The sequence below is a fragment of the Sceloporus occidentalis genome, unplaced genomic scaffold (assembly GCF_023333645.1).
Source record: "Sceloporus occidentalis isolate IW3139 unplaced genomic scaffold, rSceOcc1.0.p SCAF_1, whole genome shotgun sequence".
Taxonomy (NCBI): Eukaryota; Metazoa; Chordata; class Lepidosauria; order Squamata; family Phrynosomatidae; genus Sceloporus; species Sceloporus occidentalis.
In genome coordinates this window covers 264153542-264405066 of record NW_028316981.1, presented here as the reverse complement: position 1 = coordinate 264405066, position 251525 = coordinate 264153542, and the positions used below count along the sequence as shown (strand labels likewise).

The window sequence follows — 251525 nt, the reverse complement described above, 5'->3', positions numbered from 1 at the left end:
ATGTTGGGGTTGGGTGCAACTATATAGTGTTTGCAGCAGTCACAGTTGACTTCACAAATTCACTGAAAGCGTGAAGTGTAGCACTGTATGTACAGGGCTTATTGTCCCATTACATAGAGATTGTATCATCTGTTCTTATCCTTGAAATGATTGCCAAGACCAGTAAGAACAGAAATGACAGCCATTATCAGGTTGTTTTGGTGGATGGTACAAAACTTCCTTTAAACTCCCATCCATCCTGGTAAAATGAAGCTTGAATACTGAAACTGGCTTTCCAGACAAGTTCTGAATGCATGTTGTGTTTTCAGCTACTGTTACTTTTTTAGTTTTTAAAAAGCTGTACGAGGATCCAGCTTTTTTTTATTCTCCAGGTTTCTGAGTGGAGGAAAGTATCCAGATTCTTGGGATGGCAGGTGAAGCAGTCCACCATGTATGGGTTTATCCCCATGTGCCAACCCAACAAGGCAGGAGTCAAAGTTCTTTTTAGTACAACTTCTCATTCTGGTTTCTAGAAAACTGGAGGGGGAAATGGCAGCTTGTTCAATATGTGCAGCATACTATGTGAAAGTCACACAGTAGGTTAAATGCATCCAGTGTTCAAAGAAAAAGCCGTTTTTATATGTGCCTTCAGACACAGCCCATGTGTGTGTTTGTGTATAACAGTCCTTTTTTCCTCTTCTATGTGGTGTTTACAGATCCATAAACATATGCACATACATAATAGCCAAAGTATGGTCCATGCTCCCTTTCAAAGCATACAGGGCTAGCAGTGCATACAAAGTGTACAATGACCAAGTTAATTTGTTTTTTCACAAACTTACTGCCTACTTGTATTTTAAGTACAGTATAACAAGATCTGGAAGGTGGTCATGCAGGAGGTGATATTTATGTAATGGATCTCACTGCTTTAAAAAGTTGTCTGCTCCATTACATGTTGCTATATGTGGACTCAGATGTGCATTGTAAGGATAAAACTTATAGAATGTGGCCCCTTTCCCCCTTTTACTGGGTGCATGCTACAAGATAGCAATCCTAGAACGGATTTGCACTTACATGTGCATTTCACCTGTTCTCTCTTAGAACTGTCCCCCTTCTGATAGTTTGGCTTTCTTCTGAAAGATGTTATCTTTCATGTACTCTGAATTTTTTTTAATTGCCTCATGTTACTGTACATTTTTGTATGTATCTCACAAATTGAGACCTCTGTGTGAGCAATGAGATATTATTCCTTATTTTCCATTTCAAAGGCTGGTTTCATTTAAATGCATTTAAAAATCTGTTCTGCACATACTTAAAATAATTGTGTGAGTATACTTTGGGAATTACGCCTGATTCCTTCTAGTGCATTGCTATCTATGAAACGTTTACAGTGTGTTATCTTTTTAGAGTAATGTTTAAAGTGTTTTTTCCATTTAAATGTTTTTCTTTGCCATACTAAATTCTCAGATGATAGTTTTCAAGGATTTAACCACCCTATAATTGTTATATTTCTTAATCTTGTTTGCTGTAGAAATACAGATATTTACACCTTTTTGCATCTCTTTGATTGAAGCAACAATCTGGCATCTTTTAAAAGTTAGTCATGGCAGTTTGTAGAAAATTACTGTAAAAATCTAAAATGGTCACATATTTAAAAATGGAAGTTGGTATGGATCATTGAAAGCCATTGAAGGCTTTTAATTTAGAAAGGCTGAAAGAAGAGGTAGCTTTGAGACTAAATTTATATTGGGTCTATTGAGAGGTTTTAGTTCTTTTCATGCCAAGAAGATATCCAAAATAATTATGACATTTAAATACTATATGAATATGGAAAGGAATTATATCATTGTGTTCAGTACCTTAGAGAAAGTACAAGGTACAATAACATAAAAAGCAGTAGCACTCCCAAGTTGTACAATATTTACCTTGGAAAAAAGGACATGTGTGTGTCGTACATGTATACAGATATTATGCAAATTTGTGGTTTTCCTTAATTTGTAAAGAAATAAAGCCTATTTTCTTATACTTTGAAAAAAATATGGTATGTATAACCAGCACTGACTGAAGAGCATGTGTATTGCAAACACTGTTGCATTTCTTTTATTTTGTGAAATAAAAAAAATTAAATCTTTTAAATACAAATGTGCATGTCTTTCTTATGCCTTTATTTTTTTTCTATTTTATTTTTATTTTCCCTTTTGAAACATAAAATCTCGATTCAACAAATTGTTATCAGGATTACATACTTCATGTAGTACTTAGCCCTTCAGTAACATTTTTCCCAATTACTTCCATCTTCCCATGTCCCGCCCTTAAGATTATTGTTCCCTTATTGTCTGTTTATATCAATAAATCTGTTACCTTTCTTTTAAGTCCATCTGAAATTTCGTACACCATTAAATGTGCTAAGCTCAATTAACCATATTTCCAGTACATTCAGTCTACTAGTGAACCTCTTCTTTATAACCATCTGTTACAAAATAACAGTATTGAATACCAATCTCTTTCTACTCTGTCACTGTCCTTTTGTCTCACATATGCTGTGATTTTATCCATCTCTATTATGTCCATTAATTTTTGTAACCACATGTTTAAATCTGGTATGTCATTTTTCCTCCAATATTGAGCAATTAGTAGTCTTGTCGTTGTTATCAAATAAAGTAATATTTGTCAGTATTTTCTTTCAATTTCTTGTGATATTTTGTTTAGCATATTTAGTAAATATATTTTTCGGTTGTTATGTGTATTTGTTTCCAATAAATTTTCAGTTTGGGGCAGCGCCACCATACATGAAACCATGTACCTCTTACCGCTTGGCATTTCCAGCATAGATTTGATTTCTTCTCAATCTTTCTTATGCCTTTATAATTTCCCCTGATTTTGTGAAACACAAATGTATTTAAGATGGTTTTAGGTGAGTGAGATTTTTTTTTAAAAAGGTTAGCTGTTTCAGTCAAGGTAACAGACTAAATCCAGAAAGACTTTATTAGCTGAGGTATTTTACCCATTTACATAAAATGTTCTTAAGTTTCAAGCCTAGAAGATCTTTTGCCTGTAACACACACTTATCGTGATTTATTCTAGAACTTATTTATTTATTTATTTATTTTATATCCACCTTTCTCCCAAGATGGGGTTGAAAGCAGTTTAAGAATACTTTTTAAAAGATTAAGTTAAAGCATTAGTTCACAAAAGTTAAAAAAAAATTAAATAACAATTTTATTTTTTAAAACATGATTAAAAACAGTTTAAAATGTATTTAGAATGTTATTTCTAGTCATTAAGTACACAGTTTAGATTGTTTAGTGTGGCTGTGTTTACTAACAGTTCTTGTGGTTAGAACTGAAAGACACCCATCCACCAGATTGAAGGATTTTAATGTTGTTGTTAACTGCAGTCAAGTCGGCCTGGCGATCCTGCTCAGCACTCTTCTCCAGCACCACATCTCCAATGAACTGTTTTTCTTTTTATCTGCTTTCTTCACTGTCTAGCCCTCACATCTGGACATAGTGATGGGTAATATGATGGCTTGGGTGAGTCTAACTGTATATCTTTACTCTTTAAGATATTGTCTAATTCTTTCATCTCGGCCTTTCCCACTCCAAGTCTTCTTTTGCCTTGGCGCAGTCTACATTCTGATCAATGTTTGATCCAAGGTACATGAAATCTTTTAGCTATTTCAATTTCCTCATTGTCTATGTTGAATTTATGTAGTTTCTCCATGGTCATTATTTTTTGTTCCTTTATGATCAGCAGCAAACCTGCCTTTATCATCTTTGACCTTCCTTAGTAATTGTTCCAAGTCTATTTTCTGCTAGTAATATGATGTCATCCACATCTTAGAGTGTTGATGTTCCTTCCTCCTATCTCCACTCCTCCTCCTTTTAAGTCTAAGCCTGCTCTTCGTTTGATGTTTTCTGTGTACTTTCATGGTTTATCCTTTTAAAAAAAATTATTCCATTGCCATTTTGTTCTTGGCTTTGGTATGGAAAGTAGAGTGCATTGGACCATCAGGGGACAAAAAGTAGTGAAGAAACAAAATTGTATTTAGGCAAGGAGGCAAATCAGCTCAGGTTTATGGAGTCTGATCTTTTCAGTGGACAGAATAGCCACTGTACAACCAATTTTACTAAGCAATAATAGCAGTACTGGGCTTCCTGACAACATTTGCTGACTAATGCAGTCAAACAAATGGCGTCCTACTTCTCAAGTTGAGTTGCATAGTAACCAAGGCTGAATATGTTTGATTGGTATCTGAAAAAGAAAATCCTACAAATGCTTACTCCTGGTAGTAAAACAATGACCAGCAATTTAGTGCTTTCTGTGACATCTAAAATAGGCTGTTGGGGGTGATTACTTCTAACATAGGGCTGGACCAAGAGAAGCTGCTTGGCTGTACTTCCGTTGTTGATATCCATAGGTTGACAGGTTAGGTAGCAATGCCTGCTGCCATACTGCAGAAATAATGCAGTTTGACACCGCTTTAGCTGTCATGGTTCCATCCTATGGGATCCTGGGATTTGTACTTTGTTGTGGCATCAGAGCTCTCTGATAGTGAAGGCTAAATATCTCACAAAACTACAAATCCTAGAATTTCATAGCATTGAGCCATACCATTTAAAGTGGTGTCGAACTGCATTAATTCTGTACTGTAAATGCAGCCTTCGAGTAGATCAATAGGGTCTAAACTATGGATGTATGTTCTGACAGATTCCAGACTTCAGATTTCACCTTACGTCAGACACTCACTGTCACAGGAATAAAGGAAAAGGATTCTGCCTATTGTAATTTTTCTGCTATGCTGGGGGTGGGGTGGATTTGTTTTCTGCACATTCTTCCTTTCAAGGATATCCTTGTTATCATGAGACTGAGGGAGAAAGAAGGAGACTTGAAATCCTGTGTGGCCCTCATGTGAACCACACAGGAAGAAGAAAAGGCACTTTTTATAGCCTGTCCACCTCCCAAGATCTGATAGCTGACTGTGTTTAATTATCAGTATAAAATTCAAACCAGCATACTTCTGTCTAAAAGGAAAAATAAATAATTAAACCAGGATTTCTTTTTCTTTCTCAAGTGCTCCCACCTGGGGGAGATGGTTAGCCAACCTTACTTCCATCTAGTAAACAAACCTTTCAAAAAGAGCATTGCCTATTCAGTGTTGTAGCATCAAGAGTAGATGAGGTATTTAAAAACTGGAGGACTGGTTAGAAAACTTAAAGCATGAAATGCAAACACAGCTATGCTAGTAAATCAGAGATGTAAACAGATATGCTTTCTGCAGCAAGAACCTCCTTTGGCTGTCTTAAATCTCCAGACTTCTTCTTCTCTTTCCTGTGTGTTTGTGGTTTTCAAATGCTACTCAAATATCTGATTAGTGTGCTCTATAGTTAAGCTACTTGGCTTTCTTAAGCTTGCCCTGTGATTCCTCCAGAGTTCTTCATGTTTGAATCAAGCTGTGCATTCCTTAACATAACATAAAACAAAAGGGAAGCAATACTGGAGCAGTTTTTTTAAATCCACATTGTTATTGAATGTGACCAGGAGATCAGCTACAAATTGTTAACATCTGAATTTCAGCACTCCTCAGCTTAAAACAAAATCATTCAGTAGCAATATGGAAGTTCAACATTTTTCTTCTCCCAGAGCTAGTTGTGTATTCAAGTGCCATGGGCTGGCAATACCACTTCTATTCTAAATCTGCAGCTTCCCCCTTTTTCTCTTTAAGGAAGGATGTTACTGGGTACGGTAGTGACACTTCCAAAACAAATTAGAAACTGTTTTTAGGTCACAATAATGATTTCACCTCAAATGACAGCCTTAGGCCTGTGCAGTGCAGTGGGAAGCTCAAGACATCCTCACACTATTCCTAGGATACTACTTCCACCCAAGACTTTTACTGGATCAACATCCACTACTTCTGTATAGAACTGTTCTAGGTGCTGGGATCCAGTTCACTAGAACTCTGATAATATATGTACTGTTCTAAGAAGTTGTTGTTGTTGTTGTTTACCTTTAAGCCATTTATAACATATTACTGCAGTTTTATGAGGCACCAGAGCGCTCTGACAGAGAAGGCTAAATGTCTCACAAAGCTACAGTTCCCATTGACCAGTGGTGTCAAACTGGATAATTTTGGCCGTGTGGATGCAGCCTAAATCAAATGGTTAATCCATCTGCAAGATAGGCTTATACAAACTAGCCCATTCCGAGGAATTTTTTTTAGAGTACATAAATTTAGTGGTGCTCTACTTATTCTGAAAAGCGACCTCTCATCAGTTCCTTAATGTTGACATTAAGAATCAACATGGCCTGAAGTATAGTGGACACAGAGGGTAAAATAAGGGTGCCTTACCCTTCTTCCTAATGAAGAAGATAAAAGAAGCAAGGTTGGGGTTCTCTTCACAAAAGGAAGGAGAGAGGCCTCCTTTGGGCCATCAATGGGCACAGTTAGGCCCATAGACCATAGGTTCCCCTTCCATGTCCATGGCCCATGGGAAGAGGTAAGAAGTTGTGGTCATGATAGTGGTGTTGATGATGATGAATCTTATTTAAAAGCTCTAGACAGCCAAAAAATTGAAACATCCTCAAAGTTGCTCAGGTCTGTGCCCTGTATCTCTTTCCTCCCTTTCCCAGATAGAATTTTATCTTCACAATAACTCTGAAGGGAGATGAGGCTGAGAAACAGTAATTAAATCAGAGTTTTTGTGGTTGAGTGGAGTTTTGAACTCACTCCTACCTCAACATTCTCATCCTCTGCAGTATTGGCATCTGCTGCATGTATGAAATTGTGTGTGTGTGTGTGTGTGTACATGCACACCCTCAAGTCCCCTGTCAATTTATGACACCCAATGAATTTCATAGGGTTATCGTAGACAAAGAATACTGAGGTGGTTTGCCATTTCCTTCTTCTGAAATACATCCTACATCACCTGGTATTTGTGGTGGCCTGCCACCCAAATACTAACCAGGGATCACCCTGCTTGGCTTCCAAGATCATAAGGGATTCAGTGCCTTTAGGGTATTTAGGCTCCAATATGTATGAAATTACTAAATGGCTAATTGAACCTGTAAGTAAAATAGACACACTAAGTGCATTCTTTCCTGAATTATGATCAGTTAGAGAATTATTCTCCACTTCTGAAGAATCTCTCTAGTCTTGCTAGACAGAAAGAGTTTCAGAAACAGTTTGTAGAAAGCTGAATGCTTTCTGTATGCTTTATAAAAGCTGTGGAATTGAAATAGACTAAATCATTTTCACGTTGTCTATATGTACTGCATGAAGTTTGAAGTCAAAGATCCTGCTATATGATTATGCATATTTTGCTTGATTCACATTAGAAGGAATGCTCTTTCCTCCTTTCTTTCTTTGCTGATATTATCTTTAATTGCACTCTGAAATATAAAACAATGTTACTTCATCTAACCATATACTTTTGTATGCCTTTATATATCCGGATGTATATATTAACTCTTGGAGTTTCTGTATCGGATTTCGCATAGCTATTTTACTCCTCCACATGGTAAATGTTACTGTTCCACATTTGGCTACATTGTGGATTTAAACCTAACAAACCGAATAAATGATTGGATATGCTTTTAAAAGCTGTTATTTAAATATCTGCACATTTGGAAAATAATATTTTGTGCTGCCCTAGAAAAGCAATAAAATGGTAGCTGCATGGTAGTTTGTTTCAGGTGAATGACACTTTTCATACTCCTTGCATATCCTTTGACATTTCACAGATGAATACTCGGAGATGTTTGGCCAAGTAACATCAAAGTGTAGTCAAGATTGCAAAATATATTAATGAGAAAGGCCACACAAACTAGGAGAGGCTACAGCAGTTTGCTTTTGCCTAAGACTACCGGCAGTGGCAAGATTCTGCCCTCCTCTCCTCTTTTTCTTTCCTGCTGATTTAATTGAATGCAACCCACTTTTGTATGCTGAACTCCCTTTATAGTATTTGAAGTAAGCTGAGGATGAAGAGGGAAAGTGGGAGAGGAGGAGGAGAGAGAAATTGGGACATTTTAGAAGCAGCTGAAAAAGTGGGATGGCAGATGATTAAGCAGAACTGCCCATGCCAAATCAGGACAGATGGAAGGTATGCCCTTGATCAATATTCAGCAAACGTTTCTGAAATGTATGTTCATATTCTCTTCCAAAGAGCAAAGGGTTTGAACTAATTCTTACTTCCAACACTGGCCAACCCATTGTTGATGGGATGTTGCACAGAACAGGAGTCTAATAACATCCTTCTACTCATATTCCCAGGCAACTAGTATACAGCAACAACTGTTCCTTATTATGGTCCAGCAAAATCAAATTCATAACCTATAAAATAAATTAAGAGCACAAGAAATGACTTGTCAGATCATACAGACAGAGCTTATTTCAGACATTTTCCCCTAGTGCAGAAGGTAACTTTGTCCTAAGCACCTCAGACAAAAACTTGAACTAGCATACAGAAACAGATTGTTTCTGGCACTGAAGGTGATGCATAAGCTTCCCAGTATTCCTTATTTTTGGCCATGTTGTTTAGGGCTACTGGTAACTGCAGTCCAACAACATCTGGAACGTTACATGATTCCTACTCTGGCCTGGATTCAATCTGAAGTCCTAACTAGAGTAGACTCATGAAATTAATGGGATTTGCATAAGTATTCACTTACCATTCAACAGTTGATACACTGAGCTTACTGTAGTCAGAGCTAGCAATTCAGCTGATAGCATTATCCTCCATGGATTTATCTATTTTCTTTTAGTGCTGCAAGTTTGTGATGTTTGGGTCTGCAAACAATCAATTGAGTTTGATTGGGAACTCTTCATCTACATTAGTCAAAGCTGGATTTTTCAGTTTGTAACAACAATAAAACCAAAGAGAACCAAGAAAAGCCAACCTGGATACATCTCAGGAATTTTTCAACTTTTATGCCATTCTTTTCATTATCCAAAGGTTTTTCATTTCAAAAAAGGAACTGGTGATACTATAAAAAATAAGTAATGAAACAAGTAATATAACGAGTTACTTCCTCAACACCGTAAGATGCAACAGCAATGGGTTACTTTTCATACACAATAATGAGTAAAGAGAATAAATTGCTTTTGCACAGCAACTTCCCAAGTTCTGTTTTTGGCATATCCACCACCACCCCTGCAGATGTTTGTTTGCCAGGTATCTCACATCTCTAACACATGCTGAGTAAAACAATGGCTATGAGAGTATAGCTCTGTATCTTTTTCATAGGAGGCTATTCTGATTAATTCAGTAAGGTTGCTTCTACACTAGGGCAGTGTTTCTTAAACTATCTGATATATGGGACTAGCAGATTTGTTTCCCTCAGTGTATCGGGTTGGTACCATAACTATGCCCATTGGCTACATTTTTCTTTCTTTCTTTTTGGAAACTCTCCAGGAACAGGCAGCAGATGGCTCAGGGACTGGTATTGATCTGGAGCATCACTTTGAGTGGCACTGCACTATATCCCTTTTATACATTTCAGACATCATTATACATTTCAGACATAAATATCTGGAAATCAAATCAAAATGGAGGTTCCACATAGCACTTAATAAGGTCCCATATTATACAAAAAAACCCAAAACCCAACCCATTCCTAATGTCCCAGATTCTTCTATAACTTTTAATCAAAAGTAAGTCTCACCCATCAGAAGTCCTTTATAATGCTTCCTATGTGAATTTTCTGCCTGTATTGTTTTATGCTGATTATGGATAAAGAATTAGTAATGAATAACCTACTGTTTCATCCTTACATAGTTTATCTTCATTGTCCTAGTTTCTCTATAGAGAGAAAGAGAAGTCTGTGTGTGTGTGTGTTTTAATTATGTTTTAATTATTCACTTGTCATTGTTGGTTCTGATTTATTCAGTGGGGGCTTTCCATTGCCTTTCTATTAGGCTGAGAGAGTGTGACTTGCCACATATCATACAGTGGATTTCCATAGCTTAGTGGATATGCAAACACTGTGCTCCTGGTGTCTTAATTTAACAGTAAAACCACTACACCATACTGTCTCATGTGATAAAAGGCTTGTCATACATTTTCTAAAAAAGTGGTTTGGGAGTATCTGCACACCACAAATTTCTCTTTAGTCTTTGTTAGACTGCAAAAGATATGACATCGATGGAAGTGTACAAATGAACATGAGTTAAGCTATAAGTTGTTGTTTAACTGAAAATAATTGTGTGAGAGTTATAGAAGCCTGGCCTTACTAGGTTTCACACACCTTCACATCACAATTGGCACTATTGTGATCTTAGCAGAGACATCAAGGACAGCATGAGAGGAGAGATGGAAAGCTGGGAGTGATGGAAGAATTTTGTGGAGGACTTGTGGCAAGGTGTGGGTATGGTTTTTTTATGCAGCTAAACTGCCAGATATGAAATTAGGTGGCTAAAGAGGGGGTGGAGGAGAGTCCAGACCACTAAAGGCAAAAAAAAAATGTGTTTTATGCTACTGCAAATTTAAAACAACCAATCTTGGTTGCTGATCCCTTTCCACCCAGTGACCATAGGAGCAGCAACCAAGCAGCTGGCTGAGCAGTGATTGAGAAGTCTCCCACCAGTGCCAGCCTTGTGGCAAAAGCCACTGCGAGCAAGAGGCCTTTCAGTTGCTGCTCAACCAGCTGCTTGGCTGCTGTTCCCAAGGTGACCAGGTGCAAATGGCCAAGCTGTTCCCTGCTGAATAAGAACTCCCATGATGGTGTGTGTATCACAGGTTTACAGAGGCCACATGCTCTAGACTATAAACTAGTGAGGGCAGGGAAAGAGAGATATTTTAAAGAGGAGCTGTTCCAAGGCTTAGGATTCGTTCCAAGAAACAGCCCCAGATACTCTTCCCCATCCTTCCCCAGAAATATGTCTTCTTTCTCTATCTCTTCTCTGAATAAACATAGCTTCTTCCTTTATCTCTTCTCTCAACTCATCTGATGAAAGAAAGTGCAATTCCAACCTGCCAGCCAAGTCCTGACAAAGCTTAAGCAGGGTTCAAATGTGAAAGCTCCTTTTTGCTTCCACTTCTTCTCTACCACCATGTGCTCTAATTCCTTGCTCCAGTCATGCTGGTGGATGGGATGGCATGTACTGTAATTGATAAATGTAATTTTCCCAAGCACTGCCATAATTCTTGCTGTGTGTTGTGCAAAATGGCAGGGATTCAAATATCAAAAAATACTACTGTTTGACATCTGATATCAAGTTTGTTTTTTTGCTGACAGAACCAGAACTGCTCCTTGTGAACTTGTAGCTCAGAGTGCAGGGGCATAACTAGGGGGGAATGAGGCCATTGACCTCCCAAATATGAATTCTGCCCTTCCAATGAAGTTTTCCCTCAATCTTTCCCCCTTCCCTACTGTCATTCCCTTCTCCTTTTGACCATCCTTTAAGAACCCAAGCCCTTCCTCCATTCCATCTGACTTGGTCCAGGCCTCGGAGGTAGACAAGAACTGCTGGACCTGATCCCCTTCCCCACCACCTCTCCCTTCTCCTTTTGTGTCGTGTCTTTTTAGATTGTAAGCCTGCGGGCAGGGTCTAACTAAAAGGTTGTATGTACAGCGCTGTGTACATTTACAGCGCTTTATAAATAAAGGTTAATAATAATAATAATAATAATAATAATAATAATAATAATCTCCAAATGTCTAAGCATTGCAGAGAGTGAGACGTTCAAAATCATTCACCCCTAGAACTTTTCTATGTGCTGGGTTCTCATTCCCTTGTTATCTTTACTTGCTCCCTTTTCTTCGGACGCCTAAACTGTATTTCTAAATGCTTCACTGAATTTTTACATTACCATAATGATAGAAATATAATGAAGGAATATTTCATGGAGTTGGTCAGAATTTTTATTTCAAGGCAGTGTCCTCATTTGTCCCCTACAGCTACCCCTTGACTAGTATTATCAGAGCCCAAACAATAACTACAGTTGACCCAACCTCCTACTAAGACAGCACAAATGACAATTCCCACAATTCTAGGCATCTCGGCTGTTACACTTAGATGAGTGTAACTTGGAAACAGAGATGTAAACTTCCAAACAGAATGGCTTTGCTATTATCCCTTTAAATAATGTGTGTGAAAAAAGAACGAGAAAGCAGTTGGAACTTGTAGAATAACTTATTCTGAAAATTTAGGAGCGGGTAGTCTCTTTGCTAGCATATTACTATAAGATGAACAGGTTCTAATCAAGTATTTCAAAACCACAGGACTGTTACATACATAACGGACTGGTGGAATGTTTGGGAACTAATGTCTTCTATCCACATGGCCCTTGTGTTGCTCACTGGAGGTAGTGGTGTTTAAAATTTGTTTGTTGGAACAAAAGAACCACATCCTTGTTCTGTACTTTTGAAGAATGTGGGGTCTGAAACACAAATCTTATAATTGTGAAAGATGCGGGAATGACTTTGTCAGCTGTGCGGCTCTGAGATATCATTTTCAAGCCAAACATCTTGGGAAGGTTTACACTAAAACTTGTAGGAAGGATATTGTATCAGAGAGTTCTTCACATCATGTAAAGGTAAGAGATGGAATGTGTTGGTTCCTCCTTCTTTGTTTAAAACCAGACTCATCATCATCTCCTCCTCCTCCTCCTCCTCCTCCTCCTTGTTTCACAGTCTACTAGGTGTAACCAACTGGATTTGGGGACTGTTTGTGATTCTGATTCTATCCAAGAATCTAGGAGGTAGCACTGGTTATTGTGGGACATTTCAAGCATTTGTGATTCTGATATCACAAAATATGGCAATTCCATTCGTATGTTTTGTCATTCGGTTTAGAATTGCTCCCAGAGCAGTTTTCTTCCCATATCAGTAGTAGCCAGTGGTAGCAATAGTAGCGGTCATAATTGTTTTGAATGAAATATAGCCTATTAATGAAGTATAATATTTTATTTATTTAATAATATGTCTACTGTTAACTGGGGTCATCCATTGAACCTCAATGGTGGAAGTCTCAGGACAGATTAATGCCTGTTTGCACAGTACATTGTTAAACCAGGGAATTCATTTCCATAAGATGGAGTGGTGGCCACCCCAGTCTGAATGACTTTAAAGTGGGGTTAGATAAATTTATTAAGTATAAGGCTATCAAGGCCTACTAGTCATGGAGGCTACATATTATGGCTAGTATCAAACACCGTTTGGCTCTCAACACTAATTGCTAGAATGCTTGATCAGGAAGATACTATTACACTTATGCACTGCTTTTTGGCTTCCTATATGCATGACAGATACCCTGGAAACAGAATGCTAGTATTTAAAATCCAGCACAGCACAGCATTTATGTTTCCATGCACCCCATTCCCCATCACCACCACCACCTCAGTTCTTCTGTCCTCACACATCTTGCATTTCCAACAGACTCATTGTGAAATGACACAGATGGGAAATCTAAGGAGTTCCTGCACTGTGAGGAAAACAAAATTTGGGGCCATGGAAGTATCTACATCATGTAGAATGTGCTCCAGGCAATTTGGAACAGTCCATGCTAGAGAAAACCATGAGAAACAAGAGCATCACTTCACTATCAGTAAAAGAGGTAACATTTCTTTCTTTTTTTAATTAAAATTTTAATTTTATTATAAAAAAATTAACATTCTCACATCTAATAAAAACTTTCACACATTCATCCCAATTGTATCTACAGTATTCTTACACTATATACCATAAACCCATACATACTTACCATAAACACTTACAATTCATCCTACATACTGTTTTCAACTGTTTAGTATAATCTTCGATTAATTTAGGGTGGTAATTTCTTTTACACCCAGCTTTGATATAATTTGGCTATTTCTTCTTATTTTTTAAGCTAAGAATTTCTTCCTTCCTTCATCCTTAACTAAAAAAAATAACTTAAATAAAATGACAAATTAACACTTTCCCCCTTACTCATTGTTTTTTTCTCCTTTTAACTTCTATCTATTATTTTATTTCTCCAATACTTTGTTAATGAGGCCTAATCCTGCTCTATTTTAGTATTATCTTCATCATTTAATCTTCATGAAAATCACAATCTCTCATCTCCAGTAATTTTTCTAACCATTCTTCCTCTGTCGATATTTGACATGACTTCCATTTTTGTCTATACAACAGCCTAGCTGAGGTTACCATATAGAATATCACTTTCCAATATTTCTTTTCAACTTCTTTATTTAATATAGATGTTATATTTAACAGGTACATTCCTAGTCTTATTAAAAAAGATCCCTTAGATTTTCATAATTGCCACATGGATCATTTTCTAATATCTTCTGGCTTTTTTTTTTACAATTCCACCACATGTAGAAATAAGATCCATCTTTTTCTTTACACTTCCAACAATTTGTATTTAAATTTGTATACATTCTTGTCAATTTGACTGCAGCTAAGTGCCATCTATGAAACATCTTATAATAATTTTCTTTTAAATTTTGACAAAAGGTAAACTTATTTGTTTTATACCATGATTTCTCCCAAATATCTATATCTATAGTTTCCTGTATACACTGACTCCATTTTATCATTGTTTATTTCACAGTTTCCTATTCGAAGTCTTTTTTTTAATAATGTTGCATAGAACTTTGGAATTGTTTTCCTCTCTTTTCCAAAACTTTTCTCATCCAATTCATTATCTTCTTCTATTTAAAGACAGGAGGCTGTCTTTAAATCTATTTTTGATCTTTCTAGTGACCATTGTATTTCAATCCTTCCTTCTCCAGTTCTTCTCTAGATTTTATTCTATCCCCATCCCTTTCTCTTATTTGAATCAGTTGTTTATAAATCCATCGTTGTCCTATTTCTTTCTGCCCTCCATACAATGATTCTTGCGGAGATAACCATTGAGGTAGCTTCTGGTAGAAGAGTTGTTACTCCTTTCTATGAGTCTGACCTTTTCCCTCTCAAAATGGTGTTAAATACTGTAGTTTCTTTAAAGGCTTAATTAATTCATTTTCTAATTTTTTTAATAATAAATTGCCAATAAACTGTCAGGGCCTGGGTTTTTCCCTTTCTTCATTCTTTTAATACTTTCTGATATTTCTAATGTTGTTACTGGTCCATTTAATATTTCCCATTGTATTTCTGCCAGCTTATCTATGTCTAGTTCCATTAAATATGCCCTTATTTTTTCTTGATGTTCTTCATTTTTATTACTTTTTAAATATAAATTCTTATAATACCCACCAAATATTTTTAAGGGCTATTGATCTTTATATGTTTTCCTTTTGTATGTAATTTCGGTTATTAATCTTTTCTCTTTTTCTTTCTTTATTTTTCGGGCTAACCATTTCCCTGATTTATTTGCCTCTTCAAAAAATCTTTGTTTACAAAATATTAATTTGTCCTCTGTCTTTTTAGTCTCTGAGTTTAGCTCTTCTTGTAATAATCCAATTTCCGATTTTATCTTTTTATTAGCCAGATTATCTTTTCTTTTTTCTTATTTTTCTTTAATGTCTTTCATGATCTTCTGTATTTTGTTCTCTAATATTTGTTTCCTTTCTGATCCTATTTTTATAAACAGTCCTCTTACCACCATCTTACTTGTATCCCATATCATATTCATTTTCATCATCCCATTGTCATTTTCTTTAAAGAAAAAAAAATTAAGTGCCTAAAAGAGGTAGCATTTCTACTTTAAATACAATGAAGTCCTCATCTATTCCACTTGCCAGGTTTGTCAGAAGCCAGGCAGAATGGATGCAAAAAGAATATTGTGAATGTTGACAGAATTGGTTTGTTGCTAATTACTCACATTAAAGTGCAACGCTGATAGCAGAAGTTCCCATAGAGGCATTCTTTATTCCATAGGCTGACAGAAGGGAATGGCTGAGAAGTACTTGTTATGGCCTGCCACAGCTACCTCAGCACCTACCATCTGAGATGATTGACTAAATCTGGTTAATGGCCAAGGGCCAGTCTTGGTGAATAGGAAGACACTGTCCCTCTCCCAATGACATCTAGCTCTACATAGCCACATCCCAGCTACATGGAAGCATTCTCAGGGAGAAAATTTTCCATTCATGGGAGTAAATACAGAATTACCACTCCATAGTTTTAAGTATACATAATTGAATACCAATCCACCCATGCCATAGCATTTTCAGTTTCTATGTATGGTCATGGAAGTTGGACTGTAAAGAAAACTGACAGGAAGACAAGCAACTCGTTTGAAATGTGGTGCTGGAGCAGACTTCTGAGGATACTGCCAAAACGACAAATAAATTTCAAATAAATATAGAGCCAATCAAGTCTGAACTATCTATAGAAGCCAAAACGACTAAGGTCTAAAATACTGCAGAAATAATCCAGTTTGAGACCACTTTAACTACCCTAGCTTAATTACGGGAACTGTAGTTTTGTGAGACAGTTAGCCTTCGCTGTCAGAGAGCTCTGCTGCCACAATAAACTACAGTTCCCAGGGTTCCCTAACACTGAGTCAGGACAGTTAAAGTGGCCTCAAATTGGATTATTTCTGCAATGTGTTTTGGACCTAAATTGAGGTTATCAGCCTTTGGATAGATCATGAGATGACATGACTCACTGAAGAAAAGACAATAATGCTTAGTGAGGTCTGGAGACAAGGGTTTGAATGCCTGCTCAGCCATGAAAACCCACTGGGTGACCTTGGGCAAGTCACACTCTCTCAGCCTCAGAAGAACACAATGACAAACCTTTTCTGAAGAAATCTTGCCAAGAAAACCCTGCAATAGGTTTGCCTTAGGGTTGCCATAAGGTAGAAGGCAGAAGGAAAAGAAGAAGATCCCATTCCAGATTAATAGACTCATTCAAGGAAGCCCTGAATCTGTAAGACCTGAACAGGGCTGTTGATGATAGGGCAACATCATAGAGTCACTGTAAGTCGAAGCTGACTTGACAGCAGTTAACAACAAAACTTCTTTCCACCCATTTGGACCCTTCTTTTGACTATAAAGATGTTGTTCTGAACTATGGATTCAATTATTTATTTGTTTTTTAAAAGATATATTCCACCTTATTGTAGTGAGCTCCAGGTGTAAACCTCTTTTCTTTCCTGCCTTAAGCACTTTATTCTATAAGGTAGCCCAGGCTGAGAGATAATGATTGACCCAAGGTCTCACATCAGGCCTCATGCCATCAATGTCATTATTTCTGAGAAGAAGACTCACAAGTTGAAGCTTATATTAAGGAAGACCAAAAGTTTTCTTATTTTGAAACTTTATCTAAGAAGACACAGATACCATAAGAAGCAATGAAGACCTGCATATATTTTTTTAAAAGATAACAATTTGGAGGCCTAAGTTTTTTTTTGTTTTTTAAAAAAAGAAATACACACAAAATGGGCATGAAACCTGTGAATTCTTCCAATAGAGGTATTAACAATTAACAAAGCATATGTGTTCCTGAGTATCACCTCTTTAGCAGAAAATTTAGTACCAGGAGCAGAAGTAATATGGAAAGAATGGGGATAGGTTCCTATATTACAAAAAAGAAGAATAGTTCAACATATTTAAGCAGACTTTTCCCACAAAAAAATTAACAATATGAAATGTGGAATGAAACAACCAGGTCATGTCAACCTGCCATAAGTAAAAGGAAACATTTTGAGTGTTCTAGAGATCAGTTGACACTTTCCCCCAGATGTATTCAGGGATACCTTTTCCTTTCACCAGTCTCTACTTATAATTTCTGTTTTGGTGGCTAAAACAGATCTATGCGACTATGCCCATATGTTTATGCTTTTTAAAATCATTCAGGGGGAGTTGGTGATGCCACAGGCTTATATGTTTTACCCCTTTTCTCTGTTTTGCTGTTCATACAGTCTCAGTAAGGGATTCTGGCTATTATTTGCCTTATCTGTTGTAGACAGGCATAAAACTACAGTAGAATCTCATTGTTTCCCAGCGGAAGTTTTATTACATTGTTTACTGCAGACATACTGCAGCAAGTCATGAAATACTGTGTTTTTCCAGTGCACCCTGGATGGGGAAGAAATGGAGGCTGGAGAAGCATAAAAATAATTTGTAAAAAGGGAATTCACTGTTAGAGGCTTTGTTAACTGAAGGATGTGTATACATTCTTTTCAGGAAAAAAAATGTAATTTGGCCTGGTTTTATTTTTAATAGCGCAAATGTCCATCGGATTTAAACCTGACAGCCTCCTAGAATATAAAACACCAAAGGAGGTCAAGAATTTTATGGAAGCAAAACTCCAACCCATCCGGGGCCCTGCAAGATTAGCCTGTGAATCAGAGGTTGAAGGAATTATTGCTTCAATCAAAGATGTATTTCCATTGCCAATAACTTACATCACTAAGGTACTGGTGATTCCATGCCCTATTTGAAAATGATCACCACAGTATGGCCTATTCCACCGGAGGAAGAATGTTGGCATTCCACATGTAATTTCTTTTCCATACCTGTGTGTGTGTGTGTGTGTGTGTGTGTGTGTGTGTGTGTATGCATTAAATGCTCATTAGTTCCCTGTGCTGAGGAGATTCTGTTTTATGAGCACTCAAAGTGCAATATTTTATTTGGGGAAAAAATCAACTCTTTCTCTGAAAGAGAATACATACAGAGCATACAGAGATACACCATGTTGTTGGTGGAAATCCAAATGGAGTCCCTCCACCAGTGTAAATGTAATGACTTACGAATTGATAGCATATCTGATTTTAATTCATATTGCTCAAATATGCATCATAGAGCTTAGGAATAGCTTTTTCTCAATGAAATGCTGTACTTTCTTCCTTCTTTATCTGTCTCTGTTAGTCTCCAGTGTCTGAGGGTCAAACTAGATGATAAGTTTAGTATCTTTTAAGAAGAGATGCTCCTCAAGTCATGAAAAGTATTTATTCGTCATAGGATGTGACCTTCTTCACTTACATATCTTGTGTTGAAAATGTCATTTCATAATTGATCATTGGAAGATAAACACAGGTTCAATTTGCACATCTAATTACTGAAACATTTGTATCTGCGTAAACCCCATTATAACTGGAAGATTTTTTTTCTTAATCACTGAATGACTCTCATTGAAGATTCTAAGTATCTTTGTAGGAAACAATGTCAAAAGCAAAGTAAGTAACAGACTTGCATCCCTGTATTATTTTGTTTTGTTGCATAGATCATAAGTAGGTTTACATGAGGGCTTTGGGCCTCCAGATGTTGCTGAACTGCTGCCCCAGTCATGCGTGATCATTGGATACACTGTCTAGAATTGATAGGACTTGAAATCTAGCAAAATCTGATTTCTGTAAAGAACCTTGCTCCAAATTTTATTGGCTAATTGCTTTGTTCTGAGGTGACATAGGGACAGCAGACTTTGGGGAACAATAGTAGAAAAATGGGTTGAGAAGCATGAGGATGGTCCAATATGCTTGCCACAGGCATTCAGAAAGTCCAGCATAAGGCCTGTGATATAGCTTACAACGAGGTGGGTAACTTTTGGCTTCCACTCTTGCCGGAGTCACAGCCAATATAACCAATACAGGTGTAGGAATGTGATGGTGAACCTGTGGCACGTGTGCCCTTTCTGGCAGCCAAAGTCATCTATGATGGGCACGTGGCCAAGGACAAAACCCCAGCGCAGTAGAGAGGGAGACCTGAGAATGCAACTCCTTTGTGTGTGTGTGGAAGCAGTGTACTCTGGGTAATGTAGTGAGTGGTAGAGATCCTCACTCCCATTTCACAATGTGCTTTGGCTAATGTACAGTTGGTCTCAAGCCCTTCCAGGGTGGCAGGGGTTTGGGGAATGGAGTGCTCCCTTCCTCTGGCCCTTGCTGTCCTGGAAAGGCTTGGGGAAAGCATCTCTCAAGCCATTCCAGGGTGATAAGGGTTTTGAGTTTAACATTCATGAATAACCAAAACTGCAAATGTCAAACCCACGAATGTGGAGGGCTGACTGTAGTAGAGAACACATTGTGAAATGAGAGTGAGGATCGCTACCACTGACTATATTACCTAGAGTGCACCACATCCACATGCACACAAAAAGGAGCTGTAAGGTGAAACTATCATGGGGTTTTCTTGGCAAGTTTTGTCAGAGGGGGGTTTGCTATTGCTAGCCTGAAGCTGAGAGAGTGTGCCTTCAGTCCCCCTGGAAGCCCCCCCTATTAAGTCCCCCTAGCACTGGGTGACACTTGCAGGAACACCACTAAGTTTGGGCACTTGGTCTTTAAAAGGTTCGCCATCACTGATGTAGGGAGTTGAACTCCAATAGTTTCTGCATCCTGCATCAACAGTGTGGTGTAGTGATTTGAGCATTGGATTATGACTCTGGAGATCAGGGTTCAAATCCACATTCAGCCAAGGAAACCCACTAGGTCACTTTGGCAAGTCACACTCCCTCAGCTCCAGAGAAAGGCAAAAGCAAACCTCATCTGAACAAATCTTGCAAGGAAAACAGTGTCATAGAGTCACCATGAGTCAGAAATGATTTGAAGGCTCACAACATACAACTTGCTTGGTGTTTTCTCTTCTCCAGTGAGCCAAGATTTGGGGAAATGGGGAAGAGAAATCATGCTGAAGCTTTCTTCAGAACAGAGCTAGGCTCAGAATTATCCTTCTCTGAGGGTCCTGGTTTGGGTGCCTCCAGATTCAGGCTTGAAATGAAGGACAAGGGATGAAGGTGAAGCAGATTTAATTTATTCTTCCCATTCCACATTTGACTCCTGGCTGACATTTATGGGGACACCATGGCATTAGTGAGCCTTGAATAACTGGCATGGCTTGCTTTTACTGGAGTTATCTAGGCCAATCTGTTCCACATCTGTTGTATTGTAATGTATACATCTGCTATCTGCTTGTAGTCCAAAGTGATACAGATTTTATGGGTTTATCTGTAAGCAATTAATGTTTGGATGGTTCTGCTGTGCTGTATGGCACTGGGAATAGGGTAAGTAACCAGGTAACTGCCATCTTTTTTGTATTATTCTATGTAATAGGGTGGCTCATACATAAAAGGAACAGACATACAAAAGTGGTCTGATGTGGACATAGTTATTTTTAGCAATGCCTTTAAGGATTTAGAAGACTGCCAAAAGAATATTACAGAGATACTAGAAGAGTTAGGAAGAAGATTGATGAAATCTTCATGGACCAACAGGTTTGTATTCACACTTCTATTCAGTACTCTGGGCTTTTACCTCTATTTCCTCCTGATATTGCACTTCTCTTGGTAAAAAATGCCATGCCACTAATTATACTTTTTTAATTCTTCCTTTTTGTAGGCTAATTTTTCAGAAAGGGACATCATTTTCCTTAAGATTCTATTTTAAGTGTTTTAAAGATCACCACGATCATTTACTTGATGTTATGCTTTGTTATGACATACTTTGGTTTGCAGTATCTCCAGGTAAGAGATACTATTATTTTGAAGGCAGTCCCACCCCTTTCCCATCCCCAACCCATATTCCTGAATTATTAAATCTATGTAATTTATATAGAAACAATATTCCATTGTCTCACAATCTGTTGGACTGGGTTTTACTAAAAATGTGAAGATAATGTAGGTCAAGATGGTTTCGTTTGTCTTACCTCTTGCTTTGTGTTAACAGGTTTAAAAGAAAGCTTCTATCGCCGGCTCTACCTCTGCAGTGACAATGATAAAATTCAGTTATACACAATGGCTCTGTTGAAATACCAAGTTGAATTTGTCAAGGCATGCACAAAAAGGTTGAAGGACCTCATATGTTTAATAAAGCACTGGTTCAAATCCTCCTTTGCAAAACCGACAGACGAAAATAAGTAGGTTGCTAGTATCTTCACAACTAGTTTTTCCCCTTCAGAGCACCAGATCTTTATGTTTTCCCAAGGGACAATGGCAAATAATATAATATGGAGATTTAGGTATCTTTTCTAAGTCCATCCAACTATAAGCTTGGAAATGTTACTTCAGGGCCTATTGATCCCAGAATCATCTAGCCAAGATGACCACTAGATGTGGGACTCTGAGGACGTTATCAGACAAGGGAAATTGGAAGTATAATCCAATGGCAATGTGAACGCAATCATGGGGTTTAACGTTATTGTGTGATAACCAACAACTCGCAAATTCGGGCAATGGGAAGTAAGTCCAAGCGCAATCATGGGATTTCACGTTATTCCGTGATAGACTACCACACGCAAATTCAGGCAATGGCATGCTATTTTCAGGCAATGGGAAGTCAGTTCGAACACAATTCGAATTCACATACATTCTCTGAACTAGCGAATTCACATGAATGCGTTCTGGCCCCACTTTATTTTCATTTGAAATTAAGAGAAATTCCTCCCGTGTGATAAACTCCTGAGAGCTGTAATACAAAAAAATTATATTCCCAAATTTTCTATGCAGTCACTCAGCTTGTAAAAATGCAGAGTATGGTGGGTTACAAACCGCCAAAAAATACGTATGGAATACGTATTAGGGTTAGGAAGGGGCGGTGCTTCCGCACCCCCCTAACCCTAGTACGTATTCCATACGTACAACATGGCGGCGCCCCTTCCACATGGGGGCCGCCATGTTTACGTATCGGACGCTGTGCGTCCGCACGTGTCGCGTCTATGACGTCGTGAGTCTGCCCCTGGCGCCTCGCGATGTCATAGAGGCGCCACTTAAAGAAGCTCCATTTTGGAGCTTCTTTTTCGGTCCGTGCGGGAGCCGCGCGGTGTGGCTGCTGCGGCTCCCGCACAGAGCAAACAGCGGCGGCGGCAGACTGCCTCAAAGCGGCGGTTTATAACCCGCCTATGAATAACTGTTGGAAAGCAATACGTATTATGTCTACATTGGTATATTCGTGGCTACTACTGGAAATCTCCCCATGGCTAAAAAATAAAATGGGAAACCACGATAGCTTACAAATAGATAGGAAACCACAACTGAATTTTACTGCTGGTCTTCAACATGGATTTGATTTAAAGATTTGGTTCTAACCATTCCTTATGGCAGCTCATTCTATGAAACTAAACCTGGTGTATGCTTGTGTTTAGATTTCGTAGGCTCCCTTCTTCGTATGCTGTCGAGCTCATCACAATCTATGTATGGGAACTGGCTGGAAAACCCATCTTTTTCAGTTTTGTACAGGGGATGAGAGCTGTATTGAAGCTTTTGGTTCAGTATCAAGATATATGTATCGTATGGCACAAGCATTACAAACCAAATTTTACAGTTTTCCAAAAGGTGTTTTTGAAGCGAACCAGGTGAGTAAGTTTCAGAATTCTCATAGGATAGTCTCTGTTACAGAGCTGTACCATCAGGGCTATTGCTTGTTTACTAGTAGAATTATTAAATTAAGAGTATGCTAACTGTTTTATATGGGCACAGGCCTTTGTGGGGGAAGCATTTTGTAGATTTTGGCCATAGTGAAATAGATCTCAAGTTCTGAGTTCTGGAGAAACTGGACTGGATCATGAATGCAGTTGGAGAGAAAGGAATTGTTTCAAGAAGACAATAATTATTCCGAAGCTCTCTCCTTAGCTAGTAGTCCCATAATTCCTTAATGAAGAACCTAACCATTCTTTTGTATTTTTTTTTTTTGTATTTTTAATTTTGTATTTACTGACTTTGTGCACAGGTCCTGTGTGGCCTTTGGGACCCACAATGACCCTCCCAAAGGCCCTGGCATGCCTGCCCCCCCCTCCCAAAAAAAACAAAAAACAAAAAAACAAAAAAAAAAACCTAAAGAAAAGAATTCCAAAATGTGTGAAGGGTTGTTTTTTGGGAGTCTCCACATCCTCCTGCTGCATACTTGTGGAAGAAGAAACAGTTTATATTCCTGGATAACAGCATACAAATACTGGCAGAGACGTATACTGTGACACCATACTTACTGGGCATTTTATGGTACCCCCCTTGTATCACAGTTTCCCACTCCACCCTGGTCTCTCTCTCCAAGCCTGTAGTTCCAAATTACATGGATTCATCTGTTCAACATATCCTCTTAATCCACACATGCACAGCTATCTTCTTTCTTCCTAAATTGGTTATTTTGAGGAACTAGGAAGATGTTTCAGGAGTGGACATTGCAGTAGCAAACCTTGCAAAATGTCAGGCACAGAAGCCAAGGCAGCAGCACCATATGACAGAATGATGGCCATCCAGGAATGGAGGCAGTTCCTTCATCTCCACTTTCTCTCTGGTGTAAAAGTGCAGCTCTGGGGATGGACTGAAAGGTTTAGCCTTGTTTCCTGAAAGGAAAAGCCTGAAGATGACCATAAGGTCAAAAATAATGTAGAGCCATGCTGAAGGAAAGTATCCTCAAGTTTAGAAGCTGCAGTTATTAAGCCCTTAGGAATTTTATGGAGAAGCAGATGAAGCATTTTCAAAATATTCTACCTTTACCATCAACTAACTGGAACTCTTCACTAGTAACAATAAAAATCTGAAATGTAGAGGAAAGGTTCAGTATGAATAGTTCTCACTTGAAGTTTGCTTGGTAATTTTCCATTATGAATTAATGATAGCTGTTCAGTGCTTGGTTGACACATATCCAGTATGCTCCTGTGATCTGCTATATGCTATTGCTGGGTGGACTTTCAAGAATTATTCCAAATGGTTAAGTGAATGTTTGCTTCAAAGTTAGACTGCTCAGCTTGAATGCTTACATCTAGACTAGCATGTTAAACAAACCACCAACTTCATTGCACTAATGCCTCCATCCTTGAACCCTAAAGGGGACACGTAACCCCTACATTCTCCAGCCATATGCTTAGTTTGGGATAACTTTGGGGTATGTTCCACTTCTGCCTGCACACTGAGGGTATGCAGGAGCAGCCTCCACCCCTGATCTAAAGCTATTCCTTCTTTCTCAGATGCACAAGGGCAGTTCAAATGTATCCAGAAGGACAGAGTTGTGCTCAAACTGTGCCTGCACAGCAGCTGGTTGCTTTTGTGCAATTGGCACCAGGGGCTACAGGATACTTCCCCCACACACAATACCCCTCAAATGTGTGTGTGTGTGTGTGTGTGTGTGTGTGTGTGTGCAAGAGAAGGTTTACAGCAGTATATGCTATTATGAAGAATCTAGCAGATAGCTACATCCTAGAACTTGCTTCTCTTTTCTCTCCCACAGGCCATTTATCCTGGATCCAGTTAACCCCACTTATAATGTGTGTGAGAACAGCAATGCCTGGGATGAAGTTGCTTATGTGGCCAGACAGAGCCTCCTTAAGCCACTCTTTAATGGCATGCAAGCAAAGGAACCATGGCTTTTTACAAATAACTGGTGAAACCAAGCCAAGCCCTGTTTGTGTTAGTAAGATTGTCTAATTTCAAGGTAAATCAGTGGTAGCATCCCCAATGGCAACATCCCCTATATTAAAGGCGTTTCTGCACTACACATTTATAGCAGTATGATTCCACTTTAACTGTTGTGGCCGGATCATATGAAATCCTGGGTTTGGAGTCTGGTGAAGCATTAGAACAGTGGTTCCCAAACTTTGGTTCTCCAGGTGATTTGGACTTCAGCTCCCAGAATTCCTGACTATTGGCCAAGATGGCTAGGGCATCTGTGAGTTTAACAACTTTATCACACTAGCCTACTGTCCCTCCATAATTGGGCTGGTTTAAGAATGAAAGCGTTCCATTACGAAGGGAACAGTTTGACATCATTTCTTGTCACACTTTTCCCCCACAATAGTGCTTTTGTGATCCATGGTTGCATGGTCTGTTTTCTACACTGCCAAACACTGCCTTGTGGGAGGAAGAGATGAGGAAGAGTTATCATGGCTGCTAACCACCTCCCACAACTGGCTGTTGTGTGAATATGCACACAGCATCTGGCTTCAGGAAACTGTTGACGGCCGTAATCACTATGAGGGGGAGGGTGGGAGAGGAGCAGAATCACGACTGGCTGAGAAGCAGAACTTCAGTGGAAAGGGCCTATTACATGAAAGCAGTAATAGAATAGCAGCGAGAATGAGAGCCTATTGATGGGTTTTGCCTGTGTGAATGAAAATGTGCACTATAGTAATGAGTGGAATGCAAGGCATCAGCAGGACAGGCATGATATTGTGTGATAAGTACTGGACAAAGATGCTTTTATCCTATTAAAATTTTGTTTTTATAGCTGGTGTGATAAATCCTGAAGTCCAAAACACCCGGAGGGCCAAGTTTTGGGAACCACTGCATTAGAACTTGCTGGCTGAGAATATAAAAACCCCTCCCTGAAGTGCAAATCCTACGTTTCCATAGGATGGAACCATGGACAAAATCGAATGATAGTGTTATAATTATGTAGTGTGAACGGGCCCTGAATGAAAAGGGTGGGGCAAATAGCCTAGTACTTTCCATGGCATAAATCTAGGGTTGTGCTGGAGCCTAGAGAAGGCACGCTTGTAGACTACAGCTCCCGGAATTTGCCTTGTAACTGGGGAATTTGGGGAGCTGTGGTCCAAACAGTAACCACTTTGATAGAAGTTTACTAACACAAAGTTCCTACCCCAACTTTTTCCCATCTGTGGGGAGAGCCCCCTGGAACAAAACCCCAACACTTTGTAGTGTTCCCTTTCTACTTACAGAATTTCATCTGATTTCTTTTGAGGCTTTTCTTTTTCTTTTGGGCTGCTTCAGTCTACAGTTCTTCTGGCTCCTGGTTAATTAGGGTTAGCAGTGTAAATCTTTCTTTCTTTTTTTACTTTATCTTTAAATTCCATAGGAATGTTCTACTGGTTGCATTTTGCTACAATTATTGATTTAGTGTTCTTCAGTTTTACTAGTTTTTGATATTAGAAGTTCATGGTCTTTGCTACAATTTGCACCTGATCTTGTTTTTGCAGAGAGAATGGAACTTCTCTATCTTCCATTTCCATTTATGCAGTCTATTTGATTTGTATAATGGCCACCAGGCAACTTCTATATACAGTGGTACCTCGGGATACGAAATACCCAGGTTACGAAATTTTCAGGATACGAAAAAAACCCATAGGAAATTATTGTTCCGGGTTAAGAAAGTTTTTTCGGGTTACGAAAAAACTTTTGGTGCTTTTCTGCGCGATTTCACACGGAATCGCGGCTTTTCCCCATTAGCGCCTATGGGAATTCGGCTTGCGAAAGCCTTTCGGGTTACGAAATTGACAGCGGAACGAATTAATTTCGTAACCCGAGGCACCACTGTATAGAGTCACTTCCTTGGTTGCCAGAAGAATGTGTTTCCAATGAACAAATTGTTCTGCTTTCCCCCAGTAACTTATTACAGTGTGCCCGTGTTATATGCAGGTGTGACATATGCAGCTTTCAGCATACACTGAAAGCCACATTGTAAAAGCCTCTCGCGCACTCCAGAAGAAGTAATGGGCATGCACCGCCGTGCTGCACACATGCTGCCGCACCACAGCACGCCACAGGCACAAATCCCATTACTTCTAATGGGGCTTGAACACACGTGGATTTCCCCTTACACGGGGGGGGGGGGGATCTGGAACAGGGGAGGGCCCACTGTACATAACTTCCAACCTGGGAGTTTCATCTTGTGGCACTATCTCTTTTTTCATTTTGGATTGTCTCATCAAGGGGCTTTTAAGGTAAAAGGCTTCAGGATTGGTTTATCTTAGCCTTCTCCTGTATTAGCTATGATGCCACTGCCATTGTCGTTGAGAGATCCTATGCCATTGTCTCATTTGGTGACCCTATGAATGAGAAGTCTCCAAGACATCCTAATATTAACAGCCTCTTATGATTTTGCAGACTCTGGACTGTGACTTCCTTGGTTGAGGCAATCCATCTATAATGTGGTCTTCCGCTTTTCATACTTCTTTCCACTTTCCTGAGCATTATTGTCTTTTCTAATGAGTCATGTCACGTCAAGACTGTGCCTGTATGAGTCAATTTTTATTTTTGGTCATTGTGGAGGTCACAGTTCTCTACAAACTTTGTGCAGTGACCAAATTATCTCCTAGAACCTCCCCTATGAACAGGTGTAGATCTCCTTTATCAGTTTATTGGGGCACAGCATGGGAGCAGCAGAGAAGCATCCATCTTTGTTCTTAATGCTTGAGGCCTAGCAATGATATCATCCTCCAAGGACTTCTGGAAGACCTTTGGGAGGTCCCAGAGGATGATATGTCACTGTGCATCCAGATATAGGAACATAGCTGGACACTTCTCTGCCTATCCACTGGCCAGTGAATTGGTGTTTTTGGGGAGTGGGCTAAACAGTGGAGCTAGGAGGATATGAAAACAGAGTTGTCAAAAGTAGTTTTCTTTTATTAAGCTCTTTTTGAAAGCATTTTAAAGGAAACCAATAGTGAAGCTTTTTTTAAAAAAATGTGCTTTGCATTACTTGTCAGGAAATAATGAAAGCTACTTTACCTTTATAGAACATCAGAACTGATATAATAATTTATATATGTCACAATTGATATTGTCAGCCTTTCTTTGATGACACTTTGTTGGTCAAACATTTCTAGATAGAAGGCAGTGCCAAGTTTTCAAGGAGTGGGAGGATGAAGGTGATACCAGCTGTGCTGGCAGATATAACTACTTCATTCAACATTTCTCTACTGAACAGCAATATACGAACCCTAGCCTTTCCCATGTTCAGCCCTCTTATTTAAAAAAGTGATAATTTGTTTCCCTGTCAGGTAGGGAATTAGATGTTCACCTAGCTTCGTATCAGTAGTATCACTGGTGTGTGTGTGTGTGTGCAGGCTGCACTGGGTGACACCACCAAAAGGGGGGTGATACCTGGTTGACTCCCCACCCCCCACAGGAGCTGCTCTGCTTTCTGTAGGAGCTCCTTAGAGCCACACGGGTGCTCCTTGGGGCTGTGTGGGTGCTCTTCAGGGCCACACAGATGTCGCTTGGGGCTGCGGTTGCTGCTCTGTCCACCACAGGAGCTTCTCTGGGCTGTGCAGGTGCTGTCCAGGGCTACATGAATGCCTCTGCTGCCTGCACAGGTGCTCCTGTGCACTCCTCCATCTTGGAAACCATGCTGGAAGTCTCGGCACTGGAAGTCTCTCCTCCTGCACCTGGTGTCACCCGGTGCGGGAATGCCACTGCTTCGTATATCTTTATTTAAGCAAGAAAAACATCTATGCAAGTTAACAATCCCCCCAAGAAGAATATCATCTTGATCATTTCCCAAATGTGAAGGGTTTTGCTCCAAGGATTTCACAAAAACATAGCCAAATCTTGGTTTGAAAGCACATTGCTACCCTTATTTGCTACTTTGAATAATGATGAAAACTACACACAGACAGCTTCAGGGAATTTTCACTTTTGTCCTCTGAAATGAACGGACTAAATTACAATAAATAATTCTGCCAATTTTATTTTGATTATACAATAACAGTTGCCTTAGCTATTCAACAATTGCATTTGTTCTTAAAGAAGACATAATCCTAAACTATAATTATTATTTTTAAAAATTCTAAAACCTCTCTTGGTCACATACAATTTCACATTGTATAATGGCAGCTTTGGATATTCCTGATGCAGTGAAAGAGGGCTAATGGGAGGGTCATGCTTCCTCTGTACCCTTGCTATGAATTTGCATATGATGCTAGGCGTCCCTATGCCGCTGCTGATCAACAGCTTAGTTTGAGACTTTGCATGTTACACTGCATGTTGAAGGTCAACAGTTGCTTCTTGCTGCTCTCTTCAATCAAAGCTTAGCCCATTACAGCCTGGTCAAGCCACCTTGCCCTAGTGATAGCCACTTAGGGCTAAATTCATATGATCATCATTTGAGGAGGCAGCACTATGATCACTGTACAGCTGACTGAGTGCTAAACTCAAAATTTCTTTTTTTTCTTTGTAGAACCGCAGCTCTTGTCCAGCTTTCCTGGTTTCTTCCAGCTCTCGAAGTGCCACTTGTAGCTCTTGTGAAATAATGCCTGGAGTTTCTTGTTCCCTCATAAGCCAGTCCAGAGCCATGTGACTTCTCATCCTTTCATCCAAATTATACTGAGAGTAGTAGGAAATCACCTCCTGTTACCCGCCCACCCCAATATCAAGTGTTAGTAACAAATATGTCATTGTCTTCTTAAAATCGAACACATTGCAAAATAATGGATTAAGTCTGGAATTTTTGCCAGATGATGTCAATATTTCAGAACACATACCAGCAGTATGTTTGACATAGTGGAAACATCATAAACTGGAGTAGAAAATAATTAATATAAATTGGCCTGCGGATTTCATGACCAATGGGCAACAGATGCCTTGGGTAGGGGGAGGTTTTTGTGTAGCCTCTACAACCACCCCACAGATCACAGAGGCTCTTACCATATTTTTGAAAATACAGAGAACTGCAGTTCCAAAAATCACAATTCTTGGGTAAAACAAGGTACATCCATTGTACCTTGTTCCCACTCATACTACCATTAACAAAACCAGATGTAATATTTCAGTCACTTCCAATTTCATCAGAATCTAGAAGAGTCCAGGAACTCTATTGTTATGCAGGTTAGGACTTCTCCATTCTTTGACAGAGATAAGCCGCACTACTCTTCCATGCCACAAAAATTATGCATCCTCTGGCTTGAAACATGCAATACTTTGATACCCTGAAACTCCTCCTCCTGCTGCCAGCTATTACTATTTATGTTCATTTCTACAGCCATCAACCCTAGATCTTCTATTACATACTTTTGTTTGTTTTAAATTAGCTATATTCTTGTGAAAGGTGCCATGGCAGCTTAAAACCCCCAAGCAGACTGGATATTCTGGGATTGTAGTCCTCCAAAACAAATTTTCCAAGCTCTGGGCAAATTGTATAATATCAATCTCATTTTCTGTTTCTGTTTTTTTTTTTAAAGGGCAAAGTGATATATTTCAGAATTAATAGAAAAGTGATATGAGCTTAACATCCAAAGCAGTGCATTAATTATGTAAATTTGTATGAATGGTTTTCCTTGCAATTTTCTATTGATATGTTGTATTGTCTATATATATATTGTATTATTTATACAAAATTTGTATAGATAATACAAATTATCTACTGTCCTGTGATAATTCATTTGCAATTATCTATTGATATTGTGACCAGCATCTTCCAAATTCCTGCATCATCAACATTAAGTCTATCCCCTTCCCTAAAGCAGCACACTGTACAAAGTGTTCCTGAAATCCTGGTCACTGGATCACAGCTGGTCACAGCTATTTCCTAGTTATGGGGAGCATTAAAAACAGGCAAGTAGAGAGATTCATCAGGGTCCTGCTAAAGGTCTTGTCTCAGTGTGCCTGGCATCCAGAAGAGCACCGCAAGTGTCATTTCCAGCACCCTGGTCTCCAGCAGCTTGGAAATTTTGGTCAGTACACTGCCAGGCTGCAAAGGTAGGTTTTGGAGATCATGTTTGATTCTTCATTACTGTAAATAAGAATCCCCAGCATTTACCAGATCACAAGGCCTTCCCTCCATACCAACTGCATGGCCTGGGAGGGATAGAACAGCACACATCATTTCCCTGGACTTAATTCCCTCACCTCCCTGCCATCCCCTTTTCCTTGTGCTTAATGCCATTTTAGACTGCAACCCTGAGGGCAGGGAATTGTCAAATTAACTATTTGTAAACCACTCTGGAAATCTTATGGGGCATAGGACATGATATAAATGCTAGAAATGAATAAATATTATTATTATTACGATTGCTTAACTGCTGAATAGGATGTCAGCCATTATACTCCATGCAATCATACACCATCACTGAAGGGCAATTTGCAGATATCCTTTATAAGCAGCTGTCTCAGGTTTCTTCCACATGACACAATTATAGTACTTTAATACCATATGCCTTAGCTCCATCCTTGGGAATCCTGGGATTTGTAATTTCATGAGCTTTTTAGAAATCTTTGCCAGAGTGCTATAGTGCTGCTTCAGACTACAAATCCCAGAATCCTATATGATGCATCCAAGGCATTTTCAATATCATTTATTAAAAAATGCTGCAATCCTATACTCAGCATAAATTTGTATACACTTACCTACCTAGCAAATTGCTAAGAAACCCTGTTAGTGAATTGCAAAGATGTGTGACAGGACACCAGCAAGAGTGCCTGATTGGGACCGATGCAATGCACATTGATCCTGTTGTGCATCAGTTGCATTGTGTATTGGTCCTGTTGCCCATCAGTTTCTTTGCCAGCTGTGCTATATAGTTACATAACAGCATCCCTCTACTGGATATGGATGTTGCACATCTTCACAATTCTAATTCCTGCATGTGTAAATTCACTTAACAATTACCAACTCTCATACAGGATTCCAGCCAAAGTTGTTTTAAAATCTCATTGATTTAACGAGAAATAGTTATGCTTAAACATTTCCCACGAATGGAATTTAAAAATGTCTAGCTTTGAGTGGACTATGCCTATTGAAAATGACAAATATGTCAAGCAGAGTTGCAGCAGGTAGCTTTGCCTAGTTTACATTGCCTTGTAGAAATATACATCCTCCTTTGACTTTTCTAGGCTGTAACACAATAAAATATGCAAAGGTCAAAAGGTGGAATACCTTTGCATTCTTACAGGCACTGTAAGTGAAGGTTGGTAATAACTGTTGCAGTATTACCTAATGGTTATAGTTTTACAGGGATACTTACTTGTCGAGAGCACTTAGTTTCACGTAGGGCTTTGAGGCTTCCATTCCAGTGCAGTAGTTGAAAGACTATCATCAATTCCTAAAGAATAACAACATAAATAGCTGCAGATCAAACTACTTTAAAACAAACCCTCATTTTGACAATAACAGAAAAAGTAAGGTTTCGTTATGGAGAATGAGCATTGGATCCCATGGTGTATTGCATCATGGAAAGCATCATATCAAGGTTGTTGTTACCTATTATGCTAGAACAGTTACATGAAATCCAAGGATGTTCTTTCATTTGCACAAGAGCTAATGTAGGTGTACAGCTGTTAATTTTATATTTTTTGGAATTCTGGCATAATAATTATAAGATTTTCATTGATCAGTTGTTATAGACTACTTAGTTTTTCATTGACTATAGTCAAAATCCTGGACTGGGCATTTAGTTAAGGAAATATAACTAATTAATATTGTCTAGCCTGGCCTAACCTGAATCCGCTCCCTCCCAGTCCATCTTAGGAGCCAACAACTGGCTTGGGTAAAGGAAAGTCTGTTCAGTTGGAAATTGGGGCACAAGGAAGAAGATGTTCGCTTGCCCCCAATAAGGCTGTGATAAAGACTTGCAAAAATGGTCCTGCTTCTGATTGTCTTCTTTGTTTGCTGGCAGGATTGTGGTGGAAATGCCATCCTACATGTGCCCAGAAAACTAACAGAACAGATCTCCTTTACCCAATGTGGCTAATAGCTGTTAAGGTGAGCTGTAGGATTAATGGATACAGAGCAGTTATGGATCCCTAACTCTGATTTATGAATCTGTAAGTGCAAAACTGAATGTCCTTAATTTTAAAATAATACTTGTCATCTTGACATCAAACTCAAAATCAACCTGTTCTTCAGTATTGTGGGATGAGACCAAGAAATTTTTACTGCTTGAGGACACGATTGTATCCTTCTCACCTTCCATATACAGAAGCCAAACAAACAGGCTGTTGAATTTTATTTTGGCTCTGGTGTCAGGACACCATCCTCCACTACAACGGAAGGCAGCAAGGAGGTATAAGGGGTATAGAGCAAATGTTATGACACATGTAACTCTGGCCTCCAATGCCTTCATGGCATGCAGGATCTGGTGTTTACAGTGGCTATCTCACTGCCTAATGGGAGGGCCAGTCCTGGATACATGTACTGTATGCTTTCAGCTGATATTATGAACAATGACACTTTGCAAAGAAAGTAATTTGGAAGCAATCATTTCAGTGAGAAATTAGATACTGGCTTCATAGTCAGCAGGATACAATAGTGTTTCTGTGCATATGGCCAACTGTCTAAAATAGGCCTCAGGTCAGAGCTTTAGAAGTTTGTTCCAGGGGCCTGAATTGAATTGGTAGTCCAAAGTAGAAGAAATCCATCGAACTGTTGGCTGAAAGGGAAGTCAACACTTACATAAATATGAATTTAGATTTTGGACTACAGGAATCCTCTAGCCATACTGGCTGGAAGATAATAGCAGTGATAGTCCAAAAAAAGCAATATTTCCAAACTCTGCCTTAAAAAAATGGAAATGCATCCAGTGTTCAAGCTTGTGATCATTTTGTCATCTATCCCCAAAAGGAACAATCTTAGGTATTCTATGCTTTTAACAACTGGCAAATGTTCATGATCTGCCTTTCATCACGCACAGGAAAAACAGTCATTAAATGCAAAGACAGTATAACTTTATTTATAAAGAAAGTATTTTCCCTAGACAGATTTTAAAATATGAGTTGGATCAGTTGTTTTGGAATCAAACAGTATCAGTTTGAACCACATAATTTTTCCAGTCCACGTTAAAATCACTGTAGCGATAAATAAAAGGCAACTTCTTTCCAACTGGAATCTAATCTGGAAAACGGTGTTCAAAGGGGAAATGTCAAGCCCCAATCTTTAAAAAATGATGGGAAAAAGTATCCATATGTGTGTACATGCAACCACAAGTCTTATTTAGTTACTTTTAAAGTTCATTTTACATTTCAGATGCTGCTTTCTGTCTTAGCCAATTTGTATACTATAAATGTTTATGGTCAAAAAAATGATGGCACATTAAAAAATAGAAAGAAATACAAAAATTCTAATGCAATGCTTTTAGTAGGATGAAAACTGCACTGAATACAATGAAACAGAGGAGATTATCGCACTGTGTTCTGAGAACGTTCCTATCATCACGTTATGAGAACGTTCCTGGAACAGATATTACTGCATTAGTAAACTAGAACGTGATCAGAACGTGATCAGAACTGCATTTTACCGCACAGCGATTCCTGAAACCGTTCCGAGAACATATTCCACCAAGGCCGCCTCCGTCTCCTGATTGGCTGAAAGAATGACAGGCAGGGAGGCAGGGAAGCAGGCAGGCGAGCGACTGCAGTGAGGGAAGGGGTGTGTGTGTGAGAGAGAGGGGGGAAAGGAGGAGGGAGGGAAGGGAGGGAAGAAGGAGGGATCGGGAGGAAGGCAGGGAGAAAGAGAAATGGGGAGAGATGAGCCTTGCAAGTTACATCCCAAACCTCCTTTGCAAGGCTGGGAAGAAGGAGGAGCTCCATGCAGGTCTCTTCAAGCCGAAGAAAAGCAAGTTGCCAGGGAGGGGACCGGGCCAAGGGCAGAGCCCCGGCAGCCATAGCAGCTCTTTAAACCGGTTAGAAAAGAAGAGTCCTCTGCTGTCATCCCAATTCCCCATTTTGGCTGCTTGTCAGCCTTTTGCCTCCTGTGTGTGTGCGCATGTAATGTGTGCCTTCATAGAATCATAGAATCATAGAGTTGGAAGAGACCACAAGGGCCATCCAGTCCAACCCCATTCTGCCATGCAGGAAATCACAATCAAAGCATCCCCAACAGATGGCCATCCAGCCTCTGCTTAAAGACCTCCAAGGAAGGAGACTCCACTACACTCTGAGGAAAGAGTGTGTTCCACTGTCGAACAGCCGTTACTCTCAGGAAGTTCCTCCTAATATTGAAGTGGGATCTCTTTTCCTGGAGCTTGCATCCATTGCTCCGGGTCCTAGTCTCTGGAGCAGCAGAAAACAAGCTTGCTCCCTCATCAATGTGACATCCCTTCAAATATTTAAACAGGGCTATCATATCACCTCTTAATCTTCTCTTCTCCAGGCTAAACATCCCCAGCTCCCTAAGTCGTTCCTTGTAGGGCATGGTTTCCAAACCTTTCACCATTTTAGTCGCCCTCCTTTGGACACGCTCCTTTTTGAATTGTGGTGCCCAGAACTGGACACAATATTCCAGGTGGGGCCTGTGAGCTTCCCTCCCCGCTTTAATTCTTGTCTGGCTCTTTGCTATGGAATTCTGGGAGTTGTTTGCTTGCTTTTGTGTGTTGCTCCAAACAGAGGAGCTTTTGTGGGTTCCTTCCTGGAGGGAAGGAGGAGAAGGTCCTGGGCATCCCTGCCATCCTTGCCTCCTGCAGGCTGCCAGCACAGGAGCCCCGCTGGACATGACACTAGAGGCCCCCCGCAGAAGCAGCCAGACCCTCTCCCTCTTGCTCTCTGCTCTGGCCCCCCTGTTTTCCTCTCTCTTTCTCTCTCTTTCCCTTCTTTCCTCTTCTCTCACTTGTCCCAACTTTCCTCCCTTCCCTCCCTCCTTCTTTCCCCCCTCACACACACACACCTTCCCTCACTGCAGTCGCTCGCCTGCCTGCCTCCCTCCCTGCCTGTCATTCTTTCAGCCAATCAGGAGACGGAGGAATGAGAGAACAGATTTGAGAACAGATAAGAATATCGCACACACCTCTGTTGGAACGTTCTCATCACGTTTCAGCTCTCTGGGAACACATTCATATCTGTACCCTCCTGGAACACATTTGGAACACATTTAAACGTTCTGAGAACCCGATTGGAACACATACGTGCGGTATACTCAAATGCGTTCCGTTCTCATCACGTGATGAGAACGGTCTCAGAACGCAGTGCGATAATCTCCAGAGTAAACATGCATGGAAGTCTATCAGAAGGCTTTACAATACTAGCTGATATGGGCATAAATAAACTAAATCAATCACATGTGTAGCAATACCTGAAATTCCAGCATGGTTTTCCCCAAGTTTGTTTCCAGCATGTAATGATAGGCTCCAATACTTGTACTTGGGTCATCAGCATCATTTAAAGTACCCTTTAACAGAATGAGAAGTTTTCTCAATTATATAAGCATATTTTATATTTTCAAAATGTCCACTATTTTCTATCTTCATATTACACATTTTCTTGTGCAGAAGCAATGACAAAATGATTTGATGTCCAACATTGTCATTGCAACCTGGGAAGTGGGGCATTGCTATCTACAAAAGTATCACCACTTGTCTTTGTTTTTTGAACTGGATATAATATCTAGGCACAATTAGAACTGCACTTAGTTTTATACTTTGGATATCACTAAGTTTAACTTTCTAACACCAAATGTGCAGTTTCTGAAAAATTCATATCTCCCTTCACTCATGCTGGAAGAAGGTTTTTTTTGTTTTTTAGCAATAGCGCAATGAGCAGCTAACAAGTGTGGTCTTGGCTGGTACAACCCAGCTGTGGTAGGTCTGGCTTCCAGTCATGCTGGAAGCAGCAAATTTTAACTACTGTTTCCATCAAATGAGAAACCGTGGTTGGTGTCTCTGAATAAGACATGTACTGCTAGCTCACTTGCTGAATTTATATCCCATCTTTTGGCTGGAATGCCCCAAAGTAATGAATTGCAATGAATAAATAGGAAATTCTGCATCAAAGCAAAGTAAGACTAGTACTGCTGCAGCAGAAACAGGCCCATTGATTCTGTATATGTATGTTGTGCATGTGTTTCTCCCTTTGCCCCCCTTTGAGGATGAAATTAAATATAAAGTTACTTTTATAATGGTGTTTATATGGAGCTTACCATATGTCAATTCTACAGCAAGATTAGGATAGGGGTCAAGGGTCAAGGAGAAACTGAGATCTTGTCCATCCTTCGGGAGACATGTCTCACATTTTAGGGCCTCTATCTTAAGTTACTGGTGTATTTAATATTGCATATTATCCTCCAGTGGATCAATATGTCCACACTTGCATGCAAAAGGGATACATTTCTTATTTAAGGCTTTATATACAACAACATTGCTGGGTATAAACACACACACATACACACACACAGAGGAGAACAATCTGTTAGTCAAATGCTTGCAATCCCTTTTATATTTCTTAATGCTCTGAAGAAACTATGCTGAACTGAACAGGACAGTGTACGCACAAGACAGTTCCTTTCATGGAACTGTCAGCAAATTTATAGCTTTTGAAATGTAGGAACATTAACACACTGCTGTTGAAATATTTATGCTGGCTTTTAAATATCCCTAAGGACGTTAGCCCAGAACTATGCAATTTTAAGCTTTTGCCTTAGAAAATTTCCATAAAAAATGATGAATTCCATCAAATGAACCTTCTTTTCAAAAATCACCTCTAAATAAATCATGGCTCATTTCCCCAAAACTTACATGCGGTGTTGTCCCACAGAAGGGCATGAGACTCATAAAGATGGTTGAAAAGAAAGGCTTTCTTTCATCCACAGACCAGATATATACACCAGGCCTTCCCCTCTGCTCTTATACACCTAAATTATAAGCACTCTTTCCCACATCCCTGTAAAATCTCATAACCCAGACTTTCAATGGAAGAGGAACAATTTCAAATTATCCCTCTCACCAGAGCCATTTCAAATCTTCTTTTCTCTTATCTGCAATGCCTTCTGCAGAGATGGGAGAATTTCATTAAATCTTCTAGGGGCTGGAATACACATCTCTAGCTGAGCAAGCATTTTATAAGGATAAGAACTTACACATTTTGCTGACTTCTTCACTGGACTAGCAACATCCTTTTACTGAATTAGAATTTGCAACCAGTGACTGCAAAATACTGAATCTGAGCAATGTTAGAAGCCAGGACACACATGCAGTAAGGTTATAAAAGCATCTAATCCACTTGGATATGGTTACAGCTTATGGTACTGGGAAAATCACACCAAGCATTCACTTTGGCACAGGTTTGGGGGGATGTAATGCAGTGGTGCTAGAATTTGTGACTTTCAGCCTAGGGAATTCTGTAACATATGCCCAGATACTACATGGCTTTACATAAATGTGAACTGGGTAAAGTGTGTAGATTAGTTATATATAAGGATTAATTGCTCCTAACTAATATTAGAGAGAATTTTCAGGTAGAACGGTGTCTTCCAAACATATATTGTTCATATATAGACTTAAAAAAACACAAACCTAAAAACCTAGGTTGACACTGGCTGGAATCCTGTTGGTTAAGACCAACTGGAGTAGATTCACTTCATTGCTGAATGGTGAGTCAATATGTAGGTAACTGATCCATTAGGATTTAGACCATAGCTTACAAAAATTTTTGGGAGTTTCTTAAGAGTTTTTAATATATACATTTTATTTTTAATTTTATTTTTAATTTTTTTGAAATATATGGGTTGGCCTTAAAGAAACACAACACATCTATTCAAAGATAGCTTCTTCCACAATTATATCATTTCACTGTGAGTTGTATTGTACATACTTTGTCAAATACATTTATTTCAGATACTAAGGCGGGATACAGACGGGCAGGGGAAGACGTCTTGGAGGTGTATTCTGCTGAATACGGAGCCTCCAGACCGCCCGCCCCGGGGGCGTGGCTCAGGAGATGGGGCTTCCACATTGGGGGCAGTGAAGACACCTCACCTGGGGCCGTTTCTGACCCGCAGTTTCCATACCGCCGCCTCGGAGGACGCTGCAAAGAGAGAGGCAGCTTCCTCACGGGCGGCCAAAAACGGGGCTTTTTTTTTCCTTTGCCGGCTGGCGGATGCGCAGCTGCAGCGCTAAGCAGTGGCGGCAGAAAGCCTATGGGCACATTTAAAGTGCCCAAGCCCCTTTAAAACTTTTTCCCCCGCTCTGCCCAAGAACAATGGTGGTCTCCTGCCAGCTGGTGATCAGCTGGTGTTGGCATCCTTGTCCACTTGCACTTTGCCAGTGTCACCAGCATCATAGATGCCTCCTCTCCTTTGGTCCCCGCGCTCCTGCTGAATCTGCAATGCATAGCCACAGCTGTCGCCGCTGCCACCGCTGTCCCCCTGCCATCCCCCATCACCTCCCTTGTACATATGTAAATATTTACAGTTTTAGTGGTTTTTATTGTTAGGTGAAAATGGCACAGGAATGTGTGTAGGGGCTCACTTTAAAGTCCAAACTTTCCAAGCAGCGCATGCGTACATGTTGCTCTAGGGTTAGGGTTAGGGTTAGGGTTAGGGTTAGGGTTAGGGTTAGGGTTAGGGTTACGAGTCTTAAAATGCGCTGCAGCTGTGCTGCAGCTTCCACACCTGCATGGCAGCTGACGCTGCAATTAAAGCCTGACTGCAAACTGCGCATGTTCCAGGACCCTGACTCATTATGCAACGCAGCAGACACGGAGCTTTTAAATGGGCAACTTAAATTAGCGGCGTAGCAATTCTGGCGTACCGGTGCAGCAGCTTACAGACGGAGCTGCGCAGCTGCGCATCAAACGGAAAAGAAGCGGAGAAAAGCAGCACCTTTTTAATGCCGCTTCTTCCCGCTTGGGGCGTGCGGGCGGCGTGTTCATGGCGGCATTCAGGTAAGGCCCGTCTGAAGGCTCTACCTTCATGACGTCATGAATACACCCCTTTTTGCCCGTCTGTATCCCGCCTCAAATTCAGTTTTAACACAAAATAGAACAGTTAAGGGTCTTGAAAATAAAGCCAGACTGAGATATTGCATGTACACATTTTAAATGCAGTACAGTCCGTCCTCGCCTTACGCGGGGGATCTGTTCCGGATCCCGCCGCGTAAGGTGAATTCCGCCTATGCTCGAGCCCCATTGGAAACAACGGGGCTCGTGCACGGCGGCGCTTATGGAGCGGGTGCGCTGTATATTAATTCTGACTTTTACAGACTTTCCCCAAATGTCATAATATGGATGATGAGCAAAAAAGATATTATTTTCCAGTTCTCTAGGGCCTTCTCTACACAAGTGAATAGCCCTCCCCCTCCTGGCATTTTGGTGTTGTCTTCTTTGGAGGATGCACAGCTCAAACCCCAGTCCTGGTGTGGGCTGTCCAGATGACATCCAGGGTTAAAAGGGAGTAAAATAATTTATCTGTTGCTCCAGATCTTTTAGGAAGATCCACTCCTCCATCCCCACACCATGTTTGCTGCTTCATTGGACCACCTGGCATATCCACCACTGCTGTGGGTCGCTTGCTTCTGAAGTCAAAACAAGGTACCCAGGATGTGACTGTTGCTAGATGCCTTGTTCTGACCTCAGAAGTGAGGGAGGTGGATGCACTGGGTGGCCCAGTGGGATGTCCATGCAGACAGCTCCTGTAGTGTGGAATGGAGGGCCAGATAATGGGGGAGAAACAAGGCAGCTGTGGGGCCAGGTTACTCTGGGCTGCCCATAGAGTATCCTGGTCAGTACAGACAAGGCCTAGGTTGGATTTACATGGGTTTTAGGTATATAAGTAATCTCATAAGTAGTAACTGTATATGTGTTGTTTATTCAAGCTATACAGAATGTATATAGGATCTTGCTTGTATGTAAGTCCAGCCATTTTCATAATGGAATACAGTAGCTAATGACATGGTGCAATACTGCTACCCCCCCCCCCCCAAACTTGCAGCTAACTTCAGTTGCAGATGTTAGCAGTCTGTTTCAGTTTCTGTTATTCAGTGACAAGAGCTCCTGCCAACTGATTTCCTTGCCAGAGGCAATAACGCAGAAAAGAATAAAGGAATGATACAGGAAAGTGAACTGAAGGAGTAGGATTCTTTGCAGTGTTGGGATAGCCTTGGGGCCATTACTGGTTTTCCATATATTTTATAATTCATTTCAAGAATGTCTGTTTTCCCTGTGGAAAATGGTAGGATGAAACTGGGCTTTTCTGATCATTTATCTTAATGACATTATTCTTAACTGATGTCCTAAAGTTTGTTGGGGAGAAGATGGTGAGTACATTTCCCCCTTGTTATTGGACCAGTGTCCTATTGATGGATGAGAATTTGTTTCCAGGTTCGTGTTGAGCGCTATAAAATGAGATACCTTTACACTGATACTCCGAGAACAGGAAAGGCAGGCGTAGGGGTAATCTGGAAATCTAGGATTTGTAGTTTAGGTAATTTAGAATTCTCAGCCAGAGAGCTGTTAGGCCTGACTAAATTAGAAATTCCACAGAAGGACACTGTAGCAGGTGAAGTGGAATATTAGCACTACACGTGTAGTGTGATACTGTCAGCAGATGTGCCCTGGCATGCTGCTTGATCCTCATTTTCTGATGATCCTTCTGTCTATGACCTTTCAAATGTTTTGGACTTCAGTGCCCAAAAGCTCCAGCCAGCATGGCCAATGGTAAGGGATTATGGGAACTGTACAGTGTGCCTGCGCCAAGTGTGGGCTTGCCATCCGCAGGCTTGCCATCCGTGGATTTGAGCTTCCATGGAGGGCAAGCCCCGCCTTTTACAATGGGTGTGCATGCGTGCAGCGGTGCACACAGGAGCATGTACCCATTGAAAAGAACAGGACTGGATGTTCTGCATTTATTACTATCCATGGGGGCATCTGGAATGGATCCCCCACGGAGACAAGGGCCCACTGTAGTCCAAAATATCTCTCAAGCCAGACATTTTCCACCCCTGCTCTTCAGAGTATGACTGGACATCTAGGTCTAATCAAATTGTGCCCAACATGTCTCTCTTACTGAATTCCATGGCTGGAATTCACTAAGACAGTTACAAATGTGTAAACTAGTGCTATGCATTCATGACTGGTTTGTATTCACAATCTCTATGTATTCACTAGTTTAGGGACTACGAAAGTTCCCCAGTCCTCACTTAATGGACAGCAACCACTGCACACAATGGGGATCTGTTCCCCTGCTGGTCAGGAATAAGCTGACTGTTGTTTCCACATCCACACCCATGAGTGATTTCTAATGTGTGGGAGAATTGTGACAGGGCCTCTGCTTCTGAGCGTGGCATGTTTACAGGAGGGGATGGAAATGTCAGTGAACTTCTTCCTGATTGACAAGGGAACAGATCCCTGTTGCTCACAAGGGGCTGTGGTGTGTTAAGGAAGACTGGGATCAGAATCAGGCTGGGAGATACTAGGTAGCTATGTAACCAATTTGGTTACACATTCGTAATTGCCTTTGTGAATTCCAGCCCTTGCCTTGGGTCTGCTTCTTTGCTTTCTATTTTGGAGCAAGGATTTTGCTGGCACCACGTGGCTTCCATGATGGTGGGGTGGTGAATTTAGTGCAAAGTTTAGATGATATATCAAAGGGCTGAGTCTTATCTCCAAAATAAGTTCAGCATCTTGGACAGGTTCTTTAAAGTTTTGATTACAGAGTGAACTCATTTGCCACCAGACATACCAGTCACTAGTTGCCACTCCTAGATGGGGTTAATGAGATATGGAGTCCAACAACATCTGGAGGGCATAGGTTCCCACCCTTGCAGCAGTTAGCTTTGACCTCAAGTTTAACCTTGACCTCAGCATCTGCATAGTTGGTTCCACATGCAAAGGGTCTGAGGTCAGAAGGGACACATTAATCATAGTAGCAAAGGCTGATCAATGGGGACACTGTTATATGGACTCTTACATGAATCCCTTCCTTCCTGCTATTAGTACTGCCACAGAAACAGCTGCTGACAACAGATGCACAACTATGATGGCACTTACACTTGTTGAAGAAACCGCTTCCTGAACACTCTCCATAATAAATTCCTTTGTGATCCTGCGACAAGGCAACTCATTGAAAAGAGAATTGATCAGAGCCACTTTGGCTGCATCTCGTCTTGCTTCTGCCCTGCTCAGGCAGCACTGAAATAGAAAGAAATGTTTGTTTTCCCTCCTTGTAGGATGAATTTGTCTTAGTTGGTAGAGACAAAAACCCACCAAAAAGTGACACCTTTATTGGCCAACAGAAATGCACAATATACTTGTTTCAAGCTTTCGAATCTCCACTGGCTTCCTCATCAGGCATGATGTTACATACCAAACAGGAGAAAAATTGGAGATGTTAGTAAGATGACTGCATTTTGTTGTTTTTATCCTTAGTTAAGATGGTATGAGGAGGGTAAATATTGCCGGCTGGCTCCTCCTCCTTGATAAGAGTTGGGTTGGTAAGAGACAGGCATTAAAAAAATAGTGACCTTTTTGTTAAAACAAGTATATCTTATTAACTAGAATACTTGCATCACCATTGCTTAGATGTGAATCCCCTCATTTGCAAAGTGGACAAATTAATGTTCTGTGGACAACCATATCTCTTTTATAAGATGTTCTCATGGAGTCATGACTTCATCAGCACCCACTAACATTTGGAACTACCCACTAATCCTAAATTATCATGTCAATAAAATAAATGCCACGTTTGTAAATACAATGCATATATAAATATATAATCACATTTTGGTGCCCCTTTAAATTATGCACCTGAGATAAGATTCCCACTCAACCTAATCTAATCCAAGCCCCTTTTATAACTTCTTCGAGATGCCTGCATCAGCCAAAAACCTTTTATTAGTGTCAACCTTATCAAATTACAAGAAAAAATTCAGACTTGCATGTTTTTGATAATAAGCATTAGAATAGAAACCAATCCAAATAATGTGGTTCTAAACCATCTTCCTGGTGACTAAAAGGAAGTATTTATTTTAAGTAAGACCAGCAAAGCCACAGATCAAAGAGGCTGCATACATTTAAAAGCAAATGGCAAATCTTTGCAGACCAAGAGACTTACACATCAAGAACTCTTTGCACTTACTTAAAATAACTGAACACATAAATGCTTAAACAAATTTAGAATTAAAAATTAATTCCTTGACACCTAACTTTCTCTGGATATGTTTTAAAATTAACCCACATACTCAGTCATATAAACCTGAGACCAGTACTAAAATGAACTGGTCCCTGAACAGTTTAGTTAAAACCCTCAACAAGATCCCTTTGCATACAAATCAAATACCTAGGGCACTTAGGGATACACTGCCCCAGGGTGCTACAAAATTGTCAGGTGGTCCTTTTCATATCCATAGCTTCTCTGACACCCTGCATTGGTACAACTTTAGAAAAAATAATCTAAAATAGAAATGGGTTCACATGGGCCATTGGGGAGAAATGGAAGGGAAAACCAAGACATGAAATTCTTGGAAAGAGAAACAGAGTATAGAAGACCACAGAGGTGAACCGAGTCTGTGTGCATTCTGGAAGTAGATTTGGCAGTAGATATTACTTTCTTAAATACACATACTTTGGGTAAACAAGAACTGTAACCATCAACATTCTGACTTTGAATAAGCATTCTGAATGCTTATTTTTCCTCTCCTTTCTCTGAGAAACAAAGTTCTCTGATTTAAAGTAGTTCCAGGCAAAGGAAAAGAGAGAAATTGGGATAGAAGGGAGGAGGAGAAGGGAGCAGTGAGTGGGCCCACAGAAATAACGATAGTTAAAAATTTGTTTCTTCTAACCTGAGAGGAAAAGACTGGTTCCATGGGACCTTTTGCTATACTCTGTGGAATTTTTGAACTGCATAGGTGTCAACTGTCCTGATTCTGATTAATCCTCTGTCATTCCATTTTTTAGCTGCTTATTTTTTTTTAAATCAGAACAGAATACAAAACTTGAGAAGTTATAATGTAACCATAACTCAGGAGACATAATATAAAAGCATCAGATTGATGCTATTATGGAGCAGGAAAGGTAAAGGTTCATGACTACAATGTATGTCTTGGAGCAGATGGGTCATATTGGGAAATAACATCAATCCATAAGTTTAAATGTTGAGATGGTGGCAAAGGAGGATGTTCTAAAGAATTAACAAAAGACAAAGGGGCATTTCTTCTTGAATAGCAATAGCAATAGCATGTACATTTCTATACCACTTATCAGTGCACTTAGGCACTCCCTAAAGTAGTTTATAATGTGTAAGCCAACTGGCCCCAACCAGCTTCTTCTTGAAAGAAGTATGACATGAAATAAAGTAAAAAGAAAGGCTATCCTATCCGATAGCGTTTCCATTAGTAGCGTGATCCAGACACTTTACCCCCAGTTATCCATGAGCAGACAGACAGTCTTCCAGTTCTGTGCTATCTCCAAACAAGGAATGGCAAGAATATATGTTTATGCTTTGAGTTCTTATTGTTACCAATAAATATGGACAAAAATAATAACCTAGGGCCAGGGTGTAAGACTCTGGTTTGTGATATCTAAGACAACTGAAAATACAGAGAGGCAAAATTGATAGATCTTGTCACAATGTAACCATATGTGTAAAAATGCACCCATACAATCACAAACCAAGCAGAACCGATGAACACATACAAAAGCTGAGGTGTAGCAAATGCATTTTCTTGTAACTTCCCTTAAAATGTCACAGAATTCTTTTGTGCAGAATTGAGTCTACAGACTTTTGGCTCCAGCTGACTGACACCTCCCTCCAGCCATATTTGCCACTGAATTCAGCATTACACTTGAAGATTGTTAGATGTTTTCATTGAAATCCAACACCTCTTGAGATGGCCTCTGATCACACAAAAGGGCTTCCTCTCCCTTTGCTCCCATCTGGAGCAAATGGAGGAGGGCATAGCAGCCACTGGGGAATGGAGATTTTTCTTTTCTTTTCAAGACAGAGATGCCTGTTCCCCTGGTGGACAGAGACATTTGGAGCAAGTCCATTTAGCTGAAATACAGATACGCATTGAGATCAATAGGATTTTAGTTAATTTAACCACCTCAAGCCCCAAGTACTTCAGCGAGTTTTGTTTTATGACTAAATCTGGATCCAATCCTCTTTGTAGTGCTATTAAATAATATATATTCTGATAAATACTGTTTTAAGTCATAGGGAAGATAAATGGATAGACTTAGGGGTTTCTTTGTAGTTGTCTACATTTTCATGTTATCTCACGGGGCCAGAAAGGAGACTCTCCATGCATCCTAAGCTACTTTTTCCTCAATTTTTTTCTTGTAATAATTCCATTTCTGGACTTTATGAATAATAATTGTTCTGAGTACAAAGCAATTTATTCTAGGCACAAAGCAGAGGTATGTCAGAGTTTAGAAAAGTGTTTGTTTTTTTAATTGGACTATAGCCTAACACCTGGAAGTCCCAAGGAATTATTGTAGCCATACAGCCTAAATACTTTAAAGGCACCAGATCCCATCTGATCTTGGAAACTAAGCAGGGTCAGCTCTGATTAGTGCCTGGATGGGAGATCACCAACAAACACCAGGTGCTATAGACTATTTACCTTATCGCACACACTTTTTAAAAAGTTCTGGGCATGGGTAGGGATTGCTGCACGCGACCAAGAAAAAATGGATTTTACTGCACACTGAAGTGTCCTCAAAATGGCCCCATTCCATCACTCATCAAGTCATTCCCATTCAGTGCTGACACGTGCCATTTTGCTTCGCCAGAACTTTTCCGTCAGAAGCAAAGGACACGCCTCAGTACTGAATGGAAACAGCCTGGTGCCTGGCGATGGAATGGGGCTGTTTTGAGGACACTTTGGTGTGTGGTAAAATCCGTTTTTTTCTTGGTCGCGTGCAACCCCAGAACGTTTAAAAAAATGTGTGCTATAAGGTCCTACATTTCAGAGGCCGGAACTGGCAAAACCATATCTGAGTATTCCTTGCCTAAGAAAACCTTATGAAATTCATGGGATCACCATAAGTTGACAGATAACCTGAAGGCAAATGCACATTATGGTTGTCATAATGTTTTCAAGCTCTGAGGTGCACTTTGCTAAGTCACATTTGGGGACAGTGCACACTTTGTTGGTCTCCTGGAAGAGCTGTTGATGACAAACCAACAGTTCTAATTTCTGCAGATGTTGCTGTGCTTCTATTCTGATTCTTGGTCCAATAGTTTCTCCAGATGTAATTTGTGCTACAACTTAACTTCAGGGACCTCTTTCTCTGCCCATGTGCCACTAAATAGAGCATACCCAACACGAATCTCTATTTGGCAGGGGCAATTCCTGTTAATAGTTTGTTGTTCCACTTTTTCAACTACTCTTAAAATGTCCTGGTTTCTCTCTACTCCTCCCACTTTCCCCTGTTGTCCTCAGCTTACTTCAGTTGCTATCAAGTGAGCTGAAAGTACAAAAGGAGTTCATACTCAATTAACTGAGCAGGGGGCAAGAAAACAGATGGTGGATTCTTGCCCTTCCTAATAGAGTCAGGTAAAAAACCAAATAACTGCCACCTCTCCTGTCCTGGTTTTCATCTGTGGAGTTTATCAGACAAGGGAAATTGGAAGTATAATCCAATGGCAATCTGAAAGTAATCATGGAGTTTAACGTTATTGCATGATAGACTACCACACACAATTTCAGGTAATGGGAAGTCAGTCTGAATGCAATCATGGGGTTTCACGTTATTGCGTGATAGACTACCACATGCAATTTCGGGCAATGGCAAGCTATTTTCGGGCAATGGGAAGTCAGTTTGAATGCAATTTGAATTCATGTAAATTCACTGAACTAGCGAATTCACGTGAATGTGTTCTGGTCCCACTTTCTTTTCACTCGAAATTAAGAGAAATTCCTCCCGTGTGATAAACTCCTGTGAAATGCTGGATGGTATAATAGACCCAAATGTTGTCTGGGGAGGAAGGGTTTTCTCCAGAATGCTTTCCAGTGTTTGCTACTGCTTTTAATAATGCACTGCTTAAAATTAAGCACTGCTACTGAAAAAAGCATATATAGATGAAGATCCTTTTTGTTGGTATAACTATGCTTGCAGAAGATGGCAACAGTGGTGTGGCAGCAAAGGAAGAGGTCCCATGGAATCTGCTAATGACAGGCAGGATCAATAAGAGCAGGTTTGAGACTTGGAGAAAATATTGGGGGGGTATCCCCCACAACTGTTCTCTAGCAATAAATGTATGTAATGGGAGGGGTGGGGGGTCACTAGTGGGTGATTGTGGGTGTGTAAGCAGCTCTAGGCTGGGATGGTGGCACTACTGACTTCAACTTATGATGACCCTGTGAATGAGAGACCCCTCTCTGCAACAGCCATGCTAGGTCTTGCAGAATCAGGTCTGTGGTTTCCTAGATAGAATCCACCCATCTGGAATGCAGTTGTTCTCTTTTCCTACTGCCTTCTACCCTACCTAGCATTTTTTCCTAGTGAGTCATGTCTTCTCATAGTATAGTCAAAGTACAACAATTTCAGTTTAGTCATCATGGCTTCTAGAGAGACTTCTAGGACTCATTTATTTGTCTTTTTAGCAGTCCACGGTATCCACAAAACTCTTGTCCAATACCACATTTCAAATGAGTTGATTTTCTTCCTGTCAGCTTTCTTCACTATCCAGCTTTCACAACCAAACATAGAAATGGGAAATACAATCCCACAGATAATCCTAACTTTATATTTCTTTACACTTCAGGATTTCATCTAGTTCTTTCATAGCTGCCCTTGCAAGTCCTAGGACCTTATTTCACCGACAAAAAACCCAACTGTTCCCCAACAGGATACAGTTGGGGTGCGAGTTGTTACTGGGAATTATCACACCTAATTCGCCACCAATTCTGCTGGCCAATTGCAGCCCAGCCGCATCCTGGGTCCCGGGTGCACTTCGGAGGCCGCTTTTCAAAGTCAGAAGCTTTCTGACTTTGAAAAGCAGCCTCTGAAGTGCACCTGGAACCTGGGATGCAACCAGGCTGCAATCGCCCAGTGGAATCGACTGTGAATTACATGCAATAATTCCCGGTAGCAACCCGCACCCCGACTGTAACCTGTTACGGAGGAGTCAGGTTTTATGTCAGTGCGATAAGATTTCTTGACTGCAGTCTCCATTCTGATTAATGACTGAATCAAGGCATGGAAAATATTGAACTATTGCAATGTCTTCATCATCTGCTTTACATTTATCATCTGCGGTTATTATGTTTGTTTTGTTCATGTTCAACTGTAGACCTGCCTTTACATTTTTGTCTTGACTTTCTTCAGGAATGTCTTTCAAAGACTTGGAGAAGTCTTTGCTATTTTTCTGGTAGTAGTGTGGTATCATCTGCTGGTCTTAAATTGTTGATGTTCCTTCCTCCAATTTTCATGCCTCCTTCCTCCAAGTCTAATCCTGCTTTACATATGATACATTCAGTGTACATCTTAAACAGATAAAATGAGAAACTACAGCCTTGTCTGATCTTTTTGCCAACTGAAAACCATTCAGTTTCTCCTTATTCTGTCCTGACAGTAGCCTCTGGCCCTGAGTATAGTTTACACATTTGGACAATCAAATGTTGTGGCACATCCATTTCTTTAAGAGCGATCCATAGTTTTTCATGATTTTCCAGTCCTTTCCTATAATGTATAAAAGTACAGGCTGATTTTCTTATGAAATTCTTTGGTGCTCTCCACTTCCAACATATGTTTACAATGTGATCTCTAGTTCCTCTTCCTTTCATTTCATCTTTTGAACCCAGGTTGGACATCTGGCATTTATCACTCCCAATATGATAAAAATCTTTGTTGTAAAATTTAGAGCATCACTTGTGCTTGCATGGGAAATGAATGTATTGGTCCTGTGATTACTGCAATCCCTTTCCCTTTCTTGGGGATTGGAATGTATATTGTGTGTTTGCAATTTGTGGGCCATTCTTTTGTTTTCCATATTTGTTGACAGATCTTATTTAGTACGAGAGTAGATTCGGTCTCTGTAGCTTGAAGTATCTCTATTGGTAGGTCATCTGTTCCTAGTAATTTCTCCCAAGTGCTCTGAGTGTAGCTTTCATTTCACTAGATAAAATTGTAGGTCTATCTTCGAATGGTTCTTCCTTGAATTAATCTGTCATCCTTTAATCTCTTTTATATAGTTCTCCTGTGTATTTTTGTTGACTTTTTATTTCTGCTTGGTCATGTAATGTTTTCCGCTGCTGGTTGTAGAACATCTCCACTTTTGGCTTAAATTTCCCTTTGATTTCTCGGATCCTATAGAAGAGGTTTCATGTTGTTCCTTTTTGTTGTCATCTTCTGTTTCTCTCCACTGAGAAACCCTTGTTCCTGTACATTAGTTGCTAAACAATTGTATTCAGGTTTCTGACCCTAATTCTGTCACCTTTTACTTTTGCTTCTTGTCTGCCAACTGCTTTAAAAGTTTCAGCTGTCTTCCATTGATACTTCTTTTTCTTTTTGGCTGCTGATAGTGTCTTTTTGCATTACTCCCTCATAATGTCCCTGGTTTCAGTCCAGGTCAATTAGGTTTAACAGTGGAATTCTTTTTTTTTTTAACCTTATCTTTAAATTCTATGGGGATGTTCTTCCAGTTGTATTTTGGTTCTATGGTTGCTTTTGTGTTCTTTAGTTTTACTCTAATGTTTGATATTAGCAGTTCACAGTCTGAGCCACAAACTCCTTCTGGTCTGTTTTTGGAGAGAGAATGGAGCTTCTCCATCTTCTGTTTCTAATTATATAGTCTATTTGATTTCTAAATTGGCCATCAGGTATCCTCTTTGGCTACTTAAAGAATATTTTTTGCAACGAACACTGTTGACCTCACAACATTGCATCAATTGCTCTTCTGGTTCATTTTTTGATCCCAGGCCAAATTTGCCTGCAATCTTTGATTTTGCTCTGTTTCAACATTTCACAGATGAAAACTGGGGTGCATGTGGCCAAGTTACACCAGCAATGGTCAAGATGGCAAATTGAAGGAGAACAGACAAAATAGGAAATGTTGCAGTGGTTTGCTTCTGCTTGAGCATTACGCAGCAACATTCTTCATATTGATTTTTGCTCATTATCCTAAAATCAGTGAGACTTCTCTAGGGCTAGTTTGAAGACACATTAAATTCTTGCCCAGGGATCCCAGTTCTGCTTTTGAAATTATCTTTGGCAATCTACACAGTGAGAAGGCCAAGATCTCAGTTTACAGCAATATGTTCCTCACAAAACCACTAAAGAAGTTCAAAGAGAAAAGAGGAAATCCTCTGATGTTCAGCAGGTACTAAAGGGATTAATCAGGAATAAATCACTGGTAGCTGCATCAGCTGAAGAGAAGAGAAAGACTTAAGTCCAGCTATTTTACCCTCCAACATTTCACAGATGAAAACCAGGGATGTGTGTGGCCTAGCAATATCTGAATGTGGTCAAGATGCTAAAGGTTTTAGTGGCTGCTGGAACAACTCCTGAAGAGTCTGGGTTCCTTTCCTGACTCTCCTAACAGCAGTTTTGAGCCCTTGGCAGACTTAATTTAAATATTTTGTATATCAATATCACTTTCACTGAAATTCACTGGTTTTACAATGGATGTCAAAAACAGTGGATAAATAATGATACTTTGTTTGTCTCTGTTCTTTTATTTTTTAAGAACTGCGCCAGCAGTTTTTTCAAACACATAACAACAAAGAACAAAAATGAGCTCCAAACCTAACATAGGTTTTGTGCAATGACTCTGTCAGGCTCTTTTAGAGTGTATCATATTAGTTTGGCACCTCCCTAATAGCCATAAAGGCTCCTTCTTCTGTATCCATTGTTTTATGCAATCTTTAGAATTGTTTGCTAGAGAGATCTGTTCCATTCTACAGAAATACAACACTACAGCTCTCTATAAAAGAATACTAGGTACTTCACCAAACTGAAAAAACCAGGATTTCTTAGGATGGAGCCCTGGCACCTAAAGAGGTATCAAATTCCTACAGCACTAAATGGGCGATAACACCCTTTGGGGCGGCCTGTAGGTGCACCTTTCCCTGCCGGATCGGGGCCTCAGCGGCCAGAGCGGCAGCCGCTGAGGCCCCGATCCGCCGCTTTCTGGGCTGCGGGGAAGCGGCAAAAGGCCCCTTCCCCGCAGCCTGGAAAGGGGTGTCCTTGGGGCTTCAAGCCCCAAGGACACCCCGCGGCGGCGGGGAGAAGGAGAAAGGGGCCGTTTGGCCCCTTTCTCCTTTGGTCTGCTGGGCGCAGCCGTCTGAAGGCTGCGCCCAGCAGACCAAACCAGGAAGGAGCTCCGAAACGGAGCTCCTTCCGGGGTCGCGGAAAGGGCGCCCTAGGCGCCCTGCCGCAACCCCAATACGTCACAACCACGCCGCCTCATTTGGAGGCGGCGCGGCCGTGATGTATCGATGACGGCGGCCGTGCAGAACGGCCACCGCCATTTTGTGCGCACGCAGCGTGCACTAGGGTTAGGGCGGTGCGGAAGCACCGCCCCGCCTTAACCCTAGTACGCGCTCTGCGCGTACTTTTAAGCCCATCTGTAACGGGCCATAGATTCAGTAGTCTCATATTCTCATCTTATCCCTTGCAAGTATAAACACATATCATTGCCAGCTATTTCAACATGTCCCAGATCTGAAGCTGGACAAGACACTACTTTTTCACTCCATCTTTATTGGGAGGAGGAAATACCCTTGTTCATCTGCCTGGTGCTAAGGCAAGGGTAGGAATTATGTGGCCCACTATCTGTTACTAGAATGTAACTCCCAGTACTCCTCACAGGCTGATTGGCTTTGCAGTTCAATAATGAAGGGAGCATGATTCCCTTCCCTAGCTGAAACAAACAAATAAACATCAAGACTTTAGAGCAGCAGAAGGTTTAGGAGCTATTAGTAGTTCTTAGGGTGCATCTACACTATAGAAATACTGTGGTTTAATATTACAATAAGTTATGTGACACCATCCTATGGAATTCTGGGATTGGTAGTTTTACAAGGACTTTAGCCATCTCTGCCAAAGAGAAGATGCCTTACAAAACTACAAAACCCAGGATTCTGTAGGAAGGAGCCATGGCAGTTAAAGTGGTGTCAAACTGCATTATTTCTACAGTGCAGATGTATACTCGGTCACTTTCAATAGAATTAGCAAAGATTTCTGGTTTCCAGTTGTTTAACAACAGCAGCAATTAAAATGCTCCACTCTCGCCTCACAGATGAGGTTGCTGAAGAAAAATACTGGGCAGTGGGACTGCATTTTCATTATTCATCTTATTTACACCCCACCTTTCTCCCAACATGAACCACAAAGTGGCTCACTGAAGAGTTTAGAAGAAAGTATAGTTATCACAAAGATAGCAGAAAAGATGCTGGTGTAGCCATCTCTAGGGAAGAATTCATTGCTTGGGAGCAGCTACCAAGAAAGCCCCCTCCTTCATATAGGTCACAAGCACAGCTATAGCATTTTGATACCACTTTAACAGCCATTGCTCCACCTTACAGAATCTTGGGATTTAGCATTTTATGAGGTATCGCCTGCCCTTCATGTGCACAGATTCAATAATAATAATAATAATAATAATAATAATAATAATAATAATATCATCCACGGATTGAACCACCTGTTGCTTGAAAATTTTCCAAAAAATAAAAATCCCTAATGCAAACTTTGATATTGCCATTTCATATAAGGGACAACATTTTACTACACCACTGAATTTAATGGGACGTGAGCATCGAGGTATTTAGATATCTATAAAGGGAGGGGGGGTCTTAGAACCAAACCACCACAAAGGCCCACTGCATTTGGAATTGTCTGCCAGAGATCTCTAGTGCCTCCCCAAAACTACATATCCCAGGATTCTGAAGGATGCAGTTGTGGCAGTTAAAGCTGACTCTAAATGCTATAACTGTGTAGTGTAAAACTTTGATTTGTGTCCCCAAACGAACCAGTAGCAAGTGAAGGAAGTGAGTTTATATTTTCTTACAGGTTTTTCTGTGAAAGAGCACTGTGAACTTGTTTCTAGCACTGTTCACCACTTTCTGATGGAACAGCCTGGCCCTTTCTTCTTTGGTGCAACATCTGCCAATGCTTTCCACTCTGCTCTAGATATATTCTGCATCACATTATATGTTGTCTTCACATTTAAGTGCAATGCAGATAGATTTCCTTGTACTATGTATCTGAAAGAGGGCTCCAAACCAAAAAATGGGGCAGTATAGGCTAATAATTTCATATAATATATGCCATTTCCAAATCCTTTTGCTGGAATGAAACTGAAGAATATGTGGTCTGAGTGTTGTGATTTAACTACCTTATTTATTTTAATCCTTGCAGAAGTTTAAGTATGGATCTTGGAGATTAAAGGGAAGGGCATGCAAAATATCACTGGATGGAAACAGAAGGCAGAGACCTGGGGGATGGGGAAGGGGACAACGGCATCTCTCCTAATAGCCAAGGATGTGGTTTCAGGAAGTTACCTAAGGCTACAATGAAGGAGATGAAAACCATATGCTCATATACTTAGGTGATGATTCTCCATGCCCAGTGAATTAAAGATCTCTGTAAATCACAATAAGCCTGAGTAATGAAATTAAGCTCTTGCCAGAGCAGAAAGAAATAATGGCTGTCTATATTGGAAACCCTATTAAATCTCTTGGAGGTTTGTATACTTTGAAAAAAAAAGATTTAAAAGTCTCCCTCTCTGCTGTTATAAACAAACCTTGAGAATATCCAATGGGGATGTATTCACTCAAGGCAAGTATAACACTTTGAAATCACATTCACTGCCATGGAATGATTCTTATGGAATCATGGGATTTGTAGTTTGGGGAGGGAGCTGGAAATCTCTGTTAGAGAACTCTAGTGCTTTAGTTCAGGGAAGTGAGCTAGATAATTCCAAGTCTCTGAATCAAACCACAGACTCCAGGATTCCTAAAGATGAACTGATATTGAAGTGACATAACTGCAGTGTGGATACACCTATGCTTAGATAACCAAAGTAAAAAAGTGCAGGTGGATGTGCTGAGGATGCATAGAGAAAAACAACAGTGCAGAGATAGCTGATCTTTACACGCCTGTAGTTATTAATGTATTATATTTAGCTTTTGTAAAATCTGAATACCCCATATACATTGTGGCTCTATGTTTATTAGTCCATAGTTGAATGTACATGTGTTCATGCAAGAATTACTGTTCCTCCCATTATAAAGTACTAATTCCCATGGGTTAAATCCAATTTCTAGTTCAAACTTGAATAGATCTGCAGTCCTTAATTAATTTCTAAATGGTGAGTTGACATTTATCTAAATCTCACTTATTTACTGGATCTACTCTAGATGTTGTTGCTGTGTGCCTTCAAGTTGTTTCCAACTTATGGTGACCTTAAGGTGAACCTATCACAGGTTTTCTTAGCAAGGTTCCTTCAGAGAAGGTTTGCCCTTTCCTTCCTCAGCCTCTCAGGCTGAGAGAATGTGACTTGACCAAGGTCACCCAATAGGCTTCCACGGCCAAGCAAGGCTTCAAACCCTGGTCTCCAGAGTAATAGACTAATGCTCAAACAAGTAAGGCATGCTGGCTCCCATCTATTCTAGATAGGACAAGCAACTGGATTTAAACCCATATATCCATTATGATCTGGTCGAAACCTTATATTGTAAACCACATAATGTACACAATGTAAATCACTTTGTTATTAAGAAAGCAAAATCAAATCATAGTTATTTTTCTGTATTTGACCTGTAAGGTTTCCAAGTATTGCCGGCAGAAGTATAAGTAGGTAGATGTACTAAAAATAACAGAAAAAGATTACCCCATTAAATTATTCTTGCCAAAATAACATTAATTTCACTGTATTCCAATAAAATATACATCATCTTGGCCTTCTCCCTGCTATAGTAGTACTGTTGTTTCCAGACATTTCCCTATGTTTTAAGCACGCAAGGTTCTAATAAACTCTAATCATTCTGTTTTATTTTATGTTATGTTTACTGTTGGCCCAATCTTATCCTTGTTTCTTACGATGTAAAAAGAACTAATGCTACAGGACTTTCCAATTTTCTAAGCTGTAACATGAACTCCTGAATCTTCTATCCATTTTTCTCTTAACTCATCTAAAGAAGGAGCTCAGCTTTCTCTTAGGATTTACTTTATCAAAAGAAAAAAACACCTTCTAAAATGTGAAACAGTCTATTATGGTTGTGGCTGGCATCTCAGAAAAAGAAATTCAAGCTCCAAATGAAATTTCCCTGTGAGTGAGCTACATAATTAAAAATAATGTTAATTATTTTTATCCCACCTTTTCCCCCAGCAGAGGATTCAAAGTGGCTTACAAGTCAAAACAAAGTAGAGCTAAAAAGCTATTAGTACAAAAGTTTAAACAATAATTAGCTTATAATGCTGTTTAAAATACAAGTTAAAAACAGTTTAAAAAGATATTTAAAGCATATTACAGCTGCCCCTCCATATCCATGGATTCTTTATCCATGGATTCAAGCATCCACAGCTTGAAACTATTCCAAAAAGATAAAAATTCCAAATAGCAAACTTTGATTTTGCTATTTTACATAAGGGATATTATTTCAATATATCATTGTATTTTATGTCCATATTGCAAGCTTGCCCAACTCTTGAGGTCCTCGTGTGTGTATGTGTATTTGTGTGTGCATGTGCATGCCCTCAGATCATCTGTTGACTTATGGCAACCTGATGAATTTCATAGGGTTTTCTTAGGCATGCAAAACTCAGAGGCAGTTTTGCCTGTTCCTTCCTCTGAAATATAGCCTACAGCACCTGGTATTTTTGGTGGTCTCCCATCCAAGTACTAAATCAGGACTGACCCTGCTTAGCCTCCAAGATTAGACATGATCTGGTGCCTTTACGGTATTAAGACCCCTTTTCTTGAGGTCCTTAGAGAAGGGCTTTCTCACAGCCCCACCAATGTAACTGTCCTGTTTAGTAAAAACATGTGATAGGGCCTTCTTGGTGGCTGCTCCTGGGCTGGGCAGAAAGTTAGGCTGACCTCATCTGTAGTCTCTAGTCTCCTTTTGCTGGCTGGGAAAAACAATTAAAAAATTTAATAGGCATTTGGAAATTAACTGGGTGGGCAGAAATGTTTTTAATGAGATTAATGTGCGGGCTTTTAAAATTTTTTATTTTTACAACTTTTAAATGATTTTATACTGTTGAAAATTGTGGATATTATAACATGATAGGTAATTTAATTGTTTTTTAAACTTTTGCATCATCAGATTTTAAAATTATTTTTGTGCTTTTTAAACCTTCGTTGTAAGCTGCCTTGGACCTATCAGGAGAAAGGTGAGATGAAAGTAAATGAACAAATGGAGGAATGAATAAATGGGTTTCCTCATATACCTGTGTACTATTTCCTGTTAAAAAATGGAAAAGGGGGATTATTTCACTTGTCTTGAATTCCAGAAAATAGTGCCTTCTGGAGGACAGGAAGCCTTATAAAAAGAGGCTGGTATCCGGTTAGATCAGATCAGTTTTTTTTTGTGTGTGCCTTCAAGTCATTTCTAATTTATGGCAACCCTAAACTGAATTAAACATAGGATTTTCTGGGGCTGAGAATGTGTGACTCACCCAGACTCACACAGTGGGTTTACATGGCCAAGCGGTGAATTGACCCTTGGTCTCTAGAGTCATAGTCCAACACTCAAACCACTACACTATACTTTGCATAATCATAAACTAATATTGTCATATAAAAGTGAATCACGATGTTGCACAACCCTCATATTCTCAGGATGGGAGCAAAGATGTAGCTATGTCTCTGACACCATTGTACAATTGGAACCAGCAGTATGACCGCTGTACAACATGACCTAATGTACAACTTGTCCCGATGTGCATTGGAACACATTGAATATTGGGACATGTTGAGCAATGGGACTACCTCAGTGCACAATGGGACAGCTTAGAATAATAGAATCATAGAGATGGAAGAGATTACAAAGGCCATCCTGTTCAAACCCCTTCCATGCAGGAAGACACAATCAAAGCACTCCTGACAGATAGTCATCCAGCCTCTGCTTAAAAAACCCCAAAGAAGGAGATTCCACCACCCTTCAAGGCAGTACATTCCACTTGCAAACAGCTTTTGTGTGGGTTGTGTGCCTTCAACTCATATCTGACTTATGGGCCTGTTACAGACTGCCAAAATAAAGCTGCTTCGAGTCTCTTTGGAGGTATGCTGTTTAAACGATGCATGCATCCTAAGAATCCGGAAGCTGCACCAAAGCTGCACTCCAGTGCTTAGGAATGGAGTGTGGCTTTGGCGCGACCTCTGGACTCTTAGGACCCATGCATCATTTAAATAGCATAGCTCCAAAGAGACCCGAAGCAGCTTTATTTTGGCAATCTGTAACAGGCCATAGTGACTCTAAGGTGAACCTATCATGGGGTTTTCTTGGCAAGATTTGTTCAGGGGAGGTTTGCCACTACCTTCCCCTGAGACTGAGAGAATGTGACTTGTGTAAAGCCACCCAATGTGTTTCATGGCTGAGCTGGGAATTGAACCCTGGTCAGCTCTTACCATCATGAAGTTCTTTCCAATGTTTGGGTGGAATCTCTTCTCCTGTAGTTTGTATATGTTGCTCCATGTCCTAGACTCCGGAGCAGCAGAAAGCAAGCTTGTTGCTTCTTCTATATGGTATCCTTTCAAGTATTTAAACTCAGCTATCATTTCACTTTTTAACCTTCTGTTCCCTAGGCATCATGGTATTTCACTAGCATGATTGTGTATCATGACAAAAACTCCATCATCATGAACATAAATAAATAATAATAAATAAATTTTTTATTTTTATACCGCCCTTCCATAGATCAGGGCGGTTCACAGCAGATATCAATAAAACAATTAAGAATACATAAAAATACCCCTCTCTCACTGACCCCTCCCCCCTGGTAAAAAGCCACCACAGCGGCAAGATAGTCCTCCGCAGTTCTGGGGAGCTTCTTCCCAGGTGACATGGGGGGGGGGCAGCGGCAGAAGTAGTCCTCCACCAGCTCTCAGGCAGTCCCCGATGTTGCTGGGTCTGCCTGATGGCTCCCTCTGAGGCCAAGATGACAGTTGAAGAGGGAGGGGCCTCTTCCTTCAGGCAGACCTTGATGTTGCTGGGTCTGCCTGATGGCTCCCTCTGAGGCCGAGATGACAGTTGAAGAGGGAGGGGCCTCTTCCTTCAGGCAGTCCAAGATGTTGCTGGGTCTGCCTGATGGCTCCCTCTGAGGCCAAGATGACAGTTGAAGAGGGAGGGGCCTCTTCCTTCAGGCAGACCTTGATGTTGCTGGGTCTGCCTGATGGCTCCCTCTGAGGCCGAGATGACAGTTGAAGAGGGAGGGGCCTCTTCCTTCAGGCAGACCTTGATGTTGCTGGGTCTGCCTGATGGCTCCCTCTGAGGCCGAGATGACAGTTGAAGAGGGAGGGGCCTCTTCCTTCAGGCAGTCCCCGATGTTGCTGGGTCTGCCTGATGGCTCCCTCTGAGGCCGAGATGACAGTTGAGGAGGGAGGGGCCTCTTCCTTCAGGCAGTCCAAGATGTTGCTGGGTCTGCCTGATGGCTCCCTCTGAGGCCGAGATGACAGTTGAAGAGGGAGGGGCCTCTTCCTTCAGGCAGTCCAAGATGTTGCTGGGTCTGCCTGATGGCTCCCTCTGAGGCCAAGGTGACAGTTGAGGAGGGAGGGGCCTCTTCCTTCAGGCAGTCCAAGATGTTGCTGGGTCTGCCTGATGGCTCCCTCTGAGGCCGAGATGACAGTTGAAGAGGGAGGGGCCTCTTCCTTCAGGCAGACCTTGATGTTGCTGGGTCTGCCTGATGGCTCCCTCTGAGGCCGAGATGACAGTTGAAGAGGGAGGGGCCTCTTCCTTCAGGCAGACCTTGATGTTGCTGGGTCTGCCTGATGGCTCCCTCTGAGGCCGAGATGACAGTTGAAGAGGGAGGGGCCTCTTCCTTCAGGCAGTCCAAGATGTTGCTGGGTCTGCCTGATGGCTCCCTCTGAGGCCGAGATGACAGTTGAAGAGGGAGGGGCCTCTTCCTTCAGGCAGACCTTGATGTTGCTGGGTCTGCCTGATGGCTCCCTCTGAGGCCGAGATGACAGTTGAAGAGGGAGGGGCCTCTTCCTTCAGGCAGTCCAAGATGTTGCTGGTCTGCCTGATGGCTCCCTCTGAGGCCGAGATGACAGTTGAAGAGGGAGGGGCCTCTTCCTTCAGGCAGTCCAAGATGTTGCTGGGTCTGCCTGATGGCTCCCTCTGAGGCCGAGATGACAGTTGAAGAGGGAGGGGCCTCTTCCTTCAGGCAGACCTTGATGTTGCTGGGTCTGCCTGATGGCTCCCTCTGAGGCCGAGATGACAGTTGAAGAGGGAGGGGCCTCTTCCTTCAGGCAGACCTTGATGTTGCTGGGTCTGCCTGATGGCTCCCTCTGAGGCCGAGATGACAGTTGAAGAGGGAGGGGCCTCTTCCTTCAGGCAGACCTTGATGTTGCTGGGTCTGCCTGATGGCTCCCTCTGAGGCCGAGATGACAGTTGAAGAGGGAGGGGCCTCTTCCTTCAGGCAGTCCAAGATGTTGCTGGGTCTGCCTGATGGCTCCCTCTGAGGCCGAGATGACAGTTGAAGAGGGAGGGGCCTCTTCCTTCAGGCAGACCTTGATGTTGCTGGGTCTGCCTGATGGCTCCCTCTGAGGCCGAGATGACAGTTGAAGAGGGAGGGGCCTCTTCCTTCAGGCAGTCCAAGATGTTGCTGGGTCTGCCTGATGGCTCCCTCTGAGGCCGAGATGACAGTTGAAGAGGGAGGGGCCTCTTCCTTCAGGCAGACCTTGATGTTGCTGGGTCTGCCTGATGGCTCCCTCTGAGGCCGAGATGACAGTTGAAGAGGGAGGGGCCTCTTCCTTCAGGCAGACCTTGATGTTGCTGGGTCTGCCTGATGGCTCCCTCTGAGGCCGAGATGACAGTTGAAGAGGGAGGGGCCTCTTCCTTCAGGCAGACCTTGATGTTGCTGGGTCTGCCTGATGGCTCCCTCATACACATACACATTGCAGCCTCTGATGCAGGATCTCACTATCTGTTTAAAACCTTGCAATTTTCTTTATTTCACACACTGACAATAGGAGCTCAGTAATTAGGGGGCCAATCAGGTAATTAGTAGATGGGAGGTTTCAGTCATGGGCTTCATCCTGGTAAGAAAAAAAATCCCCACAGGAATGGACTGATAATGTCTCTTCTGTGTATTCAGAGAGACAAGGGGGTGGTGGGTGCCTACTGAGAAGCTATGTTGTGGACTTGCATACAACTCACCTACATTATTGTTTGTCAAAACGTTACTTGTGCTTTTCAGGATTATGAAACAGCAATATGTAAAAGAAAAATTCATAACAAAGTTACTTTGACTATTAGCAGCACAAAGTGAGAGGATTGCAACTTGAAAGGCAAAACATGCACATGTTTACACAGAAGTAAGTGCTGATGTGTGTCAAATGGGATCTCTCCCTGCTTTCTAAATTCCAGGGTGGTCAGGATAAAAGTCAAGAGTAGAAAATCCACTCCCACTTCCTACAAATACTGAGAGTCAGATTCAGGAGCTAAAAGCCTCTGACACCAAAGACATTTGTATACATTTTCTGATTAATGACGTTTAAAGTTTAAAGGAAGCAAAACCCAATGCTCTTAAGGAAAAGGCATGAGATACAAGATGGCTCTGCAAATGGAAATCCCATTTAAATGATAATGAAAGGAAAAGAATTCTCAGCACAACGACCACTACTCAGTTTCCTGTCCATAGCTGCAAAGTTATTCTGTTATTCCTTACTTTTCTTCCTTGATGTCTTTTCACAATTAAGAAAACAAACAAACAAAAAGAGAACTGCGAAAGGGAAGGGTTTATTAATTGATTGATTTGCAAGCATTTATATACTGCTTTTCAATTTTAAATTTAATAAACAATAAAGTAGTAGTTAAATCAAAGGATAAAACAATAGAAACAGTAAAACCAATAAAAGCATTCATTAAAAAACAAAGGTAACTAACAGAATTAACAGGAAAATGAACAGAAAATGCTTGGCTAAACAGACATGTATTTTAGTCGGTGGTGGAACACCCACCTAATTTCAATCATAATTCAAGTAGGCCAGATCTACTAAAACTTATGCTACAACTTCTTTCATACAATTAGTCTCAAAGGTGCTACAAGATCCCTTTGCTGAATGATAATGATTTGACACAGGTGAATTTCCAAGTCTTTTTAGAACACGTGGGATTTGGGTTTTCATTTGTTTCAATTTTGGTTTAATTTATTAGTCTTTTAGGAATACAGTATGCTAAATTACCGGGAAATGTTTTACAAATATGTTCTGGATAATTTAAAGAACAATTAAATCTTTTCTTAGGGTATAGTTGATAAACTCCAACATAGTGGGAACTTCTCTTCTCCAAGCCACAAACATATGAATACAATCCCAAGACTGAGCCAAAACCAGATGTTTCTCTGACATCTTACACAGGTGCCTACAAATTCTGATAGAATGTAAGAAACTTTATCTTTATGATAGTATTGGCTGAGTTTTGGTTTAGACATTTTTCCTCCTGCTTAATCCCTCAAATACTGCAACCAGTCCTTAAAAGATGTATACATTCATTTGTTGTTAATTAGAGATATATTAAACCTATTCATTATATTTAAATATATACTCGATCACTGACATTCCTATTGGTAAGAAAAGCAAAAACATATGCTCAAGTTATGAGTGGGTTGACATCAGAGTTCAACCAAAGGGGAGCCAGAAATTTATCAGATAGGCCTCAAGTTGCCCTCTTTTACTGTAACTGGGAAGCAAAATACCATTTCATTGTTAGCTGTAATCATTAGGTCTTGATACAAATGGCATCAGAGGAATACTGGAATCATATAGATACGCAGATGCATTGAGCCATACTTCATGGCTGATTGATACACACACACGGTATTGCAATATTCAGAGTCCAAACAACAAGAGCAAACAAAAAGAAATAAAAGAAACACAGAGGAAAAGAAATAACAAATAAATCCCTTACATGTTTGCAACTTTAAAAAGTACTCCTAATGTAGACAACATCAGAGTGTCAGCCTAATTTAACTACAAATACTTTGAGCCCTTAGCATCAGCTGGGGTTTGGCTCCAGGACGCCTCCCCCATGGATACCAAAATCTGTGGGTGCTCAAGTCCCATTAAATTCAATAAAATAATAAAATGGTGTCCCTAGTATAACATAGCAAAAATTGAGGTTTGTTTGCTTTTTGAATTTATATTCTTTTGCAATTTTTTCTAGCCATGAATGGATCCATGGATAAAAAAAATTGTGGATATGGAGGCTGACTGTATACAAAACCAAAATCATATTCATGTGTAAACCATAAAAAAGCACTTGAATGCAAGTCTCTGAAATGTATGTGCTAAAAAACACAGTAGTGGCAAATACATTTAAGGTTGTAATGCTGCAGCCTATCAGGTATCCTCCAATGGAAGGTAAGATGTTGAAGAGATGGAGCAGCAGCTCTTCCCTAGAAAGATGGCTGCCGGGTCACAGGGCATGGCCCTGAGTCATAAGGCCTGGTTTCTCTTCTCTGTTGCTCAGGGTGATAACAGGAAATTTCAGGGCAAGAGCAACTGTCTTGAAAGGAAAATGTTTTTTCTCTTTATTTGTCCAGTATGCCCCTGATACGGCAAAGCACTTTGGACCAGCCACTGTAGAAGCATAGAAGCATAGAATAATAGAGTTGGAATAGACCACGAGGGCCATCCAGCCATGAATGACTCTGACCTAAAGGCTCTCTAGGGGTCCACCTAACCACCACATCCCCCTTTTCAATCCACATCTGGTACCAGAACCAAGTGGCCTGGTTATTCTGAAGACTTATGCATGTGTAACTTCTCCTGTGAAAGTAGTTAATGTACATGTTCATTTTTACTTTAAGGTCATAGCAATGCACATGTGGTGCCATTTCTCAAGCAGATGTGCACACTTGATTGATGGATGTCCACCTTTCCCTGCTTACGTTGGCAATCACACTCCCTCAGCCTCAGAGGAAGGGAAAGACAAACTCCTTTTGAACAAATCTTTTAAAAAAACACCTGTGATAGTGACCTAGGGTTGCCATAAGTCAGGACCTCCGAACTGGGACAAATGTAGGACAAACGTAGGACAAAATTTTCAAATGGAGGACACATTTTTTAAAAATGGAGGACACGCAAAAATGATGTTTTTTTTATGATTCTTAGGCATGATAAAAATGGAGGACATTTGGCATTATTCCTAGACAGATGGCAGAAATGTGCTTCCCTTTCTGGTCAAAACCAGAAGAGGAGGAAGAGTGGAAGAAGCAGAGGAGGAGGAAGAGGAGAAGAAGAAAAGGAGGAAGAAGAGGAGGAGGAAGAGGGGGAAAGGAGGAGGAGGAAGAAGAGGAAGTAGAGAGGAAGAAAAAGGGGAGGAAGAGGGGAAGGATGAGGTGGAAAAGAAGAGGAGGAGGAAGAAGAAGAAGGGGAAGTGGAGGAGGAGCAGAGGAGGAAGAAGAGGAGGAGGAGAGGAGACAGAAGAAGAGGAGGAGGAGAAAGAAGAGGAGCAAGCTGCAAGGCAGGGAAAAAAGGGTCTCCCTTCGAGGAGAGACCCTTCCTCCCTGCCCTGAAGCCTGCCTGGCCGGCGGGGCAAGCCCCAAGGCAGGGAGAGAAGGGTGTCCCTTGGAGGAGAGACCCTTCTCTCCCTGCTCTGAAGCCTGCAGGCGCGCCTCCAGGGCAAGGGCTTGAATGCCGCCCAGGCCTCAGTAGGGGCCAGCGGCAGCGCGCGCGCCTGCCCCACTTCCTTCCCCGCGCGCGCGCGCTGAGGGAAGTGGGGCAGGCGCGCGCGCTGCCGCTGGCTCCTACTGAGGCCTGGGTGGCATTCAAGCCCTCGCCCTGGAGGCGAGGAAGAGGAGGAAGGCGGAGCTGGAGGAGGAGGTGGGTTGGCGCTGCAGCAGTTGCATTAGCGGCAGCGGCAATGGCCGGAGCGGGCCCCCAAACAGGGGACCAGGCACGGGTGGGGGCCCAAACCGGACCGTGACCGGGAGGGGCCCCCCAAAAGCGTGCTGGTCACCGGGGGGGGGGGGGCGGGTTATGGCAACCCTATAGTGACCCCACTATATGGTTGCCATAAGTAGGAAACAACTTGAAGGCATAAAACAACAAGTAGTTATTTGATTGCATATAACAAAAAGATTGCATAGCAAACTTCACATATAACTCCACATGCACAGGTTTATGTTACACAAGGCTAGTGTAGAATCTTGCTATATAGAAAGGGGTGGTCAGCACAGGCAAATATGGAATTCTTTGAATGCAGTACTATAAGATTGCTCTTGGATACATCTACAGTCAGCCCTCCATATCAGAGGCCTAGCCATCTGTGGATTGAAATATCTGCAGATGGACCCACCCCATTATCCTCAATGGCAGTGCATGCACATGGCAGTGCTGATGTGGTCATGTGCACATCACATGTCCATAGAGAATAAAGGGACTCGCAGTCTTGCAATATTTGGTATCTACTGGGGTGGTGGTGGTTGTCCAGAATGGAACCCCGACGTATATGGAGGACTGACTGTAATTCTATGAAGTGTCATGCTTGGGAGCTAGAAAAACTGATCAAATATTCTTAAAGCTTTCTTTTTATTAAGTTTAATTGACCATAACAATTTGTTGTTTTCAGTGGACTCCTTTCTTGATTTGTTTGACTTTTCAAGTGATGCAGAGGACACCCTCTTCATCTCTTTCTATGAACAGACCTAGGAGACCATAAGTCAAGGGAGACTAGCTTATAATATATCAAAGAAGAGCTATTCAAGTGATGTACACAAACACATTTTATAATCCTTAGTACAATTAATATTAATATAATTGTTTTAAACTGCATAGTGCTTCTTTATGATCACTATGTCTTTCTAGAATACTTTCTTCTTTTAAATTTTTTCCCTTTCCTTTGTCCATAATTATTTGTTCCCTCACTGGTTTTTCTCACTTACCCCTTATTTAAATGATAACCTTTGTTATTTTACATGTTTTGGATTACAGTTTCCATGATCTCTCACCAATAGCCATGCTGGCTTCAGGGAACTAGGCCAAAGGATTTCCCATCATTGTTTCAATCAAACAGAATGAATTAGCAGCAAGAATGCATAATAGGAATTGTGATGTTATTAAGTTTTTCTCTGAAAACATTTGGGTTTATTTGGGCCCTGTCCAGCTGGGCCATTTTGTACGTACTCTGTATGTACTAGGGTTGCCTGGGGGCGTCTCTTTTAGATGCCCACAACCCTAGTACATATGGAGTACATACAAAATGGTGGCACCCTGTTCACACGGGCACCGCCATTTTGACGTAACGGCCGCGTCACGTCAAAACGGCATGGCATGGCCGTTATGTTTTGGTGTCCTTTCTGCAGCACCAGAAGGAGCTCCATTTCGGAGCTCCTTCGGCCGCGTGTATCGCTGGCACGGCCTTTAAACAGCCACGCCAGCGATACAAAGAGAAAGGGGCCAAGTGGCCCCTTTCTCACTTCCCCTGCTGCTGTTGGGGTGTCCTTGGGGCATGAAGCCCCAAGGACACCCCTTTCTAGGCCACTGAGGATTCTACACTAGGCTTGTGGCAGCTGAGGCCCCAATCCGTCGGGGAAAGGGGCGGGTGCAGGCCGCCCCGAAGGGTCAGTCTGTATCCCGCCTTAGATACATTACAGTCGGCTCTTCCCCTCTGCAAGCTTGCCACCCACAGACTGGAGCATCCGTGGATGGCCTTGCTCCATTCTCCCCAATGGAGGTGCATGCACAGAGCTGCACCAACATGGTTGCATGCTCATCGCACTGCCATTGAGTAGAGTGGGACTTGAGATCCCATGAAATTTGCTATCCAAAGGGGTGTCCGACACAGGACTCCCATGGATACAAGAGGCCGAGTGTAATTTCTTATGTATTCCATCCCACTGTAAGGTCTGCTGCATCCCACATGGCTTTGGAGGGCTTCCAGAAAAGATTGGGAATGGAGGTAGTTGTGGGGGAAGAAGAAAGAATGAGGAAATTTCTCTTCCATGGCTGTCACTAAATTTATCTTAGGATATAAGCCACCAGGTTTACCAAACAAAATTATTTGTTCTACTTGTACATGGGAAGCATGTGTGTTTATCATCTAACATATCAGCAGCTCTTCCCTTGGTAGCTCTGCTAATCATTTCCAGTAACGTTTCTTCTCTCATTGGAAATTTCTCATTGCTCTTAGCCTCATCTGTTCCCTCTTAATATTCTCCTGAAGGGATCAATCTACGGAAACCTTCAGGGCATCCATCTGAAGAGAAGATAGGGGTTTATCCTATCAAATGTCTCCAATATGCTTTCAGAGGCACAACTAGAGGTATGTTGGTGCTGAAGGGCAGGTATTGATAACTGAAGCTAAACATAATGGATATGCCACGTACCCTAAGAGCATTAAAAGTGCATCATCAATTCCTTTGTAGTGCATCAGGGAGACATTTGATTATGTGACAAGAAAAAATAGGAATGAGTATTGATACATTTGCAACTATTGGCAAAGCAGAGTGAAATACTATACAGTGATGACAGTATACAAGGTAGTAACATATTTTTTATAGAAAATAACACAGCAAATTTACCACAGCACATTTCCACTGTGTCTTTCTCATATTTTATTTTAAGAAGTGAGACAGAGAGGACTAATGTTGGCTGCCCTAGCATTACTTCATTCCAAACATTTCAAAGCTATCTTGTAAGTAAGTTCTACCTAATCTGAATCAAGGCTGTTCGTTGCCCTTCTGAGGCTTTCCTAATAACATATTTTAAAAGCCTTAAAATATGAATAAAAGCAAATGTAAGGGAATCACGATTTTAAAAGGAGCTTCCCTGTTAAAGAGATTTTTGTTTTTTTACTTTCAGCCTTCAGGACCCTTAAGCACATCCCCTGAAGCCTCCCAAAGGCCCAAGATCCTCCCGAGATTTGTTTATTTTTAAAATTCAGGTTGATTTTGGGGTATATTTTAAGCCAGCCCACAGCCCTATAACCGCTGGCAAGTGTGGCAGTTTGCTTTCTTCAACTGCTTAGAAACTCCCCAAAGTCTCCAGACCACCCCAAATTATTTTTAAATATTTTGAGCAGATTTTTCTTTGCCGGTTTGCCTGAAAACTGTCCCAAAGCCCTCCAAAGCACATACGAATGCACTAGTTTGCTTTCCTCAATCTCTCAGAGACCCACCTTTCCCTCATATTTGGCAAAATGGGCCAAAATGCACCCAAAATGTTCCAATGCAGGCCATAAGGCATGCATGGGGGAGGGGGGACCCCATAGTTGTCCTTGCTGGCTGTGAAATACAACACGATTATCTGGTTCTTACCCAAAGCACAAATGTGTTGAGAGGTTGCAGTGTTTATCACTGTAAATTTCAAGATATTTTTAAAAATGCAAACAACATTTCTGTTGACCTGGAGTATTTTCTGGGAGCTTTTGACACCAGTTGGAACCTTTTCTTCCCTACCTCAAGGGTTCACCCTCAAGTGTGTTTCTTTTTAATTCCATGACATATTAGAAAAAAACAAACATCTTGTCTCTTTGTTTTTTCTCCTTTAAATTTTTAAGAGTTACAGTGCACCAGTTCATCAATGAAATGATACATTTGCACTATAGCTCTAAGAGTTAAAATAAATAAATAAATCAGAGAGGGCCCTTCAAACTATAGACCACCTCAGCAAAACAATAGTCTGGTTCATATATATGGGACAGGAGGGGGACTCTTCCAATATATACATATATGTAAATATATATATGTATATATAGAGAAAGAGAAAGAGGGAGGGAGGGAGGGAGAGGGAAGGGCTGTACATACGGGTAACTCAACGCCGCCCCTTTGTGCCTTTGATGGAGGCCCCAGCAACCACACGCCATGGCCTCTGGAAGGAGCAAAAAGAAGCCCCCAAAAGGGGCTTCTTCTTGCGTCCTAGATCATAAGCACCATGGCGCAGCATCATAGTGTCCCTTCCACACAGTGCCGTTTGGGCACTGCACCCAGCGTGTGTCATCATAGCACACACTGCATGGATATGCCATAATGGCAGCTGGGTGGCGCTGTAAGGGCTTCGAGCTTAGTTTTTACTGCGCATACAGGCCAGACAAAGAGAGAGAGAGGAAGAGTCCTCCTTCCATATATTTATGATAGATAGATAGATAGATAGATAGATAGATAGATAGATAGGAAGAGTCCTCCTTCCATCCCCCAAAATAATGAAACAAGTAAATGAAGAGGTGATAAAAAGTAGCAAAGCCGATGCATCACACAATGCCCAATACATCACAAGAACTTATACTTATAGTCTGAAACACTGGATTCACAATCTGCCTTCTGTGGATGGAGAACTCATGAAAGGTGTGTCTGCCTGGCCCTGATTGTGTTGTCTCTCCATCCTCCCTCAGTACAACAGGCCATCCCATTTAACAGAGCCCCTGAATCTATTGTGCAGCATCCTTTAAAATGGACATATAAGTGAGAAGCTGCACGATAGGTTATTACCAAGTTGGATCCAGCATGAGCTTCTGGTAGGAGAATTCTCATTCATCATGTAAAAAGAAATGGTGCAAAGAAGGAGACAATATTCATACATTCCTCCTTCCTTTCTGCTGCAATCCCCTCATAAACTTTGAAAATCTGCTCTGGAGCTTTGGAGGGCTCTCTAGAACAGTGGGGACAGTGGCATTGGAGAATTCACACCGGCGGGGGGTTAGTTCAAGATCATTCCTGCCCGCACTGCCAGAGGAAGCATCCTGAGTTGAACTCTTCTTAGGACCTGCTTCAACTAGTGGAATAAAAAGGACTCTAGAATGGAGATCATTGTGTTTTAGACAATACACAGTACATATAATGTCTCTGGATGTTACTTGTAAGCCATCTTGGAGGGATTTGTATCCTGTAAGGTGGAAAATGAATGGTTTAAATTGATTCACACACATATGCAAGCTACTACTGATATATGTGCCATGGCAAAGATATGCTTCCTTTTGTATAGTTGAACCTCTTTCCTGTCGACTTCATTGGCACTCCAACATTTTAGAATTATGGGAGGGGGATGGATAGCCATGGCAATCATGCTGAATTTACTGCCACAATACATCCCTTTCCATTATATTTTCTAGCATGTGTTCTTACCTGAAAGTTCCCAAAGCAGCTTCCTCCAGGAAGGGTGACATAACTCACAAAGGGAGGCCCAGGTGAATTTAGTGACTCGTATACCACGGTGCCTTCACTCGAAAATACACCTTTCTGTTTCTGTTTATTCTCCCAGAATTCCTGAAGCATTGCCACAACATTCACTGAAAAACATATTTTTAAAAAATGAAAAAAATGACAATAATTAAAACACATATTTTACAAAATGATGTTTGATGCACTAATATCAGACAGGTTGCCCATATAAGTATGTAGAGGAGGCTGCGGCCCAATATTAAAGCATTTATTGCTTTACCTTTTAAATGATATTGGTGATATTGCATAAAATAATACTTAGAAGGGAATTTTGGGGAAAACTGGGGCATAAATATTCAATTGGGCAGAAAATTATTCAATTCAATTGTGCAAAGAATACTAAATTGTTGTTGCTGATATGTGCCATGAAGTTGACTCCAACTTACGACAATCCTATCATGGGGTTTTCCTAGCAAAACTTGTTTAAAGAGGGTTGCCACTGCCTTCCTCTGAGGCTGAGAGTGTGTGACCTGCCCATGATCACCCAGTGGGTTTCCATGGTTGAATAGGGATTCTAACCCTGGTCTCCTGGAATCCTAGTTCAACACTCAAACCACTACAACATGCTAAATCTTAATACTAAATACAGTTACACAGTTGTTATTTGTTTTCTAAGCCTGAAATTTGAATTTAGAAAGTCAGTAGGTCACAGTATTAGGATTTCAGCTGTGCAGGGGGAATATATATGATGGTCTTCCTCTTCCCCCTCCTCAGTCCCTAGCAGAAACTAAGGGGCTCAACAGACTACCCGAAAAGGGTGGGCTGCAGCCATCTGTTTTAGCTCCTGGAAAAAAAGCTTCTTTTTGGTACACACGGGAGCCACCATCATTGCGCCATTAGCGCACTGTGGTGCCTCAATGATGCAAGCATCCATATGGACTAGGGGTTGGGAGCGTGTAGTTGGTGCGTGCTCCCAAACTCTAGAATTGGTGCCGCCACGCTGCTTCCTGCCCATCTGTCTCGGACCTAACAAAGCATTGCCTCCTTATTTACAGCCTGGATCTCTCTTTCCTAAGGCCCAGAGATACCATACTGCAGGTCTGTGTCAATAGAGCACTGCTAGAGAGCTATATAAAAAACTGAAATAATTCTTTCCAACCCTCCCCATGGTTACAATACGTTAGAAAATCTTCATTAATATTCTTCTCAAAGGAAGCAAAAAATAATCTTAGCAATTTTTTCCCCACTGCAAAAGCATTTTCTAAAACTACGCAGTTTTTGAAGACTTTTCATAATTTGGGATTTACTCTGCCAGAATTGATATGCAGTTGTTTACTCAGAAAACAGCATTTTCTGTACCAAATAATGTGTGTGAATTCTGCATAGAACAAGTCCCCAGTTACAGCTTTTTCCTATGCAGAAAAAACCCCTAACAGCTATATGCAAATTTTGCACCAAATAAGTTCTGAACTGCCAAGACTCCTGTTATTTCAGGATTCTTCTTGTCAGGGTGTCACAACACTTGAAAAAAAGTTTTTCAACCCTTTTGCAAATACATTTGAATATTATGCCGACCTACACTGCATTTAATGATCTCACTATGCCATTGCATCCCCTGCTGCCCTTACATATGTTGATATATTATGGGGCATATCATTAATGCTGAAAGTTGCTCAGCCAGAGTTCCTAATCACAGGAAAGCCTATATACATATGGTGGGTTCCCCACTGCTCTCAATGCGAGGGGAAGAAGTGTAGTAGAGCCCCACTTTCTCATTCATGTGATTGCTTATTGTGCAAGAGAGAAATGTCTGAATGGGGCTATAGTTATTCCTGAGTACCAAAGCCAAAGCTCACATCTCTGCAGCTCTGTTCCAAGTTTGGTGGTGGTGACATCTCATTTAGAAGGCACAGTGATTCTTCTTCTGGCTTATTGATCTCTCCTTTTCAGCAAAGCCATATGCTGTCAGATGGGATTTTCAAATGTTTCTTTGGATAATTTTACCTCATCTGTTTAAGATCCATTAATTTTTTTAGTGGCTGAAAATATGATAGCTTGCCTGTGGTAAATAACTGGTGTGATAAAAGAGGGCAACCTGTGGTGGTGAACCCAGCTTGCAAAAACACAGTTAGAGAATTAGGTTTTCAACTGTTGTCAGAAGTCAATAAATTTAAAGATTTTTTTTTCTGTTTCTCAAAAGGGGTACAATATAAGCATTTATTCTGCGCCATCCAACCAAAGTGATGATTGGCACTCAAGAAATCCAATTTTTATAGCCTAGTTATACTGAAAAGCTGCCCTCTATGTGAAGCACAGAATGTTAATGTTGGGCTAGCTTCTTATTCGGTGGTTTCTGCAGATGATCTAAGTGGAAAACATAACAACTCTGTAAAATAATATGAATAATAAAACCTGGCTTGACCTACCCTTTCAGAAGGGCATGGAGCTCCCTTGCCCCAATTAAACCAAAATGAAAATAGAAAACATATGGTTATCTCAATCGGTGATGGTAGAATTAAGCTTTGACACAAGAGTGAACAAAGGTGAAAACCCAAGCTTTTATTAAGAAAAGGGATGGGAAAAAAAGAAAAATGTTTTTTTCTAAATTAAAGTTGGATCATTCCCTTGAGACAAGCAGAATTTATTAAGTGCTTATTTAATGTGCCCTGCTACTTGCTGTTGATCTCTGAAACTTATCAAAGCAATCTAGCAGATGGAGGTATGATTGGTGACTTGTTGCTTTTATATTAACCAAAGACAATGCTTTCTTATCTGTGTTTTTCACCTTTAATTTATGAGAATACAAACATTTTAGGTTGTGGGAAAATTTCTTAGTCTGCAGTCCTCTACCCACTAATTCTTAAAAGTCCCATTGAACTAAATAGACATTTTGGTATTGTACTCTGAAAGAACTCATTCTAACAATATCTTCTCCGCTGCAAACCAGGTTTGAGATCTGATCTCCTTTAAATATTCTTAAGGAAAAACTCAAACCTTGGGATGTCAGGTCTGAAAATTAATGTTATGGTGTTAAACATTAGAAATTCACTATTTTCTTCCTTTCCACCCCAGCCCTGTTTTTCTTTTCTAAACATAGGCCTTGTACAGACCGGCACTTTGTGCTTGCCTGTGGGCAGTCGGGGTGCAGTGTCCTGACGCTGGATGCCCTGACTCTGTCTCAGGTTGTTATGATGCCGTGTGCCATTCCAGATGGCGTGCAGCATCATGCTGTGCCTTTGTCGCTACATCCAGATGATGTAGCACCAAAGGTGAGCCATACAGCAGTGCTGCCGTGGCTATGCACCATTTGAAAGGTGCAAAAAGGAGCCACTTTTTGCGGCTCCTTTTTTACGCCCTCCAGAGGCCAGACTGGGCCATGGCATGAGGTTGCCATGGTCTTGATCCAGCCAGGAAAGGGGTAGCTGCACGCCACCCCTTTGGGGTGGTCTGTATAGCCCCTTAGTGTCCTTTTGCTCCACAAATTCAGCTATTTTACTTGGCCTCCAGAAATGTCCTTCCTCTCTAGTGTCTTCATCAAGAGTTCACAATCGATTCTAGTGCCATGTGACACATTTCCTCTTATTTTAACGTTTCTTCTTCAGAGGCAGCAGGCCTTCATGCTTTACTGAATATGAGAGAGGTTGCATCTATACTGCAAAATTAATTTAGTTTGACACTGCTTTAACTGCCATGGCTCAATGGCATGGTATTTGTAGTTTTGTGTGATGTTTAGTCTTTCCTGTCAGAGATCTCTGTGCCACCACAAACTACATATCCCAGGATTCCACAGGATGAAGCCATGACAATTAAAACATTGTCAAACCGCATTAATTCTGCAGTGTAGCAGAGAGGGGGGGCAGCCTAGTTCAACACTTTCTATTACATTCTAACAACCTAGGTCAATGAAGTATATTGTTAACTTCAGCATTAATTGTGGAATCTGGAAAATTAGGTGAAATCATTGGGCGGGGGGGGGGGGGAAGGGAATTAATAACTAATGAGTAAATATATGACTTAATTCCAAGTTCTGGAAAATGTCTGTATTGGGGTTGTGTGTTTTGTTTTTGCTTTTTAAATCACCTCAAAAACCACATTCACACTACAGAATTATAGCGCTAGTATTCCACTACCATGAACAACCATAGCTCTATATAATAGACTCCTGGGACTGGAAGTTTAGGGACATTTAGAATTCTCATAGGATTCTATTGCCTTTCCAAGCTACAAGATTCAAGATTCCAGCTCCCAGGATTCCACAGGATGAAAGCATTGCAGTTAAAGTGGAATCATGGTGCTATAATTCCATAGTGTGAATGGTTCTCTTGTATTTGTATCATTGAGAATTCTAAATCCCCCTCCCTAAATTGCAGATCCTAGGATTCCACACTATGGAACCACGACAGTTATAATGGAACCATAGTGCTCTAATTCTGTAATGTGAAAGGACCTTTGATGATGCAGAGATCAATGTCAGCTTGACCATGACCAGATTACTGTATAGGTTAACAGGGTGCTGGTCTTACTATCCTCAGGTCCCAGTTCAGAAGCATGATGAGTGCTGAACCTGTCTTGAGGCTGAAGATGACAGATGTTACACCTGATATCACTCATAAAACTAGACACATCCATGGCATTATAAAGATAAGGCAACTCACACACGTGCGTGCACACACATACACATTTTCATTTGTAGAACAAATGGATTATTACAAATTTTCCCAAGATGCCAGGAAATGTTCAAATGGTTTGGGGTTGGGAGTGGGAAAATTTGATCACTGCTGACCTAGGAAGTGTATATATTGCCACTGTGAAGGGAAGTCCATGAACCCCCCCCCCCCCCACAGGGGTTGGGGGGCAGTTATCTGTCCTATGGTATTCCCTCTATGTCAGGACTGGAGAACCTGATCCTCCACATTTTGTTGTCAATATATTGTCAGTCATGTGCCAAAGGATAATGGGATTAGTAGCTCAACAAGATCCACACAGTCATAGGCAGTGGAGACTGGGAGATCCAGTGTCAGTGGGTGATGAATCTGCTCTGGGTTTTAGTCCAGATTTTAAATAAGCAATCTAAAGTTTGTGAAGTTGAAGGCTTTCATGGCTGGCATCCATAGTTTTTTTGTTGGTTTTTTGGGTATGTTGCCATGAAGAGTTTATTCCTGATGTTTCACCAACATCTGTGGCTGGCATCTTCAGAGAATGCTGACCTTGAAGAGAGTGGGTATATATGTACTGTGTGATCCTGGGTGAGGATGAGTGATTCCCATGTTAATCTGTGTATTGTTTTGTTGTTGATGGCCTCCTCAGGGTAGGAGGATATGTGTTTGCTAATTGGTGATCACTGTCTGCTGGGAAAGCCCCTGGCCCTGAGTGGTTTCTCATTTGCATTTACTGAGTCCTGGTTTGGTGTTCTTCAGAACTGGTAGACGAACTTTATTTAAGGGTTTCTTCTTTCCTGTACATATATCACACAGTACATATACATACCCACTCTCTTCCAGGCAAGCATTCTCTGAAGATTCCAGCCACAGATGCTGGTGAAACATCAGGAATAAACTCTTCTAGAACATGGCCACATAGCCCAAACCCCCCCCACAAAAAACAATCTAAAGTTTGTTGAATTGGCCAAAAGGCCTCTTTTCCTCTCATTCTGGGAGTGTTCTGTTCAGATGATGCATAGCCCAAACCCTGGTTCTGGTGTGAACAGTCTGGACAATGTCCAGCACATTCAGCACCAGAACTGGAGCATAACACACTAAATACATGTTTTAAAATATTTCCTCTTACTTCAGATCTTCTGGGAAGACCTGGAACCCTCTGTTCCCATGCCGGGGCTGCTGTCTGTATAGGCGTTCCACTAAACCACCTGATGTGTCCACTGCTATCACCAGTTGCTTGCTCTGAGGCTAGAACGAGGTGCCTAAACATGTAATTATAATTCTGATATCAGAAGTGAGTGATTGGTGACAGTGGTGGACCTGCTGGGCCACTCAGTGGGATACCCATGCAGACAGCCACCCCTATGTGGGTCAAGTAACAAGGGATGGTTGGAGCAGCTCCGAGGCCAGGATAGTCCAAGCTACCCTCAGAGTATCCTAGCCAGTACAGACAATGATTCATATGTCCAGTGTTTTGGTGTTGTGCTTCAGCATTTTAGGTAGCTCCTTTAATGTTTGGACTTAATCCCAGGGTGGATGCACCTGCCCACTAACATTGGACTTGCCATCTGCCATTGGCCATGGGTTCCTCATCTGCATTGTATATGCTCTCATGGCTAAGTCATTAATTACTTTGCTAGCACATATCACCCAGCAATAAATGGCTTTTGGAATTATAATCTAGGAGAGATTTGTAATTAGGAAAATGAATGATCAGATGGCAGGCACCATATTACAGTTGTCCAAAGGCTTTCTGCTCCATCCATTGTTTGCCTATCATTTATGGCTTTTGGCAGTCTTACCACAGGACTTTGGATACAATCACTTTTATTCTTGACTGTTCTTACACAAGTCATCTTGAAGCTATGTCAGCATATTGGTGGCTTTAAAAAACAATCTTTTTGTTGTTTTTTCCCCATTGGATTATGACACAGAGGTTTGTTTTTTTGTTCATTTGTTTAATCACAGCACAGATTACTGATTGCTGTCCCAACTAGAAAAAAAAGGCCTCAAAAATGTAAGAGAGAAGCTATTACTTTTTGTATAACAAAATTTTATAGCACCAAGAATGCATTTCTAATTTCAAATACTAAAACGTAAGAGACAGGTAAATTTACTTGGAATACTTGTAGTTAACATTGTTTATAGTGCAATACTATACACATCTACTCAGAGTAAGTCCAACTGCTTTCAATAGGGCTTATTTCCAGGTCAGTGGGTATAGAATTGCAGCCTTAGGCTGCAGTCTCATACTCACTGACCTGGAAGTAAACACCACAGAAATCAATGACACATGCTTTTGAGTAGGCATCCATAGGCTTGTGCTGCCAGTCTCATTATAGATTTAAAGGACTTAATAATATCTTACAAACAAAGGTTTATTTTTATTTTGTTTTGTTTTAAATGAAGCTATCTTAAAAGTAACGGAAATGAATTATTTACATTTCTAGTTGGCAGATTTTTATCCCAAGCAATCTTTTTATGTGTATTATTTTATTTTTCTATGTTATATTTTATATTGATGCTGGTCTTTGACCGTAATAAAGAATTTCAATATGAACCCATTTAAAAAAAAACCTACAATAAAAATAACTGGATCACTAAATCCAAGCCATTCACCATAACTGGTTTTTGAAAAATCCGCAACCCTTCACTCACAGGCCTCATTCACACTATGGAAATAAGCTGGTGTGGAACTGGTTTATTTCCATGAAGTTCACACGGTGTATTTTTTTTGGGGGGGGGGGGGTTGGAAACCTACTTAAACCAGTGCATTCATCACTGGATTTCTTAGCAGTTCTTTTTAAAAAGAACTGCAATGATCCAAATCTTCGATAGTAAGCACAAGCTATCAGATGGATTCAGATTGTGTGGGACCCCCAAGTGCAGTTCTTCCTCTTCCTCTTCCCTCCTCCTCCACTGCCCCCTTCCATCCTCCTCCTTCCTTCCTCCTACTTGTCCTCCTCTTCCCTTCACTGCTGCTGCCGCCTACCTCCTCCTCTTCCTTCTTCCTCCTCCTCCTGCAATGCTGCCGTGGCCTACCACCTCTTCCTTCTGCTTCTTCCCCCTCTGCTATTGCTTCCCCCAATGCTGCCACTGCCTCCTTATTCCTCCACCTTCTTCCTCTCCCCCCAATGCTACCTACCACCTCCTCCTTCTCTTTCTTCCTTCTTCCTCTTCCTTCTCTTCCTCTTCCCCCGCTGCCACCACTGCCACCTACCTCCTCCCCCAGCCACTGGATCCAAATGTCCTCCTTTTCCAGGATGTGTCCTCCATTTCCCTTTTGAGCATCCCTCAGAAGCTTCCTTCTCCTCTTTCTCTTCTCCACCCCCCACTCACTGTGAACGTCAAACAGGAGAGAAAGGACACAGATAGATTAAATCACCAAAATAACCCGGCTTCCACACCAGGTTATTTTGTAGTGTGAATGAGGTCACAGATTCAAAAGCAACACATGAATTCCATCTTGCCCATTTTGCATTATATGACCCTCCAACATATAAGCCACTTTTTCATTAAATCTGCCTGTATTCTGCACAGCAAATCTGAGTTTGCATCAGAATCAGACAATATTTGTAAATAACTTAGGATGCCTGCAAATGAAAGCAATCTATGAATAGCATCCACGAATGTCTGCAACTTTATATTGTCAGAGATAGGCCTCTATATCATAACTGTAGTCATCAAGTGAGGTCAGAGCCAGTCAAAGACATTTTGATGTCTGAGGTAAAATTGAAAATGGTTTCCCCCCACTCACCCATGTGAAAATATATAGTAGCCAAAGCCAGGCAAGTTATTTTTGGCACACAAAGCAGAAAACTCCATAATCAAAATGCCCCACTCCATCACTAAATCTACAGTAACTGTCAAATGACTAACCATTTATTGCCCTTTCAAAACATCCAGAATCTCTTACCTAAGGCAGCCATCTCAGTATGTCTAATGGCAGGGTTGGCCCTGAATGAGGAATTTCCCCTTAAGGAGCTAGCATATGTGAATTATATGTAGTAAGAAATACATATTGCTAATCAAATTATGTAAAATTAGTACCATTAAATGAGTCTGTGGCTGAATCCACACCAACAAAATAATCCAGATCCAGTGTGCAGTATTTTGCCTAGATTTCACCTCATTTATGCCACACCAAGGCTAGAGCTACACTAAGAAAAAATAAATAAATCCAAAGCCACAGCAATTTCAGTGTGTTGGAACACACAATGTACAACTGTTTTGACAGTGAAAATACTTCTTTTAGGTTTTAATGTGATTTTGAAAAACACGTTTTGCTCTGCAGTTTATGGGGGGGGGGCAGTTTTTCCTTGTTTTTTCACAATATGTGTCCTGCTGGATCAGTGTGGGATTTTCAGGGTGGGGTAGGTGGGGGGCAAGACAGGTTGGTGGGCACCATCCTCCATCTGACAACTGGTTTGCCATTCTTTTTTTCTCTTTCACAATGGAGCCACATGCATGTGTACACATGTGTCAATAAATCAAACCAACATAAAAATGACTAACTTGGGTTCCTTCTATGTAACATTTGGGCTTGGGTCTGGTTTTATTTTTTGAAGGATGTCTGGAGGCCATTCAACAGGCCCAAAAATATCAAACAGAGCACTCTGGAAGACAGTGGGCTCCCTGTCTCCCGAGGAACAAATCCAGCCCCTGTTCTCCTACAGACGTGGATTCAAATAGAAAGTTTGTTTCTGAGTTGCATCAAAGCCCAGAGGTTGATTTCCCTGTTTCTGAAAAGTTTTGGCCATTGAAAGCACTTGGAAATGAGGAGAGAAAGCAGAACTAGATGGGAGAAGCACACCACTCAAACATAATACAGTGGACCCCTGTTATACGCTGGTGTTTGGTTCCAAGATCCCCCGTGTATAACAAAATCCGTGTATGCTCAAGTCCCATTAAATATAATGGCAGAGCAAAACAGTGTCCCTTATAAAAAATGGAAAATCAAGGTTTGATCATTTAAATTTATCCTTTTTTGGAACATTTTCAAACCGTGTATGCTTGAATCCGTGTATAACAAATCCGTGTATAAGAAGGGCTGACTGTACTGAGAGGAAGGAGCTTGTCAGATCTTCAGGCACAGATCTTAGTTAAATGAAAGGTACAGAGTGGAAAACAAAGTGCAGGAACAAACATTTTATTTTTTTCTTTCTCCTCTTTGGGGCTGGCTGTGTTGGGAGACATTTAAAGTTCCCTCTCTTACTCATTGGGATGCAAAGGGGGGGGGGGAAGGGGATTGGATGGTGAAGCCATCTAATAAGACTGCAAGGCTAATGGTAGGATTGGCAGAAAAACAAGAAAGGCTATTGGTTGATAGGTTTATGCACACTGGAAAGGGGGAAAAGTGAATGGGAAGAAACATTCTTTTGTACCAATTTGAATTCAGCTGGGGAAAATGTGTGGTTAGCAATACAATTTGAGTCTGGACTTTTACAAGTCAGTGTGGTGTAAACAGGATGAAATCTGTTCAAAATACTGCTGATTGGAGCTGGATTACTTTGCTGGTATGGATTCAGCCTGACAATTTTTTTCTTGAAACTGAAGTAAAAAGAGAGTTTGTCTAAATTGAATAAAAGCATAAAAGAAGTGCTTTCACTTTCAAAATGGCTGTATGTTGTGTGTTTCAAGAGCACCAGAATCAAGGTGGGTTGGGATTTTTATTTTATTTTATTTTGCTAGTATGGATCCAGCTCCTCATTAAGTGTCTACCTGGAACCAGGGCAAGCCAGATGGATTTAAACTCTACACGTGACAAAAACTATAAAGTACAAATGATGTTAAATATGAGTTAAATACTTTAATAGTCACATTCTTTGATTTTTCAAACTGCAACTGATGAAGGAAACAGGGCTGTGATCATGGTACATAAGAAGAGAGAATTTAACTTTTCCCCCAAGAGTGACTACAGAGCCAATCAAAGACATTTTGCTATCTGAAGTGAAGCCAAAGTCATCCAATTTATTTTGGGACACAAAGCAGGAAGTCCCCATCTCCTGGAAGTACAAATATAATATCTGTAATGGAAACAAGCAACTGATTGTTGATCTTTTATGACATCCACACACTGCTGCTTAAGGTGGATGGCCCACTTTGCATAATGGTAAGTCAGTCATAATCATAATTCAGTGTAAGCACCTTTACATTGGCAATTGTACTTTTTAATCTGTTGCATGAGATCATACCCTTATCATGACTGTGCATGGAGACGTCTGCTGGCATAGTTAACATGCAAGGAGATGTGTTTTTAAAGGCATTGTGCAAGCCATTCCTTAGCACACTTTCACTGGCGGCCTATTGAGTGTTGTACAATGGATGAATGCATGAGCATGATGCAAATTGTGCAGTCAGTTAGGCAATGGTAGAATGAATGAATGAATGAATGAATGAATGAAAGTTTATTTCTAGATCGCTATTCCTTAGAGATCATAGCGGTTTACAAAATTTAACATCAAAACATCAAATAATGGATCTTGAAGCAGAGCAGGTTAAAGTAAACTCTTTGACTCACATGATCGTCATTGTATCCATTATTCGGGTGGCATAGTATGCCCATGGTATAGCTAAGCAAATGTAACTATGCTATAAAACCCTTCTATGGGATTTTCTCCCCAAAGGCCTCTTTTCTAACCTGCCAAAAGCTGTTCTTAGTCCCAGGAAAAAAGTTTCCCAAAATAAATAAATAAATAAATAAATAAATAAATAAATAAATAAATAAATAAATGGTTGCTTCACTTGGCATAATAGTGTTGTTGTTGTTATTTTACTATGATCCTTTCCCATAGGGAAAGAGTTACACCCCACCTCCATGTCTCCAATTAAAAATCATCCTAGATGTGTATTATTATTATTATTATTAACCTTTATTTATAAAGCGCTGTAAATTTACACAGCGCTGTACATACAATCTTTTTAATTAGACGGTTCCCTGCCCTCAGGCTTACAATCTAAAAAGACACGATACAAAAGGAGAAGGGAGTGGTGGTGGGGAAGGGGATGAGGTTAAATACTTATATGTGTTTAGTTTGCCCTTATTTTGTGTGTGTGTTAACTACCCTTGAGTTGGCCCTACCAAATGGTGACCATGTGGATGAGACCTTTCCAAGCCGCCTTGTGCTCCAGTCCTTAGGTTCTGTAGATTCGAAACCATGGCCTCCCTGACTGAGTCCAGCCATCTGGCATGCACTTTTTCTCTCTTTCTACTGACTTCTACCTTTCCTAGCACTGGCAGTATCCAGACCGGTGCAAAGCGCCAGCCTGGATACATGCTAGGGTTGCCTCGGGGCGTCCTTTCCAGATGCCCCACAACCCTAGCATGTAACCGCGGCGTTGTAATGGTGGCACCCTGTCTACATGGGTGCCGCCATTATGATGTCACGGCCACGCCGCAGCCAAATAGCGCGGTGTGGACGTGACATACTGGCGTTGCTGCAGGGCACTTGTGGTGCCCTTTCAGTGGTGCCAGAAGGAGCTCCGTTTTGGAGTTCCTTCCGCTGCGCATATCGCTGGTGCGGCCTTTAAATGGCCGCTCCAGCAATACAGAGAGAAAGGGGCCGCTTTCTCCCTTTCCCCGGCGCTGTTGGGATGTCCTTGGAGCATGAAGCCCCAAGGACACTCCTTTACAGGCCATGGGGAAGTGACATTTTGCCGCTTCCCCGAGGCCAGGAAAAGCGGCGGATCAGGGCCTCTGGGGCTGCCACTGTGGCAGCTGAGGCCCCGATCCGTCGGGGAAAGGGGCGGGTGCAGGCCTCCCCAAAGGGGCTGTCTGTATCCCACCATAATTATCTTTTCTAATGAGTCTTGCTTTCTCATGATGTGGCCAAAGTATGCCAGCCTGTTTTGTCATCTTGGCTTCCAGGGAGATTTCAGACTTGATCTGCTCAAGGACCCATTTGTTTGTCTTTTTGGCTGTCCATGGTATCCTCAGAACTTGAGAACCACATCTTAAATGAGTTAATTTTCTTCTAGTCCACTGTCTTCACTGCCCAGCACTCACATTCGTATACAGTGATGGGAAAGACGATGGCTTGGATGATTCTAGCTTCAGTACTCACTTTAGGATCTTGTCTAGTTCTTTCATAGCTGCTCTTCCCATTCCTAATCTTCTTCTGATTTCTTGACTGCAGACTCTGTTATGATCAATATTTGATCCAAGCTATGGGAAATCTTTGACTATTCACACCACACAATTATAGAAGCTTAGTAGCACTTTAACTGTCATGGCTCCTTGTACAGAAGTCTGGGATTTCTAGTTTCAGGAAGTACTTAGAATTCTCTTCACGCCCTTAAACTAGCACATTGGAGCTCTCTGGCACTGAATTTTATGTTCCTCACAAAATAACAAATCCCAGTTCTCTGTAGGATGGAGCCAAGGCAGTTAAAACAATACCAAACTGGTAGAGGTAACTGTGCAGTGTGGCTGCCTCCTGGGTTTCATTGAATTCATTGGGACTTCCTTCATCAAAAACAAGAAGTATGGGACAACTTTGGCCCCTCCTGCTCTGCTGGATTTGTGAAGAATCAAGTCACTTCTCTATTTCAAAACTATGCAGTTCTTATAAAGGGGTTCTTATAAACGACAGTAAAAACAAACAAACAAGGTAGTCCCTTGCTCAAATTGGCAGTAAAGAGACCACACAGCACCCAACGAACAGGGGAGTCTGTTATTTGAGCAGGGGATCAGTAAGATTGATAGAGACATGTCAAAGCTGAAGTTTTGCAACCTAAACCAGCAATATGGAACAGAGCCATAAGCCGGAGAATTTTTTATTGTCAGAAATGACCCATTTATAAAGAACACACGCATGGTAAGTATTTCCTGCTTAGTCAATTTTAAACTTTAAAAGGGTTTTTTTTTTTTGGCAGAAGAAAGATTGTTTTAACTAACTTGTCAGACTATTATTAAATAATCATTTGGCTGTGGAGAAAAATATACACCTTTGGAGTTTAATACATTTCATATTTTGCTTTTTTTTAAATGCAAGGCTACTAAAATTGTCTTCCATTTCCTCAATCAGTCTGTGGCACGTAATCAGTAAAACCATATCATTTAAACAAATACCATAACTTATAAGTGCACCTTCTTGCAGCTGCCTCCCATTAGTGGCTATAATTTAACACACACCTCACACTGGAGCTGTAAAGGCTGGGCACTGTTTGATGCAGCTAGATTGTTTAAATGTGTAGAAAGAGAGAAAACAATGCTTTAGACTGATTTAGTTACATTATATAACTAGGGAAAACATAATATTAATTTCCATGTTGCTTTTTATAGACTAAATTGTTTTAATAGTTAAATGGGCTTGATTTAGATTTAGGATTGTGCTACTAGATTATTGGAAGTGAACATACCTGCCTCTTCACCCACCTCACAATGCTGCATGGAAGGTTGGGAGATCCAATTGAATGGGAGGTAGAGGAGGGGAGAAGGGAGAAATCCCTGAAAATTGTGTGGAGGTACTTCATGTGAGAAGAGATATTCTGTTCTTTTAAAAAGGAATTTTTCCAACTTCTGAATATTTATTATTATTAAAGAAAAATTAAAACATGTATATCCTGCCCTATAGTAACAGATCTCAGGGTAGATTGCTAATAACATTAAAACAAGTTACAAGTGACAAAAGCAAGAAGAATAATTCACATAAAACATATTAACATCATAGTGAGTTAAAAGCAGATTTGAGAGGCTAAAAAGTTTTAAAAACTATGCACAGCAGAACTTGGGATGAATTAATGAGATCCAGAGGCCTTGATGAATAGGCAAGTTTTCATTTGGTGTCTAAATGAAATTAATGTTGTCTTCTGTTGGGCCCTCCAAGGGCAGGCATTCCACAGTTGAGGTGACGCAGTTGATAAGATTGTTTCCCATGTCCCAACACAGTGTATTGACCTTCAGTGACATAGGTGGATCTTAGAATACTTCCAAGCTGTGCACCTGCTCCTACAGGGGCAGTGGAACCCCAACCAGGACAGGCTGCTTGACCAATTCCTGGACTTGAGAACCACCAGTCCAGAAAGTCTCCACTTTACTGGGATCCAGCTTCAGTTTATTGGCCTGCATCCAGGTACTAGTCCAGCACATGCGCAGTCCCAGCTGATTCTCAGGAATGCGGAATGTCCCCAGCGTACTGACAACACCCCACTCCAAACCCCTTTATGACTTCATCCATTGGCTTCATATTGAACAGCATGGGAGAAAAATGTGGAACCTTGTGACACCTTACAGCTTAATTTTCATGGGGCTGGAATTGCCCAATACTACTCTCTGGAACCAGTCCTCTGCATAGGAGTGGAACCATTGGAGAACAGTGTTTCCTACTCTCATTGCACAGAGCCAGTCCAGGAAGATACCATGATCAATGGTAGCAAAAGCTACTGGGAGATCCAGGCAAAACAACAGGGTAACATTCCACGTGTTTTCCTCTGGATAAGGTTGACAATCAGAACAATTAAATGAGTTTCAGTGTCATAACTTGATCTGAACCATACTAAAATGGAGCCAAATAATCTGTTTCCTCCAAGAACACTGGAACTTGCATAGCCACAATATGCTCAAGCATCTTGTCCCCAAATGAGATATTTTCAATAGGGTGATAGTTCACATATACCCCTGGGTCCAGGGATGTCCTCTTCAGGAAAGGGCTCACTACAACCTTCTTCAAAGCAGCAGGCACCTCCCCTTGATGTAGGGAGGCATTTACCACCCCTGGACCCATCTAGTCAATCCATCCCTCTAGATTTTATCAGGCAGGTTGGGCAAGGATCAAGCTTACATGTGGTGGGACAAACTACTTCAAGAGTCTTGCCCACATCATCAGGCTTCATAATTGAAACTGATCCCATAAAAACTGACCAGACGGTGTACTGGAAACCTCCTAGGCTCTGTAATAGGGATGATGTCTTCTGAGTGAATGCAAGCAACTTTCTCTTTGATAGTACCTAGCAAAATCTCCCCAGCAACTAGTTATGGGTTACATAGCTGATCTATCTGGGCCTGTACCCAAAAGACCTCTCACCAGTTGACACACTCCTACTGTGTGGGAAGTTGTAATAGTAGTGGTGTAAGATTTTTGGTCTGCTTCACTGCTGCATAGTATGCACAATGAAAAGTCTTTGCTCATTTCCAATTGCATTTGCTCAGAAGAGAGATAGCTATGCTCATGCCAAGAACACCCAATTAAAATATGATTATATGCTGTGGGTAATCATATCAAAATGATTTCTGGGAACTTCATGCACTGGACTGTGGATCTATGAAGGCAGTCAGGTTAGAAGCTGGCATTTCACTCTCCCTGTGTTATAATCTGATTATATGTTGGCTGAATTAGCCAAGACATAGAAAAAGCCATTCCTCCATTGATACTGCCTCTTAAAACTGTGTGAGCCAGCAAACAAACCAAGTAGTTCCCATTACCACTTGTTAGCCCTTGGAGTTGCCCCTAAAATTTGATGCCCCTTCCTTGAAATAGTTGGGAGGAAAGCTGTAAACTATATTGTATATACAGTTAGAAGTTAATCTTCTCAAATACTGCAAGTTACTTGGGTTTAAGTCCCTTCTGGACTAAGGGGAACTGTTAGGACTTAGCAGCTCATACGAAGGTAAAGTCCATAAAAATAGAATATATTTAAGGGTGATATATTCTCCATTTGAAGGATGTTCCTATATTCTCCATCAGAAAAAAAATGTTTTTAATGGATGACCCTAACTTGTGATTCCACTGAAAATTATATTCAACCCTATTGTGTCTGACATGTGTTTTCTGGCTTATGATAGCCATCCATGCAGCCCAGAGATCTGTGGGTGGTCACAATAACTTTGTCTGAGCGGCCAGTACATACACTTTCAATCAAAAGCTTGTCAGACGATCTTCAGGAATCTGCCACAATGGATGGGGTGGAGGGAGGGAAAGTCTCTCCTACCTTTTCTAGATCAAATTCTTCCTGCTTATAAGATGCATCTGCTCTCACAAGGTTTCAGAACAAAAAGTTCAGCTTACCATGGGACTGCAATAACAGCATGGAGGTTTTCTTCTGGGTGGCCTAGGGAGCTCTGTTTGTGTTTGTTTATCTGTCTAACTCTTGATTTCTGTCAAACTGCATATGGAATCACCAGTACATAACTCTGCTCCCCCACCAGCTGCTTATTTAAAGCCATCCATTCCATAGACATTTAGAAAGAATGTACAAGGCTGGAGTTACTAACTTTCAACATAGCTACTGACAAAGAAATTAAGCAGACACTTAAAAAAAGTATATTGTACATAATGCCAAGGAGGGTAATGTAGATGAGAATTACATTTCTCTATGAAATGTTACCCAACAAAAGCAGCATAGTGCATTTTTTCTAACCTCACCAAGAAATTTGGGCTAAAATTATAATTAATTCTGTAAATGAACAATAAACAAAGAGCTTCAGAAAAAACAGGATGGAGAGATAAAACATTCCTAAGTGAATTCATTTATCATGAGAAATTCTGCAAAACGTGGGAGGTGGATTTCTGCATAATATTCAGGAATTTTGTTCTTCTGATCATAGAATCAAGAGATTATGGACTAGATTCTCATGTTTGCTTGTTTGTTTGTTTATAAATGTAAGGCAGCACAACAGTATAGTAAAATCTTGAGTTAGCATATCACAGTTGGAGCCAGGAATAACTGAAGTTTCAGTTGCATTATTTGGAAACCAAACCAACCTTAATATTGAAAAAGCTAATTGTAACAATTTTATAACTAAATTTAGGAAACTTTTAATAAAAGTATTAGTTGGGAAGCATAGACATGGTACATATCAATAGGATTCTTTTGGGATGGAGCACAAAGAGGCTATAAGCCCCAAGCAGGTGTGTGTATGTTCAAGAGAAAGAGAGAAGAAGGGTAGAGTATTATAACAAGAAAAACACATGCTCTATTTATTTGTAAGGATAATGTGAACTGTGATTTTTTTTTTAAAAAAAGTTTTAATACTTAAGTGTAAAATTATCAAACTGTCTAAATATTTTTCAGCAATTTAAAATCAAGTATATAAAACCTTTCCAGTCATCAAAGTAGTAAGTGGTAATAAAATAGTACATTTTGTGACTGCAGATCTATTAAACCAATCATAATAATAAGAAAAACAGTTTTCTGAGTTCTAATGACATATTAAAAAGATAATAGAACAGTGTCCAATAAAAGCATTATCTCAACATCACATGTGGGCACATGAGTGCACACAGATGCAAATATGTACTGAAGTTTGTAAAGCAGAATAAGTTTCTGACAGACCGTTAAAATGTTCTAAAGGTTTCTGACATGCATGTTAAGTATCATCATAGAAGTTCAGAAACTTTATTTGGTACTCACAGTCTTTAAATGCAAGTGCAGGATCTCGGTGAGGCAACACTTGGGAGATTATCTGTTGTAGAGATTCCAAGGTTCTGTCCATCTCGGTCTCTCTTTTTCCAGACTGCATCCCGCAAATGTCCACATGCCTGACTTTGTCCCATCCAGTCCTGAATTTAAGCAGTTCATTGATGAACTGGATTACTAAAGAATCTCTTTCAACATCTGCCAATCAGACATTGCTCAGATTCAAAAGACCCTCCAGGGGTTCCCCCTCCCTGGCTCACTTATCTTTGTTGGAGGCTGAGCTAATTAGCTGGAGAGGCAGGCTGACAGACTCCTTCTTACTGCTTTCTTCTGTTCAATACACCCACCTACCGGCTAGCTGGAGAAACTAATCATGTGAAAGGCATTCCCTCTTTTCATCCTGACATTGAATGAAGCTGCTGAACCAGACAAAGTTGTGGTTTTTGCTGACTTCATAAAATTCACCTACTCTGTTGAAGGGGAAAAAAGAAGATGGGAAAAATGGAAGATTAATATTGGATCTTACAGATCGCATAAGCTTTAATAGTCACAGCAACCCCCCCAATTTAAAATAAAAACAGTACACACCAATACAAATAGCTTTTGTTCTCCATCAACAGTTCTAATGTGGTGATGAATTTGACCTCATGATACAAGTACATGTGCAACACAATCTCTACTCAGAAATAAGCTCCACCAAATTCAATGGGATTTACTCTCTGATAAATGGGTATAGGATTTGCTGGGATGGGTGCGTACTCCTGATTTCTTACTGTACTTCAGCACTTCTTGATTTCTATATCTACAGGACATCTTGTTTGCCTTGGAAGTGTATCATAAAATCATCAAAGTATTATTGTTGAGAAAAGCATAGTTGTTGGTTGTTCACCCCTATTGACCAGTATTAGCTGTACATTGGTGATTCAAAAACTACTTTTAAAATATGTCTGATTCCTGCTGAAATCAGAGGACCTAGGATAAAGATACATAGTTATCTGTAGCTGTTTATTTTAATTGCATCCTAATCTGAAAATTCTTTTAGCGTATTTTTCATACAGCAGCAAAGCTAAGTCAAAGCTATAGTTTTTTTGTGGGTTTTTGGGGCTATGTGGCCACGTTCTAGAAGAGTTTATTCCTGATGTTTCACCAGCATCTGTGGCTGGCATAGTCAAAGCTATCTGTCACATTAACAAAAAGGCAGGCCCACAGACAGAATACCCTCCACGATTTCACAGACAGGGCACATGTGGCCAGCCAATACCAGAGTTATCTCAATAGTTAGTAATGAGGAGGAACACACAAGCTAAGAGAGGCTGCAGCAATTTGTTTTACCAGGATGTACTGGGAAGGGCAGGATCTGTCCCCCTCCTTTTCTTTCCCTGCTGCTGAGTTAAGTGAGTGTAGTCTACTTCTGCACTTTTAACTCAGTTTGCACAAAAAGCAGGCTGAGGACAAAGGGGGGAAAGGGGAGGAAGCAACTGAAAAATTTAGGATGACAGAGGATTAACTAACTGGGGCTGTCTCTGCCAAACAGCAACAGTTGGAGGGCATGCAATAGATATAAATATTCTCGAAAAACAAATCAATACAATATTCTTTCAAAAACCAGTTTTAAAACATGAACAGTCTTCAAAGGTAACTTTGGTTTCAGGGACTAAAGGCCATACAAAACAGTGTAGTCTTTGGTGCCCACCAGAAGCTCAAAAGGCTGTAGCCAGCCTGTCTTCCCTTGTGAAAAAGCTGAACAACTTTGTTGCCACCAAGAAAGCCATGTCTTGTATATTCATTAACCAAGCCTTCTGGGGTGGTGGAAAATGCAACAGGGACTCCACTGAGTAGATCAGATTCTGGACACTTTCATTTGTGAGGAGGTTGTCTTTCAGAAATCCCATCCACAAAATATTTAGGGCTTTGTTTGTGAGCCAGTGTGGTGTAGTGGTTTGAGCACTGGACTGTGACTCTGGTGACAACGGTTTGAATCCCATCTTGGCCATGTAAATCCACTGGGTGACCTTGGGCAAGTCATACTCTCTCAGCCTCAGAGAATGGCAATGGAAAAACCCCTCTGAAGAAGCTTGCCAAGAAAATTCTGTGATAAGGTTGCCAGAAGTAAAAAATGACTTGAAGTCACTCAACAACAACATTAAAACCAGCACCTTAAATTGAGCTTGTACACAAATTTGAAGTCAGTGCAGCTGATACAAGAGTGGTGATATGTGGTCTCTACATATGGTATCTCATAGCAGATACCAAACTAGTTTCTTCATTTTTCACTAGCTGTAACTTTTGACCATTTTTCAAGCACAGCTCCCAGTGCATTATAGTAGTTTTGTTAGGAAGCAATTAAGGCATCAACCACAGTCACCAAACCTGCCTTTTTCTGGAAAGGGTGTTGTTGGCATACCAGCTGAACCTAGGCATAGGAACTCCTGGCCACAGAAGCCACAGAGCCATCCGGGAGTAACACTGGGTCCAGAAGCATTCCCAAACTATGAACCTTTTTTCAGAGAGAGAGCTACCTCATCCAGATCAGAACATCTATTAAGAATCACCTTAGCAATTATGAAAGCATTTAAAAAATATATTGTTATTCATATTCTATATAAGCATTTATATCCTGCAGTATATCATAATATCTAAGGGCAGCACAGAAATACATGCTAATGTGGTTTATAACAATTTGGAAAACTGGACATAGTAAGAGATTATTTAAACAGTCAAAAGCTGATAAAAGAGTTCTGTCCAGCAGGAAAATTAAATATGCACTAGGAAATTGGGTTTTGTGCACTTGGAAACATACACTTAAGAAAAGAGATGGGGAAAAAAAGAAAGAAATGGAAAAAGAAAATTAAAATGACCTCTGTTACCTTTCAGTGTAATAGTCTTATATTAATAATATATTAATGGGAGTATATATGAATAATACATTAGAGAGTCAGTGTAGTGCAGTGGCCTGAGTGTTGGACTATGAATCTGGAGACCAGGGTTTTGAATCCCTATTTGACCATGGAAACCCAGTGGGTGACCTTGGGCAAGTCACACTCTTTCAGTTTCAGATGAAAGCAAAGCCAAACCCTCTCTCCATAACTTGCCAAGAAAACCCAGGGATAGGCTCATCTTAGGGTTTCCATAAGCCAGAAATGATGTGAAAGTGCACTGCAACAACAAAATAATATTCTGTGCTTACCTGATTACTCCTGTGACCATGGAAGATATGCATGTATGATGACACATTTAACTGTTTTGTCTCCAACGTTGTTGCTGTAGGTATTATCAACTATCGAGAACTTCCTGACAGTAAGGGGTGTTCGACAGTGGAACAAACTCCCTCGGAGTGTAGTGGAGTCTCCTTCCTTAGAGGTCTTTAAACAGAAGATCGGTTTTACACGGTCTTTACATGGCAGAAGGGGGTTGGACTGGATGGCCCTTGCGGTCTCTTCCAACTCTATGGTTCTATGATTCCTTTTGCACAATGACTGCAGGGTTCACTTATATATTCTAGTCAGTTTAGTTTCAATTGAGTCAATGTATTTAATCAATTTATTAAATCAATTATAGTTTGTTCCACAGGGCCATCACACTGTAGAGACAGTGGCAATGCAACTGACTAGATTACCGCACTAGCCTCTTATAGTGCTGCTATTCCACTTTTTCTGCTCTGGCTGCCTCCTCTTGCATTCTAGGGTTTGTAGTTCAATGAGGCCTAAGAGCTTTCTGGCTGAGAATTCTAAATGCCTTTCCTTAAACTGCAAATCCCAGAATGCAATGGGAGGTAGTGAGAGCAGTTAAAGGTGGAATAGTAGCAATATAAGAGTGTATGTGGCAATCTCTTGAATCAATGTTGGTACACCTGTGTCTTCCACTTTCTATGATGCACCGTAGTCACACAAATAACACATAATACTGGGCAGACTGGGAAGAAACACCTTCCTGGCACTGGTCTTTTATTGACACCCGCCCCCCAAAAAAATTCCAAGCAAAAAGAAAGAAAAGGAAGAGTTGGTCCTGCATAGCAATTGTGGTCTCTTTTCATAAAGAATGATAGGATTAGCTGATCATTCTTCTTCGGTAAATAATGTTTAGGAGCCATCTGGCAATCAGGTGGACCAGATGATCGCCATATTGAAATGACCAAAAAATACATGTACATATTCAGCCAATTATATGGAGTTTTATATTCTTATGGATGTTATGTGTGTAGAGCTACTCCAGCTAAAGGGTGATCTGAATGGTACCAGGATCCTCCTGCTTTTACAATACTACCTAATGTAAGTTTCCAGAGATAACATGAAGTGCAGTGGGGCTTATTCCTAAACAAGAATGAAGGGTACCTACATATGTCTGTTAGTACATGCATACTTTCACATTTCTGGCCAAATTTGTAGATGGTCAAGAGATATGGCTGTCAACACTGGGGCTAGCAAGAAAGGTTCTTCATAAGCTATTTTGTTTCAGTGTCAGGGGACAGGGGTTGTCAGAATACTCCTAGTATCTAACCATCTGAGGTCAGGGAAGGAAACACATCTTGAGCTAAAAGAAGAGCCCAACTAGTATTTGTATATGCCAAAATAGCAGTTTAGCAACTTGGAAGCAAGCCAGCTGTGAGAGAACTGAAGGGATTTTTGAGGGATTCAAAACCTCCTGTGCTCTTTCATCCAAACAAAACCAAAATGACCTAGTGCTGCCCTGCTTCATTCCTAGAAAAAGCAGGAAGTTGTTCAACAATATAAATGCAATAAATTTCTTGGCAGTCTACACATGGGTGCCAGAATAAAGTTTAAAGATGAAGTAGCCCAACAAAAACAGCTAGGCTTAATGTGACAAAATTGCAATTGTGTAGTTACAAACATTAATAAGGATACTAGAGATTATTTTTATTCCAGCACAGCAGTAAATCTGTATACAGTATTGTACCAAAAGCAGGGGTGCATACAAGAGATCCCTAAGTACTTTGCCCCATTGAGACTGAATTACCCCATTCTGAATACTTTGCTCTGTTTAGACTGAATTACTCCATATTCTACCCAAATATGGAGAATGTGGGTAGGAAAAAAAAGTATCTTATAGCTCCAGTATATGAGATATATTTGTTAAGACTATCAGGAACATTATTGACTTAACCTCCTTGCTTCCTGAAGTTCCTCGTAAAGTAAACATTTTTTTTTGAATCCACATATGAAATATAAATGGAGCACTACAGAGTCCATCCCTTGTGTAAACTTTATGGTGACCTTTGATGGCTTCAGATATTTCAGGAATTCTACCGTTGTTCTTTTTAGAGATATGTCATGCTACAATGCAGAGACTGAATTTTTCCCTTTTCTATCTCCAAAGCCAAAGAGGCATTTTATAATCTAAATAAAACCAAAGCGTAAGGACAAATGATTATTTATGCTCATGGCTTACAATGACTTTAAATACACTATATTTTTTGCAGCGCAACCTTATGCATGCTTCTTTGAGAGTCCCATTAAGTGCAAGGGGGCTTACTCCCAAATGAGAATGAACAGGATTGCAATAGGAATCCCTCAGATTTCACCCAAACTAAAATGAAAGTTCAAGTACCTGAACCAACACTTTCTCACATGAATCCAGCTAGCCTGATCTCCTGCTGTCTCTCTGTGCACTGTTTATCTAAATTTGGGGCACAACACTTGCACTCTGGAAGGGACAACTAAAGACTTTCACTAAATTTTTGTTCCCTTTCTGGATTTACTATTAAGTGCCTAGGCAACTCCAGTAACTACTGAATACTTGGATCTTGCCATGCTTTGCATTTGAATTCAGTCAGCTCCCATTATTTTCCCTCAAGATCTTTGTGGGAACAGCCCATGTGTTGGGATTCCAGAAAGATATGAGCTGACTAGATAATACGTATATGAAGTGTGGCAATAAGTAGCTGGGCACATTATATTGTGCCCAGTGCAACAACAGCATTTTTGGCTTCAGAAGTGGGTAAAGGAAGTTGACAATTAAAGATTTAAAATTTGGTAGTTGTTCAAATCACATAATGTAAGTTCCTACTACCCTAGAAGAATCCAGCTTGTCCTTGTGAACCATGTTACTTATCCTCAACAGGCTCACAGGTATACCTTACTACCCATACTATTTGATATTTCTAGTTCTATATATAGTTATATTCTATTCTATAATCTAGTTCTATTCTTCTAGTTCTTGGAGTCCCACCTTCAATATGTTCAATGGAAACTCAGTCTAAAAGTATCAAATATTATGTGACCTAAAAACATGGTACTCCAGGCAAGCAGTCCTGGCTACAAAGTTTTCAAGATCTTCTGTAATAGGCTACCTAGAAAATTGAGGAATGTGTATGAGCAAAATTTATTACCAGTTGCACAGACCCACTCAGAGATGGAGTGTCTGCCAGGCCTGTACAAAATCACTTTTATTACTTGTCTGTTTGGGCAAGATTTATATATGAAACTTTGGGAGTATGGAGAGAAGGAAAAAAATCAAATGCAAATTTCTGGGTTTAAATATCTGTTATTTATGTTAGATCAGCTAACCTTTATTCAGGATCAGAAAGCGGTGATAAAAAGTACTAGATCAGTGGTTGCAAAGGCGTTAAGGCAGTTTAGTTAGAAAGAAGCTAAAAGAACTAAATGGTAATAAAGTACACTAAATACTTTGGAACGTGTATAAATGAAGTTTAATAAAAGATAATGAAATGATAACCAGGCAGAAGACCAAACTAAATGTGTATAAACCTGTTACAAATTCACTGGCTTAAACTACCTGTGGGTGTTAAGAGTTTCAGACCTGCACCTTTGTTATAAAGGCCTGGTTATAATTTCATTACCTGTTATTAAACTTCACTTATACAAGTTCCAAAGTATTCAATGGACTATATTCTCTAAGAAGTGTGTACACAATTATAGCCTTACCTAGAACCAGGGGCCAATAGGAATGAACACTTCCCAGAGAGTAAACTACACTGTATATACTGAGATTTTGTTGACAGGCACAGGATTGGAATGGAAATAAGTTCTTCTAAATTCTCTATCTAGGTAAATAAATGTTGTTCTAAGTTTATCTCCTCTGGTAATTATGTTTGAGGCTCTCTCTCAAACAGTAGCATGAGAAAAAGTTTTGCTGAACTCCAGACAAGGACTTTTCTTTATATTCCAAAAGGCAAGAAAGGAATTTTCCCCTTGCTCAATGGCTCCTAGATACCACCTACTAGAAGCCAACTGGTCCAGCTGACTGGCTCCAGGGGTGGGATCCAGGCAGTGATGGGCCCAGACAAAAGGGCAGCCTAAACCCAGCCAAGCAAATATACTTACTCTTTTGCCACTTTCTCATGCTGGGCACCATGATAGATCTGGTAAGAGAGCACTGTCTCATGTTCTTAGAATTCATGGACTTGCACAGTTTATGATAAAGGGGAGGTGGTAATCTATCATCCAAGGTTTAAAAAAAATCACACTGGATACACCCAAGTTGTGGCTTATTGGGTTTGCCTTCAGTACGCTTTTGGGACCCAATCACTCTATTGTCTATTCAATATATTTAATTGAAAGTCAATATCTTTAATTGACATGTATAGATCCAAAACATATTCAGGTTACAAAAGCAAGAATGGAAGCAGAAATCCCCTTTTTTCTTTGATTTGTGTGGCACAAAGGAATTCTGTATGATGTCAGCCCCAGAAGCTAGCAGAATCCAAACTTGACTTGATATTCTGCATGTGCTCTCGCCGTTGTTTGGTGTAAACACTGGCTTCTCCTTTCTGCAGCCGCCGTCTGAGCGCAGCTTTTTGCTGTTTAGTCAGCTGACGCTTTATCTTCTGTCTGACCAGTTCCTATAAGACATTTAAAAATGAGGCATTAATCTTGTTTGTATGTCACACAACACTCAAAACATTCTGTATACAGCAGTCACACCTAATATATAAGTTTATAATTTTGCAAATTTTGATGAAGAAATGTTTTTTGGAACTAATAGACAACAATTATTTTCCTTTGACATCTCAGAATAAACTGGAAAGGGTCTGAAAAACTGGTGAGTGTATCAAACTGGTGAGTGTATCAAAAGGCAGACAGGCAAAGACAGAGTGGATTGCTTAGTAATATTCTGAGCCTTTTTAGTACTGAGACATTACTCCCCCTTGGGGTTGAGACTAGTAATGGCATACCTAACAAAGTACTGACATATAGCTCAGAAATTAATTTTACTTTACTTGACTATATACATGCACACCCCAAATCAATCTAATGAACGTTTATTGGGATGTTTTAGGCTGTCTAGGGTTATGGCTCAGATACAGACAGCTCTGCATAGATAAGACTATGATGTAAATAAGTGCTTTCTCAGGTAATCAGTTGTGGGAGACTGGCAATTTTATTTCAGTGTGCCACAGGCTGATACCATAGGTATGCCCAATGGCCGCAATGTTTGTTTCTTCCTTCTAGGAATCTCACCAGGGACCATAGCTAATGGCTCAGGGGTTGGCATAATTTAAGATATCACTGCTTTGAGTACTATGGATGTAGATCACAGTACTGGGCTTGGACCTAGCAGAGTTTGGTTCAAATCTCAAGGCACTCATGAAACTCAATGGTCATCACTAGTACTCCCTTTACTTTATAGGTACTCTTGAGAATGAAATGGAGCAGGCCCCAAGTTACACTGGTTTGAGCTCTTTGGAAAGGATGAGGTATGGAAGAAACAAGCGAATAAGTTGCTTCCAGAAATTTATGCAAAGAATATGCTTACAAAAGAGGCAAGCAATCCAGCAATGAGCTGGCCCCAAATTCAATTAAACAAGGAAATGCTGGGTCCTTGGCTAAATGGCGAGCACCAGCCTAAACCTAACTTTTATTGCCTCTCTAATACCTCAAGCTTGCCATCTCTGGGTATCCATGCACTGGAGGGGAGACTAGAGAATGGGATTTCATGGCAAACAATAGCATACATTTGAGTGGAGGATTTACTAAGCACAGGATAATGCCTTTTCTCCTTATTTTTCTATGCTGAAGTAACTCCCCCTGAAAGATATCGCTAATAGGTTTTATTTAAAAATAACAATACATCTGTGAGAAAAATACTCCAGGGCCATTATGTACAATCAGAATTTTTATTTTTGAACTGTTGCTTAAAAACAACAACCACTCTTTTTTTGTTTGTTTCTTTGCTCATTTTCTTACATAGCAAAGCCAAGTGTGTTGCAACCAATTTTCTTTCTTGGGCAAGATATTTATCCCAATTCTCCTCTTTTAATCACCCCAGCAAAGGAATTTAAAGGTTGCTTTCTAACAGGAATTTAAAGAATTCAGGAGACAAAGAAAGTCTTGTTTCCAGTTCATCCCTTTTGTGAGACGATCCCTGAACTGCACCCATCAAAACAAAGTAGGAACAGATTCCACCTCCATCTCTGCTTGTCAGGAAGAATGTGCCAGACCCTTCTGCTTTTGCTCATAATTGTAAAATTTAAGTTAGCACTGATGAAAACATCAGTTCAAGCCACTATCTTACATCTAGTTACTACATCTATTAAAATGCATTAAATGTATACACATGCACATATAGTCAGGCAAACACATAACAAGTAGCAAGCATGATTTAAGATCTTATGTTAAAAAAGCACAACATGAATCTTTAAAATGTGCATTAACTTCTCTGAACTTCTCATCAGTCCCAACTGCTCAATAAATTACATAGCCACTTGGAGGCACTCTTGTACAAATGATGCAACCAGACAGTTCAGTAAAGAAATGCAGAAATCTGAAATAAAACAACTGCAAGAATACATAATAGGACCTTTGTCCATTTGTAGGGAAATATATTTCCCTTGGTTGTACACAGTGTACAGTAAGTAAGGAAAATTGGAAGTTTGGTCACATTCCAGTGTCCACAGCAGCTATTCAAGCATCGCCACTGAAATTATCCAATAAGAACATTGCCCTGGAGCTAGATAAAATTAATTAATATTTAAAAAATAATGTTATCTTGAACAAAGAATCCCCAATGACCTTCAGAGGCAACTACAACAGTTCATTATCTTAAACCCAAAGGTTCAGGCCTTCAGAAGTTAGCCCACCTGGATTCAATTAGAAGATAAGTCATTTTTGCAAGCTTTAAAGTAATTTTAATTAAGATTTTGAAGATTGTGGATCATTTAAACTTAAGAATAAAGAAATAACAATACTCTTGAGTTTTCCACTACAGGTCTCAAAGATCCTACTTTTGTGTCACCCAATACGACCCACACTGCAGCAGCCAGTGTATTTCCAAAAGACTAATAAAAAGTCCATTAAAGGCAAAAATGCACTGCAAAAGGCCAACTGTACTTGTGAACCACTATGTGGGAGACGATCTTGGGGAACTGTGTCTTAGGCATAAAACTTACTGGAGGAATTGTTGAACGGCTCCCAGCACTATCTATTGATGTCATACTCATGGTTCTTGTTCTGTGGTCATTGATATGAAACAAAGTTCCTTCATCTCTGCAATACAGAAATTATGTTTTTACTCAAGACACTGTTAATCTATTTTTTATTAATTACCACATCCAAAACAATCCTGCTGGAAGCCTTTACCTTTGCAAATGCTAACTATGTCATGGATTAAAGTGGATAACAGGTAGAACCCACCAGGAAAACTAGCCACTCAAATCCTGCTGGAATGAAAGGGATTTGAGAGGGCCTTCTCAGGGATATTTACAATGGACCTTCTGCATTCGCTGGGATTAGGGACACAGGACTCCCATGAAAGTAGAAAAATCGCAAATAAAATAACACTTTTTAAAAAAAAACACACTGAATCCCATTGTGGGAGAAAGGCAGGATATAAATCCTTCAAATAAATAAATAAATTTACTTGAGAGAACATCTAGGAATCTCTAGGTCCTCCAGGGCAATTCTGTGGTCAAATCTGCCAGAAGTTGACCATGAAATTGCACTAGAGGACCTACAAATGCCTAGAGAAGTGTTCTCTAGGAATCTCTAAGTCCTGCAGTGTGACTTTTGACAAAAGATGACAGTAAGAGTTATGTTAGAGGCCCTAGAGATTCCGAGAGAGAACATATTAATCAAATCTGTGAATAATGAAATCTGCAAAGTCAAAGTAAACATGGAGGACCCACTGTATATAGTTGGTATATGGGATGGGATGGGAATGGCTCCGGGGGTGGGGGTGCACTGAGGGGATATTTAGGGTTTTTTGTAAAAAAAATGACTAAGATATAAAAGTACATATATGTATGGAAAGTAGATAAATCTGTTTTGTTTTGTAAAATCTCAAAAATACTAAATAAAAAAGAGGACCAACTGTAGTTTATTAGATATGAATAATACTACCCCACAGCTGTTCTTGTAATTTTAAATCTTTTACTGCTTGCAGACTTGCAGGAAGACCGACTCATAAACACTCAAAAAATGTGAAGCTGCCTGAACGGCTACTTTTTTGCCTAGCAGACTTAGGTGATTATATTTACTGAATTTGGATGAAGGAATCTCCTTTTTCAACATCTCCATTCAAGAAGCAAAGAAATACAGTGGGACCTTGGTATCCATGGGGAATCCATTCCCCCTCAAGTCTCGTTGTCCTCAATGTTGGCGTGTGCATGCGGTTGTGCCACCATTAAGGACAGCCCCCGTTGCCCCCATTGGCGGCTTGTGCACGTGGCTGTACTGTCCTTAGAGACAATAGGACAGGGGCTGTCCCTAATGGTGGCACAGCTACATGCATGTGTGGCCATTGGGGACAATGGGGCAGCTTGCCATCCAAGGATTCTTAAATCCGTGGATGCCAAGGTCCTACTGTAAATGATTTCATTAAACATGATACAGGCTGGGCAGAGTGGTAAATACCCAATTAAGCTATCCTACTAGTTCACCATGGTCTTTCCAGTGCCCAGAACTGATGAACAGTGAATAGGAACTGAAAGCAGAAATATAGACAATTTGTTATAATTTGATGGAATACATAATTTGGTTTTAATTCACAAGAAGACTGAATCAATCAGGACTGAGTTTATGCTATTAGGAAATGACCAAAAGATGTAAGCAGAATATAAGCAGCACAATTTTAATATTTCCCCATGAAGGGCATTGTGTAATAATTGTAACTTCAGTACACTATCAGTATAATGTATTCTTATAGCACTAGCTAGCCAGTCAGAATGTTAGACTACAGCAGGAAAAAGGCAGTGTGCATGTTAACATTTGAAATAAATCCAGGATTTTTAACCTGAGAAATGCGCAATTCTTTTCAAAATCCATAATACTTCAAAGGGGGGGCGGGGGGGAGGATCTTTGGGAAAGGGAAAAAGGATAAAAGCATGGGAAAGTCTTTGAATGATGAATGTTAATCTATACCTGAAAGGCCTGCATTCTTTGTTTAATGTGGACAAGTCAACTAGATCAGGGCATTCATCTTCATACTCTTTGTCAGCAGGATCTTCTCCTTGACCTGTCTGATCTTCAATTTTGGTAGATTTTTCAATTTTCTTTTTATCCTCAGAAAAATCAATTACAGAGCCTTCTGCGTTAGCCCCATCGGCAGCAGCAATAAATTGTCCTTCAATTTGTTGTAAGGCACAGCTGAACTCCTGCAGCTCTAAACTTTGTTCACTTTCATCTGTACTATCCTCTTCACTGGTTTGTACCAAAATTTCAGAGGCTTCCTGTTCTTTATCAGTCTTTTGATCTGTGCCACTACCCAAAGTTGCTCCCCCTTCAGGGCTTTGTGTGTCAAAAGTTTCATGACCCTCATCATGAGGGCAAACTGGGTAGAGAAGCTCATCATCTTCCTGCATTTCTTTGGTGTAACCACTGGCTGCAATTTCAACATCAAGAGAACATTCTCTTCTGGCAATGGAGAAAGAGGGAAAAAGGGGAAGTCAAGTGTGAATTATTTCTCTGTTCAGAGTGAGTAAACCTTTGCAAGAAAGCAATTCTTCTAAAGCAAGGGTGAACAAAGTGTGGTTTGTGAGCTGCATGAAAGGAGATTTTTTAGAACCTTTCAAGGGAACATGAATCTTGAAACAGGCTCCTGGATCTTCTAAAACAACCATTTCTTGAACTTAACTTCAGCATTAAACAAAAAGGGTCTGGATAATGACTGGAAACAGTAATTATTACATTATCTCCAATCAAAATTAATTTCTTCAGTAAAGCACCAGTTCTCAAACAAAACATGGAACTAAACATCAAGACAATCTGTGGGATGAGTACAGGCTATGGTAGCTTCTTTGATTATCATCAAGCAGGAGATGATGCAGTCTGCTTTTCTGGTTGTACCTCTTATGCAAGTAGAGCTACTCTCACTCATCTTTAGAGCCCTCGTACTTTATTGTTTCTACTAGCAGACTGGTAAATTTTTGTTTTGATTACAGAATAAGCAAAGTAAGAAGCAAACATTTTGAAACACTATCAATCTAGCAAAATTAAATGTACACACCATTGGAAATCACTTGCCAATATCTAATCTGTAACTGGTGCTAAATTTGCACTTTGTACCACTGGATCACATTTTGCATAGGAAATGTAATGTATGACATTGGCTTTCAACAGGAACAGTACACTCATGTAATGGCAGCATCTTAAAAATCATGCTACTGCAAGAATATTTTTAATTAAAAAAAATCATGCTATTGCAGTTGCAGAAATCACAGTGAAGACATTGTAAGTCTACCCATGGAGGTGTGGTTGACACTGAGCTTCAGAATGGCAAATGCCTCGCTAAAGGGTGAGGACAACACAAATGTATTAACTGGGTGGAGGAGAAATTTGAAGTGTGAAGTGTTATTCATTTCCACACACCTTACCTAATATCCTTGAACATTGGATAAAGTTCACTTTCAAAGCCAAAGCGCTTCATGAAGAAATCACGAATGCATTTCACATCTCTGTCAAAATACCTAATGAAAACCCAATAAATTCACAGATTTATATCATCCTACTAGTACAGCTTCATCAAAATGCATACATGAAATGTATATGAGTTCTTTTCTCTAAGCCATACAAAACAGTCCCAAATACATGTGCCACCTGAATCCCAGTTTGTAGGTTCTGTAACTCCCATTTAAAAACAACAACAAAAATCTTCACATCATTTTTAGGTGGACTCAGTGTATACTTCATTTTGCTACATGAATGCTACATCCTTTCTTTCTGAATGTAGTTATCTGTACAGCTAGGTTGCTAAGCAAACAGAGAAGGAACAATAACTTGCTTAACATTTTGGCCAGATTATGAGCCTCTAATATTTAGTCATTTGAAAATCACCTGGAAATGCCACCTACAGCCTCCAAAAGCCATCTTTTTATTCTCTCTCAAATGACTTCTTTGCCCTCTGTTTCTCCTTCAAAATGTAGTACATCAAAGGTATTTAGGTATATGGTGGGAGGGTTAGGTCTGTGAGAATTATAAGAGTGGAAAATTGGCCCCTGGCCACCACACATTTGCCAGGCCTTGATCTACCAATATCATAAAACAGTCACAACTTGATAATAAACAGAGGAAGTTCACATACCATTCAGCATTTGGATGAGAAGTAGACACCATTTGTGGGAAATCTATCATTGTGATTTGATCTTCGTTATCCAACATGAGATTGAACTCATTAAAATCACCATGGATCAAACCATGGTTAGCAAGTTTGACAATTAATTCCATTAATTCATTGTAGAGAGAGGCAGGATCTTCAAGCTGGTGCACTTGACATCTATACAGTAAATAAAAAGCCAGCTTTGTGAAAGCCAAATTCTAATATAAATTGAACTAAAATTTCTAATTAGGAGAAATTACTGTTTTGCGAGGACCTTCAATGAATTTGCAAACTACAGACCTGATGATTTTCAGTACAGTTGCAGACTTATGAAGGGGCATATTTACTAGTTGGCCATTTGGAAAATGAGATGTGAGATATGTGATTTTTTAAAAAAAAAAGACTATAAACAGATATGGCTAAGAAACATACAGCAGTCCGACCTTATCCCCAGTTTCTGTAGTTTGTTTCCCATGTTCAGCCATGATCCAAAAATATCATGTAGTCCCCTATGATATTTTCATACTCCACCATAATATTATGTAGTAAAGGTCCAAAATTATTACGTAGTCCCCCAAAAACATTACTAGCATAGGGTTTGGTACTATCCATGGTTTCAGGCATCCCTTGGGGATCTTGGAATGTATGCCCCAGATATGGGTGGACTACTGTATGTAAACTATATTCAAAGAAAGGGAATGGTTTACAAAAACCATTTTCAGAACAGAGGATTTTAGTTTACTAGAGTATTTTGAGGGATCCCTCCCCACAAATGATAAAACCTATCATAAGAACAATCAAACTGCTGCTCATTATTACAGTTTTGCATCTTAAATCTAACCAAACGTATTATTTATTTTATTCCAACCATGGATTCTACATCCTTTACTTTTGAACATACACAATATCTGGGCAGCTAGGAAAATGCTAGGCAAACAAAAAACAAAAAACAAAAAAAAAACAATTGCTTTCCTAACTGTTTGGTCAGAATATGTGTCCTCAATATTTTATTCCTGAACCTGAGTCTGCCTGCAAACAGTGTAAAACAGAACACAAGTGTACTTTTATCTGGTAAAAATTAGCTCTTAAAAATACAGATCTCTTCCCTTGAATCTAGTAACATAAAAGCAACATTTTAGCTTGATACAGGTATATACAATTCATAAGAAGTCAAGAAAACAAAATAATCTCTTGTTTATAACAGAGAGACAAGACTCATTTAGCAGCTCCCTCATGTCTAGGTGGTTTTTTTTGTTAAAGTTACTGATATTAACTTATTCAGGGGAACAAATGTGTGCCACCACCATGTAGAAAGATTAATATGGAAACTTGCTTTTTGTATGTGTGTGTGGGGGGATATATATGCTGACTGATTTCTTGCATTTGGCTTATTTCATTACTGGAAATATACAAGCCTGTTCTACATATTCTTTGCAAAATATGTACCCATCATAAGACATGGACATGCATCATAGGTTGCTTCCAGTGCAACACTACTGAAAGGAATCTCATACAAGAGGCATTCTGTCTTCTGCAAATCTTCTAAAACATCTCCTGTACTTACACTGTATTTGATACAATCCCAAATATAACTTGCCTGTAAACTATATTGCCTTTTCAGAACAAATCATTGCTGGTTGTCCTTTATGACTAAAAACAGTTTGAGAATATTTATTTTTTATTTTTAGCCATCAAATGAGTTCCTTCAGCCAAATTATTCTTTTATCCATTTTGCAATATCTTTTGTATGTATGATATTTTAAAAGCTTATAACAAGTGCTGAGTATCTAAAAAAGAATTTTCTTTTATTACTATTCAATTAATTCAAGTTTTGAAAGTGATTCCTTTTTGATTAAACAGCTCACTCCAGATGGCTGCTTATCATATTTATAATGCGTCCATCTTTTTTTTGCAACCACAGCTGATTTAGTCTTGATCCAGGAATAAAAATGAAGGTCAGATTGGACACTAATGCCTTTAGCTGTGCTAACACACTCAGTCAGCACTTTCTGGCAAACTTCAATGACTGCACACTGTTGTTAAAATAACTCCAGAGAATAATATTGAGCTAGTGCTAAGCATTCAACAGTCTTAACACCTCTCCAGATTTTCTCATCTTTCTTTCATTGTAATGTCAACTGTCTGTCCCAAAAAGGCCCCATAGCAGAACAACAAATGGTGTAATTCCAGGACTTGCTGTGTAAACATATAGGTTTGGACAGAACAAAAACAACAATTTTTGCAAACTGTAAGTTGCAAGGGAAAGCACTTTCATTTTAAAATATGATGCTTAGAAATTTTAGGCATTTTATAAAACAAATAAAAATAAATAAAGGTAACATCACAAAATGTTAAACTGCTGTTATAAGCAACTGTACTAAAAACAGCAAAGAGGCATAAAATGAAACTGAGTTCTGACATTATACTGAAAGTCTAATATTTGACAGTATCTTCTTGTCAGGACAAAGGGCTAACAGCCTATTAAAAAAAAGAAAAAAGAAAATTACTAGTAATATACAGTCAGTCCTGTTTTTGTGGGGGATCCGTTCTGGATCCCCAGCGAAAATGAAGACCCACCTATATTCAAGCCCCACGGGTATGAATGGGGCACGTGCCTGAAAGCCTATGCAGGGCGTGCGCTGTGAGGGCACGCCCCACTGAAAATAATGGAGACTGCCCCTCCATGAATATTCAAGACCGCGGAGCTCAAGTCCATGAGAAAGGAGGGATGACAGTAATTTACTTGCCTAATCACAAAAGCTCACCTAGGAGATGACTCCCCCCTTCCCATTTTCATCAACTGTTAGTTGTTCATGCAACATGAACAAGACTTAACAAAAATAACCATTTCTCTTAAGGAAACTAATCACATGCTTTATTGTACGCTCAGTATTTTTCAATTTCAGATGTAGTTCGATGGCATTTTACATAATCAACACAAACATAACTTAGATATCCAATTCTTTTCAAGTTAACCAGAATTAGTTAGTTATCAGCCAGTCTTCCCCAGCCAGCCACCCTTCAAATGTTTTGGATCAAAACTTATACTAGGTTCCACTTCAAGCCTGATTGCCAGGACATCTGGAGACCAGGTTGGGGGAAATTTGGTTTAAGTAAAAGGGAATATACAGAGGCAGCTTGTTTCTCAGTTCTGAAAAATATACTTTGCCATCTTCATCAATGAATTCGGTACCCAAGGATTCAACCATCCATGGCTTGAAAATATTAATGTAAGTGTGTCTCTGCACACACACACACACACTCCAAAAAGCAAACCTTGATTTTAGCATTTTATATAAGAGACAACAGTTTACTATGCCATTGTATATAACAGGACTTGAGCAGCCACGAATTTTGGTATTCATGGGGGTCCTGGACCCAAACCCCAGTGGATAACAAGGGCCAACTCCACAGAAAAGTAGGTCCCTTGTACACAGCCAGATTAATGGCTCATATAGTACAGTGCTGTCAACCGGAGCAAGCAATGATATTTAGCTCATGTAGGTTAGCTTATTCTCAACTTTGGGGCAAAACAAACCGGCAATAAGAGCTGGCTGGAGGGTGGTGTGGGGGCATGGCATCCACCCACCACATGCCCCAACTCTGCCCCCATGCTGGAGTCACACTGCCCACCCACCCAGATGGCAGGCAGTGTGGCAACGCTCCTGTGGTTCAGCATTTAGATGCCACATGCCACAGGAGAGGAGAAGAGTTGTGGTGGTGGTAAAAGGGGCACCTTTTCCCCAGCGCAAAAAGGAGCAGCTTTCTCCTGCTCCTTTTTGTGCTGGGAAAAGGCCAGATAGGGGCTACGGTATGGGCTGCTGTGGTCCCGATCTGGTGTAGTGCCACCCCTTTAGGGCCGTCTGTTTTTGGCCTTTGATACTCAAAAAATATCTCTGCTTTCTCACTGAATTCCTAGATTAAAGACATTTACACTGGTGCAGTGCAATGCACTTTTTCAAAATAATGACTTGAGTATCAGCATTGTGTATTGGCCTAAGAAGTCAAACAAGGATCAAGAAGTCTTGGGTTTGAATCCCCTCTAAGAAAAGTTTACATTTATTCTGCAATCACATATCATATTGTTTTTCATTTTCTGAATCAATAGCCAAAAATAACAGCTACTGTGATCTTTTTCTATAATCACAAATTGATCTCTGCCAGTCTGTCAGTTTACCATGAGGTAACTACACTGAATCACTTGTAAGAATACAGGCTTTTATAAATTATTTTCTCTATGCTAAGATGGCAAGTAGTCTACCAAAGCTCATGCTGCCAACTTCTTTCTTTCAGTTAGTCGCAAAGGTGCTACAAGATTTCTCTACATACTACTTACAGTGGATAGCCATTGACAAGTTCCATTACTACTGCATGTCTATTATAGTCATATGGTTTTGGAACTGGAAATTTTCTGTCATGCAAAGCCTGGTTAAAAAATAGGGGGTGGGGAAAGAAGAAGAAATATTTAGAAGATCAGCCCCACATCCATGTCCTCCTTTTTCTCATGTACTGTTAGGGCAAATTCACAGTCCAATCCATTAATATAATAACAGAGAGCTTGAATACTGAATACTACTTGTTGGCCCAAATATAATCAGTTGCTTGTAAGTAAAATGACATTAACCAAAATTCCATCCAATTGCATGAATGAGAAAAGGACATGAATTCCACTGAAGCAGACCAAAGGGATTGTAACTCAGTGGCAAACCATCTGCTTTTCATGCAATTTCTGGGGTCCACACAATCATAGCACAATGATTCCATTTTAATTGCCATGAAAATACCCTATAGAATGCTGTAGTTTAATTTTTAAATGACATTTATTTACATTCAAAAGAAATCTCAGTTACTTACAATTATATTTCAGTGTAACAAAAGCAGGAAAATAAAAATACAAAAGGAATAAAAATAACATTGATTGCAATTTGCTCTAAAAGTTGACCAAATGTCCAAATATAAGTCCTTTTCTAAATTTCATCTATACATCATTCTTTTACATGTTGCAAGCATTGATAGATTTTTCTATCCATTGGATCACAGGGGGAGGAATAATACATTTATCTTAATAGCAATCTTTTAGCAGCTAAAAGGGCATGATAAATCCACTTCCACTGGTGATTAATTTAGAAAAAGCTGGTAAATAATTCAAAATATGCACATCCCTGAATATCAAGGAACTCTCCAAAACCAAATTTACTCATATGATTACTTCCTCCCAAAATTCAACTACAATGGGATTCCAAAAGATATGCAATAGACACTGTGGCAACCACTACACTCCAAAGAGCAAATTCTGCTGTAAAAGACAGAGTCTGAGATGTATAACTATAGTTATGGCTATACACGATATACCTACATAAAATATTGTGTGTGTGTGTGTGTATATATATATATTACAGATGTTAAAACCGATGGCCACTGTTTAGTCAGAACTGGATATTCCATTTCTTCCTTCCATTTTTTTCTGTAAACATCTCATGTCATATTTATTTATAGATAACAAATTTACATATATCAATTGTTGGTTTGGATACCTGACTGGCCTCAATTAATGTCTCTAATACTAAGGGAATTTTGGATACTTCAAGCCAAATGTGAAGTGTAACAAATGTTTCAGTTGTAGATATTGTCATTTAATTGACAAGTAGTTTAAACTGCTCTTGTAAAACTAAAAAAGGCAAAAGCTCGTCATCAGCAACAAGTAAACTGATTTAACTATTATACTATCTATTTGAATAGAGGCAGTAAAAGAAAAATACAGTGGACCCTTGTTATACGCTGGGGTTTGGTTCCAAGATCTCCTGTGTATAACAAAATCCGTGTATGCTCAAGTCCCATTACATATAATGACATAGCAAAATGGTGTCCCTTATAAAAAATGGAAAATCAAGGTAAATTTATACTTTTTTGGAACATTTTCAAACCGTGTGTGCTTAAATCCGTGTATAAGAAGGGCCGACTGTATATAATAATGCAGTGTGAAACAGCCATATGTTTCCATCTTGAGGGAGAGAGAGGCAGGCTAGCTCCAACTGTCTGCCTGGAAGAAGACAAGCCCTCCCTCCGGTCCATCTGCCTTGGTCCAGGCCTCCGAGGGAGAGAAGAGCTGCTGGACCTGATTCCCTCCCTCCCTCACCATTCCCTTCTCCTTTTGTGTCGTGTCTTTTAGATTGTAAGCCTGAGGGCAGGGAACCGTCTATTATCCCCTCTGTTGTAAACCGCTCGGATTCCCAGTGATTGGGCGGTATATAAATAAATCTTATTATTATTATTATTATTATTATTATTATTATTATTATTATTATTGCAGTTCCTGGTAGGACTAGGAAAAAGCCTGTTCGTCCAGTCAGTGATGATAATACTGTGCTAGAGAGACCAATGGTCTGATCCAGTATGAAGAAGCTCCCTATGTCTATCTAAGCCAGGATCCTATTTTTAAAGCAACTAACCAGACACTTCAATAAAGTCTAAGAGGAGATCATGAAGGCAACAGCCCTTTTCCATGCCTCCCCAGAGGTTTTTTTTAAAAATATTTATTTGGACAATAATATCCAGAAGCATATTTTCTCACCCCCCCCCGCCCGCCCGGAAAAAAACCCTATGTGTTTTTATTCAAGAAGCAACACTTCCAACTATGCTTCTGTTCTCTTTTTATTGAATAGCATTGAGGCAGAATGCCTTTAAATATGGAGATTCTACTTAGCTGTCATGATAGATCAAAAGCTGCTCTAAAGCAACTTAAGAAACTAACCATTCCTATAACCTGCTGTGGCAAATTTACCAATAAACAGAATTAATTAAGCACTATCTTAATGCTTTCTATGCCTATATGCCACGGCAATATACAGTGGTCCCCCGGGTTACGAAATTAATTCGTTCCGCTGCCCTTTTCGTAACCCGGAAGACTTTCGCAAGCCGAATTGCCATAGGCGCTAATGGGGAAAAGCCGCGATTTGGTGTGAAATCGCGCCGAAAAGCACCAAAAGTTTTTTCGTAACCCGAAAAAACTTTCGTAACGCGGAACAGTTTTTTTAAATAATTTTTTTTCGTAACCCGGGAATTTCGTAAGGCGGCGCATTCGTATCCCGGGGTACCACTGTATATTTATATAAAGACATTACAATACTGATTGTTTCCTGCTAGGTCTTACCATGGATTTTATCATTTTCACCCAAACCCACTGAATTTTCAAAGGGTGGCTGCCGCTTCAGGTACAGTACAAACATTAAAAGACACCCTTGGATGCTATGAAAGCCTAGGTAGGGGCACAGGGAGGAAGTATTCAGTTAAGCAAGAGCCAATTTATTAAGGCATTATGGGCAGAATCCATCAATTTAATTTGTGAGGAAGAAGTTACAAGAAACCATTGTAGACTTTTTGCTCCTTTTAACCCAAGTCTACCTACTACAGGAACAGCATCAAAATATCAAAAAGAAACCAATACCTTCATGTAGGCAAATTCTTTCATTGCAGCAAGACGTGAGAGGTAGAGCCATGACATCTTGTGTCTGTGTTTATGGTAATCACGTTTATTTTTTAAATTCCTAAAGGATGTTCGCCCAAGCCGATGTAACTTTAATGCAAGTTGCTCCTCATCTTCATTTGCAACAATATAAATATCTTTTAAAAACAGAATTTCAGTCAAATTAGGGATATTGTAAAAACATAATTGTGGCACACCTAAATTATACTTTTGTACTACCCAGTGAAGATATTCTAGAATGCTACATATTAATATAAGCTTTTGAACAGCAGATCATTAAGGTTCATCAGACCAAGACTAGTTGGATATATGTTACTGCTAAGAACACAGATCAAATATTTAGGCCTGTTACAGACAGGCCAAAATAAAGCTGCTTCGGGTCTCTTTGGAGGTATGCTATTTAAATGATACATGGGTCCTAAGAGTTCGGAGGTCACGCCAAAGCCACACTCCATTCCTAAACACTGGAGTGCAGCTTTGGTGCAGCTTCCGGATTCTTAGGATGCATGTATCATTTAAACAGCATGCCTCCAAAGAGACCCGAAGCAGCTTTATTTTGGCAGTCTGTAACAGGCCTTAGAATCCTTTAGAGTTCACAACACTGAATGACAATTAAATCTCTAGAATAGATACTACACAAACAGAAAATCTCTGCACTGACATTTAAATCCCTCCATTAGATCGTATCACAATAAATAAATATGTTTTCTCATACCTGATTCTTTTCCAACACCCATTTGGTTTCCAACTGAACTGATAACTTGTCGAGAAGAAAGAGTTTTCAAGGCAAGGTAATCATATCCTCCATTAGTTAATCGATAACCCTGAACAGCTGAAGAATTAAAATAATCACACTGGGAAGTTAAATGTGCCTGCGTATCACTAGCAACGTTCTTTTAAATCACGAACATTACTTTAAGCAATAAGGGAGTCAATCTTTTCTAATGGCTAATTTGAATTCATAGAAACCACATAGATTTTGTACGTGGCACCACATAATATTACATGTCTGCTCTGGGCTGGACTGAAAAGGCTGAAACAAAAGAGATTTAAGGATATCTCAGACAGCAACCAAATATACCAGGTAATGGTAACTTCCTCTAGTTTTGAATGTTTGCATTAGCAAAGAATGCTATGATACAATGTTAATTATTTGTAAGCATGCATGAAAACAATTTATACTCACTTTTAGTTCGCTCATAAGCCAAGAGCCTGTGTTTTGCTAATTCTCTCAGAATTTTGTTACATCCCCCATGTTTGAGACTGGCAATGGAGGCAATCAGGCTTGGAGGGACTATTTCATGATTCTTCATACCCATTTCCACCTAAAACAGTAACATAAAGAATGAGAAATACAGTTATTCCTCCATATTCACTAGGGTTAGGGGAACAAGACCCCCATGAATATGGAAAAACCGCAAATAACAAAAACACTGTTTTCACCTGAGAGGACACCTCTCTAGGAGTCTCTAGGTCCTCCAGTGCAACTCTGTGGTCAATATCCAACATACACTGACCATAGAATGGCACTGGAGTAGCTACAATTGGTCTTTCAGTGCAACTTTTAGTTAAAGTTGACCATAGAGTTGCACTGGAGGACCTAGACAGTCCTAGAGAGAACATATTAATGAAATCTGTGAATAATCAAATCCGCAAATATCAAAGCCGCAAATATGGAGGGATGGCTGTACATACTATCTTTTCATCTGTCTTGACAAGTACAGTTTTGTAGCACATACTGTACTCACTCTTTCTGAACTGGCTAATGCTCTTGCAGTCATGTTTGTCAATCCAAACAAATCTGAAGAACCCTATCTCCTTATATCTGTGCTTTGAGATCTTCTGGGGAAGCCTTTTGTTCTGTCCTGCCACCTTCACAAGCTCATCTGATGTGAACATGGAGAGGGCCTTCTCGGTGGCTGCTCCCAGGCTCTGGACTCCCCTCAAAGGACTTTATCACACAGTGGAAAACCGAAGCTTTAAAAAGCCATTTCCCCGAGACAGTCACACAATAGCGGCGAAAAAGATTTCTTCACACATCACGCTTAGAGAGGACTTATCCTGGGAAGACCTAGGAATGCTCCTGCAACAAATCATCCATGGGATTTTCCCATGAATGATTTGTTGCTGGAGCATTCCTGGTTCTTCTTGGGATAAGTCCTCTCAAAGTGCAACATTGTGAGGAAAGCTTTACCGTGACCGCACAAATGTTCTGGGAAAATGGCTTTTTAAACTCCAGATTTCCCCCATGAGATAAAGTCCCTGGAGGAGTTAGACTGGACTCTCTTTGCCATCCTTTTATAGGCAGAGACAGATCTTTTTGTCTTAGAGTTGACTGGTTATGGGCAAAGAACCATTTTAAAATTCGAGTTAAAGCCTGAAACTTATTTATTAAACATGTTAAGACAAAATAAATCCTCAAGTTGAAAGGAAGCATGAAAAAGTTCTCCTATGTATGATCACAGCAGCAAGGTTGTCATTGGCGGAAAAATGGAAAAAGAAAGAAATACCTACTATAGATGAATGGCTACTTAAGTTTAATGGTATGGAAGAGATGGACTGATTAACAGTGTAATTAAACCAAGGTGACATTGATAAGGCAAATGAAGAGTGGTCCCCAATCCATATATACTGTAAAAAAGATGGTAATATTGGTATAAAAAGGATAGAAATGAGAGATACAGAATTGCAATTAATAAGACTTTAAAATAACAATTACAGGGTTAAAAACTAAGCATTTATTATTGCAGGATGTAATGAATTGTATTTAATTCTGTGATATGATGATAACAATAGTTGTATTTTTATGTTTTAATAAAAACTTTTATTAAAAAAAGGGCAAATGACCATTCATGTGCTGTATTGTTTACAGTTGGAATAGGTATGCTTTTAAATGCATTAATAGCGCATCTATATTTTTTAGTTTTGTATAATGTAAACTATACATCACTCTGTAAGTATATGAGCATTGGATACGACTCTGGAGAGCATTGGATACGACTCTTGGGCAAGTCAACTCTCTCAGCCTCAGAGGATGGCAATGGCAAAACCCCTCTGAACAAATCTGCCAAGAAAACCCTATGACAGGATCACTTTAGGGTCGCCATAAGTCAGAAACGACTCGAAGGCACACAACAACAACAACAACAAACAGTTGTATATTTAAAAGGCCCATTATTTTCACAGGTAGTCATGATTACATTATACCAGTTGAAGTAAATAAATGTACATTACTCCCTGTCCAGAAAAAAAAGCAGGGCAATTAGATGAGGTATGAATATTAAAAAAATTAAGTATCACCATAAGTAAAAAATGGCTCGAAGGCACACAACAACAGGAACAACAACAACAGCCCTTGGTTTAATCCGCACAAAGTTTTTAGATTAAAAAACACTGTAGAACTAATACAGTTTGACACCATTTCAACTGCTGTGCCTCCATCCTATGGAATCCAGGGATCTGTAGTTTTGGTGAGGCACCAGAACTCTTTGGCAGAGAAAGCCAAAGGCATTGCAAGAGCTACAAATCCCAGGATTCCATAGGATGGCATTACAGCAGTTAAAAGTGGTCTATTTATCCCCAGGATTTCATAGGATGGCATTACAGCCCTTATAAGTGCCCTATGTATCCCAGGATTCCATAGGATAGCATTACAGCCCTTTAAAAGTGATCTATGTATCCCAGGATTCCATAGGGTGGCATTACAGCCCTTAAAAGTGGCCTATGTATCCCAGGATTCCATAGGGTGGCATTACATCCCTTAAAAGTGGCCTATGTATCCCAGGATTCCATAGGGTGGCATTACATCCCTTAAAAGTGGCCTATGTATCCCAGGATTCCATAGGGTGGCATTACATCCCTTAAAAGTGGCCTATGTATCCCAGGATTCCATAGGGTGGCATTACATCCCTTAAAAGTGGCCTATGTATCCCAGGATTCCATAGGATGGCATTACAGGCCTTAAAAGTGGCCTATGTATCCCAGGATTCCATAGGATGGCATTACAGCCCTTAAAAGTGGCCTATGTATCCCAGGATTCCATAGGGTGGCATTACATCCCTTAAAAGTGGCCTATGTATCCCAGGATTCCATAGGGTGGCATTACATCCCTTAAAAGTGGCCTATGTATCCCAGGATTCCATAGGATGGCATTACAGGCCTTAAAAGTGGCCTATGTATCCCAGGATTCCATAGGATGGCATTACAGCCCTTAAAAGTGGCCTATGTATCCCAGGATTCCATAGGATGGCATTACTGCCCTTAAAAGTGGCCTATGTATCCCAGGATTCCATAGGATGGCATTACAGCCCTTAAAAGTGGCCTATGTATCCCAGGATTCCAAAGGATGGCATTACAGCACTCAAAGCGCGCTGAGAGAGTGGGCGTACAAAAGGCCCCTTACCGCAGTCAGGACCCTGAAATGGTCCCTGGAAAGGTATCGCAGCAAAACCACGTTCAGCTTCCCCATGGTATCGTCCAACTATTCCCCTCCTCAAGCGACGCGAATGGAAAGTTCCAAACACCGTCCAGCGTGCAATAAGAAGACGCTTCCGGGTACCTCACGCATGCGCATCCCACCGCACGCTGTCCTTCACTGCGCAAGCGCAGAAATGGCCGCGCGTAAAGGCCCTTCCGACTAGGGAGCGGTTAAGTCGCTGCTGTTGTCGTCACTTGTTGTCAGGTCCTTGCAGCTAAATAAAACCTCGTTCACTCATTTTCGTCCTGTGCTCGTGTAGTTAAGGCTTCAATTACACCTTGAAAATCAGCAGCTTTATGTTTACATTTGGTCACATCTGCCAGGAAAGGCGTTTCTTTTCCTTAGGTGTCTTTTTTGGCAGGTGGCTCTCTCTATCAGCGGCAGGACCCGTTGCCTTGGAGACAGGACGCGCGAGCGGGAAGGCGTTGCGACGTGGGTCGCCTTCGGGAGCCATGAGCCTCCGCAGCCACGAGCGCCCGGTCCCTCTCCCTCGGACGGCAGCCAAGGTACTCTTCCTGGGATGGGCTTCCAGTCAGTGGTGCCCCCAGGACGTTTGGACTTCAAGTCCCATAAGCCCCAGCCACCTTGGCCAACTGCCAGGGATTCTGGGAGATGGAGTCCAAAAGCTCTGAAGGACCAAAGTTTGAGAATCACTCCTTTTAGTAGCTTTCTTTGAAGATGGTGGTTCTTGACCGCCTCCAAGTCGACTTCGACCCACAGAAGCCCCATAAACGAAAGACCTCCTGTCCTCAAGAGCCCTGCAAGGGAAGGCTGTGGAGGGAAGCATAGCACCATAGAAGAGTTGGAAGAGACCGCAAGGGCCACCCAGTCCAACCCCATTCTGCCATGCAGGAACTCTCAGTCAAAGCATCCCTGACAGATGGCCATCCAGCCTCTGCTTAAAGGCCTCCAAGGAAGGAGACTCCACCATTCTTCAAGAGAACATGTTCCACTATCAAACAGTTCTTACTGTCAGGAAGTTCCTCCTAATGCTGAGGTGGAATCTCTTTTCCTGGAGCTTGCATCCATTGTTCCATGTTCTAATCTCTGGAGCAGCAGAAAACAAGCTTGCTCCCTCCTCAGTATGACATGCCTTCAAAGATTAAACAGGGCCATCATGTCACCCCTTAACCTTCTCTTTTCCAGGCTAAACATAGCCAGCTCCCTGAGTCGTTCCTCATAGGACATGGTTTCCAGACCCTTCACCATTTTAGTTGCTCTCCTTTGGACATGTGGCTCCAGTTTCTCAATGTCCTTTTTGAATTGTGGTGCCCAGAACTGGACACAGTGTTATTCCAGGTGGGGCCTGACCAGAGTGGCACTATTACTTCTCTTGATCTAGACACTGTACTTCATGGACAAAGTACATGTCATCTCCATATGTGTTTGGCTCTGCCTACTGTTTTAGCTAATTGTTTTAAATATCTATGTTTTAATGTTTTTAGGCATTTTAATTCTAATTGTTTAATTCCTTTTTAAGGGGGCAGGGAATATTGGACATGCACTGTTTTCATTTTAACTTGTACGCCGCTTTGATTGTCCAGACAAAAAGCGGGATATAACTAAAAAGTTTATTATTATTTATAATGTCTCATCATTTTATTGAATAGAATATCATTTTATTTCAGCCAACAGGCCATTAACAACAGAATATATATAAAACATATAAAACATTTAAAATATTAAAATGCTGAACTTGTTAACATAAAACCATGAAATAAATGTTCATGACATGCTCATAAAGTAGAGATTTATATATATACAGAAAACAGTCTCAGATATATTAGATGATACTGAACCTTGGACACAGAACCTAGGTGAATATTTATTTGGATGTACCAAATGCAGAATGCAAAAGACCAAGTAGTTCATTTACTTTAACTCATGATCTCACGTGTTTTAACAGCAGAGAAAAGAAATTTAGCCACTGTTTCCGTTTTGCTTTTCTTAGCATCATTCAACAGATTTTCCATGTACCAACTGTTTTGTCTATCCGGGAACTTGAGCAAGAGGGGAGAAATTAATCTTGACCTCTCATCTTTATAGAAAGTACAAAAGAGTAAAACATGTTCTAAAGTCTCAACAGATCCGTCTCCACAGGGGCAAACCTGTGGAGATGATAGGGGTATTTATAATGAATATCTTCACTTCAAAACATCCAACCTGTTTTATGTGTTCTGTACAATCCTATGCTTCCCTGCTCAGATGCCAGTCCCTTTGACCTGGAACCTTGTATATGTACACTCATCCCTCCATATTAGCAGCTTCGATATTTGCAGATTTGATTATTCAGGAATTTGATTAATATGTTCTCTCTAGGAATATCTAGGTCCTCCTCCAGTGCAACTCTATGTTCAACTTTAACTAAAAAAGTTGCCCTGAAAGATCTAGAGAGAATACTCTACTAGGCATTTCAGAGGGAGCCATCAGGCAGACCCAGCAACATCTTGGACTGCCTGAAGGAAGAGGCCCCTCCCTCCTCAACTGTCATCTCGGCCTCAGAGGGAGCCAGCAGGCAGACCCAGCAACATCTTGGACTGCCTGAAGGAAGAGGCCCCTCCCTCCTCAACTGTCATCTCGGCCTCAGAGAGAGCCATCAGGCAGACCAGCAACATCTTGGTCTGCCTGAAGGAAGAGGCCCCTCCCTCCTCAACTGTCATCTCGGCCTCAGAGAGAGCCATCAGGCAGACCAGCAACATCTTGGTCTGCCTGAAGGAAGAGGCCCCTCCCTCCTCAACTGTCATCTCGGCCTCAGAGGGAGCCATCAGGCAGACCCAGCAACATCTTGGACTGCCTGAAGGAAGAGGCCCCTCCCTCCTCAACTGTCATCTCGGCCTCAGAGGGAGCCAGCAGGCAGACCAGCAACATCTTGGTCTGCCTGAAGGAAGAGGCCCCTCCCTCCTCAACTGTCATCTCGGCCTCAGAGGGAGCCATCAGGCAGACCAGCAACATCAGGGACTGCCTGAAGGAAGAGGCCCCTCCCTCCTCAACTGTCATCTCGGCCTCAGAGGGAGTCATCAGGCAGACCAGCAACATCTTGGTCTGCCTGAAGGAAGAGGCCCCTCCCTCCTCAACTGTCATCTCGGCCTCAGAGGGAGCCAGCAGGCAGACCAGCAACATCTTGGACTGCCTGAAGGAAGAGGCCCCTCCCTCCTCAACTGTCATCTCGGCCTCAGAGGGAGCCATCAGGCAGACCCAGCAACATCGGGGACTGCCTGAAGGAAGAGGCCCCTCCCTCCTCAACTGTCATCTCGGCCTCAGAGGGAGTCATCAGGCAGACCAGCAACATCTTGGTCTGCCTGAAGGAAGAGGCCCCTCCCTCCTCAACTGTCATCTCGGCCTCAGAGGGAGCCAGCAGGCAGACCAGCAACATCTTGGACTGCCTGAAGGAAGAGGCCCCTCCCTCCTCAACTGTCATCTCGGCCTCAGAGGGAGCCAGCAGGCAGACCAGCAACATCTTGGACTGCCTGAAGGATGAGACTTCTCCCTCCTTTAACTGTATTTTTATTGTATTAACGATTTTACTGTACACCGCTATGATCATCGCGGAATAGCGGTCTATAAATAAAACATATTATTATTATTATTATTATTTGTAGCTCCTCCAGTGCCATTCTATGGTCAGTGTCTGTCGGACGTTGACCACAGAGTTGCACTGGAGGACCTAGAGGTTCCTAGAGAGGTGTCCTCACAGGTAAAAGTGTGGTGTTTTTGTTATTTGTGGTTTCTCCATATTCATGGGGGTCTTGTGCCCCTAACCCTAGCGAATGTGGAGGGACAAGTGTAGTTAAATATTTCCCATACAGCAATAGCAAATACATTTCAGGCACTCCTTAAGCAGTTTACAAAGTGTAAGCTAATTGTCCCCAACAAGCTGGGTACTCCTTTTAGCAACCTCAAAAGAATGCAATCCTGAGTCGAGCTTGAACCCTTGGCTGGTATTTTGGACCAATCATTGATTAGAATGGAGGTAGCAGTAAAAAAAAATCAGAAGACTAGGATCAGGAAGGGAAGCTATGAAAGAGCTAGAATAGATCCTGAAGTGCAAAGATATATAACAACACTAAAATTATCCATGCCATCCTATTTTCTATCAGTACATATGGGTGTGAGAGCTGAACAGTGAAGAAAGCCGATATAAAGAAAATCAACTCATTTGAGATGTGATGCTGGAGAAGAGTACCGTGGATGGCTACAAAGACAAACAAATGGGTCCTAGAACAAATCAAACCTGAATTCTCCATAGAAGGCAAGATGTCTAAACTGAGGCTTTTCTCCTTTGGCCACATCATGAGAAGGCTTGACTCCCTAGAAAACAATAATGCTTGGAAAAACAGAAGGCAGTAGAAAAACAGGAAGATCACATATCAAATGTATAGACCAGACCTGCACTACTTGGCAGTGGGAAGGGACCAAAATTAAAACAAGTTAACTTCTTTGGGCCACAGATACATTTTAATTAAATATTAATTAATTAATTAATTATACTAATAATAAAATATTTATTTATATCCCGCCTCTTCTGTTTTGGGGATCCCCCACCCCAGAACCTCCCTCCCTAAAGTATAAAGTTATAATAGTAAAATCATACATAAATGCATAGCAATAGCATCAAGAAAAGTTGGCAATTAACAAATGACGAATAACGAGGGAATGTAATAAAATGGGTGGATTCCTTCAGTTCTGGCCATAATCAATCGGGGAAGGCCTGCCGGAAGAGGGTCGTTTTTATTGCCTTTTTGAAGGCCTCAAGGGAGGGTAATTGGTGAATCTCTTCCGGCAGGTCGTTCCAGATTTTAGGAGCGACAGCAGAGAAAGTCCTCTGGGAAGTCATCACCAATCTGATCTTCCTTAATTGTAGGAGATAGTTACCCTATTAATATTAATTCCATCCTCCTCCTCCTCTGCCTGGCCTTGTCCTCAAGAGAAAGCCAAGCAGCAAGGAGCATTGCAAGTGTTCACCCGTCCTCATCCTCCACCCAGCCTTCTCCTATGGAGAAAGCCTAGCAGCGGAGGACCCTTTTAGGCCAAGTATTTGCCCATCTTCCTCCTCTGCCGCCTGGCCTCCTACTCAGGAGAAAGCCAGATGCTTTGCAAGCATTTGACCATCCTCTTTTTCTGCTTCTCCTCAGGAGAAGGCAAAGCAGTGGAGGAGCCTTGAAGTCGTTCCACATCCTCACGAGCCACCCAAAATCCTTTGGTGATATGTTGTGTAGGCCTGGTATAGACTTAATCAAGGAGGACCCTGAGTCTGTAGGACCTGAGCAGAGCTGTTGAGGATAGGGTTTGTGATGAAAATTTGAGAGAACTTGTGAAGAGTTGCAAATAAAGGAAGAAGAAAGAATGAGCCATGTGAGGTCACAAATTTGTGGTGGTCTAACAGAAATGTATGCAGAAATGAGGGCAGGTGATGCCCAAAATTACAATCTGTTTCAATGGTAAAACAACGATTTGGACTAACCCCAGAGCACCATAGATGAGAATTTCATGCAATAAAAAGAAAGGGGGATGAAACTTATACCCAAATGGGTTGCAGATTAGATGATTCACTAATAATAATAATAATAATAATAATAATAGGATTTATTTATATACCGCCCAATCACTGGGAATCTGAGCGATTTACAACAGAGGGGATAATAGACGGTTCCCTGCCCTCAGGCTTACAATCTAAAAGACACAACACAAAAGGAGAAGGGAATCATGAGGGAGGGAGGGGATCAGGTCCAGCAGCTCTTCTCTCCCTCGGAGGCCTGGACCAAGGCAGATGGACCGGAGGGAGGGCTCTTCTTCTTCCAGGCAGGCCTGGTGGAGCTGGCCTGCCTCTCTCTCCCTCAAGATGGAGGATGAAGGGAGGGCTTGTCTTCTTGCCTATTTGTAACGAATTTACCTCAAGAATTAGGTAAATTGGATTGAGGGGTCTAAGATAACAACCAAGGACAAGTTACAAAGTTTAATAGGCTTGGAAGTTTTGTAACGTTATTCCTCAGCAATATAGGTGGTTGGTACAGGACTGACAGCCTAAAACACTAGCTGAACGGTAGCTGAAGCAGCCAGAGTAATAGATATGTTGGCTTTAATAAGAGAAGATGGTAGAAAAATGACAAAGACAGAGGTAAAATATCAAGAAAATGAGGAAAAAAACTCCCCAAAACTGGCATCCCTCAAAAGATAGAAATAGCAATGGTAAAAATTTTAAACATTGGCAACAAGAGAAAACACCTAAAGCTGAGGTGAAAAGTTTTGGGTTGAGACAGTATGACTCTGAAGCCTATAAAAAATACAGTGGGTCTAAAGAATACTACAAACTCAATCCAAAATTTTTTAATGAATGTGGGAAATTGGGTCACCTTAGATATACAGTTGTCCCTCCATATTCGCTAGGGTTAGAGGAACAAGACCCCCGTGAATATGGAAAAACTGCAAATAACAAAAACACTGTTTTCACCTGAGAGGACACCTCTCTAGGAGTCTCTAGGTCCTCCAGTGTAACTCTGTGGTCAATGTCCAACATACACTGACCATAGAATAACCTGGCGACCCCCAAAGGGGTTGCGACCCCCAGGTTGGGAACCCATGACCTAGACAGCCCTAGAGAGAACATATTAATGAAATCCGTGAATAATCAAATCCGCAAATATCAAAGCTGCAAATATGGAGGGATGACTGTAGTTGTCCGAATGTATATAATAAAGACTCTAAATCAAATATGAAATCAGCTTATTGTGTGGAATCAGTTAAGCCAGCAATACAAGAATGTTGCCACAGATAACAGACTGAGGAGGCAGTTGCCATGGAAACGGCAGGTGGAACAGTAACTGACGCTAGAAGAGCTCCTTCTCCAAGGCCTTGCCTATTTGTAACGAATTTACCTCAAGATGCAGAGTTAATACAAATAAATAAGACATGGGTGTGGGGTTTTCGTGATTCAGGGGTTGAAGTGTGTATAGTTAAATCACACTTAGTAAAACCTCAAGATTTGTGCCTGGAGGAGAACATGATTTTAAAAGGTTTAGGGGGCCCAGCTTTTATGGCACCAGTAGGCAAGTTAGACATTTCACTCAGAGGACATAACTTGCAGTGGAAATTCACAGTTTGGGAAGATATTCCATTCCCGTGTCTAATTGGGAATGATCTGGATAGATACTTTAGATTTGCTTGTGTTGTCACCAGACAACAAGAAAAAGAAAAATCTTTAGATCAGGTCTTTCCAAAGTCTGAAGAAAACCATGGAAAAGACGCGGATGTACCATACACAGGGAGCCCGCAGGGCGCAAGGGGGTGGCACATCCCATTAAGAATAATGGGGTATGCGCCTGTGGCATGCGTGCGCCACCATGCCATGCACAAGCCCCATTACTTTCAATGGGGCTCAAGCATATGTGTTTTTTTATGTGGGGGATCAGGAAGAATCCCCCGTGTAAAAAAAGGGCGCATTGTACATTCTTACTCTGATGGACTATGCCACCAGATATCCTGAAGGAGTGGCTTTGAAAAATATAGAGACAACAACTGTGGCAAACGCTCTAATAAATATTTTCTATAGGCTAAGATTTCCTAGTGAGATTATATCAGATTTGGGGACTTCTTTTACTTCCAAGGTGATGCAGAAACTATGAGAGGTCTGTGGGGTTAAACATGTAACCACGACCGCTTATCACCCACAGAGTAATGGGCTGTTGGAAAAATTCAATGGGACATTAGTCAAAATGATTAAATCCTATACTGAAGAAAATTGGAGAGATTGGGACACCAAGTTACAACACCTATTATTTGCCTATCGTGAGGTCCCACAAGAAAACTGAGGATTCAGTCCATTTGAGTTAATGTTTGGATGTAAAGTAAAAGGACCTTTAGATCTCATTCGACACGAGTGGGAAAGTCCAGACGAAAGAGAGCCAGAAGATGTGGTGTCATATGTCCAGAGCCTGATGACATCCCTAAATCAAGTCTTACAAATTTCCAGAGAAAACTTAAAGGCAACTCAATGTCAACAAAAGACTTGGTATGATAAAAAGGCCAGAGCTAGAGTTTTCCTGCCTGGAGATGAAATTTTACTCTTGCCACCAACGAGAGGAAACAAACTTCAATATGCATGGACTGGCCCAGTTCAAGTGACAGAAAAGATCAACGACATGAACTACATAGTGGACTTGGGGAATGATATGGGGTGTAAATTTGTACATGTAAATATGTTAAAGCCCTATCACAGGAGAGAAAATCTTGTGTTATATGCTGTCAAAGAGTCAGGAAATGATGTGATTGCCATTCTCAGATGAAGACAGGAAAATGTGGGAAAAGAAAAGATACAAGAGTTTACTCTTGACAGTTCTCTTACTCCCCAGCAACAAGAGGAAATAATGCAGGTGTTAACTGAGTTTAAGAGCGTCTTTTCAGATTTACCAGGAAAAGTAAAAGGGGTAGTTCATCATAGCAATAGAGAAGCAAGTCCTGTCGCTACTTCCCCATACCGCGTAACTGGTCCCTTGGCAGACAGCATAAGTAATGAAATTGATACAATGCTCATGATGGGGATTATTGTACCATAGCAGAGTCCTTGGGCGTCTCCGGTAGTATTGGTGGAAAAACCCGACCATACTATTAGGTTTTGTGTGGATTACAGGCAGTTGAATAAAATCACCCAAACTGACACCTATCCTATGCCCAGATCCGAGTATCTAACTGAAAAGATGGGAAGGGCTCAATATATCACCACACTAGATTTGACCAAGATATATTGGCAAGTACCCATGTGTCCTAAAGATCAGGAAAAAACGGCCTTTGTTACACATAGGGGAGTATATGATTTTACAGTGTTGCCATTTGGTTTAAAGAATACACCCTCCACCTTTCAAAGGTTGATTGACAACATCTTATTGGGTTTAAAGCATTGTGTGGTAGCCTGCATTGATGACATAGGTATCTTTAGTAACTCCTGGGGTAAGCATATACAAAATCTCACTGAAATAATGGAAAGACTTAAAAAGAGTGGGGTGACCGTTAAAAGTTCTAAGTGTCACATAGGAAAAAGAGAAAGTTGATACTTAGGCTATATTGTAGGTAGCGGAACCATTAAGGCGGAAACTTCTAAAGTGAAAGCCATAGTTAATTGGTCTATTCCTACTTCAAAAAAAAAGGTGTGCTGTCATTTGTGGGACTAGCTGGTTACTACAGAAAATGTATTACTAATTTCAGCAGTATTGCCAGCCCATTGTCCGATTTACCCAAGAAGGAGAAGCCTGCTAAGGTCAGAAAGGTGTGATAGTGCATTCAGAGAATTAAAGCACCTAATGACCACGGCTCCAGTTGTGATGGCTCTGGATTACACCAAGACACTACGGATGCCTCTAATGTTGGACTTGGGGCAGTGTTGAGCCAGGAAGGAAAAGATGGTTAGATACATCCGATCCTGTATATAAGTAAAATACTCTTCCCCAGAAAAAGACACTTGGCCACAATAGAGAAGGAATGCCTGGCTATAGTGTGGGCTGTAAACAAGCTTAAGCCATACTTATGGGGGGGAAAGTTTGTGATTGGAACGGATCACTCTCCCTTGTGCTTGTTAAATCAGACTAAGGGTAATAACAGCAAGTTACTGTGATGGAGTCTAACTTTACAAGATTTTGATTACTCCATCCAATATGTAAAAGGTAAGGAAAATATAGTGACTATAGTCTCTCTAGACAATTCGAAGAGGGATGAGATAACAAAGAGAGAAAATGTCTTTAAACAGGTCAATGAAATTGTATATATAAATGTGGTGTGTGTGTGTGTGTGTGTGTGTGTGTGTGTATATATATATATATATATATATATATATATATATAATGTGTTTGAGGGTAAGTATATTTTGCGACTGGGGTTTCATTAACCCACATAGCCGTTTGGTTATATGTGTTAATGAACATGTTGAAGGGAGAAGGTGTGTGATGAATAGACCTGCCTAGCAGCCAATAAGGAAGGAGCATTTGACCAGCCAATGGGAAGCCAGCTGGGCAGAGTAGAAAAATTCTGAGAGGACAGTTAGAAGGGGGTGGGTTGGGGGAAGAGAAGCCGGAGAGAGGCTGTGTTCTGAGAGTTCCTGAGGGGACAGTTTAAAGTTGAATTTAGACAACGAAAGGGTCTGATAAGTCCAAAGTGGGATGGTGTTAGGTTTAAAGAGTCTATAGTAAGAGACTCAGAGTAAACTGGACTCTGAGATTGGAGTTTATATTAATATTTTAAGTAACAACTTGCAACTAAGTAACCAGTCAACTATAACCATTTTAAATCCAAGTCACAGTTTAATTTCTTGTTTTACAATAAACTTTTGATAGTGTTTGAACAAATACTTGGCCTGTGTTTTACAGTCAAACTACGCTACCAAACTTTAAAAAGAAAGGGGTTTGACTATCATAGTAGAGTGTGGTGGGAATTCATCACAAGGTGTCTTGGAGATGTCTTGTTCGTAGGTTACTATAGGTCGAGGTTGACTTGACAACAGTTAGCAACAAAGACACAGGAGCTAATCAAGGACTGTAGTAGTAGTGACCATGATGTGCTTTGCATGCAAAACGTCCCAGGCTCAGTTCCCAGAGCAGGAGTAGCTAACCTTTTTGAGCCGGGGGCCGGGTTGCTGTCCTTCAGACAACTGGGGGGGCCGAAGCCGGGGGGTGGAGCTTCCACCCTCTGGGGGTGGGGCCACATGCTGGGGGTGGAGCTTCCACCCTCCAGGGCGGAGCCACATGCCGGGGGCGGAGCTTCCACCAAAGTCCCATGGGAGGAGGAGGAGGCGTGTGCCGGCCCTCTCCTCCTTGGTCCCTTCCTTCGGCTGAACGGGCTCCAAGGGGCCCTTTCGGCCGAAGGGGAGGGAGGCCGAAGGGAAGGGCTTGGGCACCCGTCCCAGGCCCTTCCCTTTGGCTCTTCCCTTCAGCCGAAAGGGCTCCAAGGGGCCCTTTCGGCCGAAGGGAAGGGCTTGGGCACCTGTCCCAGGCCCTTCCCTTCGGCTCTTCCCTTCGGCCAAAAGGGCTCCAAGGGCCGTGGAGGAGCCCAGGAAGCGGCAGGCCACTTCCGCGGGCCCCTTCTTGGCCCATGCGGCCCCATGCCTCCCTCCGGAGGGAGAGACCTGAGGCTGCAAGGGCCCTGGGGGGAGCCCGCGGAGGCGGCAGGTCGCTTCCGCAGGCCCCTTCGTGTGGTCCAGGAGGAGGTGGAGGAGGCGGTGGCAGCCTTGGCGGTGGCCTTGGCAGCAGCGGTGGCAGCAGCAGGACCGGGCTGGGGCTGGTCCTGCCGCCTCCACGGGCCGGGGGTTGCCGACCCCTGTCCCAGAGTCTCCAGATGTGTGTGTACTTAAAGTTGCCTGTTGACTTATGGCAACCCCATTAATGGGTTTTCTTAAGTAGGGTATACTTAAGGAATACAATTGGTTTTGCCAGTTCCTTTCACAGAAAGGTATTTGCCAGTTCCTTCCTTTGAAAGTGTTTTACAATAAGTGTTCCACACTAGGAGTAAATAGGCATTACCTCTTTCCATTTCGTTTAGTGAGAGTATTCTACCCCCATGTCAATTCCAGCCCCCATCTATTGAAATAGAAACATTCATATAGATAAATAAATAAATAAAGTGTCCTTCCAGATGTTTTGGACTGCAACCCACAATATCCCTAGCCAGCACAGTGGATGATGGAGAATAGTGCAATGTGGAGTCCAACAGCACATTCCTCATCCCTGGTTTAGTATGCTGGGCTTTTTGGATCACTGGATTAATGTACAATGGCAGTCTTCCCTTAGTTAATATTATTGCTGGTTGTCAGCTTCATATTCAGTTTTACAGCAGCTGAGCCTGGAAATAAACCCAAGTCTACCAGTTAAATGCAGAGAAAAACCTATGCATGGTTAGAAGCAAGTACAAGAGAGTTATTCATGAGAAGACATGATAGATTAATTGCTCTACAATCAGGCTCCTGTTGACTTACAAAATAGTAAGGATTTATAAGTAGATGCAAAGCTGTAAATATAACCAGATGCTGGACCCTGCTGGAACAGTTAATTTTCTGTGAGTTGAATAGATTCAAATACTAGGGATTATGGGCCTAGACCTATGTAAGCTGTGAAATCTGGCATTAACACCAAAGATGATTTAGAACCTTGTTATTAAAAGCGACATCCAGAAATAATATAAATCAGTTTCTGTTTGTTTAAAAATATTTATTCAGCTTAATATTTAATCATATTAAAAATGGAAAGTGGTTGCAACATGCGATTGAATCTGGTTTTGTCAATTTAGGCATATTTTATTTATGATATATTTACTTCTTGATTTAACTTGCTAAGACTAAATCTTTCACTCATAAGTGGGGAATGCCAATAAATACTTAAATATGCATGGGCAATGAAAGTGTTGTATTAAAACACTATGTACAAATACATTTGCAGTGTAGCCACCAGGGTGATACTTAAGCATTTTGGCTCACGGGAAGAGACCAATAAAAACCTTTTGCCATAGCATTCCATTTACTTACCTAAAGGTCCTTATTTTGTGTGCTGGACCAACCACTGTCCATACATGTTCATTGCTTGACAAATACTAATCAGCTGTGCAGTATATATTCTGCTACAGAGTAGAGAAACTTGAGAGCCAGTGTGGTGTAATTCCCTATTCTCTGTTCCATGCAGGATTCTCTATTAAAGAAATGAAAGGTATTCCCTTTGTTTAAAGCTACTATCTAATATGGCTTCTCACCCTTATCCTCCATGAGTTGCTGTGACATGGCCAGTGTGTGGGGATGTGGAGAGACTTTCCAGCCTCCAGAAGTACTCCTTTTGTCATGTGTCATGTTTAGTTAGTCTGGCTGTGGAAAATAGAGTTCAACCTTATCTGTAGTGTTACAGATTCCCTAGTCTTGCTGTAGTGCATCCATACTTATTTATATCAAGAAGCACATTTGGCCTGAAAAATGCTAGATTAGTTCATTCTTATCTTTAGGATAGAAAAGAGAAAATAAAGAGATGATGAAATAGGCCTTAAAACAAAACAAAAAAGCCCTTCTTGCTTTCCCTGGTATCTCTCCCTCTCCCTCCGTGTGAGTGTCTGTATAGTATTTTCATGGATTGAATACTGGGATTTATCATATCAAATAACAGAGCAGAGGCTCCAGTAACACAGTCATGTTTTTGTCTACTCACCTGTGAGTCCTGCTGAGCTCAGTGGGACTTATTTTTCTCTGGTATGCTCCAGATTGCAGCTTTAAACTTTGTTGTGTTCTAGTGTGAGTTTCTCTTCCTCTGGAGTGTGTCCAGAGGAGGGCAACCAAAATGGTGAAGGGTCTGGAAACCGTGCCTTATGAGGAGAAAGTTAGGGAGCTGAGTATGTTCAGCCTGAAGAAGAGATAGGTAAGAGGTAATCTGATAGCCCTGTTTAAGTATTTGAAGGGAGGTTATATTGAGGATAGAGCAAGCTTGTTTTCTGCTGCTCATGAAAATAGGACCAAGAACAATGGATTAAAACTAGAGAAAAAAGTTTCCACTTCAACTTTAGGAAAAACTTCCTGATAGTAAGAGTTGTTTGACAATGGAGTTTACTCCCTCGGAAGCTGGTGGAGTCTTCTTCTTTGGAGGTTTTCAAACAGAGACTGGGTGGTCATCTGTTGGGGTTGCTTTGAGAGTTCCTGCATGGCAGGGGGGTTGGATTGGCTTCTGTGCTCTTTCTTTTCATATAATCTATGATTATATGATGCTATTCTAAGAGTCTGATTCCCCAGCTGTCCTTGGTTTCAGGATGCCATTAATGTGAGGCCAACGGAAAGGCTTTTGTATTTAAACTCAGATACTTATGTATTCCACTGCAGCTGTCCTGAAGGAGGAGGGGAATGATTACAGGCAAGTATTGTGTCTGTAGACTGAGCTTCGCATAGGTCCACAGATCATGGTTATCCTGGAATTATCCTGTCTATATGTAAAGTTATGGGCAAAAAGTGTGTTAGGAAGTTTAGAGAGAGCTTAGGATGTTAAACTGCTTCTTCGATCTGCTATATCTGCCTAGAACATAATAAATTGTAGGTTTTGACTGTCCTTTTGTCTTCATTTTTGATGCCCTGGGGCAGCTCTGCTGCTTCCTGCCAGGACAAGCCTCCCTGCCAGGAATGCTCCAGTTGAAGATTTGTAAACTACTGAATTAATCTTGGAAATTACATCCAGTAGGATTGCTTAAAAAAAAATCACTGATATGTTTTCTTTTTATTTGATTGCTATTTCTCTATTTACTGAACAGTTTTAAAAAATAAAAAACAAAATCCTGAAAAGTGTTTTGTTTAAACACAGCCAGACTCAGATCCTTGTGCTACCCCTTCATCCAAAGGGAGACTGTGGTGATTACAGAGTTAGTCAATAGTGCTTCTCAACCCAGATAATTATTGTGTACATACTACAGATCTAGAGTTTTTTCTTCACCCAGAGATAGGTGATTCTGATGAAACAGTTGTGGTAATGGTATTACGAAATAAATTTTGTGTAATTATAGTGGACCCTTGCTTTACGCTCCTGTCTTTGAAAAGTGGTTTCTGAGATGTGCCTGGGACCCGGGATGCAGCTGGGCTGCACTTGCCCGGTGCAATTGGTGCCAAATTATGTGCCATAATTCCCACCTGCATCCCACAACCTAGCTGCATTACGTTGCGGTGCAGTTGGGAGTTTTATCCATGCAATAAGCTCCTTTGTTTTTCTGTGCATAGTCAAATATGTAGTTTAGCATTTGATGCTCAGACTATCTGTGCCTTGTATTCGGTTTCTTTGGCAAGTCACTTGTTCTTTATGACTGGCTAAGCCCTTGCAGTAGCTATTTTGTGAGCAACCATTTCCAAATGGTAGCCATTTTGTGGTTTACCACCTATTGTTATGCATGTTGCCTCCCAAAGGTTTGGGACATCTGGGTATTTCATGAGGCACAGATGGACCTTGATTAATGAGGCTGTAATGTCTGTGTGACACTACTTCAGTTTGTAGGGAAATTTCCTTGTTTTGCATGCTCATTTTTTGATGTAGGAAATTATCATGAAAACTAAAATATCTAGTCTGCTGAACTGACTTATAAAGGTACTTGGCAAAGGAAATTTTACTCACTTTGTCATCTTTTCTATTGAGAGAAACACTGAAAAGTGCTTTGTTTTGTTTAGAATTTATTCAGTATTAATTCAGTTTTTGAAAAAACTTCCTCTAGAGGGCAACACTTCATTCCTGAAGATTCAACTAAATGATGGCATGGCATAAATAGGACTTTTATTAAAAAGAAGAAAGATTTGTTTCTAGAGGTTTTGTTGCTGAAAGATACAAAATGCTTTTTAAAAATGTTTTAAAAGACTTTGAATAACAGATATTTCAGACTTTTCAAAAATACACACTTGGAATTATTCAAATCAAAGCAGATGGTTTGTATCACTTTCTGTTTCTCTTCACCAAACATCAGGAATGGAGAGCTTGGGGAGAGGGCAGTCCCCCCCCTTTTAGGCCTGAAGAAGAAGAGCCCTCCCCTCCCTCCTTCCAACTGTCATCTTCTGGCCTTGGAGAGAGTGAAAGGACAGGCCCAATGCCATCGGGCCTGAAGAGGAAGAGCCCTCCCCTCCCTCCTTCCAACTGTCATCTTCTGGCCTTGGAGAGAGTGAAAGGACAGGTCCAACGCCATCAGGCCTGAAGAGGAAGATCCTTCCCCTCCCTCCTTCCAAAAGTCATCTTCTGGCTTAGAGGGAGCGAAAGGACAGGCCCAACGCCATCAGGCCTGAAGAGGAAGAGCCTTCCCCTCCCTCCTTCCAACTGTCATCTTCTGGCTTAGAGGGAGTGAAAGGACAGGCCCAACGCCATCGGGCCTGAAGACGAAGAGCCTTCCCCTCCCTCCTTCCAACTGTCATCTTCTGGCTTAGAGGGAGTGAAAGGACAGGCCCAACGCCATCAGGCCTGAAGACGAAGAGCCTTCCCCTCCCTCCTTCCAACTGTCATCTTCTGGCCTTGGAGAGAGTGAAAGGACAGGTCCAACGCCATCGGGCCTGAAGAGTAAGAGCCCTCCCCTCCCTCCTTCCAACTGTCATCTTCTGGTCTGGGAAGGAGTGAAAGGACAGGTCCAACGCCAACAGGCCTGAAGAGTAAGAGCCCTCCCTTCCCTCCTTCCAACTGTCAACTTCTGGCCTTGGAGAGAGTGAAAGGACAGGCCCAACGCCATCAGGCCTGAAGAGGAAGAACCTTCCCCTCCCTCCTTCCAATAGTCATCTTCTGGCTTAGAGGGAGCGAAAGGACAGGCCCAACGCCATCAGGCCTGAAGAGGAAGAGCCTTCCCCTCCCTCCTTCCAACTGTCATCTTCTGGCTTAGAGGGAGTGAAAGGACAGGCCCAACGCCATCAGGCCTGAAGAGGAAGATCCTTCCCCTCCCTCCTTCCAATAGTCATCTTCTGGCTTAGAGGGAGCGAAAGGACAGGCCCAACGCCATCAGGCCTGAAGAGGAAGATCCTTCCCCTCCCTCCTTCCAACTGTCATCTTCTGGCTTAGAGGGAGCGAAAGGACAGGCCCAACGCCATCGGGCCTGAAGAGGAAGAGCCTTCCCCTCCCTCCTTCCAACTGTCATCTTCTGGCTTAGAGGGAGCGAAAGGACAGGCCCAACGCCATCAGGCCTGAAGAGGAAGAGCCCTCCCCTCCCTCCTTCCAATTGTCATCTTCTGGCCTGGGAGGGAGTGAAAGGACAGGCCCAACGCCATCAGGCCTGAAGAGGAAGAGCCTTCCCCTCCCTCCTTCCAACTGTCATCTTCTGGCTTAGAGGGAGTGAAAGGACAGGCCCAACGCCATCAGGCCTGAAGAGGAAGATCCTTCCCCTCCCTCCTTCCAATAGTCATCTTCTGGCTTAGAGGGAGCGAAAGGACAGGCCCAACGCCATCAGGCCTGAAGAGGAAGAGCCTTCCCCTCCCTCCTTCCAACTGTCATCTTCTGGCTTAGAGGGAGTGAAAGGACAGGCCCAACGCCATCGGGCCTGAAGAGGAAGAGCCTTCCCCTCCCTCCTTCCAACTGTCATCTTCTGGCTTAGAGGGAGTGAAAGGACAGGCCCAACGCCATCAGGCCTGAAGAGGAAGAGCCTTCCCCTCCCTCCTTCCAACTGTCATCTTCTGGCTTAGAGGGAGCGAAAGGACAGGCCCAACGCCATCGGGCCTGAAGAGGAAGAGCCTTCCCCTCCCTCCTTCCAACTGTCATCTTCTGGCTTAGAGGGAGCGAAAGGACAGGCCCAACGCCATCAGGCCTGAAGAGGAAGAGCCCTCCCCTCCCTCCTTCCAATTGTCATCTTCTGGCCTGGGAGGGAGTGAAAGGACAGGCCCAACGCCATCAGGCCTGAAGAGGAAGAGCCTTCCTCTCCCTCCTTCCAACTGTCATCTTCTGGCTTAGAGGGAGTGAAAGGACAGGCCCAACGCCATCAGGCCTGAAGAGGAAGATCCTTCCCCTCCCTCCTTCCAATAGTCATCTTCTGGCTTAGAGGGAGCGAAAGGACAGGCCCAACGCCATCAGGCCTGAAGAGGAAGAGCCTTCCCCTCCCTCCTTCCAAAAGTCATCTTCTGGCTTAGAGGGAGCGAAAGGACAGGCCCAACGCCATCAGGCCTGAAGAGGAAGAGCCCTCCCCTCCCTCCTTCCAACTGTCATCTTCTGGCTTAGAGGGAGTGAAAGGACAGGCCCAACGCCATCAGGCCTGAAGAGGAAGAGCCCTCCCCTCCCTCCTTCCAAAAGTCATCTTCTGGCTTAGAGGGAGCGAAAGGACAGGCCCAACGCCATCAGGCCTGAAGAGGAAGAGCCTTCCCCTCCCTCCTTCCAACTGTCATCTTCTGGCTTAGAGGGAGTGAAAGGACAGGCCCAACGCCATCGGGCCTGAAGACGAAGAGCCTTCCCCTCCCTCCTTCCAACTGTCATCTTCTGGCTTAGAGGGAGCGAAAGGACAGGCCCAACGCCATCAGGCCTGAAGAGGAAGAGCCCTCCCCTCCCTCCTTCCAACTGTCATCTTCTGGCCTGGGAGGGAGTGAAAGGACAGGTCCAACGCCATCAGGCCTGAAGAGGAAGAGCCGGCCTTGATTAAGAAAAACAGCCCTCCCTCCAGTCTATCTGCCATGGTCCAGGCGTCAGAGGGAGAGAAGAATGCTGGACCTGATCCTCTCCCCCTCACCATTCCCTTCTCCTTTTGTGTCGTGTCTTTTTAGAGTGTAAGCCTGAGGGCAGAGAACCCTCTATTATCCCCTCTGTTGTAAGCCACCTGGATTCCCAGTGATTGGGCGGCATATAAATAAATCCTATTATTATTATTATTATTATTATTATTATTATTATTATTAGTGCTTCTAGTGATAATTTTTTGGGACGGCTCATCATATCACTATGACCTGGAGCCCAAACAACAGTCCTTGCACTGACAGCGCTTGGGTTCTCCATGGCTGAAGAAATTTAAGAGTCAAAGGTCATCAGGAAACTGTTTGGCCAGTTTTGGGGATAAGGACCATCTTCATAAGGGCCAAACAGTTAATGCAAAATACTACTCTAACTTCTTGTGCCAGTTAAAGGAGGCATTGAAGGAAAAATGGTGAGGGAAGCGGAGGAAAGGTGCTGTCTTTTTGCAGGACAATGTACCTGCTCGCAGGGTTAGCAAGATGGTAGATGTTCTGATGAATTTGAGGTTTGAGTGCATAGACCATCCATCCCACTCACCAGAAGATGGTTCATACTCCATCTCACTATTCCCTGTTTCCAAACCTTCAAAAGAATTTAAAAGAAAGGAATTTTTGAATGATTCAGAAGTGATAGCAGCAGCCAAGCAGTATTTCAGTGACCAGGCATCAGATTTTGGGGGGGAAGGGTAAAAAAAAAACTTGAGAACAGATGTGCCAAGTGCATTGAATGCCTTAGAGCAGAGGATGCCTGAAGTGGCTGACCTCTGCTCTTTTAATTGTTGGGGAAGGGGAGGGGGAGGATATGGATGCGGGGAATGCTCTGGCTGGGGAGGAGGAGGGTAACATCTGCATGAGCGGAGCTCCTATTGAGGTAGTGTGGGACAAGGGGAGGTATGGCGGTGGGAGAAGGGACTTGCGTTACAGAGGAAGGCGGGATCGATGCGTCATATCTATCCCTCCTTCCGGTCCCCCTCCCAACCAAAGGGACCTGAGGGTCACTCCAACCGTGCCACAAACCCTGTCGCTACTCCTGTGCAATGCCAGGTCAATTAACAACAAGACCCACATTATCCACGATCTGGTGGAAGATAGTAAGTGAGACCTGGCTTGCATTACCGAGACCTGGCTTGGGCCTGAAGGGGATGCTGTGTGGGCACAGGCCCTCCCTGCCGGATTCTCGGTGAAGGACCAGCCCAGGTTAGGTGGGCGGGGGGTGTGTGGCCTTGATACATAAGAACACCTTGTCTCTCACCAGGAACCACATCCGACAGACTTCCTTTATCGAGTGTATTTACCTGACCCTAAAGGCTAGGGACAGTCTAGGGATTCTGTTGGTGTACCGGCCACCCCGTGCGCTAACGGACTCCCTTAACGAGCTGACACAGCTGGTCGCGGAGCTGATGTTGGAGACACCCAGGCTGTTAGTCCTGGGTGACTTCAACATCCCCTTCGCGGCCGACTATGTTCCATCCGGTGCGGCTCGGGAATTCATGGATACCATGGCGGCCATGGGCCTGTCCCAGCTGATTGCGGGTCCAACGCATTTTGCGGGTAATACACTGGATTTGGTCTTCTGTACGGATGCGGAAAATCCGTGGGCGGAAATAACTAATGTTTCCCCCCTGTCATGGACGGATCATTTCCTCGTGGAGGCAAAAATCAAGGCCTCTACCCAGATCCCCCCCGGGGGTGGTGGGCCTATTAGGATGGTCCACCCTCGAAGGCTGATGGAACCCAAAAGGTTCCAGGAAGCCCTAGAGGGACACATGGTTGGAAGTGACGGCGACTCTGTTGATGCCCTGACTGGTATCTGGAATACCGGTCTTTCTAGGGCTATACACAGTATCGCTCCTAAGCGCCCTCTCAGGCCTGCTTCCAAACGCAAGCCTTGGTATACGGAAGATCTCCAGGCAAGGAAGTGGGACCTGCGACGGCTAGAGCACCGCTGGCGGAAACACCTACACTTAGCCGACAAGGCTCTCCTAGACCGCCGGTTGGAGGACTATGGAGAGGCGATACGAGCAGCTAAAAACTCGTTCTATGGTGCTCGTGTCGCGTCCGTGGAGTCACGTCCAGCAGAGTTGTTCAGGGTGGTCAGGGAGCTAACTCAGCTCCCTCCCACACTGAACCAGATCCTTGAACCTACTAAGGCCTGCTGTGACCAATTTAACAACTTCTTCGCGGATAAAACCTCTCGGATAAGCGAAGGTCTTAATGCCGGCATTAGAGCAGAACCTAGGGCAGAGGTATCCAGAGCCTCCGTGGACTCCATTAAACTGGATCAGTTTGAGTTGGTAAGTACCGATGATGCGGACAAGATCCTTGGAAGCGTTCGGAAGACAACCTGCTCTCTCGATCCCTGTCCCTCATGGCTAGCGGCTCAGGGGGGGCCGGCTGTAACCTTGCTGTTACACCGGATTATAAATACATCTTTGAGGGACGGGCAATTTCCATCCAGCTTAAAATTGGCCACTGTAAAACCGCTGCTAAAAAAGCCCTCCCTCGACCCCCTGTTGCATAATAATTACCGGCCAGTCTCGCTATTGCCATTTTTGGGGAAGGTGATCGAGAGGGTGGTTGCAATCCAGCTTCAATCGATCTTGGATGAAACGGATTATCTAGACCCATTTCAAACCGGCTTTCGGGCGGGTTACGGGGTTGAGACGGCCATGGTCGCCTTGGTCGATGATCTCCGCCTGGGCATCGACAGGGGAAGCGTGTCCCTGTTGGTGCTCTTGGACATCTCAGCGGCTTTCGATACCATAGACCATGGTATCCTTCTGGAGCGCCTGGTAGAGGTGGGAATCGGGGGCACTGCGCTCCAGTGGTTCCGGTCCTACCTCTCTGGGAGGTTCCAGAAGGTGCAGCTGGGAGACGTGTGCTCCGATAAGAGGGCCCTGACATCTGGGGTCCCTCAAGGAGCCATTCTGTCTCCCATGCTCTTTAACATTTACATGAAACCACTGGGAGAGATCATCCGGAGACATGGGGTGCAGGGTTATCAGTACGCTGATGACACCCAAATAGTCTTCTCTATGTCTCCGGCTGATGCAGTGACCGAGGATGGCGTCTCTCCTCTTGTGGCCTGTCTGGAGTCGGTAATGGGCTGGATGAGGGAAAACCGACTCAGTCTGAATCCAGAGAAAACGGAGGTACTTGTGATAGGTTCCCCTGGTCCAGGAATGGCGGTGGTTCCACCTGTCCTGAACGGGATCACGCTTCCTGTGAAGGACTCCGTGCACAGTCTGGGGGTACTTCTTGACTCGTCCCTTCGCCTGACTGCTCAGGTGAATGCGACGGTCAAGAGCACCTGTTATCAGCTTCGGCTTATTCGCCAGCTGCGCCCATACCTGGCCCAGAGGGACCTTGAAACGGTGGTACACGCTCTGGTAACCTCTCGATTGGATTTCTGCAATGCGCTCTACATGGGGCAACCCTTATACCATACCCGGAAGCTACAGATGGTGCAGAATATGGCAGCTAGACTGGTCACTGGTACTTCCAGGGCCAGTCATATTACACCTATACTTAAAGACCTGCATTGGCTGCCCATCCGCTTCCGGGCACAGTATAAGGTGTTGGTGATAACCTATAAAGCCCTACATGGCTTGGGCCCAGGATACCTGAAGGACCGCCTCTCTCCATACATTCCGCCCCGCACCCTCAGAACATCTGTGCAGCAACTACTGAGGGCTCCAGGGGCTAGACTAACCTCCACAACGAGGAGGTCATATACCATCTCTGCCCCGGCCCTCTGGAATACGCTGCCCATAGAGCTCTGCTCGGCCACCTCCCTGGCCCAGTTTAGGAGGGAGCTAAAAACCTTCCTATTCCGATTAGCATTCCCCGAATCAAGCTCCAGCTAGCCTTCCCCCCCTTCGACGACAATGGTAGCTGGCTGATGGGGTTTTAATTTTGATTTAATATGGCTGTATTTTAATATGTATTGTGGTGTATCTGTATTTGTATTATTAATATGTTGTTCACCGCCCTGATCATTGGAAGGGCGGTATACAAATAAAATTTTTATTTTATTATTATTTATTTTTTATTTAAGGTGAATATGTGGAATAACATGTAGATTTTATGGCTCTAAGTAATTCCATTCATGGACAGGCTCAGAACTTTTCAGCATCCCCTTTTATTTTGGTTTTACTTTGACTAGATTTTCAAAGAAATTTAACTACATGATGATGATGATGATGATGATTATTATTATTAAACTTTATTTCTAAAGTGCTGTAATTATACACAGCGCTGTACAAAGTCAGTAAAATTAAGGAATATATAAAAGCCTGCCCGAGGCGTACACTCTAAAAGTAATAACAATTAAATAGAGGAATAGATAAAATTACAATGTAGGAGAGAACAAACAAATTAAAAAACATCAGATATAAAAACAAATCACATCAAACATTATCAGACAGCCAGATGACAATCACAGATTCCCTGAGAACGCTTCCCTAAACAATATGGTTTTCAGCTCTGCCTTAAAACTGGTTAGGGAAGTGATGAACCGTGCATGCAGAGGAATAAGGTTCCAGGAATGAGGGGCAGCAAGAGAGAAGGGATGGATCCGGGACGGGGCAGAGAAAATCCTGGGTTGAGAGAGGAGACTTTGGCTACGAGAGTGGAGAGTGCGAGTAGGGATGTAGGGAGAGAGAAGATTGGTTAAATAAAGAGGGGCCAGCCCATGCAGGGCTTTAAAGGTGAGTAGCAAAAGTTTGTACCTGATGCGGAAAGGAAGAGGGAGCCAGTGAAGGGAGGACAACAGAGGGGAGACATGATCATAACGGCGAGCGAGTGAAATAATGCGTGCAGCTGAATGCTGAACAGAAATTAATGGGTGGAGGTGAGAGAGAGGAAGCCCTGCCAGGAGGAGGTTACAGTAGTCTAATCGTGAGACCACTAGGGCATGGACCAGTGTCTTTGCGGTAGAAGCTGAGAGATATGGACGGATTTTGGCGATATTATAGAGAAAAAATCTACAGACTTTGGCTGTAGTCTGGATCTGTGGGATAAATGACAAAGAGGAGTCAAAGATGAAACCGAGACTGCGGGCTTCCTGGACCAGCTGGATAGAGATGTTATTGACAGAAATAGAAAAGGAGTAGTGAAGGGTGGGCTTAGGAGGGAAAACAAGAAGCTCGATCTTGGACATATTGAGCTTCAGACACCGATGGTGCATCCAGTGGGAGACAGCTGTTAAACAGGACGACACTTGCTGTTCTAGCTCTGATGAAAGATTAGGGGTGGAAAGGTACAGCTGGGTATCATCAGCATATAAATGGTAGGAGAAACCAAAAGAACTAATACGTTTGCCAAGGGAGAGTGTGTATAAAGAGAACAAAAGGGGATCGAAAACAGAGCCCTGAGGAACTCCAACAGATAAGGGGACAGAGGACGAGGTCTGACTACCCGAGACCACTGTAAAAGATCTATCTGACAGGTAAGATGTGAACCAGTCGAGGACAAGGCCCGAGAAACCAAGGTCAGAGAGTATGTCTATTAAGAGACAGTGGTCCACGGTATCGAAGGCCGCAGACAGATCGAGAAGGACAAGGCTTTTTGATTATTACATTTTTTTGGTCTTTCTTCCTTCTAATTACTTCTTAGCTTTTAATATGGGGAAACTCTTGCATGTTTTCATGTCTTTGGCCAACAAATTGTGTGGCAACAAAAATAATCTGTAAGCTTCCGTGTTTTGTTTAGTAACGATTTTAATAATCTGCCATTTGAAAAGTTTCTTTTGCTACCCTGCTATTAAAGTCTTGTCTTTACTAATGAGCTTTTTATAAGTGTTAAAATTCAGTTCATTCTGCTGTTCAGGGAAATTGCCATAAGCTTTCCTATTATAAATACTGCCAACAAGACAAAGATTTCAAACAATAGCTGCAGTCCAGCAAACTCTCCAGTTTTGTTTTGAATAACTCTGCTAAGTAATGTGGCCTACCAGATTTAGTCTTGAATTCAGATACACAAGTGGGAAAAAAAGACCCAATCTCCTCCCTGTAGCAAGCATTTTTTTGCTCTTTGCTAAGTGTACGGTTCACTGTTCGGTCACTGGTGTCTGTCATTTTAGCACATTTAAAGCAGTTCTCAGTGCCATTCTTGTTCTCAGAAGCTTACTTGGGTGCTTCAGACATCGCCTAGCTCATTATTCCCAGCAGAAGGTTAAGACCTTTTTCTGTCAGACCGGAACTCTTCACTAATTAGAGACCTTTGTTTGGCACTGAACGTGTCATGCCTGCAAGCCTTCCTACTGGGATCAATGGCATTTGTGTTCACTTTCATAAGTGTACAATAGATGTAAACCTCAGTGGAAAACTACCTGCTCAGTTTCTGCTAAGGGAAGCTAAGGCAGTCCTTTATAAAATGTAGACATTATCATTGTAATCAGAAAAGCCAAAGTTTTGGGCTTGCTGTACCAGTTACCCAAAACACAAAGGTTTCCTTTTCTCATTCAAATGTATCATTTTGTGTTGTCTTCAGATCCTTGACATACCCTGTGTCTAGGTTATTGATCAAACTTTTAACACTGATTTGTACTAAATGATAAAATGTGTCTATGTAGATACTTATTCTCTTCTTTAGCCTGTGGATAGTGAAGTGGCCTCATTTGTTGGTTTGACAAATGGTTTGTGGTTGTTGTTGCAAGGATATATTGAGGTTTTATGCTGGACACCTTCAGAAATCCTTTATATTTTGGAGACATTCTTTTAGTATGTCTTGATTTCTTATCTAGCACATCCTTCCTTGGCTTTGGGCAGTGGATTTCAAATGTTGTGCATTCAGGAACCCTTGTCACATCTATGTGTCTCTTCAGTAATTGCTTGATTGCAAGGATATGTTCAAGTACATTCCATTTTCAGTGTGATTTTCTCTCTCCAGGTGTTTTTATCATGAAATTATCCTTTATGCAGTGCAGGAGAGTTCAGCCGATACAGTGGACTGCCAAAAATCAAAAGCTAAGAGACATAGAGAAAGAAGTCACTGGATGTGGAGTCAACCACATTCTTCTAAATACATAATCAATCCTAATTTTGGTATCTGCAGTGGCACTGATCACACCACAGTCATTAGCAAAAACTGGATTGTAAAGCATCAAAAAGTATTTTGTAGTGGTTCTGAAAATTAAGAAAAACTTCAGAAGGGCTGAATTTACTTGGTTTTTACTGCTGTTTATCCCCAGTTCACTCATGGCCAAATAAGGATGTAGGCAGCCCAAAACCAGCCCAAAAAGGAGTGGATTGTTTCTGCTCCTATTTGGGCCAGAGGCAGGGCAGATTGGGGCCGCGATGTCTGTCTGCTCTGGGGTGAACAGCTTCGAGGACAGCCCCAGTCTGCTCCTTTGGGGACAGTCTGTTTTGCCCCATTGTCACATTTGTTTTTCTGTATGATTTTTAACGTTCTTGTCTAATGAAGAAACCAGTGGGCTTCAATAGCTAGCATAATATATTTTGCTCCTTTTGGTTGGCCTAAGTGTGTATTTGGGATTTTGTGGTATTTTCCTCTATTCTGTGTGTTCCTCTGTCCATTTTTTAAAAAAAAAATGTTTGTGATAATTCAGTAGTTCAGTCATTGCTACTTCAGATGAATGCTTAAAAGTGTTTAGTATTTTTGTCTTAAGCACAAAATATACCCACAGAGTGACAGACATGCATATTATGGCTCATCTGCAGTGAATCATAGCATTATTATTCTTTTTGCAATGGTCTTGTGAAAAGAAAAAAGAATTAACCATTAAAGTGTATATTTAATTTTATAATCCTTCTTTTTAAATTTCAGACATGGAATTCACTGAAAGTCCAAAATTAACACATTTCAGTTTTGTAAAGCTTGTCAACTTTGTTTGCTTGATGCCTGTCTCTGTCAGCTCCCTTTTGTTGTTGCTATTCTTTTCAAACAGTTATGGTCCTGGTTTTGTGTTGTAGGTTGGAAATCCCTTACCCAAGCACTCTGCAGACAGTCATCTGTCTCGGGATTTAGCATGTCGGGATAACTTAGTGGTTCAAGAAGATGAACAGAACAAAGAACTTCATATTCCTTTTATGAACAGGAATGATCAAAAGGTAAAAGGGATTGGTTTGTCTGGATCCAGTGTGTTATCAGCTTACCCTAAGACTTGTAACAAAATATATTTTTATATTGACTGTATGGATTGAAATCTTGACTAAATACTTCAAAATGTATTAGTATTCTAGTATTGTAAGTATATGGGGCATGTATAGAAGAACATGCCAGTGAAATGTCTCAATTGATTTGCATTACAGATTCATTTTGAAGACATATCCACTTATCCAGTGTATTCTGCCTGCTCCTGTATGTGCAATAGTCTATACAGAAACTGGACTCAATACAGAAGTCTTTAACACATTTATTTAGTGTGTACTTTATCATAATGTCATTTGTTATTTCCTTATTATATAACACCTCTTTTTCATTTACATCATTTCCTTATTTCACTTTTTACTCTTAAGTTTTCTTATATATAAATTACTTTTTTCTCCCATAATAAAATGTGATATTGTTATTGTGATTCACAGTGTTTTAGATGTATTTGTGTATAAAAGGCATGTATATGTGTGGGGCACTGATTGTATAATGGATAATGAGATAGTTATTTATATATTCCAATGATATATTAATTGTTGGGGTTTATTTTTAGAAACTACAGGAGGAAAATACAAGAATGAAGTACGAGTTAGAAGATTTAAGGTACTGATTGATTCTAGATAGCAAGAATACAAAATTATAATGCTTCTCCATTTGTGAAGTGTTTTACTGAAACCGTTTGGTGATAAAAATGTGATGGAGTAGGGGTGGGCAATTGTAGAATGCTAGGGAGCCATATTAAATTCCCAGACCTTGGAGGGCCACACCTCCCACTTGCAAAAAATAATACAGTGGAACCTCGCCATAGGCGGGCGCGCCATACGCGGCCTTGAGCATACGCGCTCAAGCTGCGGCGCGCACGCGGGGCGGAGCGTCCCATTCAGTTGAATGGGTGTGTGCGCCTGTTGCGCCGTGCGCGCGCCCGTTGCACCCCACGCACCTCCACGCCGCCGTGCACGAGCCACATTGTTTACAATGGGGCTCGAGCATAGGCGGAAATCGCCATACGCGGCGGGATCCGGAACGGATCCCCCGCGTATGGCGAGATTCCACTGTAATCATTTTTTGTCCCCAGGTGCCACCAAATACCCTGTAGGGGACATGGGAGCATTTCAGGGCTTTGAGAGGACATTTTGAGGGATTTTTTTTTTTTTTTTTGCAAAATTTTGTGTTTGACCCCTTAGAGACCTGGGGGGCTTCAAATGTGATGGAAATGCCCTATCCCCCTCCCCCAAGAGTTCAATTTTTTTAACCTCTGTGGGTCACAAAAATCCCCTGGGGTCTGTATACAACCCATAGCGTGCACATAGTCCATCCATGTGATAGAGACTTCAGAAAAACATACAGCAGGAAAAACATTTCTTCAGTTTCTGCACATGTTAATAATGTTAGAACTCTGAAATTCCATAAAATTGATTATTTTTTTCTCAAAATGTATTGGAAAAGGGAAGTAATTACTGTATATACTCATGTATAAGTCTAGAAATTTTAATCAAAAAATTGACCCAAGAAATCTGAGTCGACTTATCCATGGGTCAATGTAAGTACTGTACTTTAACTCACCTGATGAAAGGAAAGACTGTAATCTGTCCTGGAAGCATTGACTCCCCTTCTACTTTCTCATCTATTCAGAATTTAGTGTGAGCATGAACAGTTAGTCCTGTTGGAATTTTGTAAGTTCTTTGGCATTGTTTTCCTTAGGTCCACGGATCCTTTGTTACATGCCCCTAAATTTTACCCTCAACTTATCCGTGGGTCACATCAAAATCCATAATTTTGGTCCCAAAACCTGTCCTTGACTTATACGTGAGATCGAATTATAGTTGAGTATATACGGTAGTATGTGTTGTTTAGAGTTGTTCCTCACAAGAAGATCATGAGAAACTATCAAGGAACATTCAAGCTATGCAAGTACAGTAAAAAATACCAGAAGCAATTTCCAGGAAAATAACAGGGTTTTTGATTGGTCAGGTTAAAAGGGGTGGGTGGGACGCCTTTCTGCTTTTAACATGCCATCTAATAGTTCCAATAAATTGTAGCTATTAAAGATCAATATAACATTGTGTGAAGACTTGACATTCTTTATAAAGAAGTGTATTTATTTCCTAGGCGCAATTATGAACAACTTATAGAAGAAGGGAAAAGTGAGTGTTTTGATGAAAGACGCGTTAATCTTCTAAAGGCTCAAGTACTGCAGCTAGAAAGGCAGGTAATATGGCAAACATTAACAAAATAACTGAGTTGAATTTTGTGTGAAAGACTTTACTGAAGTTGTCAAAATAAGGGAATGGGAAAATCTCTTTTTTCAAAAATATTTGTTTAAAGTTTCTGAAGCTGTTTGAAACTTAGGGCCAGGTTGGTGACAGCTTCTGAATGTGGCGCTTAGACGCTGTATGCTCTAATGCTGCATCCATGCTGCCAGGAAGCCGCTCAGCTGACTGCAGGTGTGACAACTTCACAGTGTTTTGGCGGCGCAGCATTTACACGTGCCATGCTGCCGAAATGCTGAAAAGCCATGGTGGTGGCAGCAAGGCCACCCTTTTTCTGCCTCCAAAAGGAGCAGCATTTTGCCAGTTTTGGGGGGCTGGAAAAACACTGGATTGGGGCCGTGGCGTGTGGTTGCTGTGGCCCTGATCTGGTGCTCAAAGGGGCGGTGTGACACCACCCCTTTAAGGCCACCTGTTTCGGTCCTTAATTTCCTGAGGGAGTTTTTGGTGTGACAATACATGGGAAAGGAAGGTGAAGCAGACCTGCACAGAAGTTGACAGAAGAAAATAGAGAGGAATGCATCTGGTCAGCAGTACTGTCTCATGGTGTTAATAGAAACAATTGGAGCTTCTTGGGTCTTTGATTTATTCCCAAACCGATCATTGCCCATGGTTACCATTTTTTGTTTTGTTTTGCAGCTTGGTCACTATGACTCTTTGCTGAGGTATTGTGGCTTACCATATTCTGATTCTCTTTTTGCATAACATTATGAGCCATTTTGGGTCCCTTTCAGGGATAGAAATTAAATAAATAAATAAAATAAAAATAAATTATTCATTTGAAATGTTTGAGAACTGAACATACTGATTTTGCTTACGTAATTTTTGAAAATGATGTACTTTTGATTTGTTACTATGTGTTGTGGTGATTTGGGGGCTGTCACAAAATTAGGAGGTAACATAGTGGTATTGGAAATTTTACCAGTCTTCCTCTATTTCACTGACTACCATTTGCAGAGGTTGGAAACTCCCAGGGATAGTTTTTTGTGGGTTTTTGGGTTATGTGGCCATGTTCTAGAAAAGTTTATTCCTGACATTTCGCCAGCATCTGTGGCTGGCATCTTTAGAAGCATTCTCTGAAGATCCCAGCCACAGATGCTGGCGAAATGTCAGGAATAAACTCTTCTAGAACATGGCCACATAGCCTGAAAAACCCACAAAAAAAACCTATGGATGCTGGCCATGAAAACCTTTGACTTCACAATGTTAGGGATAGGATTGAAAAACTGGAGAGGGCTCTTGCACCTTTGGTGGTTCTATGGAAGAGAGAATTTGAATAGGTGCTGCTTGTCACACAACCAGATAACAAACAACACCTGCCGAAATTCCTCTCCAGTTATCACTCTAGCTACCTTGGAAGGTGATATGTTTTAGTTTATTGAGCATTGTCATGGGGAAGAGGGATGAGACAAAGGCTTGCGGCTTTAGGTACTCAGTCTTCAGGACAAAAGCTTTACTCCAAGAGACTGAACACAGACGTTGTTGTGCAGTGTGCTCTTGCCTTATGTGTGGGATCTGTTCCGGACCCCACCCCCTACGTAAGGCAAATCCCCATTCACCATATTAAGGCTCGCCATCCGTGTAACCTCAAATCCTTGTATGGTGAGCCTGCGTACAGTGCAGGTGTGCTATAAATATCTAGAATGCCTGAGGCAAAGAGTTTATTTGTTGAATTTATATCCTGCTTTTCTCCCCATATGGGATTAAAAGTGGCTTTTATTATTGTTGTATGCCTTCATTTCAGACTTATGGCCACATGAAGGGGGACTTATCATGGCTTTTTCTGAGGCTGAGAATATGTGACTTCTCCAAGATCAACCAGTGGGTTTATCTGGCCCAGCAGAGATTAAAACCTTGATCTCCAGGGTTGTAATCCAGTGCTCCAACAACTATGCCACACTGGCTAGCATGGGACAAACTAGAATAGAGGACTGTATAAAAAATGAAGTGGACAGAAAAACACGGTGGACTGTGTGCAATATCACAAAGTACAGTAATCTGTACATATACATAGCTATGGATATTCTTTATTTCTCTTCACTGTATCATTAACACAAAGCTTCCATTTAAGCCTAACCTTTTCTTCCACTGGATGTCATGATATTGTGATGGTTCACTTTTTATAAACGCAATATTTATACAAAGAGGGAACATCAAGTATTTTTAAAAAATTGTTCCATATATGACTTTTTCTGCAGGTGGTGCTCCTTACAGAAGGATTAAGTTCTCGAGCTGCTCTTATGCTGGAGTTAAACACTTCTTTAGAAGCTCTTACTGACAGGATTAGGTAAGCAGTGGAGAGACACTTGATCTCTCGTTGAATGAGAGGGATATGAAAGCAGGCATCCTGGATAAACTAATGACCACCATATGTTGCGCTGAGTGTTTGAGGTTTATGAACCTCCCACTCCCATAAGGAAACTTACCTACTAATCTTGTTAGCTACAACACACACATTAGCTGGCATCCTGTTGGTGAGATGCACATGCATAAGCTGCACTATGCATAGTGGATGCATTATTCACTATAGCATGACAGATGTATTCTGCTCACAGAAGTGGAAGCAGTGTTGCACACTGCAGTTATGCAGTGTGCACTAACCCCTGCTCATTGCACAGTGGCACCCCATAATTGACATCTGCTCTGCAATATTACTATTCTGCATGGAGGTTGGGTAGTGCTGCATGTAGATATTTACTCTATTCAGAGGAAATGTTGGATTGTAGCCACAATAAGAGTTTCTTTTTCTTTGTGGTATTTTGTTGTGTATGTACTGTAAAGGATGTTTGGTCATCATTTCCTTAGTATTTTGGGTATAATTGAGTGTTAAATCAGTTTTCTTTATACAGCGGGCCCTCCCCTTACATGGAGGATCCATTTCAGATCCCCCGTGTAAGGGAAAATCCGCATATGCTCGTGCCCCATTGGAAACAACGGGGCACATGCTCATGGTTCGGGCCAGCCCGTGTGCCACAGGCATGTGCACCATTGCTTTCATTGCAGCACAGCTTCTGTGTAAGCTGGAAACTGCATATGGTGCACCGGCATATGGCACAGGCGCACTGTACTTTTCTTCTATTACAGCGATGTGGAAAAAGTGGCCTATAAGCCACATGCAGTACTTCAGTTTTTAACTTTTTTGGAAAGTCCCCTCTTTTTTGCAAAAAGACTCTCCATTCCCCCTAGCTTTCCCTGGTCCTGGAGGACCTGAGGTTTGTGGGTGATATACTTTGTTGTTGGGAAATGGGGACAATCAGTAACCCACCTACTGTATATACTTGACTATAAGTCGACTTTATGTATAAGTGGAGGGAAGGTTTTGGGGCCAAAATTATGGAGTTTGATCTAACCTGTGGATATGTTGAGGATAAAATTTAGGAGTATGAAACAAAGGCTGTAAAGGATGAAGCAAAGGAAAATGATGCCAAAGAACTTTAACATTTTTTTGTCAGGCATAACTATTGTGCTCACCACAAAGGCTGGATGAATGAAGAGGGAATTACGGTAAATGGTGACTGTGGGATGTGTGGGGAGTCAACCAGGCATAGGCAGGACTAAGAAAATGCACACATGTAAAAAAAAATATATGAAAAGACAACACAAAGAAAATAGCGACTATGGGCCCATACAGACAGGCCAAAATAAAGCTGCTTCGGGTCACTTTGGAGGTATGCTGTTTAAATGATGCATGCATCCTAAGAGGCCAGAAGCTGCCCCAAAGCTACACTGCAGTCCTTAGGACTGGAGAATAGCTTTGGCGTGGCTTCCAGCCTCTTGGGATGCATGCAGCATTTAAACAACATACCTTCAAAGTGACCCAAAGCAGGTCTGTATGGGCCCTATGTTAGCAGTGATTACAACCTTTAACTTTATTGTTATAACTTTGCCTGATTTTCACCCAGAAAAGCTGACAAACATGCCTTATGCAAATCCTTCAAATCCTCTCAGTGCTCCTTTGAGAGAAAGCACCACGGAGCTGCCACTGCTGCCATTTTCTCACCCAGGCATTCAGAAAGGTCAGAAGGGGCACCACAGTGGAGAGAGTAGAGGGGGCCAATGGTTCTTTAGGTTCTCCCAGGATGGACTACCGCAAGCTCTCGCTTTTCACCCATCAGAAAAGGGGATGTTTCCTTTTTTGTTTGATAAGCAGTAAAGTACAGTACTTATATTGGCCCATGGATAAGTCGATCTAGTTTTTTTGAGTAAAGTTTTTGACTAAAATTTATAGACTGATACATGATAATATACAGTATGTGTGCATGATTGTCCTTTAAGACCCTTGCATCCTGGATAAGGTTCATATTTCTCAGAATATTACAGTGTTTTGATTCGTGATAAGTGTAAGTATAGTGCCACACTACTGGCAAATATTTACAGCAGTAAAAAGGAACAAACTAATTTCCTCCATTATTGCAAAGGCTTGCACTCATAATCTATTTTGTGTTGTCTGTCCTCTCCAGCTATATAAAGGTGTCTTTTTGGATTGTTCAAAATTCATTGATATGGCGGGCCAATTATTTACAATAATTGTTATTTGGCTGGCAACAATTGATATGCAAAAACAGAGTTTCTGGAACCAACCCCTAGTTGACACCAAAGTCCTTCTGTATGACAATCTTCAAAGTTTAAAAAGTTTTTCAGAGATTATCCGTTGTGACTATGAAAAATGTGACTATGAAAAATGTGATTCAAGTGAAAATTCTTAAAAACTATTAATGGCTTACAATTGTACCCAGCTCTTTTCTTAATACTGAAAGAACTGCCTCTGAAGTCACCATTCCATGTTCAGAACTTCATCAAATGATTGAGCTATGTGATGCAATGAGAAACAAACTGCAAAGAAACCAGCAAGTGAGTTACAAGATCATCATCAAGAATATGCTTTTATACAGCTAATGTGTGTTTTTCTAAACGTAGGTGAAATTTTAATATGTAACTATATGGAATATTGTAGAGTGGCCATCCATGTGGTTTTGGTTCCAGGTTCTCCCGTGGATGACAAAAAACATGGATAGTCTCATCCCACAGTATTCAATGGCAATGACATGCATGTGGATGTGCCACTATTGAATAATATTCTAAATGGTGATCTACAGGTGGTCAAATCTGCAGATCACCAATCCTCCAATATGAAGGGTACACTTTGCAAATATAAATGAACAATAAATTATTGTCCTTGGCCTTCTCATGAAACCGTCTTTAATATTAACTTGTAATGCTAACTGTAGTAGGGATTGTAATGCAATATAAATTTTTGCATGTTTTTTTTAATTGCTTATTTAGAAATCATTCTTAAAGGTTCCATTTGTATGTAAGTGGTGTCTATGTAAGTGCCTTCAAATTGACTTATGGCGACCCCCATGAATCTCATAGGGTTTCCTTAGATATTTTCATTAAGAAAAATGCCAGACTTTTATGCTGAAAAGAACTTGGAATGATAAAATTTCATTTTCCAATTTAATTGCATATAAAATACTCAGAGGTGGTATGCCATTGCACCTGGTATACCTTGGCAGTCTCCCATCCAAGAACTAACCAGTACTGCTGAGCTTCCAAAATCATACAAGCCTTCAAGGTATTTAGGATTCTAATGGTCCCATTTATCTTGGAATAAAAAATGTTGGGGAACAGATCCATAACATGGTGAGTGGAATTAGAAGGACTTCAAATCTTTTTTTTTTTTTTGACATAGCTTGTTATGGTCTTGTTCCAGATCCTTTAAAACACACACACACACGCACACGCACACACACACACACACACACACCCCACATTTGGGGAGGGGGACAGGATCACAGTTGTAGTACTTACTGTTAGTCCACCGATTAAGAACAACATAAATAAAATGTCTATAAGATAGCTATTAAAATATTTATCTACATAGCAGTAGATATATTTGACATATTTAATATATTTATTTATATTTAATAAATATGTATTAAAATATACCATATATCAAAAGATCACAGGGTGAGATATAAGCTACAAAAGAACAATTTAAAACAATGCCTAAAAGCAATATAAAATAATCTAAAAGGATTTGAAACAGTTCAAAATACTGTATATTGTAGACATTGTATCAAGGCACTAACCTATTGATACCATGATCCTTATGCCCCCAAAGCTGGGTTTTAATATGGTGCACAAAATGAGGACAGACTCATTATGAAACAGGCCATCCCCAACATCTATTCAGACCAGAAGTGCATTGACAGCCAGTTCAGTTCCTCCAGAACTACTGCTGTGCTATTTAAGGTGTTCTCTCAGCATTGCAGCTCCTCCAAATTATGCTTATATCATGTTCAACAGTAGCTCCACACAAAGTGCATTGTAGTAGTCTGAGTGGTAAGTTACCAATACATTGGACTATTGTTTAGGAAAGCTGTAATTGGCTATTCCACTTGGACTTCCAGGGACAGGAGTGCATCCAAGATTACACCCAAACAACTGACCTGCTCCTTGAGGCGGGGAGCAACCCCTTCCAGGGCAGGTTCATCTCCCAGTTCCCAAATTTGGGAATGGCAAACCCACAAAGCCTTCATCTTAATAGGATTCATTGTCAGTTTATTGGCTGTTATCCAGCCTGCTACAGTATCCAGGCATCAGCTCACCTGACTCTTCATGCAAAGGGTAATAAAGTTGAGTGCTATCAGCATATTGATGGCACCCAACAGCGAAAGCCCTGATGATTTAATCCAGCCATGTCAATGGATACTAAATAATGTGAGAAATACAATGGAATCCTGTGGTACCTCACAGATTAATTGCGGGAGAGGGTGTCAGAAGCTGAACAAGGCTATTTTTTGTAGTCAGCCATGCTGGAAGCATTGAGACCATTATGCTTCATAGATCTTTCCACAGAGCTGCTCCAAGAGAATACCATGGAAAATCACATAATTGCAGTAGCAATAGAAAGTACATTTCTATACCGCTTATCAGTGCACTTAAGCACTCTCTAAGCGGTTTACAATGTGTAAACTAATTGCCCCCAACAAGCTGGGTACTCATTTTAGTGACCTACGGAAGGATTCAAGGTGCCCAGGTGGCACAGTGGTTAAATGCCTGTACTGCAGTCACTCACTCAAAACCATAAGGTTGTGAGTTCAAAACCAGCATAAGGGCTCAAGCTTGACTCAGGTTTGCATCCTTCCGAGGAGGTCGCTAAAATGAGTACCCAGCTCATTGGGGGCAATTAGCTTACAGTTGTAAACTGCCTAGACACTGTTACAGTATGAAGCGGTATATAAATGAAGCTGTTTGTTTGTTTGAGTGGACCTTGGACTCCCTGGGATCAAACTCACAACCTTGTGGCTGCAAATGGCTGCAGTACTGGCATTTTAACCACTGTGCCACCAGGGTTCCTTTGTGCCACACAGTGATGATGTGTATCTTGTATACGGTAGTATAAATGTAAGGTAGCCATGATCATGAGGATGAAATTGCATTGCTTACATATACACAGCTCCTGAGCTCATTGATAAAGGGAGAGAGAGAAAAGCTATAACAAAATGAGCACATTGTATTAACCACATTGAAGAAAAAATCCAGTGGTGGTTTTTTTTAAAAGATAAGCTTTGAATTTGCTAGCCTAATAAGATGATTTTCGCAGTCAGATGAATCTGGAAAGCAGTGCTTAATTCTTTGCTTGTGTTATGCTTTGTCCTGTTAAGAGTTAAAACAACACACAAACACCATCTGTCTTGCCTAACAAATTTTCATTTCTTTGGTGTGAGTCAGGCAGGAACAACTGATTTTTAAAAAACCTCTTATATGTTTTCAGGAAATTGAGCTCAGTTTACTCTTGTCCTATCTCCCTGATATTAGAAATCACTTTTCATAGTCTATGTCAAGCTAATTGAATTTTGCAAGAAGCAGCAGGAAATGCTTGCTGGTTCTTCTGCAGGTTAATTTGGTATAATATCACTCTTTACTGCATGAATGGCATGTAAGTTACATAACTAAATATCACTCATTTTTAAATGTACCCCCAAAAATTCAATTAGAAAGGAAAATGGAGATCTTAGAAGTAAGTGAGCCTTCAGGAAAGGGTGAGAGAAAAACTAAAATAAATGAAATTCTATAAAAATCATTTCATAGCATATTCAGTCAGCCTTTTTTCATGACACTGAGGTAGAAAGTAATTAAGATGGAACACATTTTCATTAAGAGAAATGCCAGCCTGTTAGGTTGAAAACAACTTTGAATGATAAAATTTCATTTTCAAATTTAATTGCATATAAAAGAAGAGGATAGATTGTGGGCTAATTAAAGTACTGGTGAGTAGATACAGCATCTGAGAGCAAATAAGGTTATAGAGGTTACAGGGGTAACCTTAGAAACAAAAGGTAGGAAAATAACCAATGTTTGAAATTAAATTATCGAGAGGGGAATAGAACGGCATCTAAAGATTATTTGCCTCTCTCACATTTACCCCTTTTACTGGTAACATTCAATGTAAGTCTCTAGTTCTAGCACAGCCCCACTTTGGCTCTGTTGATTCTGCTATGTTGTTTGGAGGAGGGTTGCTTCTGGCCTATGTGGCACACAGCAGTGGAGGCATAAATAGTTGTCAGATAGGTCTTGAAGAGCCCAGATGGGAATTTTGAATGCATTCAGTTTTGTCTGTGGGCCAAACATCAGCCAGCAAGTTAATATGTAATACTATATGGATATTGAATTACAAATTAAGATGTTTGTAAGTATGATGGTGTGTGTGTGTGTGTTTTGTTTGTTTCATAACATCTCTTTGTCTGGGACCTCTTTAGTTTTGCAATCTTTTTAACCTTTGCTGTCTACCCATATGTGCTCCAGATGTGTTGGCTGATCTGTTCTGAGGTATGCTTGCACCATAGCTCTTTGGTGGCCGGAGGTGTTTATGTTGAGGTGTAGATGATGATGCTATAAAAACAACTAAGTAGCTGATGCCTGTAGGGTGGAATATAGATCAGATTAAGAAAGTGAATTAGTAGTCTTCTGAAGACTGTGTCTGTCTTTTAAAAACAACTATGTGCCCTTCAAGGGCATCCGATAGGCTTCATTTCCTTTACACTGAGAGAATGGCACACATGAGTGGCTTGTTAATATGTACCTCATATGAAAGGACTGGTTTCTCATCACTGTTCCAGTAGCACTGTGCATCTTACATTATAGCTGTTCATTCAAAGCTAATTTGCTGCATATTGAGAAATCTACAATTGCATATGGTGTTCCTACTCCAGGCGATGGATGGCCAGTTAAATGAAGGGGGTCAGGTGCAAGAATTAGAATACTCAAATTGCCATTGAGCCACCATCATAATTAGCAGATCCTCATGTGTTGGCAGTCATCAATAAAAGCTCAGAAGATGAGTACTGTGGATAGTGTTCTGGATTTAATTTTGTGGATCTGTTTAGTATTGTGGATGTTGATATCCACCTTGTTCAGCCTGATGATCCATCATTAGCTTGTGTGAAATTATGACTTAGTGCAGGGTTCTCCTGAGAGCATTGTGTCTGTGCTTTTTCAGCCTCAGGCTGAGAAGTTAACTGAATATTCCCAGTCTCTCCTCAGACCAAGTGTCATCCCTGGATAAATGCTATGATCTAGCAGAGTATAGACACATTGTTAATATGTATCGGAGACAACATTTCAGCCATTGTTATACAGTTTCTTTACTTGTTAAGACTATAGTGAAAACAAATTTCAACAGAGTTTAAAAGACAATGAAGAAATTCAATCACAGTGCAACAAAAATAAGAAAGTTAATGTGTTTTTAAATAGTAAAATAATCCCTTTTACTGCATTTAATAAGACAGGTCTGAGGAACTTCTGATTAGGAAAACTGGTTTCATTCGCTTGTAGGATTTTTTTATTGCAAAAGCCTATCCTGTCTAAGACTTCTAAGGCTGAGTGTTCTTCGCTTCATGACAGTTTTTGAAATTCTTATTATTGATAGTGTTTCTTTGGGTCATGCAAGACAAGGCTTGGATATATACAATCAAGATATACCAGGACCTTGGCTTTCAGCCTTTTCTGCAGGTGCCTGCTTAGCTGGCATTATGTGATCATTTGGCTGATTAAGGGTTTTGCGAGTCCAATTTTTAAAATGCTTTTGTTGTGTCTGTGTGTTTTGATCGTGTGGTATGACTTTCCTCTACATTTATGTCTATGTCAAGATCTATTTTTCAGAAGAAGGAACTGGGGAAACCACCTCTAAATATTCCTTACCTAAGAAAACCATAAGAAATTCATGGATTGTCAAAAGTCACAGGTTATTTGATTGCACGTGTGCACATGTACACATACACACACACACACTCACCAATAAATACTTGTATTGTATCCAGTAGGTCTGGCAGATCTACTTTTTACCTTGGCACCATTTACTAGCTTCCTGATCTTCTTGTATCTTGGGGTTAACTACAGGATTCTTGCCTCAAAGCTTCTTTGGTTTGTAGGCAAAGTTTCTGCTATCTCAGCTTTTATATCTGAAGTTAGTTATTAAAATCATTGGTGGCATATCTTTAATGTTACTTCCATTTTGTTATCTATCTCTCTAGCTTCTTAACTGTATGACAACAAGCATTTTTAGCTGACTTTTCAGATAAAAACTTAAGTTGATTACAAAAGAGGTGAAGTAGAAATCTTTTATTGGTCTTTCTGTAAACAACAGTATGGGAATATGTGACAAATTACAAACTGAATCGTTGGACCTACTTTTCACTTATTATCCTTTGTTTGGTTGACTTCTCCTTTGTGTTTTCTCTTTGTCTTTTAAAAGAGTGTTATTGAATTATTAATAATACTGAGATAACATAATGGTTTGTTTTCACAGATCAAACAAGAAACACACCAGACTTTGCATTTCTCAAAAAATAAGATTTTCCACAGTTGTATGACGTATTTTATTCATATGTTCACAACATGAGAAAGTAACAGTACATTATTAAATGAGTAATTCTTACCATTTAATTAAATCATTTCTGTATAGGTCCAGATGTGATCATGGGAAAATGCAAAGGTGCCACTGTCATTGATGAAATTAATAAAAGGAACCCAGATTAAAAATATATTTAATTGTGGCTGATAATTTATGTTAGCTAGTTGTCAGATTTTTAAGGAACACATGTGCGCGCGCGCACACACACACACACGCACACACACACTTGGGGAGACTTGATCAGTTCTTTTTAAAAAATAAACCCAGACAAATAGTGTTTCGCTTTCCAAGTGTTACTGGACTCCAGTTTCTATGAGTCTTAGTACAGTTGTTTATGGTGTCTTGATTATTTAATGTAAATGAAAACTCTTTATATTATTGAAACTAGTAAAGTATTTTTTAAAAGTTTATATCACTGAAAGTTGAAACTACCTAGAAATCAGTGGATACTTTTTGAAAACTTAAGCCTGAAACAGAAAAGTGTCTATGAAAGGCCTCTGGCTGCTCCAGCCGCAATTGGGCTGCAAGTGAGCCACTGCTGCATACTGAAACAGGCTGTCAGCAAGAGCGATTTTTGCTGCTGCTTTTATAGGTGGCTTCAGGACGCCTTAGGTGGCCTCAGAGCAGCTTCTGGCCACATTGGGGGAGTGTGTCATTTGCATCATGCCACACACCCCAATGCGATTCGAAGCTGCTCCCTTTGGCACATTTGTTTTGGGCCTAAAATGATCTAGATTGGCTGGATTTAATCAAATGACTATAAATTTAATGGATGGTGCTGTTCTGCTTTGTTTTGCATTTAGGTTTCTGATCTCTCAAAACTTGCATTGCCCTGGACATTGGGAAGAAGCCTTCTTGTACAGCCGGTGACCCTTTTGGATGTTTGTTATGGCAAAATAGAAAACTTAAATCTTAGATATGTGGTAAGAGTTTAATAATCTGAAATGCAAGCAAATATATGTTTGCTTTGGTTGTATGTGTTTTTATTTACGGTGCCTTCAGATATTGAACCCAATTAGTATAGTATCAATAACTTGTTTAGTACTTTTGCTCAATCAGTACTTTTCAACTTGTAAATCTCCAAATCCTGTTTGGCTATTGTGTTGTATAGAAAGTATTAAATATTAATATTAAAAAATAAAATCAAGAAGTACTGAAGTAATGGAACAACTAAGCATCTTGTAGTCTTTTCCCCAAAAGGTGACTTGTGCAAGCATAACTGTGTTTATAGCAATGATACCAAAACCAAATAAGTTATATCTAAGGGAATTGACAGAGAAAGCCATTTTCTAGTACAGCGAACCCAGCTGGAGCCTTGCTGTGATATCATCATGTTTATCCTATGCTAACTGAACATTTGATATGTGGATTGTGGGACAAGGCATTTTGCTCATGACTGCCCTAACTCTGTGTCCACAAATATGATGATAAACTTCTATACTGGCTTGCTTATACTAGAGCATGGCTGATATATATTGCATTCACATTAGCCCTATTCTCTCATTATGGAAACGTGTTGAATTGACACATAAAGATAGCAATACACTAATTTTACTCACATGTCTTCATTCACCTCTGTCTCTAGTTCTCTCACTCTCATCACATGGAGAATGACAGATCGCATAATAAGGGAGCTTCCCCTGTTTGTGAATAATGTCCACTTGGTTGTCTAATAAGATTCCTATACATTCTAATGTTCTTTGCAGGGGGATTTGCCATGTGTCGTCAGCCACTGCTGGGAGATAGTTTGATCAAGATACTATCATCTTTGGCTGTGTATCAAAACAAATCTGAAGAAGTATAAATAATTCTGAGAGTCAGCTCAATCATTATTTTGTTTAACATACAAATATTGGGGTTGCAGAACTGGAGCCTGTCATGCCTCTCAAAATTAAGATAATACAAATTTTTGTACTTTTGAAGGTTTTGAAAATTTTTTTATATTGTGTTTAACCACATTTTGGTAATATATGACTGGAAAATAAATAAGATTTAATAATGCGTAACAATAATAGTAATAATAAGAAGAATGGGAGGTGATTTAGGCAGTATGGTCTGGTTTAGATACTTTAGAACCAAGGTGTAATCTATTTTTAAATATGAACTTGTTTGAGCCATGGCTTCATGTGCGCTCCTTTCCTTCTCCTGTGTGGCCATAAAGCCTTTGTTTCACTTCCTGTTTAATACTGACAGTGATTTATCATTATGTCTGAAAAGTACAAACTGTTGTTAGTATAAACTAAACTATTGAAAAAAGCCAAGGTCATAAATCATGGGTAGTGCTAAAAATCTTTTGAGTTCACATCAGAGGTGAGTAGAGAAGGACATTTCATGCATGCCCTAGTTTACATCTGAATTGGGCCATATATATGTGTCCTTCACAAATAATAGTTTGGGGATCTGCAGAACTGCTTGATTTGGAGGAAGACATATATACTAGTGATCCAGAAAAGCAAAAATTTATGGATTCCAATTTGATATGAAATTCTGCTTTCCAATAGTCTAGTTTTTGTAAATTGTCTTGAAAATATCAACCTTTCTTGTGTTCTAAGGAGACTAGTGTGGAAATAAAACTATTATATGTTGGTTGACATGTAAAAGAAGAAAAGGGCATTTCTAACCTCTGTAGCATTTTAAGGGTGTGACATTTAGAATCTGGACTGGAACAAATTGGGAATGACAGCTCCTGATTTTTACTGATCTCACTTGAAAAATGTTGCAAATTGTATCTTGGCAGAAGTGACTTTCTTGATAAATTATTCATGAAACTCACTTCATCACATGGAGCACCTGCTGAGAAGCATTTGCATTGTGTATTAACATACATGCACTAAGTTTTGCAATTAAATCTCCAATATCACAACACCATTTGCTATGACAATTGCTATAATGTGTCATGCTAAAGGCAGTGACAAATATGGGTTTGCTTTCTTGGAGCATTTCATAATTTTAATTAGTTTTGGGGAAAAGGTCACCTTCCAGCAGTGTAAATGGAGTTATATTCTGCCTTTTCTAAATCATGTCTTTCTAAATCATTTCCTTTTAATGTTACTGTATTCAGACTAACAGTAGCACCTGTATAATGATGCACACATTTACTTGAGTTGAAGTGCCATTAATTTAAATGGAATTTATTTCCTTGAAAATTGGTTCATAATTGTTAGGCTCTTTAAGAACACACTGAGCTTGTAGTTAAGAGGCCTATGCAGTTCTTTGCAGTGATGTTTGTTGTACATACAAATGTAGTGAAGTTCATTGTAGTTCATTGTACAGTCAGCCCTCCCTGTCCATAGATTCTGCATCCATGGATTCAACCACCCAGGATTTGAAAATATTAAAGAAAAAAAGCCCAAAAAGCAAACCTTGATTTTGCCATGTTATATAAGGGGACACCACTTTACTATGCCATTTACAATAGGAATAGAGCATCCATGGATTTTGGTATCCATAGAGGATACCAGGGGCCTCACTGTACTTGTGGTTCCACATAGTGAACTGCATTTGGGCAGGGTATAGAACAGAACCACCTAGATCTCTAGACCTCTTGGCAGACCAGAAAGCAACAGTTGTTTTGTGGTTGTTAACTGTCTTCAAGTTGACCTCAACTCATGCTGATCCTATGAGTGAGACACCTCCAAGCCCCCCTGTCCTCAACAGCAATACTCATGGCTTGCAGGCTCAGGGCCTTGGCCTCCTTAATGGAATCTATCCATCTACTATGCAGCCTTCCACTCATTCTACATTCTTGTTCTGAATGGCTGATTTTAGATCATTTTTGGAAACCTTTAAAAGATACACATGCATCAGTGTATCTGTCTATATGATATACTTCCAATGGGAAGGAGCCTGCAGAACTCCTAAAACTGTACATAAGAGGCAGAGAGAGGAAGTTTTTGAAGTTGTAGTTTATTTAAATCATAGTTATATAACAATCCAGGATACAAAACATTGACTTTATCCTGCTTTATACTTAACTATTAGAACAAATCATAAATTTCTCAAATTCATACCTGGTTATGAAAAGTGTTTCCATACTGTAAAGTAGAAGCTTTCTCTTACATTCTGTGGCAGAAGAATAAAGCTATGATTTTGAGCAGGAGTGGGGAAAGAATGGCCCACGCACTTCATATGGTCTCAAGTGTCTCCACACAGTTTTTTTTAAAATTAATTTACAATGAGAAATAAACCCCACACCCCACATTTCTGCCCCTCCCCTGTTTGTTTTAGACTAAGAGGGGTGTTTATTAAAACAGCAAATAAACTGGAAACCAACTTCTTTTCAAATTTCTGGTTAAAATAAAGTACTCTTCAGGGCCTAAATCCCTAAAATAAGAATAGGTTTAGGAATGTAGGAATTATTTCCCCAAACCCCTACAGGCTTTGTGGGAGGTATTTTTAGTTTTTAAAAATCAAAACATGTAAAAATTCTAAGAGTGGGGGTTTTGTGTGGTCCTCCAGGATGCTTCAGAGAGCCAATGTGGCCTCCTGACTTCTAGCATTTGGTCACCCTGATTTAGATGATTGATTGAATGAATTCATATACAGTACATTTTTATATTTACATTTATCATCATGGATGGTTATACTACGAATGATGCTCCCTATAAGTGATTACAGATAATTCTCAACAAAAGGAGATCTGGTGTGCAGTGTCTACTGATATTATGCCACTTTTTCCTAAAGTGGTAGGGAGATTATCTCTGAGGTTGCTACTTAGATACATCTTTTGTATTTGGTTGTGTGTTCATTTCTTTCTTTTTTCTTTAAATAAAAGGTTTGTACTTCTTTTAATCATGTTTCTGTAGCAGCTGCTACAAAACATTTTCTTTGTGTGAAAGAGTTATTTTCCTACTTACCTATGACACTAGTTGAATTGATGACTTAAATATGCGCTCTCTCTCTCTCTCTCTCTCTCTCTCTATATATATATATATATATATATATATATATATATATATTCTTCTTTATAATGACATTTAATGTGTGATTTCTTAGCAGAGCATGCTAATAAGTAAAATGCAAATTCATGCTAGCACTTAGGTAAAAACAAGCAAACAACCTTTTGTTTAACTTCCTTAATGAAGGCCATAGGAAGAACTGGTTAGACATATTGAAAACATTTGACATGAAAGAAGAACACTTAATTTGGAACCTTTTATATCCTTCTTTGAAATAAAATAGTGAAAAAGTTCTGCAGAAAAGAAGGCTTCATCTCTAGAGAGAAACAGGCAGCAAGGTGATGTTAATCAAAGGTGATTTGATTGGGTAACCTTTCATCCTTGTTCTTGAAGATGTAGTGTGCTGGTGTTTACTATCCTTCATTGTTCTTTATCTATTGAAGGTTAAATTTGATGGCTCAGGTTTCTGTGTATACCAGAAGTGAAACCCTGAGCACAGGAATGGACTATACTGAAATTACTTTGGAGAAGGGTGTTTTGATATAATAGGAGCAAAACACTTTGCCAGTGAACTAAAATAAAATGCCAGTCATGATTTTTAATTTTTTACGTTTCTAGAAAATACTACCACTCATGTTTAGAAAGGGTGTGTGTGTAGGATATTTATGCATGAAATCATCTTCATTTTTATTTTCAGTTTTTTTTAAAAAATAAACAAAGTTCTACACGCTTCTGTAGAATATGCTCTTGATTTCAAAGTTGGGAGATATTTTACATATAATTTTCAGGTGACCTCACATCCAGGCAAGTTAACATCAGCAGTAGCACTGTTCCACCTGTTTTTGGACTGGTTTTGATAGCTCTTAAAAGGAGAGGAAATACATGCATACACATATTTGTGTGCATATGCATTTCTAAACTGAAGATTAGCCAGTAAGAAGACATTTTCTCTGACTTTTCACATTCTAGTTTACTGGCCCTAGCAAGAGGAATAGGACATATGAGAAGATACAAACTCATAGCAGCCATACATTTTAACTTCTGGTTTTTAAAGTAAGAGACAGGAGTTAAACATTTTGAAATCAGAGGTCAAGATTGGTTGCAGTTTCCCAACAGTTGTAAATACAACCAAATATATTTGTGTTGTTGTTTTTTCTCGTTGGGGATGGGTTTCTTCCTACACTGAAATAATGTCCATTTAGGGGGAAATTTACAAAACAATCCTCAGCTTTTGGACAATGTAGTAACTAATGCTAACAAAAAGAATTATGGTGTTACTTTAAAAACAGACAAGGTTTATTTGGCATAAGATTTTAAAAACTAGAATTCATGTTCTCTCTACCTTAGCTCAGTTTTTTTTTTTAAAATGCTGGGTGATTTTTTGCTGCAAGTACAAAATAACGGAGTGCTCTTAACATGGGACACTGTTGATTGTCAAGTACTTTTAAGTGTTTATACAGAACAGAGGAATCCTCCTTCAGAGGAATACAACACCATTTAATGTGCTAAAGTCCTCCTCTCATTCTTCAGTCATAGCTTCAAAAATGAAAGGTTAACATTTATTTTAATTCTGTTGGATTTTAAACTGGCATTTTACTGTATAGGTGAAGAAATAAAATATGGAAAAAAACCCTATTCAAATAGCTTAGATGATAAATGAAACCAAATCCAGACATTTGGTCAAATTGCTTAAACTATATTCTTATAGACTTGAGGTTGCAATTGTTTGTTGATTGTATAGATATGTTCCCTAAGTAATGTGTCCTCTTTAGTTTATTCCTGGCCAGTATACCTTAAAAATAAAAGATAAAGTAATGGTAGATAGTTTACTTCAGAATCAGTTTGCCTATCAAGATCATTGCCTCCAGGTTTTCTATGGGATCACCGCTTCCCATATAATCCTCTCCTTAACTCAGATCCTCTGGGAAACCTTTACTTGAATTAGACAGGACTAGGTTGGCAGCTGTCACCTAGAGGACTTTTTCTGCAGCTGCCACTAGACTGGGGAATGACCTGCCAGAAGAGATTTGACAGCTGAATATGCTGTCCATATTTAAAGCAGCATTAAAGACCAGTCTCTTCTGGCAGGCCTATCCAGTTAATTTTAAAATTGTAAATTTTTAATTATGACTTTTAAAATATGGATTGATTGTTTTAATATGTATTTGTCTTCTTTGTTCTTTTAAATGTATGTGTGTTTTAACTGGTGTTGCATGTTGTATATTAATACATTTTTGTTACCTGCTTTGATCTCTGGGGAGAGGTGAGTAAAAAATACTACTACTATTAACAATAATAACTTTCACTGCAGTTCATTAATAATTTTGAAACCAGCTGCCAATACCAAAGTGTCTTTATATAGGTCTTAAATTTATGGTGCAGCTACTTGACACAGTTTATATAATTCTGGTTGTGGCGCTCCAAAAATGTTATTAAACTTTGAAAAGCAGAACCAAAATGATAAATGGACTGGGGCTGATCATGTATGAGGAAATATTAACATGATTGTGGCTGTTGATTAGCTGTTGTGAATACCGAGAAAGCAAAAACCTGGGCTCTTTGAAGTAATTCTTTAGACATAGGATTTCTGCTTTCCAGGAAAAAAAGGGGACCTTGAGCAATCCATTTTGTGCATGAGCACAAAAAGTGATAGTATTCCTTCATCTAATATTAGATACACAGAACCAGAGATTTAAGTCCAAATGTAAAATCCAGCTATTCTAACCTCTCCTTTTTGCCACCAGCACATAGTTATCTCCCTCCTTTTATTTTTGTGGTCTTACTGGGAATTAATATCAATGCAGGCAAACAAAAACTGGTTTTCACCTTCTTTTATTAAATTGTTCTCTTATATGAATGAAGATAAAATAGAGGGCCATCAATATTTGACAGGTACATTCATGAATCATTTTTATTTCATTGAGGCAGATTCATGTGCAACTCCATGGGGCTGAAGTCTGATTTTGTATTCCTAACCTGAAATAATACAGCTAACCCATGTTTAGTTAGGCCATACATATTTCAGAGACAGTTTCTCAGATGGGTTAAATTTAGTTTTATTATTATCCCCTTCCTGTGACCTTCAGATGCTTGTTGTTTTGCTTAGGATGAGAGTAGTCAAGAAGCAGAACATAAAGTAAGATCATGCATGGAAAATTCTGTATAGGTAATTCTGTATTATTATTATTATTATTATTATTATTATTATTATTTATACCCCACTTTTCAGCCAAAAGGCTATCAGAGCAACTTACAGTTTGTTAATTAGACATTTCCCTGCCCTCAGGCTTACAATCTAAAAAAGCCAAGACACAAAAGGAGAAGGGAATAGCAGTGGGAAGGGGAAAGGTCCAGCAGATCTGCTCTCCCTCAGAGGCCTGTTGGAGCTGGGTTGCCTTCCTCTCCTTCAAGATGGTGGATACAGGGATGGAGCCTGGGAAGGCTCAGTTCTTTAGGGAAGGCCTGATGATGTTGGGCCTACCTTCTCTCTCCCTCAGAGGCCAGAATGGAGTCATATGCCTTCTGGGAGGGCTCAGTTAGTCTGGGCAGCAAACCTGCTGTGGCCCATTACAGCAATCACTGGAACCCCATGCCAAACAAAATTGGTTTAAGAATGACCATTTCATCGCTAGAGCTCCTGGCTATTTAAAGGTTATTTCAGACACTCATGGCCTGTGTAGGCCCCAGTAGGCTTTTTAAAAAATAAGTAAGAAAAGTAGAGGAGATTTGGGGGGGGGGGGGGTTACATGGCCAGGTGCAGTCTGTCAGTCTAAGAGAGGGCAAAAATGGCTCCTCCCTCCACCAGGGATGCTGATTCCCATTTTAAATAGATGGTTGGTATTCAGTTTTAGGGATCGGGATCAACTTGTATATCTCTTCTTTTTTTTTAATTTTGCTGAATTTGTGTTTCAACAACTTTCTTTTGGGAGCAAAACTGCTGTTTCTTTTTGCTTTCTGTTGCCTTTTGTCTATGCACATATGAACCTATGTTATGAAAAATGAATCCTTGAAATAACTGGATTTTCATTTTCAGTTGTCTCTTTGTGGAATTTTAAAAGGTAATGGAGTGCACCAAAAATTTTCAAAAGAAAATCTGCCTGTGCTTTATAGATTATAGCAAAACCTTTTATTGTATAGATTATGAAAATCTATGGATTGCCCTTAAAGAAATTAGTAATCCACCAGTTGATTATCCTGATATGTAACCTGTGCTGATATGTAACCTGAGCACGTAGCCTGTACTCAGGGTAAGAGTACTTGTATGTTGAATATATAAATACATAAACCAGGATTAGGGTTGGAGGAAGGAGGCATGAAAGTCAAGGAAGCCATGGCCCTGTGTCTGCAAGATCTGAGCAGGACTGTTGATGAGAGAATGACTTGGAAATCTTACATTTATAGGATTACCACAAGTTGAAGCCGATTGGACAGCTGTTAATAACAAACTAGCTGTGAAAAATGTGACTACTGTATATACTCATGTATAAGTCTAGAAATTTAGGTCAAAAAATTGACCCCAAAAACCTGAGTAGACTTATTTATGGGCAAATGTAAGTACTGTATTTTAACTCTTATTTAAAAGAAGATGCCATCCCCTGGTGAAAAGCAAGAGTAAGTTCTCTGACATTGTTTTGCTTTGCTTCATCCTTTAGATCCTTTGCTATGTCTCCCTAAATTTTGCCCTTGACTTATCCACAGGTCATAGCAAAATCCATCATTTTGGACCCAAAATTTGCCCTCAATTTATACATGAGATCAACTTATAGTTGGGTATATATGGTATGTGTAACAGTTTTCAATATTTTGAGTATTGAATGAAATTGAAGAATTCGAAATTGCACATAAACTATGAGGGGAAATTATATTGTGGTATTCAAGCAAATAAGTGTGTAGAAAAGAAATCTGCAAGAATTCCTCCATCTAAATGTTTATCTTGGCAGATTATTTTAAGTGGACATGCTTGGTCTATTATCAGAATACACACTAGTCTAATTTTATGGTGTTCTTTGGGTTTTCCTTCTCCATTTCCTTTCGTATTTTTCGATGCTTTTATGATGATTGCTTCAAAATAATTCCTTATCTCAGAAGTGACTACTCTATCTTTTTACTAAATGAGAACATGCTGTTCAATAAGTTTCAAGAACAGCTGGCCTTTTCCAAGAGGAAAAGGACACAGGATTCTGTGGTAGGTAGAAAATAAACATTCTCTTGTTTATACTTTTCTAATACTCTTGTTTAGAAGTTTGAAATTTTAAAGTTTTTATTCTTTTAGCTCTGAGCTGTTCTTTTGGGCGGGGGAAACCAATCAGCTTTATTTGGACAGTGCCTTTGATCTCTGTTTTCTTATTTGTTTTAAGAAGCTAGATGTCTGGCACTTTGTTGTGCTTTATGCTTTGTCAGATCATGGCCCCTCAACACATGTTCTCCACAGATGGCTTAGAAAGGGGGCAGGAGAGAAGGCAGAATATTTGGAGTGTGATACCTCTGCTAAAATTTCCAAGAGATTGTCTTATAAATGTCATCTTGTCCAGTGTGGTGCCTGCAGGTGCTTATCTAGGGCATGTGGCCTTTCACCTGGCATCATTAACTTGTTTTTATTCTCTCAATGTTTACCATTTCTTCTTGCTCACTCTAACCTTTGTGGGTATGTGTGTGTATGTTTTGCTTTCACAGAGTGCCCTTGAGGGAAAACTTAGCAAGCTGTGGAGACACCTGCTTGCCATGAGGCAAAATCTGAGTTTCATGCTTGCCCCAGGACAGATGTCCTCTGAGACAGCTCATCATATCCTACCAACTGCTGTTTATGCTCGACTGATAAATCATGCAGCTCAGTGTCATCAGTCCGTGGAGGAATGTTGCAGTGACTTGCTCACGTTGTCGCTTCTGGTACCTTCAGCACCTTGGGTGAGTGCTGTGTTCAGCATGTTAGAAAGAAGTTGTTTCAGAGGCATTTTATATGCTGCTCAGAAGGCTACATTCTTGTTGTGCACAATCAAGTTTTATTCTGCCTCTGGCTGTTATGAATAGTTCAGTCCTGTTTATCCAGCAGGGACAGAAGATGTCAATTTCTTTCCATTTAAAGTCAGAGCGGGAGAATGGAATTAATCTGTTTGTTTGCATCTTGTACTGTTCATTTCTAAAAATCTGCACAGGTATCTTTTGCATTCTCTGTATAATTTTTTGATGATGGGCAACCATTTAAATTTTTATTTAGGCCCTCTCTTACAGTGCCACCATGACTGCCTGTTTCATGCGAGCTTCTCACTGATGCAGAAAAGGGTTGGAATATACCATATTCTACATAGGCAGCATAACTCATGGGATGGGATAATATTGAGAAAAGGACCCTTCCCTTAGCTGTTACTGCCAATGAAAGAAACAAAACGTTGTACAGTATTATCAACTCCTTTATTTGGAATAATGGGACTTGTTAAATTGAACATTTAGCATGTGATGTATATCAGTGCTACTGACTGATTTTGATGGAGAATTGTAAAAGGGTTGGTGTAACGATTCTACTTAGTTCCCAGGCTAAATAAGACTTGAGGTCTGTCAAAATGAAATGAAATCACAGGTGCACCAAAACACTGAGTTATTAATTACATGAAGATACTGAGCTGGATACAGCAATAAAACCCTAGGCAAAGTTATCTCATATCCCTTAGCTGATTGAAGAGAAGTATATTTGTCCTTTGCTGCAAGCTTGTAGGGAGGGAAAGGCATTATATAAGGAGATACTGGATAGGTCCTTGGACAAATAGACATACACATCCATAACTCACCAACAAGATTTGGGCAGACAAATTACAGAAAACCTTTTTTTTTTACTTTAAAAAGAGGCACCAAAACCTTCTGACAACATATCTAAATCAGTTTTTCCCTCCTGTTACAGGTTAAATATTGGAATGGTCTTGACATTTCTAAAAACTCCAGTTTTACATCTAATCTGACGAAGTGCTTTCAGCAGCTGCTCCCTTTTAAAGAGCAGGCTTTCAGTGAGAAGAGTTGTTTGATAAAGAGCTTTTAAAAATGACATTTAATTGTTTCAGCTTAATGTAGTGGGATCAGAATCAAACAGTTTGATGGAGAAAGAAGGCTAATGATGGCACAGAAAATGGAATGCTGGGACTTTCAACCTTGACAATTTTGCAACATGGTTCCTTTACATTCTCATGGCACTGAGATCACATGAGCATATTGGTAAATAATGTTTTTGCCTCCCTGTCAAGGCAATAGAGTGTAACATGTTATGGAGATTTCCGTTGCTGGGCATTATTTACAGTGCATTATCCTGACGTCTGATGAGCCATATGGTAATAGGAAGCATCACAAATGAACAAAAGAAACTATAATAGTATCAAAAAAACCAAAGAAACTATAATAATCTCATTTGAAATGATGTTTCATGTTATCCACATTTTAGTGTTGTCTTTGCAGCTTTTAAAGAAGCTTCATTTTTTTTATTTATAGTTGAATATTCATCCTCACAGAGGATCTGTTCCAGACTGTCCCCCCACGTGAAAATTGTGACTCGCAAATATCCGAGTCCCATTGAAAATAATGGCACGCATACCCGAGACACATGTTCCACCATTTTGTCCCTCTTCGCTCGTCCCTCCCATGAAGTGCGAGGCCATGGACTCAAGTCTGTGAAAAGGGAGGGACAACTCTATTTTTTTTTTAAAAAAAGTAATTTCCAACCCATTGTGCATTTGCTCTGTCAGGATTCATCTTCAAATTATTTATCCTCATCTAAACTGTTACTGAGTCCAGGTATCAGGTCAGTCTTTATGCAGCCTCAGCTGAATCTGTGTGGCTTCATATAGATTTTAAGGCACGGGGAAGGCGGAACCTTTTCTTACTCTATAGCTCAGATACCATGGAATCAAGTTATATTTCTGTAGTACAGTCGGCCCTTCTTATACACGTATTTTTTATACACGGATTTAAGCATACACGGTTTGAAAATGTTCCAAAAAAGAATAAATTTACCTTGATTTTCCATTTTTTATTAGGGACACCATTTTGCTATGTCATTATATTCAATGGGACTTGAGCATACATGGATTTTGTTATACACGGGAGATCTTGGAACCAAACCCCAGCGTATAACAAGGGTCCACTGTACTTCTTTCTGGAGACAATCTGCAAATAGTGGAATCACCATATCACTGTTGCTGCCAAATCACAGAGTTGGTTGAGCATGATATTATGGTCAGCTGTATGTGAATTGCTCACATACTATGCACTATCCACTGTGAACAGTTCCTCTATGATCTGTTCACTGACCCTCTGTGATCTGGAAGATAAGAATAGAGAGCTTCCCTTACACTCAAGACTTTTCCATAGTTTCTTTTGACTGCAGGAGTTATAATTGGTAGGTGACTCAACAGTATGCTTAGCTGCAATGGCAGAAATAACTTGTAGGATACAGGAAACAAAACTGAACTGTATGCTTGTCTGGTAGGGCAGATCTATCTAGAACTCTTGTTAAGAGAACCAGAGTGTATTAAGGTAGTTAGGGTCCTGGAGAATTTCCAAAGCCAGGGCCCTCTTTCGACTAGAGTGGCGGTTTTGCTGTTGGTGTGCCAGCTTAATGCTGTAGCAGCTTGGCAGTGCTGCCAGGCCAAAAAGCAGTCAGGAAGGCTGAGACATTAATCACAATGCACTCCAGTGCACTCTCTTTGTTCTGCTGCTGAAAAATGAATCTAGGGTAGGCAATGGGAAATCTTTGGGGGAGGTGGGAAAAGAGAGCTCTGCACCCCTTTCTTCCCAGCAGCATTTCTGTCTTGACACCATCACAGAACATGAAGTTTCCGTACGCAGTGTGTAGTGCCAGCAGTAGTTTCAGTGGCATAGTCAGTGAGGGCCCTGAAGCATTTGCTTCGATAGGACAGATTATGAAGACACACCCAACTAAAGGTGGTGGCATAAACCACTGGAGAGTCTCATCATTGAGCAGACAGAAGCGGACTTTCATCTCAACAGACAAGCTGCCATCCTTATTCACATGCGCTTTCTTCTCTATGTCATCATTGACTAAAGAATGGGCCAACTCTCCAGCTTTAGAGTGCGCACAGTTGCGTGGAAATGGAACGCCATTCTCCAAGGACATTGTTAGGCCATTTGTGAAGGATTTTCCTGATGACCAGGAAAACCTTGTAGACCAATTGCTCAAGGATGATCGTGGGTGCATCACACTCTTTTTGGTTTCCAGTCTGAAGTTTATTTCTTGGTTTTCGCCATTGTTGTGATCAGGAACATCTAACTCCATCAGGAACTTTGGACCGGTCAGCCAAGTGGAAGACTGCACCTTTTGGGCTGAAGCTCCTCTTGTAGCAATATCAGCTGGATTTAATTCAGAAGGAACATATTTCCATTGACTTTGTTGAGTACAAGAAAGAATTTTATTCTTTGCTCTCAAATATGCTACTGCAGCAATTGCTATTTCAGAGGCATCACAAAAAATGTGTAGCTCATAAACGGTATTTGGTCCAGGCTCTACAGGAAGATACTGTCTGGGCACAGTAAGGTGTTCAATGTCTTTGATCTGGGACGCCCAGGCCTTCCATGCTAAGTCTAGGGCTGGGGGCAGATTTTCAGTCTCACAGATGGCTGGGAGGGAAAGGCCAAACAGCTTCCCTGATACAGGAGATACTGAAGATGGTGGTGCATTGTCCACTGGAGCACCTACTCCCCGCCAGAAGGCCCAGTTTATAATGGATCTTTTCCTTTTTAATGGCCTTTGGCTCAACTCATTCAGCTCATGGCCAGTGGCCAGACGGCTTAGCTTGAGAATGAACTGGCACTGAAGCTCACGGGGCAGCTGTTTCATCAGGAAAGCCCCCTGAAGGTCCAGAGGGAAGACACAGCCCTTTGATCCCTGCATCTGAGGCAAAGTGTCATGAATGTGGCTCATTTTGATTCCAAATGGATATTCGTGTCCAACAAGGGGATACGGAACATCTTCTTTCCCAGAGATCACACATAGCTGATAGTCTTTTCCACAGCCATTAATTTCAAGCTGCTGCAGGACCACGAGGATCACATCATTTGCTGTGTCCATACTGGTTAACGGTTAAAGTTTCTGAATATGCACAATTTCCAACATCCTTTGTAATAATCTTCAAGGGAATGCTCTTGGGGTAGTCTTTTGCTTTTTCTTCCTTTATTCGACTTTGAAAGGAAGTCAGCCACTTCTCTTTCTGTTCCACGGAACTGAAACTAGCAACGCAGTTAGTGGTGGGCCATCCTAAAACAAAAGATTTTTCCAGGCTAGCACTGTCCTCACAGACCTCTTCCATGCAAGATGTTGTCCACATTTCGGAAAGGCATGCCTGTCTCTTCAGTTTGAAATGCAACTGTGACTTGGGTTTGGCAACCACGATGGTATCAGTGAAGAGGAATATGTGACATTCCTGGGTCTGTAGGCCTGTCTTTAGCTGTACACGTCCATCCAGAAGGAATGTTCTGGTCGGACAGAGGAAGGACTGTATAAGTGGACATGTCTCTGCACTGATGGGGGAGAAGCAAACTTCCCTGGCACTTGAGTCGAAAACTATTTTTGCCCTTTCTGGTTTTTGTGGGTGAGTTACTTTACGGTATGGCAGGAACCATTGCTCTTGGGGTTCACTACACAAAGGAACTCTTTTAGCATAGTTGTTTGTAAACAGATCTTCAATGAATTGTACAATTTGTTCTTTCAAAGTGGGATCTTTGAGCATTCTATTTCTCAAAGCAAAAAGCCTATTTTCAGCAGGTTGACGGTTGTTAGGCAAAATTGGTCGGTCTTCTCTAAAAGGAAGAGGTGCCATCCAGCTCCCTTCACTATCTTGGACTGTCTCTAGATTCATTATGTCTAGGAACTTTCTTTCTTCACGGGAAAAGGCTATGTCCTCATCTCTAGTTGAAGTTTCAAAAATGGCACTGTAGTCTGGGATAATACCAAGGCAACACACCTTAATGTGGCTTAAACAACTTTGTAGTTGTGTGGGTCGTGAATTCGGAAATTGGCTATTTCCTGTGAGATTTAATGCTGCTGGCGGGCTCTTGCTATGGACGCACACAGGTCCAATAACTGTCCATCCAAGTGGCAGTTTTTGTGCTATTGGTGCACCTGGAGGTCCACTTACTTGTTTCAAGACCTGGAACAGCTCTGGGCAATCTGAGCCTATCAGTAGGGAAATTTCGGCATCTTTGTCCAATGCAGGAATTTCTTTTGCTATAGCTTTTAGGTGTGCATGGCTTTCAGCTACAGCCTTGGTTACTATTTGGTTCTTGTTCCTAGGGACAGAAGGGCACTCTATTAATGGAGGCAGCTTAATGTACCTTTTGCCATCGCAAGGCGAAATTATGAACTCCGTTGCCACTCTACCCTGCATTTGTTGCTGTCCAGTGCAGGTAGATATGGTATATTCAAGAATCTTGGTTTTGACCGCAAAGGTACTGAAGAACTCTGGTGTGGCCAAGGATGCGTCACTCTGTGAGTGTAAGGCAATATAAAGTCTTTTTCTAAAGTGAGGTTTGTCTTCTGGGAAAACTTCAGCTAGACAAATCGGATGGCATATCCTAGTCTGCGTTGAGTCCTGGCATAGCTTTGTACATGCCACAACTGACTCTGCTTCTGAAGTAGGTTTAGCTGCCTTTTCTGCAGCCTCACTTTTAGGACTCTCTGTTTTCTTCTTGAGTTTAGGTGACACTGAAGGTGATTTGAAATGGTGCATTGCTGAGCAATGTCGTGGGCTACCGCATTCAGCACATTTTACCTCTATTTTGCAGTTTCTAGCAAAGTGAACCTTTGAACCACAGCATCGGAAGCAGACTTTTGCTTTAGCTGCTATCTCCAGCCTTTCGTTATAAGGCCTTTTTGAGAACTCTTTACAATCTGCAAGGCTATGTGGTTTATTATGAATGGGACATGGAATTTCTTTAGTCTCTTGTGTTTTATCCGACTTAAACTGAGTGACCTCAGTGGATTTAACTACAACTGTGGCCTTCCCCATTTCCTTGATAGGAATTTTGTCTTCCTTTACAGTCTTCTCTGAGCGTGTGTTTTGGTAAAGGGTTGGGAACCCAGTCTGTGGGTCATTCCTTTCTTTTGCAGCTCTTGTCACGAAGTTCACAAGGTAACTGAAGGGTGGGTAGCATTGCATGTTGAGTTCCTTATAAGAAAACACCTCTCTTCCCCACCTCTCCTGGAGCTGAAAGGGTAGTTTTTGGAGCACCTGTCGCTGTGTGATGTATTGATCTAAACAGGCTAGACCAGGTAACTCTGGATTACATTTTGCAGACTGAAGTTCAACTAAAAGATCACTTAAGTCCCAAAGTTGATGGTAGTCCTTTGACTTGAGGATTGGGAACTTATAAAGCCGGTTTAGTAACGATGCTTCTATTTCTGTTGATGCACCATATCGCTCCTCTAATCTGTTCCACGCTGTCTGCAACGCCTTAACTGGATCTGACACGTAGGCCGCGTAGATTCTCTGGACCTGAAGGGATGAGTTGGGGCCCAACCATGCCATGAGTAAGGTGAGCTCCTCATCTGCTTGCAGTTTCAAATCTCTAATGACTCTCTGAAAAATTACCTTCCATAAGATAAAGTCTTCAGGAAGGTCTGAGAATTTCTGGACTCCCTTGTCTCTAAGGTCTTTCCTGGGAGTTTTAAACATGAGTGGTGAACAAGACTCCATGAAGGTGGGAATCGTCTCTGCAGGCTGGAAGAAGTGTGGACTCCCTTTAGTTGGCAAATCAGCTTGACTGGCAGGCAAGTCCATAGATTCTCTAGGCCTGTAAGTCTTGGGGGCTTCAGCAGCCGGGGCTTGCTGAAAGGCCACACTAGCCTGGCTGGGAATTTGGCTCCCCGCCATGGGCTTCTGGTCTCCAAAGGGTTCATTGACTGCCATATTTATAGGTAGACAGTCACGATGGATTATCTTTTCTTTGTAGACAGAATTTTCTGTAGGCTGAGGCCATGGAACGGCAAGCAATTGTGTCTTGCTAGCATCTAAGTTAGGAGGTGACTTGACCACAGGGTCTTGTGGGGAGCTCTCATCCACAAGGAACAAGGTAGATATCCTGTCTCTAGGCTCTTGTGTAGGAAGCAACCTCACATTTTCTTCACTCAGATCATCCTGGAAGTTCTTGGCTAAAATCCTGGCCTTTATGGACAGTTTTGAAGCCTCCTTAGCCTTGAGAAGAAGTTTCTTTTCATTTTGAATAGCAAGTTTTTGCCTTTCTTGTTCTGCTTTGAGGGCAGCTTCTTGCTCTTCTAAATCAACCTCTTGATGAAAAAGGGTCAGTTCTTTACTGGCCATTGCTGCCTCTGCTTCGGCATACAATATTTCAGCCTTTAATTTCATCCTTTCTACTTTGAATTGTTGGGCTACCATAGACGAACTCCAGCTAGCATGGGAAGAAGAACTGCCACTACCACTTTTACTGGAGCGGGAACTATGCCTGTGGGAAGAAGACCTGCTGGTGTGACAGGTTTTTGACCTCTTTGTACTTTGAGGCTTCCCTGGGTATATTCCTCTGCTGGACTTAGCACTGCCGGCAGGGGACTTTTCACTCTCTTTATTAAGCTCTAAGCTCTGCAGCCGGAACTTGACTGTGTCCAAAACTGCGCTATATTCCTTTTCTTTATCCGCGACTTCTTCCAGGAACTGTTTTAGTCTGGATTCTGCATCGGGATTCTTAATGGTTTGAAGTGTTTGGATCCTTTTATTCACCACTTCTTTCCACTGTAGGAAACTGGATTGCTGGGCAAGCTCTCTTCTTTGCATGTCTTCTGAGTCGCAGACTGCTGACAGCAAGGACATGGCATGTTGCAAACTCTTCCAAGCTTTCAGCTCTTTCACACTTAAGTGACTTTCCTCTTCTAACAGCAGTTCTAGGGTCTTCTCAGTCGGGTGTCTGTCCCTAAGAGAACGAGTGTCGTGTGTGTGTCCATGTGCTGCTTCTTCAGAAAGCCTATCCATTCTGGCTGGTCCTAGTTGCCAACGCAACAACTCAGCAAGGATGAAGAGGACAAACGGTGTAGTGCTGATTTTACTTACAGCCTGCTACTCCTCCGCTTTCCTACTTTCACCACTCTTATGCTACTTCAACGCAGCCAGACCTGGAGTCGGTTAAAGAGTCTTCTAGCTCCTTTCTTCAGGCTTGCAATGTGAACAAACATAAAACACACATTAATCTCTTCATAAAACTCTATCCATATACTTGAATGGAAAAAGTTCTCTCTAAAATGGCCGCTGATAATGTGTTCAGAACTCTGCAAGAAGAAGTAGAACTAAAATGGCCTCCGACCATGTGCTCAAAACTCTTCAGGAAGAAATGGCTCCAAAATGGCCGCCAACCATGTGCTCAGGACTCTGCAAGAAGAAATGGCTCCAAAATGGCCGCCAACCATGTGCTCAGGACTCTGCAAGAAGAAATGGCTCCAGAATGGCCGCCAACCTTTTCCCCTTTTACAACCACAGAGTCTTCTTCTACCTCTATGCGAGTCTTGGGATCTTGCTTCAAAGCAGGGCCTTGCACTGGGACTCTCTTTGACAGGCCGGAGGCGGAAGTGGCCGCCAGGACTTCTTACACTTTCTTACACTTTGTACTCAGGACTCTGGAGTTCTTACACTTTGACTGTCTTTGACAGGCCGGAAGCGGCAATGGCCGCCAGGATTTCTTACACTATGATTCTCTTTGACAGGCCAGAATCGGCAATGGCCGCCAGGACTTCTTACACTATGGAGACACACCCAACTAAAGGTCGTGGCAGGTTTGGGTGTGCAACGCCGGTACCCTGGTGAGATCAAACTCTTCTACCCAAAAAAGGCTCTGAAGCTGAATGTAAAGTTCAAAAGGGGGGAAATTTAATTTAAAGGACAAAATAAAGAGTTTTCTCCTCCCCAGCTCTAAACAAAAGGTACTTTACAGTTGCAGCAATCTTCAGGTTGTCATCTTTCTGGGTCTGATGGTTTGCTCTCCTCACTCAATGGAGCTGGTGCAGGGTCTTTCAGCTCCTGAATTCCTCTATTTTCTTGCTGATGGTAACTAATTCGGCTGAGGTGTAAGAAATGCCCTTTCTGGCTGTCTGGGCCTGCTTGCCACCAAAAGACAGCTCTCTGCTTGCTCTCAGCAAAGACTGCTCCCCAACTAAAAACCTCTAGCTACAGCAGAGCATGTTGGGAAAGGGCAAACCAAACCTGGAAATAATGCAGGGGAAACCTACAGCTCCTCCCACAAACTAATACAATGAACTTTTCTACACTAAAATAATCTATGGCCTGAGCCAACACGAAAGAAAATGCAGGGGGAAATTCAATCAGTCCTGGCAGGACATCACACAGGTTATAATCCAGTCTTGAAGATAATCTTCCACTATGACTGACAGACAAATAAATAAATAAATAAATAAATATCACCGAAGTTCTGTGTGAGTAATGTGGATAAGTTGTGACGTTCTGTTGACAAACAGTGAACTTAAAGTCCAAGCATTTGAGAAGTTGTGTCAGTGTCAATCCTAGCTGGCTTCTGGAGCTGAGTGAATATTTTTTCTGAGAGATACATTGGATCTTTCAGTGTATAAACTGGTTCTGAGGGGCAAACTACACGTTACATACAAGTCTGTGTAATCTAGCCCTAACAATGCTTTTGCTGGGAAAAAATGTTGTTGACTTCTTTTCCTGCTTTAAAAAAGAGCCTGCAAAATTATTTTTCCTCATGCTTTCTGCCACACCTGTTGGCTTCAAAATAGAGGAAATGTGGTCAGAATACCTGGGGGATGCATCTAGGTGTGCAGCATCTGGTTCTGCCACTGGGGAAAGAGTTAAATACCTTCTCCTGTACAGTTTCTTTACTCAGAATGATTTCCTCCCCCAGCTGCTTTCATCAGGAAAAAAAAGAGCAGGTGTTGTGGTATTAGTACACCCTGAGGATCCACTTTTCAGAAGTTGGGGTCAAACACTATCTCAACTTAAAAGTCAGTAGCATTGTCAGTTCTGGGAGTGATATCATGGATGCAGTGAACTGTGAACAACTTAGATGATTCTAAAAATGAAAAGATTAATATACAGATTGGTAATTTCTGACATTTGTCTGTCCATATTAAATAGAAGCAATGATGATCTAAGCTGCATACAAATAACATTTGTTTTTATGAATTAATGTGTTGAGCATCACTAATGAGCCTATATTTGAATATATTCTTGTTGATGCCATGGAGATGGAACCTTGAATATCCTTTCAGAAATTAATATGTTTCATGGTTAACTACAGAAGCGTCTCTGTGAAGCTTCTCACATAGGCCCCATACAGACAGGCCGAAATAAAGCTTCTTCAAGTCACTTTGGAGGTATGCTATTTCAATGATGCATGCCTCCTAAGAGTCCAGAAGCTGCACCCCAATCCTTAGGACTGGGTTGTGGCTTTGGCGCAGCTTCTGGACTCTTAGGACGCATGCATAATTGAAACAGCATACCTCCAAAGTGACCCGAAGCAGCTTTATTTTGGCCTGTCTGTATGGGGCCATAGTAAAGTTGGGGCAAAGAAACCATTGATCTATATGCCTTCAGCCCAAGGCTACAAGTGAAGCTAAATTATACAAAACCAAGCAGATACTTTGTGCTTTCAAATTTAGAGGAAACTTGTAATAGATAAATGAAAAGGAGACTGTTTCCTTCCATGTTAAGATGTACCGTAGTCTGCCAGCTGTCTTCCATATAAATGTAGGAGCAGTAATGAACAAGAGACTCAAACCTTTAATGTGTGAAGAAGACAGTGTTACATCTCCTTGCTCAGGATTGGAGCAAGGAGATGGAAACTCCTCGTACTTTATAAAACACAGAATATACATAGCAATGTTTGAGAATGGGCACTTCTGGAATATCGAATACACCTTTCCCCATGAACCTCCCTCAAATGTGTTCTAGTGGTCTGAAGGCTTTCTGGAGCAGATTTGGGAGGTGCTACGGAAGAGGAGGAAAGCAAGGGAAATGATGCACTCCCCCTTATCCTACAGGGTGTATTGTGGCCTACGGAAATGCATATCTTTTTAAAATATAAAAATTGGTTTTATATATACATTTTGTTCAAATAATTTTGAAAGGCAGCGTACATTTTTCATTACTCTCTCAAAAAACATAGTAGAATATGCATTGTATATAAATTTTATCTATTACAATACATTGAATATTATCTTCATATATATGCACATTATTTTACTTGTATAAACTGTGATTGGACATGTATTTTTTTAAAAAAATACACTTGCTTAAATCAGCTGATCTAGCAAAAAAATGGTATCAATGAATAATTAACATAGATGGAAGCCTAATTATCTATAATTTGTTTTTTTTTAATGTAATATCCGTCCTATATGAGAACACATGCACCTAACCTTCTCTAGAGGGTTGTGAACAGTTATTTATGGTGTTAGTAAGCAAGGACATTTAGTGCCTTAGGTTAGTGAGATCCTGGTAAGTGGGTGGCTGTGATGAATTATTTAGTAGTCCCTTTATGTTTTTCCCCCCGTGGAGGTAGAAAAGAATGGTTTTTCTGAAGTCTCATGAATAAGTCTATACTCTTGCAATGCAAGAACTAAAGGAAAAGAAATTAATAACTGCAGCTGATGCTTTCTGCCACTAGTTTGATGTAGTGATGTAGGAAGATTCCTTGACTGCCAATTGATTCTCCACTAAATTTATCAGTTTGACTAAATTGTGCTATAATATTTTTCCATTATATTACTTGTATATTAAAACAGGCAGATGAAAATTAACTGTTCATGCATTTATTAGAGAACTTCATCTTGTTCTTTATATTGCTGGGATTTCTGGACCTTAAAGGTCAAATGTACATCAGACACAAAAATATTGTCAAGTTGTTCTGTGTGTAAGAGTCATTTGCAACACACACAGTGTTGCAAAGTACACATGCTGTTTGGTAAAGAAATGTAGTAATCTGACAATTACTAGTCCACGTGGGAATGAAATTTCTGAGATACAGCTCGTGAGGAGTGAGCATTCTAAGCACCAGTGCTCTGAATTGCTACTTAGATTCCCTCAGATTTCACTTTGAACTTTTCTGAAATTTTCAGGGACAGGGAGTAAGTAAGTACAGGTGAAGCAGAACTGTGAAACAGAAATTTCTTATCCATTGTGCAAATGCACTAGTACGCAAACAAGACAGTGTAGAAATGCCTAGTCCAGGGGTAGGCAACCTTTTTGAGCCGGGGGCCGGGTTTCTGTCCCTCAGACAACTGGGGGGCCGAAGCCAGGGGGGGCGGAGAGCTTCCACTCTCTGGGGGCGGGGCCACATGCTGGGGGTGGAGCTTCCACCCTCCGGGGTGGTGCCGCACACCGGGGGTGGAGCTTCCACTCTCCAGGGGCGGGGCCAGCGCTGGAGGCCTCGCTCTCTTTCTGGGCCCCTGACGGGGCCCCAGGCCCCATCAGAGGCCGGCAAAAAAGCCAACGGGGCGCCAGCGCTAGAGGCCTCGCCCTCTTTGCCAGCCCCTGACGGGGCCCCAGGCCCTGTCAGAGGCTGGCAAAAAAGCCGACGGGGGCGCCAGTGCTGGAGGCCTCCCCCTCTTTACTGGCCCTGCCGGCCCCCCCATCTCACATTCATTCTCTTTTCTTCCTCCCTTTTCCTTATTCCATCTCCTTTTCTCATTCTCCCACTTCCTTCCCTCCCTCCCACTCTTTTTCCTTCCTTCCATCCATCTCTCTCTTCCTCCCTTTTCCTTATTCCTCCCTTTCTATTTCCCTTTCATCTTCTTACTACCCTTCCATGCCTTTCTTCTTCCATTTCCTTTATTCCCCCTCTCTCACTCTCCCTTTTACTCTTTCTTTCTTTCCTTCCATTCATCTCTTTCTTCCTCCCTTTCCTTTATTTCCCCTTTCTTCCTTCCCTCCCTTCCACCTCTTCCTTTATTTCCCTCTCCATTTCTCATCCCCCTTCCTTCTTCCTTCCCTCCCTCCTGTCTTCCTAGCTCCCTTCCCTTCTCCCCATCTCTCTCTCCACACCTCTTTCCTTCCTTCCTTCCCTTCCTGCTGGAGGCAGAAGTCTATCCCTTCTTCCTTCCCATCTCCCCTTCTCTTTCTCCTCCCTCCCTCCCCCATCTCTCCCTCCACACCTCTTTCAATCCCTCTCTCCTTCATTTCCTCCTTCCTTTCTCCTTTCTTCCTGGCTCTCTTCTCTTCATCTCTACCTCCACACCGCTCTTTCTTTCTTTCTTTCTTTCTTTCTTTCTTTCTTTCTTTCCATCCCTTCCACTCTCTCTCCTTCCTTTCATCTCTTTCCTTCTTTCCACCTATCTCTCTCTTCCTTTTCCTTCCTCCCCCTCCCTTTCTCATTCTCTCTCTTCCCCTTTCCCCATCTCTCCCTCCCTCCACCTCTCTTCCTTCCTTCCTTCCTTTCTTTCCTTCCATCCGTCTCTCTCTTCCTTTTCCTCCCACCCTTCCTTTCTCATTCTCCCTTCTCCTTCTTCCCCCCCATCTCTCCCTCCACACCTTCCTTCCTTCTCTCTTTCTTTTCCTCCCTCCCTTTCTCACTCTCCCCTTGCCTTTCTTCCCTGTCTCTCCCTCCACACCCCTTTTTCTTTTTTGCTTTCTTTCTTTCTTTCCTTCCTTCCTTCCTCCCCTCTCTTCCTTTTCCTTCCTCCCTTTCTCATTCTCCCTTCTCCCCATCTCTCCCTCCACACCTTTCTTTCCTTCCCTCCTTTCCACTCTCCTTCCTTCCTTCCTTCCATCTCTTCTTCTTTCCCTATCTTTCTCCACTTCCCTTTCTTTCTTTCTTTCTTTCCCTTCCACTCTCTCTCCTTCCATCCTTCCTTTCCTCCCTTCCCTCCTTCCTTCCTTCATCTGCTGGAGGCAGAGGTCCAGGAGGAAGGAAGCTGGCAGCCCCCCAAAGGCCGTGCCTGCTTGCGCGAGAGACCTTTGGCCTCTCGCACGAGCGAGCGGGGCCTTCAGCCTCTTGCGCGAGCGGCTGCTCGCACGAGAGGGAGGAGGCCGGCGGCCCCCCAAAGGCCCCGTGCGAAGGCCCTGGTGCTGCCGCCAATTGCCGCCGGCACGGGGCCTTTGGCAATTGGCGGCAGTACTGGGCTCGGGCCGGTCCCCTGGCCTCGGCGGGCTGCATGCGGCCCGTGGGCCGGGGGTTGCCAACCCCTGGCCTAGCCACTGATCAGTTTCTTGTCCCATTTTCATGTCCCCTTAGCCCACATTTGGGCATGAATGGATTTGCAATTATGGTTAACCTTAATCTAAACAGACAGAACGTTTGTGCATGCAAAAAGAAGGGTGTTTCCCAACATCCAGTCAACCTGTGTCTGAGATACATGCTCACATAAGGTGGAACATTTGTTTCAAGCTGCTCTCAACCCTCTTTGTTTGCAAAGGATGTAATCAACACAAATGCTGTGAATTTGTTAGGACAATTTTTGTCCTAGCCATTTTTTGTTTGTAAAACACACACAATGTATGTGGAAGGTGTCTGAAACTCAGCCTTCGACTTCACCCAGGGATATTGTTTGCAAGTTGACAGTGTCATGAAATGCCCATCTGTGTGAATTCTGTAATAAAACAAAATTAAACTTAGAAATTAGACCTAACAAAATTAAAATTAAAACCTGAATTTCCAGTCTGCTTGGATTAGGGTTGAGGAACAATAGGTCTGGTTCCCTCCTAGATCCATATGAATATACACAGTTCAGTTTCATTTCTTACACCTGCCTGAGAAGACATCTGGGGTAAATGAAATGGGATCTCAAGGAGTTTGAGCAAGATACACTCTGAGATTCAATAAATGCAGAGCTCCCTTTTAACAGGGTAGGCTTAGAGAATAGCATCACCCCTCCAAAAAAACCCCAACAACCCCAACAACAACAGTCACACTGGGATGTTACTTGAGCCATTCAGAGAATAATTCTAGCAATTTTTCTGTTAATGCTTTTTCTGGCACTGCAGCCTCCACATTATGATCAAAAATTTAGTTTATAGTCAAGTACCTCTGGACACACCACCTGAGGCAATTTTGTCTTAGATAATGCCTGAAAGAATTGTACTTTCACATTCAGGAAAAATAATGTATCATGTGTATCTATCAAAATCAGCATGAGCATGTTAGTATGATAGCTTTTCTTTAAAATACTTTATCAGTCTCCCTCACTTCTGGAAATTATGTGCTTATGGTGCCCATAGACTTCCTTTCTTTTTACTGCCTGTCCAGGAAAGAATGTTGGTTTTATTCTTGACAAATACACATATTCTCTAAATTATTAAAATATGTATCAGCTCTTTTTTCCAAAAAAACAAAGGCCTGTTACAGACTGCCAAAATAAAGCTGCTTCGGGTCTCTTTGGAGGTATGCTATTTAAATGATGCATGGGTCCTAAGAGTCCGGAGGTCGCGCCAAAGCCACACTCCATTCCTAAGCACTGCAGTGCAGCTTTGGTGCAGCTTCCGGATTCTTAGGATGCAAGCATAATTTAAACAGCATACCTCCAACGAGACCCGAAGCAGCTTTATTTTGGCAGTCTGTAACAGGCCAAAGTTTGCTTTAAAAAGTATGAACAGGCAAAAATAATCTACTGTTAAAGGGAACAAGCATCTGACTTCTAGAAATCCAAATACTGAATACATAAAGTTAAGGTTTACCTAGATCTGAATATTTTATTCAGACAAACTCTGAATTCTACAAATAAAATATTATTTATATTATTTATATTTATATTTGATGGAAGTGTTAAGTTATTCATATATGAAGCTTAATTGATTGGTCGACACTTCGGATTTCAAACCTTAAATCCATTTAACTCATTGTGCACTTGCCTAAGAATTAACAGTTGTATGCTTACTGTACTGACTAAAGAAGCTTCTGTGTTTGACTGAATTGCATATAAAAGCATTATTGTAATGCCCATATTCACTGTTGCTTTTATTATTATTTTTTGCAGACAAATGTTCAAACTACTTTGACTTCCTTATTTTGAGTTGCAGTTTGAGGAATTTTAAAATGTTCTCAAACAGACAACAAATAATATTAGAACAGAAGAAATTGCAGGCTAATGGCTGGTCTTTTATTTTATGTTTTCCATACAGGAGGTGATTAGCTAATTATAGGTTTTTAACCAAATAAATGTCTTGTTTTCAGTGACTTAAAACAATTTTATATATAATTTTATATATATTTTATATATATAATTTTATATATATAATTTGTTTTTCTGTGAAAAAAGATACATAGTCTAAATGCAGAACAAAACTTAAATGGAACTAAAATGGAACAACCAGTAAGACTCATACATATAGCTGCAACAACGTATTAGTCTACCAGATTCAAAATTCAAAGGAAATGCAAACCCCACATGCCCATTGGTAAGGTAGTTTGGAAAATAAATCCCATTGTTTCTGCTTTATTAATGTGTAATAGAATACTCACTGGCCAGTTATATGGACCAATATTTAGCTGTGCAATGATGTAGCATTAATGAGGAAGTGAAGACGAATTATAAAAATAACATTAGTAACATCAAATTTGGATTTATAGTGGAAGCAGATTTCAAATAAAGTAAAAAAATAGGATGGGTGTAGAAATAAGAGGACATATAGGTTTTTGCCTCTTAAAATGGTAGATGTGGTTGTTTTTTTATATGGGAGATAACTATTTTGGTCTGTAGATGGCAGTAACCTGCCATTATAATGGCTTATAGACCCTTTCATTTTTTTACTGATGATGTTAATGTTTTTGATATGGCATACAAATGAAATCCAACTTGGCGCGTCATTGTATTGTGACTGCATGTAAATCTACAGGCAATGTGTTGGACTTGGACATGGAAAGCTTGCATTCAGATTCACATCCAGTGGTAGACCTACTTGATTGCAAGTTGCAGTCTGATCCATCAACCTCAATACCCTATCTCTTAAAATAACAGTAATACTGACATTTTCACCAGAGTATTATAAAATAAATATTATAAAGTTCATTCTTAAAGAGTAAAGATGGCACATCAGCACAATGAGCCTACCACATCACTACTTTTAAAATTTATGAAGGATCTGAATTCCCTGGCAGCTGACTATATTTTAAACTTGCACTAGATCAGAACCTTCTCGTTTTTTTATATTTTGTTGCTGAAATGAAATGGTTATTCTTATCATACCCAGAATTCCACAGTTATCCTTTTGGTGGTTATTTATTACTTCTACCATGGACTTCAACCTTCAGAAAGGTGTTTGGGCCAAATGTAGTATCTTGTTTTATTTTAGCATTGCACGTCTGTATAACACACCTATGAGGAGCCACACTACCAGCTAGAAACATTTTTATAAAAGTAGACATGAAATCAGTTTGGGTAAGCCATTCTGTTCTGAATAGGCAGGGATCAGACAAAGAGCATATAGACCCAAAGTTGTGAGATTGCCTGCTGCCCTTGCAACTTCCCCCACTGCTTTCCTTCTATTCTGTTTTAGCAGAACTATTGGTTGCTAATATGCTACTCTGTTTGAAACCTCACAATTTCACTTGTTAAGTCACCTTTCTTCTGAAAACCACCAGTATGCTGAAAAATGATACCCATTGCCCTTTGGTGTGTACTGGATGCTTTTATGTGTGAAGAGGAAAACTGTCACTTAACAGCATCCAGAAATCCAGTGCGTAGGGATATAAATTATAATAGAATTTCAGGAAATGAGAAATGAGTTCTTGGATGTTCAAGTGGATAATTGTTGCCTGTCAGGATGATGTGGGGGATGAAATATAAAAGAAATTATTTTTAGATGATCATGATGATGAGGATGAAATATTGCTTCTGGGGTTGGAAAAGCAAATCTTACTTTGACAAAGGAAGAACAGTTCCAACCTCTCAATTGATCTTCAACCAGGGAAATCTTATCTTTACATATATGCTCTTCCCTGGAGGGGGTGAAACCATGTGTTATGAGTCAGCCATCCCTTGTTTCACATTGGTGTGCAGGGAATCCCCAACTACCCCAGCCATAGTAGTAGGGTCTATATACACATTTCCCTGTTAGGATTCCTTTCCAAATTTCTAGGTCAACATCTGATAAACGTAATTATTTATTTCCTGACTACCAAACTGCAATGAATTATTATGTTCATGGCATATTGAAACAATAATCTGCACCAAAATATAGCTAATTGTTACTTAAAATGTAATAAAGGGCATCCAACTTTTAGCAAGCCTGTTCCATTACTGTTTTTTGTTACATTACTAATAGATATGCATTTGTATTCATTAATATAAATAGCCCCCCCCCCCTTTTTTTTTTTGGAAACATAGTCCCATAGAATCAACAATCGCTTGTGCTTACATGTCCTCTCTTTGATCATATTCAAGGAAATACAGTAGTATTCTCATAGTTGTATACTGGATTGTACACAGTTCCTTTTGGGTAGACAACCACTCATGCAATTGGGCTTTGCTACCCAATCTTTCCTCACTGCAGTGTGCTTTACATCACAAACAGCTAACAAAACATCCCACATCAGGAAAGACCCAGGGTATGGAATGGAGGCTGTAGAAGAATTGCCCACAGTTTTGTACAGTCAACAAACATAAGAGGGAAACGATTAAAATAAGTGGCATTTGCCTAATTTTTGTTGATTCTTCCCTCCTACTATAGCAGCAGTTACATCTTAACCAGGGATGGGAATCACCTGGCCTTCCAGATGTTGTTGGACTACAAGCCCTAGCAGTCTTATCCTAGATAGCCAATGGTAATGAATGCTAGAGATTGCAGGTCAACATCTGTAGGCCTACATGATTCCCCTCCCCTCCAACCCCTCTCCACCAGGTTTGGGAGACATACAGGAGGCTGTATGTAGGCAATAGGACCAAAAAAATTGCCTGAATAGGCAGAGGTTTCATAGCCTTGGGAACAACCCCTTGGTCTCCAACATCCTGAGGCATAAGTCATATTGTCTTTAATGTCAGCTTGCAATTGCATTTTAAAACATTTGACAGTTTTTGTTCAACAACTATCTATTTTTCAAAACATATTTTGACATACAAGTATGGTGGCGCAGTAGTTAAATGCCTGTACTGCAGTCACTCACTCAAAACCATAAGGTTGCGAGTTCAATACCAGAAAAATGGCTCAAGCTTGACTCAGGCTTGCATCCTTCTGAGAAGGTCGCTAAAATGAATACCCAGATTGTTGGGGACAATTAGCTTATAGTTGTAAACTGCTTATACACTGTTAGATCAGTATGAAGCAGTATATAAATGAAGCTCTTTTTTTTTTTTTAGGATGAGTATATGTAAGCCCAATCTGAAAATCCTCAGTATCAACTGTGGAATTTCCTTCCCAATAAAGCTAGGTTGGGCTCTTGTTTGTTGCCCTTTTGTTGGCACACAAACTCCTTTTTTATTCTGCCACTCTTTTGATAAATGATCCAGAAGAGGCTTTCAAAGGGAGTACAGTACTTTACTTCTTATCCTACGTGTTTTTAAATGCTTTTAAAATAATTTTGGGTCATAGTACTGAGAGAAAGGTGGGATAGAAATAAAATAAATAATAATGCATTTAAGCTGTTCATTTTGATCTTTATATCATTGTAGGCTATTATGCTTCTTATATCTATACAGCTCATGTTCCTTCTGGGTTTTAAATTGTTTTTACTCTCTATTAAATTCCAAGTTGTCTATTATTTTAAGACCTTGGGTGATTTCAGGCTTAGCCACCCCCTATATTTATTCTATATGCTTAATAGTTTTCATAATATTTATTTTTCATTCTGTTGTTTAACATAACATTGACTGTACCAAGATTCTACAAAGACTTTGACAGCTTTTGCTCAGTCTTACATAAGTTTGGTTGTAAATTATGAATACCATCCTCTTTTGAGTTTATATATCTAGAATGATAAAGTGATTGGATTGAGAGGTACCTTACACATGTGGAAGATGGCTTGTTCCTTCTTGTCCTTCACACCATTACACCAACAGTCTTTTTCTACTTGTTTTGAGAGCTTGTACACCTTTTGCTCATATTTCCACTTGTGAATTGCTATTATATCACTTTATGTTTTCTTATGCAACCATTGAAAAAACAGCATCAGTATCAAAGACATTTTAAATCAGACTGTTTTCCAACTTCTTTTTCTGAACTTTATGTTTCCCCATTATTCCTGAACCAGGCAACTATTACACCATCACACTAGATGTGTTGAGACCAATCTCTCAATTAAATGTTGATGTTAAAGTACACTGCAGTGTTGCTTGTTAGTTAGGAAGTTAAAATCTTGTAATCTCAATCTTACATCGTGCTTGGATCTTTTCAACATCTTCTATTGCAAAACTACTGCAATTACTTTCTCTGAAGATTCTTCCCTCTATAAAACTGACCCATTCACAGACTTACTGCTTCTGATGTAGGTTTCCATTCTTTGATGTTCCTAGCAGTGTGTGTGTTTGTATGTGGGAGGGACATCACTAGCTTATAGTTGGTTTTACCCATCCTTTTGTTTGTGTCTTTACTCATTTTACTGATTTGAACTTTCAGTATAGGTGCAGACTCATTTTCTCTCCCGCAGCTGCTCATGTTAAGCAGCCATTGTTCCCAAGCTCACAATGTATAGCATCACACTGAAATTCCAACATGACTACTTGTACAGAAAATTAGAAGATATGGAAAACAGAAGTACTGGTTCACACACACATATTATTTACAAGCAAGAAGAAACTGTATCACTTACTACAGTTTTAACTAGATTTGGCTTTTAGCATAGTAATTATCACACTCAAGCTGGTGACCTTCAGTGAACCCCCCCCCCCCAAAAAAAAAAAAAAAAAAAAAAAACCCTGTTTGAATTCTAGCAGGAAATCAGCCAACTTTCCCAGTAAGTCTCATTGGATTGGATGGACCTTTTTCATGAGGTTTTAGAAATAGGGCTTTCTGTTTTTATCACACAGATCAAAAGCATTTAAGTTTATATTAAGATTAATAGAATCATTTGCCATGATTTATATTAAATTGACCTGTTCCCTGAGTTTTGATTAATTCTTCCCAATCCTTTGCTGAAAATATTTTCTCCAGAGATTGCTGTAGGGCATCTGTTATTAATTTTATATGTTAATAAGGTTTTGTAGCCTTTAGTTTAGCCATAAACTCCAAATGAAGTAGAGAGGCAATTCACTCATTAGGAATCCAAGAGGTGCTTATGTCATTTTTAGTATATTTCAAGCCTGTATACGTTTCCACAGAGAAAATATTCAGTACAAAAATGTGTGGCATGAAAACAGACAAAAGAACGGTTTTTAATATAATTAGTACTTAATGTTACATTATCCTGTGATTACTCCCTTATATGATGTGCTTCTAATGGCTGGTAAAATTTCAAAATACATCTTATAGAAATCACATATATTATATCTTTGTATATTGTTTACTACACCATTCCATAATAACTAGCCATAGTGGAAGTTGATGGCTGTTGACTGAATTGCAATTGTAGCAATGGCTGTCATTAATTTCATTGATTTTTCTACTAATCTTAATGTACTTTTTATGTGTTAGGTAGGGGAAGATGGAATCACAACTGGTTACATCAATAAGAACTTGGAAATAGTGGCAGTTATCTCATTTGTACCATAGGGTCACAGAAGTTGACTAGCTTCAACAGTGCATATAAGCACAACTCCACAACGTGTTGTGCAGATGCGTTAACACTGCCTAGAAGTTAACTTTATATTAGGAGGGTTATCTGTTTGTACTTTTGCTCAGAAGAAGAAATGTATGCCTTTTCAAAATATTGTTGTATAAAGTTTGCTTTTTTCAAATGTTTTCCAGGAAATCTTGGAAAGTTCCTTGAGCCAAGAGTTCACGGTTGAAAATGTGCTTGCCATCCTTCCAGCCTTCCCCAAGGGTTCACCTCAGCAACGTGCCAAAAGGGCAGTAGAAGCCCTGGTAAAGGCTCAAAATTATTCCCGACAAATGGCAATGCAACAGGTGACGTAATGGGGGAGTTTATTGGAGCTTAATATTCTTTCTTTATTTTTAAGAATAAGATATGTTTTGACCTAGTTTGCCATTGTTAGTCAGGAGCACCTGTTTACCCCATGCATCTGAGGAAGTAGACCAAGTCTATGAAAGTTTCTGCTACAAATTCTTTCACACAGGGGCTGTACACCTTGGCCAAAAGGTCTGTCCCCCCCCCCATCATGGTGTTGTCCTGTTTAGACGATACAGGCCAGCAGCCCTGGGCTGGCCATAGGTAGACCCAACACCATTTTGATGTATCCGGCCCAACTCTGGCCTGATAGGCCCTTAGCCCGATTTATTTAAGAATGGCTGTTTGTAGTGGAATTTTCCAGAAACTTCTGCAACAGCTGGGAGCCCCTTAGTTGCTGCTGCCACTGCCGTTTTCTGTGCAGGCCACAGTCAGGGCCTGTGATGTTGGAAGAAGGCGCCTGGTCACATGCGTGAGGCTAGGCGCCCCATTTTCCCTTTTTCAGGCTGCAGCAGTGATCTTCACAGAGAACAGTGGCAATGAGTAAGGTGATAGTTATTCCATGGTGTGGCTGTGTGCATGTGGCTGAACATCTTATGTGTCGTCATGCTGAACCAAGTAAGTGCCAGAGACAGGATAAAACAAAATACAGCTTAAAATCAGTAATAACAGTAAAGAACAATTAAAACAGATAAGTTATATTAAAACCAAGCACTGTACTGAAATAGTTTGTAAACTTTTTTAAAAAAATAAGAAAGGGGGAAAAGAAACAACATCCTTCCACAGCAGCCAGTTAGTGGCTCAAAGCCTGTCTAAATAAAATGCTCTCTATCTGCCAGGAAAAGAAGACTATAAAATGGGCCAGCCTAACTAGCTTCCCATGGGAGGGAGTTCCACAGCCTGGGAACAGTCATCAAAAAGGCCCTCTGTTGTATTCTCACCAAATGTGCCTATGAGAATGATGGGATCAAGAGAAAGCCTTTCCCTGAAGATCTCAAAACGCAGACAGGCTCATATGTAAATAAAAGAAAATGGTGCTGAAAAAGCAGCAGTCCTGTACATTTTAATGTCAGAAACATTATGCAAAATTTCTAGTCACTGCTTTGTTACCAGTAAACATTTTATTTCTATACTTGTCTTTAATAATTCATATCACTTTTTTCTATTGGGGCAGATGGATAGCAAGAAACATGTTTCATCAGTAACAAAGATAGAACTTTGTATTAAAGAACCCATATACTAAAATGAAGCAATCTAACCTCTAGATTGCCTCAACATCCAGCAGCTAGGGGGAATTAATACAGGTGATAGTGAGTTGGATTTAAAGTCATAAGTGGGAAAACAAAATAAATACTAGCATTTTACTCTATGTCCTGCCTTTGGAAACTGTTGGGAAACTACATTAGGTCCAAAATGCTGTGGCCAGACAGCTGACTGGGGCTGGTTATAGGGAACATATAAGTCCCTTGTTGAAACAGTTTTACTGGTTAGCGATTTGTTTTCAGACATGATTCAAAGTGCTGATAATGACCTGTAAAACCTCATGAGTCCCATCTAAAAGACTGTGGGGCAAATCTGACAGCCTGCCAACAGTGACCAGAGAATGGGCTGGAACTGCAGTGACCATATGGTCCACTTCCAAAGTAAGCCATTGCCATAGTCCCACGTCTGCTGCCACCAGGAGCCAAATTTAATTGGCTCCTTTAGGATCTGGTCCAAAGGATCATGGCGTTGGAGTGGCTTCCAGACGCTTTGGGGGCATGAGTCATCTGAACACTACACCCCTAAAATGTCCAGAAACTGCTTTTTTTTTTTTTTTTTTTTTTTGGCCTGATCATTTCAGGCCTATATCTCCTAATATAAGCCAGTCTGAGTGTGATGGTGATATTCAGTTACCTATTTTCCTCAGATGAAAGCCCAATGGGTTTTGTTATCCCACCACTGCCGCCAATTTGTTACAAGCACTTGTACTTTTTAAAATCTTTTCCTTATTAATTTGTGACACTTTCACCTATGTGTGACAGTCACTTTATTTTTCTTGTGTACACCAACTTATATGTGAAACCAATTCCCTATTTGTAAACTTTATTTGAAAGATGGTTTGAACAATGTTTCACTTGTTGAGATGTTTTATGCACTTGTTACTTCAGGGTCTTACTTTCTTGATTCCACTTAAAATTACAGTTTATTTCACAACACTCTCTCTGGAGAACAATAGTTACTTTCACCCAGGACCCATGCAGTCCTTATATTAGGTTACTTTCCTAAACTTAGTTCTGTACCAGCCACCAAGGCTCACAGTATCCCACTGGATATTACACCACAGCAATTCTCTCTCTCTCTCTCTCTCTTCAGGACTCTAACCCTAACTGTTCCTATCTGACTCTAACCATCACTAATTGACCTAATAATCTTCTCCAGCCTTCAGTTTGATTGGCTGGCTCCAGCTCTCTCCCTGTTGGTTGTTGCTGGGCTGGCCAAACACTGCCTTCTATCCATGCCCCCAAAGTGAACAGAAGCCACTTGCAAACAATGGGGTGCGTGCTCGTGGAGTGGCTTGGCGCATGTGGCATGGGTGTGTGCACCATTTGCTTCATTGCCACGTAGCTTCAGCATATGCTTGAAGCTGTGTATGGTGCACCCATGTACGGCATGGGTGCACTGTACAAGGGAGAAAGCTTTCTCTGTGGCTGCCCCCAGGCTTCCATCCTTTCTGTATGAAGTTAGGTTGGTCACCTCTCTGCTCTCTTTCTGTTGGCAAGCAAAAGCCTATTTACGCAGCCCTTTGATTGTTAACTGCTCAATTCAGAAAGGTGTGCTGTATTTTTGTTATTATTGTTCTGTTTTAACTACCTTTTTAGCTACTTTGAATTACTTTTCTAATATGATTATTTGCTGCTTAATGTTTGAGATGACAGACTGGTCAAATAAAGTAGTTTCCACCTGCTTTGATGGTGTGGCGTTTAGGTGATGCACTCTTCCAAAGAGGGCAGAAACTGGATTGAAGCCGCTCTCCAGGGCTCTATAAACCAGTTCAAAAAGAAAACAGGATATTCTGAGTTAGCCCAGAAAATGCACACCTTCAACTCTGCATATAAACGCCCTGATGTGAGACCATTTCTGAAGGAGCGATCCATTGTAACCCTAAGCCTACAGCTGCATATAAATGTACTGGTGCAGGTGCACATTTCAAAAGGATGGGGCCGTTGTACCCAAGCAGTCAGGTTGGCAAAGCAAAAAAAATTGAATGTGACACCTCCAATGGATATAAATACAAGAGCATGAGTTGAAGAAGGGGTGAAGGGGGCACATGGGGGAGGGGTCCATTATTCGGTTTTGCCAGTGTTTTATTGGGCACACTGATACTCCAGTGCCCTTTACTGGTGGAAGATGGCAGATGCAACTGTCTGGCCACTCAAAGGGGTGGCCATGCAGTAGGATGGCATCTAGGCAGTAGGCAGTCACTTGCAGTGTGTTTTTACAGTGGTGCACATGAATGGTGGGGAGATGACAAAAAAATTACTCAGTGGCATGGCTTGACACTGTGGCATGTGGTTGAGCTGTGCAGATTTGGGCTGCCTTGGGAGCAGCCGGTGCGAATAGTGGGGTTTCAACCCACTTCTGGAAAATGCAGGTTCCAGATGCTTTTTCCTGTCCATCTGTTCCACCCCTTTGTTTTTTAACATTGTTGTGAACTGCCAACAACATCTGGAGGTCACTTGATGCCCACCCATTCTAAGCCATACTCTCAGTGCCTTGGTTCTGAGGAGCCCCTATCCACCCAAGAAGCAGGTGGCTCTCTTCTCTTCCTCCTGCCTCTGTCTTGGCCTTTATTGAGAAGGTGAAACTGGATCATTACATGCACGGCATACACCAGCATTCATACATTTGTTCTTTACAGCTCTCATTTTTGTGCAAAGGGTTGCACAAACTACAAACATCTTTGACTTTAAGAATTTGGAGTGTGCAGAACAGACTTTTAAGCAGAAGCTGTCTTGTGGAACAGTATTTTTGAATCCAACTAATTCTTTTGGGTTTTCTAGTAGAACAACCAATCTGCTGTATATTGTCTCATCCACTTCTTGGCTCATCTTGGAACAATTTGATCTTGTGCTTGGGAAAGTACGTTAGGTCACTCAAATAATCTGGCAGCTCACTCAGTACGTCTTGCTACAGATGGCCAAATATCTTGAAATCAAAATTGTCTAAGGCCTATTTCATAATATTTATTTTTCCGTGGGCTATTGGATTCCTTCAGGGGGCAAAGAAGTGAACATTTAATGAGTTTCTGCAAAGAATGTGCCTTCATTTTTCCTTATTTATCTTCTGTTATTTGAAGTTATTGCAATAGTGTATAGGTAGCAAACTGTATGAAAATTAAACCATATACACACATAACCTGCACATTCATGTTAGGGTTGTACTTGCTCTCAATTCAGGGTCTGGGGCTTTGTTAATCTTGTGTAGTGTGCAGCATGAAGGACATCATCAAAACAACTATGACTGAAGAGTAATGTATGAAAAATGTCCTGAAATAAGTTGTACTTTTAAAAAGTATAAATTTATTTTTGTTGTAGCTCTTGGCTGTCTTTCTGTTCAGCTGTACAAACTGTAGCCTGGAACAGGAGAACCTTTACAAAGATTATTTCTTAGAATAGAAATGTTTTTTGCTGCATAAGCCTTTTTTGCAAATCTGTGAAGCAATCTGTAAGGATTGGCATTTTAAAAGTTTCACAAAAATGTTGATTTTAATGATGCGTAGTGACTAGACAATTATTCACACTTCCTTCTAAATGTGATGATTTCTGTGGTTTTTTGACCACTGTTTGGAAAAGATACTTTTAAAGACTATATTAGCCATGCTGTCTGGGATATTCTGGGTGACATAGTCTAAAAAGTAACTTTCCTTTTTAAAATATATTTTTCTTGAAACACAAAGAGTTTTGAATATATAAAACATACAGATACATAAAAACAAACAAACAAAAAGTAATGAAGTAAATCTTAAAAGATGAAGAAGAGAGAAAAAGTAGCACTGTCTTCTTTTCCTTAATCATTAGGCTATACAGGTTGAGTCTCCCTTATCCAAAATGCTTGGGACTAGAAGTGTTTTGGAGTTTGGATTTTTTCAGATTTTGGAATATTTGCATATACAAACAAAATATCTTGGAGATGGGCTCCATGAAATTCATTCATGTTTCATATAGACCATATAAACATAGTCTGAAGATAATTTTGTACCTAATATTTTTAATAATTTTGTGCATAAACAAAGTTCTGGCTATGTTTGGGGCATGTGTGATTTGCATGACCCACCCCCAATGTGATCCCATGGCAGCCCTTTGGGGCCATCTGTTTGAGGTCTCTTACTAATATAAATCTCCTTCTGTGTAAAATGAAATCTAATTATTATTCGAACCCACATATTGAAAAATAGCCACACTGCCTAAATATCACAAAATTCTTCCATTGAACATTAATTCTTGCAGCTATCATCATATACGGACATATCACTGCCATTTCTAAAAAAAATAATCCAGATTTCAAAACACTTTAATTTAAAAGCATGTTTACTATAATATAAATCTCCTTCTCCATATTATGAATTATTACTATTAGGCAAACCCATTCCTTAATTGATAACATGCAATATCCAATTCTACATATTCATTAATTTAATTAACCAAATTTCTACTTATAATAAAATTGGTATATTCTCCACCACAAATACTTCTAATATTTCTGACCTTTAACACATTTCCTAAACCTAACCTTTTTCCTTTCAACTTGTCCAAATGTTCCAAAACTTTTTCAAATTGTTTCATTCTATGTGTTGTTGTCTTCAGAAGGCAATTCTTTTTCATAGAAAGATCTGCCCTTTACTTCATCATCACATCTTTTTATTACATCCAGGCCATTTTCAAGGATGCATCTACACTGTAGAAATAATGTAGTTTGACATCACTTTAAATGCCATACTCCATCCTACAAAATCCTGGGATTTGTAGTTTTATGAGGCACCAGCACTCTTTGGCAGCAAAAGCTGAAGATCTTGTAAAACAACAAATCCCAGAAGTCAATTGGATGGCACTACATCACTTAAAGTGATGTCAAACTGCATTAGTTCTACAATGTTGATATACCCAAAGACTCTTCTGAAGGTCTCTGATCTTTTGACTCAGGTACACTCCATATCGTTTTTAAGTAGATTTGAAAATTAGACCACCCCAATTCTCCCAAAAAATGCCATTCCTTGACATCTTAGCTTGACAGTCAGGAGGACAAAATCTTTCTTTTTCAAAATACTTGGAAAAATATTATTGGGATGATTCTAAATCTTGTCCATTTCTGTGCTCCGTTCTTGTTTATCCTCTTTCAATTTTTCATGGCATCTCTCTTTTTCTTGAAAATCTGAAAGTTTCATAGTGCTTGCTCATACACATCAACTTGTATTGGATTTTTAAAGAGATCTACCAGATTCTGATTCTTTATGCTCCAGTACAAACTGACTTCTGATTAATTTTTCACAGCTCTTCTCATTACTAATTTTCCCTGCATAGATCCTTTTGTAATGTAGTTGAGAGAAGGTGCACTGAAACTATTTCCAGTCTGTAGTGTTAAAGGAGGATTCAAGAGCTGTTTCCCAAGTCAAAGAATATGAATGACCCAGATGCAGACAATTTCTTAAAAAAAGAATCTATCTTTTCCCTTCAAATGTCTTGACTGCATCAGTTGACAATACATTTTAATAATTCTGATTATTATATATTGTTGGTCTATTATATATAGACCAACTTTAGCAAAATTCTGTTTTAATCTATGTTGTGAGTTACTTATGGCCCTGCACTGGTGGAATATGAATAAAACAGAACAGAATAGAGTAGAGTCAAAGATGATTGAAATACCTATTGTCAAGTGTACTGCAAAATACTGTACTTAAAAAAAAACACCCTTATGGTTATTGTTTATTTTTTAAACTAATTTAAGCTTTTTTTAAGGACTTCAGATCAAGTCCATATGGAAACAGTACACTTCTGTACACTTTTAAGTTCAGAACCAGAACATTCTCTCTATAATTGTCTAATCGGCTTCACTCTAAGAAACACCTTAATTCCACATTGTGGTGTGGTATCCACCCTACAAAATTATAACTTTAACTGCCATGACTCTGTCCTATGGAATCCTGGCATTTGTAGGGTGAGGAGAGGTTTAGGAGATTATGGCCCAGTACAGACCAGCGCTTAGTGCCAGCCTAGCACACGGGTACCATGATTGTGCATGCCCGTCCATACAGGGCATGCAACGATGATGTCCGCGCGGCGCAGCGCCGATGTCATCATTGTGCAAGGGTGCCAATGGCTCCCCGGTCTGGGGGAGAAAGGGGCTGCCTCTGGCCACCCCTTTCCCCCAATCTGTACAGCCCCTATCACATGGAGGCTTACCATTCTTAGAACGTGGCCAGATTGTTCCTAAAAAGGGAGAGATTTTAACTACAGGAGCTGCTCTAAGGCAAAAGACTCTTTCAAAGAATCAAGCATAGATAGTACCCACTCTGCCACAATAAATAAATAAATAAATAAAAATAAATGGTGGTTCTTCTTCTCTCAGCCTGTCTGATGGAAGAAAGCAGGAGCAGCAGTGCAACTCCAACCTGCTACCCAAGTCCCAGCAAAGCTCACAAAGTTCAGGCAGGGTCCCAAATTTGAAAGCTCCCTTTTGCCACCACTTCTCCCCAGCTTCCATGTCCTCTGACTCCAGTCTGTCCCAAAATGGTACTGCTTTGAGCCACAGAAGTGATACCCTGTGCCCAAGCCTCGCACAAGTTTCCCAACTGCCACTGTTAGCGAAAGACAGTAAGGGAGTGAACTCACATGGGTAAGCAAAGAGTGGGAGACACCACTGCACTAAATGATCAGCCAGACTGTGTGGTTTTCTGGGGTTTTCTGGGGACTCTGAAAATACATTTAATGTAATCCTCATCCCCACCATGGTCTTAAAGACTGCTGGTTGCCCTTGTCTATCCTGCAAACCAATACTATGACTGAAAGCTCCCCTGCTGTTCCCTTTTCCCCATACCACCCCACTACTGCCCCCTTTCTACCTCACCCCCCACTTAGGGAATCACTGTTCAAAATCAAGCATAGAAAGCTTATAACCTGTTCTACCATTTCACTCTGATTTTTAAAATTGAAAAATAGTTTCCTATACACCCAGGGAACCTGGGTGATTAGCTCGGTTTGTCAAAATATGCTCTGAACAGGCTGGCTGTGAAATAATTTATTAATTTGATAGTATATTCTAATTAATAAATGTCCCTGCTAAATAACTTGCTGTTGAAAAAATCTCAAAAGAGATGGTTCAAACCACAAACAAAATTATTTGTTTTAATCCTAATTTAGAAATAAAATTCATGCTTTCTCCTTTTTTTTCCTTACATGTCTATCCTAAAAGTACCAAGAGGGTCATGATCACTCTGACTTGCACACCTATTGGGAAAAAAGTACCATGTGTGCTGCTCTGGTTCCTGGGGTCTGCAAAGACTTTCTTATTCAGAAATTTTGGGCTGCTCTTAGCTGCACTCATCACCAAATAATAATAATAATAATAATAATAATATAGTTGGATTGAGATGGGATTACAGCCTAAAATACATCCAAAAATAGTCAATAAAACATGACAGCAATAATAATTTTAGTTAAAAAACCAACTCTATCATTAATAACAACAGTAATAGAATTACAGGACATTCATAGTCAGAGGAGTGGAGCAGTATCTCTTATATAAGGTCAGACGGGTATGCCCGCTTGAAGAGATCCATCTTAATTGCCCTCTTGAAGGCATCCAAGGAGGTAATAAGATGGATCTCCTCCAGTAGGCTATTCCACAATTTTGGAGCAGCAACTGTGAAGGTTTTTATGGGAAGTTGTTACTAATCTAGTTGTTTGTAGCGCTAATAAATACTTCCCAGATGTTCTGAGTGTGCGGGGCGGATTATATAGGGAGAGGCATTCCTGCAAGTAACTCAGGCCCAAGCCATATAGGACTTTAAAGGTAATAATCAACACCTTGTACTGCGCCCAGAAGCTGATCGGCAGCCGGTGAAGAGATTTTAACACAGGTGTTATAGTATGGTCAAACCTGGAAGAACCAGTGACCAGTCTGGCTGCCATATTTTGGATCAGTTGAAGCTTCTGAACTTGGCACAAGGGTAGCTCCATGTAGAGCACATTACAGAAATCAATATGAGAGATCACCAGTGCATGTGCTACTGCTTCAAGGTCCTTTTGGTCCAGGTAGGGGCACAGTTGGTGTATCAACCGAAGTTGATAGCAAGCATTCCTGGCCATCGCATCCACTTGAGATGACAACTGCAAAGACGAGTCCAGGAGTACTCCCAACTACATATTAGCCATATCTGGCATTTCCTGAATTATTCCTAACTTTCTCTTGTATCTCCTTCTTCACCTCCCTGGTAGATCAGATGTGGCTTGCTGATGTTTTACATGCCCTGTCTTAGATGATATATGAAGTTTAGAGACTGTAGAAAAGAAGCTCAGAGCCTTTTACAGTGATGCCTTGGCTTACGTGGTGGATCCGTTCTGGACCCCCCCCCCATGTAAGCTGAATAATGCGTAAGCTCAAATCGTGCCGTTCATTCACCCATCGCGCAGCTTCTGCATAAGCAAGAAGCCACAAATGGTGTGCCCGCCTATAGCATGGGTGCACTGTATATAAATATGGATTATTATATGACCCCCTCATCTCTTATCTTGGCAGTCACTGCCCATTATCCCATGTGTTTACTGTACAATATTTCTGTAACAGGTAGATATTTAATAGGCCACTGCTGCATTGGCAACAGCAATAGGAAATAAACAGTTTGCGTATCTATCTTATGTTTGTTATTTTGGGATATGTGGAATTGTGAATGTTGACCAGTAGCTAAGGCATTCCTGTGACATTCTAAGGCCTTTCCACAACTTTTCTACATCCTCCCTCACTTTGCATTTATATTTTGTAAAATCCCAAATTTTTCCCAACTTCTAAAGGAGATTTGCAACTGTTGTACAGTATTTACCAGGAGAGGTATACCTGCTGTATTCTGTACAAATTAGTAACTTGTCAAAATTTATAGGCTTGACAGTGATTTCCTATTCCAACTGTACTGTTCCTAAAATTTGACCAGCCTCTGCAGATGTGCATCTAAAATCAGCTTGAGAGCAGTTTGACTGCTATTATTCTCTGTTAAGAGCTGACTCAGAAGGCAGCATAATGGCTGTTGACGTGGTTTATTGTTTTGGATGTGAGACACAGTTTGCATAAACTCTAATTTGCAAATCAACTTCAGAAAATGGCTTCAGATTGTAGTTTGCTGCTCATTTGTAGACTATGATAGTCAATTAAGATAGAACAAGATTACAAACCAAAATTTAGTGTGACATTTGAACTAAGTCAGTATGTATAGATGGTCACTGCTGATGCTAATCATTATTATATTCACTTAGTTTTTTCTCACTTCCAGATTCTTGCTTTGCAAGGGGAACTTAATTTCTACAGAAGTGTATATAATCTCCAAGTTAAGTACACTGAAGCTCTCTTCAGTGGGATAAAGCAAGCATATCACACATTTCAAGACAATGTTGCCATGGCTCTTTGTTCCCCACTACAAGGTAAGTATGTGTCTGAACACAGCAGCATAAACAAAATCCAGTTTCTAAATACAAATATTTATATCATTAAATATCTGATAACAATTCCAACTCAGGAATATTTCCTATCTTGCTGATTAATATTTTTGATACAAGTCTCCAGGCAATAATTTGTTGCTTTTCACTTCTTCGTGAAGATGCCCTTTTGTCTTACACAAAACTTAAAACAGAAGCTTCAGAGACTGCTTTGAGAGACTTTCTCACTGTTTTCAGAAACAATGCTGAGCAGATCCAATATGCAGTTGAAACTCTAACACCACCAGTGAATCAGCATCGTGAAGGTAAGGACGTGTCACATTCCAGCTAGTAATGGGATCCCAGGGGGAAGAATGAGGCAAAGCAACAGAGGCAGTCAGACAGTACAAGTTCCTGGTGAGCATCTTGTACTGTCAAGAGCTAAAGGCAACAAAGGCCTTTTATACCAATCATCTAGCTAAGAATAATGTACACCAAAGGGGTGGGTAGGTCTGCAAGTGTATTTTTGTAGCCCTTCACTTCTCCAGACTCCCCAAACTAATATTTTTTTCTGGGGAAAGGGGGAGATTTTTTGAATTTCATTTTATAGAGCAATAGTTTGGGGTATAGTTCCTCTTCAAAATAAGTTGCAGAGGTTCTCCATACAGTTTAAAGTAATATAAACATATCCATTGTTCAGAGCCAGAAGTTGTGTTCTGGCTACTTCAGGTTTTTTGGTTTGAGATCGTATGTGTGTGTCTTTGTTTCTCTCTGTGTGTAAGCCATCCCACCCTAGAGCGTTTCATAGATGCTAAGTGTTGGATGTGGGGCAATTTTCATTCAGAACACATGCTCTACAGTGGCCCTGCCTAGAAATCTGTTTGCATAGAGAGCTAACATAATATTTGTTAATCTGCTCTACTGTTTATGCCAACTAGGAGCAGTTCTCTAGAGTGTCTGGAAGAGGTCTTTTCTATCACCTACTACCTGGACTGTTTAACAAGGGATGTCTGGGACAGCATCTGTAAATCATGAGATAGTGAACATTTGATATTATCTGCTTGGGTATTTGACCATATACTATGGAATTACTATATGGAAATGGTGGTTGTTAAAACTATCCAGAATGCTTTGAGGCAAATTTCATTCACTTTGAAAGGATTCACTGCTGAATAAATTTAGAGTGACTATTCAGCTAGGGCAATTAAATCATGTTTTGTTAGGTTTTTTTTTTTAACTGAGTTGTCTAAGAACTCTGCATTCAAATCAGTGGGGCAGGGGGAAATCCTCTTTGAAAGTATCAATACCATATGAAACCTACAACAAAATGTTGCTGTGTGGAATACTCCTCTCCAGGATTTGAGTCAAATATCAATTACCTTTTCCAGGATACTTAATTCTAATCCTTCCCACTCCTTTGGTTTCCCCTTCCAAAATCAGCATTCCATTGCAACCATGCATCCACAGTTTTCAATGAGGAGGTTGTAATTTTATGCATTATATTGATGTGGATGTTTTAGTGTGATCCGCTCTGATTGTCTAGCTACAGAAGAGCGGGATATAAATAAAAGTTATATTTATTTTATTATTTTATCCACCGATTTTGTGAAGTAGGTTAGGTTTCAGCTGGACCAAGATTGTTCAGTGAACATTGTGATTGGATCTCCCTAGTCAAAACTGTCTTATTCTGAACTCTTATTATTTACTTTTCTAAAACTGATGTTTTCACAATAAGAAGTAGAATTGCTTTTTTATAGCTGCTAGTGTAGAACACTGCTAGATATGGAAGGCATGAATATTATACATTTGTGCAAATATAATAAAATGTATTCCTCAATAATGGCTGAATTGATGACTTAGCCTGATACAAAGCATGCTGAAAGCAGGAATTTAATTACATTCATTGATTATAATTATAATTACATTAAAATACTGATATGCTTCTTGATATACATTCATTCATTCATTCATTCAGAATATTTATACCTGGCTCTTTTCCTAGAGCGGCTTACAAATGGTTAATCATACAGTTCTGACTAGTATCTGACTTTTAATTTAGTGAGGCAATCATTAGATGCTGGAAGATTCTTTACATATGTACATTTCAAATCCATGCTAGCTCTTGATGTTAGGTATTAATTTTTGCAAATTGGAAAATGTCCTTCTCCCTTTTCTCAAGGACAGAATATATAGAATATATTAATGAAAACTGAATAAAAACCAAGGAAATAAAAAACCCATCTAAGATTTCTTTTCATTCTCAGCATCCTAATTGGCTACATGCTGTAAATAACATGAATAAAAATTTCAACATCACTATGGAAAGGATACCCAAAACATTATTTTAAACAAAATCTGACATTGTTCACTTTGCAGATGGTAACTACAACAAAAATAATGTAAGGTTCTAAGAAAATCGCTCCTAATCTAGAGAAAGCAGCAGGTTCTTCTCTTCTTCTTCTACTTTAATGCTGCTTCTCTCTCCCTGTTTTCTGTCTCCTAACTATCTGTCTCCTTCCCATTCTTGTGAAAATCCACCCTCTCCCACATACCCCCCCAAAAAAAACCCTTAAAAGAAAAAAATCCATTCACACAAATGAATCTCCCTCAGTATTTTTTTCATGTGGAGGACAGTGGAAAGGAACACAGCAAGATTAACCTTTCCCTCCCTATCAGGCCTCCTTGGCATGGCAAGTAGACTTGGAAAAGGAAGTTCCCTTTTGCAAAAATAGGATGGGTCTTGGGAAGAATAAGAGGAGTAAGCCTAATTGCCAGATCCAAAGTTCCCTGTTTTTGTTGTAATCATTGAAATGTAATAGTTATCCAGTATTCTTCGAGGGGAAAATCAAAGACTGACATTTGCTTCAAACCTCTTGAATCATTTCAATACGCCTGTTTGATCAGTTGTGGAACACATTCTTGGTATTACAGTATTTGATAATAGAAGGTAACAATGATGTGCCCATTTTCAAAAAAACTGAAAGTGAGCTTCTCTAGCACTGTGGTATCAATTTCACTCTTTCTAGGTTCAAGAAAAATTAGAAAGAGCTAGATGAGTCCAGCACCTCTTTAAAGCACTAATTATTTATTTCATATATCCCAAGAGCATGTTGGTTTATGCCCTAAATGGTGCAGCTTAGTCCCCTGCTTTCTTTTAATTTATTCTTTAGGTGATGAGGCTCTGTCAAAATTTGGAAAAGAATTTTTCCTGTCCTTGGAACGTTCACTCAAAGTCTGTGGCGAGCAACGGGAAAAAGTTGCCAGTGAAATGGAAATCTTACAGACAGAACTGGATCAGGCTTTAGAAACTCTTCGAGATTTAAGGGAACAGAAGGTGAAGAAAGCAGGAACCAGTCAGCATTTTCCAAAGCGTGAAGAGGGCAAGATGGAAGGAACAGAAGCAAGCGGATTGAATGCACTTAACAGAAAAATACCTGAAGTGAGTTCCACATCCAAACATTTTCCAAGCAAACACAGAGTCTTGCAAAAACATACTTCTGTTGTAGAATCGGTAAACCCATCCTCCAGACAAAAACTAGAAGGTGGTGGAAATGTTCAGCAGAAGGGGAAGAACCTTCATAGAAGCAAGAGTATGAAGGCCTCTGAAAGACCCTCTTGGCAAGATTAGAAATTGCTCTTTAATGGTTGACAGCCATAGCTTTGTTACAGTTTTTACTGAATACTATGCACAGTAAGAGATAACAGATCTTCTTTTGGTTACCAAGTTTACATATTTAAATGAAGCAGTTTCCCTGAGCCTCTTTAGACATGCCAAATTTCATTCCACAGAACCATTCGCTGTTTAGAAAGCAGAAAGCATTTGTCTTGTTGAAAAAATTCTCACATTAGTATAAAAACATGCAGGAGCATTCCTGAGCATCGTGGGTCTCTGGGAGATACAGAAGTATAATGTGTAAGGTGTAATATTTGTTCATTTCAGATAGAGGATGCCCAGGTATCTAATAACCATACCCAAGGCTACATTCTGGTTCTGTTACAAGATAATACATATCTTCAAGAGCATATAATAGTGTCTTTTAAGATATAGAAGCACCCACCAGAGTACTCTGTATTGGTCATTGTCAGATCATGGCTTTGTGTGTTAAAAGATATTGCCACACTGAGGCTTAGGATAAAACTGAATGCACAAACAATGCCAGCTCCCTTTCCTCCTTCTCATGGCCAAAACACACAGAGGTTTCATTGCATGATGATTTCACACATACATATAGCAGATCTCCTTCCCCCAGCTTGGCGCCCTTCAGATGTGCTGGATTAAAATTGCCATCACCTCCAACTATGTGGGGTGGTGGGAATTGTAATCTAGTATGCACTTGTGTGTAACAAATTGAAGAAGATTGCAAATGCTGAAGAATAGCTTGGTAGGATTTTCATAGGCTGCATTATCAATCCACTTGGTTTACACACACATGGGATATATCTGGGGGGAAAACACACTTAATAATTTCGTGAGGTCTTGTTTTTTTTAGTGCTGAGTGAAAACACTGGAAAATGCCATACAGGCATGCAGGTGTATTCCCCCCCCCCCCAAAAAAAAAAAAAAAAAAAAAAGACACTGTAGATAATGGAACAGACCTTGAACCTGTTCCATTACTGTTCTACAGAAACTTTGTTTCTTTCCTAGACACATCCAGTTGCTTGGAAACAATTCCTGTAGCAGGCTTGTTATTCATAGCATTTCCCAAGCCAGCTATGGTTCTCCTTAAATGGTCTCAGCTACCCAAGAAATATGATTGTTCTCCTTGGCTTCCTACTCCCACTAAAAGCAATAAAGCTGCCTGAATTGATAGACTCAGGATTGGGGCAACATTTTAAAAGTTTACAGTTTATCCATCTTTTAAATATGTGTGTCTTTTTTCAAATTTTGATAAAAATATGAGCATGATAAACTAAGGGTAAGTTTTGCATTCTTTTGTATGGTATATGTCTCAATTCTCTAATTAATAAATAATTGAAAGAGACTACAACTTTTGTATTTTATTCTTACCTTAGGTTCTACAGTAGAAGGATGTATGGTTCCCCCATGAGCCTCTTACAGATGCTTTCAAATATATAAAAAGTGAAATAAGCTTGTGTCCCTGTTAGTAGCCTTTCAGTGCCAGGGACCACAGCCTACCAAGGATCTAGTACTTACCCCAGCACCCCCTGGATCTTTCCCAATCCCCGACTCTAAAATTGCACTTTATTGTGCTTTTCCTGAAACCCCTAGGGCAGTGGTTCCCAACCTTTTTTTGGGCCGCGACCCCCCATTAGGGACAAAAGTCCCGCCCGTGGCCTCCCTGACTGGTTGGGAGGCCGGGAAGGGGCGGGACTTTTGGCCGCCTACAAGCCCCAGCGGGCTTTGCGGTTGGAAGTCCTGCCCCTGCCTGGCAGCCCCGGGGAGAAGAGGAGGAGGCAGCCCCCCCATCCCTTCCCCCTTGCGGGTGCTTGCACCCACGGGAAGGAAGGGAGAGGAGGAGGCAACCCCCCCGCCCTTTCCTCCTCGCAGGTGCTTGCACCCGCGGGAAGGAAGGGAGAGGAGGAGGGACCCCCAGCCACTTCCTTTTTGCACGTGCCCGTGCCAGCACAGGCATGCACAGGGAGAAAGGGAAAGGAAGGAGCCCCACTCCCTTCCCCCACCGATGCCTGCCCCAGCGCCGGCACCCGCGGGGAGGCGGGGGGATTCCCAACCTGGCGACCCCAAGGCTGGGAACCCCTGCGCTAGGGTTTTGAAAAGTAGCCCAGTAAGGTCTGGTGTGTATGAAAATGGGGCAGGGGAAGCTCTTGCATGCTTGCCAACTCTCTGCCTCATTCGAAGCTTTGGTAGCCTTCTCACTACAAAAAACACATTAAGAGAGTCAATGTGAAGTTGGTTTAACTGGGTGCTCAAGCAGGTGGTGGCTAATCAGATCCAGATACTGTTGCATCATACTGAATTACCAGATCCATTTCAGTTGAGTTTTAGGCCTGGTTTTACTGCCTTGATCACCTTCTGGGGTCACCTTTACTAGAGAGAGATGGTAGACTGGGATGATGAAATGCAGCCCTGTTGATTCTCTTAGACCCCTGAGTTGCCCTTGATACCATCAGCTGCTGTATTCCTTTGGTCAGGTTGTTCAAATGATGTACAAGGTAGTAGAGTGGTTCCATTCCAAAAGCTGTTGCTAGGGATATCTGCTTCAGCCCAAAGGATTTATTCCTTTGAGTCCTCCAGGGCTTCTTTAATTGAATTGACACCTCAAGGGACAAGTAAATTACAGTTGACCCTCCATATTCAGACATTCTTTAGCCATGTATTCAATCATCTATGACTTGAAAATATTCAAAAGATATAAATTCCAGAAAGCAAAGCTTGATTTTGCCATTTTATATAAGGGACACCATTTTTCTATGCTAGTGAATTTAATGGGACTTGAGCATAGATGGATTTTGATATCCACTAGATGTTCTGGAACCAAACCCCAGCAGATACTGAAGGCCCACTGTACTTCTACAGTGTTGAAGGAGCTTATGGCTGTTTTTTCACAGTTACTCGCTGTAATCTTTGAGAATTCCAGGAGACAGGTAAGATGCAGAAAATGAAATAGGCAAATGGCTAGTCTGTGATCATTTGGATAGTATTTTTTATAACTAATAGTCAATATGGGCTGCCAGGAATAAGTCATGTCAGACACATTTTATCTCCTTTTTCAATATAGTCACTAATTTATTGGATCATGAAAATGTGGAAATAGCACAGAGGTGGGCAACTGTGACCTTCTAGATGTTAGACTGCCACTCCCATTATCTTTCACCATTGTGTATTCTGGCTACGATTGATAATTGCTATTCCCCAACATCTGGACAGCCATAGTTGCTAGCCTCTGACTGTAATTCATTTTCAGCAAAGCATTTTGACAAGGTGGGAAGAATATCCTATACCTTTGAAACCAGCATCAAGGGTTCAAAGGCACTAGACAGGCTGGGGCACCAGATAAAATAACAAGAGATGTGGAGAGGACTTTGATGTTGGCCATAAACTGAATATGAACCAGTTGTGCTGGCTTATTCTTGGTCTACACTAATAGAAATGTAGCACATTCAGCCAGTTTAGCTAAAAGCAAAGGATGCTGGGAGTTGTAGTCCAACATCCTTCTAGAGGATCACATGACTCCCTTTCCAGTAGCAGACTGATCAGAAGAATGACTACTAGCAGCACAAGCAACATCATGTCATATGTTCCTTTTAAAAAATACAGTAATCTTGGCCTTGTTCACACCTTGTAGGACTGGAATTCATTAGAATATTCTGAAGGAGTCTCCTGTTGGTTGGTAGGGTGAGAGAATTCCATAGCCAGCGATTCTAGTTTCATTTTTTTGGGGGGGAAATCCTTAAATTCTGCTGGTTTTCTGTAATTAATTTATGAGACTAATTTCTTCTGCAGTTTCAGATGTAAATAGCCGTCCACCCACTGTTTCCTCTGCATTGTATTTTAATTAGATTGTGTGTGTTTTCTCTGATTTTTAAAACTACCCCATGATATATATTTATATGAAAATGATTGGTTTTAACTACTCTTGATTAAAACCATAGCTGCTGTAATTTTATTAGGCAGTTTAATCGGGCAAAAAGTTATTTAAAAAAGAAAAAAAAATGATGTTAGTTCCCTGATCACTAGAGTCATTTTATGTAAGATTACAAATCATAGGGATTTAATTAATCTGTATATTAGAAACATGTGTTTGGATACCAACACTTAGTTTATAATAACCTTAACATAATTAATTTTCAAAGCATCTGCACTGCTTTGTTTGAAAAGAGTCTCCAGCATACATTTTTCCTATACTAAAACAAACCATGCTTTGCTTTCAAAATGCTCATTTCCTTTGAAGCTAGGCCAGGAAAATGATATCCCACCCTGAGTCATGTTAATTCTCCAATACAAGGCTTATGGAAATTCAGTGCAATTAGTTACATTCTAATGATCACCTTGCTACACTACCCAAACTACTGTTTCATGAAGGACCACTCCTTCTGATACTGCAGAAATCCATTTCTCTGGGGAATGGGAGTTACATTTTGCAAATCAGGTAGTTTCACTGAAGCCTTTGTAGGGTTATTTCTTTTTCTTTTTTCTTTTTCCAGATTCTCCATCCATTATCTATAGGGACAAGATTTCAATTTGTGAAGTTAACAGTGTTGTCCCAATATTTTTATTGTTACGAACATTTGTGGCATGTATTGAAAGGCATTTATGATACAAACTTCAAACAGAATTTACTCACTGCTCCCCACTGTCTGATTTGTCTAAAATCTGTTGTTGCTATCAAATATTAGTGACAGCCATTACTGCTCACTTTCCCAGTACCAAGTGTTGCCATTACCAGTGCCGAGTCTTGCAATACTACATATTCTTTGCTGAGACTTATTTTGTTGTTTTTTGGTAGAAAATCATAAGTAAATCTGGAAACAAGATTACTGATACTTTTCCCAACTTGGAACTCTCCAGGTCTGTTGGGCTACAATTTCCATCCACTCCCAGCTTGCATCATTGTTCGACAACACATCTAAAAGACGCCCGGCAGTGCCAGCTGATTGTTTTGACATCAGTTGGTCAGTGAGTCCAGTTCAGCTATCAATTTAAAGGAGCTATCCAAATTGAACCTATTGTGGCTATAGTTCCTTTAGAGTTCAGTTAAAACCAGAACACATTAACATGTAAGCCACAGGAGATTATCGCACTGCGTTCTGAGACCGTTCTCATCACGTGATGAGAACGGAACGCATTTGAGTATACCGCACGTATGTGTTCCAATCGGGTTCTCAGAACGTTTAAATGTGTTCCAAATGTGTTCCAGGAGGGTACAGATATGAATGTGTTCCCAGAGAGCTGAAACGTGATGAGAACGTTCCAACAGAGGTGTGTGCGATATTCTTATCTGTTCTCAAATCCGTTCTCTCATTCCTCCGTCTCCTGATTGGCTGAAAGAATGACAGGCAGGGAGGGAGGCAGGCAGGCGAGCGACTGCAGTGAGGGAAGGTGTGTGTGTGTGAGGGGGGAAAGAAGGAGGGAGGGAAGGGAGGAAAGTTGGGACAAGTGAGAGAAGAGGAAAGAAGGGAAAGAGAGAGAAAGAAAGAGGGAAACAGGGGGGCCAGAGCAGAGAGCAAGAGGGAGAGGGTCTGGCTGCTTCTGCGGGGGCCTCTAGTGTCATGTCCAGCGGGGCTCCTGTGCTGGCAGCCTGCAGGAGGCAAGGATGGCAGGGATGCCCAGGACCTTCTCCTCCTTCCCTCCAGGAAGGAACCCACAAAAGCTCCTCTGTTTGGAGCAACACACAAAAGCAAGCAAACAACTCCCAGAATTCCATAGCAAAGAGCCAGACAAGAATTAAAGTGGGGAGGGAAGCTCGCAGGCCCCACCTGGAATATTGTGTCCAGTTCTGGGCACCACAATTCAAAAAGGAGCGTGTCCAAAGGAGGGCGACTAAAATGGTGAAAGGTCTGGAAACCATGCCCTACAAGGAACGACTTAAGGAGCTGGGGATGTTTAGCCTGGAGAAGAGAAGATTAAGAGGTGATATGATAGCCCTGTTTAAATATTTGAAGGGATGTCACATTGATGAGGGAGCAAGCTTGTTTTCTGCTGCTCCAGAGACTAGGACCCGGAGCAATGGATGCAAGCTCCAGGAAAAGAGATCCCACTTCAATATTAGGAGGAACTTCCTGAGAGTAAGGGCTGTTCGACAGTGGAACACACTCTTTCCTCAGAGTGTAGTGGAGTCTCCTTCCTTGGAGGTCTTTAAGCAGAGGCTGGATGGCCATCTGATGGGGATGCTTTGATTGTGATTTCCTGCATGGCAGAATGGGGTTGGACTGGATGGCCCTTGTGGTCTCTTCCAACTCTATGATTCTATGATTCTATGAAGGCACACATTACATGCGCACACACACAGGAAGCAAAAGGCTGACAAGCAGCCAAAATGGGGAATTGGGATGACAGCAGAGGACTCTTCTTTTCTAACTGGTTTAAAGAGCTGCTATGGCTGCCGGGGCTCTGCCCTTGGCCCAGTCCCCTCCCTGGCAACTTGCTTTTCTTTGGCTTGAAGAGACCTGCATGGAGCTCCTCCTTCTTCCCAGCCTTGCAAAGGAGGTTTGGGATGTAACTTGCAAGGCTCATCTCTCCTCATTTCTCTTTCTCCCTGCCTTCCTCCCGATCGCTCCTTCTTCCCTCCCTTCCCTCCCTCCTCCTTTCCCCCCTCTCTCTCTCACACACACCCCTTCCCTCACTGCAGTCGCTCGCCTGCCTGCTTCACTGCCTCCCTGCCTGTCATTCTTTCAGCCAATCAGGAGACGGAGGCGGCCTTGGTGAAATATGTTCTCGGAACGGTTTCAGGAATCGCTGTGCGGTAAAATGCAGTTCTGATCATGTTCTGATCACGTTCTAGTTTACTAATGCAGTAATATCTGTTCCAGGAACGTTCTCATCACGTGATGATAGGAACGTTCTCAGAACACAGTGCGATAATCTCCACAGTCTAAGGAAGGCTAATCATCATCATATATGGGTGGATTTAGAGAAAACAAATATAATGGAGTAGGATCCATGCACACAGAAAGGGTTAGATCTCCATCCCATGAAATAAAGGCCTGTTACAGACTACCAAAATAAAGCTGCTTCGTGTCTCTTTGGAGGTATGCTGTTTAAATGATGCATGCATTCTAAGTATCCAGAAGCTGCACCAAAGCTGCACTCCAGTGCTTAGGAATGGAGTGTGGCTTTGGCACTACCTCCGGACTCTTAGGATCAATGCATCATTTAAACAGCATACCTCCTGTTGGGAGACCCAAAGCAGCTTTATTTTGGCAGTCTGTAACAGGCCAAAAAGTGACTATAATAGCACTGCATTCTGACTTGTCCTTCTTTTCCACTATTTTATCTAAGCCAAATTTAATAATAATAATAATAATAATAATAATAATAATAATAATTTTTATTTTTACCCCACCTTTCCATAGAGATGATCAAGGCGGCTTACAAAGGATTAAAACATTGCAATACAAAATAAAAACAATTACAATATAAAAGTTAAAAACATTGCTACAAGAAGTGGGAACAGGAATCAATATAAAACACATATAACAGGGACAGGAATCAATATAAAACACATATAACAGGGGCAGGAAATGGAAAAAAATGATCGAATTTATAATAGTCCGTGGTCAGTAGGGAAACGGGCAGAGAAAAGAATGAATTGACTAAGGTGGGAATGCCAACCGAAATAAATGTGTTTTTAAGTTTTTCTTAAAAGAATCTAACGATGCAGCGGAGCGGAGCTCTATGGGGAGCGTATTCCAAAAAGAGGGGGCGACGATGGCAAAAGCCCTCTGTGAGGTCCTCACAAAATGTGACCTAGGGACCTCCAACAGATTTGTCCCAGACGTTCTGAGTGTGCGGGGTGGATTATATGGGGAGAGACGGTCCTCCAAGTACCCTGGGCCCAAGCCATTTAGGGCTTTATAGGTCAAAACCAACACCTTGTATTGAGCTCGGAAGCGAATAGGCAGCCAGTGAAGATCTTTTAAGATGGGTGTTATATGGTCCGACCTGGAACTACCAGCGACCAGTCTAGCTGCCATATTCTGCACCATTTGCAGCTTCCGGGTTTGGTACAAGGGTTGCCCCATGTAGAGTGCATTACAGAAATCCAATCGAGAGGTTACCAAAGCATGTACAACAGTTTCAAGGTCCCCACGGTTCAGGTAGGGACGCAGCTGGCGTATCAGCCGAAACTGATAACAAGCACTCCTGACCGTCGCATCCACCTGAGATGTTAGCTGGAGCGACGAATCAAGGAGCACTCCCAAGCTGCGCACCGAGTTCTTCCAGGGGAGCGTGACCCCGTTCAGGACGGGGTGACAGATCTCACCACCCGAAACTGGGGAACCTATCACCAGTACTTCCGTTTTCCCTGGATTCACACTGAGTTTGTTCTCCCTCATCCAGCCCATTACCGACGCCAAGCAGGCATCTAGAGGAGAGATGCCATCCTTAGTTACTGCATCAGTCGGAGACACAGAGAAGACTATTTGGGTGTCAGCGTACTGATAACACCGCGCCCCGTGTCTCCGGATGATCTCTCCCAGTGGTTTCATGTAAATGTTGAATAGCATAGCGGACAAGATCGCTCCCTGAGGGACACCAGATGTAAGGGCCCTCTTATCGGAGTGACAGTCCCCCAGCTCCACCATCTGGAATCTGCCCGAGAGGTAGCACCGGAACCACTGCAAAGCAGTGATTATGATTCCACAAAGAGCAAATTCAAAGCAAAGCTGCATATGCATAAATTCCCTGCTACCGAAACATAAAGACGAACATTCCTGGATGACATTCTCAAAAAAATTCCAATGCTTGATAATGAAGTTTCAAGATCATTTATCTATTTTAAAAATAATTTAAATTCCATGTAGAACATTTTGCATCTCTCAGACCTTCCCATTGGAAGAAATTTTTCCCTCATGGATATAGAATTTTCCTAATTTTATGACCTGCATGGATTACTTCTTTATTGATAATGAACACCAGCTATCCTATTATACTACTCTTTCATCAGCATTTCAAATACAATATCTCAGTAATCCATACAGCAGCAACACTAAAGCAACACAGGGTAAAGATGGGTCTAATAGTTTCCCCCTTGCCTTTTAATTAATATTCCCTTCCCCTCTGCCCACTTTTTCTCTCACACATGCTTAGTTAAAGAAATTAGTGTAATGTAAACATTTTAGCTGGAGATTTCTGTCAACTGCTGCATTACACCTCATCTTTCTTTATATCTTTTACAATGCCACAACTTCATACAAAGTGCCACTACCTATGCCCTTTACTATCCCTCAGAGCGATAAATGGCCCTTTGTCTTCATGTAAGAATCATGTAAGATATTACACATCTACCTTCTGATGTAGTGGCTTAGTGGTTAAGATGCCAGTTTTGATGATTAGAAAGTCAGAAGGTTGACAGTTCAAGGCCCAAGTACCGCATGATGAGGTGAGCTCCCATCACTAGTCCCAGGTTCTGCCAACCTAGCAGTTTGAAAGCATGCAAATGCAAGTAGATTAAAAGGCACCAGATTGGTAGGAAGGTAAACAGTGTTTGGTGCAGTCATGCTGCCCACATGACCACTGGAGTAGTCTTTGGACAACGCTGGCTCTTTGGCTTAGTAATGGAGATGAGCATCTCCCCCTACAGTCAGTTACAACTAGACATTCATGTCAAAGGAAAACTTTTACTTACCTTCTGCACCATCATCATGACCAGCATTGAAGCAGTTGTACATGATTTGAGACAGAAGCAATATACAAATGTACCTTAAATTTGTCAATATTGAGGACCTGAGGAGCCATACGGTATCAGCCCAAAGGCCTATTTAATTCAGCATTCTGTTCACTCATTCACTAATACTCTTGATGGAAGCTCTGAAAATGACAAGGATATACAATAGTCCCTTGCTATCTTCTGAGGATCCGTTCCAGCCCCCCCCCCCCCCGAATAACCAAAAATGCGGGACTTTAAGTCCCGTTCTTTTCAATGGGTGTACATAGCTACATGCATACGTGCCCACAGAGAAAGCCAGGGCTTGCTGTCCACAAAGGCTCAGATCCGTGGATGGCAAGTCCATGGTTGGCACAGGTGCACTGTAAATGGCATGTTCCCACCAGCTGTTATAGAAAGTCTCTGATGTTGAATAATAGCCAGCTGTTATCCTCCATCAATTTGCATAGGACCTTTGGAAGCTGTCCCAGCTGGTAGCCATGTTCTAGTAGCAGATTTCATCATTTTACTATGTCCTTTGTGGAGAAATATTTCCTTTTATCTGTCCTGAATTTCCTTCCTTTCAGCATCTATAAATGACTCCAGGTTCTAGTATGTGGAAAAGCAAACAGAAAACCTTCTCTATCCCATTTCTTTATACCATGCATAATGTTATACAGCACTGTCATGTCTTGTTTTACTTGCCCTCTTTCTAAAGCTAAAGAGTCCTAAACTGTCACCTTTCCACAAAGGGGATTTGCTCCAGCCCCTGAACCATTTTACTTGCAGCACTAGTAACTGCCCTATGCTCTACAAGCTTAGTAGGACATCCTTTTTCCTAGGTACTTTTCAGCTCAAAAGTCTGTTTGAACATCCTCACATAACAATGATTTAAGGGTGACCTTCCACCTCAGCAACAGCAGGTTCAATAAGTTGATACCAGAATTTGAAGGCCTGGATAAAGATAACAAAAGAAAACAGCTGCTGTCAGCTTGTAAGAAATATATTACTTCTTGCCTAAGAACCCAAGTTTCCAGTCAAAATTATTTTTTTACAGTTCCTATGTCCCCATTAAATAAAAAAGGTACTGACAGCCACACAGCAAACCAGTAAAGTCATGAATGTGTCACAATGATATGTGGTATCTATTAGATCAAAATATGATGCCTAGGTGTTATAGAGCTATAACGCTGCAAGGGAGAGCAATGTTATTGAACCCAGGTCCTTGTCTTAAGTCAGACTTTCCTACCTATCTGTTGTGTGCAGATTAAATTGCATAATCCAGATCACAGAAGCAAAGCATGTCAAGGTGCATGCAAAACAAATACTTTTCATGAGGTAAGATATTCATAAAGAATGACACTGATAGTGAATAAAATATAGCCATTTGCCAGTCTGACAGGAAGAAGAGGCAGAGTGCTTGGAAAGACTACTTTTTCAGACTTCAGCTGTTGAAATCCCCCATTCCTGGAATCTGCAGTCCAAAAACTTACATTTTCAACAGGTGTGGGCAATTGTGGGAACCTAGAGAAGGTCACGTTAGTATCCCCTGGAGACTGCAATACCACCCCACACCTCATACCATGCCAAAATCAATCAATCAATCAATCTTTAATTTTTAAAAGGGTTTCTTTCCCCAATGCCCTCTGGAGGTGTGGAGAATATTTTCTCCATGCCTTAGTGATTTGTGGCCATTTTACACCCAGGAATGGCATTTATTAACAACAAGAAGTGAGTGGCGGTCACTTCCAGTTAACTTCGTTTTTATAATGCCCCTCTTGAGACTAAAAATGGCCAGGTGGGAAAAGTGTGAAATGCCCGTCATGTGAGAATGGGTTCATTTAAACTGGTTCAAACCGATTTGCGAACCGGTTTAAAAGGAAGTGGGAATGAGGCCTATGTCTGTGTCTTTGGATAAGGCTGAGGAATCTGTAGCCCTCCAGATGTTGATAGATTACTACTCCCATCACCCTTCTTCTTTGGTCAAGCTTACAGGGCCTGGTGAAAAGTAGAATCCATCAACATCTGGAGGTCCTAACTCTTGTTTGGAGTTCAAAAATGTTAGTCGATAGATTATATAGGGGATTTGTTCTAAGTGTGTTCCTATGCTACATATAGATCTAGCAGTTTCCCATTAGATCTTCTATCTTAAAGATGATCATTTTATACTGTGAGCCCACAAGGGATTTGTCTGACTTACATGGATGTTATGAAATGAGACACTTCAGGCAGCTGAAACAAAGGAAAAGGAGTGAAACCTGAAAGCGGCACAACTCTGTTTTCTGACAGATGGAAAACAAGAAGCAGTAATTGCTGATGTGGCCCACAGTGACAGTTTTCTTTGATCTATGCAGTTTGCAGTCATGGCCAAACATGCAGGGCTCTAAGATTTTTTTTAAAAAATATGTGTGCAATTTTGAATTTTTGGTCATGAAAAATGTGAAAAGAATGAAATATATTCTCTCTCTTAAGTGGAGCATGGAGCATTACATTACTTAAAGGCTGATTCAAATCACGTGGATAACAGAGGGCCAGGTTTTGATTTCATTTTACTTTTATATTACACAATTGGGCCATTTCCTTTTGTTATAAGATTTAGATATATATGCAGACATTATAGCATTTGAAAGAGCTTCATGAATATCCAGGGGTCCTATTTCTGATGGTCTTACCCAAGACGAGGAGGGATTTCTTTCTCCTGATGTAATTAATACATTTAAACATTTAACTATTGTTGTCACTGAAACATTTTTGTAAATTTTACATGTAAAGAAGGGTTAATAAAATCATTATTCAGTCACAAATCAGTAAAAATAATACATTGAAATATTCAGGATTACTATTCAAATGTCATCTTTTGAAACCTTTTGCATTTTAACACAGAGAGACATTTTTTGACATTTGTGACAGGCAGTACTTCATTAGTGAAAATCAGTTCCGATTGTCTCATGAAAAATTAGTTGTATTTAAATCCTCAGAGTAATATCTATTTTGCTACAGGTGGAACATATTGTTGGTTTGCATGTCCCATCAGTCCTAACTTGTATAGTGAATGGCAACAATAGATGGGAGTTACAGTCCGACAACTGGAGGGCCACATGCTTCCAACACCTGCCATATACCATTGCAGCATTAACTGTCCTTGGGTCTCATATGTCTTGAACTGGGTGAGTGTGTGGCAATTTGCTATTTACCCCAGTGACTTTGTACATATGTGCTTTCCAGTTGCCTGTTGATTTGTGGTATAGGCAAGGAATACTCAATGGCTGTGCCAGTTTCCTTCCTCTGAAATATAGCCTACAGCACCTGGTATTCATTGGTGGTCTCCTATCCAAGTACTATCTGGAGCTGACCCTGCTTAGCTTCCAAGACCAGACAGGATTTGATGCCTTTAGGCCCTTTAGCTGGCATTACACACTCTCATGGACCCATTCTATTTAGTGACTGATGTGAATATATGTGATCATGGGCCTATTCTATTTAGTGGTAGAATGATCCTGTTCCTACCTGTACTTACAATTATATGAGCATCTCAACAAGGCTAAAACTGGTGCTATTTCCAACCTGCCAGGAAAACCCCCACACAGAATAAAACACACACTGAAATTGCAAAGAACAATGCTCACAAACTGCTACTTTCCCAAAGCATTCTTTTGACCTCTTTACTTTTTGTAAATTCACTAGTTTAAACATTGCTAAGGATGTTATGGTCTCTAATTTATTCTTGCCTTTTGGATCTATAGCTTAATTAATTCCAGGGAAGGTTTCCCCCCTCTGTTGTGTGCTTTTGGAAAGATTAAACCTTGTCATGTTTCTATAAAAGGGTTCATGATAATGAGATATCAGCTAATTGCAGGACACAATACCTGTATGATAAATGGAGCAATGCAGATTCTCAGTTACATTCAGTGAATGGAATTAGATATTTCTTTTATACAAGGATGAATATTTATGTTAAAAGGTTCTGCGATGTGAATTATTTTACTCATGCAAATAGATAGATAGACAGACAAAACAATTGGCAGTTGTGTAATTTTTTCTTTATATTTGGTGTATTCGTTTCTTGGTTTTGCCTTCTTTGGATGAGTTTATTTTTCAGCTATTTGTTTTAATATAGCATATTCTATGCTAAATCTAGGTAATCCCAGCTGTATCCTACAGAGAAAATAAACTAGAGGTGGGAATCCTGTTCTTCCAGAAGTTGTGAGACTCCAACTCCTAGCATCCTTTGTCATTCACTAGGGCTGTTGCAAGTTATAAACCAACATCATCTAGAAAGACTCACACACCTCTATGAAACAAAGCCCTTCTCTTTTTGTTCTTGCAGCTCTCTATTCATGGTGAAAGGGTTGTCCACATTTGCTATGAATCGTATTTTTAAAGAACATTTTAATGGCATGGGTCATCTGAATGGCTGGAATAAATGTGAATGTTAATTGACTAAATAATAATAAATTAGCACAAGTCTCCTCCAGACCTGCTTGATCACTGCTATGGGAATGAATATTGGGTAAGGCTTTAACAGGCTTACAATGTCTTCCACAGGGGACAATTAGAGGGCAGATTGTTATTCAGGGTAGCTGTCAGATTAGTAGCTGTCAGATGAGAACCATGTTTCTTGCACTGACAATTTTAAAAGAATGGGTGTTATATTTTGAGGCAATCACCTGCCAGGTAGTAACTTTGCAGCAAGGTGGTGGTGGTGGTAAGCCTGAATGTGTCATTTTTGAATTGTGTATCCAGACGTCTTCCTACTGTTTGCCTTATTTTCAGAACTACTTTGAAGTTTCTGGAAGAGAATGATCCATTTCCTTAGGTTAAAAATAAATATTGCAGAGGCATTTGCTCTAAAAGAGTTCACTATAACAACAAAAAATATCTTAATGTCAGTGGCTTGAATAATGTATGGCTTTTCACATGTTGAACTCTAACTCCCATCCTCTTAAGCAGGAATGGTTAATAGGGATGATGAAGGTTGTTGTAAAAACTCAGAAGGCCACATCTCCCCCATCTATGCTGTAAAGAGACGGTATTTTGATTCCAGCACTTGTTCCATTTCTATTCATTTAAAAATACACACACACACACACACACACACACACACACACACACACACATTAAAAAGGTGTCCTTCTTCATACAAAGGGCATGATTATTAAACTGCATTCCTCTCTAAAAATGTATGGTACTATATTTGATTCAATATTATCTAGACCAGAGTGTGGCCTGCATGTGACCTCTAACATCTCCTGCCAGTTCCCGCAGACCAGGAGTGAGTGGGCAACTGTGGGAGGATAGAGATAGCCTTACATGAGATCTCAGTGGGTTTCACTCCTTCCACTCAACCCTATGGCAAAAAATCCCCTTCAAATGCTCCAAGTGCCTTCTATTGGTTGTGGAAGAACACTTAGAATCATAGTTGGATGAGACCTCAAGGGACATCTAGATCCTGCCATGCAGGAACTCACAAGCAAAGCACCCCTGGCAAATGGCCATACAGGCTCTGTTTAGAAACCGCCAAAGAAGGAGACTCCACCACACCCTGAGGGAGCATCTTCCACTGTTAAACAACTTGTACTGTCAGAACTCCTAATGTTGTGGTGGAATCTCTTTTTCTGTAGTTTGCATCTGTTGTTCCAGGTTCTATTCTCTGGAGCAGCAGAAAACAGGCTTGCTCCATCCTCAACATGACACCCCTTCAAATATTTAAACAAGGCTATCAAGGCCCGTTACAGACGGGCAAAATGTGGCATGGTGATGGCAGTACTAGGGTTAGGGAGCGTGCACCATGCAGATGCTCCCTAACCCTAGTATGTACTCCATATGTCAAAGTGGCAGCGCCCTGTACATATGGGTGCCACCATTTTGAGGTGACGGACGCTTAGCGTCTGCACGTCGTGGTGCACTTGTGATGTCACGAGTGTGCCATTTGTGCATTTGAGCGTCGCAAGCACGATGGAAAAAGAACCTGCTTTTTGTGTTTTTTTTTTCTGCCGGCAGGAAACCACACAGTTTATCTTCTTAACTTTCTCTTCTCCAGGCTGAACATACCCAGCTCCCTAAGTTTCTCCTCATAGGGCATGTTTTCCAGACCTTTCACCATTTTGGTCACTCTTCTCTGGACATGCTCCAGCTTGTCAACATCCTTTTTGAATTGTGGTGCCAGAACTGGATGCAGTATTTCAGATGAGGCCTGACCAAAACAGAATAGAGTAGTACTATTACTTCCCTCGATCTAGACACAATATTTCTAATGATACAGCCTAGAATTGCATTGGCTTTTTTAGCTGCTGAATCACACTGTTGACTCCTGTTCAACTTGTATTCTACCACAACTCTTAGATCCTTTTCACATGTACTGTTGTCAGACCAGTTGTCCCCCATCCTATAGCTGTGCATTTAATTTCTTTCTCCCTAAGTGTAGTACCTTACATTTTTCCATGCTGAAATTCATTTTGTTAGCTTTGGCTCTGGTTTTTAATCTTTTCATTTTGAATTTTGATCCCATTCTCTGGGGTATTAGCTTTGTTGTTGTTTGCCTTCAAGTCGTTTCTGACTTATGGTGACCCTCAGCAAACCTATCATGGGGGTTTTCTTGGCAAGTTTCTTCAGCGGGGGCTTGCCATTGCCATCCTCCAAGGATGAAAGAGTGTGACTTGCTCAAGGTCATCCAGTGGGTTTCCATGGCTGAGCCAGGATATTAGCTACTCCTCCTAATTTGGTGTCCACAATATTTCCACAATGTTTTGTCCCACTGGATTCTTTTAGATCTTCCTGTTCACTTCTTGTTTTAGGGAAATAAAGTCATTTTCTGGGCCTAAAGTGGCATGATGGAAATGCCCTATCACATGAAGAGGTTTTCTTTTATTCCTGGGGACACTGGAAGCCACAAAAATGGCTCTAGAGAAGTCTAGTGAACTCCCATGAAGTACATCAGTAGAATTCTGTACTAATTTTAAGTACATCAACTACAGATTCCAGATTTCTTGGGGTGAAGCCATTGCAGTGAAAGTGGGATCAAACTGCTGTGATTTTGTTGTGTGTATACACCCAGAATACTGTGGAAGTACATTAATTGTAACATTCAACCAATATACTCCTGAGTAAGTACCCTAATGGAACTGCTTAACTTGTGAACATTTGAATGTTTAACAAGTGACTCTTCACTGCAGTGTTCTATATAGAGAAAGTAGTGTTTTCCTTCTAATGAGTCAATATCTTGCTCTTCTCCAGAGAACAGATGTTGGGAAGGAGTTTAGGTCTGGCTAAAGAACCCATAGGCAGCTGTTTCATTGCCTGTAATTACAGCCTTAATAAATGAATCATTTCCTTTGGAGGCAAGCGTTTGGGGCTGATCACACCATTATGAACATTAGTAGTTCTGGAAACCTTCCAGTGGTGTCTGTTTTTGCCAATAGGTTGGAGCATTTTGAAAAGAAAGAACCACACACTTTTTTGTAAAAAAAGAAAAGTGATTAGTTGAAATAAAGAATGACCCAATATTTTATAAACTGGATGGGACTTTTTAGGCCACAGTTCATGGTATGTAAAAGCCAGCATAAACAGGGCATCCTGGCACGAGCTAGATGCTGTTAGTATCATTGAGATACAGTTGGCCCTTCTTATACATTGATTTTTTTATACATGGATTCAAGCATGCACAGTTTGAAAATGTTCCAAAAAAGTATAAATTTCAAATATTAAACCTTGATTTTCCATTTTTATAAGGGACACAATTTTGCTATGTCATTATATTTAATGGGACTTGAGCATCCATGGATTTTGTTATACATGGGAGATCTTGGAACCAAACCCCAGAGTATAACAAGGGTCCACTGTATTACTGGGCTGCAAAGACCCAAATACCTATGGAATCTGGGATTTTTGGGAGGCATTTAGACGTTTGTGCTAGGTCTCTCTAGCAAAGAATTTGAAGACTTTAATGCTGGCAAGAGGATTCTGGGACTTGTACTACAAAATGTAACTTTTCTAAGCTCTGTAATCCTGTCTTTGAGAAAGAAGATTTGTACAGTAAAGACTTAAGTATATGCGGCTTTCTTTCATAACAGATAACAAAAGTGGTACAAAACGCATGCTCATTTCTGCAGAAATCCAACTTGTTTCAAGCTCCTTTGACTGAGCAAATAAAATATTGGAGAGACAAGTTAATAAAAGTCTTGTAATTACAAGAGCTTGCAAAAGTTACTTTTTGAAGTAGAAGCCTGGTCCATGTTGGCAGAGAATTCTACAAGTTGGTGTTTAAAAAAACATTTTTTCCTAACTCTGGAGTAGTATAATGTGAATGAAGTTGGAGTTCAGTGTTACTTCTGGACTTATTTTGAGGTCTTTTTTATGCCCTCCAAATGTTCCGATTTAGTAGGGATAGCCACAACCAATCCTCCATTATCCCACTTTTTCTAATACTCTTAAAATTTCTCTTTTCTCCACCCACTTTCCCCTTTAGTCTTCAGCTTACTTCCATTGGTGCAAAAGATAGATTGCACTCAGTTAAATCAGTATGAGCAGAGGAGAGGAGACAGAATCTTACTGTTCTCTGTAGACTCTGACAAAGGCAAATGGCTGCAAACTTTCCTAGCGTGTGTGTTGTTCCTTGTTTATAACTTTTGCCATCTTGACCACACTCTGGCGTTGCTTGGCCATATGAATCTCTATTTTTATCTGAAATATTGGAGAGCCTATTATAGCATGACACCATCATTTCACCCCATCCTCAAATTATAAATTAGGCATGCCAAAAGGATGTTTTAAGAGCAAGTTAGTGAAAGAAGGATTGCAAAGTGCTTTGCAAATTTGAAAAGGGTGCACAGATTAGTTCCAGTTGTATAATACAGTAGTGTCTTTGGCCTCAAGAAACTCACCCACAACACTCGCTTTTTAAGAATTATTTTAAAAAGTTGCCAGTTAAAAGTTTAAAATGTTTTTATATGCACATACTTGCTAAAGGATTACTCCCATCTCTTGGGTTTTATTTATAATTCTGAAGTTGGCATTTCTTTCATTTTTGAAACATTTCCCACAGTCACAGTCTGGTAGGAAATCCTCTGTGTTAACACCTCCGTTAATGACCTCTGCAGTGTTCTGTAAAGTCTAATCTGTGATGGCTTTTCTAATTCCTTTGTTGCTATGGAATGGTATTGATCAAGGGTTTATTTGTGTGTGTTCTTTCTTTTGCTTGGGTAACGCAGGTAATTTGATTTTGAGGTCTGACTGAGTATTTTTCGATTTATGGATTTCGTATCAGGTAATGCTAACTCTAGACTTTAAAAACAACTAGTTTGATATCCAACAAATTGGGAATACTCTGAATTTGAGGTGTGTGTTTTGTTTTTTGTTTATTTGAATGAAAGTGTAGCCCTTCCGATCTATGCCAAAGGATCTTTGAGCAGCAATGGAAAAATACTTTTATATAATTGCAGTAATATTTACAACCAATATAATCTCTTATAATCTAAACCTATATAGTGAAATCTCCTGATAAATGCACTGGTTTCTTAGTCCAATGACTGGTAATTATTGTATTACACAGCTACTGGCATGAGATAAATTCCACATGGTTGAAGATCTTGTGTTTATTTTTCATGAAATTGGCTTGGTTTGGTGGGCAGATGTATTAGAGACCCATATGTGCAAGTTTGGCTGCTAGAACACCACTGAGGTTTCATATTCCCTGAACTAACATTACTAAAAGCCAGAGCTTTGAAAAGACCATAAAGATTGGCCTCTTCTTTGATGGGATTCAGTATAGACATGGCTCATCTCCAAAACTGCATGCTTGTGAGGTCCAAGAAGGAAATGCAACCTTTCAAAGTCACTGCTCCTAGAATATAGGGTAATGGTGCCCTTATACATGTCTACTCAACTATAAGTCCCATTGAGCCCAATAGGACTTACTCCCAAGTATTTAGCAGCACAACCCTCTAGATATTTTGGACAGGAAATCCATTAGGCCTAGGTTCTGTCTGCAATGGTCAGCGACAGTTTGGAGAATCCTGGTTTAAAAAGTCCTGACCCTCCCCCCATTACAAAGGCCCTCCATTCCAATACCAGGCAGCTAATCATGCTGAGCTGTCCAGCACATCTCCCACTGCCACAGGTTGCCTTGCTCTGAGGTTAGAATGATGCTCACAGTGATGATCACATGGCTGGGTGCCTTGTTCTGACCTCAGAACAAGTGACTGGTGGGGTGTGGGTGTGGGTGGGGGGTTGTCTGGCCTTTACTCATCAGAAACAGAGTTTGGCCCATGTGTTGTTTGGTCTCCCTGCCAAGAGGACACTGGGAGGCCATTTTATTTGGCCTATGCAAACAAGGACCTAGTCAGTACAGACAATGGTAAAAAAAATGCTAGGAATTTTACTACAAATTCCCTGGAGAGCATCAGGTCAGAGAAGGAGGGTGTATTGGTATGTAGCTCTGTTCATACTTGCCAGCAGTGTTGTAGAACAGCTTATCTTTGTACACATCTGGTAACAAAGGGATGGCATTGGAACGTGTTAGCATACTCTATACCACTCTTGCTGGATATAGGTTTCATAATAAATATCTAGAGTTGGGCATGTTTTGAGAAATCTCAAATGCCTGTGGAGACTAGGAAGTTATACCTGTAAGGTATCACATTGACCTAGATGGCATTAAAATATTGCGGGCCAGATACTCATATTTTATTTTATACCTTCAAAGGGTGCTTGATGTTACCACATAGTGTAATGAAGGGTTTGATGGTTTTCCCCTGGAATTGACAAAAGGGAATCAGAACATCTGAGCTCTGGATTCTGTGCTCACTTTCTCTGTGTCACCCTCTGACGCAGTTTGAGACACCCTCCATCTTCTGTGGACCTATCTTCAGGACTGGTAATTATTGCCCTCTCTTTGACTCCTGGTTCCTGTCTATACAACCTTCCAAACAGATCGCCTTGTATGGTTGTTAAGGCTACACTGATGCAATGATTCTTGTATATTTGCATATATTTCACATTTCTAAATAAATGCTTCTATTTACTGGAAACTGGAGTCTCTCTGCAGTTGAAAAGATTCCCAAAGTTATCCTCCTCTTGCTGGTCTTCTTTTGAGCTATAATTTGCCCAAAATTTCAAGGAGACACTGGTATTGCTGGTAAGGATCCCCAACATCCCTTTCCACCCTTTAGAGCAATAAAGGGCAATTATTCATTTCTATTTATTTAAATAGGAAAAAAAAGTCACATTGTTAGCATCAGTCCCCTGCCTCGTTGGAGTACATACTGCTGGACTGGTGAGGGGAGCAGCCAAGAAAAGTTGTAAAGTTCTTATCTGCCATTCAGTTACTAATGACCTGCTAGAATAAAAAGGCCTTTGCTTGCTGGCTGGGGGACAACAGGGAGGTTGACAAAGCTAGTCACCAAACATGCCTGTGAGGGTGATGGGACCAGGAGAAGGGCCTGTCCTGAAGATCTGAGAACCCTGGAAGACCCTTGTGGGAAAGCATAGCCCTTCAGATGGCTTGAGTCTGGGCTGCACAGGGCTTTATAAGTCATAGTCAGCACTCTGAATTCTGCTTGGCAACAGAAGACTAGTCAATGAAGCATTTGTAAGGAGAGTCGTGTGTTCCTTGTAATCACCCCAGTCAACAGTCTGGATGCAGCATGCAGTTTTCAACCACTCTACAAAAGCCAACCCACATAGAAGCTGACATACTATTAGTGACACACAAGTCTCCTTTTGGACAAGGAGTAGAAGGCTATTCTCTTACCCTTATACTCAACCCAAAAACCTCTGACTAGGAGCTATAAAGCCAGGGAATCCCTCTCCTTCAATGGGACACTTCCCTAGAAAGAGGGGAGAGTTTACTGTCATCCTCAATCTCTCTCTTTGCTTTCAGCTGTTCTGTTTGCCTGTTATCTAAACCCTCAAAAACTGCAATCACGTCATTACTCTTTCCACATCTAAATAGCTAGTCCTCAAAATTAGCTGATTTCTGTTATTCACCAGCATATAAATCTGTTGGCCTGAGTTAATCAAAAGAAAAGTGGGCTATAAATATAAATGAATAAATATGTGCCCAATTTGCATAAAGGTTGGATAGCTTTGCACATGAGGTTGTGATCTTAGTTCCTTGTGCAGTTCTCCATCTCCTATTGTATGGGGAGAAATAACTTGATTGTTTGATTCCTCTAACTGTATCCATAAATAAGGACCAGTTGCTGACTGGCATTGGCTCCCACAAGATATGGTGTGATGGCCCCTTTGTTAGATGGATACAAAAGCGAGTTAGACAGATTATTCAATGCTTCTTATAACTCCTACACTTCCCTTAATGGACAAATTGCATGGAAAAAAGGGGTCCCATGCCTCCAAATGGTCCATTCTCCCATTAGTGATGGCTTCTGCTTCTCAACAAGAATCAGTAATGGCCACCATTAGGCCTTTCTAAGATACTAGAGAGCCTTGGATGTAGCTCTTTGTTTTACACACACACACACACACACACACACACACACACACACACACACACTCTTCCCCTTTTTAAAAAGTCATAATTTTATAGGATAGCTCTTGTGCTATAGAGACAAGTTTGATCTGTAGTACGTAACATTAAACAGAATTCAAAGCCAGTCATTCAGATCTATTTGTCTGTTAAAAATGGCTTGTATGTCCTAGTATGGACATATAAATGATCTCTGTTTGGGGGAAAACATTAGTCTTTGAATTTTTAAAAGCGAATGAGCTTTTTAATAACCAAGGTAATTTGGAACCTTATTTTCATACTATATTATATATATATATATATATATATATATATATAGAGGCAGGTATGTACTGTATGTGCGCGCGCACACACAGACAAACAGACATATTATAAGAAATTTATTATGCATATGCCATTCCACATATCTCTTAATCCTGCCATTCTCCATAGGGTGTCTGTTGGGGTATCTTAATTTCCATGTAGCTTGAGTTATTTTGTATCGGCTCATCTCTGGAAACGAATTGTGGAACTAATCTTGATGCCTGTCAAATAACAGGATTGTTCTGACATCTTGCATATTTTACCCGTGTATTTAACACAAAGAAGTAATTGCATGGCTTAGGAAAGGATACAGTTGTTGGTGAACTATGAACCATATCCTTGGTTTCCTAAAAACATTCCATATTCTTTATGCATAATTCGATAGTACAAAAGATTGAATCTTCTCTTTCATCTTGCCTATTCAAATTAGCCTCTTATTTTTCCTGGAAAGATATATATTGTTTGCTTAATCAACATGTATCTGGATCTGTAATTTGCTTAGAAACTGAGGAATAGATTACTGTTACACGAATCAAATCTTTAAATGTCTGTCACTCCATTCTCCATAAAATAGCTTTCCTTTAAAAAATAAAGTAAAACAAATGCTTATTAGATGGACTTTATAGAAAAAGGAAAGGAGGGTAATAATAAAACTTGCAGATTTTATTTTATTTTATGAATTTCACTCAAATTACAAATCCAGATGCATGTTGATTAAGCAAACAATATATATCTATGTTAATTTTCCTGATATAGGCAATGATCTACAAACAAGATTGTCTTACTAACTTGTGACAAACACACATTTACTGAGACAGTAAGGATTATTGGGGGGTGGGGGAAGAAGAAAGAAAATGGCAGAATCTGTGATGGCTAATGGTTCCCAAGACAGTGAGGCTTGAATCTGCTCCAGGATTAGCTTGTATTTTAAAGGAGGCATCTAAGGTGCTGAACCAATTTGGGGATGTGGTTTTGTGGTTTGGATAATGTCTTTAAAATTTTGGTGAAAACCTATAGTGATTTGAATGGGCCACTGAATATAAACCACCAGCCACCACAAGATCAGCAGACTGGGAGCAGGGAATGCCTAATCTGACCTACATCAACTAGTTCTCTTTTCAAATATCATCCAGCCCATTTCCATTCAGACGCACTTCTAGTAGCACCTGGAAAGTTACTATTTCAACTGTAACTCCCAGAATCTTCTGTTCATTCAAAGAGCTTTCCATGAATGAAACTGCACCATTGGATATCATCCTTCTTAAAATTAGATTACTTCTTGATACAGTACTTTATGCTTCTGAATTTGACTAGATTTATCAAAGTATTTGAGAATTCAGTATTGGTAGTCTATTACATTGTGATGGGTATGCTAATTCTGTTAAATATATCCCCCAGAATGCTCAGCTGATATTGCTGTAAAGCGACATGATAGACTTTTAGAGCCTTGACATATAAAGCCAGATTCCTTGTATCAAAGGAATAACTGAGCAAAAAGTCAGTGGCAATTATTAAAATTTCATGTTCACAAATTGGTGCTTAGATGACAGCTGAAAAAGCTGACATCTGTTTGTGCTTATGCTGGAATCCATTCCTACACATGATTTCCTTGCAGATGGTTAGGCCTGTGCACACCATTTGAAATGGCACATCATACAACAATTTGCATTTTTATTTTTATAGTAGCATGTCAAAGAAGCCAAGAGTTTTAAAGTATGATATAAAATCATGTTCTAATTATCTATGAATAATTTGCTGTTGTTATTTCCCCTAAAACTCAGCAAGAAATTTTAATTAGTGTTTGCCAAAATTCTGACTTTTCTTGAATAAATGTGAGTAGAACATCTCTATAAAACTGGTGTGAAATCAGAATTAGTTCAAGAGTAGCTATGTCATTTCCTTTTATATCTTGTTCTTTATTCATGTTTGTATCATGCAGATTCAAATTTAACACTTACATCAAAGCTTTGGTTTCATGATTGAGAATATTGTAATAAGACAAAATCTTCCATATAAAATGCTGGTATGGAGATGATTACTTTTCAGAAAACTTGGGTTCTGAAAATAGACAAGATGTATATCCAGTCACTGCTGACTACCAACTCAACTTGCAGAGTCTGCCGGATGGAATTAGTTTACATTCCTGGAATTGTTACAAAAGCTATGTTTTGGAGTAAGCTATACCTTGGCTTGAGCAACTATGGGTGCCCACACATTTGTACCCTGACATTGCTATCAGCCCTAGCCAGTGGTCAATGGTGAGGGATGATGAGAATTGTCCAACAGTTGCCTATCTTTGATTTATATTAGCAATAGAACTAACCATCATCTTACCACAAAAGTAACAATGTGAAATACTGCTGTTCAAAGAACACCTGATTCAGTTTGGAGCCTAATTCTGCTGTTCAAATCCAGGATCATTTTGATTTGGACTGATATGGTCTCAATTTGATCTGATCCAGATCCTGAAACTGAAGAAAATCCAAATCCAAAATTGTGGATCCAGCATTGACTTGCACTGGGAACCCCAAGTGTCATCGTCGTCATTATCATCTCTCTCTCTCTCCCTCTTCTAAACATAAGTGCATGACATAAGAAGGCACGGTAGCTCTTCAGAGCAGATTGCCCACATTGTAGACCAGCAGCTCCAGGGCAGCAGCTTTTCTATACCCAGCTTTAAGGTTTGCAGTTTCCATAGATATAATTTTTTATAATAGGAGTAGTTCAGAGAGTGCACAGTCCCACCACCTCATGCTGATTTCTGCACTCTAGTGTTTGTGACATATGAATGACACTTGTTCAGGAAGAGACTAAATGTGTGTGTGTCACTAAGACAGGGAGACAGAGGCAAGAAAAAAAGGAAAAAAAAAAAAAAACCCCACACAGACAGAGAGAAATGCAGAATGAATCCTGAACTATGATGACCAGTCCAGGATTTTTTGGTCAGGTTTTCTCAACACTAAAACAAACAAACAAACAAACAAACAAACATGTTTTTGACTATTTTAAAAATATATTTACTATTCTTTCTATTCCTCCAAAGAGGGTCTTCAAGGTTTTAAACACTGGTTGCCATTTTTAAATGTTTCTGCCATGTGAATTGGTCAGATTCTTTGATCTGAGCTTAGAAAATTACTTCAAAATTAGTTACAGTTAAGAGTTCCAAGAGCCCATTTAAGTAGTTGGTTGCTGTTATACTTAACCCCACCACACACGCGCTAATCCCTCCAACTCTTTACTTACCTAAAACTATTCCTTTCCATGTTTATTCAAAAGGATGTCCCACAGAGATCAGTGGGGTTTACCCCTCAGTAAATCTGTATAAGATCAATAGCCGTAAACGGCATTTTTGGCATAATTTCTTAGCTGTATGCATCACTGGAGTTGAAGGATTAAAATGGTTTGGCTTGAGTTGAAATTATCATACTTCCCATGCTACAAGTTCTTGTGTAATCACATGAAGCAAGAAGCATGTGCACAGTGTGGGATTAGTATTGTATTATGTGCTTAGAGGATGGAAAATAATTTTTTGGAACAATTATTATGATTACATGTTGAAGCTGCCAATAACTGACCAATGGTACAATGGAACTCTGAAAAGCCAGCTGACATACCAACTATTTTAGTACATTAAAATGTGGGTTTATCATGGAACTTCATAGAGCTCTATCTCTTCAAAGTTTTCTTGTTGTTTCATTAAACTTCCATGTGGTAGGTCATCATTAGCAGTGGCGCATTGACATCTGATCTGGAGGAAGAAGGTGCAACCAGACTACTGTGACACATTTTATGTGGGCTTGCCTTTTAAAACTGTTCAGAAACATCAGTAGGTCCAAAATTCTGTAGCCTGGACACTGACCAGGCCTGGTCACAGGGAAAAACATACAGTAACTTGTTGAAAGTAGCCTTGCTTGCTACTGGTCTGTTTTAAGGTACAATTCAAAATGCTGGTTATGACATTGAAAGCCCTACATGGCTTGGGTCCAGGCTATGTGAAACGCTGTAGCTCCTTATATGAATATGCCTGAGTTTTTAGATCTTTAGGAGAGGGCTTTCTCTTGGTCCCTCACCTTCATAGGCATATTTAGAGAGGACACAGGACACATGTTTTTCAGCAGTTTTTGTCACACTGTACAATTCCCTCAGGTGGGAATTAGCATGTGTGCAAGTTGGGAAGCAGATGGGATATAAATTAAACAATACATAAATAAATTTACTATCAATGAAAAGTTCACTGCTTGTCTGATAGTCCATACTTAGGATCATATTGAGTCAGGCTTAAAAAATGAAGCTGTGAAACAAAAGCTTTAAAAACTACTCTCTTTGGACTGCAACTCCCACCCAGCATGTTTAGAAACCATGTCAGCTCAACATAATGGGACTTCTATCCTCTATTTCTGAGTGGAAAAACCCAGATTTCTAAAGGGCTAGAGATAATCATATTCAAGAAACAATCTGGATTCAGAACATACATTTTACTGCAGAAGATTGTTTAGATTCAGGATGTAGATAAACTGGCGACTTATTAACATTTACAGTTCCTGAACAGTCTTTTCTCCCATTGTTTACCAGAAAAACCTCAACATATAAAAATGGAATATAGATAATAATAAATAAATAATAAATAAAGTTTTTATTTATATACCGCCCTTCCATCAGATCAGGGCGGTTTACAGCAATTAAAACACAATACAATAATAAACAATTAAAAACATAGCATAATTACAGAAAGCATAAAAACAAAAGGCCCCAGGTTAGCCAGTCCCGTTGCCAGTGCGGCGGAGGAGGCCTATAGGACCTTATTCAGGGAATGCGGTCTGGAACAGAAAGGTCTTTAGGTCCCGTCTGAATTGGGCCAGGGAGGTAGCTGAGCGGAGCTCTATGGGCAGTGTGTTCCAAAGGGCCGGGGCGGCGATGGAAAATATCCTCCTAGTAGTGGAGACCAATCTCGCCCCGGGAATCCTAAGTAATTGCTGCCCAGATGTTCTGAGGGTGCGGGGCGGAGAGTATGGGGAGAGGCGGTCCTTCAGGTATCCTGGGCCCAAGCCATTTAGGGCTTTATAGGTCATCACCAACACCTTATATTGCGCCCGGAAGCGAATGGGCAGCCAATGGAGATCTTTTAATACCGGTGTTATATGGCTGGCCCTGGACGTACCAGTGACCAGCCTGGCTGCCATGTTCTGCACCATTTGAAGCTTCTGGGTTTGGTATAAGGGTTGCCCCATGTAGAGTACATTGCAGAAATCCAATCTCGAGGTTACCAGGGCGTGTACCACAGTTTCAAGGTCCCTCTGGGCCAGGTATGGGCGCAGCTGGCGAATAAGCCGGAGCTGATGACAGGTGCTCTTGACCGTCGCATTCACCTGAGCAGTCAGGCGAAGGGACGAGTCAAGAAGCACCCCCAGACTGCGCACGGAGTCCTTCACAGGGAGCGTGACCCCGTTCAGGACAGGTGGAACCACCTCCATTCCTGGACCAGGGGAACCTATCACGAGTACCTCCATTTTCTCTGGATTCAGCTTGAGTCGGTTTTCCCTCATCCAGCCCATTACTGACTCCAGACAGGCCACGAGAGGAGAGACGCCATCCTCAGTCACTGCATCAGTCGGAGACATAGAGAAGATTATTTGGGTGTCATCAGCGTACTGATAACCCCGCGCCCCATGTCTCCGGATGATCTCTCCCAGCGGTTTCATGTAAATGTTAAATAGCATGGGAGACAGAATGGCTCCTTGAGGGACCCCAGTTTTAAGGGCCCTCTCGTCGGAGCACACGTCTCCCAGCTGCACCATCTGGGACCTCCCGGAGAGGTAGGACCGGAACCACTGGAGCGCAGTGCCCCCGATTCCCACCTCTGCCAGGCACCCCAGAAGGATACCATGGTCTATGGTATCGAAAGCCGCTGAGATGTCCAAGAGCACCAACAGGGACACGCTCCCCCTGTCGATGCCCACCTGGACAGAAAATAACCTAGATTCTTATTTCAAAATTTACATGTATATTTTGTTTTGTTTTATAAAATATGCTTCATTGGTATTTTATTTTCAGTTCTTAATGTATCAGTTCTTCTTTTATAGGTTTGTTTATTGTTTGCCTTGTCAGGAAAAATCAAAAGCTGTTGGGATTCAAGATTTGGATGGCTAGTTGCTATTATAAATAGCCAGGCAATGTCAGCCAAAATAAATAGACACATGAACAGATAATTCTGTCTAAGAGCCATCTTCCATTTCAATATGAGCATATTTTTTTTAAAAAAAATGAATTCACTAGCAAATGTACTGTAATTTTATGTGTATAGAACAAAGGCTGACATTTTCATGTACAACAGCCTTGAGTTACTTAGAAATAAGTCAGACATAATGAAGTGGGACAGACTTTCTAATAACTAAGTGTTGCTTACTTAAAATGACTTTTACAGCTTTGGAGATGTCTTTTCTTGAACACAGCTATATTAATATGGAGGAAAGGGCAGCTGTTTTCATAGTCTTGTGTCCTGCATGCCTCACAGTCTTTGTCAAGGTTTGCTTTTGTGTTGACTTTCCATTCACTTCTCAGACTTATTTTGTTGTCCATGATATTATTTATGGATCTAACAACTCAGCAGGGAGGGTGCACATGCCCAGTTTGGCAATGTTACAGAACAAAACTCAAAGAGCTATGGAGCCCCAAGGATTCAGAGATGTCAAAAGCTTTGTCAAAGAGGTTCTCCCCCACCTTCACTCAGACTATTCTCCTGGTAATATATACTGAAAATAAAAGAAGCAGCTCAAGGCATTGGGGTGCGGGGGGGGGGGGGGGGTCCAGCATGCCAAGGAAGATCTCCTTTTAAGTTAGAACATGTCATCTGTTCTAACTTTAAAAATGAATCAGAAAGATGAGTGCTCTGGCCTTCTGCACCACTTAAAATGACTTGACATGTGCAGTTTTTGTAGTGTAAAATCACCTTCAGCCAACTTGAAAGTGCAGAGAGGTGCATTAGAAATTCAGCAAGCAGCTTAGGGGAGAAAATCCTTTAGAGCCAATTTGAGCCTCTTTTTGCTCCTTAAAAATTACTCTGAGTGACTATCATAGCCTTTGATTCAAAGGCATGGTTCAAAGATAAAGATAAGAGTTGTTGGATCATTTGGCTACTAACAGTCAGTATCTCTGTGTAATACAAATGGTGCCGGGCAGCCAACAGTAGAAGCAAGCATTTATTTGCAGATTATGGGAACAATGTTTTCACCAAGTTGTGAAGATCTTGCACAGGGGACCGACACATTGTTGTGACTGCAGAGACAGTGGGAAAGTGTTTAAAAAAAAACTTACCTTAATTGCATTTTTGGGGGGAAGTAGGCACTTATTACATGTAAATTCATCCTAAATTTGTGTTTAAGTTTAAATTACGTTGATATCAAAACTAAACAAAACAAAACGCTTTATCAGAGTGAAAGTGGAAAACTGCATCCATAAGTTTATTCCTTTCTTCCTCCTCTCCATGTTTTGAGTTTGGCAGAGAAAGAAACTGATATTTTGAAGAAAAAATTCTCAGCAACTCATCTCCTGAGATGAGTGAGGTTAGAAAGTAAGCATATACAGAAAAGATGCAGGAAACAATAAACTGAAAGCCATAACACACACACACACACACACACACACACACACACACACACACACACACACACAGTTTTAAAGAAACAGAGCACCAGCTGCTCAAGAAACCAGCACAATTCAGTTTTTGTCAGAAATATTTAAGAGAACTAGTTAGTTTCACGGTTGTATTGTTGAACATCTGCTTGGGGAGGGGGACATCACTCTGCTGCAGTTCAACTCTTTCCAGCTTTCCCCTTCTTCCTACAGTGACAGCCATGGTTTCTTTCTATCTTTTTAAAGATCTGCTTTCAGAAAGAAAAGAAAGAAATCATAAAACAAAATTTTAGTGAAAAGCTCCTCACAAACACAATACTGAATCTTTGTTATATGTTAAAGAGCAACCTAGAAGACCAATCTTCACCTTCAAATGTTGCTCCATACTGGATGCAGAATATGGCTGTGCATATTAAGTGGTGGAAATAGCTCACTTCATCATTACATTCTTCCCCTTTATCCCTGTCTAATTCATATCTGTACCAGGATCCTTCTTTATTCAAGTCAAGAGTGAATTCTCATGGTTTCTCTACTGCTTCTTTGATATTTTAAATAGTTATTGTAGCCTCAACACCTGGGAAAAGATATCAATTTTTAACATAATAATAACAATAATAACAATAATAATAATAATGATAATAATATACTAAAATAAACCTAGGGTGGCATCTTATTAGTAAGTTACAATACTGCATGTCCAATTTAAGTTATACTAATAGTGTATGTTCAGTTTAAGTTACACCACAGGCAAACCTTTGAGGCCAGGTTGCTTAGAGGAAACATACCTTGGATAATGTGCTTGATTGTCTATTTGCTGCTTCCTTTTTGATGGTCTATGTTTTTAACCAGTTTTAATCTTTTGATAGAAAGATTTTTTGATAGTTTAATTACATTTGAATTTTTGTATGCTGTGAATGTTTGTTGTTAACTGCTTTCAAATTAGCCTTGGCCCCACAGATGAGACATCTCCAAGACCCCCTGTCCTTCACTGCTCTACTCAGGCCCTGCAGGCTCAGTCCAATGATCTCACATCTAGTCTCACTCTCTTTTTTGCATTAGTGTATTTTCTAATCCTTCATGCCTTTTCATGATGTGGTCAAAGTATGACAGCCTCGATTTAGTCATCCTAGCTATCCAAGGATAGTTCAGGCTTGATCTGTTGTAGAATTCATTTGTTTGTCTTCTTCGCTGTCCACAATATTCTCAGCTTTCTTTTCTGGCATGGCTTGTCAAATGACTTTATTTTCTTTTTGTCAGTTTTCTTCACTGTCTAGCTCTTCCATCTGTACATGGGGAATACAGATGATCCACACCTTAGCATTCAGAGTTATATCTTTACATTTTAGAATTTTTAACAATATAATATTACCTAAACAGTGACCATTGCCAAACAGTTGTTATTTGCCATCAAGTTCACTTTTGACTTATGGCAATCCTAGGAATGAGAGATTTCCCAGATCCCTCATCATCAGCAAGTCTACAAACTCAAGGATATGGTTTCCTTGGTTGAGTCTATTAATCTGTAGTGCAGTCTTTCTCTTTTCTTATTGCCTTCCACTTTGCTGAGCACGAGTGGCTTTTTCAGTGAATCAAATTGTTTCATGATGTGTCCAGAGTATGATAGCCTTTGTTCAGCCATGCTGGTTTCTATTAAGAGTTCAGGCCTAATTTATTATAGGATCTCTTAATTTGTCTTTTCAGCAGTAGAATGCCCCTCCAGCACTATATTTCAAATGAATTGATTTTCTTCCTTTCAGTTTTTTTCACTGTTCCCCTTTCACACCTACATAGATACCAGAAATACTATGGTATGAATAGTTCAGACTTTGGTATCTAGTAGTAAATATTATAGTTGGTGTAGCTGCCATTATTATTGTTGGTTTGATATTTTATCCAGTAACTTCTTGTTTTGTTCTTTCATTTCTGAACTTCTTTGTGATTTCTTTGCCTAATATGACTATGTCAGTAGTATATAATTTGTTGTTCCAGATACATTGTATTATCAGAATATTTTTTAATGGAAATTGTGCCACAGGCAAATAATACTATTGATTGATGTATCTTGACACTTCAGAATCTTATCTATTTCCTTCATAGCTGCCCTTTCAATTCTTAGTTTTCTTTTATATCTTGTTCTTCATGTTTGTGTCATGCAGATTTAGATTTAACACTTACATCAAGGCTTTGGTTAGATGATTGAGAATATTGTAATAAGACAAAATCTTCCATATGAGATGTTAGTGGGCAGATGATTACTTTTCAGAAAACTTGGGTTCTGAAAATAGACAAGAGTCTGCTGGATGGAATTAGTTTACATTCCTTAGAATTGTTACAAAAGCTGTGTTTTGGAGGAAGCTATACCTTGGGTTGAGCAATTGTGGGCGCCCACACATTTGTACCCAAACATTTCTATCAGCCCTAGCCAGTGATCAATGGTGAGGGATGATGAAAATTGTCCAACAGTTGCCTATCTCTGGTTTATATTAACAATAGAACTAATCATCATCTTACCAAAAAAGTAACAAGGTGAAGTACAGCTGTGCAAAGAACCCCTGATTCAGTTTGGAGCCTAATTCTTCTCATTTCTTGACTATGACAAACAGTAGCTAGGTGGCAATAGAGACCTCTCTGCATTGATGAGCTGATTAACATGTAGTGAGATGAAGTTAGAGGAGATAGAGCTGATCTCTTGTGGAGCTCTTGTTCATCTGTTTCTGACTGGAATCTGTCACTGAAGCTGTCATCTTGGGGTCAGAATGTCCTAGGAGAGAGAAGTGTTTCCCCTTTGGTCTTTTGGTGTTTCTGAAGTCATATTTGTGTCCGTTTAATGAGAATTTGCTTTTAATGATCTGGCTATCCTGTACAGCTGCTCCTCCTGGTTCACTGATCTGCTCTCCAACTTATCTTTTTCTTAAATAGGTTGGATATCCTTCAGTAGAGAGATTTCTTATATGAGAAATCACTCTTGAGTGATGAAAGGTTTCACTGCATAGAAGTTGCCAGGACCTACCACTAGTGCAATGTGGAGATAGAGTCAAAATATGAACCTCTCTTTCATCTAGAGGAATAATTAATAACAGAGAGTATCTTTGTTTTCATACATAAGCATGTGCTCTGTCTGGAAAGAAATGCTATAAAATGCAAGTGAAAGATTAATTTGAAGAGAACATTTTATAGGGTCCTAACTGCAGTCTGTTGACAGGTAATTACAAATTTCCCTCATATAGCACTCTATTTACATACATCATAGTTGTTAGGAAATGGCTTTATCTGAAGGTTTCTTGTTCATTTTTCTTTTATTCCACATTGCATTTATGCTGAATTAACACGGATGCCATAAAATTTGCTTTCAGTTCAAACTAGAGAAGCTGAAATTCATGAGCATTTCTACCTATATAATCATGGCAGTTTGAACAACGTGACACAGTTGCATAGAATTTTATAGATACAGATAAGGAATAGAATCATTGTTATCATTCTTCTGGTATATTTTGGATAATTTTATTAAAGACTAAGGTGTTCATCGTTTGACTTATTAATTCAGCTTACTTCTCCAGGTTTAAATTGCAATTTGGGCTGCATCTTGATCTTATCAGAAGGTTTTTGCCACTGAATTTGCCACCCGAATACAGCCCTGCTTCCAGGAGCGCTCCGTGCAGCTCTTTTCAGATCCGGGAGTTTTCTGTCTTAAGAAAATGCCACATTTCACAAGTCAAACGCTAACAATGATTCTGTCCTCACCCTCATGCAACAATATCTGAACCTGACCCCACAACTCACAACCACACAGTACTCTGTATATTTTCACAGGATTCATAAGAGTGATGGAATCTAGTTAGTGGCTCCCATGTTACTGGGGATAGTGAATCCAGTCTAGTTTTCCCCATCCCTATTTTGGAGGGATTGAGGGATATTTGCTATTTGTCATCTAACCTGTATCTGTTTGGAGGTCCTTCTCATCATCTTCTGATTATCTGGGCTCACTACTCATGCACGATGGTATAGTCCATACAGGTGTATTTAGCAATCAACACTTCACTTAAGCAGTCTTAAGTATTGGACTTTCAGGATATTTAACATGAGAGAATGCAGGAAGTTTAATGTTCTTTTGGTTATTTTATTAAAATGGACAAAATAATAAACACACACACATGTACTTTAGGTGGTGGAAAAATAGGCTTCCCATTTTCTAGGCACATAACTTTTTATTTACATTATATTGCATATAAGGAAGCAAACATCTTGCATTTTTCTTGGCAACCATCACTAAGTGGCAGTCACAGATACTTAATACTTGCAAGGATTTGAACTTTTATACATCTTCTGTGGATGATGCACACAGGCATCCATGGAAAATAATATTCTTCCACAAGCATTGCAATCCATAGCAACACCTGTCACATATTTTTACAACAAGGATTTATCTATCCAGATATCTATTTAATATAGGGTTCATTCACACTGCAAAATAACCTGGTGTGGAAACCGAGTTATTTCCGGGTTGTTCACATTCAAACCAAGTGCACTTGATGCAATTTTCAGGGGGTGGTGGTGGAAAAAAACCTACTTAACCCGGTACTTTCGAATCCAGGGCTTTTACTGTGTCTTTTAGAGAGGAGTGATCTTTTCTAAAGAGCTGCAAATGAGAATGTGCCGTCAATTCTATTCAGAGCACTCAGGAAAGAAGGGATTATGTGCATAGGGGTGGAACATACATCCCACTGGTCTTTCCCTGCTAGCAAAGCACCATTATTTTTCCTTCTCGACACTCGGTTGCAGGGCTGAAGAAACTGGCTCCATAAAGGTAGCGGATTCAAACTTCCTGTGCTTTGGAAAGTGGTCCCTTTAAAGTGCTGCTCAGCTTTTTTTCTTTTCTGCTGGTGAATTAGTCCCCTTATCTGCCCTGATGGCTGATTCCCAGAGCTCACAAAAGCCAGGGAGGGGGTTCTCTTGGGAACATGATGAGAGAATTTGACAACTTAGCCACACTGTTGTTTTTGCATGGCTGCTGTTCTCTAGCACTATGAAACTACCTTTGAATACTGACATAAGCAGTATGACAAAGATGCACATCATTTGATTGACATTAAAAAACAAACCCAAGAATGATCACATGTATTTGAAATGGAGGCTCCATTCTAAATTAATACTACAATTATGTGAACATCAATAGGAGAAAAATGCCATGGGGAGATTCAATCATGGTAAACGTAGTAGGAACTTTCTGCATTGTCAAATTTCCCCTGATCTCCTTGGTACAAAAATGTGGGTGTGAATGACCCCATAGCCTGTTTAATTTTGACAGCAGAGGTTCTCTCTCTCTCTTACCAGCATTCTAAGGCTATTTACTAGAGAAGAACAGCATGTTGTGTGGAATGTGTAGTTCTGCCCACAGTCTGAGGTTCATGTTAGAGTCCATTCTTATTTCTGAGTATCTAACTCATTCCGACTTCATTGTTGCTGTTGTTGTTGTTATTTTTGTTGCTGTTATTGCTTCCCCCATTTCAGAATAAAACAATTCCATACAGTTTATTTACTCATTCATTATTTAAAACTCTTATATTTCCTCCTATCCTTTTTAGAAAATGTTCAAATTAGTTAACAATAATAGACCACAAACAATACAACCCAAACTATTGAAAACAGAAGTGTGCAAAAATTGCATCTGTTCAGGGTAAAACAATTCAGTGGGAAATCCAGACCCAGGGAACTACAGCTTCCAGAATCCCTCAGTAATCATAGTCACTAGCCACCTAAGAAAACAAACTTTCCTTAGGGCCCTTTCACACTACAGAATTATAGCACTGGCTATATCCTATGGGCTTTGTAGTCTACTGAAGCATTAGAACTCTCTGTAGAGAATTCTAAATATCCTTTCTTAAATTATAAAATTCCAAGATTCCATAGGATGTAGCCATGGCAATTAATGTAGAACCATAGTACTATAATTGTGCAGTGTGAAAAGGTTCCCTGGACAAGCTCTATATTTCCAAGCTCTTTGTCTATTGCCTTTAGAAGCATAGCTCAAGAAAACTGAGTGACATAGCTCCAGTAAAATACATTAGACTGGGATCTATATTAATACCAAGGACTCTCTGACCCCCTTTTGTGATGTTAAAAAGACAAACCTGAAATAATGACAGATTCTTTTATTAAGACATCAACAGAGCTGTGAGTGGGACTTTAATTTAGGGGTGAATTAAAATATATTTAATACTCATTAAGATTTCACAAGGTGGATTGCACTGCAGAAGCAAATGTAAGCATTTATCCTGGATTCCTCCAAATATCTTGATGCATACAATGTTTATCTCTGGGCATATATGACAATCTTATAATGCTGCTCAGGAGAGATAAGCAGTTTTTATTTATAATAAATTGAGCTGTGTATTGTATTAAGATTATATTAGGCACTGCTGACATTTGCAAGATCAGATATGCCAGAGTTTAAACCTTTAGGGAACTTGTCTTTAAAAAAGAAATGAATCTGTTTCCTCTTCCTACAAGCACAGAGCATTTGTGTCTATTTCAGAAACATAGTTTGTCTGTCTCTACAATTAGAACTGCTTTTATATAGTAATCCTATATAGGTCATAGGAATTGCTTTTGGTCAAAACGATAGGCATTAGACACTGAAAAGTAACTTTCTGCATTCGATCAGATTTCAGCCAGAGGATAAATAAAATAGCATTCTCTATTTCAGGGAGAAAGGAAATTCCAATATGTTGTATCATTGCTTCACATGTTTAGCAACTTCTTCACTGCTTACTTAACCTTTTACCAGATGCAAGTCTAGGTTTAACATTCTCAAAAATCCACTGGGTCAGCTCTGAAATTCCAGATCAGATGTAAAGCAAATAAAGCTCAATTTCCTTTTGGTCTTGCTTTGCTAGTGCTGCATTACAATATTCCAGTCTTAATGAGATCTATATACATTGTGCAGGTCTATGAACACATAGACAATAGTTTACAGAGCTGATATCAGTCAGCATATAATAGATCTTAGAATTTGCTTCACTCCAGATCTTTACTGGGAAAATCAAAAGAGACGTGAGCCTAGCTAGATTGTACTAAGGATCTTTCCAGTCCAACATTTTATCTATCAGTGGACAGCCTTCATGAAGATCTCCATGATGGACCTTTTGCTAATTCCTAATATCTGGTAAATAGACATATAATATGGTGTTTTGTTAGTTTATATGGCCAATTGCCCCAAAATAGATCTTCTTTTGGGGGAAAGGCTTCAAGTTGCTATGTTTACTGGATTGTGTTAAGGTCTGTAGTTCAGTAGAACTGAGCATTTCCTTACCATGCAGAAGTTTCTCCTTTGCTATGGTCACTTCTGTTTTAGATAAACTGTGATTTAATATATCATTTCTCTAAACCCCAAATTGATTAATTGTGACTATCATCCAGTAGGTATGGTATGAACATGGCATTTTTCAAGGAAAAGATAGTAATGATTAAGTTTGTCTGAATAGCACAAGACTTGAGGTAAACAAAAGGCCAAACCTCTCTCTGTTAAATCATAGTTCTGCATTGCTTCTCAATCACACACATGCAAAAATCCAACTCCAAATTTGGTGTACATACAAATTTGGCTTTAGATTTTTGCATGTGTGTGATGCAAAAGATGCTGTTTTTTTTGTTATGTGCCTTATAGTTGATTCCATCTTATAGCCATCTTATTATAGGATTTTCTTGTCAAGACTTATGCAGAGAAGTTTGGCTGTTGCCTCGCTCTTAGACTGAGAGAGTGTGACTTCCCCAAGGTAAGCCAGTGGTTTTCTATGGCTGAGCAGGTTTTTCAACCCTGGTCTCCAGGAGTCCTAGTCAAATGCTCAAAGCTGTAAAACAACTATATATAATGCAGAATAGCTACACTTGTGTCCTTTTCCCTGATCTAGGAAGCTCAGAGCTCTTGGATAGCTGCTATTTCAGCAGTGACACAGGGGGAATACAGATGGGCGGCTCCATGCCCCTTGTCGGTGCTGCGCTAGCAGCATGCTCTCCCTAAAAAGGAGCTGCTCTAGGCGGCTTCTGTTTCGGGGCATCATAATGGCACTCATGTGCCATGATGCCGCCACTTCAGGCAAGCACCGTTTGGGCACTATGGCGCATGAGTGACAAAAGTAGGGCTGGCATGTGTGGATGCCCAGCCCTACTGAGCCCTAATTTTGGCCCCAGGCTGGCGCAAAATGCCAGTCTGTACAGGGCCACAGTTCATATTTAAGTAGTTATATAGGAACTCCACCCCTTCTTGCCTCTCAGTCTGGCCTGCATCTGGATTGGTGTTTGCAAGATGTCCCCTCTCCTACTAAGTGCCCTTTGCATATTGTAAAGCATGCACTTTGCCAGTGGCCCTGAAACTCCTGCCTGGTCTGCTATCTTTTCTGTACTTATTGTCTTGGGTATGGAGGAGGTGGATTCTAAGACCTAGACAGGAAGCATGTTGACTGGCACATCCAGTTCTGCACCTGTCATTTGGGTTGGCAATATTTCTCCTGCTCATCCATCAAAGCAAACCCAAGACTAAAGTCTTGGCAAAACTGAAGCAAATGACTCATTTTTGATGGTTGAACATACATGTTGACTTCAGTTGAAATTACATGTTGCATTGTCATATCTATAGATTTTAAGAATTCTTTCTCTATCAAGCATACTTAAAACTTACAGAACATTATCTCTTCGGTAGAATATCTAGGGTTAGTTTTATAAAGATGATATTTCTCTTTCAGAAAGCAGTATTGATCTGCAATACTCATAACCTCTGAGCCATGTAAAATGTTCAAAGCATCAAACTGATGGGATCTGTTTTTGCATATACAAGCCAATGAGGAGTTGTTTTATTGCAGAGCTCCTTGATGCAATAGACTGTAATGTGGCCTTAAAGTCTCTTATGGGTTATGCCATTAAAGCCTGTGAGGTTTGCATAGCATTCTTAATGTTTATTCAGAGCATCTGCTGTAAATGGAGCCTTTGGAGCTGTTTTAAGACACACAGTAAAAATGTTTATTGCAAACAGTAGGGATTACTCATCTTACTTTTCATGACTAGTGTAAAGGTTCTGTTGAGGAAACACAGGCAGATATGCTTAAGTAGATATGCCCACTAGAATTTGTCAAAACATTAGAAGCAGGGGGTAGATTTTGTCCTCTTGAAGAATCAGCTTTCAATAGTGGCAGATTTAATGAGCAAGAAGGCTTCTCTCAGGCCAGCAGCACAGAAGAAAGGAATGTGGAGAGGGAGGATGTGTAGCTTGTTGTTCAATCCCACTCTAACAACTTGGTGGAGTGGCAGTAGGGTTCTTAGATGTTAGGATCTTGCCCTGAGTCCCAGGATCCTGCCCCTCTTTTCTGGTCCTGCATGTGAAGTGATGGAATCTCAGGGTGAAATCACTACCTTGAAAAGAAAATGCATACTAAGTGTGCTGCTGTCAGAGAGACCACAGACTATGGCCTCTCAGCCATGCAAAATCTAGTTTAACCTCTCTGTTATCGCACTTCCTGGTGGCCGGGTAAATGCAACCCATATGCAGCCCAGATTGCAGGTGTGCGTATCCAGTGGTTTTTTAAAAATGACAAAATCTTGTTTTTGAAAAGCTGCTGGATAAGTGCGACTGAGATCTGGGCTGCATATGGGTTGCATTTGCCTGCCACCAGCGAGTGCAATAACACCCAGTTTTAAAATTAAATGTGCCTTTATCCCATTGGGGATAAGGCATTTTAATAGCAATGTGATAATCTCCATAATTGATGCATCTCACCAAAAATAGCGTAGAGCCTTTTTTATTCCTAATCTTGTCCATCCCTTTATTTACTGTCATCCCCATTTCTTATATAAAACTATCAGATGATATCAATTATGAGACTGGACTGATAGGAATGTGAAAGGAAAAACTGTAGGCACTTTGAATTAGTGTTTGTTCAAGATGATGCCAGTGACTGACTGATCCAGCACTACTGTGAATATTGCAAATAAATTTTGCTTTTGGAACACCTATATACTATTTGCCATTAACACATAGAAAACTTATGCAAAGGTAGAATTGGCTGTTAGTCATAATACTACACTAGACGATTGGATGTTTCTGCAAACACTGTTTGCATATGTATGTGTGCATCTATATTTATATTTATATTGTTTATGGTTTGGGTTTTGGACTAGAAATCTGGAGGGTTTGAATCTCCCTCAGCCATGGAAACCCAGTGGGTGAACGTGGGCAAGTCATTCTCTTTCAGCCTTAGAGGGAGGCAAAGGCCCAAGCCCTTCTGAACAAATCTTGCCATAAATTGTGATTGGGTTGCCATAAGTCAGAAATGACTTGAAGATACACAGCAAACAACATGGCCCTTATGCTTTCTGACTTCTAAAAAGTGCTGACAGAGTGCAGCTTGGATCCAGGCTGATGGCTGCCAGTACTTTGGTGGCGATTTAATGTTCAGTAATCCCCGCCTCCATTTTGTGTCCTGGCTGTAGCCCAGGAGGCTGGAGCCAATTTAAAATGTCAAGTGATAATCTCCTAAGTGTCGTAGCTCCTATAGAATCCTGGGATTTGAAGTTTTATAAAATACCAGCACTCTTTGGCAGAGAATTTCAAAGGCCTTTTAAAACTACAAATTCTGGGATTACATAGGCTGGATCTATAGCACTTAATGTGGTGTCAAACCACATTACTTCTAAAGTGTTGATGCACCCAAAATTTCAGATATGCTAGCCTGAAGACATGTAAGGCTTTTTAGGGAAAGCCTGCATATTATATGTACCATGCATGCATGCATGCACACACTCAGTGTGTGACTGGGAAATTTTTTGAAAGATGACAGTTTTGTGTTTGGTCCCCTAAACCCTAATCTTAGCCCCATATGCATTCTTCTCTCGGGAATTTTACAAATGAAAGACTGAGTACCTAAGATGTTTTACCAGAAACATACCCACCATAAGGTGGCATCAATTCCCTCTGTCTGGAAGTGGAGCAGGAGGGGTGATAAATACCTTACCCCTCTCACATAAACTGTACTGGGAAGTCCCCCATTGCTGTCTAGGTGAAACACATGGTGGGTGCCCTTCTTTGACAAGGGATGTGTGTGATGTCACTTGTCTCCCTGGCTCAAGCATTGGGACATTTTGTGCCACTGTTCTGTGCTTTGTACATGAATCAGTGAAAAAAAAAATCACAGAACAGAATAGGAACATCACTTTCATAAGGTCTCAGGCTGGAAATGATGTCTCCCTGACAGTCTTTGCAGAGCTACTCTTTGTCTAGATCTGGGCAACACCACTGCAGTGAAATGTGTCTCAGCAGCAGGGTGGTCCATTAAGTAATTCATTTGTTAACAAGCATTTCTGAATAATAATAGGCACAGCTTTACAGCTGGTGTACAGAATATAATATTCAGATTATTGGTGAAGAAAAGAGGAAAACTCAGGAAATTTAAGGAACTATTCTCAGTTGTTAAGATTTTTGCTTGATAAAACCCAGCTGAAAATGTTACTTGTTTTCCATCCCTATGAATAGAAAAGGCTCTTTACATTTGTAAAAGAGATCATAACGTTTTATTCTTGCTGTAGTCCCCCCCCCCCATATCCCACATCACTAGAGAACAGATTTTTAGGGTGCAAATGGAGATACCAGAAGAATGAGTGAGAAAATGTCTCCTCTCCCTTCTTTCAGTGGGAGTGTCCCCTCAGTGGGAAACTCTGAATCCAAACCACTGTAAATCTCATTGATCAACAGTTTCATATCAAGACCAAGATCCAGTATTGCAAAGTATAGTGTGAAAGTTCTTCAGGTGAACTACACCATCTCTGTCCTCTGAACACCCAGGGCTCACTGTTTAGCTATGCAATACCCTGCAAATCAAGTGACTGAGGGCAGGGAATGGGATCAGAGAAGTGTCTGGCTATGTCTCTGTAGCCAGATGAAGAGCTACGATGTCATCTGATGCGATCTGCAAGGGTTCTCTAGTGATTTTGGCAGATGATGAAATAGATGACATAGTGGGATGCTTCTCTGATCCTCCCTGTTCTCCACCAGCTACAGAATGGCTGTCAGGGAGCCTATCTCAGAAAAACAGTGATACAGAGAGAATAAGAGAATACCAACCTCCACAACAACCAGAAAAACAAAACAAAACACATGCAGGCATATGTTGGACTTATGCTTGCATATGTCACTAACAGTATGCCAGCCTGAACATGCTTTTCCCTAAAGAGAAAGTGTACAGACATGTATGTGTGCATGTGAACACAAACTCTTTTTGTATTGCTTCTCCCATTGAATTAGATCAGGTTCAGTTTATTTTCCACCCACTATAAAGCAAGGGCCTCTTGGGTGCTAAACACACTGTTCCTTATGGATTTTAAAATAAAATGGTGTTACTTGGGCAAAAATGATAGTGGAAAAGTAATAAATCTTTATTAAGTGACTTGTTTTTGGAGAGTATTTCTAAGTTAGCTGCAATGTTAACTTTTAATGGAAGCCTTTTCAGAATACTATAGGGATCACATGGCCCTGTATGTTTTCCTTACATATTTTGTGTTTGCTCTTTTATCAAGATGTCCAGGGAGATCATTCAGTTTTATGAGCCAAATCATGTTGTTCTTGCTGTATGAAGGCCACACTTGGGCCTTCATTTTATGGTAAAAGCCATAAGTGGAAGTGAGGGTGTAATTCCTTAGAAGAAGGTGTATTTCCTACCCTCAGTAATGTCTGATTGTAAATAGCCATGAATAATTAAGGATGGGTGAAATTAGTTCCTGCCACTGGCTGAGTGACTGGCTTTCAGAGAAAATGATGTGAAGCAAGTGGAGGTGAGATGCATAAAACAAAAACATTTTCAATAAAACAAATGATGCAAACACTGGTGACAGTGTCCTTGGTATTCAGGTATAACTTTCAAAAATTTGGGTACTATACTAATTGGATAGGTAGTGAGAAGATGGCTACTTTCCCTTTTTCACAGTACTAGAACCTGGGGTTGTTCAGTAAAAAAGTTCAGTATAGACAAAAGGAAGCACATAGTTTTAAATTATGGAATTTGTTTCCACTTAATGTAATGGTAGCCGCTAACCTGGATCACTTTAAGTGGGGGACAGAGTTTAAGGCTAACAATGGCGGTTTACAGACCGCCCCTTTGGGGCAGCTTGTACCCGTCCCTTTCCCTGATGGATCGAGGCCTCAGCTGCCATAGCGGCAGCCCTGAAGCACTTTTCCAGGCTGCGGAGAAGCGGCAAAAGGCCGCTTCCCCGTGGCCTGGAAAGGGGTGTCCTTGGGGGTTCAAGCCCCAAGGACACCCCAACAGTAGCGGGAAAAGGGAGAAAGGGGCCACTTGGCCCCTTTCTCCTTTGTGTCGCTGGCACAGCCGTGAAAAGGCTGCACCAGCAACACAAAACCAAGAAGGAGCTCCAAAATGGAGCTCCTTCCAGCGCTGTGGAAAGGGCGCCAGGACGTGATGTCCACGCTGCTCCGTTTGGAAGTGGTGCGGCCATGACGTCGTAATGGTGGCACCCATGTGGTCAGGGCGCCGCCATTTTGTACGTACTCTGTACGTACTAGGGTTGGGGGCATCTAAAAGAGATGCCCCCAGGCAACCCTAGTACGTATGGAGTATGTACGAAACGGCCCGTCTGGAGAGGGCCAATGAGAGCTAGTTATGTTCTGCAATGTTAGAAACAGTATTAGCAATATCAATTGCTCAAGAACGTGTGTTGAGGGTTACTATTGTCCTTACATCTGGTGCCCTGCCTTCCCAAAAAGTGGCCACTGTGAAAACAGAATGATGGTATTGATAGCCCTTTGGTCTGATCCAGCAGGACCCTCTGTACCATTCAAAGAGGATGTTTTGTTCAGTAGGCATGTGAAACAGGTTATAATGTGTTTGGGAGAGAAAGACCCCCTCCTACCAAAAAATTCCACACCTGTCAAAAGAACTGCAAAACAGAAAATTATGTAGTAGCATGGATTATGCTGAAGAAGGAGGAAGTTACACAGTGGTCTAGGTGAGAGATGGCCAGAGCATGGGCATGCTTTTAGGATATAGAGAGGGCAGACAAGGAGGAGATGTTGCTGCCACATAGCCATTGTGGAGGCAGCAATAATAGAAAAGGAAAAAAAAAAAGAGATTGCCCCAGTTGCCTTGACAAAGGAGGAAAAAAACCTGGCTGTAGAGGTGCCTCATTTTCCGGCATTTTCACACTCTCTGTAATTGTGAGAACTAATGCATTGGCATTTGTCAGTCAGCCTTCTAGTGCATTGGATGACAGCTCAGTGGGTGACTCCTGCATTACACACATATAAGTTGTCTTCCTTTCCAAATGTGGCACCTTATTTCTTGTTTTACTAAAATGCCATGGGGAGTGAAAAATCCAAAATGTTCCATTAGGCAGCCCATATAGCATTTATTTCTGTTTCAGCAGAGATGGTTCTGGCTCCATCTCTCTGCCCGTCTTCTTTCTTTTTATAGGTTCTGAGCTCTGGAGTCTTATTATTTCCCATTCTCCTCATAATAGCCTTTGCTTTCCTTGTAGTTCTGTGCTGAATGTATTGAGGATGGTAAGAAAGAAAAAGCAAACACAGGTGCCTGCCTGAGAAGAATGGGGTGCCTCCCATCACCCAAGTGATAACCTGCCAGAGTGAAATAGAGATGCGGGGTCATTTACAGAGAGAGAAGGAAAAGGAATTAATGAATCTTGAAAAGCATACAGAGAAACCACATGGTGCATTTTATTGAAGAGGAGCAGCCAAGATTCTTGTGTTAGTGGTGTGTATAATGATAGGCTATTAAGTCTCCATGCTAGCTCAGCCTCTCCAGGGACCAAGGCTGACAATTAGAGTATAATAAATGTGATTCTTTTGTGATGTGAAAGGTTCAGCATACAAACAGCTCTTGACAACCAGAGCTGTTGCTGTAACCTTGAGTCAAATCTTAGTAACAAGGAGAAGCAGGGTTGGGTGCACATTATATATGGCGTATGAGCTCATGTTACAAACCTAAGAATCAGGATTTTTAAAAACCTTTCTTTTTTTAAAAAAAAAGTCTAAACCCCATTCTTTAAAGATAAATAGGAATATATGAAAGAGGGCTGGCATCTTAAAACGTCTGGTACCGTTATTTGTATTTTCCCCCTTTTCTAACCTAGTTTGAGAGTCTCTCCAGATGAAAAGCAGTGTGCAATGTGGGGCCGATGTTCAAGAAACATGTTCAGTGTCTATCACAGTGTACAATTATAGCCATTAATGTTGCTTGCAGTTGCCATAGAGGGGCATACTAAGAACAATGGAAGCTGCCTTATTCTGACAGACTATTGACCCTTAGCATATTAGTACAGAGTACTTCAGGTATGGGTCTTTGCCAACTCTACCTGGAGGTGCCAAGATTTGAATCTGGGATCATTCACATACAAACTATGTACTCCTCCTCACCTTTCTCTTTTTTATATTCTACCTTTCTCCCAGTTTGTAACCCAAGGTGGCTCAAATTGTGTGTTAAAATACAGTTTAAACAGTGGATAATACAAAACAATCATATTAAAAACATTTACTTAAACCAGTTTAAAACATTTAAAGCATAGTAAAGAAGATAGTTTGTGGGCCAGACATGATGTCTCAAGAGGTGTGCTGTCTTCCTAGAGGAAAAATCTGCAATTTAACAGAGAGGCTGACAAGACTCATCAAGCCTACTGACCATTACTCCTTCTTTTTGATTCACATGGGAACCAATGACACTGCAAGGCGTAGCATTTAGAATATCACAAGGGACTATGAGACTCTGGGTAGGAAGCTGAAGAACCTGGATTCACAGGTTGTCATTTCATCTTTTCTCCCAGCTGAAGGGCATGGGCAAGGAAGAGAGAGAAAAATAGTGGATGTGAACAACTGGCTTTGCAGATGGTGCAACCAGGAATGATTGGCTCCTTGGACCATGGTGTGTGGTTTCATGAAGATGGACTTCTGGAAAGGGATAGATTGCATCTCACAGCAGTAGGCCGGGATGTTTTTGTTAAGAGTCAGAAAAATTTGATCAGGGAGGCTTTAAACTGAGTTATGTGGGGGATGGATACAGCATTCTTGAGGGCAGGAGTTCATCATATGCTGGAGATAATCATCTGTTATACATAGAACAATCCAACAGTGAGAGGAGAAAAATCTTAAATAGGCAGCTGGGGGAACGACCCATGGTCTTAGACGTGTCTATACTAAGAGCATAGGAAATAAACCAGATGAACTTGAACTCTTAGACACAGAGTAATGGATTCAAAGATATTCTGCCTAAAATTAGGATGATCTTCCTGATGGTAAAACGTGTTCAGCAGTGGAATATGCTGCCTCAGAGTAAACCATGGTTTTCCTAAACCAGATTAATAGGTTAAAACAGTGGTTTTGCTACGGATGTAGGTGGCTGTTTGGACAGATTGCACTGGGACCGTTGTGAGTCTGATGTATATCTTTAGTGTAGACAAGCCCTAATACATATAAATTATTTTCTCAGGGATTTTAAAAGTTAAGTAGATTCATAACTATCAGACTGCCCCAGCCCCTCTCCAGCCTATATGCACCTCACTTGAAGGATACAGTCTTGTGACAAAGCCATGGTTTACAGTGTTGACCACTTTTTGATTAGACAGGATGATGATGTATCACTCTCTGGGTTCTGTGGGTTGACTTGAGTTTTGTGCTGGGAGAAAGGCAGGATGTAAGTTAAATAAACAAATAAATTTGTTAAAGGAGTATTGTAGACACACTCATGATTTCTCATTTAAATCAGATTTTTAAAGCTCCCTGCATCAATACCACATATTCATTAACTGAGTATGGTGCAAACATACATTTTCCAAAGTGCTATGCTCCCAATAAGGCACCAGTGCAAGATGTAACTGAAGAAATATTCAACATATGCTATTTGAAGGCAAACTCTGAAGCCCTAATTCAAGGTGATAAGGACTTAATTCTTAATTTGTAGCAATCTCTTCTCCAGCTCTCTATCTCTTTCTGAACTGAACTGGTAAGTATAGCCACTTCCTTAAGCTTCCCCCACCCCAAACTCCTAGGAGTTCCAATGACATTAACCTTTCCACTTCTGCTCATTCACAGTTCTCACAATAGCTGTTTAGAGTATTTGTGTATATGCATATGTATATATTTGAGTGTGAATAGATTTTCTCAGCATCAGCTAGTTCAGGGAACCATCCCTGTTGTAATTCAAAGTATTTTATTCTTGAATGGTAATTAAGACTCATTAGCTAAACAAAAGGCTTTCTTCTATGGGAGATTTTTAAAACAACTGCTAGAATTAAATAGTAGATATGGATAAAAAGAGTTGTCTGGACTTATAGAATTTCCTAGGGGTAGGTCTATATGATGACTTCAACAATAATAAAAAAGTTCTATATATCATTATACACCCAAGTATCCTGTATTTTCAGGCTGCATCGCAGCTGTACTGACAGTTCTTCTGAAGTCTGTAGAATGACTCTATAAAAAACAATTGGTTGCATCCAAGTTCAGTGAAATTAAACAGTCTGTTTAAATACAGGTGAAATAATTGCAGGTGAAAGCTCTTGTACACAAGGTTAGTCCTTTACTTAGACAAGATTCATATTGTGTTCCTAAAATGCACATCCCCTGCTCTGTCTCCATATCCAGTATCCACTGGGGTCAAGTTTTAGACTTGCTCACTTTCCTTATTTTAAAGTATAAAACTCTGGGGCTTGGTAAATTGCTTTTCCTTTCAGTAGGCTCTTGTGGAATAAAATAATGAAATTACAGCATCCCTCTTAGTAATTAACTATTCTGAAATGCATTATTCATTTTATATAAATTACTTGAATGCCCTAATGCGCTTAACTGAAAAAGTATGCACACATAATATTGGGTGCTTTCCTCTCCCTAATTATACAGGGCTTGAAACTGCCTGCATATAAATATGATCATTATTCAAAAATAATTTGGGGTGGTGGTAGGGAAATGAGAAGCTTTCGGATTGTTAGTGTTCTTTGCATTTTGGATGAAGGTGATGTGTGTGGCATCATCATCACTTGGTGTACCTGGGAGAGTCAATCAGATGCTGTAAACATTTGTGGAAGGAAAAGTGCAGGCAGTGGCACAAAATGAACTGAGTTTTACAGAAGTCTTGTTTGTTTGACTTGCATACAAAATGTGAACAGGCAAACATTCTACCTTTTGTAGCAATGATATTAAGAAAGCTGCTACATAAGTTATCATCTAAAGGCATCTATGGCATGCTGTAATTTAATTTCTTTTCAAATAACCTTTTGGCCCTACAACTGTGATGTGATTTAAATCCTGGTTGGTGTTTCTGTGTAAATAATTTGGACTACAATTGTATTTGGCAGGCTCTCAGTGTTAAATAGTCTTGTTTCCTTCCAATATCCACCGTATGTGTTTATGCCTAGCCAGCCAGATGAAATGGAGTCCCTTGAAAAGAAATAGCTGTAACTGGGAAGGCTGTCTTCTGGTGAGTTGAATCAGCTAAGTTTGGCACATGACCATGGTTCTTAGGTTTGGACTCTTCAGATGTTCTAGATTTCAGCTACCACCACCTCTGACTGGTGACCATGCTGAAGGGTGCTTCTGAGGGCAAAACATCTAGGGGGCCAAATACTGAGAACCACTGGCCTCATAGAAGTCAATGGCAAACCTGATAGCATGTTTTCTTCATTTCTATGTACAGTACATTGGTGTGAGGAAATTTTCTCTCTCCATAAGAAGGCTGAGGTGGTGTCTGAATGAGCCTGGAGCCACCCTGTTGTTCCCTTGTTATCTGGCACTCCATAGCGGTGGTGGATGGCTGTTTACATGCACATGCTGGTGTGCTGCCTGCCATTGCCATAGCTGTTGGTCACTTTCTCTGAGACTAAAAACAAGGCATCCAGTGTCAATCACATAGCTGGGGCTCTTGTTCTGATCTCAGAGAAAGTAATTTGCAGTGGCAGCAGGTGGCTCTGGAGGTGGTACAGTGCAAACAACTATCCATCATCACTTCAGAGAGCTTCAGGGGAAGGAGATGGTATTTAGCTTAAGCAGACACGACCCAAGTCTTGGAGAAGTAGTTAGGCAGCTATGAAGAACAAGATAAGATTTTCAAATGAAAAGATATATAATTAAATACTAAGTCAGAACAACCTATGCCATAGCATTTCTGATTTCTGTTTATGGCTATGAAAGCTGGACAGTGAAGGAAGTTGCCAAAAAGAAAATCAATTCATTTGCAAGGTGGTGCTGGAGGAGAGTTGTGTAGACATCATGAACTGACAAATAAATAGATGGATAGGTCCTACAGCACATCAAGCTTGAACGTTCATAAGAAACTAAGTTGATAATCCCTAGTAAAAGGAAAGGCAGTAGGAAAAGAAGATCATCACAGTATAGGTGGATTGATTTTCATGGAACCTACAACCCTGAGTTTTCAAGAACTGAGCAGGGCAGTTGATGACCAGGGCTGTTGTGAGTTGGGTCACCATAAGTAAAAGTTGACATGAAGGCAAACAATAATGTTTTGTCCTTTGAGAATGTGCACTCAGCATAGCCAATAGTAAGGAATTGCGGAGGTTTTAGACCAAAACACCTGGAGCTCAAAAGTTTCCCCATCTTTGATATGCATCTTTTTGAGTTAATACCATCCTATTTTTAGTCTCTGCCATACAACAGCTTTTCATGAAGCCTAAACTGTTAACAGGCTTTAAGAACTGAACTACCATCACTATTATTTTCTTTGCTGCTTTTGTTTGTGTGATATGACTGGGCAGGAATCATCCTCTCACAGTAGTTAATTATCTGCACCTACCTTGTTCTCTATACCATTCAGCCAAGGCCATGTGAAAGTGATCACCTTGTTAGTATGTCTTCATAGAACTCTGCACATCCACAGAAATCGGGAAACTTTGAGGCAAAACAGACAGCGGGTAGTGAGTGGCATTGCTCGCTGGGTTGG

General features: G+C 40.6%; 4 protein-coding genes across 6 annotated transcripts; 2 read left to right on the top strand and 2 right to left on the bottom strand.

Moving 5' to 3' along the window:
- The first annotated feature begins 12270 nt into the window (after positions 1 to 12270).
- Positions 12271 to 25164, top strand: LOC149323825 (2'-5'-oligoadenylate synthase 2-like). 2 transcript variants are annotated; one of them, XM_089512484.1, is made up of 7 exons: positions 12271 to 12515; positions 13357 to 13534; positions 18081 to 18271; positions 20900 to 21060; positions 21185 to 21309; positions 21512 to 21701; positions 25007 to 25164. In XM_089512484.1, the coding sequence occupies exons 1-7, from the start codon at positions 12351 to 12353 to the stop codon at positions 25161 to 25163; spliced, it is 1167 nt and encodes a 388-aa protein (XP_089368610.1). In that variant the 5' UTR covers positions 12271 to 12350; the 3' UTR covers position 25164. The 2 variants fall into 2 exon arrangements, 1 of the variants encoding a protein (XP_089368610.1); XR_016280249.1 differs by lacking the exons at positions 12271 to 12515; positions 13357 to 13534; positions 18081 to 18271; positions 20900 to 21060; positions 21185 to 21309 and adding an exon at positions 22926 to 23135 and having other exon boundaries at positions 21615 to 21701; positions 25007 to 25052.
- Positions 25165 to 29293: 4129 nt separating this feature from the next.
- On the bottom strand, positions 29294 to 88654 carry LIX1 (limb and CNS expressed 1). 2 transcript variants are annotated; one of them, XM_089512463.1, is made up of 6 exons: positions 88428 to 88654; positions 70384 to 70547; positions 43198 to 43338; positions 36512 to 36607; positions 32475 to 32552; positions 29294 to 29862 (listed from the first exon to the last, which is right to left on the bottom strand). In XM_089512463.1, exons 1-6 carry the CDS (start codon positions 88534 to 88536, stop codon positions 29578 to 29580), a joined length of 873 nt encoding a protein of 290 aa, XP_089368589.1. In that variant the 5' UTR covers positions 88537 to 88654; the 3' UTR covers positions 29294 to 29577. The 2 variants fall into 2 exon arrangements, with proteins under 2 accessions (XP_089368589.1, XP_089368598.1); XM_089512472.1 differs by lacking the exon at positions 88428 to 88654 and adding an exon at positions 72276 to 72352.
- Positions 88655 to 93346: 4692 nt separating this feature from the next.
- LOC149323823 (serine/threonine-protein kinase RIO2-like) lies at positions 93347 to 115024 on the bottom strand. The gene is made up of 10 exons (XM_089492815.1): positions 114827 to 115024; positions 111611 to 111749; positions 111140 to 111256; positions 110386 to 110561; positions 107278 to 107366; positions 102927 to 103118; positions 102220 to 102312; positions 100769 to 101260; positions 98800 to 98896; positions 93347 to 96252 (listed from the first exon to the last, which is right to left on the bottom strand). Exons 1-10 carry the CDS (start codon positions 114890 to 114892, stop codon positions 96091 to 96093), a joined length of 1623 nt encoding a protein of 540 aa, XP_089348941.1. The 5' UTR covers positions 114893 to 115024; the 3' UTR covers positions 93347 to 96090.
- Positions 115025 to 115322: 298 nt separating this feature from the next.
- Positions 115323 to 202822, top strand: LOC149323822 (uncharacterized). Its single transcript, XM_089492807.1, has 12 exons — positions 115323 to 115407; positions 140987 to 141124; positions 141721 to 141770; positions 143277 to 143376; positions 145633 to 145721; positions 148171 to 148285; positions 155156 to 155275; positions 164924 to 165154; positions 187051 to 187209; positions 197733 to 197880; positions 198057 to 198200; positions 201045 to 202822. The coding sequence occupies exons 1-12, from the start codon at positions 115354 to 115356 to the stop codon at positions 201500 to 201502; spliced, it is 1806 nt and encodes a 601-aa protein (XP_089348933.1). The 5' UTR covers positions 115323 to 115353; the 3' UTR covers positions 201503 to 202822.
- The last annotated feature ends 48703 nt before the right edge of the window (positions 202823 to 251525 follow it).

Coding starts and splice junctions, on each gene's coding strand:
- LOC149323825 (XM_089512484.1), top strand. CDS start 12,351: ATGTGGGGTCTGAAACACAAATCTTATAATTGTGAAAGATGCGGGAAT. Junction 13,535..18,080: donor CTTCACTATCAGTAAAAGAG/GTAACATTTCTT, acceptor TATTTTTAATAG/CGCAAATGTCCATCGGATTT. Junction 21,310..21,511: donor TTGGTTTGCAGTATCTCCAG/GTAAGAGATACT, acceptor TTGTGTTAACAG/GTTTAAAAGAAAGCTTCTAT.
- LIX1 (XM_089512463.1), bottom strand. CDS start 88,536: ATGCAGTCTGGAAAAAGAGAGACCGAGATGGACAGAACCTTGGAATCT. Junction 36,608..43,197: donor AAGCGGTTTCTTCAACAAGT/GTAAGTGCCATC, acceptor ATTCTGTTAAAG/GGTACTTTAAATGATGCTGA. Junction 29,863..32,474: donor AAACTAAGTGCTCTCGACAA/GTAAGTATCCCT, acceptor GGCGGGTAACAG/GAGGTGATTTCCTACTACTC.
- LOC149323823 (XM_089492815.1), bottom strand. CDS start 114,892: ATGGGGAAGCTGAACGTGGTTTTGCTGCGATACCTTTCCAGGGACCAT. Junction 107,367..110,385: donor AAGAATTTGCCTACATGAAG/GTATTGGTTTCT, acceptor TTTTTTAACCAG/GCTTTGCATGACAGAAAATT. Junction 98,897..100,768: donor AAAGAATGCAGGCCTTTCAG/GTATAGATTAAC, acceptor TCTGTATTGCAG/AGATGAAGGAACTTTGTTTC.
- LOC149323822 (XM_089492807.1), top strand. CDS start 115,354: ATGAGCCTCCGCAGCCACGAGCGCCCGGTCCCTCTCCCTCGGACGGCA. Junction 115,408..140,986: donor TCCCTCGGACGGCAGCCAAG/GTACTCTTCCTG, acceptor TTTGTGTTGTAG/GTTGGAAATCCCTTACCCAA. Junction 197,881..198,056: donor TCTTTGTTCCCCACTACAAG/GTAAGTATGTGT, acceptor TTCTTCGTGAAG/ATGCCCTTTTGTCTTACACA.